The sequence below is a fragment of the Cyprinus carpio genome, chromosome B15 (genome assembly GCF_018340385.1).
Source record: "Cyprinus carpio isolate SPL01 chromosome B15, ASM1834038v1, whole genome shotgun sequence".
NCBI lineage: Eukaryota > Metazoa > Chordata > Actinopteri > Cypriniformes > Cyprinidae > Cyprinus > Cyprinus carpio.
The window spans coordinates 8,367,311-8,638,183 of record NC_056611.1 but is presented as its reverse complement, the minus strand read 5'-3'; the positions used below and the strand labels follow the sequence as shown (position 1 = coordinate 8,638,183).

The 270,873-nt window shown below is 38.7% G+C and overlaps 7 protein-coding genes and 1 pseudogene across 18 annotated transcripts; 3 read left to right on the top strand and 5 right to left on the bottom strand.

Annotated features, from left to right (window-relative positions):
• Positions 1 to 19,290: 19,290 nt before the first annotated feature.
• LOC122139784 (double-strand break repair protein MRE11-like) lies at positions 19,291 to 31,225 on the bottom strand. Of its 2 annotated transcripts, none has more exons than XR_006156534.1 (3): positions 31,116 to 31,225; positions 30,819 to 30,868; positions 19,291 to 19,527 (listed from the first exon to the last, which is right to left on the bottom strand). XR_006156534.1 is itself a non-coding variant. In XM_042739118.1 (3 exons), the coding sequence occupies exons 1-3, from the start codon at positions 30,974 to 30,976 to the stop codon at positions 19,380 to 19,382; spliced, it is 228 nt and encodes a 75-aa protein (XP_042595052.1). In that variant the 5' UTR covers positions 30,977 to 31,195; the 3' UTR covers positions 19,291 to 19,379. The 2 variants fall into 2 exon arrangements, 1 of the variants encoding a protein (XP_042595052.1); XM_042739118.1 differs by having other exon boundaries at positions 30,819 to 30,853; positions 30,932 to 31,195.
• A 16-nt stretch (positions 31,226 to 31,241) lies between these two features.
• Positions 31,242 to 36,839, top strand: ankrd49 (ankyrin repeat domain 49). Of its 5 annotated transcripts, none has more exons than XR_006156533.1 (3): positions 31,242 to 31,367; positions 31,843 to 32,086; positions 32,413 to 33,075. XR_006156533.1 is itself a non-coding variant. In XM_042739114.1 (3 exons), the coding sequence occupies exons 1-3, from the start codon at positions 31,264 to 31,266 to the stop codon at positions 36,625 to 36,627; spliced, it is 801 nt and encodes a 266-aa protein (XP_042595048.1). In that variant the 5' UTR covers positions 31,242 to 31,263; the 3' UTR covers positions 36,628 to 36,839. The 5 variants fall into 5 exon arrangements, 4 of the variants coding, with proteins under 4 accessions (XP_042595048.1, XP_042595049.1, XP_042595051.1 ...); XM_042739114.1 differs by lacking the exon at positions 32,413 to 33,075 and adding an exon at positions 36,175 to 36,839; XM_042739115.1 differs by lacking the exon at positions 32,413 to 33,075 and adding an exon at positions 36,175 to 36,839 and having other exon boundaries at positions 31,246 to 31,367; positions 31,868 to 32,086.
• A 31,382-nt stretch (positions 36,840 to 68,221) lies between these two features.
• On the top strand, positions 68,222 to 69,951 carry her8.2 (hairy-related 8.2). The gene is made up of 4 exons (XM_019086931.2): positions 68,222 to 68,323; positions 68,408 to 68,503; positions 68,665 to 68,743; positions 69,046 to 69,951. Exons 1-4 carry the CDS (start codon positions 68,258 to 68,260, stop codon positions 69,432 to 69,434), a joined length of 630 nt encoding a protein of 209 aa, XP_018942476.1. The 5' UTR covers positions 68,222 to 68,257; the 3' UTR covers positions 69,435 to 69,951.
• Positions 69,952 to 75,480: 5,529 nt separating this feature from the next.
• her13 (hairy-related 13) lies at positions 75,481 to 77,499 on the top strand. The gene is made up of 4 exons (XM_019086932.2): positions 75,481 to 75,715; positions 75,803 to 75,889; positions 76,030 to 76,111; positions 76,203 to 77,499. The coding sequence occupies exons 1-4, from the start codon at positions 75,638 to 75,640 to the stop codon at positions 76,634 to 76,636; spliced, it is 681 nt and encodes a 226-aa protein (XP_018942477.1). The 5' UTR covers positions 75,481 to 75,637; the 3' UTR covers positions 76,637 to 77,499.
• A 3,025-nt stretch (positions 77,500 to 80,524) lies between these two features.
• Positions 80,525 to 85,091, bottom strand: LOC109070352 (annotated as a pseudogene).
• On the bottom strand, positions 85,061 to 122,269 carry LOC109067915 (period circadian protein homolog 2-like). Of its 5 annotated transcripts, XM_042739109.1 has the most exons (20): positions 122,098 to 122,268; positions 121,343 to 121,374; positions 113,708 to 114,087; positions 111,615 to 111,707; positions 111,253 to 111,407; positions 111,038 to 111,159; positions 108,257 to 108,458; positions 101,817 to 101,865; positions 101,165 to 101,307; positions 100,909 to 100,987; positions 99,419 to 99,525; positions 98,957 to 99,110; positions 98,742 to 98,850; positions 98,324 to 98,494; positions 97,854 to 97,950; positions 97,625 to 97,745; positions 96,886 to 97,010; positions 96,572 to 96,772; positions 93,907 to 94,146; positions 85,061 to 85,883 (listed from the first exon to the last, which is right to left on the bottom strand). In XM_042739109.1, exons 3-20 carry the CDS (start codon positions 114,025 to 114,027, stop codon positions 85,207 to 85,209), a joined length of 3,165 nt encoding a protein of 1,054 aa, XP_042595043.1. In that variant the 5' UTR covers positions 114,028 to 114,087; positions 121,343 to 121,374; positions 122,098 to 122,268; the 3' UTR covers positions 85,061 to 85,206. The 5 variants fall into 5 exon arrangements, with proteins under 5 accessions (XP_042595043.1, XP_042595042.1, XP_042595044.1 ...); XM_042739108.1 differs by lacking the exon at positions 121,343 to 121,374 and having other exon boundaries at positions 122,098 to 122,267; XM_042739110.1 differs by lacking the exon at positions 121,343 to 121,374 and having other exon boundaries at positions 97,625 to 97,736; positions 122,098 to 122,267.
• A 3,044-nt stretch (positions 122,270 to 125,313) lies between these two features.
• Positions 125,314 to 183,082, bottom strand: pik3cb (phosphatidylinositol-4,5-bisphosphate 3-kinase, catalytic subunit beta). 3 transcript variants are annotated; one of them, XR_006156532.1, is made up of 25 exons: positions 182,566 to 183,082; positions 173,245 to 173,308; positions 161,082 to 161,265; positions 160,061 to 160,289; positions 158,763 to 158,983; positions 158,480 to 158,662; positions 156,535 to 156,702; positions 155,093 to 155,182; positions 152,205 to 152,456; positions 151,880 to 151,976; positions 151,512 to 151,642; positions 135,630 to 135,680; positions 134,666 to 134,854; positions 134,455 to 134,576; positions 134,160 to 134,303; positions 133,947 to 134,046; positions 132,421 to 132,605; positions 131,510 to 131,619; positions 131,341 to 131,419; positions 130,120 to 130,287; positions 129,542 to 129,665; positions 129,114 to 129,259; positions 128,848 to 128,980; positions 126,715 to 127,132; positions 125,314 to 126,633 (listed from the first exon to the last, which is right to left on the bottom strand). XR_006156532.1 is itself a non-coding variant. In XM_042739106.1 (24 exons), exons 3-24 carry the CDS (start codon positions 161,229 to 161,231, stop codon positions 127,001 to 127,003), a joined length of 3,204 nt encoding a protein of 1,067 aa, XP_042595040.1. In that variant the 5' UTR covers positions 161,232 to 161,265; positions 173,245 to 173,308; positions 182,566 to 183,082; the 3' UTR covers positions 125,314 to 127,000. The 3 variants fall into 3 exon arrangements, 2 of the variants coding, with proteins under 2 accessions (XP_042595040.1, XP_042595041.1); XM_042739106.1 differs by having other exon boundaries at positions 125,314 to 127,132; XM_042739107.1 differs by having other exon boundaries at positions 125,314 to 127,132; positions 155,093 to 155,179.
• Positions 183,083 to 191,786: 8,704 nt separating this feature from the next.
• On the bottom strand, positions 191,787 to 196,143 carry foxl2a (forkhead box L2a). The gene is made up of 2 exons (XM_042739105.1): positions 195,995 to 196,143; positions 191,787 to 193,448 (listed from the first exon to the last, which is right to left on the bottom strand). Exon 2 carries the CDS (start codon positions 193,433 to 193,435, stop codon positions 192,515 to 192,517), a length of 921 nt encoding a protein of 306 aa, XP_042595039.1. The 5' UTR covers positions 193,436 to 193,448; positions 195,995 to 196,143; the 3' UTR covers positions 191,787 to 192,514.
• Between the last annotated feature and the right edge of the window lie 74,730 nt (positions 196,144 to 270,873).

Here is a 270,873-nt window from a genome sequence, read left to right as displayed (position 1 = left end):
CGTTTTGGGTATTTTCTCCTATAACCCCGAAAAGACTTAAATTCACACTTTCAAAAGAGTTCGTGAATCGTCACAGATAAGTGCATACATCAAGCGAATTCTGTAAAGGGTCCTACTTTTTTGTGATACAGACATAATAACAACAAAACTTTGGTGCATTTATAAAATAAAGAATAACAACAAGGAGGCTGTCTGCGGCCTTTGTCCCCTGCGCTGATCTCAGACACAAATGCGTCATTAAAATGAACTGTAACTTCAGTGAATACTCAGAAGAAGAGAATGAGGAGAGAATAGCTATAGAAAGCCTGACATGTCACCTTTTAACTAACAAGTGCTGCTGAAAACAAATATTCTGAAACACGGCTTTAAGTGACAATCGCATGTTATATATCGCCCAGCCCTAGCATGCACATTCACTTTGTGCGCTCTTGCGCAGAACCTGCCTCCCATTGCTCATCTGTGGACAATTTTAAATAAGTTTGATATAAAGGTTGTCGTCTCATTTTATACAGGAATTGTTCATTTTAAAAAGTAATCAAATTATATTGTTAGTTTCATGGTAACATGCAATCAAGGTCTTCGGTTACTACAAGTTAATTTAAGCTATTTAACATGCACTGTGACATTTTCACCCGTTTCAACGTATAAACTCCTTGAGATTTTAAAGTCAGTTTAATAGTATTGAGATTTAAGTTAAATCTAGTATAAAAAAAAACTGAAGTGACTATTGCGAAGTGAGATGAATGAAGAGCATGTCTGGAGAAGGGAATTTTCATTTATCAAGTTGTCAGTGATTTTAGCAACACGTTCAAATCCCGGTTTGTGGTGTTTTTTTTATTTATTTATATATAATAAAATAATATATTAAATGATTAATACAAATGTGTTCTGCAGTTTGCTGGGTTTAGGGTTACACACCATTTTTTTTATTTGTTTAGATAGAGCTTGTCAATTTTACACTAAGCAACCAGCAGCGACTGAATTCAGTCCAGCTGGAAGGGTTTTTGGGTTAGTTTCTGCATAGCTTTGCGGGGGGTTGAAAAATAAAGGTGTGAATCTCATGCTCTTTCATATGGACAGTGTCCGATGAGGGTTTCAGTATGTATGTATATATATATATCATAACGGAGAGATGCCTTAACCCTCTGGAGTCGATTAACGCGTATACGCGTTTTGGGGTATTTTCTCCTGATAACCCCGAAAAGAACTTAAATTACACTTTCAGTTTCGATCGTACAGATAAGTGCAATACATCAATCGAATCTGTAAAGGGTCTACTTTTTTTTGTATACAGACATAATAACAACAAAAACTTTGTGCATTTATAAAATAAAGATAACAAACAAGGAGTGCTGTCTGCAGCCTTTGTCTGCGCTGATCTTCAGATACAAATGCGTCATTAAAATGAACTGTAACTCAGTGAATACTCAAACGAAGAGACATGAGAGATATATCTATAGAAAGCCTGACATGTCTACTTTTTAACTAAACAAGTGCTGCTGAAAACAAATATTCTGTGATAAAGTAATCCATATGAAAAACAACGCGATGGCCGTCCGTGTTTTCACGTCTCCCTTCATTATCTTCTAATGCGACCACGCCCCCCGCGCCGAGCGCGCTTTTGAGATTCAAATGTTTCACTGAAGCGCGCGGCTTTTGAATACGCCCACACCAACAGAAGACAACGCAGCGAGACTGTTCTTCAAGTTTTATTATTTTACTGTTTGCTTCGCGATGAGAGAATAAGACATAATTCACCCCAAAAAGATGTGATGTGGTTGAGGATTTGAGATTTGGATTTCCTCAGAGAAAAAAATAATGAAGCACTTTATTCAGCAGAGTTCATAAACATGAGTAAGTCTTTTTTATTTATTTATATACTTGTACTAGTTTTCACATAAGGTGGTAAACATTTTACTAGTTAGACTTTTTCCAAACAGGCTGTTTTTCCAAACTATAATTCCTGACTAAATGTATAATCAAGTGAAATATTATGAAGTTTCAATAACAGTATACACCTACTATACCATTCAAAAGCTTGATGTAAATAAGATAAATGTAAAAATAAATGTAATCTGTAAACAAATGTAACAATCATTTGCTGTTCTTTTCAATTTATCCCCCCTAAAAAACCTAAAAAAAAAATTCTCAGCTCTTTTCAACATTAATAATAATAATAATAATAATAATAATAATAATAATGATGATGATAATAATAACAATGAATGTTTTTTTTTGTAGAAAATAAGATTGTTAAAAGGATTTCTGAAGGATTGTGTGACTGGAGTAATGATGCAAAAAAATTCAGTTTGAAAGTCAGCTTTGATTTTTCCTAATAAACTGGTTTAACTGCACTCACAAGTGAATATTAAATTATGTTGTGGGATAATTAAATATATTCTAAATAAACTACAAACATAAAATTATATAGATTTATTTTGTCCTCACATTCTTTCTTGTAACTCATTCCTCTCAGTGACACAGCTGACTGAATGGCTCATTATGCTGCTCATTATGCAGGCCTTTGTCTTCTCAGGTGTGAATTCATGATAGTTGACGCCTACTCGCATATGACTTTTAACCAACAAAAAAGTGTCTTAGAAAATTTAAATCAATATATTTGTTTTTCTGGAAGTGAGTAAACAAGATGATTTTCCACATCATTTAGAAAAAAAAAATTCTAGGCTACAAGCTCCAGTTCTCAAAATTCCTGGGAACCAATTTTCTGTATGTGTTTTATTGCCTTATTCGAGTGATTTAACATTTTTAGTTTTTCACTAACCACGCATAACATTTTTTTTCTCAAAAACACAATCATATACATACATGCTGCTCACATATTATTATAGCCTAGTTTGTGCTGATTACAGTGAGATTAGACTTTAGCCATTTAGATATTTATAAGAAACTGAAAAAAGCACAAATGTCAGGGCATTACAAAACTTCTCCAGGCCCCAAAAATACCCTTAGACTCCAGAGGGTTAACCTCAAATGTCAGGGCATGACAAAACTTCTCCAGGCCCATATATAATATATATATATATATAATATCATATATATATATATATACACACACATACACAGGTCCTTCTCAAAAAATTAGCATATTGTGATAAAAGTTCATTATTTTCCATAATGTAATGATAAAAATTAAACTTTCATATATTTTAGATTCATTGCACACCAACTGAAATATTTCAGGTCTTTTATTGTTTTAATACTGATGATTTTGGCATACAGCTCATGAAAACCCCAAATTCCTATCTCAAAAAATTAGCATATTTCATCTGACCAATAAAAGAAAAAAGTGTGAAGTGATACAAAAAAAGTCAACCTTCAAATAATTATGTTCAGTTACTGCACTCAATACTTGGTCGGGAATCCTTTTGCAGAAATAACTGCTTCAATGCGGCGTGGCATGGAGGCAATCAGCCTGTGGCACTGCTGAGGTGTTATGGAGGCCCAGGATGCTTCGATAGCGGCCTTAAGCTCATCCAGAGTGTTGGGTCTTTGCGTCACTCAACTTCTTTCTTCACAATATTCCACAGATTCTCTATGGGGTTCAGGTCAGGAGAGTTGGCAGGCCAATTGAAGCACAGTAATACCATGGTCAGTAAACCATTTACCCAGTGGTTTTGGTACTGTGAGCAGGTGCCAGGTCGTGCTGAAAAACGAAATCTTCATCTCCATAAAGCTTTTCAGCAGATGGAAGCATGAAGTGCTGCCCAAAATCTCCTGATAGCTAGCTGCATTGACCCTGCCCTTGATAAAAACACAGTGGACCAACACCAGCAGCTGACATGGCACCCCAGACCATCACTGACTGTGGGTACTTGACACTGGACTTCAGGCATTTTGGCATTTCCTTCTCCCCAGTCTTCCTCCAGGACTCTGGCACCAATTGATTTTCCGAATGACATGCAAAATTTGCTTTCATCCACAAAAAAAAGTACTTTGGACCACTGAGCAACAGTCCAGTGCTGCTTCTCTGTAGCCCAGGTCAGGCGCTTCTGCCGCTGTTTCTGGTTCAAAAGCACACGCCTGTGCACGGTGGCTCTGGATGTTTCTACTCCAGACTCAGTCCACTGCTTCCGCAGGTCCCCCAAGGTCTGGAATCGGTCCTTCTCCACAATCTTCCTCAGGGTCCGGTCACCTCTTCTCGTTGTGCAGCGTTTTTTTTTTTGCCACACTTTTTCCTTCCCACAGACTTCCCACTGAGGTGCCTTGATACCGCACTCTGGGAACAGCCTATTCGTTCAGAAATTTCTTTCTGTGTCTTACCCTCTCGCTTGAGGGTGTCAGTGATGGCCTTCTGGACAGCAGTCAGGTCGGCAGTCTTACCCATGATTGCGGTTTTGAGTAATGAACCAGGCTTGGAGTTTTTTAAAAGCCTCAGGAATCTTTTGCAGGTGTTTAGAGTTAATTAGTTGATTCAGATGATTAGGTTAATAGCTCGTTTAGAGAACCTTTTCACAATATGCTAATATTTTGAGAAGGACCTGTATATATATATATATATATATATATATATATATATATATATATATATATATATATATATATATATATATATATATGTCTATGGCAGCCCACAGAATCGTTTGCGGGAAAGTTGTGAAATTTGGCACACTGATAGAGGACAGTGTCAACATTAACCATAGCAAATTTGGAGTCTCTAACTCCAACTCTCTAGCGCCACCACTTTACCAAAATTTCAATATCTTTATGCTAATAACTTTTGAACCGTGAGACACAGAAGGAGAATTATTTTGGTGGACCCCAAAATTAAAAAAAAAATCGCAAGGTTTAGTTTTTTCGCTATTTTCAATTGTTCGAAAAACCTACTTTTTCGAACTCGTCGTAGACGGTTAGTCCGATTTTCATGAAAATTGGCTCAGATCATCTTCAGATGATGCCGGGAAAAAGTTATGGAATTCAAGTTGATTCGTCCAATCGTTCTCAAATACCACGCAAACAAATTCTACGAAAAGCACGCAAAAATGCTTATGAGGCTATAACTCCACAACGGTTTGTCATATTGAGACCAAACTTGGTGTGTGTTATAACAAGCATGACCTGAGACTACCTGCAGTGTTTCGACGCAGCGCCACCTAGTGGTCAGGAGATATGAAAAATGCATATTTTTGCTTATAACTTCTGAATGGTTTGGCCAAAAATCACAAATCTGGTCTCTTTAGATTTGGTGGGTCATGACAAGTCGAATGATATCCAATTTTCCCGTGTCAGCCATTTTAGGTGTGGGCCATTTTGAATTATGTTCTAAAATGCTGTATTTTTTGAACGCATTATCGTATCGTTACAAAAATAATTACAAAAATCTTCGGCTCCATGCCCTGAAGGTACTCAAAAAGTTTGGTGGCAGCGCCACCTTGTGGCCAAAAGTTATGAAGAAATTTAGAAAAATGCTAATAACTTTTGTTTACATTAGCCTATTGTAATCGGACTGATGTTGATAGATTCCTTGGATCATGACGAGAACACCAATACCAATTTTACCAATATTTGCTGAACTTCCTGTCCACCATTTTGATTCATATTGACAACCTACTTTTTCGAACTCCTCCTAGACCATTTGTACGATTTTGACCAAATTTGGCTCGGATCATCTTCAGACAAAGCTGGCAAAAAGTTATGGATTTTGTGTTGCTACACGCAACAGGTTTCGTTTAGCGCATGAATGAATTTGCTGGAAAGATGCCAAACTGCATCTGAGAGCTGTATCTCTGTAAAGGTTTGACATATTTACACCAAACTTTGAATGTGCCATTGTCACCTCACACTGACCATGGCACATCAATTTGGTAACAGCGCCACCTATTGGCAAAGAGTAATAAACCATTCATTAACCTTTAATTATAAAATTTCCAAAAATGCTAATAACTTTTGATTGCATTAGGCTATTGTAATGAAACTGGTCTCAAAATTTTCCTTGGGTTGTGCCGACAACAGACATATCAATTTTTCAGCAGGAAATCTGAACTCCCTGTCCGCCATTTTGATTTATGTTAAAATCCTACTTCTTCTAACTCCTCTTCAACTGTTGTCCGATTTTCACCAAAATAGATTCAGATCGTCTTCAGACTGTGCTGACAAAAAGTTATGCATTTCGTGTTGATTGACAAAACTATTGTCATACAGCACCGTTACAAATTTTATGCATGGTGCCAAAATGGTTCTGTGGCTATATCTCTGCAAAGGTTTTACATCTTTGCACCAAACTTTGTATGTGTCATTGTCACCTCATAGTGACCATGCCACATCAATTTGGTAACAGCGCCACCTATTGGTCAAGAGTAATAAACCATTCATTAACCATTAAAAAACATTTATAAAAATGCTAATAACCTTTTATTGCATTAGCCTATTGCAATGAAACTGGTCTCAAAATATTCTGCGGTTTATGCCGGCAACATAGATACCAAATATGCCAGAGTAAGCTGAACTTCCTTTCCGCCATTTTGATTTACATTATGTTGCAAACCTACTTTTCCAAACTCCTCATCAACGTTTGGTTCAATTTTCACCAAAATCGAGCAAGATGATCTTCAGACTGTGCTGACAAAAAGTTATGGATATTGTGTTGATAGACAAAACCGTTTTCGCATACCACAGCGACGAATTTGAGGTATGATGCCAAAATGGCACTTGTACCTGTATCTCTGCAGTGCTTTGGCATATTGACACCAAACTTTCTGTGTGCCATTGTCACCTCACACAGAATACACCAAAATGATTTGATTACAGCGCCACCTGTTGGTCAAAAGTGGTAAGCCATTTAATCATATTACAATTGGCTGTTATTATGTTTTAACAGCCATTTCAATTACAATAATCCCAAAATTGCTGTAATTGCTCATTGTTGCATTTGGTGTGATCCTCCATTCCATGCTTAGCTCCTTAATTTGCCGGTGGAGTGCTTGGCCCCGTAATTGCTGCTTGCAGCTATATTTTTGTTTTTCTGAGCAAAAAATAAATATCATACAGGTCCTTCTCAAAAAATTAGCATATTGTGAAAAAGTTCATTATTTTCCATAATGTAATGATAAAAATTAAACTTTCATATATTTTAGATTCATTGCACACCAACTGAAATATTTCAGGTATTTTATTGTTTTAATACTGATGATTTTGGCATACAGCTCATGTAAACCCAAAATTCCTATCTCAAAAAATTAGCATATCATGAAAAGGTTCTCTAAACGAGCTATTAACCTAATCATCTGAATCAACTAATTAACTCTAAACACCTGCAAAAGATTCCTGAGGCTTTTAAAAACTCCCAGCCTGGTTCATTAATCAAAACCGCAATCATGGGTAAGACTGCCGACCTGACTGCTGTCCAGAAGGCCATCATTGACACCCTCAAGCGAGAGGGTAAGACACAGAAAGAAATTTCTGAATGAATAGGCTGTATCAAGACACCTCAGTGGGAAGTCTGTGGGAAGGAAAAAGTGTGGCAAAAAACGCTGCACAACGAGAAGAGGTGACCAGACCCTGATGAAGATTGTGGAGAAGGACCGATTCCAGACCTGGGGGGACCTGCAGAAGCAGTGGACTGAGTCTGGAGTAGAAACATCCAGAGCCACCGTGCACAGGCATGTGCTTTTTGAACCAGAAACAGCAGCAGAAGCGCCTGACCTGGGCTACAGAGAAGCAGCACTGGACTGTTGCTCAGTGGTCCAAAGTACTTTTTTCGGATGAAAGCAAATTTTGCATGTCATTCGGAAATCAAGGTGCCAGAATCTGGAGGAAGACTGGGGAGAAGGAAATGCCAAAATGCCTGAAGTCCAGTGTCAAGTACCCACAGTCAGTGATGGTCTGGGGTGCCATGTCAGCTGCTGGTGTTGGTCCACTGTGTTTTATCAAGGGCAGGGTCAATGCAGCTAGCTATCAGGAGATTTTGGAGCACTTCATGCTTCGATCTGCTGAAAAGCTTTATGGAGATGAATATTTCGTTTTTCAGCACAACCTGGCACCTGCTCACAGTGCCAAAACCACTGGTAAATGGTTTACTGACCATGGTATTACTGTGCTCAATTGGCCTGCCAACTCTCCTGACCTAAACCCCATGGATAATCTGTGGGATATTGTGAAAAGAAAGTTGAGAGACGCAAGACCCAACACTCTGGATGAGCTTAAGGCCGCTATCGAAGCATCCTGGGCCTCCATAACACCTCAGCAGTGCCACAGGCTGATTGCCTCCATGCCACGCCGCATTGAAGCAGTCATTATTGAGTGCAAGTATTGAGTGCATAACTGAACATAATTATTTGAAGGTTGACTTTTTTTGTATTAAAAACACTTTTCTTTTATTGGTCGGATGAAATATGCTGAGCTGTATGCCAAAATCATCAGTATTAAAACAATAAAAGACCTGAAATATTTCAGTTGGTGTGCAATGAATCTTAAATATATGAAAGTTTAATTTTTATCATTACATAATGGAAAATAATGAACTTTTTCACAATATGCTAATTTTTTGAGAAGGACCTGTACATTTTATAATGGATTTTAATGATATTTTTAGTAATATGTTATTTTTTTTAGATGTATTTTCAGGCATATTTACAACAAAAATCAATTTATGACATATTAAAAGACTGATTACTTTCACCCCAAATACTAATGAGTTGTAATTTTACATTTTTAACATTTGCCACTATCCTAGGTTTTGCCCATTTGTCAGTAAGACTTTTTTACTAATTTAAAACACTATAAAATTTAGTATGCTCCATTATTCTTTTAGATATTTTAATATGTACATGTCAGAATAAGCATGTTTTTTGAATTTTTTGCATAAATATTGTGTTACACTGAATGACAATGTAACATTATTTCAACCAAATTTTGACATTTTATTCTCCAAAAACTTATTTGAAACCTTAAAAGTAGACATTTTACTTACATTTAATGTGCTTTCTATGGACACAATATCACTTTTGTACATTTCTTTTGATGCGGACATCTTAACGTCTTAGACCCATCTATATATATAATATATATATATATATATATATATATATATATATATATATATATATATATATATAGAAGAAAATATATATATATATAGATAGATAGATAGATATACAGTATGTATGAAAAATCAAGGTTAAGGCACCTCTCCGTTACGGACCATTCTAAAAGCAGTATTTAAACACGTATAAAGTGCTTTAAAAACTTTAACACAGATGTCTAGAGGGTATTTAATTGGTCTGCCCCCCACGTAAGATTTTTCTAGTTACTAGTAGTCGTTCATCGGTCATTATTTAACTAATCGCACGTTTATATTAAATTAACGCAGTCTAATCCTCCATGTTACCCTTGGGAGATATCATCAGGAAACACTGTGTTAGCTTTCACTGTTATGCTGATGATACTCAGCTCTATATTTCTTCGCGGCCCGGCGAAACATACCAATTTGAAAAACGAACGGAATGCATAGTCGATATAAAAAACTGGATGACGAGTAATTCCTTACTGCTAAATTCTGAAAAAACCAGAGGTGTTAATTATAGGGCCAAAAACCTCTGCATGTAATGACCTAGAACGCTGTCTAAGCCTTGATGGCTGCTCTGTCAATTCTTCATCATCAGTTAGGAACCTAGGTGTGCTATTTGATAGCAACCTTTCCTTAGAAAGCCACGTTTCTAGCATTTGTAAAACTGCATTTTTCTATCTCAAAAATATATCTAAATTACGGCCTATGCTCTCAATTTCAAATGCAGAAATGTTAATCCATGTGTTTATGACATCAAGGTTAGACTATTGTAATGCTCTATTGGGTGGTTGTTCTGCACGCTTAGTAAACAAACTCCAGTTAGCCCAAAATGCAGCAGCTTGAGTTTTTACTAGAACCAGGAAGTATGATCATATTAGCCCTGTCCTGTCAACACTGCACTGGCTCCCTATCAAACATCGTATAGATTTTAAAATCTTGCTTATCACTTATAAAGCCCTGAATGGTTTAGCACCTCACGAAAAAGCTCTTGTTACATTATAGTTCTCCACGTCCGCTCCGTTCTCAAAACTCAACTGCGGGCGGGAGATCCTTCTCATATTTAGCACCCAAACTCTGGAATAACCTACCTAACATTGTTCGGGAGGCAGACACACTCTTGCAGTTTAAATCTAGATTAAAGACCCATCTCTTTAACCTGGCTTACACATAACATACTAATGCACTTCTAATATCCAAGTCCGTTAAAGGATTTTTAGGCTGCATTAATTAGGTAAACCGGAACTGGGAACACTTCCCATAACACCCGATGTACTTGCTACATAGTTAGAAGAATGGCATCTATGCTCATATTAGTCTGTTTCTCTCTTATTCCGAGGTCACCGTAGCCACCAGATTCAGTCTGTATCCAAGTCAGAGGGTTACTGCAGTCACCCAGATCCAGTATGTATCCAGCCCAGATGGTGGATCAGCACCTAGAAAGGACCTCTACAGCCCTGAAAGACATCGGAGACCAGGACTAGAGCCCCAGAGACAGATCCCCTGTAATGACCTTGTCTCATACGACCACCGGGACAAGACCACAGGAAACAGATGATTTCTTCTGCACAATCTGACTTTACTGCAGCCTGGAATTGAACTGCTGGTTTCGTCTGGTCAGAGGAGAACTGGCCCCCCAACTGAGCCTGGTTTCTCCCAAGGTTTTTTTTCTCCATTCTGTCACTGATGGAGTTTTGGTCCCTTGACGCTGTCGCGCCTCTGGCTTGCTTAGTTGGGGACACTTCATTTACAGCGATATCGTTGACTTGATTGCAAATTATTGCACAGATACTATTTAAACTGAACTGAGCTGCATGATGACATCACTGAATTCAATGATGAACTGCCTTTAACTGTCATTCTGAATTATTGACACACTGTTTTCCTAATTTATGTTGTTCAGTTGCTTTGACGCAATCTTTTTTGTTTAAAGCGCTATATAAATAAAGATGACTTGACTTGACTAATCCATAATGAGCCTTAGCTCAAGCACACTTATTAAGTTTGCCACAAAGCACTAATAAGTTTGCCAAAGTAGCTTAATAATTGTGAAAAGGGAGACTTTTTAATTATTTATTAATAAACTAATGTTTTCTTGTTGGCTGCAAGATGAAATTCATGGTGCTGACTCATCTCCACAGGATGCGCATAATCAGGGAGTATTTGCTTTCGTTTTGAATTGGTTCATTTAAAAGTAGACATTTCAAGCTTCAAGCTTGTAGATATATTTCTCATGTATGAAAAGCACACAGTTTTAAGTTATTTCCATTGTCAGGAAAAAATAATTAAATAATGCATGCGCATCAATAATTTTCTGCACAAACACTTGAATATGAATAGTAAAAGAGCACATTTATTTTAGTTTACAGTATAGGATCTGCATTAAAAATAAATCTTCCACAAGTCTACAACCGAGACAGATGCAGTTATGTAAATTAAAGGCTAGTCTATTTGACATTTTAAAATGATCTAATGGCTGATGCCGCTCCAATTCGTTGATTTTGATTGTTTTAATAAATCTCTTTTACATTAAATAATAAAGATACAAAGCAAGTTAAGTTAGATATTATTGTAAAAATAATTATAAAATGTTATATACTGCCAATACGATTGCAGTTTCACATTTTGCATATGCATTACAAAGTTAATTATTTTTACATGCAATAATACAAAATAAAACCAAAAAAGATTTGTAATGAAGAAAAAATATGTAGACATAAGAATAAATGTTGTGCGTCGCACTCAGCATCATCAAACCTTGCACTCTGATATTTTAAGGTATACTCCTGCATTTAAATGCGGCTGCATTTAAATGCGGCTGCATTTTTTTTATTTTTTTTTATTTTACTTAAATTGTATGAAAGCAAGTAAAGAAGGCTCCCTTTAAAATCCCTAAACTGTTCAGTTAATGAAGCTCTTTTTTACATCGTGTGCACTTTGTTGATCATGATGAGAGAACTTGAATTTAAACGTGAGGCCATTTTATTAATCCATCCAATCTTTTCAGTTTCAATGATTTAGCTAAATCAAGGCCAGGTTTAATTTATTCGTTTCTTGTTTTAGTTTGGCCTAAATAATGGGAGCGAAATTATTCAGCGCCTCACGTTTTACTAAAATAAAAATGGAAATAATTTATAAAACACGCAACAATTTTTAAATCAGTGTACAAACAGTTATCTTTTCCCCAAGTAATTATCTGTCAAAATAAAGGACAGGTAACGAATAACAAAGTATGTGCCTGTTTTATTAGTTCTAAGAAACTAACATAACTTAAAAAGGCTACTTAAGTTTCATCTGTGAATATTAAATATTTTAACTACAGTGTTTTTCTTTTATTTTCCTCTGACTGCAGGCGTCAAATGTAACACCAGCAAGGCAAAGCTGACTGCTATTTGCGAAAATGACAGAAACAGTTGACTCTCGTGCCTTTTGCATCTAAATCTTTATTGCAAGCAATCCCACAGGTCTTAAAGAACTTTGTTTATCTGCCTCCATAAAAGTGCATATATTGTTCCTTGTTGCATATACAGGTGCTGGTCATATAGTTAGAATATCATCAAAAAGTTGATTTATTTCACTAATTCCATTCAAAAAGTGAAACTTGTATATTATATTCATTCATTACAAGCAGACTGATATATTTCAAATGTTTATTTCTTTTAATTTTGATGATTATAACTGACAACTAAGGAAAATCCCAAATTCAGTATCTCAGAAAATTAGAATATTACTTAAGACCAATACAAAGAAAGGATTTTAAGAAAACTTGGCCAACTGAAAAGTATGAACATGAAAAGTATGAGCATGTACAGCACTCAATAATTAGTTGGGGCTCCTTTCGCCTGAATTACTGCAGCAACGCGGCGTGGCATGGAGTCGATCAGTATTTGGCACTGCTCAGGTGTTATGCATTCTTGGGTCTGGCATATCACATCTTCCTCTTCACAAAACCCCATAGATTTTCTATGGGGTTAAGGTCAGGCGAGTTTGCTGGCCAATTAAGAACAGGGATACTATGGTCCTTAAACCAGGTACTGGTAGCTTTGGCACTGTGTGCAGGTGCCAAGTCCTGTTGGAAAATGAAGTCTGCATCTCCATAAAGTTGGTAAGCAGCAGGAAGCATGAAGTGCTCTAAAACTTCCTGGTATACGGCTGCGTTGACCCTTGGACCTCAAAAAACACAGTGGACCAACACCAGCAGATGACATGGCACCCCAAACCATCACTGACTGTGGAAACTTTACACTGGACCTCAAGCAACGTGGATTGTGTGCCTCTCCTCTCTTCCTCTAGACTCTGGGACCCTGATTTCCAAAGGACAATGCAAAATTTACTTTCATCAGAGAACATAACTTTGGACCACTCAGCAGCAGTCCAGTCCTTTTTCAAGCGAGACGCTTCTGAATTTTGCATCTGTTGTTCAAGAGTGGCTTGACACAAGGAATGCGACAGCTGAAACCCATGTCTTGCATATGTCTGTGCGTAGTGGTTCTTGAAGCACTGACTCCAGCTTCAGTCCACTCTTTATGAATCTCCCCCACATTTTTGAATGGGTTTTGTTTCATAATCCTCTCCAGGGTGCGGTTATCCCTATTGCTTGTACACTTTTTTTCTACCACATCTTTTCCTTCCCTTTGCCTCTCTATTAATGTGCCTGGACACAGAGCTCTGTGAACAGCCACTCTCTTTTGCAATGATCTTTTGTGTCTTGCCCTCCTTGTGCAAGGTGTCAATTGTCTTTTGGACAACTGTCAAGTCAGCAGTCTTCCCCATGATTGTGTAGCCTACAGAACTAGACTGAGAGACCATTTAAACGCCTTTGCAGGTGTTTTGAGTTAATTAGCTGATTAGAGTGTGGCACCAGGTGTCTTCGATATTGAACCTTTTCACAATATTCTAATTTTCTGAGATACTGAATTTGGGATTTTCCTTAGTTGTCAGTTATAATCATCAAAATGTAAAGAAATAAACATTTGAAATTTATCAGTCTGTGTGTAATGAATGAATATAATTTACAAGTTTCACTTTTTGAATGGAATTAGTGAAATAAATCAACTGTTTGATGATATTCTAATTATATGACCAGCACCTGTATTGTTGTGCACTTTTTCTTGTTTTAAACCTATCCAAAAAGCCATGTGTTGACTGTGAAACACAGTAGACTTTGATTGTATCAATTTATTGTGAAATTACTGCTTTTCTGTGTAAATCCACGTAAATTTTTACGTGACAGTACAGCGAACAATGCACTGTCACTTTAATTTAGCGCGTGCAGCACAGATAAAATAGACTCGGTACGTAAACGATCGCTGCACTGCTGCAGACACACCGCTCCTGGAATGCACTGATGGACCGCAACACGTGCAGTGTGTACTCTCTACGCAACGCATACGCACTGCAAACGGAGTATGTGTGAAACAGGCATTATGGATGATGGACGCATCCCCAAAGACCTCCTGTACGGTGAGTTGGTCATGATACACCGCCCAACTGGTCGCCCAATGCTGCACTTCAAGGATGTCTGCAAACACGACATGAAGCTGACTGACATCGACCCAAACAGCTGGTAACTGGTAGCCAGCGACCCCGGAAACTGGCATCATGTTGTTTGTAAGGGAGTCAAAAGGGGCGAGGAAAAGAGGAACCTGCAGCTGGAGAACAAACGACAATGGAGGAAACAGAAGGCAGCAGAACCAGACCTCCTACCACCCGTCCGATTTCATGTGTAACACCTGTGGCAGAGACTGTCAGGCTAGAATCGGACTGCTGAGCCACATCAAAAGCTACTCTCAACAAGACTGAACAAACCGCACAGGGCGCTACCATTGTCTCCTGAGACAGACGGATGCAGACTGTAATTTTTTTTTAAATATTGGGTACAGAAACAAAATAATAATAATAATAATAATAATAATAATAATAATAATAACAACAACAATATGAATAATGTTAGTTGGCTTTATTTAGCAAACAGACATAACCTTCAGTTATTTCCACACTTGATTATACCCGTTTCAAATGTATTGTATAAGCTTTTGTTACTTTCACTGTTCATTTTAATGGTGCATTAGAGCTGCTCCATTGCAGCAGCTTAATACTGTAATCACAAAACGTTTTCCTAAATTAATGCAGTGAACCACTCGTTATACATTATACGAGTGCACGTGTACTATTTTGGTAATGCAATTTGCGTCACACGCTGTGTACACGGACCCTCGCATAAAAGTAAAAACCGAAGTATACTTTGGCCTTAAAGCAAGCTAAACATACGCAGCACACACACGTTTGTATTGGTGCAGAATGAGAGAGAAACTTACAGCCTAGCGCATTTCACACAGTCTGCTAGTTTCACTACTGCATTAAATAAAGTTGTGTATGCTTGACGTTTAAAATAAATGTTGTTTATAGTGAATGCCCCTATATTTTTTGTTTGTTTTATATTTACGATTTAGTTTTAATTCAAATGCATGCGCTAATGGAGTGAACAGCAATCATGATCATGCAACAGTGTGCGCTCTCGGACTCTCTCTCTCTCTTTACTGTCAAATAACTTAAGTAACTTGTGCATTGTTTTATTTGCTTTTGACATAGCCGACTGAACCACAAACTTTCCAGTGATGTCTGAGATATTCACTCGACAAGCTAGCACATCTGTGCCGCCGTGCGCTCAATCCACTCAGCGCGCTCTGCTTATCAGCTTGCGCATATCCGCTATACAGGCGTGAATATTGAATGTTTAACATTATATTAATTACATGTATTTCATAGACATCCTTAATCTCTAATAACTCCATTGTACACACTGTTGTTCTGTTTTCAGTGTTTCTTTTTCTGGACACAGCTCTATTAAGACGCTGTGTGGTATTGGCTTTTGGTATTGGTGCATTATTATGTGTACGAGTACAGGAGTGCAGTACCAGGCATCCCTAATACACTGCATTCCAAATTATTGCAAGTGAAATATCAATAGGATTTCGGTACAATAAAGAGTCAGATTTTTGTTTGTGTTGTTTTTCACATCTTTTTAGATGACTGGTATCAATCTCAGACAGGTTTGGTCAATAGTTTGCCAGGTCTTCTTAGGTAAATGGAAACCCTACTTAAATTTGTTCCACATTATTAACCCTCTGGGTTCTAAGGGGTTTTGGAGGCCTGGAGAAATTTTGACATCCTCTGACTTTTTTCAGTTGCTTATATACATATACATGGCTAAAGTCTGAAAACACTGTATTCAGTACAAACTGGAATACAATAATATGTAAATAGCATGTATGTACATGATTGTGTTTTTGAGAAAACAACATTTACACGTGGTTAGTAAAAAACTACAATTTTGAAGTCACTGAAATAAGGTCATAAAACACATACAGAACATTTGTTCACAAGACTGTCAAACATGGACCTTGTAGCCTTAAATTTTTGCTTCAAAATGATGTGAAAATCATCTTGTTTACTCGCTCACAGAAAACAATAGATTGATTTAAATTTTTTAAGATACTTTTTGTTTCGAAAGGGCATATGCAAGTAGGCGTGATTGACCATGAATATTAGTGTGATTTACACCTGAGGAGACAAAGACCCACATAATGAGCTGCATAATGAGCCTTTCAGTCAGGTATGTAACCAAGAGGGAAGAGTTACAATAAAGAATGTGAGGACAAAATAAATGTATATATTTTTATTTTTGTAGTTTATTTAGAATATATTTAATTATCCCACAAAATAACTTGAGATTCACTTGGGTGTGCAGTCAAACAGTTTATTAGGAACAATCAAAGCTGACTTTCAAAGCTGAATTTTTAGCATCATTACTCCAGTCACACGATCCTTCAGAAATCATTCTAATATTCTGATTTGCTACTCAAAAGAAAACAACATCTATTATTATAAATGTTGAAAAGAGATGAGACTTTTTTTCAGGGCTTTTTTTTTTGGTTAATAGCATCGTTTGTAACATGATTATTGTATTTATCATCACTTGTGTGCTAAATAAGTTTATATATATATATATATATATATATATATATATATATATATATATATATATATATATATATATATATATATATATATATATATTTCACTGACTCCCAGCTTTTGAATGGTATAGCGTATATTGTTACACTTGGAGTAAGACTGGAGTAATGATGCTGAAAATTTAGCTTTAATCGCAGGAATAAATGTAATTTTAAAATATATTCAAATAGAAAGCAGTTATTTTAAATAGTAAAAATATTTCACAATATTATTGCTTTAGCAAATGCAACTTTCTGTATTTTGAATCAAATAAATGCAGGCTCATGTGTCATGTTGAAATATATAAATGAACATCACATACCTGGCATTTCCAAAATGTATATTGTTTATGTGCTCTGAAGAAAATACTTTTTTGAAGAGACTTTGAAGATATGGGAGTGTGTGCCTCGCTTGGTCTTAGTTGTGTTCCAGGTTCCTGAGTGGGCTGCTTATTTGCATTGGCTCGCTTTGCAACAGGTTATTATTTATCTGAAATAAAAAAAGTAAGCAAGATAGCACATTTATTGTCACTGATATTTACAGCTTACTTGATACACTTTTTTTTTTTTTTTTTACCTCAGACGATTGCAAACACCAATGACGGGGTATAACACATTCAAAATATTTACACCAGAGCAGATATTCATGAACAGAATCTTAGTTACATTCTTAAAAACACAAGCATGCTTTGTATGTGGGCCTATACAATATATATATATATTTATAAACATATATGGCTATATTCGTGAACAGAGAATAGCCTACCACAGTAAAGGTTTGTCTAAGCATTCTTACTGACATTAAGCTAGCAACATTATAACTCATATTACTTTTATATTGTATTGCTGTCTATGTTTTAGAACATAAAAAAATATATATATAAAAACATCCTGGCATCGTGAAACATTGAGATGATGTAAAAGAAACTTCATAATGTTTCACTTGATTATACTTTTAGTCATGAATTATAGTTTGGAAAAAGTCTAACTAGTAAAATGTGTACAAGTTATATGAAAACTACTACAAGTAGATTAATAAAAAAAGACTTACTCATGTTTATGATCTCTGCTGGGTCAAGCCGCTTCATTCTTCTTTCTGAGGTAATCCAAATAATTTCTCTCAGCTGTCTTATTGGGGTGAATTATGTCTTATTCCTCTCAGTATGAAGCGAACAGTAACATTTAAAAAACGCAAAGTACAGTCTTGCTGCTTTGTTTGCTGGGAAGTGGGTGTTTACCCACCGCAAGCTTAAGTTAGACGACTGTAATATCAATAGTGCGGTCAGTGCGCGGGCGCATTAGATATAATGAAGGGAGATGTGAAAGACTGGACATCGCATTGTTTTCATGTGGATTACTTTATCACAGAATATTTGTTTTCGATAAGACTTGCTCAGTTTAAAAGTAGACATGTCAAGCTTTCTATATATCTCTCTCATGTCTCTGTGTTGAGTATTTGTGGAGTTACAGTTCATTTTAATGACACGTTTTTAAATGAAGATCACACAGAACCAATGCGGCAGACAGCGCACTCGGTTTGTTTTCGTTATTTTATAAATGCACAAAGTTTTGTTGTTATTATGCGTGTATACAAATAAAAGTAGACCCTTTACAGATTCCATTGATGTAAAAAAGTGGAAAAGTGAAAGTGACATGACATACAGCCAAGTATGGTGACCCATACTCACAATTTGTGCTCTGCATTTAACCCATCCAAAGTGCACACACACAGCAGTGAACACACACACACCATATACACACACCCGGAGCAGTGGGCAGCCATTTGTACTGCGTCGCTCGCCCGGGGAGCAGTTGGGGGTTCGGTGCCTTGCTCAAGGGCACCTTAGTCGTGGTATTGCCGGCCGAGACTCGAACCCACAACCTTAGGGTTAGGAGTCAAACTCTCTAACCACTAGGCCACGACTTCCCCATGTATTGCTCTTATCTGTACGATCAAAACTGAAAGTGTAATTTAAGTTCTTTTCAGTCTTATCAGGAGTATATGCCACAAAACGTGTATCCGCGCTAGTCGACTCCAGAGGGTTAAGCAAGTCACAGTTCTCGTGAAATATGGCAGCAGACAAGGTGTTTGAAGCTACTGGAGTCTCAAGATCCTCTCTATGCAGACTGGCAGTGCGTTTCAGTCACTGATAACCAAACCTCACAAAGAGAAACCTGCACAGTAGCTGTAGAAACTGAGAGTCCCCCACCCCCCAATTCAATTTAATTACAATTCACAAATTGAAAGGGAGACAATTCTTGGACGGATTTTTATAAATTTATGTAATCATTTCACAAATTGTTTACTACAAAATCACCACAAAGTCACAAAAAATATGTCCACATTATTCCATTCCCACCTCATTTTGCACGGCTTGTTTCATGATCTCATCAAAGGTTACGAACGTGTCATTTCCTCTTATGGCATCCTTCTCTAGATAACCGAGGTGAATGTCAGTAGCAATGAGGATCTTGAATGTGTCCTCGTCGTCCCTATAAAAAAATAAAAATGTTGGCAGATAACAGTTAAAAGATTATTGTAAATGAATGGTAGAGTAGCTGTAAATGACAGCTGCAAAAAAAAAAAAACAATCTGCAAACATCAAAGCTTACATTTCAGACTGTAGTTTTGAGGGGTCATGTTCACAAAGTTTGCTGAACATAAGTGTTACAATCACCTTCTGATCAAACAATTAATGGCATTTTGCTCTTTAAACAACAGTTGAGGTCAAAAGTTAAAATACACCTTGCAGAATCTGCAAAAAGTTAATTATTTGACCAAAATAAGAGGGACCATACAAAATTTTCACAAAAGATGTTTACATATACAGTGCCTTGCGAATGTATTCATACCCCTTAATTTTTTTTCACATTTTGTTTTGTTGCTGCCTTATGTTAAACTGCTTTAAATGAGTTTTTTTTACACCATAATTGTAAAGCAAAAACACAGGTTTTTAACATCTTTACAAATTTATTAAAAATAAAAAAACTAAAATTATTCCATTGCATAAGCATTCATACTTTATTATTCATAAGAATTATAATAATAATAATAATAATAATAATATGAATAATATGAATGTTAGTTGGCTTTATGTAGTAAAAGATATTACCTTCAGTTATTTCCACACTTAATTATACCTGTTCAAATGTATTGTATAAGCTTTTGTTACTTTCACTGTTCATTTTAATGGTGCATTAGAGCTGCTCCATTGCAGCAGCTTAATACTGTAATCACAAAACGTTTTCCTAAATTAATGCAGAGAACTACTCGTTATATATTATACGAGTGCACGTGTACTATTTTGGTAATGTAAATTGCGTCATGCGCCTTGTCCACGGACCCTCGTGCACGCGTAAAAACTGAAGTATACTTTGGTCTTAAAGCAAGCTAAACATACGCAGCACACACACGTTTGTATTGGTGCAGAATGAGAGAAAAACTTACAGCCTAGCGCATTTCACACAGTCTGCTAGTTTCACTACTGCGTTAAATAAAGTTGTGTATTCTTGACGTTTAAAATAAATGTTGTTTATAGTGAATGCCCCTATAATTTTTGTTTGTTTTATATTTACGATTTAGTTTTAATTCAAATGTATGCACTAATGGAGTGAACAGCAATCATGATCATGCAACAGTGCGCGCTCTCGGACTCTCTCTCGCTCTCTCTCTCTCTCTCCTTACTGTCACATAACTTTAGTAACTTGTGCATTGTTATACTTACTTTCTTTTGACATATCCGACTGAACTACAAACTTTCCAGTGATGTCTGAGATATTAACTTGACAAGCTTGCACATCTGTGCCGCCGTGCGCTCAATCCACTCAGCGTGTTCTGCTTATCAGCTTGCGCATATCCGCTATACAGGCGTGAATATTGAATGTTAAACATTATATTTATTACTTACATGTACTTCATAGACAGTTTAAATTTAGCTCAGGAGCATTCATTTTGCTTGTAGATGTTACTACATTTCATGTGAAGTTAACCTGTGGCAAATTCAATTAAATGGGTATGATTTGGGATGGCACACATGTCTTAAAGGGATAGTTCACCCAAAAATGAAAATTGTGTCATTAATGACTCACCCTCATGTCGTTCCAAACCCGTGAGACCTCCGTTCATCTTCTGAACACAGTATAAGATATTTTAGATTTAGTCCGAGAGCTTTCTGTCCCACTATTGAAAATGTATGTACGGTATACTGTCCATGTCCAGAAAGGTAATAAAAACATCTTCAAAGAAGTCCATGTGACATCAGACGGTCCGTTAGAATTTTTTGAAGCATCGAAAATACATTTTGGTCCAAAAATATCAAAAACTTTATTCAGCATTGTCTTCTCTCCCGGGTCTGTTGTGAGCGCGTTCACAACACCGCAGTTTAGTGATATCCGGTTCGCGAACGAATCACTCGATGTAACCGGATCTTCTTGAACCAGTTCACCAAATCGAACTGAATCGTTTGAAAGGGTTCGCGTCAACAATAAGCATTAATCCACAAATGACTTAAGCTGTTAACTTTTTTAACATGGCTGACACTCCCTCTGAGTTAAAACAAACCAATATCCCGGAGTAATTAATTTTCTCAAACAGTACACTGACTGAACTGCTGTGAAGAGAGAACTGAAGATGAACACCGAGCCGAGCCAGATAACGAAAGATTGACTCGTTCTCGAGTCAAGAACCGTTTCTGTCGGACACGTCCGGTTCGAGAACCGAGGAGCTGATGATACTGAGCATGCGTGATTCATCGTGAAGCAGATTGACACACAGCGCATCTGAACCGAACTGGTTCTTTTGATGATTGATTCTGACCTGATTCTGTGCTAATGTTATGAGCGCGGGTAAACCGAAGGCTTGAATCAAGGGCAATCATCGCCAATGAAGTCATTACGTCGAGCGCAAAAGAACTGGTGAACCGTTTTCGGCAACCGGTTTATTAAATCAAACTGTCCGAAAGAACCGGTTCGCGGAAAAGAACAGAACTTCCCATCACTACTGGTGATCCGAAAACCGATGCAACCGGTTCATCACTCGAGAACGAGCCAATGTTTCGTTCGTTATCTGGCTCGGCTACGTGTTCATCTTCAGTTCTCTCTTCACAGCAGTTCAGTCAGTGTACTGTTTGAGTAAATGAATTACTCCGGGATATTGGTTTATTTGAACTCAGAGGGAGTGTCAGCCATGTTAAAAAAGCTTACAGCTTAAGTCATTTGTGGATTAATGCTTATTGTAGACGCGAACCATTTCAAACGATTTAATTTGATTTGGTGATCTGGTTCAAGAAGATCCGGTTACATCGAGTGATTCGTTCGTGAACCGGATATCACTAAACTGCAGTGCTGTGAACGCGCTCACAACAGACCCGGGAGAGAACACAATGCAGAATAAAGTCATAGTTTTTGATATTTTTGGACCAAAATGTATTTTCGATGCTTCAAAAAATTCTAACGGACCCTCTGATGTCACATGGACTACTTTGAAGATGTTTTTATTACCTTTCTGGACGTGGACAGAATACCGTACATACATTTTCAATGGAGGGAGTGATGGATGTTTTATTAATTATAATATATCTTATACTGTGTTCCGAAGATGAACGGAGGTCTTACGGGTTTGGAACGACATGAGGGTGAGTCATTAATGACATAATTTTCATTTTTGGGTGAACTATCCCTTTAATAAAAGGTCTAACAGCTGATAATGCATATCAGAGCAAAAACCAAGCACTGAGGTCAAATGAACTGCCTGGAGAGCTCAGAAACAGGTTTGCGTCAAACCACACATCTGTGGAAGAGTTTAAAACAACCATGATTTCCTAGAGCTGGCCTCTTAGCCAAACTGAGCAACTGATGGAGAAGGGCTTTGGTTAGTGTGGTGACCAAGAACCTGATAGTCACTCTAGTCGAGCTCCATGATCACATGTGAAGATAGGAGAAATCTACAGAAGGACAAACATCAATCCAACACTCTGCCGATTGAATTTATAAAACAGCACCTAAAGGACCCTCAGACTCTGAGAAACAAGATTATCTGGTCTGATGAACCTCAATTCTAAGCATCATTTTTGAAGGAAACCAGCTCTGCTCATCACCTGCACAGTAGCATCCCAAATGTAAAGTAGCAGCCTCATGCTGTTTTTCATTGGCAGGGACTGAGGAACTCGTCAGAGTAGAAGGAACGCTCAGTGCAATAAAATATAGAGATCGCCTAGGGCTGGACAATAATTCAATATCAATATGTATCGCAATATAATTTTTTTCAATAACGGTGACATGATTTTTAAACACATTTCCGATATTTCAATATACATTAGCAGTATTTCCCATACATTGATTTATTTGTGGTGTTTGACTTTGTTGAATAAACATGAGCACTGCACATTTCAAAATCAAAACATGTAGTGGGTGTTTTATATGAATATATATCTGAAGGAAACTTACTCTCACAGAAGTTACTCTCTTAATATTTGCATTTGCTATTAAATGTTTCATTCACACGCTGGTCTGACCTGTGCTTTTTCTGAGCAACCATACACTTGAAGCACGCACGCGCGCTAAAGCCTGTCAAATAGCGCCTGTTTATTGAACGAAGTTATATTTTGTGCTAATCCTGTCAAAACACACAAGGTTTACATGTAGACTATCATGTTGGTTATGTCTAAAATGAAAGTAAACTGTATATTAGATGCGTCTTAAAGGGACAGTAGGCCTATTAAACATGCAGCAGACTGTCATTAACGGGGTAGATCACCCTAAAATTTAATTTGTCATTATTTACTCAAATTTATTCAATTTCTTGAATGCTCCTGCTAAATACACCTATTGTACCTGAAAATAAAGCACTGTTTGTTTTATTTGTATGTTATGTGTATCTTTGTCATTCTTTTATCTTTGTTACTAAAAATAAGAAAAAAAGATTTTTATCTTTGCCCTCTTGGCCTAAATATCTGCCTTTTTTTTGTTTTTACCTTGAAAGGCTTTGTCTTTATAATAAGGAAATTAGTTTGGCTGTAATGTAGGGGTGCACGATAAATATCGGCCGATAATTAATGCGCATCTCGTCAGTAAAGCCGGTTCTCTAATCTGCGGTAAATTCCATCAGGTCAGTGATTTCACATAAAGCAGCTGCTAGTACACAGAGTCTACGCGTAATGTAGCAGTAAATTTAAACCGGAGAAAGCTTTGAAGTGCTATCGAAGCACTTGATGTGTAAGGGACCAAATAACAATTCCACCAAATGGGTTAAAACTTCCAGTGAGGTTTAAATAAAATGACTTTTAACATTTAAATATAACACATTGGCAAACTGTAAAGCTTGTATTACTATTGTTTTTACTACAGCCCTGCAGTGCAAACATTAATTTGAATGAATTATTGAACTTCGTTTTGTACTGTGACGTAAATTTGCAGACGGTCCCTAAAGCAACCTGGACGATTACACAGCTAATATCAAACATAAACTGACTTTATTAACAAATTTCATGATAAATGCAGAAAATGACAGTCCAGTGGTTGAAATGTAGTTTTTAAAATAAAAAAAGTATGATATCAAATTATGTAATTGGCCAGCGAAGAAAGTCTGTGCTGCTGGAAGTGTCGCTGCCGTATTTCACTGCGGTCAGGCCAGCCTCCACTTTAAAAAACACGGTCATTTTAGCCGCCACGTTGTTTTGTGGTTCGCGCAGATACTAGGCATTACGGTAATGGTGTGTAAAAGTCAGATCAAAGGGGAAAGCGATCTCTGGCATTCCTTTATTGAGCCAGTTTCTCTGTCAATGAATGAATGAATGAATACATACATACATACATACATACATAAATTCAAAATAATACAAATATTTGGAAAATGGTCTGATAAAAATGAAAATGACTTAAAATGTTGAGTAAAAATAAATTTAGAATATTTTGTCCCTCAGCCAGTTTAAGGACGATCTGATGTTGCATTGCAAAATAAAAGCCCTCCAAAAACTCATATATGACCAGTATTGTCTTTGATTTTGAATGGCTCTAAAAAGGAAACTCACTGTTTCAACAGAATAATTTCAATTCTGATTAATAGTCCAGTACCCCAGGGTATCCCTCAGTCAGTTTCAGGATGATCCGATGTTTCATTACAAAATAAAAGCCCTCCAAAAAACTAATTTTCAACCTGTTCTGCCTGTGAATTTGAATAGCTCTTAAACGGAAACTCCCTGTTTCCACAGACTAATTTCAATTCAGATTAAGTGTCCAGTACCCCAGGGTGTCACTCAGCCAGTTTAAGGACGATTTGATGTTGCATTACATAATAAAAGCCCCCAAAAACTCGTCCTACCTCTCCTGGCTGTGAATTTGAATAGCTCCAAAATTCAAACTCCCTGTTTCCACAGACTAATTTCAATTCAGATTAAGTGTCCAGTACCCCAAGGTGTCCCTCAGCCAGTTTAAGGACGATCTGATGTTGCATTGCAAAATAAAAGCCCTCCAAAAACTCATATATGACCAGTTTTGTCTTTGATTTTGAATGGCTCTAAAAAGGAAACTCCCTATTTCAACAGACTAATTTCAATTCAGATTAATTGTCCAGTACCCCAGGGTGTCCCTCAGTCAGTTTCAGGATGATCTGATGTTACATTACAAAATAAAAGCCCTCCAAAAACTTATATTCTACCTGTTCTGCCTGTGAAATTGAATAGCTCCAAAATGAAAAATCCCTGTTTCCAGAGACTAATTTCAATTCATATTAAGTGTCCAGTACCCCAAGGTGTCACTTGTCTGATTTTGAATGGTTCTAAAAAGGAACCTCCCTGTTTCCACAGACTAAATTCAATTCAGATTAAGTGTCCAGTACCCCAAGGTGTCACTTAGCCAGTTTAAGGACGATCTGATGTTGCATTACAAAATAAAAGCCCCACAAAAACTCATATATGACCAGTTTTGTCTATGATTTTAAATGGCTCCAAAATGGAAACTCCTTGTTTTCACAGATTAATTTCAATTCAGATCAAGTGTCCAGTACCCCAATGTGTCACTCAGCCAGTTTAAGGACGATCTGATGTTGCATTACAAAATAAAAGCCCTCCAAAATCTCATATTTCACCTCTTCTGCCTGTGATTTTGAATAGCTCTTAAAAACAAAACTCCCTGTTTCCACAGCCTAATTTCAATTTAGATTAATAGTCCAGTACCCCTGGGTGTCCCTCAGTCAGGTTCAGGACGATCTGATGTCGCATTACATAATAAAAGCCCTCCAAAAACTCATATTCAACCTGTTCTAACTGAATTTGAATAGCTCTTAAACGGAAACTCCCTGTTTCCAAAGACTAATTTCAATTCAGATTAAGTGTCCAGTACCCCAAGGTGTCACTTAGCCAGTTTAAGGACAATCTGATGTTGCATTACAAAATAAAAGCCATCCAAAAACTCATATATGACCAGTTTTGTGTATGATTTTAAATGGCTCCAAAATGGAAACTCCTTGTTTTCACAGATTAATTTCAATTCAGATAAATTGTCCAGTATCCCAAGGTGTCACTCAGCCAGTTTAAGGACGATCTGATGTTGCATTACAAAATAAAGCTCTCCCAAAACTAATTTTCAACCTGTTCTGCCTGTGAATTTGAATAGCTCTAAAATGGAAACTCCCAGTTTCCACAGACTAATTTCAATTCAGATTAATTGTCCAGTACCCCAAGGTGTCACTCAGCCAGTTTAAAGACGATTTGATGTTGCATTACAAAATAAAAGCCCTCCAAAAACTTATATTCTACCTTTTCTGCCTGTGAAATTGAATAGCTCCAAATGGAAACTCCCTGTTTCCACAGACTAATTTGAATTCATATTAAGTGTCCAGTACCCCAAAGTGTCACTCAGCCAGTTTAAGGACAATCTGATGTTGCATTACCAAATAAAAGCCCTTCAAAAACTCATATATGACCAGTTTAGTCTTTGACTTTGAATGGCTCTAAAGAGGAACCTCCCTATTTCCACAGACTAATTTCAATTCAGATTAAGTGTCCAGTATTCCGAGGTGTCACTTAGCCAGTTTAAGGATGATCTGATGTTGCATTACAAAATAAAAGCCCTCCAAAAACTCATGTGACCAGTTTTTTCTTTGATTTTGAATGGCTCTAAAAAGGAACCTCCCTGTTTCCACAGACTAATTTCAATTCAGATTAATAGTCCAGTACCCCAGGGTGCTTCTTTCTTTTCAGAGAGCAACTTCGTCCCTCGTGACCTCCCTCTTTCTTCCTGCTCCTGTGAGAAAAAAGCAGCGTGGCAGAGGATCTCTGAGCCTCCTCATGCCTCGCTCTCTCCACTAAGAGAGGCTTCACCTGTCCACTTCTCCCTTCCAGACCAGCGTTTCTCTGCGGCTGCTGTCCTGTTTGGACCTGCAGTTGAGGGTTTCGCCGAAACCTTTACCGCTGCACAGAAGTCATCACAGGCAAATGACTGCCAAAGCGCTCCAGTTTGACGGCTGCTTCCAGTCGCTCCAAGAATGTGCTGACTCAGCATCCCAAGAAGCCCACACCGTCAGCTGCTCTCACGGCTCAGCACCTTTGGCCTCTCGATGGGAGCTTGCAAACCTACTCGAGAACGTGCTAAACGCAATCTCTCAAGCTAGAGCAGTCTACAAGACGCCTCTATGCCCTTAAAGGGTCCGCCTGGTGTATAGCCTGTGGCGCAGACCCAATCTCCTGCGACATATCTCTGGTATTGTCCGTCCTGCAAGAGCTGTTAGATTAGGGTTGTTCCCCTTCCATGCTCAAGGTCTATTTAGCAGCCATAGCAGCCTCTCACGCTTCTATAGCTGGCCAATCGGTGGGCAGGAACAATCTAGTTGTTCATTTTCTGAAGGGGTCTAGAAGGCTCAACCCGCCTCCCCCCATCACCCTCCCTACATGGTGCTGCCCATTTGAGGACGCTACAGTCCATTGACCTTTGTCCCCTGACACTTAAGACTGCTCTGCTACTAGCATTAGCATCAGTAAAGCATATGGGAGATCTGCAGGTGCTATCTGTGAGCCCCAACAATTCTAAAGTCGTCCTGAAACCAAGGCACGGTTACATACCTAAGGTGCTCTCTACTCCATTCAAAGCACAGGTAATAACTCTATTAGCGCTTCCTCCTTCGTAGCAAGACCAAGAGTTGAATTTACTCTGCCCCGTCAGGGTGTTGAAAGTCTATGTTGAGCACTCCGCCCCATTCAGGAAGTCGGATCAGCTATTTACATGCTTCGGTGGCCGCACCAAGGGTTCTCCGGTCACGAAGCAGAGACTTTCCAAATGGATAATTGATGCTATTATGCTAGCATACACTTATTTGGGCCTTCAATGCCCAATGGGAGTAAGAGCCCAGTCAACCAGAGGCATTGCCTCTTCCTGGGTCTGGTCTAGCGGTGTGCGGCTGGGCCTCGCCATCCACATTTGCCAAGTTTTATAATCTGTACATCCAGAGGTGATGCGCTATCAGTCTAAAGTGAAAATGGTTTGTGGGAACAGTGTTTCCATTTTACACCAATCTAAACTGTTATACAAAACATCTTATAAGGTTTTGAAGGACTTCAAGGAAGGAAATTTGTAATATTGCACCATATAACCCTGACATTGTGGGAGCAACAATGAGGTGGTGTACTGGTTATGTGAAGTCAAAGTGGTCTTTGGAAACAGGGAGATTCCTTTATAAACAAATCCAAATTGACAGACAAAGCAGCTTAAATATGAGGTTTTAGATTACTTTGATTTTGAAATTATACATCGGATAGTCCTGACATTGTGTGGGTGACTCTCTGAGCAGGTGTACTATCACTCTGAAGTGAAAATAGTCTGTGGAAACAGGGAGTTTAATTTGTATAACTATCAGCATTGACAGACAAAATTGTTTTGGGGGATGTTTATTCTGTAATTACACATCAGATCCAGACATCTGTGGGAGTGACACTCTGGGGTGCTGTATTATTAATCTGAATTGAAACTGGTCTGTGGAAACAGGGAGTTTCCTTTTAGAGCCATTTAAAATCACAGGCAAACCAGGCAGAATATGAGTTTTTAGAGTTTGTAGTTTTTTATTTTGTAATGCAACATCAGATCGTCCTTAAACTGGCTGAGTGACACCTTGGGGTACTGGACACTTAATCTGAATTGAAACTGGTCTGTGGAAACAGGGAGTTTCCTTTTTAGAGCTATTCAAAATCACAGGCATAACAGGTGAAATATGAGATTTTGGAGGGCTTGTATTATGTAATTCAACATCAGATCATTCTGAATCTGGCTGAGGGACACCCTGGAGTACTGGACTATTAATCTGAATTGAAATTAGTCAGTGGAAACAGGGAGTTTTGTTTTTAGAGCTATTCAAAATCATAGGCAGAACAGGTGAAATGTGAGATTTTGGAGGGCTTTTATTATGTAATGCAACATCAGATCGTTCTGAATCTGGCTGAGGGACACCCTGTGGTACTGGGCTATTAATCTGAATTGAAATTAATCTGTGGAAACAGGGAGTTTCGTTTTTAGTTTTTTTTTTTGTCACAGGCAGAACAGGTAGAATATAAGAGTTTGGAGGGCTTTTATTATTTAATGCAACATCAGATCGTTCTGAATCTGGCTGAGGGACACCCTGGTGTACTGGACTACTAATCTGAATTGAAATTAGTCTGTGGAAACAGGGAGTTTCCTTTTTAGAGCTTATTCAAAACCACAGGCAGAACAGGTGAAATATGAGATTTTGGAGGGCTTTTATTATGTAATGCAACATCAGATCGTTCTGAATCTGGCTGAGGGACACCCTGGTGTACTGGACTACTAATCTGAATTGAAATTAGTCTGTGGAAACAGGGAGTTCCCCTTTTAGAGCTATTCAAAATCACAGGCAGAACAAGTGAAATATGAGATTTTTTTATTATGTAATGCAACATCAGATCGTCCAGAAATTGGCTGAGGGACACCCTGGGGTAGTGGACTGTCAATCTGAATTGAAACTGGTTTGTAGAAACGGGATTTTCCTCTTTAGAGCTATCTGAAATCAAAGACAAACTGTTCCTATATGATTGACAGTCCTGACATTGGGGGAATGAAATCCTGGAGTGGTGTACTGTTTATCTAAAGTTAAACTTTTTGGGGGAAACAGGAGTTTTTAAAAGGCTTTTATTTTGTTATTTCTCACCAGACAGCTGTTTTCATATTACTTGGAAATTCTACATGTAATATTATTATTAAATGAAAAGAATTTTCATGTTATCAGACCGTTTTTAAACTTGTTTATTTATTTGTTTATTTATTTATCTATAATTCATATCAGGCCTTTTTTAAATGAATTAATTAATTAATTTATTAATGTATTGATTTAAAACAAGACCTTTTTTAAAATGATTTATTTATTTAGGTCATTCATATCAGAGCTTTTTTAATTCATTCCTTCATTATGTGCAGAGAAATTGGCTCAATAAATGAAAGCCAAAAATGACTTTTCGTTTGATCTGGGTTTTTACGCGCTATTACCGTAACGAGTAGTATATGCGCCCACCACAAAATAATGTGGCGGATAGAATGACCGTGTTTTTTTAAAGTGGAGGCTGGCCTGACCGCAGTCGCATTTCGTGCCAGCCCCTGATTACCGAGAGGAGAATTTCTTTCGCAGAAATCAGCTAAAACTAACAAATCATCCACAATCCCTCTCTAGTCTCGTGTAGCCAGACCTTCAGATCCCTCTTATTTTGATAAAATAATTACCATTTTTCAGATTCTGCAAGGTGTATTTAAACTTTTGACCTCAACTGTGGCTAAAGTTAAATTATACTCACATGGTGTTTCCAGCTGATGTCATACTGTGTAGACACTGCAAATGATGACGCTGATCAGAGAAATAGAGAGTTTAAAATCTGTTGATCTTGATCTAGAGATAAAGTAACTATACCTTCACGCAGAGAATGCTACAGACTGTATAAGATATGTTGTACATGCCATAATTTGCTCGTAAGAGTATATTTGAATAAAAAAAAAACTGTACTAAATAAAGCGGCTGCAACGTGTTTCAGACTGGACTTGAATATTTCGCCTGCCCTGATTGTTAATTCGAAGCAAAATAAATAGCACTTTACCTATGAAAAGAATCAAAGCGCTCACTATCGCACGTTTACAAAGAAGCAATTGTGTCCCTCCCACTATGGAAGTAGTCAAGCTTATGTTCGCGGGAAGTTTTTTTTAATCCTGGGAAATGTAGTTTGGAGATTCATTAGGTATAGGAGAATGGGCGACGCAAAAAACTACATTTCCCAGCGTCAAGCCCGTTTCCGTACTAGATCTGTGTATGTTGTGTCGTACGTACTCAATGTGAAAAAGGCTAGCTATCGGTGAGTTTATTTTGTGTGAAATACGTTATGCGATGAGAATACATGAAATACATGTTTTAATAGTTTAAACGATGGTTTTATCGATATGAAGTGATCTGTCAGCCTATTGAAAAAGAGACTAAGGTGGCTCCAAGATTCAGTTATGGAATCAGATGGTGCACAATAATACAATGAATTATATTTCTGGTAATATTAATTAATAATAATTAATTTCTGGTATATTTCTGTCATAAGTTAAGAAAAAATGTTTTGTGATTGCACCAGTGTTAAATGCTTAAATGCATGCACTACAGTTTCTGTAAAAACTGGAAGAAAATGCAATCAGGCTGTTCACTTCTCTTTTTGCTATGCTGTAAAACTGGTCCAAATAATGTACCCCATACCCCCCAAAATGTCTCTCTCTCTCTCTCTCTCTCTCTCTCTCTCTCTCTCTCTCTCTCTCACACACACACACACCCCCCAAACACACACATAGTCTCTCGCTCTCTCTTGCTCTAAAGGTGGACTCAGTGATGGATTTTCCAGAAGACTTTAACCAGCTTGACTTGCTGGAGTCTCATGGTCACATGATCCCAGTAGGGTCAAAGAGCGGCTGGGTGGATGAGGAGGAAGGAGATGATGATGAAACTTGTCACACTGAAGAATGGTATCAGCAACAGGAGTTTAAATTACAAAACACTCCAACTGAACTGATATTATGGGCCGCTGAGAGGAACAGAGTAAGCAAACATATTTCATATATATTATGAGGTAAATTGGAATTTATATGCTCTGTGTTTTCAGGCTTTGAAGGGTGCACAAGGGTCTCCCTCCTATATCAATTGACAAACTGTATATAAGTTGAGAGAGCTTGAATAAGTAAGAACAAGAAAAGTTTAAAATATATACAATGTATGAGGAAAGACCACTGTTTACAAACCAATGATATTTGTTTAATTTTTTCACAAATTCCATTTTATTTTATTTATTTATTTTTGTTTCCAATTCAGCTTTTTCCGTTTATTTTTTTCCTGAATATCTGTATAGGTTTTTTGTTTTCTTTTAGGTCCCGAGCACCGGTGGTGCAAGGACCCTATTGGAATTGCTCAGATTCTTCTTCTTCTCCAAAATGTATCATTTTTGAGGGCCTAAACATGCAAGTTTTGTGCTGTTGTATTAAAAAAAAAAAAAAAAAAAAAAACTCCTTCTAGAGATTTAAACAGATTTACATCAAATTTGGTCAGTGTACAGTTAACAATTTATTAAAAGTTTAACAAAAAAAAAATAAACTATTTCTTAGGGCCCCATTAAATGTTTTATTTTTCTCAAAGTTTATATTTTTCTCAAATTAAACAAACCGTTTACTGGTACTGGTTACATGGTACTGGTATTGATGATAATCGTGATATTTAAATAATGATATATTGTTATCTTGTCAATTAGGGGTATCTCAGGTATTTTCATATGGGTAATGTATATTTATATTGCAATTATAATCCACATAGCCTTTATCACTGTATAGAATACTATAAAATAAGAATCAGTTCACAGAACAAAGTTATTTCAAACACTTGATCGACGCTATAAGGCAAGTTTGGAGTAAAAATATATCTGTGCTAAACTAAAACTGTTAGCATATTAATCTCTTCTGTCTAGTGTAATTGTTCCTTTTGTATGCAATGGTGTGATTCATTGGTCAAAATAAATAAAGAAAGAAAGATTAATTTGACAGATAGCATTTATTTATTTATTTATTTTCAAGATAATAAGGCCACGATAATCATGTAGTGAAAAATCTGATATCTTGACAGCCCTAGAAGTAATAGTTTATAGTTATATATTTCCCTGCAAATTTCTTTAAGGTAAAGAAGATTTTTATTTCTATTCCTATATAGTGAATGGCATGTATGCACTTGTGGTTGATTATAGCAACAGTGGTGTTCCAGCATTTTCTGCACACTCTTATTTCGGTGTTGTTAAAGAGCAGGTCAAAATATCAATCTAATATGTGATGTACAGTAGGTGGCCAAACAAAATGAGCTTTTTACTGCCATGGGCACCGCCGCCACCGTGTCCAAGTACACCCGGCTGCAGCCTGCAGATCGAGGCGGGGCTGCACCTGGGGCATACCTACTCTGATTGGTTTGTTTTTGTTTGATTGTGTTATCATGTGACGCTAAAGAACACCATACTCCAAGTACACCCGGCGTTGATTAAAAAAGCTAAAAATGCTGTGCAGTTTTACTACAAAGCCTTTACTATAATGCAGTTGTTTATTGTTAACTTGACTCACTATAATTGAATCAAGAGATGTTTACTGCAAGTTTAATCTGGACTAGTCAAATTCACAAATTAATCATTGGGACATAGGGAAGTCGTGGCCTTATGGTTAGAGAGTCGGACTCCCAATCGAAGGGTTGTGAGTTCGAGTCTCGGGCCGGCAGGAATTGTGGGTGGGGGGAGTGCATGTACAGTTCTCTCTCCACCTTCAATACCATGACTTAGGTGCCCTTGAGCAAGGCATCGAACCCCTAACTGCTCCCCGGGCGCCGCAGCATAAAATGGCTGCCCACTGCTCCGGGTGTGTGTTCACAGTGTGTGTGTGTGTGTTCACTGCTCTGTGTGTGTGCACTTCGGATGGGTTAAATGCAGAGCACGAATTCTGAGTATGGGTCACCATACTTGGCTGAATGTCACGTCACTTTCATTCAAAAGCATTTAACATGAAAGTACGTGGACTTATGCATTAAAACTGTGTTTTAAAAAGACCAAACTCAGTAAACAAATTATTAATAAAGCATTATATTCACAGACAAGCAGATATGAGCCCAGAATACGAACGCAACGCGGTTAATTAGGCGTTAAGCATTTTCCTCCCATGACCTGCTTATCTGTTAATACAATGCTTTATTAAAAATGTTTACTGAGTTAGGTCAGCTTTTTAAAACACGTTTTAATGCATTACGCCACGTTAAGCTTTTTCCTTTTAGTCTAATGGATTTCTATGGGAGGAAATCGCTTAACGCGTGATTAAACGCATTGCATTCTTATTCTGGACTCATCTGCTTGTCTGTGAATATAATACTTTATTAATAATGTGTTTACTTAGTTTAGTCTTTTAAAAACACCATTTTAATGCATTAAGCCACGTTAAACTTACAAACCCGATTCCAAAAAAGTTGGGACACTGTACAAATTGTGAGTAAAAATGGAATGGAATAATTTACAAATCTCATAAACTTATATTTTATTCACAATAGAATATTGATAACATATCAAATGTTGAAAGTGAGACATTTTGAAATGTCATGCCAAATATTGGCTCATTTTGGATTTCATGAGAGTTACACATTTTAAAAAAGTTGGGACAGGTAGCAATAAGAGGCCGGAAAAGTTAAATGTACATATAAGGAACAGCTGGAGGACCAATTTGCAACTTATTAGGTCAATTGGCAACATTATTAGGTATAAAAAGAGCCTCTAAGAGTGGCAGTGTCTCTCAGAAGTCAAGATGGGCAAAGGATCACCAATTCCCCCAACGCTGAGGCGAAAAATAGTGGAGCAATATCAGAAAGGAGTTTCTCAGAGAAAAATTGCAAAGAGCTTGAAGTTATCATCATCTACAGTGCATAATATCATCCAAAGATTCAGAGAATCTGCAACAATCTCTGTGTGTAAGGGTCAAGGCCAGAAAACCATACTGGATGCCCGTGATCTTCAGGCCCTTAGATGGCACTGCATCACATACAGGAATGCTACTGTAATGGACATCACAACATGGGCTCAGGAATACTTCCAGAAAACATTGTCGGTGAACACAATCCACCGTGCCATTCGCAGTTGCCGGCTAAAACTCTATAGGCCAAAAAAGAAGCCATATCTAAACATGATCCAGAAGCGCAGGTGTTTTCTCTGGGCCAAGGCTAATTTAAAATGGACGTGCTGCACGTGCAACCCCGCCCCAGGTGCAGCCCCGCCTCGATCTGCAGGCTGCAGCAAGGTGCTTCTCAATAATTCAGTCAGCGAGCAAGTGAACAAAACAACGCGTTTCAGTGATGACTCTTCTACACGTCTCTGATTTGCCATTGCATTTATAAGCTCAACAGAATCGTTTCTGATTGGTTATCATGAAGCGTTGTACGAACGCGTCTGTCTTTGGCTCAGCGCCAGCCAGCGAACGCAGATTTTAATATAGCAGCTGATGCTGTGCACTGAACGATCTAATCACACTGGTGTGATTGTATCAAATATATAAAAAAATATTATTCGGCAATTTTTTGTCATTTGGAAGCTGCATTTAAAATCCACTTGGCTCAGAAATCTGAGGGGGCACGTGCCCTCACTTTGAATGGGCATGAACGCCTCTGGAACTAACCATTTAAAGTACAAAAAGTCAAGAGCCTAACTAAAGTGAACACTGATCACACTTTTTTGTTCAAATTTCAACATTTTTCAACATTAATTGCGGGTGCAAAGTGATTTTGATTTAATGCGATTTACATTGAAAAATCAACCATTTTTAACATTGATTTAATGGTCGCTCGCTATCAGGGACCTATTACCTCCAGTAATGTCAGTCTCACAATTGCTAACAAAGATATGCGACAATTTTTTTATGTTTTTTTTTAATGGAGTTAATGGTTACAGTTTGATGATTGAAAGTTTTATGTGTAGACCAGTGATGTTCAGTATGCCTTACATATGGAAATTGGTCTATAATATCAAGTTGCATCTGGCAGAGAAGAAATTATGTATATATGCATTTCTATGTATTTTTCTTGCTTTGTTTTTCTAAACTTTTTTTTGTTTCTCTCTCTCTCTCTTACAGTTAGACACAGTAGAACATCTCCTCGCATTGGACCCAACACTTGCTAATTGTCAAGATAGTGATGGGTACACCCCTCTACACCGTGCTGCTTACAGTGGCCATTATGCCGTGGTTTCTGCTCTTTTGAATGCTGGAGCGAATCTTCATGCAAGAACTACTGATGGTTGGATGCCGCTACATAGCGCCTGTCGCTGGGGTCATGCCACTGTAGCTTCGTGTCTTTTGAATTGGGGGGCAGAGGTCAATGCCTTGACAGCAGGGCGACTCACACCCCTACAACTGGCTGCTGGAAATACTGCAGCTGGGCAGACGATTGAGTTATTGCTGTCACAGCGCACCCTACAGGCAGGATTGAAAAACAGTGCAGGAGAGACTGCTTATGACATTGCACATCGCACAAGTGAACATCACAGGCTGTTTGAGATGGCAGAGCCTTGTAATAAAATATACTGACACACGTGTGCACAGGGTGAAATTCTGACATCAAGCTTAGAAATGTGTCTTATTATTAATAAATGTAGATGTGAAACTACTTTTTTTTTCTATGAATAGTAGAGAACATTGACATTTAAAGAAATAAAAAACAAAAACTGGTCATCAGAATGCAGGAAATAAGCAGATGTTCACAACAATGTGTAATTATAATCATTAAAAAATTATAAGCATGTCTTTGCATTTGTGTGTTCATGTGAGGGTGCATTTTCTGTGCATGATGTGCTTAAAATCACAGCTCCGCTCACAGCATTCTGAAGATATGAAAATGTCCCTGATGCTATTATTCATTATTATTAAATAGCTTCCCTTTTTAAACTTTAACTATTTTAATTACTTCTGCAGACCATTTTATTTCTTCTGCACTGTGACAAATGAATTTTAAAAGTACAAATATTTCATGTAGTCTCTAAAAGAATACAACATATCTGTGTCCTCTGAATCTTGAATAAATATAAAACCTAGAAATAATCAGAATCAGAATGAGCTTTATTGCCAGGTATGTTTACATATATGAGGAATTTGTTTTCGTGACAGAAGCTTCCACAGTGCAACAGAATGACAGTTATGGGACAAAAACAGATTAAAAAAAAAATTCAAACAAGTAAATAAAGAATAACAATATACAAATTGACAATTGTATGTACAGGTATATTACAATAGATAGTTTGTATGTACAGGTATATTATGTGCAAGTTTGAAATGTAAACTATGTGGTTTAGATAAGTGTATAAGTGAAATATCACTTCCACATATTCTTAAGTGGAACTGATATTAAAAATATATCCCAGCCACTACTACTCTATTACAAGAGTAATATGATTGTCCCCGGGGACAATCATTTAAAATAATAATAATTTAAAAAAATTATTTGAAAAGAATATTTTAATGTTGTGTAATCTATAATACTATAGACACAGCCAGTTTTACTCATTGAAAGATTTATTTGTTTAAAAAAAAAAAAAAAAAAAAAACTTTATAATTGTAAAGGGAAAGAGCATCTCAGGAACCGCACTTCAGTGGTTTGAGTCTTCCCTCTCAGATAGGTTGTTCGAGGAATCTTGGAGAGGTGAGGTAACTACTGGGGTGCCTCAGGGCTCAGTTCTTGGACCACTTCTCTTCTCTGTCTACATGGCCACACTAGGTTCTGTCTTTCAGAAACATAGCTTTTCATATCATTGCTATGCTGATGACACTCAACTCTACCTCTCATTCCATCCTGATGATCCAACGATAGCTGCTTGCATATCAGCTTGTCTAACAGACTTTTCTTGCTGGATGAAGGACCATCACATTCAGCTCAACCTTGCCAAGACAGAACTGCTTGTGGTTCCATCAAACCCATCTTTTCATCACAATTTCACCATCCAGTTAGGCACATCAACCATAACTCCTTCAAAAATAGCCAGAAACCTTGGAGTTATAATTGATGTTCAGCTGACTTTCTCAGACCACATTGCTAAAACTGCCCAGTGCTGCAGATTTGCTTTATTCAACATCAAGAAGATCAGACACTTTCTTTAGCAACAAGCTTCACAACTCCTTGTTCAAGCTCTTGTTCTGTCTAGGCTAGACTATTGCAATGCTCTCTTGGCAGGTCTTCCAGACAGTTCCATCAAACCTTTACAATTAATCCAGAATGTAGCAGCAAGATAAATTTTTAATGAGCCAAAAAGAATGCACGTCACACCTCTGTTTATCAATTTGCACTGGCTACCAGCAGCTGCTCGCATAAATTCAAGGCATTAATGTTTGCCTACAAAATCACCACTGGCTCCGCACCCCTTTAACTAAATTCATTAATTCAAGTCAAGTCACCTTTATTTATATAGCGCTTTTAATAATACAGATTGTGTCAAAGCAACTGAACAACATTAATTAGGAAAATAGTGTGTCAATAATGCAAAATGACAATAGTAAACACTAATTTTTCAGTTAACCCTCTGTGGTCTAAGGGGGTTTTGGGGGCCTGGAGAAATTTTGACATGCCCTGACTTTTGTGCTTTTTTCAGTTGCTTATAAACATATACATGGCTCAAGTCTGAAAACATTGTACTCAATACAAACATGGCTACAATAATATGTAAATAGCATGTATGTACATGATTGTGTTTTTGAGAAAACAAGGTTTATGTGTGGTTAGTAAAAAAATAAAATTTTGAAGTCACTGATATAAGGTCATAAAACATATACAGAACATTTGTTCACAAGACTGTCAAACGTGGACCTTGTAGCCTAGAATTTTTGCTTAAAAATGATGTGAAAATCATCTTGTTTACTCACTCACAGAAAACAATAGATTGATTAAAATTTTCTAAGACACTTTTTGTTTCGAAAGGACATATGCGAATATGCGTGATATTAGTGTGATTTACACCTGAGAAGACAAAAGCCCGCATAATGAGCTGCATAATGAGCAGTCAGGTGTGTGACTGAGAGGGAAGAGTTACAAGAAAGAATGTGAGGACAAAATAAATATATTCTAAATAATCTACAAACATAAAAATATATATATTTAATTATCCCACAAAATAACTTGAGATTCACTTACAAGTGCAGTTAAACAGTTTATTAGGAACAATCAAAGCTGACTTTCAAAGCTGAATATTTAGCATCATTACTCCAGTCACACGATCCTTCAGAAATCATTCTAATATTCTGATTTGCTACTCAAAAAAACTATTATTATTATCATTATTATTAATGTTGAAAAGAGCTGAGAAGAATTTTTTCAGGTTTTTTTTTTTGATGAATTGAAAAAACAGCATTGTTTGTAACATGATTATTGTATTTATCATCACGTGTGTGCTAAATAAAAATTTTAATTTCTATGTCACGGAGACGAACCCCGTGATTCCCTCTGCTGGCCAGCAGAGGGCACCCTCACCTGAATACTGAGACACGCATCCACTCATTCATCTACACTGACTACACTACATTTCCCACAAGCCCCGTCCTTGGACTCTGATCACCGTCACAGGTGCTCATCATCAGGACTTGTATATAAGCTGGACTATTGGTGCGTTCAAGTCATCTCGTATTGATCGTATTTACGAGTTGAATGCACATGAACGCCACCACAATATCGTAAATACCAGTGGGGAGCTCGGGATTTTCTTTAAGCCCCGATCTGTACAAGTCGGGGGCGTGTCAGTGATTAACATGGATGCAACGTCTGTAGTTGACGGTAAATTTTAATTGAATTTCAATGTTTACTAGTCTATAAACTGTCATTTATCATGTTCATCATTAATCTTGTTATAAGCAGCAAGTTAATGAATTACAACTAAAAATCCTAGCATTTGTGCACCTTTAGACGAGAAAATTGTTTGATTCGCAACATTGCACATGGCTTTAACATTTTTTTCATCTCTCCGTTTAGCATTTTTCTATAAGCAGAGTTATTAAACCGTGCTGTAATTTCTTGCTATTCATTAAAAGAAGGTACAGCACCATCTTGCTCCGACGAAACTGACTTGAACGCACCTCACGTCGTCAGCATGACTTCCCTCCTCGTACGTACGAAATTCCCAGGAGGACTTGAACGCACCATATCACTACAGCTCAACGCGAAGTCTTGATTTGCTGTGTCTGTCATTTCTGAGCGTTATTACCCGTGTTTGATTTCCTGTTGCCGATCCTGTTTGATATCCTTTCCATACCTTTGCTGCCTACCTACCGACCCTTGCTTGTTACTGGAGTTTTGATTCTCTGTTCTTCCTACGTTGTTGATATTGCTGGTATTGACCATTGCCTGTACGACTACGAGTCTCTGCAATAAAGCCTGCATATGGATCCCATGTTGAGTTCTGGTTCATTACAGAAGACTTCGCCAACACGAGATCCAGCGGCTTATGAAGGTCTTCATACCACCATGGCAGCCCAAGCCAGTCAGATTGCTGCTAACCAGTTTCAGCTGAATCGACTGACGTCTATCACCGAGGAACTCGTCAAAGCCGTTCAGAGTCTCCATACAGCTCCCGCGGCCACACCAACGCCGGAAGCATCCGCCATTGCTCACGTTGCAGGGACGCCGTCCCAGGTTAATCCCCGTCTCGCTTTCCCGGAGAGATAGAACGGTGACGCCAGCAAGTGTAAGGGATTTCTATTACAATGCTCCCTGTTTGTTGAACAGTAACCCACGCTGTATACAACTGATACTGGGAGGATCGCTTTTGTTTGTTCACTGCTGACTGAGAAAGCACTGGAATGGATTACTGCGGTATGGGGCTCCGATGGATCTGCTTTCACCTCCTTTCAGGATTTCCTACAACAGTTCAGGGCAGTATTCTTTCATCCTAAGGAGGGAAAGGGAGCTGGAGATCGCTTATTGGAGTTATCGCAAGGCAGAATGACGGCGGCTGATTATGCCCTGCGATTTCGCACTCTGGCGGCACAAACTAACTGGGTGAGCGGCACATTAAAAGTACTCTTCCGCAAGGGTCTGAATTATGATCTTCAAGCTGAGCTAGCATGCAGAGACGAGGGCAGAGATCTTAATAGCTTCATCGAACTGACCATCTCCATTGACAATCTGCAACGTGCCCGACGATCCAGTTCTCGTCGCACTGATCACCCAGTCTTCTTGCCGTCTCATGAACCTACTAAGCCCATGCAGATCAACACGTACCACCTGTCTATGGAGGAGAGAGATTGATGTATCTCTAACAGGCTATGCATGTATTGTGGATTACCTGGCCATCAACGTAACAACTGCCCCAATCGTGCATCTACCTCCTCACAATGCTCGGTGAGTACTCTTCTCACTTCCATGTGTGATACCCAGTGTGTAAGCATTCCCGTTGAATTATGGATAAACGACAGACAAGTTACTACCTCTGCTTTACTCGATTCTGGGGCTGCTGGCAATTTCATTTCTGAGGAGGTCGCTAAGAGGTATAACATTCAACTGATTCCATGCTCTACCTCTCTCTCAGTGGAGACAATAGATGGTCGGCCACTGGGTTCTGGATCCATTACTCACCTCACTCACAAGATCTTGATGGCGGCTGGTTTACTTCACAAGGAGAGGATTCAATTCTACATTCTCCCCACATCTCACACACCCGTGATTCTTGGATTACCCTGGCTACGTCTGCGTAACCCTCAGATTTCCTGGAGAGAGGGTCAAGTTGTGAAGTGGAGCAATTATTGTCAACAGAACTGTCTTTCTCTGGTCAAACCCATTCCTGTCTGTTCCGTGTCACTCGCTCCAGCACAAGAGTCCATTCCCGATCTGCCAGAGGAATATGCTGATCTTATGGAGGCCTTCAGTAAGGAACAAGCCAACATCTTACCTCCTCAACGTAAATATGACTGTGCCATCGATCTTCTGCCAGGGCATTCTCCCCCAAAGGGTCGCATCTTTCCATTGTCTCAACCTGAGTCCGAAGCCATGAAGGATTATATCAAGGAAGAACTCCAGAAGGGTTTCATCAGACCATCCACATCCCCTGCTTCGTCCGGGTTCTTCGTGAAAAAGAAGGATGGTGGTCTTCGTCCTTGCATCGATTATCATGGACTAAACGAGATGACGGTGAAATTCAGATACCCACTTCCGTTGGTTCCTTCAGCCCTCGAACAGCTTTGCACTGCCCAGTACTACACCAAACTGGATCTGAGGTGTGCATACAATCTCATTCGCATTAGGGAGGGAGATAAATGGAAGACCGCCTTCTCCACCACCACTGGACACTATGAATATCTTGTGATGCCGTTCGGACTGGTCAATAGTCCATCTGTGTTTCAGTCGTTTATTAACGAGGTCTTCAGAGACGTGCTGAACATATCTGTGATCGTGTACATTGATGATATACTGATCTACTCAAACACACTTCCCGAACATGTACACACATGTCTGAGCAGTTCTTCAACGCCTCATTAAGTACCAGTTATACGCCAAGGCGGAGAAATGCGAATTCCACACGACCTCCACCACATTCCCAGGGTACATAATCAGTCCCGGAGGGGACGAGAAGGTCAACGCCGTTCTTAACTGGCCGGAACCCACAACCCTCAAGGAATTACAGCGATTTCTAGGATTCTTCATTCCACTACCCACAGCTCTTCAGACTGCAGAACACCTCTGCAATTGGGTCTTTCGATTGTATGGCTTACCCGAAGACATTGTGTCAGACCGAGGACCTCAATTCACCTCTCAATTATGGTCAGCCTTCTTCAAAGCTCTGAATGTCAATGTCAGCTCTCACCTCTGGTTATCATCCCCAGGCAAACGGACAAGTAGAGAGGCTCAATCAAGAACTGAACCGCTTCCTCAGGACCTACTGCAACCAGAATCAGGACGATTGGGCTCGGTACTTACTATGGGCAGAATATGCGCAAAACTCCCTTCTCAAACCCTCAACTGGTCTGACTCCCTTTAAGTGTGTACTTCCAACCACCAATGTTCCCATGGTCAGGGGATCCAACGGACGTACCGGCTGTGAACGATTGGATGGCACGCAGTGAAGAGGTTTGGAATCGGGCTCATGTTCACCTTCAACACGCTGTTCGAAGGCAAAAGGAGCAAGCAGACCGCCGAAGGCGCCCCGGTCCCAACTACCAGCCGGGTCAATGGGTGTGGCTATCAACACGGGATCTCTGTCTCCGGCTTCCTTGCCGCTAACTGAGTCCAAGGTACGTGGATCCATTCCAAATCACTAGACAAATAACCCCAGTTTCTTTCCATTTGGCACTTCCTAACACATACCGTATTTCTCCCACCTTTCATGTATCCTTGCTCAAGCCCGCTGCTGGTCCCAGAGACGAGGGAGAGGGGAGGTCCCATGCACAGGCCCCTCAACCCATCACCATAGAGGGCGAGGAGGCTTGCCAAGTCCAAGAGTTACTCGATTCCAGACGTTGGGGAAGAATCCTACAGTATCTGGTCGACTGGGAGGGGTACGGTCCAGAGGAGCGCTCTTGGGTAAATTCTGAGGATATTCTAGACCCCAATCTCATCGATGAATTTCATCGCTTACATCCTGAAAGACCGGCCCCTCGACCCCGTGGTAGACCCCGACGTCGTTTGCCTCCTCGCGCCAGGAGTCGCTCGCGGGGGGGGGCTCTGTCACGGAGACGAACCCCGTGATTCCCTCTGCTGGCCAGCCTCACCTGAATACTGACACACGCATCCACTCATTCATCTACACTGACTACACTACATTTCCCACTAGCCCCGTCCTTGGACTCTGATCACTGTCACAGGTGCTCATCATCAGGACTTGTATATAAGCTGGACTATCACTACAGCTCAACGCGAAGTCTTGATTTGCTGTGTCTGTCATTTCTGAGCGTTATTAACCGTGTTTGATTTCCCGTTGCCGATCCTGTTTGATATCCTTTCCGTACCTTTGCTGCCTACCTACCGAACCTTGCTTGTTACTGGATTTTGATTCTCTGTTCTTCCTACGTTGTTTTTTATTGCTGGTATTGACCATTGCCTGTAAGACTACGAGTCTCTGCAATAAAGCCTGCATATGGATCCCATGTCGAGTTCTGGTTCATTACATTCTATTTTTTGTGATTAAGAGTTTTTATTTGTTATATTTTGTGTTGTTGTTCTTTGAGTAAGACTGGAGTAATGATGCTGAAAATGTAGCTTTGATCACAGTAATAAATTAAATTTTAAAATATATTCAAATAGAATCAGTTATTTTAAATATTAAAAATATTTCACTATTACTGCTTTAGCAAATGCAACTTTGTATGTAGGCCTATAAAATATATATTTATAAACATACACAAACCTAAAGGATTATTAGGAACACCTGTTCAATTTCTCATTAATGCAATTATCTAATCAACCAATCACATGGCAGTTGCTTCAATGCATTTAGGGGTGTGGTCCTGGTCAAGACAATCTCCTGAACTCCAAACTGAATGTCAGAATGGGAAAGAAAGGTGATTTAAGCAATTATGAGCGTGGCATGGTTGTTGGTGCCAGATGGGCCGGTCTGAGTATTTCACAATCTGCTAAATTACTGGGATTTTCACGCACAACCATTTCTAGGTTTTACAAAGAATGGTGTGAAAAGGGAAAAACATCCAGTATGCGGCAGTCCTGTGGGCGAAATTGCCTTGTTGATGCTAGAGGTCAGAGGAGAATGGGCCGACAGATTCAAGCTGATAGAAGAGCAACTTTGACTGAAATAACCACTCATTACAACCAAGGTATGCAGCAAAGCATTTGTGAAGCCACAACATGCACAACCTTGAGGCGGATGGGCTACAACAGCAGAAGACCCCACCGGGTACCACTCATCTCCACTACAAATAGGAAAAAGAGGCTACAATTTGCACAAGCTCACCAAAATTGGACAGTTTAAGACTGGAAAATGTTGCCTGGTCTGATGAGTCTCGATTTCTATTGAGACATTCAGATGGTAGAGTCAGAATTTGGCGTAAACAGAATGAGAACATGATCCATCATGCCTTGTTACCACTGTGCAGGCTGCTGGTGGTGGTGTAATGGTGTGGGGGATGTTTTCTTGGCACACTTTAGGCCCCTTAGTGCCAACTGGGCATCGTTTAAATGCCACGGCCTACCTGAGCATTGTTTCTGACCATGTCTATCCCTTTATGACCACCAGGTACCCATCCTCTGATGGCCACTTCCAGCAGGATAATGCACCATGTCACAAAGCTCGAATCATTTCAAATTAGTTTCTTGAACATGACAATGAGTTCACTGTACTAAAATGGCCCCCACAGTCACCAGATCTCAATAGAGCATCTTTGGGATATGGTGGAACGGGAGCTTCATGCCCTGAATGTGCATCCCACAAATCTCCATCAACTGCAAGATGCTATCCTATCAATATGGGCCAACATTTCTAAAGAATGCTTTCAGCACCTTGTTGAATCAATGCCACGTAGATTTAAGGCAGTTCTGAAGGCGAAAGGGGGTCAAACACAGTATTAGTATGGTGTTCCTAATAATCCTTTAGGTGAGTGTATATGGCTATATTCATGAACAGAGAATAGCCTATCACAGTAAAGTTTTATCTAATCATTCTTACTGACATTAAGGTAGCAACATTATAACTCATATTACTTTTATATCGTATTGCTGTCTACCTAATAGAACATTTAAAAAAAAAAATAAATTATATATATATATATATATATATATATATTGTGAAACATTTAGATGATGTGAATGAAACTTCATAATGTTTCACTTGATTATACATTTAGTCAGGAATTATAGTTTGGAAAAAGTTTAACTAGTAAAATGTGTACAAGTTTTGTTGATATGTGCACATACAAATAAAAGTAGACACTTTACAGATTTGATTGATGAATTGCTCTTATCTGTATGTTCAAAACTGAAAGTGTAATGCAAGTTCTTTTCAGTGTTATCAGGAGAAGATGCCACAAAACGCGTTTGTTGACCCCAGAGGATTAAATTAAATGTTCCCTCCTGGTGGAGTAACCTGCTCGCTCAACCCAGTCTTGGAGAATCGGCTAAAAACATATATCTTCCATCTTTATATGACCCTCTTACTCTACACAGTAAAATCCTGTGTTAAATTAACACTGCTCGGAGCATATATGGTCCCACTCTAAAAGAGTGTTAAAGTAACACTGAAGCAGTGTTACAGTTAATGAGATAATTAAGTGATTAATTAAGTGCTGATTGAGCATTAGTGATGAACACCTGCTTCTTAACAAGCAGAATCACTGAAGAAAAGAGAAACACAAGAACTACAAACGACTTTAGCCATAGCCTTAGATTAAAATCAACTGAAATAAAAGACATTAAATCTCTCAAGATCGCAGCAGAAGATGATTAATCATCTCCACAAGCAGCATCACCAGCTTCACTTATTACTAACCAAGGGTGCGTTTCCCAAAACCATAGTTGCTAAATAAGTTAGCAACTTTGATGGTTACAATGCAATTTCCCATTGCCAACCAACTAAGTTGCTAACAGGTTTGCAACTATGGTTTTGGGAAACGCACCCCAGTTTGACTTGTTTTTTGACATGGGACTAAAAATTTCTTATTAAGAATTAACCACGGTTTAGATGTTTGAAAATGAGTAAAGACTCAACTGTTCGAATTGAGATCGGGAGGTCATTCCATCAGCTGGGAGCAGTCCAGGAAAAAGTCCGTGAGAGTGATTTTGAACCTCTTTGGGATGGCACCACAAGGCGTCGTTCACTTGCAGAGCGCAAACTTCTGGAGGGTGCATAAGATTGAACTAGTGTGTTTAGGTAAGTTGGCACCATGCCAGTGGTCGTTTTGTAGGCAAGCATCAGTACCTTGAATCTGATGCGAGCGGCTACTGGTAGCCAGTGTAACCTGATGAGGAGAGGAGTAACATGAGCTGTTTTTGGCTCATTGAAGACAACCCTCGCTGCTGCATTCTGGATCAGTTGTAGAGGCTTGATAGTACATGCAGGAAGGCCCGCCAGGAGAGCATTGCAATAGTCCAGTCTGGAGAGAACAAGAGCCTGGACAAGAAGTTGGGTGGCTTGCTCTGACACGAAGGGTCTAATCTTCCTAATGTTGTATAAGGCAAATCTGCAGGACCGGGTCGTTGTAGCAATATGGTCTGTGAAGCTTAACTGATGATCCATCACAACTCCTAGGTTTCTGGCTGACCTGGAAGGAGTTATGGTTGACGAACCCAGCTGTATAGAGAAGTTGTGATGAAACGATGGGTTAGCTGGAACCACCAGCAGTTCAGTCTTAGTAAGGTTGAGCTGAAGGTGATGGTCATTCATCGAGCTAGAAATGTCACTCAGACAGGCTGAAATGAGAGTAGCTACCGTCGGGTCATCTGGTTGGAATGAGAAGTAGAGTTGAGTGTCATCAGCGTAGCAGTGATAGGAAAAGCCATGCTTCTGAATGACAGATCCTAATGACGTCATGTAGATGGAGAAGAGAAGCGCTCCAAGTACTGAGCCTTGAGAAACCCCAGTAGCAAGTTGTTGTGACTTAGAAACTTCACCCCTCCAAGACACCATGAAGGATCTATCAGAAAGGTAGGAGTTAAGCCACTGGTGTGCAGTTCCAGAGATGCCCATCTTTCTGAGGGTGGACAGGAGAATCTGGTGATTAACGGTGTCAAAAGCAGCAGACAGGTCCAGCAAAATGAGTACTGAGGATTTGAAGCTGCTCTTGCCAGTCGCAGGGCTTCAGTAACCGAGAGCAGGGCAGTCTCCAGTTGAGTGGCCACTTTTGAAGCCAGATTGGTTGCTGTCCAGGAGGTTGTTCTGTACAAGAAACATAGAGAGCTGGTTGAACACAGCTCGTTCGAGTGTCTTTGCAATGAATGGAAGAAGGGATACCGGTCTGTAGTTTTCTAGAAGTGCTGGATTTAGAGATGGTTTCTTCAGCAGTGGGCTTACCCGAGCCTGCTTAAATGCTGAGGGAAATGTTCCAGAGTGAAGAGAGGAGTTGATAATGTGAGTAAGTGAAGGTATGACTGAAGAAGAAATCGCTTGAAAATCGCTTGTAGTTGTCATGTACAGTCTGATTCAGTGATGTCATCAGTGGAAATGTGTAATTTAGTTTAAGTTAGTTTAAGCCAAATAATGTAGTAAAGTTAAGAATAGATTTTTGGTTAATTTCAGTTTCAGTTATTAATTTTGTTAGTGACTGTTGTATGTCAGCAGCTCCTCTTACCTCAGTAACCTAAATTCCTCAACCTTTTCTCTGGATGATACAACATCCTTTTTTGACCTTATTAAAGACTTTATTCCCCATATAGATGATGATTTTGTAGCACTGTGTGATGCAGATATTACATCTGATGAATTGGATAAAGCAGTAGGTAGCTTATCTTTAGACAAATCTCCAGGGTGTGACGGCCTTACTGCAAACTTTTATAAACACTTTTGGAGCATACAAAAAGAACCTTTTATGCTCATGTTAAAAGAAACAACAGAAAATATGACATTTCCGTCCACCATGAAACAAGGTATAATAACTTTAATCCCTAAACCTGATAAGACCCCAAAATTTTAGATAACTTAGACCAATTGCATTATTAAACACAGATTATAAAACTGTAACCCTTATATATGCTAATAGATTAAAAATGTTTTTACACAAAATTATAAGTGAATCTCAATCTGGCTTTATGAAGGGAAGATCTATACATAATAATATTTGGTTAGTTTTTGATCTTTTAGATTACGGACATCTAATAGAAGATGATGGTTTTATTCTCTTCATTGACTTTTATAAGGCTTTTGATTCAATTGAACATCCCTTTATTTTTGATTGTTTGGTTCTGGTGATAAATTTCGAAACATTATAAAATCTCTTTATGAAAATTCTAATAGTTCTGTTTCCTTGCCAGGAGGTACATCACCCAGATTTTCCATCAGTCGTGGTATAAAGCAGGGTTGTCCTATTTCCCCATTTCTTTTTATTATAACTACAGAACTGCTTTCCATCCTTATCAAAAATTCAACAATACCACTAGAGGTACTTGGCCAGACACTAATCATCAGTCAATTTGCAGATGATACTGCCTTTTTTATGAAGCAATTATCAGAAGTCCCCAAAATACTACAATCTATTCACATTTTTTCCAAAGCCTCTGGTTTAAAAATTAATTTAAACAAGTGTGAATTAATGCCAATCCATCAATGTCAATTAACCGAGGCTTACAACATCCCTATAAAATCTAAAGTTAAATATTTAGGTATGGTTATCTCAAAAAATTCCACTGAAAACGAACTTATGAATGTGTAGAATAGACAAATGTCAAATTAAACTCAACTCTTGGTTATTGCAAGATATAAGCATATTAGGTAGAATATTTTTGACTAAGATGGAAAGCAGTTCAAGATTAATCTATCCAGCATACACAATTGCTATTTCAAATAGAGCTATTTAAAAAATCAATCAAATTAACTTTGGTTACATCTGGAAAAAGAAGACCCATTTTATTAAAAAAGTAGAGATGATAAAACAATATAAAGAGGGAGGTTTACAAGTTATTGATTTTGATTCTATAAATGGGACCCTTAAAATTAATTGGCTGAAATCCCTTTTAAACAATAAAAATTTTTGGTTTCATATTCCCAGAGAAGTTAGGAGGAATAGAGTTTCTATTAAGATGTGATTTCACTGCTCAACGTCTCCCAGTTAAATTATCCCAGTTTCACCAACAGGTCTTGTTATACTGGAAGACTTTATATAACCATAATTTCACACCACACAATACAACATTGTGGAATAATAGATACATTACAGTTAGAAACAAATCATTGTATGACAAGGATTGGATGGGAAAAGGTATTTGGTCAGTGTCCCATTTAAGGGAGAATAGTGGTATTATATCATATGAGAATTTTTGTGTTAAATATTTTAGTTGCAATCGGGCTAAATTTGAATCCGTTATAAAAGCTATCCCTAACTCTATTATTTGTTTGATCAAAGAAAATCTTATTTATTCGAACCCCATAATTTTGTGTTTACCTCCATTGTTAACTGAAGGCTGTGAATTTAAAGGTCAACTTTCAAACAAAATTATTAGAAATATGTTTAACAACATTTCTTATCCTCTCATAGTGTACAGAAATTCGATTTCTTATAACTTTCAAAAAGATACCATTCATATTCTAAGAACTAAATAGTTAAAATTTCCTTTACCTCCCAAAATTAAAGAAATTCATTTAAAAATTTTAAATGGGATATTTCCATCCAGTGAGTACTTAAGACTTAGATTTGGATTTGATTCTAACCAATGTATATTTTGTAATGACATTGAAACTACGGATCATCTATTTGCAAGTATGTGGATGCTGTATGGTCTGATATACATGACTGGCTTTACCCAAAGGTGCGTTACCTTGATAGCTTCATCCTTAAAGGTGTCATGTGTAAAAATTGAGGTAAAAATATCCAAAAAATGACCTACACGCATCAAAAGAATGAGAAGAAATAAGGGCGATGATGTCATTAAAAAAATTTCAAGTTATAGTGCTGCAGAGATATCAACCTTAATTAGCATTAGCATTACTAGCCACGGCCCGACAGGTGTCGTAATACCAGTTTCGGCCATGGGAGGCGGTATGCGGGCAACATAACCACCAGCCAACCTGCAATACACGAATAACTCGCACGGCTTGTGGGCGTACTTGAACCTGATGTCAAGCAACCGCGCTCGGAATCACAAATCAAATCCGATAAGAAAAGGAGCCGAAACAGAGTAAACATCGGCACTGCTTTCCATCGCTGGAGACAACTGATGGACTTGAAAGAAATGAGCTTTGACTCCGAACTTGCAACATTTTTTTTGGATTGGTAAGTAAGATGCTGTTAGTATTTCGCTAGAAGTTTGTTTTTATATGTTTGCGTATTTTTTTCGGGAAGTTATAACATAGAAATGTATCGAAGGATGTTCGATAAACGTGCTAATGTTAGCGATGGCTAACAGTAGCTGCGTTTGATAGTTAGCTAGCTATAACTTACCCACAGATCCGATCCGGTTTTCACCTGTTATCTACCAAAGCCCGTCTCTACAAAGCTGATGCTAAAATGTAACATTACCTAAGAAGCTTGAAATGTCTTCGATGATAATGAACCCGAGAGGGAGAGAGAGAGAGAGAGCGCCCCGGCCGCGCGCGCACTCACTCACTATATTCAGAGCGGTCAAGTTTTTTGAAAGCGTGTGAAAAGAGTCAATTGCGTGTGTCTCACGGTGAATGCTTGAGAGTTGGCAGCTCTGGTTACGTTGGTTGGCGCTAGCTTGGTCAACATCAGCTGTCTGATGTTGACCAATGATGTTGACAGAATGCTGTCTGTCAAATTAATTTAATTCAAATAATGTGTATATACAATTCAAAATGTAATATGAACATATTCACTGGTAAAGGTGAAGGGGAGTAGCTTGAAGATGTAATGTTTTAAAATCACTTGACATCACCCAACGTTCCTCTGGAGGCAAAACGTCCTTTAGGCTTCGGCTATGGTTCTAGGGTTGTTGTGAAGGTAGGGGCGGAGCATAGAGACTATGCCGTTTCTCGTTTGTTACTCTAGAGTAGACCAATTCACTTTATTGAGGCATACTGCCCCCATCTGGTATGGAATGTGGAGTATGACTTGATTTTTTTGCCAGACATTACACATGGCTCCTTTAAAGGAGCCATGTGTAATGTCTGGCAAAAAAATCAAGTCATACTTCGATTAATTAAATTCATACTTCGATTAATTAAATTAATTTGACAGACAGCATTCTGTCAACATCATTGGTCAACATCAGACAGCTGATGTTGACCAAGCTAGCGCCAACCAACGTAACCAGAGCTGCCAACTCTCAAGCATTCACCGTGAGACACACGCAATTGACTCTTTTCACACCGCTTTCAAAAACTTGACCGCTCTGAATATAGTGAGTGAGTGCGCGCGCGGCCGGGGCGCTCTCTCTCTCCCTCTCTCTCGGGTTCATTATCAATGAAGACATTTCAAGCTTCTTAGGTAATGTTACATTTTAGCATCAGCTTTGTAGAGACGGGCTTTGGTAGATAACAGGTGAAAACCGGATCGGATCTGTGGGTAAGTTATAGCTAGCTAACTATCAAACGCAGCTACGGTTAGCCATCGCTAACATTAGCACGTTTATCGAACATCCTTCGATACATTTCTATGTTATAACTTCCCGAAAAAAAATACGCAAACATATAAAACAAACTTCTAGCGAAATACTAACAGCATTTTACTTACCAATCCAAAAGAAATGTTGCAAGTTCGGAGTCAAAGCTCATTTCTTTCAAGTCCATCAGTTGTCTCCAGGGATGGAAAGCAGTGCCGATGTTTACTCTGTTTCGGCTCCTTTTCTTATCGGATTTGATTTGTGATTCCGAGCGCGGTTGCTTGACATCAGGTTCAAGTACGCCCACAAGCCGTGCGAGTTATTCGTGTATTGCAGGTTGGCTGGTGGTTATGTTTGCCCGCATACCGCCTCCCATGGCCGAAACTGGTATTACGACACCTGTCGGGCCGGGGCTAGTAATGCTAATTAAGGTTGATATCTCTGCAGCACTTTAACTTGACATTTTTTTAATGACATCATCGTCCTTATTTCTTCTCATTCTTTTGATGCGTGTAGGTCATTTTTTGGATATTTTTACCTCAATTTTTACACATGACACCTTTAAAGACATTATCTATGGACTTGTATTGAACAATAACAAAGATGATTTTCTGGTCAATATTACATTTACATTTTACATTTTAGTCATTTAGCAGACACTTTTATCCAAAGCGACTTTCAACTGAGGACAATGGAAGCAATCAAAAACAACAAAAGAGCAATGATATGTAAGTGCTATAACAAGTCTCAGTTAGCTTAAACACAGTACACGTAGCAAGGGCTTTTAAATAATATAATAAATAAAAAGACAACAGATAGAATAGAAAAAGAATAGAGCAAGCTAGTGTTAGAGGTCTTTTATATAATTGTATAATAAATGAAAAGAAAATAGATAGAATACAAAAAGATTAGAAATGTAGTTAGATTTTTTTTTTTTTTAATAGAATTAGAATAGTGAGTGCAAAAGTTAGAGGGTCAAATAAAGATGGAAGAGATGTGTTTTAAGCCGATTCTTGAAGATGGCTAAGGACTCAGCTGCTCGGATTGAGTTGGGCAGGTCATTCCATCAGGAGGGAACATTTAATTTAAAAGTCCGTAAAAGTGACTTTGTGCTACTTTGGGATTTCACAATCAAGCGACGTTCACTTGCAGAACGTAAGCTTCTAGAGGGCACATAAGTCTGAAGTAATGAATTTAGGTAACGGGGTGCAGAGCCAGTGGTGGGTTTTTGTATGCAAACATCAATGCCTTGAATTTTATGCGAGCAGCTATTGGTAGCCAGTGCAAATTGATAAACAGAGGTGTGATGTGTATTCTTTTCGGCTCATTAAAAATTAATCTTGCTGCCACGTTCTGGATTAATTGTAAAGGTTTGATAGAACTGTCTGGAAGACCTGCCAAGAGAGCATTGCAATAGTCCAGCCTGGACAGAACAAGAGCTTGAACAAGGAGTTGTGAAGCATGTTCCGAAAGAAAGGGCCTGATCTTCCTAATGTTGAATAAAGCAAATCTGCAGAACCGGACAGTTTTAGCAATGTGGTCTGAGAAAGTTAGCTGATCATCAATCATAACTCCAAGGTTTCTGGCTGTTTTTGAAGGAGTTATGGTTGATGTGCCTAACTTGATGGTGAAATTGTGATGAAACGATGGGTTTGCTGGAATCACAAGCAGTTCTGTCTTGGCAAGGTTGAGTTGAAGGTGATGGTCCTTCATCCAGCAAGAAATGTCTGTTAGACAAGCTGAGATGCGAGCAGCTACTGATGGATCATCAGGATGGAATGAGAGCTGAGTGTCATCAGCATAGCAATGGTATGAAAAGCCATGTTTCTGAATGACAGAACCTAATGATGCCATGTAGACAGAGAAGAGAAGTGGTCCAAGAACTGAGCCCTGAGGGACCCCAGTAGTTAGATGTTGCGACTTGGACACCTCACCTCTCCAAGATACTTTGAAGGACCTATCTGATAGGTAAGTTTGAAACCACTGGAGTGCGGTTCCTGAGATGCCCTTTGTCAGTAGGGTTGACAGGAGGATCTGGTGGTTAACCGTGTCAAAAGCAGCAGATAGATCAAGCAAGATAAGTATTTGAAGATTTGGATTCTGCTCTTGCCAGTGTTGGGGCTTCAACAACTGAGAGCAAGGCAGTCTCAGTTGAATGTCCACTTCTGAAGCCAGATTGGTTGCTGTCAAGGAGGTTGTTCTGTGTGAAAAAGGTAGAGACTTGGTTGAATACAGCTCGTTCAAGTGTTTTTGCAATGAAAGGAAGAAGGGAAACTGGTCTGTAATCTCTAAAAGAGATGGGTTGAGGGTGGGTTTCTTAAGTAGTGGAGTTATACGAGCCTGTCTAAATGAAATGATATGTTAATGATGTGAGTGAGTGCAGGTACGACTGCAGGAGAAACGGCTTGAAGGAGATGAGATGGAATAGGATCAAGCGGACAAGTAGTAGGATGATTAGAAAGGATGAGTTTGGAGACTTCTGCCTCAGAGAGTGAAGAGAAGGATGTGAATGTGTATGTTTGCTGGTGAGATGTGCTTGATGGATTGTGGTGTGGAAAATTGTGCACTGATGTTTTTAATTTTATTAATGAAAAACGTGGCAAAGTCGTCAGCTATTAGAGATGAAGCAGGAGGGGGAGGAGGAGGACAAAGGAGCGAGGAAAATGTTTTAAAAAGCATGCTATAGTTAGACGAATTGTTAATTTTGTTATGGTAGTATGTCCTTTTAGCAGTGGAGACATTAGCAGAAAAGGAAGAGAGGAGTGACTGATACACATTAATGTTAGTAGTATTTTTGGATTTGCGCCACACCCTTTAAGCAGCTCTAAGTTTAGAACGATGTTCGCGTAGAACATCAGATAACCAAGGGGCTGAAGGGGTGGTACGGGCTGGCCTGGAAGACAAGGGGCAAACAGTGTCTAAACAAGATGTAAGAGTGGAGCAGAAAGTATCAGTAGCACTGTTAGCATCAAAAGATGCTAATAGTTTAGGGGGAGGAAGCAAAGATGAAACCATTGCAGATAGCCGGGAGGGTGAGAGTGAGCGTAGGTTACGTCGAAATATGACATGTGAATGGGGTAAGTGATGTGTCAGGAACCATGTTGAGGTTTAGAGTGAGTAAGTGATCCGAGGTGTGCAGTGGGGTAACCAGTACATGATCAGTGGAGCAGTGTTGTGTGTAAATAAGGTCCAGTTGGTTGCCTGATTTGTGAGTAGCAGTAGTTGACACTCGGTTGAGATCAAAAGAGGCAAACAGAGTGTGGAAGTCAGCAGATAGAGGTTTATCTTGGTGGATGTTGAAGTCTCCAAGCATAACTAGGGGAGTACCATCCTCAGGAAAGGTTGAGAGCAGCACATCTAATTCATCCAAAAAGTTACCTAGTGGTCCTGGGGGTCGATAGACAACAACAAAATGAATTTTAAGAGGGTAGGTAACAGTAACTGAATGAGATTCAAAGGAGCTGTTGATACCCAAAGATGGCAAAGGATTCAATTTCCAATCATTAGAGATGAGCAGACCAGTACCTCCACCTCTTCCAGTCAAACGGGGGGAGTGGGAAAATGAGAAATTGTTGGAGAGTGCTGCAGGTGTAGCAGTGTCCTCTGGTTTGATCCAGGTCTCTGTCAGGGCCATGAGATTTAGCTTTGAATGACTAATAAGAGGAGTAATGAAATCGGCTTTGTTTACAGCAGACTGGCAATTCCAGAGACCAATAGAAAAAGATAGTGTATTAGCAGACATAGGCAGAGTGTGCAGGTTGTTAGGATTGCGCTGCCTACAGTGTGTGATGCGTGGTTTCCGAGTGGTAGTGATAGTAGGGATCTGGAAACACATAGTAAGAATTGGTTATAAAAACTGAAATAGAAGTGAAACAAGCAGAAGTAAAAAAGGAGTAATCAAAACAATACTTATATCCATTGCCGGTGTCCCTGCCCGGTGGAGTCGCACGGTAGAGTCGATGGTCTTTACACTCTTCGGTCTTCACACGAGGAGGGCTTAACAGGAGGGCTGCCGCCGTATACTAACGATCTGCTTTTAACTTCCGCTGATTTAACTTCTTCTCTCAAAGGGTATTTCTTTACACTGTCTTTTGCTAGCGCTTGAACACACTTTACTGTTTATCACAACAAAGGTCTAAGCAAGCGCACGACACTGACAATGTATGCGATAGAGTACGAGACCAAACAATAATTATATGTATAAATATACCAAATATACCAATAAATATACCAAACTATAATTTTATTATAGTCAATAGCATCCTTATGCTGGGAAAATTTTATATTCACAAATCTAGGTTCTTGAAAGTTAAACCAGCCTTTTATGCATTTCATAATGAGTTTGTTTTGTATTCCAAAGCCCTTAAAATTATGAAAAAGAAAAATGCAATATTTATATATATATATATATATATATATATATATATTATATATATATATATAATCTATATAGATATATATATATATATATATATATATATTTAATAATTTACAAGAAAAACCTTAGCCCCGCTTCAAGGCTTATTTTTTATTTTTATTTTATTTTTTCCCTCTCTCTGTTCTCTCTCTTTTTGTGGTATTTATGCACCTAGTCTGTAAATTGTAATGTAAAGATGTTTTGATATAGCCAAGTTGTTTGTACATCAATGGTTGTTCAATTAAAATAAAATAAAAAATTGCATTGCGTGATGACGTTAGTTGTTTTCGCGTCGTGCGTGATGTGACACGTCATTAAAACGCATGTGCATATTTAACAGAATACTTTAATAAAATGTTAAAGTATTAAAGAAAATTAAGGTGGAAAAAAAAGAAGGCAAAAACAATTGTAAATTATAATACAACAAACAGCACATCCATTATTTTAACTATGTTTCATCTGAGGTAAAATTATACGGAATTACAGAGTTTATTCTGTTATAGTATTTCATTTACAATATATTAACATTCTGTTGCACTTTACTTCACTGTGTATATTGTAATATTATATTATAATGGCACCTTATATATTTCTTATTGAGCTATTCAAGATTACAACAGATCAAGAGCAGTCGTCAACTCTAGTGGTGCAGATTGTAAAACGTGTTGTGCACAATTTGATGCGATCGACCCGGGTTTAAATCTGCCTTTTCACAAAGTTTTTTTCTCCCTTTTCAAATTTCAAATCATATCAGAAAACCATTTATTTTGAATAAAAATTAAGGAAATAATCAAAGTTGTGAAGGAGGGCTTTATTGTCCCAATAAGGTGGCATCAATTTAATAATTTGAATTAAAATTATAATTTACACTCAATAAGTTATTGCATACTGTTTTATAATGTACTACAATACTGAGGTGCAGATAATTGCCACTATTTGCAATAAGTAGTATAAATAGCATTACTTAGTGCAAATAGCCACTGCCTTTATTTTAATCTTTCCTCTGCCATGGTTCTTGTTTATTTATTTATTAACTATAATTTTGGAAATTTTTCTTTTGCTTTGGCAATTCTGCATGTGTAATATTTAAGCCAATAAAGCAGTTTCAGGTTCAATTGACTACATACAGTATATTTTCAGTGTCTGCATCCCATTTTATGCATGGTGCCTCCAAAAAAACCAAACTGATAACAGTGATGTTTTTTTTATTATTTTATTTAAAAGAACAGAAAATATAATTTTATTTTATATTATAGTTTAGGTTTAGTATATATGAATGAAGAAAAAAAATAATCTACTCATTCTGAAATTCACCTCTATCACTGATAAAACAATCAACCGAGCAGTAAAGATTTTATTTTCGCTCACTTCAAATCATTTAAATTTAATGCTGTTCAAAACAGAACAAAAATAAAAAATATTTAGGCCTATGTATAAAATAAACAAATTCTAGAGCCATAATTTACAAGCAGTATTTCTTTTGTTAAATAAAGAAAACAAACAAAATGCACTTGCTATCTCAGTTTCTGTGAACGTCATCCTGAAAATGTAGAAAACACAGTGGTACAGACAATACCACTGTGTACAGACAGACTTGTCACACAGACATGAGAACTATGTTTATAGAAACCTGCAAGTCCCTGCTTTTAAGTGTTTACGGTTTGCTTAGGTTTTTTTGACATTACATGCATTATATAAAAGTTACTTTGGAATAATTCAGCACATCTCAGAAGATTAAAAAATATGACTTGTAGTCTGGAAAATATGGTATAAATTATTTTGTGGACCCCTTTGATTTGGTCCTGAACCCCAGATTGAAAACCCTTGCACTGTAGCATATTGTGTGTGTGTTTTTTATTATTATTGTGCATGCAGATAATATTCGGCCACATGAACACTTGACTATTGCATGAATAAAGAATACCATCTTTAAGAATTTTATGCTAATTGCAGTTGAAATAAAAATGAAAAAGCTTTAAAAGTTCAGCTCCAGCAGGTAAACATAACTAACCCAACTAAACTAAATTGTTTGTTGTTAATTGTTATCCACTGTGTAATGAGTGAAAATTATTTTATTTTCATGGTTTTTGTGTGAACACACTGTTTCTTTAAGTTTATTTACAAGTACAAAAATAAATTACATTGAAATAAACATGAAATTTAATTGAATGCAGCCTAAGAGTTTATTTTGTTCAGAAACAGTATAAATGACTTCTAAATGAGACCTTATAAGACGTTGAAAATACGTCCAGAAATGACCACATCTGAACTAAATGTTAACCTTCTAGAGACATCCTGTAGACGTCGATATTGGACGTCCAAAAGACGTCGAAAAAAGACGTCATAAAAACTTTCATTCTGGCTCTTCAGGGGACGTCATTTCAACGTCCGACAAAGACGTTGAAAAGACGTCGTTAGGACATACTTTTGCTCAGTGGGCAGAAAGCCCGTAAAATGAGGTGATTTCTGGAAAATCATGATGCTGCAGAACTGACTTCGTGAACAAGGTGAGCTATTGCAGAATAAAGATAGGAGTTTGTTTTGAGTTTTTTTTTTTTTTTTTTTTTTTGTATGTATGAAAACAGGAAACCAAAGCCAAAACCTGGATATTTTAGACAATATAGAAATCCTGGTAAATAAAATCAATAAATCAAAATCAATAAATCCTGCATAAATCCGAAAATTTCCACACAAAAAAAGAAGGCCTGATACTACAGCACAAATGCAATGTGGAAGGAGAATACTCACTCACCTACCTACACACACACATGCACACACCCACCATTCATATCTGCCTATTGCAGTTGTGGGAGGAGCAGTTGGCCACTTCCAGAAAAATATGAATGGATCTTTATGGAACTCTGCTGGATATATATGGTCATTACACTATTCTTTCAAAAACTCTAATTTCTACATGTTTTTTCTCTAACCAGCAGATGGCATAATTCTACACCTAACACCTAGATCAATATCCAGAAAAAAAAACTAAATCAAATTTAGATCATCATTTCAGTGACATTTTCATATAAATGTGATATTTCACATGCAAGCTAATGGTGTAGTTGAGGAATTTTGAGGTAAATCAATAATATGCAACTACAACCAGACTCTAAGTTCTGTCCTTTAGGTGTGTCTTATGTGGCATTTTTCTGTCAAATTTCTGTGGCATTTTTTGAAAACAGACATTTTGAAATGCATCAAAAACCACAAAAAATTATACTATTAGAAAGAATATTTATTTTTATGTCACTTCATGTCTCTTTTATGTATCTTAAAATTTATCACAAAAGTTATGATAGAAGTTGGCCACATCCATTAAAATGAATGGATCTCTATGGCCCTCTGCTGATCAAAACAACTTCTTTCTTAAACTGTAATCCTTTTAGGTTTATTTCTAACCAGCAGATGGCAGAATTCTACTTTTCATAAAAAAAATCAGTATTCCACATGCAAGCTAATGGTGTAGTTGCAACGCTATCTCACGACCAATTCGTACGTATTTTACGAGGTGGCTAATTCGTACGAATTTGTACGACCTTACTCGTACGATTTCATACGATTTGCCTAGACCCCAGTGACGGGTAGGTTTAGGGGCGGGGTTTGGTGTAGGTAATTCGTACAAATTCATACGAATGTGCAACTCGTAAAAATACGTACGATTTGGCAAAAATCGTATGAATTTGTACGAGTGTGGTCGTACAAATTCGTACAAATTAGCCACCTCGTAAAATATGTACGAATTGCCGTGAGATCGGGCTGGTAGTTGCGGAATTCCCTGGTAAATAGGTACAAAATACACTGAATGGCCTACCACGACTGAGGTGCCCTTGAGCAAGGCACCGAACCCTTAAGTACTTCCCAGGTGCCGCAACATAAATGGTTGCCCACTGCTCCCGGTGTGTTCACAGTGTGTGTGTTCACTGCTGTGTGTGTGCACTTTGGATGGGTTAAATGCAGAGAACAAATTCAGAGTATGGGTCACCACACTTGGCTGTATGTCATGTCACTTTCACCTTTTCGCTTTCACACTTTCACTTTTTTTTACTTTTCACTTTCACTTTTTCAAAAGAACTTCATATCTTCCAAAACACAGCATTAATGTATAAAGATATATTATTTGTATGATTAAAAATGTATATATTTTTCACAATTACTCTTTCAATGTTTGGGATCCTATCGACCTCAAGGACCTTAGGAGTAAACAGGAAACTTGGACCATTTAAGGGTTAAGCACTATGTCAAGTCAAGTCAAGTCACCTTTATTTTTATAGTGCTTTTAATAATACAGATTGTGTCAAAGTACTTTACAGTATTAAATAGAAAAATAGTGTGTCAATAATGCAAAATGACAACCCAGATAGCAACATATTGTCGGCCCAGATGCAGCCCACATCTGGCACATGTGGAATGATGATCTGGCCCACATGTAGTGTGGAATGATGATGGCACTTGAGAGGGCCGCTCCTGTTTGCCAGATCTGTGCCAAAAGCAAGCCATAGAAATGCCACATATCAGCCAAAAACAAAGAAATAAAACACATTGGACCTTTTCTGCCAAAAAATCTTCATATATTATTTATAGAATCCTCTCAGCTTGTCTAAGCTTGTTAACAAGCAAAATCACTGAAGAAAAGAAGAGAACTGAAAAAAAAGAGACTAACAGAAACTCAAGAACTACAACTGACTGCAGCCACAGCCTTAGATGAATTCATCTAAAGTTAAAAGATAAAATACATTAAATCTCTGAAGATCTCAGCAGAGGAGGGTTAAACAACACCCCAAACAGCATTACCAGCTTCACTTATTATTAACCAGACTGATTTTATTTCTGTTAGCGCTCTACAGAATTTCTTATTGTGAATTAACAGTTGTTTAAATCTAACGTTTGTTTCAATTGAAGTCACCATAATGGTGATTGGTGTTTCCATTATTTAGGCTCATAACTCTTATTGCTATTGTGTTATAATGGTGTTTGTCAAACACATTTGCAGTAAAAAAATAAAAACAAAATGAGATTAGTTGGTGACAATCAGCTATAGATGGTTCAATGTACTGAAATACTTGATTTGTTAATGTCATTTAATTCTAACATTTGAGTTGTGCAAATAATACATTTGCTGTGTAAAACTAGAGCACAAGATCAATAGTACTGCAGATCCAATTAAAGATTGAACTCTACTTACAAACAAAGTCATCATAAATCAACACATGAACCTCAACAATGGTGACAATAAAAAGTGTAATGTTACAGTACATGCTGGGTACCATAGTACAAAACTCTCAGTATGCATCAAAGCATGAATAAATTATGCAGTTGAATTGTCCTATTATTTTTCTTTAATTCTAACTATGGTTCATGTATTTATTTATTTATTTTTGTCTTTTAGTAGCTTTTTGTGATGTCCACAATTGATCCGATTAGCTGAATATTTTGTTACCATTGTTGAGATTCCTCTGCTGAGATCTTCAGAGATTTAATGTCTTTTATTTTCAGCTGAGTTCAAGGCTGTGACTGTAGTCAGTTGTTGTTGTTGTTGTTGTTGTTGTTGTTGTTGTTGTTGTTGTTGTTGTTGTTGTTGTTGTTGTTGTTCTTGTTCTTGTTCTTGTTCTTGTGTTTCTGTTTGTTTATTTATTTATTTTTTGTTATGTTTTCTTTCTTCAGTGATTTTGCTTGTTAATAAGTTTAGACAAGCTGAGAGGACTCTATGGGTGCTCTCACACCTGGTTCGCTTGCCTGGTCCGAACACGAGTTCAATTGCTTCTCTTCTCCCCTGCCCTTGCTGGACTGCATTCATATTATATTATATGGGTCCGAACTGTGGTTCGTTTGCATTCACATTAGCGGCAAACTGTACATGAACCGCGGGTGTGCACCCGAGTTCAGAATACAGCATTCACATCATCTAAATGAACCAAACTCTGACTTCAATCGAACCCGGGTGCGCACTAAAAGTGCTAGTGTGAAAGCACCCTATAAATAATATATGTGACCCTGGACCACAAAACCAGTTTTAAGTGTATTTTTTTTATTATTTATACATCATATCATACATCATTACTTGGCCGAAATGCAACTATTTGAAAATCTGGAATTTGAGGGTGAAAAAAAAATCAAAATACTGAGAAAATCACATTTAAAGTTGTCCAAATGTCAAGTTAAGTCAAGTCACCTTTATTTATATAGCGCTTTAAACAAAAAAGATTGCGTCAAAGCAACTGAACAACATTAATTAGGAAAACAGTGTGTCAATAATGCAAAATGACAGTTAAAGGCAGTTCAGTGATGTCATCATGCAGCTCATTTCAGTTTAAATAGTATCTGTGCAATAATTTGCAATCAAGTCAACGATATCGCTGTAAATGAAATGTCCCCAACTAAGCAAGCCAAAAGGGACAGTGCAAAGGAACCAAAACTCCATCGATGACAGAATGGAGAAAAAACCTTGGGAGAAACCAGGCTCAGTCGGGGGGCCAGTTCTCCTCTGACCAGACGAAACCAGCAGTTCAATTCCAGACTGCAGCAAAGTCAGTTTGTGCAGAAGAATCATCTGTTTCCTGTGGTCTTGTCCCGGTGGTCATCTGAGACAAGGTCTTTACAGGGGATCTGTCTCTGGGGCTCTAGTTGTCCTGGTCTCCACTGTCTTTCAGGGCTGTAGAGGTCCTTTCTAGGTGCTGATCCACCATCTGGGCTGGATACGTATTGGATCCAGGTGACTGCAGTGACCCTCTGACTTGGATACAGACTGGATCTGGTGGCTACAGTGACCTCAGAATAAGAGAGAAACAGACTAATATTAGCATAGATGCCATTCTTCTAATGATGTAGCAAGTACATCAGGTGTTATGGGAAGTGTTCCCGGTTCCAGTTTACCTAATTAATGCAGCCTAAAAATCCTTTAACGGATTTGGATATTAAAAGCATATTAGTGTGTTATGTGTAAGCTAGGTTAAAGAGATGGGTCTTTAATCTAGATTTAAACTGCAAGAGTGTGTCTGCCTCCCGAACAATGTTAGGTAGGTTATTCCAGAGTTTCATGTTAATCGTGAATGCATGGATTAACATTTCTGCATTTGACATTGAGAGCATAGGCCTTAATTTAGATATATTTTTGAGATGAAAAAATATGGCTTTACAAATGCTAGAAATGTGGCTTTCTAAGGAAAGGTTGCTATCAAATAGCACACCTAGGTTCCTAACTGATGACGAAGAATTCACAGAGCAGCCATCAAGTCTTAGACAGCGTTCTAGGTTATTACATGCAGAGCTTTTAGGTCCTATAATTAAACACTCTCTTTTTTTCAGAATTTAGCAGTAAGAAATTACTCGTCATCCAGTTTTTCATATCGACTATGCATTCCGTTAGTTTTTCAAATTGGTATGTTTCACCAGGCCGTGAAGAAATATAGAGCTGAGTGTCATCAGCATAACAGTGAAAGCTAACACCGTGTTTCCTGATGATATCTCCCAAGGGTAACATGTTATGTGTGAAAAGTAACGGCTCTAGTACTGAGCCTTGAGGTACTCCATATTGCACTAGTGATCGATATGATTCCTCTTCATTCACTGCTACGAATTGATAGCGGTCATATAAGTACGATTTAAACCATGCTAATGCACATCCATTAATGCCAACAAAGTGTTGGTCGAACGCAGCACTAAGATTCAATAGCACTAATAGAGAGATACAACCACGATCAGATGAAAAGAGCAGGTCATTTGTAACTCTAAGGAGAGCAGTCTCAGTACTATGATACGGTCTAAATCCTGACTGGAAATCCTCACAGATGGCATTTTTCTCTAAGAAGGAATATAATTGTGAGGATACTACCTGTACTAGTATCTTGGACAGAAAAGGGAGATTTGAAATGAATTCTTAGCAATGCATATTACTAATCAAAAATTAAGTTTTGATATATTTACGATAGGAAATTTACAAAATATCTTCATGGAACATGATCTTTATTTAATATCCTAATAATTTTTGGCATAAAAGAAAAATCGATAATTTTGATCCATTCAGTGTTTTTTTTAGCTGTTGCTAAAAATATACCACAGCGAATTAAGACTGGTGTTGTGGTCCAGGGTAACATATGAAGATTTTGTGGCTCTGATAAGGTCCAGTGTGGAATATTTATTTGCTCTTGGCTGATATGTGCCATTGCTATTTCTTGCTTTTGGCCCAGATCTGGCAAACAGTTGCGGTTCGCCCAAGTGTCATCATTCTACGCTACATGTGGGCCAGATCATCATTCCACATGTGCCAGATGTGGGCCGGATCTGGGCCAACAATATGTTGCTATGTGGGAATAGTAAACACTTGATTTTCAGTTAAAGGCAGTTCATCATTGAATTCAGTGATGTCATCATCCAGCTCAGTTCAGTTTAAATAGTATCTGTGCAATCAATTTGACGATATCGCTGGATATTAAGTTTCCCCAACTTAGCAAGCCAGAGGCGACAGCGGCAATTACCAAAACTCCATTGGTGACAGAATGGAGAAAAAACCTTGGGAGAAACCAGGCTCAGTCAGGGGGCCAGTTCTCCTCTGGCCAGACGAAACCAGCAGTTCAATTCCAGGCTGCAGCAATGTCACATTGTACAGAGGACTCATCTGGTTCCTGTGGTCTTGTCCTGGTGGCCTAATTGGGGGCTGCCCGTGCTGGGCCAGTGCTAAGAGGCCAACATTTTGCCAATGTTCAAATTCTCAGGGGCCCTGCGCTGGCAGCCCTAAGTGGGCCCGTAAATGGCCAGTGCAGGCTTGTTTGCAGGGACAATACAAAAATTCTCAGCAACCTCCACTTGATTATAACCACTAGTGAGATCCATGTTGCCATTTTTTTTAACAGTAACTAGAGGTGATGGATAAGGGCTTCAACTCTCATTAATCTTGATTATTGAAAATATCTCACACATTTTAAGAAATATATCACACATAACCAACAAAACATCAGTTTAACTTAATTAAAAAATTCTCTGCCTATCTATCAGTCTGGTGTTGTCTATTCGGCGAGCATGCCGCCTTTGCTTTCATAGACAAGCCCCCAACTCCGAAACTCGGGGCTTAAAGAAAAGTTTGAGTTTCCCACTTGTAATAGGCTAACGGCTTTGTGGTGGTGTTCATTAGGGATCTGCGATACCTCTAATTTTATTTTCCCTCCAGTACAGATATTTTCAAGCCCAGTATTATTGATATCGATATTGATACCGATATCACTAAACCAAACCAAACCAAACCAAACCAAACCAAACCAAACTAAACTAAACTAAACTAAACCAAACCAAACCAAACCAAACCAAACCAAACTGATCTTTTAAATTATTCAAAGAATAAAATTAGTAATTATACTCACTTAACATTATATTTGAAAGCCATGTTTTTTTTTTTTTTTTTTTTTTACATTTCATTTCATTTCTTTTTTTGTTTGTTTAAACTGTCAGAAATAAAATGAACAAACATTGTATTTTAGCTCTTTACTGAGGCAGTAACCTCAAATGTGTACCTTTTCTACCCCAAACAAGTACGCAAGGTTTAACAGTAGATAATGTACAAAGGTGTACCTTTGTGGGAACCTCATGAAAAATAACCATGGTCTTATAAGCAAGTTACTAAAATAATAATATATTATTATTATTATTACTATTACCATGGTTTTCGCCACAAATATTATGGTTAAAATAATGTTATCAATGTTGAAAACAGTTGTGCTGCTTCATATTTGTATGGAAACCATGATACACTTTTCAGAATTGTTTGAAAAAAGTAATTTATATGAAATAGAGAGAGAGAGAGAGAGAGAGAGAGAGATTAACAATGGAAAAGCCTTTTCTTTCATTTTTGATCAATTTAATCCTTCCTGAATAAAAGTATTAATTTCCTTTAAATATCTTACTGACTAGCAGCAATTTGTTTATTGTGAAATAACTCCCGAATGTTTCTCTGTCATCTGATCTGATCTGAAGCATTGATCTGGGCTTTGTTTCCCAAATGCATTGTGAGCCTATAGCTGATCGCAGAGACCAACCCAGCCCTATTTGAACAAGCACTGTGAGCGAAGCGTCAGCAGCGAACACTCTCTTTGATTGGTTCTGTCTTTCAGCATTTGCGTATGTTCCAATCATGGTTCCGATAAGCAGGAGAAATAGTTCTATACTACACAATTATTTGCCAATATAGTAAATTTCTCCACTTATAAGCTTATTTTATGCACCGAACACTTGCTAAATAAATAAATAAATAAAATTAATGCTTAAAAAAGCTCTTTTTATGAGGATCGATCCTTTCGTTATAACATCAAAAGTATCGATACTTCAGGATCGATACCCCCATCCATAGTGTTTATGTAAATATGATCTTTCCGAGTTTCCAAGTTGGGGGAATTTCAGTGAAAAAAAAAAGGCCAAGGAGCCTGTGCAGCCAAAGATTATGTTTACGGTAAATTTGTTGAAATAAATGAAAATTTTGTAATTTACAATAAAACTATACAAGCTGCATCTACAAAACAACAGAATTGTACAATTACGACAGAATGTCTCAAAATGTTGGTGCGAGTTCAAATGTAAGAGATTTGCTTTGCTTCATACAATGCAGATATGACGCTGGTAGCAAATAGTATTTAGCATTTTAAAATAGCAATGGCAAACGTTCTGCTGCGTTAACCAGCCTCTCTCAATGTAGGCTACACTTGCTGTGGAGAGAAAACAGAGTGCACCTGCCCACAACACTGCACTGGGCACTTTCCAATTCACTTCCCCCTTCACCCAGCACCGGGTCACTCTCATTAGCCGTGGATCAATGAGCAGTTTTGTCCGGTGGAGTTTCCCACGTCTGTATGCTCTGCTGGCAGTCGCGTGGCTCTTGTCAAACAGATCAGAGATTAATTCACCGACATCTGCCAGTGGCCAAGAGCACTCTGACACCTGCTCAGATTCTCTGCTGGAGGGCAAAGTGATGCAACTCATGGCCTAGTTAGCCTACTACTCTTTTCTAAAAGATTCTTAAGACTTCTTTAACCATATATTAATGCATGTATTAATGTTGTCTCATGTTTTATATTTTGTAATTTTATATATTTTGTTTAGTAGGGTTTTTTTGGGTTTTTTTTTTTGGCAAATCAAAATTTCTCTATCATTAGTTTCAGCGTTCTGGCTCTGTATACTTTTGGGACTGGATTTGGTTTTGCTTAGGTCTATTAAGGACAGGGCATGAATACACATTTGCTCTCAGGTGGTTGACTGTAACAGAACACTCTAATGAGATCCTGGGAATGCTGAGCCACCTTGGAAATCCATCCTGGGTTTTCATGTTACACAAAACGTGTAGTTTCTGTGTGCGAAACACCTCTAAGCTGGACATCTGTTGTTTGCTTTGAGCAGGCCTATGTGTGTGTGTGTGTGTGTTTGGGGGCTCATGCATTGAATAGAGGCGGTGACCTGTCATTTGTGAGTGATAGGAGCGAGCGTGTGGGAAAATATCTCAGGCAAAGAGCTTGTGCATTGAGATGCTAATGTCCCTCCTATAAATATAGGACGTGCACAGCGCGGAGGGCCTTAGAAACACCCAGCACTCAGACAGGAGTGTGTGAAACTCAGTCTGTACTGCTCAGAAGCCACTGGATATGACTGCTACCAACCTCCAGCAAAATGCAGGCCAAAGGCAGTTCAGCGCCAAAGAGGAGAGAAAGGTATTCTATAATATCACTATAAAATGTTTTTAGGCATGTTATGAAAAGCATAGACTTTTGTTTTCTGACTTTTGGACTTTTCAGCTGCGGAAACCCCTCATTGAGAGAAAGAGAAGGGAAAGAATAAATCACTGTCTAGATCAGCTGAGAGAGATGGTAGTTGGAGCTTTTAGGCTTGATGTAAGTTAAAATGCCATTTGAAAAATATAATTAAATTCTTGCATCTACAACACATTTTTAAAACACATTCTTGAAACCAGTTAATCTTATACTAGTACCACTAGACTCATCATGATCTTCTTTTTCTTTTTCTTTTTTTTCTTTTTTTAATCATAAAACAGCAGTCTAAGTTAGAGAAGGCTGATATTCTTGAGATGACGGTGAAACATTTGCAGAATATCCAGAGCAATAGAGTTTCTGGTAAGTAAATAGCATTTTTCAAAATGGGCTGTATACAAACTTTGAAATTGCCATTGTTTTTTAGCAGTGTTTTAGTATCCATGTTTTGGTTTGTTTTTTATTACATTAAGTGAAATTTCCCAATTCAAGTTACAACCTTGGCATTTTCTGGAAAGGATTCCATATGTAAACTCTCTATTGTTCAGCAATATCACGAAAACAGAGCAACAACAATTTCACTGATTTGCTCATTTCATTGTTGATGTTTAATTATTAACAATTAAAAAAAAAAATATTCCTGTGATCTTTTTGTCTCCACTCAGACCATATTCTGGATGCAGAGGCCCAACAGAGGTACAGTACTGGATATATCCAGTGCATGCAGGAAGTTCACAACCTTCTACTTTCATGTGACTGGATAGACAAAACCTTGGGGTCCCATCTGCTCAACCACTTACTCAAATCTCTACCTCGATCAGCTAAGGACTGCCCTCAGCTCCCCAAGAACTCCCAGACAAGAATTTCTTCTAACCATAGCGACTACATAGGTTTCCATGCTGATGAGTTTGAGAGTCCAAAAACCTGCCCTCCTTCTCCTGTCTTGTGTGATAGGGCTGCCCAATCTCAGAATCAGTGTTCTACTCCCATGAGAATGCCACATGATGTGAAGAGCCCACACCTCTCAGTTCTAAAGATGTGGAGGCCCTGGTGAAATATCTGTGATTTGGCAGTGTACAACTCAAGTCAAGTCACCTTTTTATATAGTGCTTTTAACAATACAGATTGTGTCAAAGCACTTTAAAGTATTAAAACTGTTAACTATGGTGTCTTCATATGTATGTTTATGTAGTACATATGACTTACCTGGACAATATGTACCGCTTTGTATGAATGTCAAATGAATAAGTATGCTGCCAGTCTGCACAAACGCAGAGCTGTATACACCCAGTTTGTGCTGACTGTGTTAGACCCTCCTGTAATATGTATCTTATAGATATGTTTGACTGACCAGAATAGTGCCCATTTCAGACCCTCTCTACTTCCTCTCTGAAGTAAAAGCTACTGTAGCCTGCATTGTAGAAGGCCCTAATAATAATTTTATTTTTTTAATTTTCACTAAATATTTAATATTTAACTAAATTAAACACATTCTTTAGCTACTAATACTGTCATGTTTGATTCCTTATCACTTCTATGTACAGTTTTAACAGTTATTAAAAAAGAAATGTTAAAACTGTACAATGACTATGCGTCCTGGTTTTATTTATATATATTACATATATATTATTGCAGATTCACACGTGAAACAGTCCTCAAGACACTAATGGTTATACACACTACCAGTCAAACGTTTTTGAACAGTAAGATTTTTAATGTTTTTAAAACATCAAACCTGCATTTATTTGATCCAAAATACAGCAAAGGCAGTAATATTGTGAATTATCTTTACTATTTAAAATAACTGCTTTCTATTTGAAAAAAAAAGTAATTTATTCCTGTGATTTCAAAGCTGAAATTTTAGCACTATAACTCATCACATGATCCTACAAAAATCATTCTAATATTCTGATTTGTTGCTCAAAAACATTAAGAATTAATTAATTAATTAAATAAATGCATCCTTGCTAAACAGTACTGGCCACTTTATTAGGTACACCTTGCTAGTACCAGGTTGGACCCCCTTTTGCCTTCAGAACTGCCTTAATTCTTGGTGGCAAAGATTCGACAAGGTGTTGGAAACATTCCTCAGAGATTTTGGGCCATATTGACATAATAGCATCACACAGTTGCTGCAGATTTGTCTGCTGCACATCCATAATGTGAATCTCCCGTTCCACCACATACCAAAGCTGCTCTATTGGATTGAGATATGGTGACTGTGGAAGCCTTTTGAGTAAAGTGAACCTATTGTCAAGAAACCAGTCTGAGATTATTTGATCTTTGTGACATGTTGCATTATCCTGCTGGAAGTAGCCATCAGAAGATGGGTACGCTGTAGTCATAAAGCGATGGACATGGTCAGCAACAACACAATACAATACAATACAATACAAAGGTAGGCTATTGCATTTAAACAATGCTCAATTGGTACTAAGGGACCCAAAGTGTGCCAAGAAAATATCCCCCACACCATTACACCATCAGCAGCAGCCTGAACCGTTGAGAAAAGGCAGGATGGATCCATGCTTTCATGTTCTTTACGCCAAATTCTGACCGTACCATCTGAATGTTGCAGCAGAAATCGAGACTCATCAGACCAGGCAACGTTTTTCCAATCTTCTATTGTCCAATTTTGGTGAGCCTGTGCAAATTGTAGCCTCCGTTTCCTGTTGTTAACTGACAGGAGCCGCACCCGGTGTGGTCTTCTGCTTCTGTAGCCCATCTGCTTCAGGGTTCGACGTGTGCGTTCAGAGAAAGTATTCTGCATACCTTGGTTGTAACGAATGGTTATTTGAGTTACTGTTGCCTTTGACTGTCCTCTGACATCAACAAGGCATTTCTGTCCACACAACTGCCACTCACTGGATATCTTCTCTTTTTCGGACCATTCTCTGTAAGCCCTAGAGATGATTGTGCGTGAAAATCCCAGTAGATCAGCAGTTTTTGAAATACTCAGACCAGCCCGTCTGGCACCAATTAACAACCATTCCATGTTCAAAGTCACTTAAATCCCCTTTCTTATGCTCGGTTTGAACTTCAGCAAGTCGTCTTTACATCTAGATGCCTAAATGCATTGAGTTGCTGCCATGTGATTGGCTTACTAGCAATTTGTGTTACCAAGCAATTGAACAGCTATACCTATTGGAGTGGCCAGTAAGTTAGTGTGTGTGTGTGTGTGTGTGTGTGTGTGTGTGTGTGTGTGTGTGTGTGTATATATATATGCTGATCTTTGGGTCTTTCTATCCATCAACGAATTTATTTTTTTTAAATGACAAACTTTTTTTAAATATTGAGGGAGGTAGGTAAGTTGGTCTGTATTTTGTGCTCTTTATTTCCATTTGAGGTTATTTAGTTTCAAAGAAAAGTTTTTGTTTATTGTTTTGGCCTTGCCTGCCCCTGAAATGATTCCTGTTTAAAGAAAATAAAAATTGTTTATTTGGCATCTCTCTGGTGTGATCTCAGTTCTCTTTTTCCTGTTATGGCTAACCCCTAGAGGTTGTAACATTATATATAAATATACAGTCAAGGCCAAAAATATTGGCCCCCTTGGTAAATATGATCAAAAAAGGCTGTGAAAATTCATCTGCATTGTTAATCCTTATGAGTAAAATATCTCTGAAGTATATTCCCATTCATATTCACAATTTTGAGCACTCCAGCATGATTATAAACATGAAATCATCCAGCTCTGGCTTCCTGTTTCACAGAAATATAAAGAGGAGGCAAAACAAAGCCCAAATTCCCTTAATCATCCATCACAATGAGAAAAACCAAAGAATATATTTCTGATGTACAGCAGAAGATAATTGAGCTTCACAAATTGGTGAAGTGGCTTTAAGAAAAGAGCTAAAGCAGATTTCCAATTTCCACCATCAGGGCAATAATTAAGAATTTCCAACCAACAGAAAATGTTACAAAACTGCCTGGAAGAGGACTTGTGTCTATTTCGTCCTAATGTGTGGTGAGAAGGAGAGTCCAAGGGTCACAGCTGGAGAATTGCAGAAAATAGTTGAGTCTCTGGTTCAGAAAACCTTTTAAAAAAATTGTCAAACAGAACCTACATCAACACGTGTTGTTTGGGAGGGTTACAAGAAAAATTCTCCTAGCTCATTCAAAAAAAAAACTAAAGCATATTCAGTTATCAGCCATGACTGGAACTTTAAATAGGAATAGCTTCTATGATCAAATGAAACTAAAAAATGAGCTTTTTAGCCGCAAACACTCAAGATGGGTTTGGTGAACACAGAGAAAAAAAGTACCCCATGTGTACAATGAAATATACTGCTATATTTTTTTATGTTGTGGGCCTATATTTCTGCTGGAGGTCCTGGACATCTTGTTTAGATACATGGCATCATGGATTCTATCAAATACCAACAGATAAAAAATCAGTAAGTGACTGACTCTGTTAGAAATCTTATAATGGGCCATGTTTGGATCTTCCAACAGTACAATAACACAAACCTCAAAAACAACACAGAAATGGGTCACTGAGCTCAAAACCAAGCTTCTGCTATAGCGATTCCAGTCCTCTGACCTGAACCCTACGGAAAATGAGAGGAGTGAACTGAAGAGGAGAAGCACCAACATGGAGCTGGGAGTCTAAAGGGTCTGGAGTGATTCTGGATGAAGGAATGGTCTCTGATCTCTTGTCAGGTATTCTCTAACCTCATCAGGCATTATAGGATAAAATATAGGCCTGTTAAACTGGCAAATGGAGGTTTCAAAAAATATTGAATATAAGGGGGCTATTAATTGTGGCCAATGTGTATTAGAGAAAAACATTTATTTCATAATGATATTTCCCCCTATTTTAAATTCTTATTATCCAATGAAAGGATACATTTATGTGAATTTTTTATATAAAAGACCAAAAGGATTAACAATGCAGATGAATTTTCACAGCCTTTTTTGATCATATTTACCAAGGGGGCCAATATTTTTGGCCTCGACTGTATATATACTGTAACGATTAGTCCACTGAAGGCGAGTGTAGATGAACCTAAGTGCAGTTTATTTACAAAGGTGTAATCCAAAATGCAAACAATAAACAAAGATTTGACTTGAACAAACGTGAAGAGACTTGACTAGACTAGACTTGACTCGACGAGGCTTGAACAGACTTGGCATGAAACAGACTTGACTTGGCATGAAACAGACTAGACTCACCGACAGCAAGTTACAATCTTTAATACACGACAAGAGACAAAGGCAAAAACATGACTACTTATAGTAAACAATGATGGACACATGACATGAACAAACCAATGGGGAACAAGGCACATGGCTAAAACAACCAATGAGTAAACAGAACTGATAAATGACAAGAAAATAAACCAATCAGAACATGACACATACACAAGGCAGAGATACATGAGGGCAAGGGAAGCATGACACAAACAGCAAATCAAACAATAACAAAATAAAAGACATGAAAACATGAACATGAAACAAAACCCAAAACAGACCTTACATATACATACATACACACACAAACACACACGCACACACAAACATATATATAATTGCAGGCTTGGTGAGCAGAAGATAATTAAGCAAAAACACATTAAAACAGCTCAGTTACATATTTACTCTCCTTATAGATAATTCTGTTGGTTAATTAAGTGATAATTGTGCTTTAGAGATAAACAGCTGCTGTTAACAAGCAGAATCACTGAATGAAAGAGAAACACAAGAACTACAACTGACTTCAGCCACAGCCTTAGATGAAATCAACTGAAATACGTCATTGAATCTCTCAAGATCTGATTAAACAACTCCACAAACAGCATTGCCATCTTCACACATTACTAACAACACTGATGTTATTTCTGTCAGACCTCTACAGAAGATGTTATTGAGAATGAACAGACGTTTAGAAGTCTTTTTTTTTTTTTTACACTAACCATGATGGAGAAGTGAAAAAAAAAAAAAAAAAAAAACCCACCAAGGCAGAATTTGTAGTAGTGTTCATTGTTTTGCTGGTGACATAATAACCATTAAACATCAGATTCACTGATTTTATGTGGTGTCTATTCTCTTAAGACAATGTTATAACAGTACATGAGAACAAGCAGGCTGCTATGAAAGATTGTAAAAAAAAAAAAAAAAAAAAAAAAACTGTGATGTGCTATGAAACACAATAATCAGCGTATGAATCTCATCAATGGTGACAATCAACAACAACAAAAAATTATAAACAAACAGATAAACTTTGAACATCACAAAACACACTACTAAAACTCAACTCGACACAAATATATTATTATTATTATTATTAACAAATGAAAATAAATACTTCATGCGCATGTGCTCACACACGCTCACACATCAGAATAAATAATGAATCATGTAACAATCCCAAAAATCTTACGGGTACAAAACAGGCTTAGTTTTCTTCATGCAAAATGCTATTTTGTTTATTATTATTATTAGTATTATTTTAGACTGAAAAGGACATATTTTCGTTACAGTAATGAATGTAATTGAATTTTGCCTATTCTGTAGTCAGTAGAGAGGCCCATCAGGCGCCAGTTGGGCACCTGTCGCTCACCCACCCCCTCCCTCTCATTACTCAGTTCTATTCAACCCTGACTGCAGCGTGCAGCTGCCAACTGACGGCATTACCTTACACCCACACGACCCTCGACCTCTCTGAGCACAACCCAATTTTGAACAGATTTCTCACGACCGTATACAAACGTTTTTATGTAAAGTAACAGTAGTGTTAATATTATTAGTAGTAGATGATAAGCTATAGTTGAAAGAACGCAGCTACCAACAAGTGCCAAAAGACAGTAAACCATCACACACACACACACACACACACACACACACACACACACACACACACACACACACACACACACACACACACACACACACACACACACATATACAAGACTCACAAGAAAAGTAAAAGTGGAATGTAGAAGTGGAATGTAAATATACCTACATACCTAGATATAAACAAAAAGAAATAAATTTAGCAGCTTCACTTGGGTGCGCTCTCTGAGACAGAGACAAAAGCGCGCACGGTGATTGGCTGGAGTGAGCGCAGACTACCGCACGCGAATGTTTCATTCATTTGCAAATGAGCTACTATAAAGCCCTCACTCTAGCCTCACTCATAGATGAGCTGCCAGTCCCGTTTGGTTTGTTCACATTTGTGTATTTACTGTATATCTACTCTGCTTTATTTACGGACCAAACGGTTCTGGACGGCGGATCACTGACCAAGCCATCTAGTCCGGAATGTCACCCGCGGCTAGACTCAGAAATGGTTTCGATGTGGAGGAGGAAGCATTTTATCCCGCTAAAGGTGACAGAAAGGTAAAACCATTTTGCGTTGTCTATGAATGCCAAAAAAGGAAAAACAAGTCTGTGATATGTTTATTATATAATTTTCTGTTTCAATAGACTCGAAAACCAATAGTGGAGAAAAAGAGGCGAGCGCGCATTAATGAAAGTCTGCAGGATCTCAGGACACTACTTACAGATAACGATGTAAGTTTATCTCCTCTTTAGTGCCTGTACCATCTACTCTTTTAGTCAGTTGATAGATAGCCTAAATAGACGGACCTTACTTTGTAAATATAAACACATATTAAAGATGTTTAGACATATTTATTTACTTTTACAATCAGTTGCAGACAAAAATGGAGAATGCAGAGGTGCTTGAACTAACAGTAAAACGAGTTGAGAACATCCTACAGAACCGTTCTAAGGGTAAGATGACCCCAACCTCAGCTGCACTGCATATTTAGGCAATTAGTAACCATGAAAATAATTTGACACTCTTGTGTGTCTGGACTTCCAGAAGCTGAAGCTGTAAATCAAGAGGCCAGTGAGAGATTCGCAGCAGGTTATATCCAGTGCATGCATGAGGTGCACACCTTTGTGTCCACATGCCCAGGTATCGACACCACAGTGGCTGCAGAGTTGCTCAACCATCTGCTAGAGTGCATGCCATTAAATGAGGATCATCTTCAGGAGATGATCATAGAGCTCATATCAGAGCCTTCCTCCTCTAGTCGATCATGGCCAGCTGGAGAGGTGCTAAGTCCAGGAGGCCACAGTGTGTCCGACCTATTCTCAGCACTGTCCCCGTCCCCATCCCCATCCAATCCTTCTAGTGAGGACCTCTGCTCTGACCCAGAGGAGACAGAGATCGAAGCAAGTCCTGCATCAGCTGAGGACAGCCTGAACTCCTCCATCACCACACACTCTAAGTTTATGTGGCGGCCATGGTAGAAGTTTCTTCAAAGACCATGCATCTTTATTCATATTTCGGTTAATCCTGTATTGGAGCATGATGGAATTATTTTCTCATCTGATTTTCTTGAGAAAATGGCTGGAGATTTAGGATTTTATAAGCACAGGGTGATATAGTGGGATAAGACATCATCTTAAAGAAAACTATGGAATTCACAGTGACTTTAACATACCCCTGGATATTTTTTTCTTCTGAAACATGATGCCTCGAAGCATAAAATCTTATTTAGAAATGAATTTCAGATTGAACCGTCTTAAAAAGTGAACTGTAGTGGTGTATACTAGAGAATGAGAAATTGTTTTTAGTGGGCCAAAAGATTTGTTTTGTGTCTTTTGTAGAGTTAAACATATAGAAAGTCTCACTGAGAGACTGTCACATAGATAAAGTCCATGGCCATGTGTAGTAGCCATTAAAAAGTATGTTTTTATCGTTTATTTACTTTAGGGACTATAAATTTATATACATATAAATAATGCAAGTGTAACATCATTTAGTGTCAGTTCATGGTTTATAATTCATAGTTGTGCAGTATTGCAGTGCCCAGTTCAATTTGTTTAATGCTTTGTTTGTTTGTTAATCTGTAAATTTATTTAATTTGGACATTAAAAGCTTTCATGTCTATTTGTCAATGGGATAGGTGTGGACACACAGTAATTAACAGATTTGAAAATCTAAAATTTGTAATGAAAAGTTTGTCTATCTGAAGATTGTCTGAAGAAACAGAATCATTTATGGTGATAAAGTCGAGGATGCTGAAGGAAGGAAAGCATATATATACATTGTATACATTGTGGTTTGTAGTTACATATTAAATAATTACAGCTATATGGTTCATAATATATTTGAATAGTGCGTGTATATTAACTTTCTGTTTTTCTTGATATATTTCATATGTATACCAGTGACTTAAAGTGTCATCAAATATTTGATGCGGTCAGTTAAGATAAAATGTTGTCCATAGATTCTAAATCAAAGAAACTAATGGAAGACCAGAACACTTTAATAATCCTTAAAGTTTAAAAGATGCATAATACTGAGGAGAGGTTTTAGTCTGGTGTTTAATATTTAGTTATTTACTGAATTTATTCTAATTTATTCCACATTTGTTTATTTAAAACACAAATAAAGCTTATTTAACATTTGCATTCATCAGATGCATTAATAGAGGTTTGAATAGACAGAAAAAATTGAGCAGGGTGAGGGGGCAGATAACTGTGTGCTCGTTGAGAGAACAGATGGTGATGAAAACAAATCCCTTGTGACCAAGATGTTTTACGCCTTAACCAACTTGTTCATTTTTGAAAAAAAAAAAAAAAAAAAAAAAAAAAAAAAAAACAACAACTTAAGAATAAATAAATAATAATACATTTAAAAAGAGTCTCTCTCTGCCCTTTTTATGCCCCAAAGTGTTACTAATAATCATTACTGTAATTCTGAAAATTGAAATGCATATACCTAAGACAAAGTGCCAGCATGTTTTAAATAGATTAATCCTACTTTTATGAAAATTATAAAGCAGTCTTGAATCATGCATCAACAATCTGCCATAATTATTCTCAAATAGCTGTATATGGGTCGATGACAAATACAGTTACTCAAAAGGTTTTTTTTGTTTTTTTTTTTTTGAAAATCTTTGAATTAAATGCATATTTCAGCTGGAAAACATTTTTTTTTTTTTTTTTTTTTTTTTAAAATAAGTTTCATTTGTTAAATAACATTACAAAGTGTATGACTGTTTTTAACTTCACAACCCAAAAAATGTCAAGTGATATAACCAAATATTGTATATTGTATATTTATATTCTTGATTTTATTTCCAAGCATTTGTGCCACCATGACATTTGAGAATACCAATTGCTGGACAAAAGTTTATCTCAACAGCTTCATTAAATCTATGGTATTTGTGAAATTTGTTTATAGAAAAAAGTTTTAAACAAAATCATGCAACAGTATTTTATTTAGCATTTATTACAACTAAAGCTCCATTTTGAATAGTTTTCTTAGTTTTTTACATAATATGTGCAGATGGTTGTGACACATGACGTTTTGGAGGTTTGAGATACCAAAACATAAAATAATATTTATCATTTCAGTGTACTCAAAATGTATCCAAACTAAAAAGGTTTTATCGAATAAAGGGACACTTGTCATTTCAAATCATTTTAAAAGGCAATAATGTACTTATTGCCAGCACTTAGACACCAAAATATGCACGTCTTGTCATTGCCCATAGTCAAATCATATAATTAAATAATCAAAAAATTGTCAGTTCTTAAATTTAACTAACTACTATGTATGACAACATTTCCCCTTAATCTTGCATGTTTAAACCAAGTTATTGATTTTTATTTTAGGTCATGGAATTTTAGTTGATGCTACAACTATATAACAAAAGATCAGTGGATGTTACTGGCTTACATCATGATGCTTATCAGACAATTAAAACTGCTGACAGACAAGTGTAAATATCATATTTTTATTATTAAAAGATAGGAGTGACGTTTATCTCACTACATTTATGAAAAAAGAAAGATGAAAAATAGTCGCAAACCAAATGACATGCTTATAAAGACTATCAAACAAATTTGAATAAAAAAAATGTTACGCAGTCACCATTTTTTTCAACATTTCATTCAGTCTTTTGCTTCAATACTTCACAAATCAGAAACAGATGTAAAGCCAGTTCCAATTTTTCTGCTTCAACACTACTGGCCATGAAGTACACTCGGTAGTACAATGAATTTCAAATGATAGAAAAAGAGTATTTCAGGTATAGGAACAGCTTCAGACCTTTTACAGAATGCTACACATAAAGCTTGTTTCCTTCACTCAGAGAACTAGTGCCTTGACATCTTTGTTGAATGACTGCATTGTGACTAGAACATATGTAACCATGGAGCAAAAAAAACAATCATAAGTAGCACGGGTATATTTGTAGCAATAGCAACAAGACAAGTCACCTTTATTTATATAGCACTTTATACAAAACAGATTGTGTCAAAGCAACTGAACAACATTAATTAGGAAAACAGTGTGTCAATAATGCAAAATGACAGTTAAAGGCAGTTCATCAATGAATTCAGTGATGTCATCATTCAGCTCAATTCAGTTTAAATAATATCTGTGCAATCATTTGCAATCAAGTCAACCTTATCGCTGTAAATAACAATACATTGTATGGGTCAAAATTAGCCATTTTTCTTTTATGCCAAAAATCATTAGGATATTAAGTAAAGATCATGTTCTATGACGATATTGTGTAAATTTCCTACTGTAAATATCAAAACTTAATTTTTGATTTGTAATATGCACTGCTAAGGACTTCATTAAGACAACTTTAAAGGCGATTTTCTCAATATTTTGATTTTTTTTGCACCCTCAGATTCCAGATATTCAAATAGTTGTATCTCGGCCAAATATTATCCTATTTTAACAAACCATACATCAATGGAAAGCTTATTTATTCAGCTTTCAGGTATTATACATTTCAGAAAATGGAGCCTTATGACTGGTATTGTTGTTTAGACAAAAGAAGACATGAAAGAAAGGGGAAGAGAAAGGAAGAAAGATAAGCCCATGTTCAACTTTTTATGACTTACAAAAGACTTCTACAAAAATATTAGATTCCATGATTGCACATCCCTGAAGACATGCAACAAATACTTGCGGTCCTCTGACAAAATGACACAAGGGTCCTTGTAACACTGGTCACAACAGCTTTGGCAGCAGCTTATTTGGCTGGAATGGTCCCCAAATATACAGTATGGCAGTGTTTCATTTCCTGGTTTTGATTTTTAGCAAAATGCATTTGTATTGGCCCATATACTGTTGTGTTCATAATAGGACTTGTGTTCATAATGAAAAACTTACTTTTTGCATTTATTTATGATGCATTTCACTGTTAGCTGGTACAAACAGTCTGGCAATTTCTGCACAGAGCATCAATCCATTGAAGAAAACATTGCTGTAGCAACATATTCAAACAGTACAGATGAACTGGAAAAACAGACAGCGGTTCCATCCAATCAGAGTTTGCACATTTGAACAGCATCTTTGGGTTAATCAGTCAGCTATCTGCCAAACTTTTGTCTTTACACACACAGACACACACACAGACACACACACAGACACACACACACACACACATACACATAAATAAACACATTCATAATCTTTTAAAATGACAAAGGATATCAGGGTAGATACCCCCAGACAATTTTACTTTGTGTGTACAGGCGGGAACCTGAAAGGTCCTATTGCCCTCTGCTGGCTGAGATTAGTGGAAAGTTTTCAGATTATACAATAGGTTGCTCCTTCTCTTCCTGTGAATGAGACTCCTCCATCTTGTACCACTTTTCCTCCCAAAATGCCAAACTCCATATCGGGTAGGTCTTCTTCTAGCGGGGCAGAGACATCATTCTCGCAGTACATACACTCCTATACAAACACATGTAAGAGTCTTTCAGCTGTACTCTTACCATTCAGAAAACACAAGATACTGTAAGCACTGAAATGAAAATTCAAAAGTGACTGATTCATGGTGCTCTTCATAAGCATGAACTCTGTTAATGGTCACTCATTTGGACTGATAGCACCCTGCACGAGAAAATCTACAGCTTTAGATTCCACGGAAGTAATGACCTTAGTATGTTGTTAAGGGGAGCATACCTATGTTCCCAGGGTCCTATGTTTCCCAGATTTATATAACATACAGAGGAACACATGAAAAAGAGTCATATGTTACCGGGTCCTACTGTATGTTCCATAGATAGATATATCATGAATGATTAAAATATATAGATTGTGAATTAAAAAAATAAAAATAAAAAAATAAAAAAAGTCTCCACAATCTGCCTTACCAGATAGATCCTTAAAGGGTTAGTTCAGCCAAAATTAAAATTATGTCATTAATGACTCACCCTCATGTCGTTCCAAACCCGTAAGACCTCCGTTCATCTTCGGAACACAGTTTAAGATATTTTAGATTTAGTCCGAGAGCTTTCAGTCCCTCCATTGAAAATGTACAGTATGTACTGTATACTGTCCACGTCCAGAAAGGTAATAAAAACATCATCAAAGTAGTCCATGTGACATCAGAGGGTCCGTTGGAATTTATAGAAGCATCGAAAATACATTTTGGTCCAAAAATAACAAAAATTATGACTTTATTCCACTTTTTCTTCTCTTCCGGGTCTGTTGTGAGCGCGTTCACAATACTGTAGTGACGCCGCTGACGTACGACGCTGCTGACGTGTTTTCTTTGTTATTGGGCGCACCAGAAAAACACGTCAGCAGCGTCGTACGTCAAAAGTCACAGCAGTCGCGTTCACAACAGACCCGGAGAGAAGAAAGAAAAAACGGAATAAAGTTGTATTTTTTGTTATTTTTGGAACAAAATGTATTTTCGATGCTTCAATAAATTCTAACGGACCCTCTGATGTCACATGGACTACTTTGATGATGTTTTTATTACCTTTCTGGACGTGGACAGTACACTGTACATACATTTTCAATGGAGGGCCAGAAAGCTCTCGGACTAAATCTAAGATATCTTAAACTGTGTTCCGAAGATGAACGGAGGTCTTACGGGTTTGGAACGACATGAGGGTGAGTCATTAATGACATAATTTTAATTTTTGGCTGAACTAACCCTTTAATATTGTGCAAGAGTGCATATTCTATTGCAGTTGTATGGCTGTTTTAATTAATATTGTGCTTCAACTGTCCAGAACACACAAGGTTCAAAAAATGTAATTTGCATCTTTGTTCTAATTTTTAATAACAAAAATAAAATAAAGTGAAATAATATTTTGATATATCGCCCACTAGGTGTGGGCAATCTGTTGATTTTGCATTGTGCTTGAAGACTTAAAGCAAATTGTTGACTCATCTTAAAGTCTTACAGAGGTGTTTATTTAATCTGTATCTTTGTCCTACTGTGTTTATTTCTTTTATTGCTTGTCATTTGTTTCTTTGTTCTGACTGTTAATTTTACTTTACTAAGCTTGGAAACATTATTTATATTAGTTAGGCTGGTAGGGTTTAGTAGTTTATACTGCTCTTTTTTTTTGTTAGTAACTTGTATTAAAAAAAACAAAGTGTCAAGACTATGGATCATGAATCTGCCCGAAAACCAACCCCCTCCCCTCCCCCATATCCTCCACCTCTACTTTGTCCTGAATTTTTTTACATCATTTTTTCTTTTGTTTTGGGTTTAAATAGGGAAATTATTTTGGCTCAGTAATCAGATCCTGTCTGAAAAGATTTGTGATTTTTTTTTTCTATATCGCCCATCCCTAGAGTCACATACCATGACATTTATGGCATTGGGTAACGATCCTCTCCTCATCCAGGGGTGCTGATCGATCAGTTCTCTACGCTGTTCTGAAGAGAAACGGGGCTGGTTCTTCTGCATGCGCCTTAAACACTCCCGATCTTCCCCCAGAACCTTTTCCATATCCCTGTCCCAAAACACCAACACTCTTACAACAGAGCTTGTTTTTTAAAAGTCCAAATGAAATCAAAATCCACATTTACTTTGCACACTGCTAGTCTTGGGGTGAAATTAATGCACTGAAAAAAAAAAAAAAAAGCTTGTCTTGATAATCTTCAATCAAAATCAAAAATTTTGCCATTTGTTCTCTGATGACATCAGTTTGATGACTTGGGTAAAGTATCCTTAATCATTCCCTTCAAACCATTAGTTTGCTGTGAGAAAGATGGCAGCGATGTGCACTAAAATAAAACCCTGCCCTCTGTTCAATATTCTGTTTCAGTTGGAAGTATGTCAATACCGAAGAAAAGTGAGAGCAACGTCTGGTTCAGATAGACTTCAAGCACTCACAATGCAGAGCTTTAAAAGCTCTTCTGCTGTATTAATTTACCTTGGAATTATCATTTACTCACTGATTGATCAGCTCAGTTACAATAAGCTCAGTCAAGTCCGTTCAATTAAAATGTGAATATGAGAATAAAAGCCTATATTAAATCTCTTCATATCATATAAATATAGTATCTCAATTCAAAAGACTTGGATTAAACCACTTGATTCATATAGATTTCTTTCACGATCCATTTATAAACTTTTCAAAGTTTGAATGTTTTTGAATGTCGAATGGATTATATTCATTTTTGTTTCATGGATGAACAAAAGTCTTATGGGTTTGGAATGACTTGAGGGTGAGTAAATAATGACAGAATTTTCATTTTTGGGTGAACTTTACCTTTAAACACAAAATTCCCTTTTCTCACAATACAGATAGAACTGACTCTCACCTTGATGGGACTTGATAGGTCATCATGACACAGTCATCATCATTGGCTGTAAATCTCCAAACAGGTTCTTGAAGAACATACTTAAAATCTTTCTCCTGTTCCTTATTATGTCTTTGCTCTTGTGACTGTTCTCTGAGGAGTCCACACTGCCAAAATACTTGCTTGTGTTGCTTCCTGCTCAGGAAGAGAAAATGCATACAAGTTTAGTTTTCTGAGCTGGTGCCATTATATATTATGATATATAATAACTCTGAACGGTATGACTAAGCTATAATAAAATACTGGATATCATGACACTGAAGCCACTAAGTCACCATATTGGAATTTCTACAGTAGTATCTTATTAAAAAAATTAAATAAAAAAATTAATCTGATTCAAAATCTAATGCCTGTCAGTCGCTGATACCCTCTGGTGATCAGTCATCTAGATTGACTTCACACAGGTGGTTAATTATTATAACTAACCAACTGCACATTATAAAACGAAAAGTGTTATGCGACTGCAACATGCTCAACAATTTTGGAACAAACTATACTTAATGGTGAATTAGCATAAAGGAAAGAGTTCTACACACAAGTACTTTATGGATTAAATTGTCTTGAGAGGTAACAACGGAAGAATAGTGGTCGAGACTGACAACTTTCAATCCAGTACTCTGTTGTTAGTAATTCCTTATGTAAGGCATGATGACAGACTGCATGTGTTAAGTATTTTTTTAGTATCAATGCGTTTGTTAATGTAAAGCATTAACTTGCGGTGACCTGTTCCACTATTAGTGTTGCAGTCATTGGAAGTGGAGCCAGTAAATGCTGACATGGCAGAGCCCATGCCAGAATGAGAGTCTTCCTGCAACAACAGGTCCAACACGCTGCTGGATGAGGACTGGTCATCACAGTGGCCACCGTTACCCAAACAAAATGCCTGGAAGAGTAGCCAGAGAAAATCAGGCAAAAGATGGAATTCATCAAGTTCATGATTTGCAAGGTGTGTGTGTGTTCAAAATTGTTAATATGTTTGTAGCCCTTTACCTGCTGTAAGTCATTTATCGCAGAAGCAGTGCTATTGATGGATGTGTTGTTTTTGTCCTGTACTAAACTGCAATTACCCTGGGTGCTGGACTGGGGTGCTGTGGTATGAGATTCCTGCTTTTCCTCCATCTGAAGCAAGTTTAGCTGCAATGGAGAACTACAGCGAGACTCAAAAACTTGGGGGGATTGAGAGGGTGGCAAAGGAGAAGGACGCTCTGTGGACTCAATGGCGGAGTGTTTTGGGTCAGATGCCATTCCATACTGAAAATGTGTCTGGGGTGTAAATGTTGGCTGCTGGGAAGTGAAGGAGGTATGGGTCTGAAAGCAATGGTGAGTACTGCAGCCTTGAGGGTTTTGAAGGTGCTGTGTGGTGCTGTAGGCTTGTTGCGGCTGAAATGCTTGTTGGCCGGTGTAGACTAGGCTGCAAGGGTTGCTGGGTATTGTAGGCTTGCTGGGTCTGAAAGAGTGCACTGTAGGCTTGCTGAGCATCAGCACAGAATGGAGAGCGAGGTGCTGTGCCTATCTGTGGCAACACAAAACCGGGCAAAAAAAATGCTACAACTGGTGTGGCTAATGGCGTAGGATATGTAGCCGTAGAGGGCGTGGCCTGAGTGTTCTTGGACTCTGCTACTCCTGTAGGGGCTTGGGGTGGGGCAACAGAGGGAACTACAGGGTAGAGAGGATATCCTGGAACCACATTTGTAAATGGAACTGAAAGCCCAGACTGCGATGTCTCGGAGGGGGACCAAGATGTCTGGTTTAAACCATGCAGAGGTGGAAGAGGTCTGTGCTGAGACGCAGCATTATCTGATGAATCAGGATGTTTTGTGCGTGCTTTCTTTGACTTTTTGGTGCGCCAGATTTTCTTGGTGGTGGCCTGTGTAACAGGGACACCTGCTCCTGCTTTGGATCTACAAGCTCCTATAGCCGCCAAAGGGGCAGAGAGAGAGTAAGGGACAGAGAGAGAGAGAGAGAGAGAGAGAGAGAGAGAGGAAAATTAGTGTAATGTAATGAGAATTCCATGGACTATTTAAAAAAAATATATATGAAAAAGGCATATTTGAGACTGTAAGGTGCCACCACTTGTCATTTTATGATACAGAAACATGCTCCCTTATGTCATTACATCAATGAAAGAGGGAGGGGATCATATGGGACTAGGATTGGGAATGGGGAACTGGATCTTATTTATTTATTTATTTTTACAATTCTAGGTTTTTTGAATGTCTGCAGCAAAATCTACAAATTTTATTTTGCTCTGGAATTGCATTTCTTCTCTAATGACATCAGTTTGATGGCTTGGGCAGAGAATCCTTAACCACTACCCTCCAACTGTCTGCAGCAAGGAAGAGATGGCACCCCACACTCTATTCAATATTCCAATTCAGTTGAAAGTACATCAATAAAAGTGAGAGCAACGTCTGGTTCACATATATTTTAAACATTCATAATGCTGAGCTTTTAAATCTTTATGTTGTGTTAATATACTTATTAATTATTTCCCGAAAAATTTAATCTGTTTATTACACATACAGTAACACATACAGACCTATGTGAAAACCAGGCTTTAGTATGACTATTTATATACAAATTAACGATGAGGTAATAATAATTGGTTCAAATAAAATATCAAAACCAATAAATTACATGATTGTATTGAATCATGTAATTCATGAACAACACTGTTAAAATACATAATGTAATATGCCTATACATAATATGAACATAACCAACTTAAGTCCATCATGTATTAAAACAAAGACATGCAGGGGGAGCCAACGGCCTGGTGATGTTTCACTTTACAGCATGATTTAAATCCATTCAATTTTTATATTTGGCCACATGCAGAAACTTTTATTTTGAAATCGCGATGTACAATACATGCCATAATTAGACATAGGTTGATGCATTCTCCTGTGCTGGCAAATTATTATAAATTATTTAAGTTACAAATATAGTGAGATAATGTTTTTCCAGATGACCGTTAATTCAAATTCACAGCATATACAGAGGAAGAGTTTAGCCCCTTTGACACATAGTCTTTACTGGTAAATTACCGGTAAGTTACCATTAGGAGATCATGTATGAACAGGATCTTTTAAAAAATCCCGGTAAATTTGTTCTGGCAATCATATCGTTCCTATGGAGATGAGATGATTACTTTGAACTGTTTACAAAGCTCCGCTGCTTTATTATTAGCTTTCCTGCGTAAATATGCACTAGGTGGATTTCTTTGACCATTGCCCCTCGCAGCTTTTTGTCGCACTTCTCCATTCATCAGGGCTACGACTCTGCAATTGGATACCATGATGCGCATCTGTTTATAAGAGCAAAACATTCTGATTGGCCAATAATGTTAGTTTGGTTGAGAGTTAAAGCTGCTCCTCTAATACCATTGGTAGGCGAACTCGTGGACTCAAAAGTGTTCTCAATCAACAAGATTTATTTTATTTTTTTTTAGTTTTGTGATTTTTTTGTAGTTAACGTGCTGCGTTAACATGAGACTCTTATCGGGCGATAAAAACAATATTGCCGTTAATCTATTCTCAAAGTTGGGTCGGGAGCTGGGTCTATACTACACAAGCTATGATGATTTCACCCTTGATGTTTTAGCGCGGATGTATTGGCTACCTAGCCGAATTGCACTGTAGGGAGCGAGAACGAGTCTTCGAACCTGTGTGTATGCCTACTGTAAAATTACCACATCAAACGTGACATGCTAACATGGATGCAGGCAGCTATGAAGCCGCCTAGGTTTGTATAATAAGCTGCTCAAACAAGCGGCAAAATATTTAAACACAACAATTAGCCTACTTTTCTTGTTAGGATATCGCAAATATTTAAAATTAAAACACCACTAGCAGAAACAGTCGACTCTCGTGCCTTTTGCATTTAAATCCTTATTACAAGCAATTGCACGGTTCATGAACTTTGTTTTTCTGCTTCCATAAAAGTGCATATATTATGTTGCCTCGTTTATCTGGTGCTCTTTTTCTTGTTTTAAACCAAGCCAAAAACCTATGTGTTGCATGTGAAACACAGTAGGCTTTAATTAGTATACATTATTGTGAAATTACTGCATTTCCGTGTCAATCCATGTTCATTTTCTACAGCGAACAATGCGCTATCACTTTAATTCAGCGCGTGCAGCACAGCAAAAATAGACTGGAACGCACTGACGGACCACAACCGCGTGAATGCTGGAATCCGTTAACATGGGTGCGTAAAAAAAAAAAAACGCAACTGCAGACGGAGTATGTGTGAAACAGGTGTAAGGTTGTATTCACCTTGTGCAATGCGGAATTAGTTTACTGTAGGAGTTCTTCCAGTCTCAAGTACCACCTAAACGCAAAGCATCCCTTAACTAATGCGGAAGATGCCGGGCAACACTTTGACAAATAATCAGTGCGCGAGGCAGCACAAAGCAAAACAATAGACTGCCGATTAATCTATTCCTCAAAGTTGGGTCCGGGAGCCTGGGTCTATACTACAACAAGCTATGATGATTTCACCTTGATGTTTTTAGCGCGGATGTATTGGCTACCCCTAGCCGAATTGCACTGTAGGGAGCGAGAACGAGTAGGAGTCGAACCTGTGTGTATGCCTACTGTAAAATTACCCCCACATCAAACGTGACATGCTAACATGGATGCAGGCAGCTATTGAAGCCGCCTAGGTTTTGTATATAAGCCGGTCAAACCGACAAGGTGGGCAACAAATATTTAAACAACAACAATTAGCCTACTTTTCTTGTTAGGATATCGCAAATATTTAAAATTAAAACACCACTAGCAGAAAAAGTCGACTCTCGTGCCTTTTGCATTTAAATCCTTATTACAAGCAATTGCACGGTTCATGAACTTTGTTTTTCTGCCTTCCATAAAAGTGCATATATTATGTTGCCCTAGTTTATCGGGGTGCTCTTTTTCTTGTTTTAAACCAAGCCAAAAACCTATGTGTTGCATGTGAAACACAGTAGGCTTTAATTAGTATACATTATTGTGAAATTACTGCATTTCCGTGTCACTCCATGTTCATTTTATACAGCGAACAATGCGCTATCACTTTAATTCACGCGTGCAGCACAGCAAAAATAGACTGGAAAACCCCGCACTGACGTACCACAACCGCGTAATGCTGGAATCGTTACATGGGTGCGTTAAAAAAAAAAAACGCAACTGCAGACGGAGTATGTGTGAAACAGGTGTAAGGTTGTATTCACCTTGTGCAATGCGGAATTAGTTTACTGTAGGATTCTTCCAGTCTCAAGTACCACCACCTAACGCAAAGCATCCCTTAACTAATGCGGAAGATGCCGGGCCTGCAAGCACTGATGTAGCGCAGGGCAAGAGTCGTTGTCAAACTACTATGTTTGAGTTTGAGTGCAACCGAGGCCAAGCCCGTCAGCACAGCTCTATCAGTACTAACAAGTACATCTTATTGAACATAATTTATTTTCATCTCCACTTATTATAGTAACAGCTTTCTCAAGCAGTTTGTGAGGCATTTTGGAAACAGGAGATGAGCCCCTGGTCTAATGCGCCCCCTAGCTTGAGAAACCCGTTCTCAAAGATTTACTTCAAATTAGCCATTTTAATCTAGATTAATCTAGATTAATTCCAAGATTACAGTGAGATTAATCTAGATTAAAAAAATTAATCTATGCCCAGCACTATTTTTTTTTAAATGCATGATTATTTTTTTTTTCTGCAGCCAACCGCTGCACGCCGGAAATCCGGCACGGTGCCAGAGAACTTTATACATAAATGTCCAAAAATTTACTCAAATCAATGAACAGCACTAATAAAGCCCCATTCTTACAGATCATTAACTAAAAAAAGTTGGTTTAGGGTTTAGTTACCCTTTAAGCCCTGTGATCAGCTCTGTTACAGTAAGGTCAGTAAGTCCATTCAATCAAAACTCTAATATGTTAATAAATGCCTATATCAGATATGTTCCTCATAAAGCAGTCATCTCATTTCAGAACCACTGGATTCATCTGGATTAATTTTACCTTTTTTTTTTAATGAACTTTTCAAAGTTTTGGTGGAATGGACTTTCAATTTAGGAACATAAATCTCTCAGGATTAGTAAAAACCCTTTACATTACACAAATTTTCCTCTCTGTCACTCTCTCTCTCTTTCTCAGTGAGCTTTTTGTATATATAAAGAGTCTGACAACAGCCATTGCTCCACAGAGATCTGATCTCATCCTCATCCAGTCTCTCTGGAATGACATGAAGAAACAGGAAAAAAACAAAGACGGACTAAATCCAGAAGAACCGTGGCAACGTCTACAACATTCTTTAAGAAACCTACCTTCAAAGCTACAATAGTTTTAAAAGTTTTAGGCACTTATAAATGCACTGTAAAAATGTTTTAAAGTGAGGATGCTTTCAAAAATAATATCATAAATAGATTGTATTTGTCAGTTAACTTCTATTAACCAAATCAAATTAACATTTGGTGTGATGATCCTTTGCGTATAAAACAGCTTTTGTCCTAGGTACTCTATACTAGCACAGTTTTTCAGGTAGCTTTGCAGGTAGGCTTCTTTCACTGTTCTTCTGTATTAGTCTTTGTCAGTTATGACTCTTCATGTCATTCCAGACAAAGTGGATGATGATGAGATATTTGTTTTTAGACTCCTTGTGCATACAAAAATCTCACTGGATTATTAAAGTTAATGGCAAAAGGAATGTTTGGAAATGTAAACATATTTCCTACTTACACACTACAGCAAAATATAGAAATAATCGAATAGAAATAGAACTACTTTTTTTATGGGTGAAAAAACTATTGGCCTAAGACGTAGATGTGTGTGTGTGTGTGTATATATATATATATATTCACTGCATTTATTTTATCAAAATTACAGTAATCCTGTTTTCTATTTTAATAAATACTGTTCAATTTAAAATGTTTTTTATTTCTTAATAATCCTTAAATTAATTGTTCATATTTGATTTGGTACTTAGAAAACCTTGAGTATTGATTATTATCAATGTTGAAAATAGTTGTGCTGCTTAATATTTTTGTGGAAACCATGATACATTTTTTTTCTGAATTCTTTGAATAGAATTTTCAAAAACATAGCATTTATTTGAATTAGAAATGGTATATTATATAGTATATTGTACAATACAGTCATAATCAACTGGAGCTGTTTGCTGTGTAACACTTAGCCTAATATGCTGTGGAGAGTACAAAAACAATATGGGAGAGATGGTTGCTTTACTCAATAAAGACATTTTTTTTTTTTTGTCATTTTTTTTTTTTGTAGATCAAAGTTGATATAAATTAATATGTGTTTTATAGTGTTTTATAAAATTTACAGCAAGCACAAAAATGTGAAGTGTTTGAGTATCTCTGTGGTTGTTTGGGTTGTCTTTTGGTAATGTGGATTGTATTTGAGTGATTTGAATTAGTCTCACCAGCAGAGGTGGAAAGAGTACAAAAATATTCTACTCAAGTAAAATTTCATTATTGTTGTGGTGGTTTTTTTTTTTGTGTAAGTAGTAGTAGTAGTAGTATAAATCTACTCAAGTAAAAGAAAATAGTAGCTCATTCAAAATTAAAAATTACTTTGTTACATTTTAACAGTGGGAGGGAGGCAAAAATGGGACAGGCCAAGGGTGTCAAACTCCATTCCTGGAGGGCCACAGTCCAGCACAGTTTAGATATAACCCTAATTAAACACATCTGATCCAGCTTCACTAATCATTTAGGCTTATTTGAAAACTACATGATATGTGCGCTGGACCCTAATTAGGTAGAAACTGAACTCTGCAGGGCTACGGCCCTCCAGGAACTGAATTTGACACCCCTGGGATAGGCCTATTAATCTCAAACTAGTTGTTTTTAATTAAAGGAAGTAGTTATGTAAAATAATAAGACATTTGGGCTGTTATCAACAATAAAATTCTTTTTAATGCAGAGGAAACACAGAAGCTTAATCGGAAGTGGCACTCAGATGTATTTACACACCGTTTAATGCAGGACATCAATAAATTTAACCTGCATTTACAAATGCATGAATAATGTTTTGATATACAAGACAAAATGTTGAATACTCATTTGAAATTGTAAGAAATTAATTATATATATATAAAAAAAATAAAAAAAAAATAAAAAGATACTTTAAATGTGAAATAAAAATGGCCAGTATGTGTCAGCAAGTCACTGTTAATAAGCGAGTCATTGCGATTGAACTGAATCATTTAAACGGTTGATTCATTCAGGAACAAAACACTGTCATGTTGCTCAGAGACGTAAAACTGTGCTTTCGTGGCTGTGTTTGGAATTTTTTTTTGTTGATAATATGAGACAAAACTACAGAATGACACATTTTATTATTGGGTGATTCAACACAAAGATGTTTTACCAGCTAAGAAGATCAGCTCTTTTAGGGTTTCATCTCTCTATCTGATGTTAGCATAAGTATTGGAACAGTTGCCTCACAGGTCTTTCTAAGTGTTCAGTTGTGTCCTATTGCATTACTTCTTCAGATATTAAAAGCAGGGAATGTGTCTTATCAGTTATATCCATTGCTTCGGAATTCTAAGTCTTGCATTCGATGACGACACAAAAACCAGGATGAAGACGAGGAAGCCGACTTCAAGCTTAAAGATGCTTGGATGCTTAAAGAAAAGAGGAAGTCAATTAGAACTATAGGAAAAACAAAGGGCATGAAGAAATCAAGAGTTTGGAAACTACCGGCGACATCAGCAACCAACGATGACCTGATCGGCTGAGAAAAACAACAGACAAATCATAAAAGCTGTGAAAATTAACCCTAAAATACATGTCTGTAAAATCACCAACAACCTCCAGAAAGCTGGGGTGATGCTCTGTCAATCTACAGTGCGCAGGAGAATTTGACACAGAATTACAGAAGCTACAAAGCAAGATGCAAACCTCTGATCAGCACCAAAAATAGAAAGGCAAGATTCTTCACAAATGTGAGCCAGTAGAGTTTTGGAAGTTGGAGTTGATGGACCAATGAGACAAAGATTAACCTTTATCTAAGTGATTGGAAAGCAAAAGTGTGGAGAAAAAGGGAACTGCAAATGATCCTAACCTCATCTGTAAAGCTTGGTGGAGGTGGTGTCATGGCATGGGCATGCATGACTATCTCTAGAACAGGATCTCTTAATTTTAATGATGACTTAATGTATGATAGCAGTAGCAGAATGAATTTGGAAGGGTAGAAAATCATCTTGGCTACCAATATTCAAGAAAATGCCACCAAACTCATCAGAAAGCACTTCATATTGGATCAGGACAATGACCCAAAACACCCTGCCAGTTCAGTCAAGGACTTTATCAGGGCAAAGAAATGTAAAGTCTTAGGTTGCCCAAATCAATCTCCAGATTTAAATCCAATTGAACACTAATTTCACCAGCTGAAGAAGAGACTAAAGACAGAAACTCCCCAAAACAAAACAACAGTTGGAATTGGCTGCATTAAAGGCTGGAGAAAAGCATTTCAAAGCATAAGACCAAGAGTCTGGTCTGATTGCATGCAAGGGATCTGCAACTAAATTTTAGCTTTTAATCTTTAACATCTGCCTTAAATTCAACTGTTCCAATACTTCTTCTCACATCAAATAGTGGGATGAACTCTAAAAGTGCTGTCCTTTTTATTTGGTAAAACATGTATGTGTCAAAAGACCTAATAATAAAATGTGACATTCTGAAGTTTTGTTGCATATTCATCTTTTAATCATATTTGCAAATGTCTTGACTCCACAGAAGAGAAAGCAATTTTGTCTTTACTGTTCCAATACTTATGGAGGGCACTGTATATAAATATATTGCCCCTTATATAATAAGCCTTGCAAAGTAAGCAGTAAGTATCTACAATGTGGATCCAGATTTGTTTTATCACTCACGTTGATGGCATGCATCAACTCTATGTGTTTCTAATGTTTAAGTTACATACCCTCGGCAGCCTTTCCTTGGTTTCTTTGTGTGCTAAGTGGGCAATCCTTCTGACGGGCTTGACCACTCCGAAGTTCCCTACACCGACTGAGAAATGCTTGCTCTTCTTTCTGTGTGTGCGCTGCCAGCACTTGTTTTGTGAGTCCCAACTTCTTATAGGCTTCCTGCTCCACTGTGGGTGGGGAAATCACACTAACAGGTACAGAAGGGACTGGGCTTTCTGCAGCATCCTCAATGATTTCTGCAAGTAACAGTTAAACGACATAGGAATCACAATTTTAATTTAACCTTCCTCTTGAATCAACACCTGATGGTTGTGATGCCCATCAGTACTGTGGAAAGAACAATAGAGGTTCCCTACATTGCAGATATCTACTGAAACTAGGGCTGTCGGTTTAAAATGTTAACTGAGTGCGATTAATAAAAATAATAATAATAAAATAAAATGCTAAATTAATAATGCATATATTGCACCCAGACCAGGGGTCTCAATTCATAAACGTTGCGTACGCACAAAATGGGCATAGTGCATACGCAACTTTCCATGCACATATCGGGATTTATAAAAAATAAACTTGGCGTAAATATGTAAGCAACGTACGGACATTCTAGACCATGCGTACAAACTCTTTTTCCTGGAGTAAGAAAAGTAATGAAGAAAACTACAATTTTAAAATCTGTTTTCATTTCGATATACACATTTACATTAAATATTTCACTCTCAAATACTAAAGTCATTACGCAGAAGTTAAAAATTATACGAATTTAGGCATGTTCAGTGGGTGCGCTTGATCACTTTTCCTGTGGTATGCTGTTTTAAGGACAGTGAGGAGTGCTATAGGTGCACAATAATTAATCTTCAAACTAAACTGCATATCTCATGTTATGAGAAAATATTTTAGTGAGAACAATGATCAATGATGCGCACTTCGATATTTTGGTGGACACTGCTGGATTCGTTTTAGTGGTCTATATTGTCTGGTTTGAATAGGTCCAGTGATAATATCTTACTGTACAACCACAGCTGCACGGAGATGTTGATGCCGTGTGAAGGCATCTCCACAACATTATGAAAAATACCACTTTATTTGGAGGTTACAACTTGAAGAAAATGGTAATTTGCATGTTTTCTTTTTTTTTTAAATAGGCTACTTTGTCAGTGAAGCACCGAGTCAAACAACTCTGTTACACTGCAATAAATATAGACTAAAAATAGCTAAAAGATGTTCACCTTATCAGCAAAACTGCATAAATTAAATTTGATTTCAACTGATTCAAACAATTGAAATACTATTTGGCCAGTGGAAAAGAATGAGATCAACTCTATTCTAAAATATTTATCTGAGAACTATTTTGAACAGTTTTGTTTATATGGATTTTGATATATTTATGCTAAAACATAAGAATAGTGGATGATTTGTAGCAATAAAAATGGCATTTATATCGTATCTCATATTTCCTTGACGTTTTGTACCTATAACAGTGTTAAATATGGTGTCACGTGGATGGGAATATGCATAGAAATTATATGCAGATGAGGTTATGCATAGTAAACTAGGCGTTGTAAGCTCCATATATGGTGATTTCGGGGAGGAGTCGGGGTGGAGATGCACGCACGCAAATCTTCCCCTGACTGAGATTTATAAAGGGATTTTTACGCAGGTTCTGGTGTACACATGGTTTTATAAATCCGAAAACTTTTGTGCGTACGCAAAATCTAGCTTTTGTGCAAAGTACACTTTTAGGATGAAATCTACGGAGAGTTTCATAAATGAGACCCCAGAACTGTACATCATCTTACACTGCATGCAGTTGTTGAACAACATGAGGCAGGACAACAACTGACTGCATGATTTAGTCAGTTATATGCCCCTCAAATTTAAGATATGAAGGAAAAAATGCCCCATATGGGTTTTTGTCTTATATTTATGTGATACAGTTTAGAAATATCAGACAAGCAAGAGTAGGCTTGTAGGGCTATGGAGCGATTAAAAGGTGTTATTTAATCACAAATTAAATGCACATGAATTTGAGCTCAGACATTACACGTCAAAGGATAATTTAAAGTTGTCACTGTGTTAAATGAGAAATAGACATTAAACATTGAATAGACATTACAAAAAAAGTAGCCTTAGAAAGAAATATTTTGAGTCATCATTTATAACACAAAAGGCTACAATTTGGTCATAACATTGTTTTATTGTTGTGTTTTTATACAGACTATTCAGTGGCAGCATAAATGCATTTACATTGCAATTAGAACTGCATAAATGATGCTATGAGACTGATGGGTTTTCAATAGGCATTAATGGGTTTTTATAACAATTAGTATTCTGAAATATGAAATGATCCTGATACTCATGAAATGATCCTGATACTCATGAAATGATCCTCTAATTATGAATCTTATATTTAAAGTGGGTGTATGTTTGTAATTGTATTAATGATGGTTTCATTCAGTCATTCATTCAACCAATTCATTCAAACAACTGATTCATTCAGAAATGAAGCAACTGACTGTGCTCATCAATGGGACACTGAATCATTGGCTAACTCAATTCATTAGAAAAATTGGATTCATGCATTTATTCTATAATTAACCGCATCAAATTAAAGCATTAAATCAACAGCCCTATTTTTTTGTGATAATGTGTGTGATCCGGTACCTGATTCTGGCTGTGTTTTTTTGTCTCCCACATGTACAATTGTGCTGCTGTAGGAACATTGAGAAACCACACTGTCTGCTTTGCTGGCTAGGTCCAAAGGAGATAAAGGTCCTCCAATAACACGACCTGGGGCAGGACCTGGCGGAGGCTTTTCATTGGTTTTTATAGACATTAAAGATGTTCCTTCCATACCTAGAGAATCTAAAAATACATAAAAAAAATTGCAAACAGGAACTGAAAGAAGCATCTTTTTTTGGTATCTATCAAAACATTGTCTTCTGGAACTGTTAAAAAACCCAAGAAAACAAAATTACCATTGGTCTGCTGTAGACTGGCATCCGAAGCGTTCTTGTCCTCGTCTGAATTTGAGGAGGTGGTGTTTGAGGAAAACTGATACTTCCGTTTTACTGTGTTTGAGACGTTACAGCTCTCCAAATATCTGAAATACACAATTCACTGATGAATACTTATTCAAACAATACCATTCTAATATCTGACATAGGGCTGGACACTGAGTGATTAAGCCATACACAATTTAAATAAAAGTTTTATTTTTCATGCTGCTAGCAATGTTCATGGACTGACAACTGTAATTAAATTGAACTGAACTGCATTGAATCTGAAAATGCAATGATTGACAGTGATAACCATGGCAATGGACAAGACAAAAAATCTGATAGTATATGTCAGAATAAATCTGTGCATTAAATGTAAATGGAAACAAATACCCCTGCTACTTTTTCTATGTAAATTTGATTTTCTTTGTTTTTGCAACAACTACAAATATTGAACTTTTTGTATAATTTTCATGTTTTTATATGTTTATTTATATGTAGTTAAGTAAATCTGATTATATTTTTTCTATTTGTTTTAATTTAGTAAAAAGCAGTAAGGTGTCGCTATGTTCTAACAAGTTTTTACACAATTGGTATGAACTTATTACAATAGCTGCTATCCAGATCATGTGTTTTTCATAGGGAGCAAAAAAAGTGCAAAGAGAAAAAGATCAAGATTTTTGTTTTTGTGAAGTTTTCCACACACACACACACACACCTGAAGACACTGTCTAGACAGCTGATTTGCTGGTATGAGCACATTGTATGGTTCTCGAGTTCCTCCATTGAGGCAGGTCCTTTCTGCTTTACAACAGGAGACCTGAACCCTGCTAAAGACACTTAGTAAATATGCAAACACAGAATCATTTTAACACATTGACACTATAATATGTAACACTGTCATACCCTGCTGTACTATACATACACAATAACATACATATACTCACTGTCCAAAGACTTTTTCTGTTCTGCTTTTGAAGAGGAGCCTTGCTGTTCCTGAGCTTTCATCATGTGAACTCCTTTACAAATCTCCTGAAATGTCCTCTGAAAAACAAGTTTTTAGATGATGTGGTGTGGTTTGAGTACTGTTGTACTAAACAAAAAAATATGTTAAACATCAGTGCACAGGAAAACAGCATTCAGGAGATAGATATAATAATAATACTAATAATGATAATAATAATAATTACAACAACTGTTATTTATTAATAATTTTGTCTTTGTTGAAGGATATTAGCACTTTCGTGTACCTAATAACACCCCACTGTAATAAACAGGCTAAATGAAAAATTAGCATAAAACAGATGGTTCTTACATAAAAAATTAATAAATAAATAAAAAATACGGATATTTTGGAAATACTGTTATTGAGTGTGAGTTCTGGAATGAGTATGTGCATGCTGAGAAGGATAATTACTGGTTTGCTTTTGCCCTCTTCCCTTCTGGTATTTCCGTTGATCTTGCTCCCACTGTTTGCTGTGTTTCCATTTCCATTACTGTCACTAGAGGATGCTATGCTCAGCGGGTGCTCATGAGAACCACTGCTGCCATGACTCCCATAACCGCTAGACCCCATACTGTGGACCGGCTACAAGACAGAAACTTACACAGTCTATTCCATTGTTGAAAAAGACTTTAAACTGAAACTAGCTATGGCAACAGTCAACTATATCAACATTAACTACAAATTCTACGTTATGCTAAAGCACGTTTGTGGAGAATGTGATGCCATCTGTGGAACTTTAAACCTGATCAAATTTAAACTGCTAAAAATGCACTACTTTTACATCCTCCAGTGCATGTGTTTTGATGTCTGCAAAATGTGGAGATTTCACCTGTAGAAGCAGTCTTTCAATCTGTTCAGTAATTTCCTGTATATCTGAATCCATGATCTTTTCCTCTGTAAAAGCCGGAGCTGAAAACACATCCTCATTTATTGGACCCCTGCACATAGACACAGAAACCAAAACAAAATAAAAATGTGTATTATATCTACCTTTATCTAAATTAAATAAAAGACTAAGAATATATACATAAAGTGAAAACTAACATGCAAACTTTGTGTCGTCCAATAACAAAGGACACCTTGCGGCTCCATGGGTTTACAAAGCTACACCAGCTTGTGTCTAGAGTAATATATTCTCCATTTCTCACACAGAATCGGATCGAGGAGTGATCAAAGGGCTGCCCAACATACTGCAGAACTGTAGCAGGGAGAGAGACATAGGAAAGCAAGGACAATACTGGATGTGATTGGCTGAGGGTAGCATAATGCCAGTTATAGGTTTCAGTTTTAGTTTGTGTTTATTAGTAGTAGATAATGATACTCAGCTTTACTTTATATTGAATTTACTTTATATTGAATTTGTGCTACAAGACATGACAAAAATGGTGTAAAAATGAGGATTGACCAGAGTTTCAGGCCCCCACTGATGGAACACCAGGATTAGAACATTTTAACAACATAAACACTTCTAAACAATTGTGTTTGTGTATGAATTTGTATACTTACTTTTCCGGTGCACTGCCAGCATTATAGGTCTGTCACTGGGATGCAGGTGTAACAGAAGAGATGTCCCAATCAAGTCCTGAGGCAGAAATCCTAACAAAGGCACCGCCCTGCAAAATATGCAAGTATTAATATGCTTTTAGATGATATTATTCAGTTTCAGTTCCCAAAGTAAATTTGGTTTCAGCGTTTAGACAAAGGATAAAAGATTGTCTAAGTAGATTTGTTCTAAAAACATATTCCAAACTGAATGCTAGAGGGAAAGGTTTGAAACTCCTAGTGCACTAGGTAGATATTATCTTATGATGCATAATACAGTATTTGCAGTATTCTTCAGTCATAGTTAAAGGGGTCATAAGATGCGATTTAAATTTTTCCTTTCTGTTTGGAGTGTTACAAACTCTTGGTCTATAAAGAAGATCTGTAAAGTTGCAAAGACTAAAGTCTCAAATCCAAAGAGAGTCAACCACGCCCTCCTAAAACGGCTCACTCTAACACGCGCCCATGTCTACATCACAATGTTGGAAGATTTGCATAATGCTGCCCAAACGTTCATGCAAAGAAAGGCGGCATAACTTATTCTCTCTGTTGCCGCCACCATGTTGTGGAGAAGCTGTGTGTTTCATTGTGAAAGCGAAATTACTTTGTTTGGCCTTCCAAAAGAGGACATGACTAGAAATCAGCGGTTAAGTTGTATTTGCAACACTGTTCCAGAACAGTTCAACCCAAATAAATTCAGATGTGTGCAGCGCATTTTACGGAGAACGAGGACGGTTTCCTGAACCAGTAGCCTACAATGCCGGTGTCTGTTTCTATAAAGTGGGGCAATTCCAACTTTGCAATTACAGTCTGGCGTTTCTGACTCTAAGCCTGTAAGTATGTTTTCCTATTTAAAGAATTTGCCACTGATGATTCAAACATGAGTTTTGAGCAGTGTAGAGTAGCGCTTGTTGTTTGTCTTATCTCTGATCACAGATGCAGACATGGTTTTATGTTCATTAGCGTTTAGTGTTTTTTTTTTGTAATTTGATGCAAAGGTGATATAATACAAAGAATAGTGTTGTAAATGTACACACATTTAAAAAAAAAAAAATACAAATATGAAAAACTTTCAAGGGTTTACAATACTGATGACTGTTAAACGCATCATCACAGTCTTGTAAAAAGGGTCCATTGTTTTTGTCCTGTTGCGCCGGGAGACAGCATAACAGTATGGTAACATTTCCATCACACACTTGAGTCATTCAGCCAATCACAACGCACTGGATAGCTGGCCAATCACTGTACACCTCTCTTTTGTTAGAACGATGAGCTTTGTAAAGATCGACGCGTTTCAGAAAGGCGGGGCAAAGAGGAGCAACAATAAATGTACATTATGTGAAAAATAATGTGTTTTTTGAACCTTAAACCGCATAAACACATTTCATTACACAAAATATTGTTCTTTTTAGCAATGTCATATGACCCCTTTAACACTGTTCACAGACACAAACCTTTCATCAACATCTTGAAACACACAGTTAGGCGTGTGTGTTGTGGTGAAGATTCTCTTATCAGGTGGAATTCTTGGTGCTGCAAATTAGAAAAAAAAAAAAAATAAAAAAAAATAATATATATATATATATATATATATATATATATATATTTATTTTTTTTTTTTAGATCGATAGATATCAAGACAACCTATTTAGTTATCATAACAGCTTGAAAGGTAAAAACTTGGGGGCAATAGCATCTGTGTGCGATTACCTTCATATCCAGAGTGAACTCTCTCAGCCAATATGAGGCAGCAGAAATGTTCCTCAGAGAGCTCTGACTCTTGAACCTTCATTAAATATGGGGTCAGCCTGAATGGATAGTACTGCAGATCTCCTTCCTTCTCTTTACCACCACTACTTATTCAATAATTTTAGAAATTAAGCTTACAAAAGCACATTTTAAAGAATTTAAAATCTAGTATTGCATCACCAGTTTGACTAACAGCATAACAACTTAAACTGCTCATGAACTTAACAGCCCAATTAAATATGAATCATTTGATTGACGTAAACAATAACAGTTTTTTTTCACATGACGTTTAGGGGCTCCAGATATCCAGTTTACTAGTTACTAAGTACTTCAAAGAAAACAAAACAAACAAAAAAAAAATCTTTAAAAGATTTGATAGTCCAGTCAATCAATCTGAAATGTTATTGTCCAACTAGAGTATACAATATGCATCAGACAGTCAACTACTTGACCAGTGACTACTTCAAACCTACCACACTATGCCTATACGTGTAAGATAGCAACAAAATAAATGGTAGTGTGAAATGATACTATTGCACTTACAGTTATGAACAGTTTATATAAATTTGTGTAATAGTAACATAAATGTGTGCTCGATTCAAGTCTGTCTGACCTGATACGACAGAAGAAGGATTTCTCCTGCATGAACTCAGTCGATGACTCTGAAAAACAGTGAAAGAGATGTGACCATGTGTGGCCTCAAACAAAGTGTTGTAATGTTGTGTTTCTTTCAAATCAGAGCTGAGGTGCATTTCCAAAAATCACTGTTAACCAACTATGGTTGGAAGTTCCATACCAACACAGTTAAATGATTCAGTGTTTTCTGAAACACCGGTTCTCAAATGTTCATTTAAACTGTGAAGTTGTGTAAGCTGGAACTAGCTCTCTGTGAATTGAGCAAAATAAGCAATCTAAAATGCAGTGTATTCTATATCATTCATTTTGTTTAAATACATTTTAATCTATATATTTTAGCACATCACATTTACATAGATTTACATTTAGTCATGTAGCAGGTGCTTTTATCCAAATAATGACAACAGAAGCAATCAAATGAACAAAAAAAGCAATATTATGTAAGTGGTGTGAGTCCCAGTCCCAGTTAGTCTAACACAGGGGTTCTCAAAACTTTCCATGAAGTACTCCCAGCACTGCACGATTTATATGTCTCCCTATATCTGACACACCCACTTCAGGTCTTGCAGTCTCCACTAATGAGCTGATGAGTTGAATCAGGTGTGATAGATGAGGGAGACATACAAAATGTGCAGGGCAGGGTGTACTCCAGGATAGGTTTTTTATTTATTTTTTAATCATTATTACTATTATTATTTTACATTGAATAAAAAGAAAACTAGAAGATAGAACAGAAAATTAATCAAGAATGTAACAATAATAATAATAATAATAATAATAATAAAATAAACAATAGAATAAACAGAATATAAAAGAATAGGGAACACTAGAGATAGAGGGTCTTTTTTAAATAAAAAAGTAGATAGAATATAAATAGAATAGGGAGTGCTAGTGTTAGAGGTTCAAGTGTAGAAGGAAGAGATGTGTCTGTAGCCGTTTCTTGAAGATGGCTTAAAGGGTTATTTCACCCAAAATGAAAATTAGGCTGCATTTTACTCACCCCCGAAGCATGCTAGGTGTATATGACTTTCTACTTTCAGACGAATCCAGTTGGAGTTATATTAATAATTGTCTTTGATCTTTCAATCTCTATCATTGCAATCAGCAGGTGTTGCATCATTGCTTCAGTCCAAAACAAGTGAAATAAAAAGCACCCTTCCATTAAAACAAACCAAAAAAAAAAAAGTCTCACATGGCTCCATTGGGTGAACAAAGGCCTCCTGTAACGATTCGTTGCATTTTTGTAAGAAAAATATCCATATTCAAAACGTAATAATCACTTTAATCTAGCTTGCGCCAACAGTTGTACACAGAAGCAGTTCCAGGAGCATGACGTATGAGGTCAGCGTTGCGCATGCATGCCGGAGAGTCTCGTGAAAACCAGCATTTGTTTACAGGATCAAAAGAAGCAAAGGAAAACCAGTCTCATCTTGGAAGTCCTCCAACATTCTTAACAAATCCTCATTTTCAAGTCAAGTTCAAGTTCAAGTTGAGCTTTATTGTCATTCCGCTACATGTGTGGACATACAGTGGAACGAAATGTGCCTCACAGGACCACGGTGCTACATAAATACAGACATAAAACAATGAAGTAAAACAGTATAAACCTATACACAACTAACCTACTGACAGATTTTGACTATAAATATACTATATATAAATGTTTACCTATATATGCTAAAAAATACAGACTATACGAATGCTTCACATAATAGTATACTGGTGAGATGGTTCATGTTTCAGGAGGTATGGGGTTTGTGTGGGGCTTCAGAGGAGGGTGGGGTGGTTTGAGTTCAGGGCTCTCACAGCCTGGGGGAAAAAGCTGTTGAGCAGTCTGGCGGAGCAGGCTCTGATGCTCCGGAACTGTCTTCCTGATGGTAGAAGCTAGAAGAGACTGTGGGAGGAATGGGTGGGGTCCTTCATGATACAGATGTTCTTTGCAGCGGTGTTCACTGTCTGCTGGAGGGTCTTGCGGTCTGCTGCACTACAGTTCCCATATCAGACAGTGATGCAGCTGGTCAGCACGCTCTCTATGGTTCCTCTGTAGAATGTGGTGAGGATGGGTGGAGGGAGACTTGCTCTTTTCAGCCAGCGGAGAAAGTGTAGTTGCCTTCTTGGAGAGTGACATGGTGTTGGTGGACCAGGTGAGATCCTCTGTGATGTGCACCCCCAAGAATTTAGTGCTGCTGACTCTCTCCACAGTTGCGCTGTCGATGGCCAGTGGGGGGTGGTCAACAGAGTTTCTCCTGAAGTCCATCACAACCTCCTTTGTCTTCTCCACATTGAGGGACAGGTTGTTAGTGCCACACCATTCAGCCAGCTGTGCCACTTCCTCTCTATAGTATGTTTCATCGCTGTTGCTGATGAGACCTACAGTACCACAGTTGTGTCATCCGCAAACTTGATGATGTGGTTGGAGCTGAACTTGGCAGTGCAATCGTGGGTCAGCAGCGTGAAGAGCAGTGGGCTGAGCACACAGCCTTGTGGGGCACCTGTGCTCAGTGTGGTAGTGCTCGAGGTGTTGTGACCGACACGGACTGACGGTCTTCCAGTTAGAAAGTCCAGATTCCAATTACAGAGGGAACTGTTAAGGCCCAGCAGGTTAAATTTATTAATGAGCTGTTGTGGGATTATTGTGTTGAATGTTGAGCTGAAGTCGATGAACAGCATTCTGACATAGAAGTCTTTATTTTCTAGGTGGGTAAGAGCCAGGTGGAGGGTGGAGGAAATTGCATCGTCTGTAGAACGGTTTGGACGGTATGCAAATTGGAGTGAATCAAGTGTGTTGGGGAGGCTGGTTTTGATGTTGTGCATGACTAACCTCTCAAAGCACTTCATCATGATTGGAGTCAGTGCTATGGAATGGTAGTCATTTAGACAGGACACAGGTGATTTTTTTGATACTGGTATGATGGCTGTAGATTTGAGACATGTGGGGACGACTGCCTGGCTCAGCGAGGTGTTGAAGATATCTGTTAGGACATCTGTCAGCTGTGCAGCACAGTCTTTCAGTACACAGCCAGGTATGTCGTTAGGACCCGCAGCCTTGTGTGGATTAATAGTAGATAGGGTCTTCCTTACGTTGGCTAGAGACAGACAGAGCACCTGGTCATTGGGAGGTATGTGCAGTTTTTGTGCAGGTGTGTCATTCTGCATTTCAAACCATGAATAAAAGTGGTTGAGTGCATCCGGAAGGGATGTGTCGTCATCACAGGCCTGTGGCGGGGGCTTGTAGTCTGTGATGGTCTGAATGGCTTGCCATAGGCTCGTGTGTCTCTGCTGTCTGTGGAGTGATTGTGGATTTTTTTGAGCATATGACCATTTTGCATTTTTGATGCCACAAGGACAGACTGGCTCTTGCTGTTTTGAAGGCTGCTTTATCTCCTGATCTGAATACTTCATTTCTGGTTTTTAGCAGCCCACGAACCTCTGTTGTCATCCACGGCTTTTGGTTTGCACATGTGGTGACGGTCTTGGTGACTGTAACATCATCAATGCACTTTTTGATATAAGCACTCACAGTTTCAGTGTACTCCTCCAGGTCTGTGTGGCTGTTGTAGGTGGCTGCCTTTTTAAACATGTTCCAGTCAGTGCACTGAAAGCAGTCCTGTAGTGTTGAGGTAGCATCATCTGGCCAATCTGTGATGAGTTTTTGAACCAGTTTGGCGAGTTTCAGAAGTGGTCTGTATGCTGGAATTAACAGAGATGTGATCAGAGTACCCGAGGTGGGGGCGGGGTACAGACTTGTATGCGTTCTTTTCTGTTGTGTAAACAAAGTCCAGTGTGTTTTTCCCCTTGTTGCAAAGTTCACATGTTGGCAGAACTTTGGCAAAACTGTCTTTAAGTTTGCGTGGTTGAAGTCACTGGCTAGTATGAAAAAGCCATCGAGGTTATTTGTTTGTTGTTTGCTGATGGTGCTGTACAGCTTGCGAAGCGCGTCCTTCGCCTTAGCACACGGGGGAATGTAAACTGCGACAATAACAATGGCCGTGAACTTCCGCGGCAGATAGAACGGTCGACACTTCACAAATATAAACTCCACCAGTGACGAACAGTGTTTTGTCACTACCACAGCATTATTACTCCACTCTTTGTTGACGTACACACATAAACCACCCCCGCGAGCCTTACCAGACAGTTCTGTCTCTGTCCGCTTAATCACAGGCAAGTCCATGCAGCTGAATAGCGGAGTCTGAGAAGTTGTCGTTTAGCCATGTTTCAGTGAAAACAAACACACAACAATCCCTTGTCTCATGCTGTGTACACAGACCGAGTTGAATTACGTCCAGTTTATTTTCCAGACAGGAAACTTTTTTTGTACTTCTAATTAGTGACAGATGTTTTGTTTTGATCTCTCCACTGCATTTCCTTGCATCACTTCAGAGCAGCGCATGCGCAAAGCTGACCTCATATGTAATTCTCCCAGAATTAATTAAGATTCAAGTGATTATTACATTTTGAATATGGATAGTTTTCCTCACAAAAACAAATTGTTTTGCTACAGGAAGCCTTTGTTCACCCCCGGAACAGTGTGAGACACTTTATTTATGGAAGGGCTCATTTTATTTCACGTCTTTTGGACTGAAGCAATGCAACACCCACTGACTGCAACGATAGAGCTTGAAAGATCAAAGACAATTTTTAATATAACTCCGACTGGATTCATCTGAAAGAAGAAAGTCAAAGACATCTAGGATGCCTCGGGGATGAGTAAAACACAGCCTAATTTTCATTTTTGGGTGAACTAACCCTTTAAGACTCAGCTGCTTGGATCAAGTTGGGCAGGTCATTCCACCAGAAGGGAACAGTTCAAAGTCTGTGAAAGTGATTTTGTGCCTTTTTGGCAAATGGGGCTATAATGGGCCATTCACTTGCAGAAGGCAAGTTTCTGGATGCCACATAAGTCTTTAGATAAAGGGGTACAGAGCCAGTGGATGTTCTGTAGGCAAACATCAGGACCTTGAATTTTATACGAGCAGCTATTGGTAGACAGTTCAAATTGATTACATTTTGAGGGCCTGCTCTCGCAGGAGGAGGGGGATCACGGGGACATCCTCGATTTGGACATAAACAACGAAGAGGAGGAAGACAACTCTGTCTTCCCCGTTCAACAGTCTAGGCCTCCAAGCATGAACGATTCATCCTTGCAAGGAGACAGTAACTTGCACAAGGTGCAAAATTGGGCCAAGGAGCTGAGAGGGACCTTTATGATGGAAAAAGGTTGCCTCCTGCTCAGCCTGCAGCGAGACAACTCCTGTCTGTCGTGTCTGCTTGCATGAAGGAAATGTCCCGCTATTGGTGAATGATCTGATTCTGCGCTCTTCCCGTGGTGCGGTTCAAGGCTGTGGATGTGTGATGGGCCTGGCTGTGGGTCAGGTGAGAGAGGGTTATGGCTAAACCTGTCAGGCTTGGGCGATGTGCATACAGTAAGTTGGCGGTAATGGATGCTACATACAATCCTAATAAGGTATTTAAACTTCTGAGTACCCCAGGACACCATCCTTTGTCTCATTAGGAGCGTGCCCTGACGTTGTCAGGCATGCATACAAGCACCTGGGGGCCATACAAACTACTGAGTACCATTTTGAGTTGCTGCAATGAAATTTCAGCTTAATGGACCAGCCTACTGCATCCTTTTTTCACTTTAATTTTGAGTGTCTTTGAATTCAGCCCTCTGTAGGTTGATATTTTTCATTTCCATTAAACAATGTTGCATCTTTTCATTTCTAACAAATGACCCAGTCCATATCAGTACAGATATCCTGCATGATATTTTTCCCCATTGAGATCTGATGTGTTTTCAAAGTGTTCCTTTAATTTTTTTGAGCAGTGTATATTATACACACACACACACACACACACACACACACACACACACACACACACACACACACACACACACACACACACAGGTGCTTCTCAATAAATTAGAATGTCGAGGAAAAGTTCATTTATTTCAGTAATTCAACTCAAATTGTGAAACTCATGTATTAAATAAATTCAAAAATTCAATTCAATTCAATTCATTCTATTGAGAAGCACCTGTATGTATGTGTATATGTATATATATATATATATATATATATATATATATATATATATATATATATATACACACACACATATAAAATGTGCTTGTTTTTATTTTTTGTATTTACTTATAACAAAGTATTGTCTAGTTAGCAAGTTAGTAAGTAATATATATTCAAATCTGACCAAGTAACAATACTGGTATAGGATCAGTATTGGCCATTATACAGAAGGTAGAGAATTAGGTATCAGAATTGGATCTGTAAAGGAAAAAAGTAGTATTGGTGCAAACCCTAAAAATAGGCATATTTTTGAATGGAAGTATGTGAGTAGTTGACAATATGTTTGAAAAAATACATTCAGTGAACTGTGCATTGGTAGACTGACCTGTTCCAGTGCACATGCTCCAAGATGGAAGTCTGTATGGTGTTGTAAAACTGTAGAACACACTGACATCACGAGGTGTCAGAAACTCTACAAACTTTCTGTCTTTGAACTCATCTTTTCTGCAGTTCAAGATCCCTGCAGCCTGTTCCGAAATGTACATGATCTTTCCTGTGATCAGGGACACCGCAGCTGCAAAAATATCCTGCAGACACAAAAACACCAAAAAATTTTAGACATTACCTTAATATTCCTAGGTCATGTTAATGAGGCCAGCAACTAAGCTGTGTCCAGGTCCAGTTCCAGTCCAGCATGTCCATTTTATATAACTGATACACACACATATGTACAGTCGTGGCCAAAAGTTTTGAGAATTACATAAATATTGGAAATTGGAAAAGTTGCTGCTTAAGTTTTTATAATAGCAATTTGCATATACTCCAGAATGTTATGAAGAGTGATCAGATGAATTGCATAGTCCTTCTTTGCCATGAAAATTAACTTAATCCCAAAAAAAAAAACCTTTCCACTGCATTTCATTGCTGTCATTAAAGGACCTGCTGAGATCATTTCAGTAATCATCTTGTTAACTCAGGTGAGAATGTTGACGAGCACAAGGCTGGAGATCATTATGTCAGGCTGATTGGGTTAGAATGGCAGACTTGACATGTTAAAAGGAGGGTGATGCTTGAAATCATTGTTCTTCCAATGTTAACCATGGTGACCTGCAAAGAAACGCGTGCAGCCATCATTGCGGTGCATAAAAATGGCTTCACAGGCAAGGATATTGTGGCTACTAAGATTGCACCTAAATCAACAATTTATAGGTTCATCAAGAACTTCAAGGAAAGCGGTTCAATTCTTGTAAAGAAGGCTTCAGGGCGTCCAAGAAAGTCCAGCAAGCGCCAGGATCGTCTCCTAAAGAGGATCCAGCTGCGGGATCGGAGTGCCACCAGTGCAGAGCTTGCTCAGGAATGGCAGCAGGCAGGTGTGAGCGCATCTGCACGCACAGTGAGGCGAAGACTTTTGGAAGATGGCCTGGTGTCAAGAAGGGCAGCAAAGAAGCCACTTCTCTCAAAAAAAAAACATCAGGTACAGATTGATCTTCTGCAGAAAGTATAGTGAATGGACTGCTGAGGACTGGGGCAAAGTCATATTCTCCGATGAAGCCCCTTTCCGATTGTTTGGGGCATCTGGAAAGAGGCTTGTCCGGAGAAGAAAAAAGGTGAGCGCTACCAACAGTCCTGTGTCATGCCAACAGTAAAGCATCCTGACACCATTCATGTGTGGGGTTGCTTCTCATCCAAGGGAGTGGGCTCACTCACAATTCTGCCCAAAAACACAGTCATGAATAAAGAATGGTACCAAAACACCCTTCAACAGCAACTTCTTCCAACAATCCAACAACAGTTTGGTGAAGAACAATGCATTTTCCAGCACGATGGAGCACCGTGCCATAAGGCAAAAGTAATAACTAAGTGGCTCGGGGACCAGAATGTTTCAATTTTGGGTCCATGACCTGGAAACTCCCCAGATCTTAATCCCATTGAGAACTTGTGGTCAATCCTCAAGAGGCGGGTGGACAAACAAAAACCTACTAATTCTGACAAACTCCAAGAAGTTATTATGAAAGAATGGGTTGCTATCAGACAGGATTTGGCCCAGAAGTTGATTGAGAGCATGTCCAGTCGAATTGCAGAGGTCCTGAAAAAGAAGGGCCAACACTGCAAATACTGACTCTTTGCATAAATGTCATGTAATTGTCGATAAAAGCCTTTGAAACGTATGAAGTGCTTGTAATTATATTTCAGTACATCACAGAAACAACTGAAACAAAGATCTAAAAGCAGTTTAGCAGCAAACTTTTTGAAAACGAATATTTATGTAATTCTCAAAACTTTTGGCCATGACTGTATATGTATGTGTGTGTATATACACAATTGCAATCAAAATGATTCTCAACCCACTTTACATACAAGACACTCTTTTACCATGAACAACATTTTTTGAATTTTTATTAATACACATTTACGTGATTCTAATGACTTAAATTTGATGAAAAATAAAAAATAAAAAAATTAGAAAAAGAGTTCAAATTATTAGCGCATTCAACACACCCGCCCCACCAAAAATCTACATAGGTCGTCTTACATTTTATACAGTTGATTGGTGATGAACATGATGCAAGACAACAACTCACTGCATGATGTAGTCTTCAGAATCAATTATATGCCCCTTGAGGCAAAAAACTGCTTCTGTATGTTTTTGAGTATGTCTTATATTTATATCATATGATATAGATATAGTTAAGCAATATCACACAAGCAATGAGTGGAATATCACACGAGTGCTGTTTTTGTCCTGAATAGCATGAGTGCAAATATGATACTGACTTTATGCAAGTTCAATAAATAAAGAGTTCAATGGCCTGTCATCAATTATTCCTTACATATAAATATACACATACACAGTTGTAATCTACAGTTACCACACTTCAAGAAATTGTTCAGAAGTTGCATTTCAAAACACTTTTCAGGCCTTTTTTATTTTTATCTTTCTTTAAAACGTCCTAAAAAAATTACACTGATGTATGTCATAGATTAATCTTGGATCTGGGTTTGGCATATGCTGTGCATCCCATGTGGTCTACGTCTACTGTATATAAAATATGTTTGTGTTTTAACTGATTTTAAAAATGACATACTTGACTTTTTCAAATATATGTTTGCAGAGAGTTTCTGGGCACACTGTAAGTTTAAGGTAGTGTTTGTATGTTCTACTTACAGCATTTTTGAGGGTATATTCTGAGGTAATACTGTTGATTTCTTCAATAGTATATGAGGACACGTCCAGACCTGAGGGCTGACTGTCATTGATCATAAGCATCTGATAGTACTCTTCATTGGCTGCAAAAACAAAGAAAAACATGCAAGACTTACACAATATTAATATACAAAAATGCAAAAAAACAGCATAAATTGTGCTTGTGGTTGTCTGACCTTTGACTTCTTTGACGCATCGTAGGGCATATCTGAGAGTGTGAAGTGTGCTTGCCCGGCCTTTGCTGCGCTTGTCAGGAGGGAGGTGATATTTCAGCTCTTTTAAGGTCTTAAAAAGCTCCTTCTGAGTCTTAGCCTTTGCTGACTGTTCACTACTGCAGAGACAACACACATACAAAATGACACTAGTATTAATCCTATTGTACCTACTGTATTTCTTAAAAGGGGTCACTGCATTTTTTACAATGTAAAACATTCTCTAACTTACCGAATCAACACTAGTTCAAAAAGAGGAGCTGATTGACTTCTTCATTAAGCAATACAACTGTATTATAGCTTTTTAATGCCTGTGGTTTTGTTACCTGCAGCCGCTGGTTGATGGGTTGTCTAGCTCTGAACTGACCAAGCTGAATGCATTGTTGCTACTGGGAGGGGAAAAACTTTGAGAGTTTGAGCTACAGAGGAAAAATAAAAGATGAAGAGAACAACAAATATAAGTAAAAAAAAAAAAACATAAAATGACTGAATAATTTCAGACAAGAGACCTTACATAACGCTTTAATTTTATATTAGGCTTCCCGTGTTGGCAGGGTCTAATATTGTGCTTATTAATGCTTTTTCAAGAAATGTGAAAGTTTAATTTCAGTAGAACTAAAACTTTTTTTTTTATTCTTGTAAATGTTAGTATTAAAAGTCTTAAACTGTTTGCAAAGTCAGCCTTTTAAGGCAAAGTGTCTTAAATAGGTTTTGATCACAAATGTTATATATTTTGTTGTTTTGATAACAAACATGAACTGAATTTTGCCTACAGAGGCCGGCATACCAGCCAGAAGGAACACAGGATGCTACTCTGTACTGAAACAGATTATTCCCTTGATGCCTAGTGTGATAATTAAGCTTCAAAAGACTTTATTAAATATATCGCAGAATCACATATCAGCATCTAATTTGTTATGGAGACTTTATTGATGACTCTTGTCGAATTCAAACTTGAAACTCAGGGCTTCACTCACTTTGGTTTAAGTGGTGATACTGATAATAACATTTTATTTTGTTTTATATTAAATTATTATTATTAGGGGCCAAGCACTGAAAGTGTATAGACACCTATTGTATCTGTTAGTGTTCTTTTTCTTCTTCTTCTGGTTGGTATAGACACCTATTGTATCTGTTAGTGTTCTTTTTCTTCTTCTTTAGAGGACAGCCTCAACATTAACCACATAAAATTTGGAGACTATCTCAAAGCTGATAGTGCTACCAACTGTCCAAAGTTGCACTCACGTTTATGCTAATAATTTGAACCATTTTTTTCAAACTCCTCCTAGACCGTTACTCTGATTTTCATTAAAAACCAATCATATCATCTTTAGACCATGTCAGTATAAAGTTATGGAATTAAAGTTAATTAGTCAAACCACTCATAAATAACATGTGAACGAATGACTAAAGAGAAAAATGGATATGATGTTATATTGTTGCAATGCTTTTGGCGTATTCAAACCAGACTTGGTGTGTGTTATAATAACCATAACCTGAGGGAACCTGCACAGTCCCAGCAGAGTACCACCTAGTGGTGAGGACATATGAAAAATAGCTTTTTTGCTTATAACTTCTGAATGGTTTGGTCAACAAACAATCAATTTATTTTGATTGATTGATGAATAGTGAGTTGGTTGCCAATTTCTAAATGATGCCTTGTTGGACATAAAAAGTGATATATTTTACAGACACATTAGTGTATCATTACATATCTGTATATGTCACTAAGGTACTAAAAAGTTTTGGGCAAACATTATGACGAAATTTTTAAAAACGCCACTATTTCTCAATATTTTTGCCTACTGGTCTTGACAGATTCCTTGAGTCTAATCTACAACAATGATATCAAATATGCCATAGTCAGCATAGCAGCATCATACCGTAGATACTAATTAGGGCTATTGATTTAACACATTAATTTGATGCAATTAATTATGGAAAATATAACGCATTAAAATTACTAATGCATTTAACACAACACATCAACCATTGCATGTAGTTGCAGATGAACATGATGCTGGACAATGACTGACTAGAATGCAGTCATATGCCCCTAAAATTCAAGACACCAGGACAAAAAGGGTAAGATATATGGTCCCTTGTATTGGTTTTTGTCTTATATACATATGATATAGTTTAGCAATATCACTCGAGAAAGAGTGCTGTTTTTTTCTTCAAATATCTGTTACGCAATGTATATATATTGCAGTGCGATATTGACTGTTGTTTATAGCAATGCTGCATATCCGACTGCTCATCCAGGTAACTTAAACTGGAGTTACTTTCATGTCCCTCATATCACACCACAGACTCGCACTCTCAATTAATACAAATGCAACTGGTACCATCTTGCATCTCAACAATCAATTGTATTATGTTACACATTGACATAGATACACGTCTTGTATCCCCTTACCTCTTGTTACTCCCTGATGATGCCATGATTGCAGAATCTTTTCCGTTTCCACTGGAACTCCCCACAGATTCATTACCATGTGATTCATTACTGTGGGACTCGTTACTGTGAGATTCTGTGCCACTTCCACTAGAGCCACTTCCGCCCATCTCCACTTCCTCATGCATCTGTGCTTGAGGCCTCGGAGAACTGAGTGGGTCGCGACTGCTGTCACTCCCCTCAGATGCAACGCCCATGCGGTGCAGGTGAGACATGGAGCCACACGGGGACTCAGACTCGCCCTTGTACAGGTAGGGCTTTGGCTCTGTCTCACGTGACATGGACAAGGTCAAACTTTACATTTCAGGTCAAAGATCCCCTGACCCAATTACATGTTGTAGCTGTGAAAACAAATGATAAGATAAGGTAAATACATTAATGTTTTTTTTCACCCAGAATAAATTTTATTGAGTCAAAGTGAGTCAATAACAGGGTGTTAATTTTTTGTCCAGATCTATGAATTTATTAAAAAAAATACATTAAAAATGCAATTCATGCATACAATGACTTAAATATGCATACTTTATGATAAGTACGTTTTTAATTTCTCAGTTAAAACTAATGTCATTGTGATACAGACCCTCATAACTGTAGTAATTAATGTAGTGCTGCTAGATAGTCATTCCAAAATTATTTAGTCCTTTAGTCACAATTAGGAGTCGAACGATATGTGTTTTTCAAGGCCAATGGCGATTATTACAGATCAAGTAAACTGATAACCGATATTTTGAACCAATATATGTCTGTTGTAAAAAATGAAAATTAATGTCAAAATTAAAAATAACAAGGGCTCTGACAAAAACTGCCTTCATTGGTGTTGGTTGAGTGTAGTACTCCCACAGTAAACTTATTATTTTAAAGAGTTAAACTCTTTATTTTTTGGCATACAAAGGGTTTACTATTAAAATTAAAACATGTAAGAAATAGCATATTGTGCGATTATTTAAACAAAAGTCGTAATAATTGTTGTAGTAGTCAGGGGTTAAAGCAAAAAAAAAAAAAAAAAAAATCTTTTGACAATTTTTTTCCTTGGCCAAATCCCATTCCACAGCCATACCAGTCACACACCCAGTTTAAGAGCAATGTTTTTCTTCTTGTAATCAGAAGTGCTCATCCTCCTAATTAAAAAAATAAAATAAAAATGAAGGAGCACCTTCTGATCAATAATCAAACATTCTGATCAAAAATTAGCCTTCCTAATACGAGGTGACATGTGACTCCTTAAAGTGACTTACAGGAGTATTTTCCTTTTACCTTTTCAATTGCATCATTTTCATTGGTCAAATTAAAAAAAAATACGTTTATAAGCTTTCTAAAATTTCTATTTAAAACAATATAATAAGAAGTAGAATAAGACAAATAAGTTACCAATCATAAGACATTAGTAATATATTTGTAATACAGAGGGTGCACAGAAGAACACAAAAGTGGCTTGTATGTACATTTTCAGAAGTATGAGGCTCAGAGGTGGCATGAGTGCAGTCAGTACAAGAGGCAGTACTTGTTTATTGACCTGTTGAATTAAACAATATCACATTTGCAAACTCCTTTAATAATTATTCAAATCTGTCACTCCCCTTATAAGGGCCGCTGCTTGCCAAATGGGTGCCCTAAGCAGAATAGTATTGTTGTGCCCCCTCCCTAAAAAAAAATAAAAATAAAATAAAATAAATAATAATAATAATAATAAATTCCCCTGCTATAAGGGGTCAAAATAGAACTTTAATAAAATATTAAAATAAATAAAATTTAATTAAATTGTATTTATAAATTACAATTGTTGCTCTAACTGATTTTATTCATACAGTTGTCTGATTGATTTTATAGTCTCAAGCATTCAGAAATCACACAAAATAAAATTAAGCCGTTTTACTATGATAACCATGGTTAATTTTGGTAAGGGTTGCGATGTCCACATGTTTTTATTGAAGAAATCATTTCTATAGCTAAAAGGTGGACAAAAAATTAAAAATTAAGTGATATTTGAATTAAATGTTTGGTTAATATTAAACAAGGATTTGATCGTCATGTAAGTGTAACAACAGCAGTTATCAGGCCTTTGGTGTCCTTTGCAGGCATTTGTAATAATGTAAATTGTTTATTTTGTATTACATTATGATTATTAATAATTAACCGATCTCCTCGTTGTTTTATATTATATATTTTAAGTCATGGAAACTACAGTATTAAGTCAGTTGCGTTGGTGAAATTATTACTGACACTAAAACTAGGGGTGCACTATAAATATCGGCCGATAATTAATGCGCATCTCGCCAGTAAAGCCGGTTATCTAATCAGCAGTAAATTCCATCAGGTGCATGATTTCACATGGAGCAGCTGTTAGTACACAGAGCTGTTGTTAAATGACAAGCTGCGCAAATCCATGTTAATTTTATATATATAATATATATATATATATATATATATATATATATATAATATATATTTTTTTTTTTTCCTTTTTTGAGCAAACGGAATGGTGCCCCCCTGGGAGCTGGTGCCCTATGCAAATTGCGTACTCTGCATATAGGGAGCAGCGGTACTTTTCCTTACAGCGATCTGTGGGTGCACAGAAAATGAGAGCGCGCAAAACTTTAATCCCTGAGTAGTATTATGTATTTCATACTGCACCACAGTAATATATTTCTGATCATTTCTTTAAGATAACCCGATTTTATATTTTGACGGGTTGCCATGAAGAACTTTAAGTTTCTGTAGCCTATGTAAATGATATGATGATAGTTTTACTCAAATTAAACTGTCAAATGCTTATGAGCAGTTCTGGAGATGTTCATGTATTCATGTCCTTATGTAACTTAGTTGGACGACAGAAGCTGAAATCACCGCGGGCGTCGCACTTTTTGTACGTGTAGAAATCAAAAGCTTGCGTCTGTGCCATTTATTACATACACGGAGACATGCGACATGCTGGATTCATATTTACATTTAGTCATTTAGCAGACGCTTTCTTCCAAAGCGACTTACAAATGAGGACAATGGGAGCAATCAAAATCAACAAAAGAGCAATGATATACTATAGTACTATGTATACTAAGTGCTATAACAAGTCTCAGTTAGCTTAAACGCAGTACATGTAGCAAGGGCTTTTAAATAATATAATAAATAAAAAGAAAACAGATAGAAAAAGAATAGAGCAAGCTAGTGTTAGAGGTCTTTTTTTTGCTTTTGATAATTGTATAATGAATGAAAAGAAAACAGATAGAAAACAAAAAGATTAGAAAGCTAGTTAGATTTTTTTTTTTTTTAAGAATAGAATTAGAATAATGAGTGCAAAAGTTAGAGGGTCAAAAAGATGGAATAGATGTGTTTTAAGCTGATTCTTGAAGATGGCTAAGGACTCAGCTGCTCGGATTGAGTTGGGCAGGTCATTCCACCAGGAGGGAACATTTAGTTTAAAAGTCTGTAAAAGTGACTTTGTGCTTCTTTGAGATGGCACAATCAAGCGACGTTCACTTGCAGAATGCAAGCTTCTAGAGGGCACATAAGTCTGAAGTAATGAATATAGGTAAAGGGGTGCAGAGCCAGTGGTGGTTTTGTAGGCAAACATCAATGCCTTGAATTTTATGTAAGCAGCTATTGGTAGCCAGTGCAAACTGATAAACAGAGGTGTGACGTGTATTCTTTTCGGCTCATTAAAAATTAATCTTGCTGCCACGTTCTGGATTAATTGTAAAGGTTTGATAGAACTGGCTGGAAGACCTGCCAAGAGAGCATTGCAATAGTCTAGCCTAGACAGAACAAGTGCTTGAACAAGGAGTTGTGCAGCATGTTCTGAAAGAAAGGGCCTGATCTTCTTGATGTTGAATAAAGCAAATCTGCAGGACAGGACAGTTTTAGCAATGTGGTCTGAGAAAGTTAGCTGATCATCAATCACAACTCCAAGGTTTCTGGCTGTTTTTGAAGGAGTTATGGTTGATGTGATGGTGAAATTGTGATAAAACGATGGGTTTGCTGGAACCACAAGCAGTTCTGTCTTGGCAAGGCTGAGTTGTGGTGCAAGGTGATGGTCCTTCGTCCAGTAAAAAATGTCTGTTAGACAAGCTGACAAGCTGAGATGGTGAGCAGCTACCGTCGGATCATCAGGATGGAATGAGAGGTAGAGTAGAGTGTCATCAGCGTAGCAGTGATATGAAAAGCCATGTTTCTGAAAGACAGAACCTAATGATGTCATGTAGACAGAGAAGTGGTCCAAGAACTGAGCCCTGAGGCACCCCAGTAGTAAGATGATGCGACTTGGACACCTCACCTCTCCAAGGACCTATGTGATTGGTAAGACTCAAACCAATGGAGTGCGGTTCCTTTTTATATTTAAATACTATTTTTTGCATCTTAATCTTTACAGATAGGCCTACTAGTCCATATTGCGACTCTGTTTAAGTTTACTGACCTACTTTTGATTAATTCATCCAAACTTTGACAAATTCTGTGACATTCTGCATCTTACAGTAAATTCAATTTATTTAACTGGATTCTGCGATTCCATCCAAGTTTTCCACATTGCGGAAATCATAGATAATATTGAGATGTTTTGCAACTTCAGTGTAACGTTAGTGGATTGTGATTTATTGCTGCTTTACCTTTGAGAGACAACTGATGCGTGATCACTAGGGATGGGGAGTAGACTCCAAAAAAATTGATTCCTTGACTCTGAATAGACCTAGAGTCGGAGTTGACTCCAGCACTGGAATCGACTCTCGGTGTCGACTTTGAAATCGGTGATGTCTTCACTGATTCTCAAATCCTGATATAGTGCATGGCAGTTGAGTGCTATATATCAGCAAAGAGTGAACGAAATTAAGCGAGGATCCATTTGCAGTGCAGTCCGTGTGTGGTGCGTAGCCTATGCGGTGCAGTATGCTTTATTTAGTGTGCTCAGTGCGCTATGATCCGCGGCTGTTTACCACCGTTATTTTAAATTTTCAAATTCGAACGTTACCATTTTTTTTCTCTCTCTTTCTCAACTTAGACATTATATTTTCACACATACATATTCACGTGTAAATCGCAATATTATTAAATGAATTTTACTTCTGTATGGATTTATATATTAAGTTAAGATGCTCAAACAAGTGGCAAAACATGTAAACACAGCCTAGTCTACTCTAGGCTATCACAATTTTAAAATTAAAACTTGCCATTGACAGAAACAGCAGTCTCTCTGCTTTTTTTTTTTTTTTTTTTGCATTTACATTAAGTAACCCTGCTGGTCATAAAAATAACTTTGTTTTCTAACTCCAATAACCACCATAACCATGTTTATCTAAAATTTTAGGGTACTTTTTATTGCTTTATCCATATAGCTAAAACTACGTTATTTAGCCTATATGCATTTATGGTGCAGTTAATACATTTCGTATCAGTCAATGCAAATTTTGTAACGTGAGCAATGCCCTTTAAGCATGTGCAGCACAGCAAAAAATAAAATAAGACTATTTTGGGAATGATCGCTGCTATGCTACAAATACACAGGCTACCACTCGGAACGCATCGAGTGAATGCTCAACAAAAGCAAATGCTTAAAAAAATTTCTATATATATATATGTGAAAGAAGATATTTGTTGTACCTAGGAGCAAAGCTAAACGTCATGAACTCTACTTTATTCACCGTGCTTTACAATTGTTGTATGGATAACTTACAGATCTTTGATTAGGATGCCTTTTCTGTGAATCTGTGTTAGTTAGTTATATATACATTAGTCTTTTTTTTTTTTAATTATGCCTGTATATTAGCTATCTTTTATTTGTTTTATACCAAGTATTGATTATCTATTGAGTATCTGTATGTTTGACACATTTCAGGGTTTTGTGCTGCAATATCCTGTCATGTCAAACTTTAAATAAAACTAAACTAAATAGCCTATGATTGGTGCATACAATAGCCTATAGGCTACATCTGGTTTTCCATAGGCTATTCAGTCATTAAACTAAAGCCCAATTTATACTTCTGCGTCGAACCTACGCCTTAGGCTATGTGTAGTATGGCATAGCCTGACGTGCACCTCTCCAAAAATCTAACAGCGCGTCAATTCTACGCGGCCTGCCAAGCGCTGTGATTGGTCTGCTAGAACCCCTCCCCCCATGAGTTTTATGTGTGTTTATGTTCACTTTAATATATTTTAATGTTACACCTTATATAAAATAAAACAAAGCAAAGAACAAGTGTCTTAAGGCTGATTTATACTTCTGCGTCGGACCTACGCCGTAGCCTCTACGCTTTAGACTATGCATCAGTTTTCATTTATACTTCACGGGCATGTTGCTGGTGTAACCAGCAGTACCGCGACAAAAGCTGAAGAAGCAGCTCGTCGGAGAAGCGTTATAGCTGTGACGGCTGCAAATAAATATCAAATCATTAAATTATTATTTAAAACTACAAAAAGGAGACAACAATGGAACAAGAGAAGATGGCATTCTTTCAATCTCCACAAGGACTTGTCAGATCAACATTTGTTGGTCGCGGACAACAAGTGATGTATAATGCTATGTAGTATAATAAATGATAAGACACTTGTTCTTTGCTTTGTTTTATTTTATATAAGGTGGTGTAACATTAAAATATATTTAAGTGCACATAAACACACACAAAACTCAAGTACATACGGAGGGAGGGGTTCTAGCAGACCAATCACAGCACTTGTGGTCCACGTAGAATTGACGCGGTGTTAGATTTTTGAAGAGGTGCGCGTCAGGCTACGCCGTACTACACATAGCCAACGTAGCTGGTGAGTTCTGACCATAGACTGTTCTGACAGGCTGCATCAGAGCCAAATAGCACATTTCAAAATGTTAATTTTATCGGCGAATCAGTTTTGAAAATGACGATACCGATAATCATAAAAATGCTTGATATCGGCGCCGATAATTGGTTGACCCCTGGTCACAATGACTTTATTTTTCATGCTTTAGTTTGAGTGATTTGTTCAGAGTCTGTAGTTTTCATACAAGTGATAGAGATTGTGAAAGATACAATGGAATTTATAATATCTTTTGAACATTTTCCCCTAGTTTTTTATAATTACATAATGAGACTGGTTTTAAAATTAATTTTCATATTGTCTCAAATCTTAAAAAGCTATATATATATATATATATGTGTGTGTGTGTGTGTGTGTGTGTGTGTGTGTGAATGTAGTTTTTAGGAGTTATTCAGAATGTATTTGGACCATTTCTGAGTCTTCAATTAAATAAATAAATCTTTAAATTTCAAAAGCATCAGTTTCTCAGCCTCCACTAGTTACATAATACTGTGGGTTTTTTTTTTTAATTATTATTATTCATTTTTCATTGATATATAGAAACCATAGATTGCCGTTCAAGCATCAGTGATATTATACAACAATCGAAAGTCACATTGGAAATGCAGTTGGATGCACACACCTGACTCACACAGACTAATGTTTCTGATAGTTGCTTGAAATAGTCCAGTTTCACCAACTAAATTACAAAATATCTTTTTTCAGGGCAGTCACTACAAATTTATTTCAACGAATACATATTTAACCCTAAAGAAACATGCAACTTAATTTAATATTTTTAGGTGTGCTGCTGAAGAAATAAAACATAAAAAAACAAACCTCCATTGGATATAGTTCCAGTCAATCAAAACCTAGGTTTTGATTGACTGGAACTATATCCAATGGAGGTTTGTTTTTGGAGGTTTGTTTTTTGTTTTGGCTATAGGGCCAAAAAAAAAAAAAAAAACCTGCAGTTACATTTTGTCAGTGACTATTGTTGACGTTATTTTGATGTGCATATTTGTACTTTTTGCTGTGGGAATGTAACGTTCAATCTGAAAACATTCGATTCTTGCATGAGTTGGTCTTTGTCTTTCAGAGAGCTTGTAGGCTACATGTACTGAAGAATTACATTAAAACTATTAATATCAGTGCACATATAATGGCGTTGAAGACTAGCCAATAAATCATTAGCACTCTTTAAATATGGTTTTATGTATTTAAAAACATTCGTTTTATTTTCAGCCCAAACACCCACCCAGTCCGCCTCTCTACACTCACACACGTTGACCTGCAATGAACTGCACGGTACACTGACACAGTTATGTAAAAAGTCGTGCTACCACCGACAAAATTCGTTTTATGATCTTCTTAATTGACATACAGGTTGTAACAAGAAAATCCCGCATATACTATTGTATAATGTAATATAATCATTACAACGCTAATAAAAAATATAGGAATACTATACAAAACAGAACGACAAGGAAATTTCCGCGCATGCGCGATAAGCGACAGGTTACGCAACATTTTTTTTATTATTATTTTTTTATTAAACCAACAGTGAAAAAATTAGGAGTTCTAATGTCACAAACCAGCAATAGCGCGCTTGATTCCCGATCCTTTGGTGATATCAGTGTTGTCCCGGCTTACTTTTGTCACAGCGAGGCACGTATGAATACTGTACAATACTTCACCGGCCCTCCGATCACTGAAAGCAGTGGTTCACGCTCTGAACTCAAATTTGTCTCCTCCCCTTCTACTTCCCATTGGCTGGAGCACTAGGGTTCCCATGGAAAACACTACCTAGTGACGTCAATCCGCGCTCATTGGTGTATGACCCTGCCAATTTATTTTTATATAAATCGTGAAGGCGCCGCACGTGGAATCCCATGCTGATGCTATGATTTCGGAAAGTAGAGAGTAACCGTATAAAGTTCAAAATGACGGTAACTATGTTATATAAAGACAAAATAGAATTGCTTGTTATCCAAGTACTTATACACCCCGCTGCATGCTTCATTTTTATACAGTGGTAATAAAACAAAACTACGTCCGTTTTATGCTGCGCTCTTTATTAGACATAACTTTTTGATTAACCTGATTGGGATTTTTATGGTACCGTGTCCTGGTGCACATATCTACTGTTACGCGATTTCGTAGTTTAAACTTAAGCCTGTGACGTTCACTATTGTAACAGCACAGAGGGCACACCCACCACACATACAGTACACAAGGATTGCTATGTACCATCTTTGACTGAATTAAATGCAAACATCCGATTATGGATTATTATGGACGATTGCCTAACCATTTCAAGGAACTATCTGTGAGACGATTTGGTTGCAGACAGTGAGGTTCATAGACCTCAACAGGGACAGAAAAATATAGTGACAGTGAAAGTTAAAGTTAAAGTTAAAACATCAAATGAATTAGTATAAAAAGTTTTTTCACATACATAATTAGCATTGTATATTTAAATAGCGTTTCAACTTTAAGTTTCTCCTTCCACACTCATAAGACAATTAATCTCTCACCTCATCACTTTCTAATTTATTGGAACTGTCACTTCCTATCCTATTAACCCCATTTGGTCTATTGTAATACTAAGAAAAACTTATCAATGCTAGTTATTTTCAGTTATTAATATTTAGGACTGTAATAGCCAAATGACAGTGGATTATTAGGATGAACATCCATTTTTTAGCATTTTGTGAAAATATAAATATATTAATAATATATAATGATGTGTGATAATTAAATTAGATAACGCATCTAAAGATGACTCAAGCTGCTCCAGACGGACCATTCCTAACAACAACTTTCTAGTTTGCAATATTATGCTTTAAAAACCATCATACTTATAAACGTATGATGTGATAAAGCTGTTTCAATGAATCACTAGATTAAGGCCTTGTTTCACTTTAGAGATAAATGGCCTATCCTTGCTAATTTTTCCTCCATCTCTCGTCACATTTACGTTATTTCTATCAGCAAGTCAAATAGCCTCAGAGGGCCCTTCTCATAATGCCCAGTAAGATTCAGTGAATTCATTGTTTACTCTCCTCATGCTAATTACTGTTTTGTTGAATACTATGAAAGGTCTGCAACTTATTTCAAATTTATAGCCCAGGGATTTCAAACCCCTCCTCCTGGTCCTAGAGTTTAGCTCTAACCTGCTTCAAGACACCTACCTTTAGTTTTCAAGTAATCCTGAAGACCTTGATTAGCTGGTTTAGGTGCTTGTTCTCCAAGATGAGGATTGTATACTGTATACCAATGGTTCTTATCTCCAGTCCAGGGTAGCCAATGGTCTTCACAATTTCTTTTTTTTTTTTTTTTTTGCTTGAAATTGCCCCATATACCCTCATTCACTATTAACTCAAATTCCTGGAGGGCCACAGCTCTGCACAGTTTTGCTGTGCACCTGATCCAGCTAATCAAGGTCTTCAGGATTACTAGAAACTTCCAAGCAGGTGTGAGTTGGAGCTGCTTGGAACTATACTCTGCAGAGCTGGGGCCCTCTAGGAATTGAGTTTGAGACCACTGCCCTACACCAGTAGTTCTCAAACCTGTCCTGGAGGACCCCTAGCCCTGCACATTTTGTATGTTTCCCTTATCTAACACACCTGATTCAACTGTGCGTTAGTAGAGACTGCGAGACATGAATTAGTGTCTGATAAGGAAGACACAAAATGTGCAGGGCTAGGTGTTTTCCAGGACAGGTTTGAGAACCCCATGCCCTACACTAATGTACTAGGGAGTGAATGAAAATGAGTGAGCAAATTCAGACACAGAGTGCAGCAGAACGGCTGCTGCTTTTGCACAGTTTGTACTGTTTATTAATCATTTGAAAACGTAGCAAACTGGCCGCTCCAGTAGTTAAGAAAAGACTTATATTGAACCCTGTCGTGGAAACTAGAATGTATAAACCTTAATTAAATAATTTAATTATCAATTAAAAATAAATGTATACCTGAATGATACTGTATTACGCCAAACCCACATTGGACCAGTGGTTTGGAAAATAGATAAATGGATGATTCAGTTGCAGGCGCCATCTTCTGGAGAGACTTGGGAATTTATTCAGCATGAACCTCACAGTGCATTATGGGTATTCTCTAGGCGTTAAGTGTACACTCGTTATTGCAGTGCATTACGTGATTGGTTGAGTGCACTTGATAATGTCCACTATGGAGGGCTACATATGTCCGTCCTCTCAAAATGTGCCCTATTTAAGGGTATAGGGGACAATTTTGGAATCAGCCTCTGTCTTTCATATCTGACACAGTCAGTTGAGCCGAGAACCACTGCTGTTTTGTTGTTTTACACCAATAATCAGGGTTTAAATCAGGTAAAGCTTCAGAGGATGTAAGGGTATTTATCATGAGGATCATGAACTGTATGGACAAAAAATGGAGGCTAATTAAATTGTTCTTTATATATTAATATAAATATTTTTAATTAAACTCACAAAAATTACATTTCCAATCTCACATGTCGAACAATATATATATATATTTTTCACTCTTTTGTGCAGCTCTGTGTAAATAAATGTATTAACGGGTAGTTGCATATGTAGTAGAGATATTGGTTAGTCTATACCTAGAACAGCTCAGTTTACTCAAAAGTCATATACTTACCCTCATAAGTTGATGGGGTCCAAAAGTTTCAAAAAGGACTGGTTGCATAAAAATAATTATTAACTGCAGTGGTTTAATCCAAGTGTCTTTTATTTTGGACCAAAATGGTTTTGAACTTTTTTCAATAATTTATTTTTTTCTAAATCAAATTGAAATTATAAAGGAGAGTTCAACGAAAACAACTTTAATAGTATTTCTATAACATGGGCAAGACAGAGCAAAGCCTGTATTAAAAGTTTCAGTGAAATCAAAGGTCATCAGTGTAACATACAGCAGCATGAGCACACACACTCTCAAAATAGGTTTACAGTTGCACTTTTACATTTGCATATTGCACCAAGGCATCGAGACATCTAATATAGCATAAGGAGTATAGGGCCAATAGACATTCGAGTATAACCTGTTCTAGTGTAAAATGAAATTTATTTTATAGGCACAAATCTTACTCTCTCATATACCATAACAGCACAGGAAATGAACGCATAATTCTCTGGAATGTTGGTCCTAGAATCTTTTCATTGCTCTTAATAATCTCATTTTATCACAGTACAGACTTTCTTCCCATTCACACATATAGATATTCAGTGTAAAAATAACATGCTCAGTGCATCAATACATCCCTAGTCACACAGCCAAAAAGAAAAGCAGCACTAGAGACAGCATGTTATGTGTAATAAAAAAAAAAAATTGATAATTACTCTCTGTGCTTTACAATATAGGCATTAATCAGTAATTACTACTGCCTGAGCTGTCAGTAGACAGTAGCTGTCATGACAGTTAGACCTCCCCTTTTTGGTCCTCTTAAGTCTTTTGTGCAGATATTCTGAGTAAACAGGCGGTTGAAATTGTGAGTTTTGATATGCGGGCATATAGTAAGCCCATATAAATTTGTGAATTACTCTTTAAATAACAGGCATCAAAAATGAGCAATTTTCATGGTCTAAACCACTAAAAAATGGGTTTGGCTACAATGCTGTGCTTAAGTATATATGCAGGATTTTTTATTTTTATGGCTAGCACCAAAGAACAAACTACATGAGCTTTTCTCAACACAGAGAGGAAAGGAAGGTCCTTTCCAGAGAGTTTGTTCAAAGTGATCCTCATTGAATATCTGTGTGAAGCCATCCCATTTTTTTTAAATACAGCCATTTCTGCTATATATAAAGTAGTACTGTGGTATATAGGAACAGTGCTTTACTATTACAACATTCAAATATTTATACCTATAACATGATTCCAGTGTTTTTAAGACTATTCCTCATAATAAAGTAGTCTGGCACATACAGTTAAAAAACATTTCTTGTGCAGTGAGGCACATGTTTACCTTTTGGTATGATAAGATGCACTTTCTCTAAGCTTGTGCTTTGATTTGTCCATTTTCAAAAGTCTGAGTCCCAACATGTTAACATGGTTATACAATAAACATCTTCTTTCTGGATGGCCAAAACTTGCGTTGTTGCGCCGTGTTTTAGGGATTCCCGTTTCTCTCTAGAAGGATGTTCTTGGAGTTACTTATTGTTTGACATTTTAGTGGAGGAAGAAAAAAGCTGAAATTTTCTCTTTTGTTACCTTGTATAAAGGCAATTATATCCGATGTCAAGTCAGGGTTTTCTGTGGTTCTCCTGTGGTCAGAGGCAGTTGATATTCAACAGAATAAAGAAAGCGTAGAAGCTTACAAGTTTTTCGTTTATTCCTGCAGACTCTAGATCTTTGAAGATCACTTAGATCCATGCAATTTGGCCATTGATTTCATAAGATCATAAATAAGTTGTATATCACTGTTTTGCTGCACTTAATAGTGCTTTATGGTGAACCCTGACTTCAGTTTGGAGCCTGATGTTGTGTTTCCCTTGGTTTATGAAGGGTGAGCCACAATGTGGGCCATCCAGTTGACTTTGGTGGTCCAACTCTCTCGCAGAGCTTCATCAAACTTCTGCCGGAACTGTTTGAGGGCCTCCTCATCAGTTTTACCTAATGCCAGAGAGTCCTGGAAGACATAAAAATACAGCTGATGTCATTATGTATATGCAATTATTTTATTTTATTTTCTAAACCATCACCTTTAACACAGCTATGCATTAACCTAAATTGATGTTATAATGGTTTCATTATGTTCTCTGCCCCATTTTTGCAGGACACCAACTCAAAACAAACAAATACAGACATATGACAGGTATATAAACAAAGGTTCAGATCAACATAGTATCATATTATATATAACTGACAGGGCAATTTTAAGTATTTCCTGGAATAGGGCATACATTTTTTTTTTTTGTTATTCTAGTAATATGAACAATAATGTATTTATGATTAACGGTATTTGCTGAGGCACATTAAGCACTGCAAGGTTTTTTCACATACACATGCATACAGTATATGAGGCATGAATGAACTTGCAATAAGCTTGCAATAAATGCATTTGTCTTGAGTGCAAGTTTCTAGTCCCATTTTAAATATCTTGTGTTGTTTAAAATGTGTTCAATGTAAGATTTTATACTGGATCAGTTGTATGTTTGTATTAGTAATGCTGAATGTATTTCTGTAGAGTAGTTTTCAGAATTTCTGATTAAAGTGTATTGATTACTAATGTTTTTGATGGGTTCTAAAAGGGGTGGTTGTTCTATGGTCCAATATTTAATTGTTTCTTTGATTTGATTTAACTGAATTTTGATTTGGAAGTAATAGTAATCATAAACTATAGTAAATAGTATTGTTCATTAATAACTGAGACAGCTAAGATTAGTAAGTAGTGATTTGTTGATAATTAAGTCAGCGTCTTTTGAAGTGTTTTCAGGCATGTTGAAGGATTAATATTTTTCCCAATAAAATCTGCACTAACTGCACTATTTAATGAGGTAAACCATTTCTTAGGTGGCTGCACTGGAGTCATGTAAATAAATAATTAATAATATAGACAAAGTACACATTTTAACTTACAATACAGCATATGATGGAGAGATATTTGTGCATTCAACAAATTAAATCATCTTGTGTCATATTTCTTATAGCAGAATGAAGCTGAGTTGAAATAGGTAGAAAAGGTTAGATCTAATCAATGTATACAATACAAGTATCATTTCCCACATAGTATGCAGAATATACTAATAAATAAAATCTGAAAATATAAGAGTTCTTCAGATGCAGCATCTAATACAAGTGTAATTGCAACATAAAATCCTCAAGACATATATATTTTTATTTTCCGATGAAAATACAAATATAATTTTTAAATGCTTGAGATAGATGTTTACTTTACTATATTTGTAAGCAACATGGTAAAGTTTAAAGATGACCAGAAAGTACCATAATTTCTGTAAAGTTGACCATCAATATACATTTTGTGTACAGTATGGGCTACTCTTATTTTTTTTTTGCATATTAAAAATTTGCTATTAATTTACTCAACCTCGGGCCAGTTACAGCTGTTGTGGTTTCCGCCAAGAAAAGATTTTCAGTGAACTGGTTAAATTTCTGTTTCTCATACAAATCCATGATATGACCTGGACATATATGTTTAGATTATTTTAATGGTGCTTTTTCAGTCATTTTGGAGCTTTACATCCCCATTACTTTTTATTTACCATTTCATGGAACAGAATAGACTTTGCATTATGGAAGAAGAAACGTCATATGAGTTAATTTAATCTCAAGATGAACAAAATTACAATTCTCATTTTCATGTTGCACTGGACATGTCTTTACCTTTAAATACTGGATATCTTTGACAGAAGTAAGCTCTGGCAGGCCTGCTGTGAGCATCAGCGCAAAGAGTGTGATGAACAGATTTCCATTCTTTCTCAGAATCAGATACGCCTCCTCACAGTATTGCCTAAAACTACACACATATACAAAGCACTGTTAAATTAGCATCCTATATCATTAGAAATGATGAAAAAGTGAAATGTACAAATTATGCATTAAAAGTGAGAAAGATAATCTGAAACACACAAAGTCATTTTTTCACTAACTTTCCAAATTTCTCGGTGTTGCCTGTTTTTCCCTGTTGAATCACGTGGATGAAGTCATGTGTGAGGATGAAAGGAACACGTTCACGCTTGATCCCAAACTTGGACTTAAAGTTTCCTAGGATATGGCCGAAGTCTATGTGGAAGAGCTGAATTACACACACACACGCACACGCGCACACACACACGCACACGCACACGCACACGCGCACACACACACACACACACACACACACACACACATTAAATAAATATAAATACGATAAATATCCTTTTAATCTAAAAATAATCAAATTTCATTTAAACTATTTTAACCAACAGAAGACCATGAAATATTAAGTAAGAGTAAGAGTGCCATTTTCATTGAGCATATATCTTCTTGAAAAAGTACATTCACGTGGCTTCAAGTATAGAACGGTTTTTCAACTTACCTGCCCTGTACTGCGAACCATGATGTTGTCACTATGCCGATCACCAATCCCCAAGACGTAGGTGGCAACACAATAACCAGCACACGACAGAGTGAACTCCTCAATGGCTTTGTCCAAAGCATCTCTGTCAACACATCACATCACAAATTAGTTTTGACTTAAACAGCAACTATATTTAATAAGAACATGACTACTGTCACTTCTAATATAAAAATTCATATTGCCAAGAACCGCTAGGATGCTAGAGCTAGCTACAATTATTTTGCAACATCAAGCTTTACCATTCAAAATAAATTATCTTTAGTAATACTGAAATTTACATTAAGAGATGGCAACCACATGAAGGCTGCTAATCAAAAGATTCAGAGGTCATTATTTTTAAAAAAGAATTGCTTTCTATTACATTTAGCATGTATATTTACAATGTTATGACGGCAAATTAAACACAAAATAGTAAAAAAGTTTTACACAATATTTACTTAATTCACAAAAATATTGAAAAACAGATAACTAATGTAATTCAAATAATCAAAAACTGTTCATGTGAGACATCATAGTCTACTACATGTCCAACTCACCCAGAGTTCTTGTCTTTAAGCCAGTTCAGTAGAGCATCTTTATTGAAGGCTGCAGCGGCGGCCATGTTGCTGCTTGTTTTTTGGATGTTCGCAATGGTATCAGCTGATGACACAACCTCAATCAGACCAGAGTGATCTCCTGTCGCCAAGCAACCATAAGGAACAATTCTACAAGACATTTATGAAAAAAGAAAAAAAAAAATATATAATTTGAAAACAAATTGCGTAAAAAGATCTGATGCAGTGTGCACAGATCTAAACAAATGGACGCTTTTTATTAATTTTCACAATTTATTTTAATATTGAGAGCAGTAATAGATTTTGTTCAATTATGCAGTGGCATTTTTGGCTCCTTTATTTTGAATTTGTCTTGCTTTTTTTTTCTTTCAGTTTGGTGGCATTTTTGCTAATTATTTTCCAACCCTGCACATCATATATGTGGCATTGTTTCTAATGTCAAAAGGCATTCAAGTACAAGAATGTAATTGTTAGGTTTATAAATGTAATGCAAAGACATCTGTAGTGTGCTTCCAAATCTAGATTCAATGATTGAGGACAAAATATTCTGAATATTAAGTGTGAAGTAATAGAAAAGGGGCATCACAACTCAAAAATATTTTGATTGGCTTGTGCCCAAAAGCATATTCAATTAAACAATGTTCAGTGGAGAAGAAAATGTTGAACATGAGTGTCTCTTCTCAAATTACTGAACATTCCCCTTCTTAACCACATGTAAAACTAATTCACTCAACACTCACACACTTACAAATAGAAACATAAGAATCAACAGAATATACACAGATTCTTACACACACACACACACGTTTGTTTTTGTGAATTGTGGGGACATTCCATAGGCATAATGGTTTTTATACTTTACAAACTGTATGTGCTATTGCACTACACTAACCCCACACCTAACCCTACCCCTTACAGGAAACTTTGTGCATTTTTACTTTCTCAAAAAAAAAAAAAAACTAATTCTGTATGGTTTATAAGCGTTTTGAAAAATGGGGACATGGGTTATGGCCTCATAAGTCACCCTCTCCTTGTAATACCTGTGTCATACCCATGTCATTATACAAAGTTGTGTCCTGGTATTTCACAAAAACACGTGCACACACACACACACACACACACACACACACACACACACTCACACACACACGCACACACACACACACACACACACACACACACACACACACACACACACTTTACCTGAGGTCCAGGTTAGCTTCCTTCCATAGCAGATCCATCAACCTTAAGATCTGTAAAGTCAACATGTCCTGCCGCAGGTCTGAGAAAGGCAGATATTAAAAAGTTTATTTAATCTAATCTTGTGACAGTGTTTTGTATTTGCTTATTATCTGAGCCATCTGTCTCTCACCATCTCCATTTTTGAAGATGATGCCCACTGTGTCTCCTCCCAGCAGCTTGTTGTGGTAAACAATCCACAGAGGTTTCATTTTAGAGTCCATGTACTTACACCTCTCCACACTGGCAGAGAAATAGAAAAGTTAGAGGTAGAGTTCTTCTTACTGTTTTATGCAGTATTTTGGCTGAAATTACTGCAACAACAATTTAATAACATCAACATAAAAATGTTTGTCTATAAAATTTTCCATATTAATATAAGAACTCGCTCAGTCTTTGAAACACCATTCATTTTCAGTAACAAAAGTGATTCATCATACAATAGTTCCATAAAGAGAAGAGAAATAAAAAGTTTAATCTCTTCCACGTGAAATCAACTGTGCTATTGGAGGGCCGTCTTGCAAAGTTTAGCTCCAAACTTAACAGAATACAATAGAACAAGCTTAGTGGTCTCATGTCTGAATATGCCTACTATACTATGTGAAGAGCTGTATGTGAAATCAGTAGTATGTCCACATATTAGCATTAATATTCAACATACAAATGTTTGTCTCTATAATCATCCATCAAATTATAACTGACTGGGTCTTTAAGACCACTTTCATTTTCAGCTGACGTCACTAACCACAATTATTTCTAAACTCTTCCCCCCAACCACCTGCCATACAGAAACAACTTTTTCTAAATTGGTTATTATGGAAGTATAAAGGCCTTTGAATATTTAGTTTTTTATTGTTATTTGATTAATATTTACTTTTTATTAATTATGAAAATAAACAATTCCTCCACCAACTAATATAGTTCATTTATCTTATTGAATTCAACTGATGTGCAGTGTACTAGTTTGAAAACACTGTATGCATAAAACAACACACACACACACACACACACACACACACACACACACACACACAGAGATCTTACTGTACTCCAGCGAGCAATATGTTGGGGTTGAGAGGTGAATGCAGGTTGGAAAGAGTCTCGATGAATCCCGTCTGTCTAAGGCAGGTCATCATGGCCTCTTTAAGATGAGCTTGTTTTGTCTTAGTTTTTATGGTGCCCAATTTAATCAGCTCATTTACAGCTTTCAGCTTACTGAGAGCTTCAACTTCAAAATAATTACAAAAATACCATAATGTTAAGTTTCACATAAAAACAATCACATAATTTTTTTTTTTTTTTTTTTTAGAATGAAGAAATGTGCAAAAAACGATGCAAACACATTTAATAAATAAATTCATTTATATCAAAACCTAAACAAATCACACTGGATGGAAGCACTGATTCTACTATTTTTGGTTTGCATTAATGATATACACTTGCATGGAATCCCAGCTAGTGTGTCACTGTTCATGAAGAAAAGTCTGTAGTTCTTTGAAAGAATGTACACTTTACAATCTAGAACTTAATACCATAAATGTTTAGTGATTTTTAGATGCTGGAAGAGTAAGGAGGCCTATAGATGTTTTATCCAAAGTGAATTACAGATGGAAATTACAACAAAAAAAAGTGATTGATATTACAAAGTCCCATAAAGTGGTAAGCAATAAAAAGTTTAGTTTCTTCCATGTAAAATCAGGTGTGTCCAATCCTGCTCCTGGAGGGCCAACTTGCAGATTTTAGAACCAACCTTAATTAAACTCACCAGAAGAAGCTAATCAGGTCTTGTGTCTGAATATGCTTACTATACTATGTGAAAAGCAGTATGTGTTTTGAGTAGTATGTCCAAATTTACAGTAAATACTTCAAGCGATTCTAAAGTACAACTCCAATACTTCACTATTCCATGAGTGACAAGCAAGCTGCAAAACTCTTCATCAAATCAAGCTCTAACAGTACACAATTTTTTATGCCATGAAGGTCTGCAAGATTATCATAAGGCAGCTGTGTTAGAGCAGGCTGCAGCTAAACTCTACAGGAAGGTGGAAATCTTATTTCTGACAATGAAGCAAAGAAGAGGTGACTCATTCTGTGATCATTTGAACTGTACTTTTGACTTTATTGTGAAATGTCCAGCTGTCATTGTTGGCAAGCTTTGTTTCTTAAGTACTGTTCCTCTTTGCTAATATGTTTGTCCATGTCTGGCATTTGCTCTTGTTATTTTTGACACTGTTCCCTTTAACATATAACACTTTGCTGACCAGTAGTTGGCCTCTTTGAACCTCTTTTAGTTGTGTTGCTTTAACTCACTTATCAGAATGCAAACCAATGTCCATTACAGCTTTCTCAACTGTGTAGCTGTATCTTTGATTGGGATGTAAATACTTTGTATTTTTTTTTATAATTATATATTATTATTATAGTATTCTGTAGTATAGTATATAGTATATAGTATAGTATTCTATAAACCCAATAGTATTCTGATTCTAAAATACAATAAATGCTATCTCTGAATGAACTTTAAAAAAGAAAATGAGAAAATGAGATGAGACAAAATGAAAATAATGGACCTGTTTTTTGAGAACTTCTATGTGTGGGATGCAGCCTCTGCAGTATGCTTCCAAAATCAGAGCAAAATGAACCGACACGGCTGGCATGTACATTTCAGACCTGTAATGTACAACACATGCAACCATAAATTCTAGTTTCTGCATAAGCATATTAAAATACCAGGTGAACTAATGCATTTACATATTCCAGCTTCTTCACATGTATACACTTGCCTGAGATGCCAGAAGAGGAAGTGGCCAATCTTGCGGCTGGACTGAGCGCGCTCCAGGAGGAAACGGCTGAGGGCGCAGTCATAGTATGGCTCATAGCGCAACACCTGCACAAGCTGCAGTAAATACTGCAACAGCTCATCATCACTAACACACACACACACACACACACACACACACAGACACACACACACACACACACACACACACACACACACAGAGAAACAAACATTTGGCATTTCAGCATTTCTTATGAGGTTCTTTGACAATGTGCTCTCGGACAGCTTGGACTTCTCACCTCATATCTCTAAGGCAGTTGACCGCAAATTCTCTGACATATTGGTCAGGGTAGTTGAAATCCAGAAGTTCTAGGGCATCTCGAGGGCTTAGTTTAGGCCAAATCTGCAGCAAAGCCTGTAGCTGCAGCACAACAGAGAGAATTTTGAAATCCTTGAGTTTCAACATCTGTTGGTTAATGTCAATATGTATGTGTATGTTTGTGGGTATACCTGAGCCATGTCTTCATGTTTGCTCCATTTGACAGACAGCAGTAATTTGGGGAGAGACTGAGGGAAGTTTTCTCTGCAGTCGTAGCGAAGTGTCCATATCAGGTCTTTCTCATTCTCACAAAGCTGAGAGAGAGGATCCCTCTCCATGATCTCCTTTAGCTCTATGTAAAACTTCTTACCCCCACGACCCTACAGACATTTATTTCAATATTTTAATCCACACAACTCATAGACACAACAGTATTTATATGGAGGTAATGATATTAAAAATGATATTAAAAGGGTTATATATATATATGTGTTTATATATATATATATATATATATATATATATATATATACACAAACACATTTTCAAATTTCTTTAGTATGTAATATTGCTGTTTGTGCATGAAAAAGATCTGCAAAGTTACTAGACAAAGTCCACTGCAAAGGGAGTTATTCTCTAAATCAGTCAGCACTGTTTTTAAACTCCCTCAAACCCTCAATTGCAGTCCTGATTTTTGTTCCTGGAATGTACGTGACACAATATCCCACATTCAAATAATAATGAATGTGATTATTAATGTGTGTGGGCGGGGTTTTAGTTAGCGCTGTTTTTCATATGAAAGAGCATGCGCTTCGAAAATCCATATTTCAGAAGTTCAAATGCATGCAAAGAATAAACTTCATGATGACAAAGAATTGAGTTGTTTACACATTAAATCACAGCAGCGTCCATCTATGAGGAATGTACACTGTCAAATACACACAACTATTTGCCAGTCATAGCAGTGGGCAATTACTTCCCAGTCTACAATCTGCCATGCCTATTCAAACAGAGCGTTCTGATCTGAGGGGGGTTAAAACAGGACAGAAAATAGCTTATTACTTCTAAATGATGATGTTTTTTGATGTAAAAAATCTTGATAACATTATAAGTGGACCTCAGAGAACAGTAGAAATAAAAAAAAACAAATTTTACTATTGTCATGGAATCACTGGCTCCAGCTATTTCTGCAGCTTTTTCCAGGATCTATGGGAGAAAAAAACAACAACAACATCAAAAAAACAATTATACATATCAGAACATCTGGTAACATGACAAGTATTGCCTCATGTTTGATTATGAATGTCTGTAGTGTCGGACCCAGATGGCACACCAACGGATAGTTCACTATCCATCTAATGCACTTGCTAAAATCAGTTGTTTGCCTGACTGCTAAGTAACATCCAGGTGTGAAAGTGCACATTTTTATTTTGTTCAAGCACAGTTTTGTTTGAAACTCACAGTAGAAAGTCAGTCTCACATAACAGGACTTTTGCAAGGATACACGAAAATTTGGTGACCAATAAAATGGAACAGAATAAACGAAATGAAATTCCAGTACAAAAAATAAAAAAATACTTTCATAAATATATTTTCATACTGAATTTCCAAATTAATGTAGAAACAACATAAAGACTTTATATATATATTTTTTTGTTTAGTGGCATACTTTAACTGAGAGCTATGAATGCTATGAGCTATGAATACCAATACTGGTGCCTCTATTAAATAGATTTTTACCCCCAATTGTCATTTAGCATTACAGTAAAATGTCTCAGGTTACTTATGTAACCATGGTTCCCTGAGAAGGGAACGAGACACTGCGTCCTCTAGAGGTTGCTGTGGGGAACGCCTTCAGTGTGGTGTCTGAAGTACATATCTAAACACGACAATAACATTGGCTGGTGACAGCCTGTGACGTCATCACCCGCCGCGACCACAGTATAAAAGGCCGCAGAGAGAAAATGTCATCTGCTTATTTGTCTGAAGTTTACGTCCACCTGGATGATGCGACGGCAGCCATAGTGCGCAAGAACGCCCACCACACACCAGCTTATTGGTGGAGAGGACACAGAGCGATGAAGCCAATCAGTAGATATGGGGATTGCTAGGAGGCCATGATGGTCAGAGGCCAATGGACGATTTTGGTCAGGATGCTGAGGTCACACCTCTACACTTTTCGAAAGACATCCTGGGATTTTTAATGACCACAGAGAGTCAGGACCTCTGATTAATGTCTTATCTGAAGGACGGTGCTTTTTGACAGTATTGTGTCCCCGTCATTATACTGGGGCATTAGGACCCACACAAACCACAGGGTGAGCACCCCCTGCTGGCCTCACTAACACCTCTTTCAGCAGCAACCTAGTTTTCCCAGTAGATCTCCCTTCCAGGTACTGACCAGGCTCAACCCTGCGTAGCTTCAGTGGGCAACCATAACCTGAGATGTTCCCTTCCAAGGGAACTTCGAACTGCATCCTCTAAAGTACGCTATGGGGAACGCTATACCCACGCCAACATGGTGAGGGGAGTGCATGCCAGAAACCATGGCGAGCATTAAGTACCAACTCTACCATAGCCATGGAAGTTGCCACAAGATGCCTTGATGGCTGTTAGTGACATTATCCCCTTTCGGCCAAGGGCCTGAGTTGCATACCCTAAAAGAACTTAACTGTTAAACTCTGGGCTGGGAAGGCCAGGCCTAGGGCAGAGCTCAAGGCTTGGAATCAGAAAAAAGAGATTCCTTTAAGGGTATACGGCCCGGTGTCTAAAAAACCAAACTATACTCTGGCCTGCCACCCAAGGGGCTACCGCCGGTTCTGAATGACCCTGTTCAAAGAACTGACTCGACAGATCTTTGGTAGCCACCCCATGGTCTGAAATGTATCAACAGAGATATATAAGTTGAGTGGAGCCCAAGGTGAGAACCGGGGTCTAAACCAACTCAGAGAAAGGGAACGAGGCTGACAGTGCGTAACCCTTACCATACAGGATTTTCGAAAATGTGCAGAATGCCTAGCGTGCACACTTACCACAATGTTGATTTTAGAAAGTCCACAGAAGCTAAGCATGTGCACTTACCATAGCATGGATTTAGAGACACCATTGCTTAAGGGGTAACTGAAGCTGTCATAAGTCCAGCCTAGCAACCCTACGGGACTGTGGCATGCTTACAGAACAGACCACGAGCATCTGCTCATAGATGCCCAGAAGGGAACGGTGTGCTTGCAAGAAGCCCTTCATGGTGAGGGGAGCACATCTAGCTCACTTAACAAGCAACCCGCCAGGGAGGCAGAAGACGGCCCAGCAGTCTGTCAATGAATGCTATCCGGAGCTCAAAAGAGCGGAGGCACAACTTCAAAAATAGAAGGGGGACTCAGACAGACTGAGAGAGGCATGCACTGCTAAGCTCGACCAACAAGGAGAGTGGCTTAACAGGGAGATGGAGAGAGGACTAACAACCTGAGGCTGGTACTCAATGGAGCTCAAACAAGCGGCGGACTCGAAGAGAGAAGTTTAACCCCTAGCGAGGAGAGAGAGGAACCCAGCTCGACCGACGCGATCAATAGCCCAGGGTCAGAGGACCTCTCTCTCAAGTCGAGAGGAGGAATCAGATAGTCTGTCCAGAACCGGCGAGATCAAAAGGACCCTCCTGCAGTGAGGGGAGCACAGCCATGTCCAGGGAGCAGATAGATCGCAAATGGGACACCAGAAATGGGATCCTGCTAGAAAGGGATCACACATTTCTACAGGGAACTACAGGGTTCTACAAGATAGAGGCAACTGACCAAGGAGGTGACAGAGACTAGCCTAATAAACCAAGTCAAGTCAAGTTGAGCTATATTGTCATTCCACTACATGTGTGGACATACAGTGGAACGAAATGTCGTGCCACACAGGACCATGGTAATAAATAAATACAGACATATAACAATGAAGTAGAACAGAATAAACCTATACACAACTACTGACAGATTTTGGCTATAAATATACTATATATAAATGTTTACCTATACATAAACTAAAAAATACAAACTATACAAATGCTTCACATAAACACTGTACCTATACACAACTAACCTACTGACAGATTTTGAATAAGAATATACTATATATAAATGTTTACCTATACATAGACTGAAAAAGAGAAATATATAGACTATACGAATGCTTCACATAATACTGTACATGTGAAAGAGAAACATGGTAAGTCAAGCAGCTGGCTGGGGAACAGTGCAAGATGATTTGTAGTGCATAATCATGTAAACACATATTACTGAGTCTTTTGTGTGATTACGTACATACAGCAGTGTGTGTGAAAGGGGTCTAGTGCGCATAGAGGAGAACTGCACGAAATAGATTTGAATCACACACAAAAAAAGAATGTTTCAGACAGTTTTTCTGTGATGTGGTAAGGTTGGGAGGTGTTTGGGGAGGTAGGGGGTTTGTGTGGGGTTTCAGAGTTGGGTGGGGTGATTTGAGTTCAGGGCTCTCACAGCCTGGGGGAAAATGCTGTTGAGCAGTCTGGCGGAGCGGGCTCTGATGCTCCGGTACCGTCTTCCTGATGGGGCACCTGTGGTAGTGCTCGAGGTGTTGTGTTGTGCCGACACAGACTGACTGAGGTCTTCCAGTTAGAAAGTCCAGGATCCAATTACAGAGGGAATTGTTAAGGCCCAGCAGGTTTTGTTTATTAATGAGCTGTTGTGGTATTATAGTGTTGAGTGCTGAGCTGAAGTCGATGAACAGCATTCTTACATAGGAGTCTTTATTTTCTAGGTGGTTAAGAGCCAGGTGGAGGTTGGAGGAAATTGCATCGTCTGTAAAGCAGTTTGGACGGTATGCAAACTGGAGCGGATCGAGAGTGTTGGGGAGGCTGGTTTTGATGTTCTGCATAACTAACCTCTCAAAGCACTACATCATGATTGGAGTCAGTGCTATGGGACGGTAATCGTTTAGACAAGACACAGGTGATTTCTTTGGTACCAGTATGATTGTTGTGGATTTGAGACATGTGGGGATAACTGCCTGGCTCAGCGAGGTGTTGAAGATATCTGTTAGGACATCTGTCAGCTGTCCAGCACAGTCACTCAGTACATGGCCAGGTATGTCGTCAGGCCCCGCAGCCTTGCATGGGTTAATCCTAGATGGGGTCTTCCTTACATCAGCTGGAGACAGACAGAGCGCCTGGTCATTGGGAGGTATGGGCAGTTTTTGTGCACGTGTGTCATTTTGCATTTCAAACCGTGAATAATAGTGGTTGAGTGCATCCTTGTAGTCAGTGAAGGTCTGGAATGGCTTGCCACAGGCTCCGTGTGTTTCTGCTTTCAGTGAAGTGATTGTTGATTTTTTGAACATATGACCGTTTTGCATTTTTGATGCCACAGGACAGATTGGCTCATGCTGTTTTGAGGGCTGCTTTATCTCCTGATCTGAATGCTTCATCTCTGGTCTTTAGCAGCCCACGAACCTCTGCTGTCATCCACGGCTTCTGGTTTGCACGTGTGGTTTTGGTCTTGGTGACTGTCACATCATCAGTGCACTTTTTGACAGTAGGCTGTGAGGTTGTTGTAGGTGGCTGCCTCTTTAAACATGTTCCAGTCCGTGCACTGAAAGCAGTCCTGTAGTGTAGCATTATCTGGCCAAACTGTGATGAGTTTTTGAACCGGTTTGGTGAGTTTCAGAAGTGGTCTGTATGCTGGAATTAGCTTAACAGAGATGTGATCCGAGTACCCTAGGTGGGGTCGGGGTACAGCCTTGTACACGTTCTTTTCTGTTGTGTAAACAAAGTCCAGTGTGTTTTTTTCCCCTTGTTGCAAAGTTCACGTTGGTAGAACTTTGGCAAAACTGTCTTTAAGTTTGCGTGGTTGAAGTCACTGACTATTATGAAAAATCCATCTGGGTTATTCGTTTGTTGTTTGCTGATGGTGCTGTACAGCTTGCGAAGCACATCCTTCACGTTAGCACACAGGGGAATGTAAACTGCAACAATAACAATGACCATGAACTCCCGCAGCAGATAGAACGGTCGACACTTTACAAACATAAACTCTACCAGCGATGAACAGTGTTTTGTCACTACCACAGCATTGTTACACCACTCTTTGTTGACGTACACACAAGCCACCCCCACGAGACACCAGACAGTGCTGTATCTCTGTCCGCTCGGTAGCAGGCAAGTCCGTGAAGCTGAATAGCGGCGTCCGAGATGTTGTCATTTAGCCACGTTTCAGTGAAAAGAAACACACAACAATCCCTTGTCTCATGCTGTGGAACGACTGAGTTGAAATAAGTCTAGTTTATTTTCCAGAGAGCGAACGTTTGAGAGCATGAGTGATGGAATTGCTGGTCTAGTAGGGTTAGCCCTTAGCCTAGCTCGTGTGCCTCCACGCTTGCCGTGCTTCTGTCCCCTTCAACTCAGTTTCGTTGCAAATGAAGTTTTAGGGAGCAGTGCTCTCGGCTCTCAAGCTGTGGTGGGCCTTTAAAGCACATACTGGGAGAGACTCATAGCTATCCCTCACAGTGAGGGGTGCACTTCTCAGCTCGACCAGAAGGCGGCACTAGATTAGAAGGGGTAACCCAGCAGGGCCCAATAAGAAACAGTCAACTGGGGTAGCTGGACACAGTCTCATGCTCTCTATCTCGATGGTGAGTGTTGGTCCCATGTAACCATACCCTAGGGGTGCGCGATATGACGATTTTTGATCGTGGAAGATAGAAAATGTCTCCACAATCTCCTTTTGAAGAAATATCTTAGTATCGTGCTACAGTGCACATTCTATTAGTTGCAGTTCTGGTGCCTCCATCACATACTGTACAATGCCACATGCATTCACATCAGTGCTATCTCAGAGGTAGAGTTAATCTCACGGGCCACTGCACTTATTCCCAATTGCAAAAGTATATTATTTGCATGTGCTTTAAATCCTTGCCAGTTAAACATTTCAATCCCAGTATTAAACATGCAGCCAACTGTCATTAAAAGGATAGTTCACCCTAAAATGTATTTTCTGTCATTATTTACTCACTCTCATGTTGTCCCAAACCTGTATTCATTTCTTTCTTATGCTGAACAAAAAATAAGATATTTTGAAGAATGTGGGTAACCAAACATTTGCTGGTCCACATTGAATTTGATAGTAGGAAAAAATACTATGGAAGTCCCTGTGGACCAGCAACTGTTTGGTTTTCCACATTCTTCAAAATAGCATTTATTTTCAGTAGAGGAAAGAAACTCATCAGGTTTAAAACAACTTTTGAGTATATAATGGTATAAAAGTCAAGTCAAGTCAAGTCATCTTTATTTATATAGCGCTTTAAACAAAAAAGATTGCGTCAAAGCAACTGAACAACATTAATTAGGAAAACAGTGTGTCAATAATGCAAAATGACAGTTAAAGGCAGTTCATCATTGAATTCAGTGATGTCATCATGCAGCTCAGTTCAGTTTAAATTGTATCTGTGCAATAATTTGCAATCAAGTCAACGATATCGCTGTAAATAAAAATAAAACACTATGACAGAACTGACAGACAGATGACAGAATTTGTATTTTTGGGTGATCTATTCCTTTAATATTAATAAAACAACAAAACGCAAAGAGAAAAATCACTCTCATGACTGAAGAACTTTAATACTGCGTTTGGTCTTGTACTCTTATCGCATACCTTGTCAGGGTCGTGCGCTTACTTAGACCTTTGTTGTGACAAACAGTAAAGTGTGTTCAAGTGCTAGTAAAAGACAGTGTAAAGAAATACTCTTTGAGAGAAGCAGTTAAATCAGCGGGAGTTAAAAGCAGATTATAAGTCTATTTATTTCTTGTATCATTAGGGTTTAGCGTAGTTGTTGTTGCTAGGAAATGCTTATTTGTTTACTGTGTTGAGACGTGCTGCGTTTGGTCTCGTACTCTATCGCATACCTTGTCAGTGTCGTGTGCTTGCTTAGACCTTTGTTGTGAAAAACAGTAAAGTGTGTTCAAGCGCTAGCAAAAGACAGTGTAAAGAAATAATCTTTGAGAGAAGCAGTTAAATCAGCGGGAGTTAAAAGCAGCCTTTGTTGTGATAAACAGTAAAGTGTGTTCAGCTGAATTCAATTTCCGTTTTGTCTGACAGGTATAAAAAAAAGTTTAGTATACCGCGGCAGCGGTCGCAGCAGCCTTCCTGTTAAGCCCTCCTTGTGTGAAGACCAAAAAAAGTATAAAGACCATCGACTCTACCGTGCGACTCCACCAGGCAGGGACACCGGCAAGGGATATAAGTATTGTTTTGATTAGTCCTTTTTCCTACTACTTGTTTCTATTCTTACTATGTGTTTCCAGATTCCTACTATCACTACCACTCGCAAACCACGCATCACACACTGTAGGCAGCGCAATCCTAACAACCTGCACACTTTGCCTATGTCTGCTAATACACTACTTTCTTTTTCTATTGGTCTCCGGAATTGCCAGTCTGCTGTAAATAAAGCCAATTTCATTACTTCTATTATTAGTCATTCAAAGCTAAATCTCATGGCCCTGACAGAGACCTGGATCAAACCAGAGGACACTGCTACACCTGCAGCACTCTCCAATAATTTCTCATTTTCCCACTCCCCCCGTTTGACTGGAAGAGGTGGAGGTACTGGTTTGCTTATCTCTAATAACTGGAAATTTAATCCTTTACCATCTTTGGGTATCAACAGCTCCTTTGAATCTCATTCAGTTACTGTAACCTACCCTCTTAAAATCCATTTTGTAGTTGTCTATCGACCCCCAGGACCACTAGATAACTTATTGGAAGAATTAGATGTGCTGCTCTCAAACTTTCCTGAGGAGGGTACACCCCTAGTTATACTTGGAATCTTCAACATCCACCTAGATAAACCTCAGGCTGCAGACTTCCACACTCTGCTTGCATCTTTTGATCTCAACCGAGTGTCAACTACTGCTACTCACAAATCAGGCAACCAACTGGACCTTATTTACACACGACACTGCTCCACTGATCATGTGCTGGTTACTCCACTGCACACCTCGGATAATTTCCTCCTCACTCTTAACCTCAACATGGTTCCTGACACATCACTTACCCCTCCACATGTCATCTTTCAACATAACCTACACTCACTCTCACCCTCCCGGCTATCTGCTATGGTTTCATCTTCGCTTCCTTCCCCTAAACTGTTAATATGCATCTTTTGATACTAACAGTGCTACTCATACTTTCTGCTCCACTCTTACATCTTTAGACACTGTTTGCCCTTTGTCTTCCAGGCCAGCCCGTACCACCCCTTCTGCCCCTCGGTTATCTGATGTTCTACGCAAACAGCGTTCTAAGCTTAGAGCTGCTGAAAGAGTCACTCCTCCATTCCTTCTCTGCTAATGTCTCCACTGCTAAAAGGACATACTATCATAACAAAATTAACAATTCGTCTAACTCTCACATGCTTTTTTCTCGCAAACATTTTCATTGTTTGTCCTTTGTCATTATAACTCTCCTTTTTTCTTGATAAAATTTTAATTGTTTGTGCACAATTTTCCACACCACAATCCATCAAGCACATCTCACCAGCAAACAAACACTCATTCACATCCTTCTCTTCACTCTCTGAGGCAGAAGTTGCCAAACTCATCCTTTCTAATCATCCTACTACTTGTCCGCTTGATCCTATTCCATCTCATCTTCTTCAAGCCATTTCTCCTGCAGTTGCACCTGCACTCACTCACATCATTAACATCCAAGTCTCTGCCTTTCTCACACAGAACAACCTCCTTGACAGCAACCAATCTGGCTTCAGAAGTGGACATTCAACTGAGACTGCCTTGCTCTCAGTTGTTGAAGCCCTAAGACTGGCAAGTGCAGAATCAAAATCTTCAATCCTTATCTTGGTTGATCTGTCCGCTGCTTTTGACACTGTTAACCACCAGATCCTCCTGTCAACCCTACTGGCAAAGGGCATCCCAGGAACCACACTCCAGTGGTTTGAGTCTTACCTATCAGATAGGTCCTTCAAAGTATCTTGGAGAGGTGAGTTGTCCAAGTCGCAACATCTAACTACTGGGGTGCCTCAGGGCACAGTTCTTGGACCATTTCTCTTCTCTGTCTACATGGCATCATTAGGTTCTGTCATTCAGAAACATGGCTTTTAATACCACTGCTATGCTGATGACACTCAGCTCTACCTCTCATTCAATCCTGATGATCCACAGGAGCTGCTCACATCTCAGCTTGTCTAACAGACATTTCTTGCTGGATGAAGCATCATCACCTTCAACTCAACCTTGCCAAGAGAGAACTGCTTGTGGTTCCAGCAAACCCATTGTTTCATCACAATTTCACCATCCAGTTAGGCACATCAACCATAACTCCTTCAAAAACAGCCGGAAACCTTGGAGTTATGATTGATGATCAGCTAACTTTCTCAGACTACATTGCTAAAACTGTCCGGTCCTGCAGATTTGCTTTATTCAACAACAAGAAGATCAGGCCCTTTCTTTCGGAACATGCTTCAAAACTCCATGTTCAAGCTCATGTTCTGTCCAGGCTGGACTATTGCTATGCTCTCTTGGCAGGTCTTCCAGCCAGTTCTATCAAACCTTTACAATTAATCCAGAACGCGGCAGCAAGATTAATTTTTAATGAGCCGAAAAGAATACACCTCACACCTCTGTTTATCAATTTGCATTGGCTACCAATAGCTGCTTGCATAAAATTCAAGGCATTGATGTTTGCCTACAAAACCACCACTGGCTCTGCACCCCTTTACCTAAATTCATTACTTCAGACTTATGTGCCCTTTAGCAGCTTGCGTTCTGCAAGTGAATGTCGCTTGATTGTGTCATCCCAAAGAAGCACAAAGTCACTTTTATGAACTTTGAAATTAAATGTTTCCTCCTGGTGGAATGACCTGCCCAACTCAATCCAAGCAGTCCTTAGCCATCTTCAAGAATCGGCTTAACCCTCTGGGGCCGACTAATGCAAATATGCGTTTTGAGGCATCTTCTCCTGATAACATCTAAAAGAGCTTAAATTACACTTTCAGTTTTGATCGTAGAGATAAGAGGAATACATCAATCGAATCTGTAAAGGGTCTACTTTTATTTTTATACACACATAATAACAATAAAACTTTGTGCATTTATAAAATAAAGAAAACAAACAGGGTGCACTGTCTGCAGCCTTGGTCTGCGGTGATCTTCATTTAGAAACACGTCATTAAAATGAACTGTAACTCAGTGAATACTCAATGAAGAGACATGAAAGATAGATCTATAGAAAGCTTGACATGTCTACTTTTAAACTGAGCAAGTGCTACCAAAAACAAATATTCTGTGATAAAGTAATCCATATGAAACCAACGCGATGTCCAGTCTTTCACGTCTCCCTTCATTATATCTAATGCGACTACGCCCACACGCCGAGTGCGCTATTGGCATTATAATTATCCACGTGAAGCTCGCGCCGCTAAACTCCCCATAACAACAAATAAAGCAGCGAGTTTTTTACATTTTACTTTGCACTTCGCGCTGAGAGGAATAAGACTGAATTCACTGCAGAAAAGACTTGCTGTGACAAATAAGAAAGAATTCACCTCAAGAAGCTTTGGATTATTGATGCAGCGGCTTGATCAAGCAGAGATACTAAACATGAGTAAGTCTTTTTTTAATTATCCTACTTGTATTAGTTTTCACATAACCTGTACACATTTTACTTTGGACTTTTTTCAAACTATAATTCCTGACTAAATGTATAATCAAGTGAAACATCATAAAGTTTCATTCACAGCATCTAAATGTCTCACCATGCCAGGATGTTTTTTTTATATTATATAACATAAACAGCAATATGATATTATATATATATATAAAACTTTACTGTGATAGGCTATTCTCTGTTCACGAATATAGCCAAATATGTTTATAACTATATATATTGTATAAGCCTACATACAAACCATGCTTGTGTTTATGAATGTAACTAAACTTCTGTTCTTAAATATCTACTATGGTGTAAGTATTTTGAATGTGTTATACCCGGGATCCTCTGAGGTGTAAATGTATCAAGTAAGCAGTAAATATCACTGATAATATGTCTGCTACTGTATGTGGTAACTGTTTTCTTTTTTCTATAAATTAGTACTAGTATCAGTGACCATCACAATAATGTTAATAATGTAGTTTTAAAAAACGTATTTTGTCCTCAAAGTCTTTCTTGTAACTCTTCTCACTCAGTCACACACCTGACTGAAAGGCTTATTATGCAGCTCATTATGCGGGCCTTTGTCTTCTCAGGTGTGAATCACAGCATTATGCATGATAGTTGACGCCTTCTCGGATATACCTTTCCTACACAAAAAGTGTCTTAAAAAAATGTAAATCAATATATTTGTTTTCTGTGAGCGAGTAATCAAGATGATTTTCACATCATTTTGAAGCAAAAACTCTAGGCTTCAAAATCTGTTCTCTGTCTTGTGAACAAATGTTCTCTAGGCGTTTTATTGCCTTATTTCAGTGACTTCAAAATTTTAGTTTTTCACTAACCACGCATAAATGTCGCTTTCTCAAAAACACAATCATGTACATGCTGCTCACATATTATTGTAGCCCAGTTTGTGCTGATTACAATGTTATTAGACTTTAGCCATGTATATGTATATAAGCAACTGAAAAAAACACAAATATCAGGGCATGTCAAAACTTCTCTAGACCCCCAAAACACCCTCAGGCCCCAGAGAGTTAAAACACATCTCTTCCATCTTTATTTGACCCTCTAACTTTAGCACTCACTATTCTAATTCTATTCTTTAAAAAAAAAAAAAAATCTAACTAGCTTTCTAATATTTTTGTATTCTGTTTTCTTTTCATTTATTATACAATTAACAAAAGCAAAGAAAAGACCTCTACACACTAGCTTGCTCTATTTTTTTTCTATTCTGTTTTCTTTTTATTTATTATAGTATTTAAAAGCCCTTGCTACGTGTACTGCGTTTAAGCTAACTGAGACTTGTTATAGCGTTTGCATATCATTGCTCTTTTGTTGATTTTGATTGCTTCCATTGTCCTCATTTGTAAGTCGCTTTGGATAAAAGAGTCTGCTAAATGACTAAATGTAAATGTAAATGTAAATGTAATACAGTTGCTTTATGAATCAGTTTATATAGGCCTAGTGTTTTATTTTTATGTTTGTTCATTCAGTTTCTTGAATGCTCCTGCTAAATACACCTATTGTACCTGAAAATAAATCGCTGTTTGTTATATTTGTATATTATGTGTAGTTGTAATGTGTATCTTTGTTCTTATTTTTTAATGACAAAGATGAAATATTGACAAAGATTTTTATCTTTGCCCACTTTGTCCTAAATATCTGCCATTCATTTTTTCGTCTTTATTTATGTTTGTTGTTACCTTGAAAGGCTTTGTTTTTGTAATAGGGAAATTAGTTTGGCTGTAATGATCAGACAACTTGCAAAATAGTAAAACCAACATGACAAAGAATAGTGATAAAATCGTAAATTCTTGATATTTCCCCCCAAAAATTGTGATATACTTTTTCCATATCGACAACCCCTACCAGACCGGATAGAATCTTAAGAAATAGTGGGACCCAATAACCATTCATGCATACAGAGCTTACTGCTCCTCAGAGCAAAAGCATACAAGAGGGGTTTCCGCAGAAACACAACTCCCTCGTACCTCAGGGAAAGCAGTATACTCAAGCCCATGCCACAGAGGGGCGATAACTGGTTCAACCATAAGGGCAGTGTGACAGGGAGGACACACAGGCCTGTCCGTCTATTGAACTGCAAAGTGGAATTAAGGACTGTTAAGCCACTCAACGCCTCAGTGAGAGGAGCTCTAGCTCAGAGGATGTGCATGATGGTTAAGGAAAGACTCAAATCTCAGGAGACCCCTCAGGGGGAGAGATGAGTAGCGCACCCTGGCCAGAGGATAGGGAGCATGTCACGAAGCATGTACTCTGAAGAGTACTAGCCCATGAGAAGGACCCGCAGGTTGCAGCGTTATACTGGGGACTTGACGACGGTGGGACTTCTGCAGAAGCCCAGGCTGTGTGTCCAAGCTGAAGATGAGGGCTATCACCAGCCTGGATCCAGTACCAATGAGTGAAACCATCACTAAAATTGGTCAACAGCAGGAGGCTCTGACTTAGCGGGGAGTTCAAACCTAAAAAGTCAGAAAACAGCACTGCCGAGAAAGGCTAGTATTGAATACACAATATTCTTGGCCTCCTTAAACTTTTCCACCACCGTCTCGACAGAAGTGGCGGAAAGCTCAGAAGGGGAAACTGGCACATTAACAAGAAAGCCCTTCTCTTTCGGCCCGATATCCACCAGATTCACCCACAGATGTCTCTCCGCAATCACCATGGCCACCATGGATTTGCCAATGGCATTGGCGGTCTGCTTAGTAGCATGGAGAGCAAGGTCTGTAGTGTGACGCAACTCAGCCACCTCATCAGGGGATAGACCCTGACCCTTATCCAGGTCTTTCAGCAGATCAGCCTGATAAGCCTTAAGCACTGCCATGGTATGCAACGAGGCTGCAGCCTGACCTGCTGCCACGTATGCCCTGCCATTTAAACAAGATGTATCCTGAAGAAATTTGGATGGCAGGGACGGAGCCTTAAGAGAAGATGTCTGGCCCATAGAGAGATAGCAGGCCAGTGTCTCTTCAACAGGGGGCATCTTCTCATAACCATTCTCACGCATCCCCTCAATGTTGGCATAACTAGTATGCTGGAATCTATGGATGCGAGACGAGAATGGATTTTTCCAAGCCTCCGTGTGGAGATCGGGAATAAATGGAAGGCTCACCTGAGCTGGAGAGCTATGGTTAGAAAGAAAACGCTCATCGAGGTGGCCTTGAGGGGTCACCTTCATAGCCTGCTTCCAAGGCAAGTCAAGCCTCGCCGTGGCGCGATCCATAAATTCAGGCAGCTCATCATACGCAGGGCAGGAGGATTGGGAGCACTCTGTCTCAACTTCTTCATCCTCATCTGACATCTCCTGCTCATCCTGGCTTGGAGCCAGCAGAGCACTAGCCACTGGATCAGATGATGTAAAAGAGATAGCATCATCATCCAGCAGCTCACTCTCATCCATGACTGATGAGCATGGAAGGTAAAGATCCTTTTTCAACTCATCTGCCAGATCCACCTGCGATCCCCACAAGCTCATTTTCCTCCGTGCCTCAGCAGCGGAGGGTCGTGAACCACAGGGAGCTGATGGCTGTCCCTCTTTCCTCAAAAAGAGAGACAAACGAGAGCGGAGCTTTTTCATAGGAAAACGCTCACAGTGCAGTGATGACATCACAGGCTGTTGCTGGCCAATGTTATTGTTGTGTTTAGATGTATGTTCAGACAATGGTCAAGCTGATGGCGTTCCCCATAGCAACCTCTTTCAGACACCGGTCACGCTTCCCTCAGAAGGGAATTGAAAGCCATCATTGACAGTTTTTTTTTTATTAACGTGTATGTGTGTCTTTATTTTATTTATTTTTTTTATATATATATTTTTTTTAAATACATATATATATATGTATTTTGGAATAGACAATATGAATTTTGGTCTAGGGTGTATGTCGTTTCCTGACTCTGCAAGACAAAGTGCATCTTAAATCCAAAGCCAATTATTTTGCAGATGCCAATTTTCTAATAAATATTCCATACAATTCCATTAAACAGTCAGTAAATATAATGTGGCTAATCTGAAGACGTTACCTTTATTTATATAGAACTTTCAACAAAACAAATTGTGTCAAAGCAGCTTTACAGTATTAAATAAGAAAATAGTGTGTCATACTATTTTCTGAGGGCCTATATACAGTACTAGCCTATATACCAGGGGTCGGCAACCTACGCATGCCAACTAGTGATGCGTGGGTCGGGTTTTTTTCCAACCTGCGGGTCCCGCTTTTATGAAATTATTTGGCCCGCCCCAGCCCGCCCCGCAAATAAAGTAACATTTCTTTACCCGCCCCAACCCGCGGGGGCTGCGGGTCATGAGACGACCCGCGCATCGGGGACATCGCACAAGTTAAGTTGCTACGTAGGACTTCGTATTGTAACCTTATCAAAGAACCTAATAAAATATGAAAAATAGATGTTCCAAATATTTAATATAGCCTATAAGGAATTGCACGCAACATACATGGATTTTTAAATTTTTTTATTTTGTTTTTAATGACCTGCCCCAACCTGACCCGTGGGTCATGAGACAACCCGCGCATCACTAGTGCCAACAGTGGTACGCAGAGGGATAATCGCTGGCACACGAGCAACTTATAATAGTCACACAGCCTGTTAGGAGCTATAAATATTATTAAAGTGTGAGAATTAACTTGCACTAGTCTGGGGATGCGTGCGCGACCGCTGCACATACTAGGTGCTTCAGATCAAAGCCTCTGCAGTCTAACAGCGCTCGTCAAGGTCAAAATGACTGAGATGGCCAATCAAATCAAAGTAGGCGGGGTTTACTGTTGACAGATTCAGAGCGCAAAGCATCAGTTTCACGTTAAAGAGAGCGAGGTAAGATGAAGCTGCAAATCATTTAATATTAGTCAACTTTTAACGATACCTTTACGATAGAAATGTTAAATGACCGAAAGTTATATCCAGTGATGCAAACTACTCAATTTTTTTCTCAAATATGGCCATTTTGAGAGAGAGAGAGGTAAATTTTATGCATCTGTCTCTCTCTACAAACAATGAAGCTGAGTTTAGTTACTTTAAAACAGCCATTTTACCCCCTCCTTGCTGAGCGATTCAGTATTGATTAATAAAAGTCACGTGGCATCGCTGACAACAAGTTTATGAGCTTTTGAATGTTACTTTTTGCACAGCGCACTTGGCACTTGGCAAAAATTAAAAATTGCACATTATGGCGAAAAGGTTGCCGACCCCTGCTATATACTAATACTGAGGGCCTATATACTAGTAATATCTAGTAAACTGGTTAGTGGATATCCACACTAAAAACATGTGTACATTTTTGAGTGTACGTGTACATTTGTGAGTCATGCTTATATTGTGAGTATATGCATACCTTGTCAAAAGCAGGAAATACAACTGGTTGCGTTGAGTATTCTGGAAAGCTTATATGTAGTTCTGTGGCATTCTCTGTGTAAGGATTGGTCTGAATTGTCCCAATAGGGTTTAACATCTCTTCCAGCTCATCTGCAACACACAGAAAAAAAAATGGCATTTCCTGAGCACACTTCCTTCCTTTACAAGACATCAGTGCACAACCTTGCACAAAATGAAGTATTGCTCACAGATGAATTGATAACTCACACAGTCTTTTTCTAATTTCACAGACACACACCCTATGACACAACTGCCCAGCAGTTTACACAACCCTGTAGTCACAATCAAACCCTATTAAGCTGAGAATGTAAGTGTGTGTGTTCTCACCAGGAAAAGAGGACCAGCAGTGGAGTATAATGTCACCAGTCTTCAACTGCCCTCTGTAGTCAAACACCATTGTGTTAACCCATGCTATTGGGTAGTGCTAGAGAGGAAACATAACATGCAAAACATATGATAAGTGAATGTGTAAGCATCACTGCCTGAATTGGGTTGTTAAACCCCCTATTAGAAAGGATAAAAAATAAGACTTGGGGGGCATGAGATCCCCAAATATTGTTTTGGTAATCGCCCATAACACATAAGTCAATTTGAGCACTGGTATACAAGTGCTTAAGAATATGTGCAATGAATGAAGTTGTGTTGATCTCACCACTTTCCCTGCCTTGCGGATAGTCTGGTATTTGTTCAGGTGTGTGTTCTTGGTTGACCTCTGTTTCTTCACTTTGTCCATAACAGCGTAAATTGCAAAACAGAGGCGGGCCATTCGGGGCAGGTCACAAACAGCGATGTCAAATTCCAGTGTTTTGTTCCACACATGCTCAGATCGACTGCTGCTCTCACTGCTGACCGCTGTCTTACACAACAGCTCTGTACCATGAAAGAGCCCTGCTCGAACCTGGATCTACAAATATCCAAGTTAAAAAAAAAAATGAAAAAAATGAAAAATTAACATGACATACAATCATTTATGGACTACATTATTCAAAGTTATTTGCAAATGCTATTTCCTATCGAGGTATAACAAAAATAGACATCTGACTGACATTATTGTTAGCACTTTATTTACTAATACTATATATATATATATATATATATATATATATATATATATATATATATATATATATATATATATATATATATATATACATACACATTTTTTTTTTAATCAAAAGTAAAGGTTAAAAATGCATAATGCGTAAAGTGTTAAAGATTGTTACACACTAAAAGTGTAAAAGTTGCTTGGAAATCTTTTTACTAAGAGCATGTGTCCAGTTGGCATATGCTGTACACAGAACTGAGGGCTACTCTAAAAATACTGTCTGTGGTATGTGTCATGTTTCCACACATACAAAAGCACATTGAACTTATGCATTATTTTTATTATATTTCAGTTTTTGTTTCTCCTATTTCATGTCCTCCATAGACTTATATAAATAGACATTAACAACCCAATCTCAACTATTTTACGAGGTGGTGATTTCATATGATCTTTGAGAATGTATGATTGAGATCATACAAATCCATACAAATTAGCCACCAATTTGTCAAACTAAATAACAGTTACAAATTACCATAAAAGTATGTCTTTATTACTTTTGGATGGAACACAAAAGACACGCTGCACCTTTATGTAAATACCGTTGCATCCTAATAAATTAGAATGTCATGAAAAATTTCATTTATTTCAGTAATTCAACTTAAATTGTGAAACTCGTGTATTAAACAAATTCAGTGCACACAGACTGAAATAGTTTAAGTCTTTGGTTCATTTAATTGTAATGATTTTGGCTCACATTTAACGAAATGTGGCATGGAGGTGATCAGTTTGTGGCACTGCTGAGGTGGTATAGAAGCCCAGGTTTCTTTGACAGTGGCCTTCAGCTCATCTGCATTTTTTGGTCTCTTGTTTCTCATTTTCCTCTTGACAATACCCCATGGGGTTCAGGTCTGGTGAGTTTGCTGGCCAGTCAAACACACCAACACCAAAGTGCTTTTGGCAACTTTTGGTGCTTTTGGCAGTGTGGGCAGGTGCCAAATGCTGCTGGAAAATGAAATCAGCATCTTCAAAAAGCTGGTCAGCAGAAGGAAGCATGAATTGCTCCAAAACTTCTTGGTACTTTGGTTTTCAAAAAACACAATGGACCAACACCAGCAGATGACACTGCACCCCAAATCATCAAAGACTGTGGAAACTTAACACTGGATCTCAAGCAACTTTGGGCTATGAGGTTCTCCACCCTTCCTCCAGACTCTAGGACCTTGGTTTTCAAATGAAATACAAAACTTGCTCTCATCTGAAAAGAGGACTTTGGACCACTGGGCAACAGTCCAGTTCTTCTTTTCCTCAGCCCAGGTAAGAGCTCCACGTGTGTCTTTGGTTCAGGAGTGGCTTAACAAGAGGAATATGACAACTGTAGCAAAATGTCCTTGACACGTCTGTATTGCCTTGACCCCAGCCTCAGTCCATGCAGTGTGAAGTTCACTCAAATTCTTGAATGCGCTTGAAAATCTCGGAAGGTGTCTGTTGCTTGACAAATCTCAAAGCGGTTCCCAGGGTACGGGGTTGGGGTGCGTGTTATGTCAAAAACACAATGGGCGTTCCACAGCAGAGGTGCTCGGCCCCCACGTCCAGTCAAAGAAGGAAACTTGACCTTGGAGCCAACTTTCCGCTTTAGTGAATTCTGCTCTAGGGACACTGGGTTTTTAAATGAAATACCTAACCTTGCGTCCCATCCTGAAAAGAGGTTTGCCCCTTTCCTTTTAAGATTGCCTCCTTGGCTTTTGGTTGTTGGTTGTTTCCAAGGTTCGTTAACAAGAGGAATTGACAACTGTAGCAAAATTCCTTGACACGTCTTTTGCCCCTTGGTCCATTCCTTGTTAATGTTCACTCAAATTCTTGAATCGATTTTGCTTGACAATCCTCAATCAAATTCTTGAATCGATTTTGCTTGACAATTTTTTTTTTTCCACACTTTTTCCTTCCACTCAACTTTCTGTTAACATGCTTGGATACAGCATTCTGTGAACAGCCAGCTTCTTTGGCAATGAATGGTTTGTGGCTTATCCTCCTTGTGAAGGGTGTCATGATTGTCTTGTTGGACAACTGTCAGATCAGCAGTCTTCCCCATGATTTGCATGATTGTGTAGCCTAGTGAACCAAACTAAGAGACCATTTTGAAGGCTCAGGAAACCTTAGCAGGTGTTTTGAGTTGATTAGCTGATTGGCATGTCACCACATTCTAATTTGTTGAGATTTGGTGGGTTTTTATTAAATGTGAGGCAAAATCATCACAATTAAAAGAAGCAAAGACTTAAACTACTTCAGTCTTTGTGCACTGAATTTATTTAATACACAAGTTTTACAATTTAAGTTGAATTACTAAAATAAATGAACTTTTCCACGTCATTCTAATTTATTGAGATGCACCTGTATGTATTCATTTTAATGTAATACTGGTTATGGGCCACTAGGAGGCAGATAAAGGTTAGTGTAAGGTTAGTGATTATTCTCAATTCAGAAGTGTTGATGTTTACCTTAGCAGCATCTTCCGCGTTCACCTTATTACCTTTCACAAGATTAATTCTAAACAGAGAATGAACCTTCCAAACACACGTATGTAACTGCTGAGGAGAGAGAGATAAAAGCAAGGTGTAAATTCTGACAATTTAATTATTACTTTACAAATGCATACTCTCTATTGTCTTTGAAGTGCCATTAATTGCAAATAAAAGATTTTTGGGTCACTTGACGAACATGAGGACATGGCATCCTGTAAAATCACACTGACAACCTTGAAAAGTCACTGCAAAAATGCCTGAGAAAAGTCCATTTTTAAACGTCTTAAACGTAAAAGTTCTGTGAAAAGGTATAACACAATTTCATTGTATATGGATATTTTTTATTTATTTTATCTAATGCAATGATATTCAGACATTAAGTGTGGCTTAAGTGTTCAAATCAACATACAAGTTGATATACCTCTGAAACGGCAACCTCATACACCCTAATTCAAACACATAGACGCTTACATAAATGCACATGTACACATCCCCTTAAGGGTTTGGTTTAACACAAGCAGTTTTGCAGAGGTCAGCTATCTGACATCGGCAAAATAACTCACATGATCAGTGCAAAAACATACACTTGCCTGACTCACTTCCTGGAACACATTTTTTAAACTCATTGGCCCAAAACCATGTGTGAGGAAACAAGCTCTACTGTGCAATGGATGCTACACATGACCACGACTTGATATATCTGTCAGACACACATACTTACAACATAACTCATCTACATGACAGCAAACATCAGCCAAAAGGTACCAGCCATTAAACAAGTATTACAAGACTGTAAAAAAGCTGCGCAGCAAGAAGAGCTAATTGTCTCTACTTTCTCCTATTCCAGTTTAATGTGCAAAAAAAAAATACAAGTATTTTATTAGTAGTTAGCCTTACCTCTTACAAAAATTAACCATTATTATAGTAAAACTGAAGTAACCAAGTTTTTTTTAGTTTTTTTTTTATTGATTACTATTTGAATAAACATGGTCTTACTACAAATACCATGGTTAAACTATGGTTAATGTTGCAAACCCATGGTTAATTTGTGGTTACCATGGTTTAACTATAGTATCCATGGCTTTTTTGGTTGTATTTGTAGCAAAACCATGGTTATTTTTCGTAAGGTACTAAAGAGTGCAATCACTGTGACCCTATGGCACTTTAAAAACAATGCTCTGTTTATTTGAGCTGTTAAAATGTCAATTTCTGCCTCAACCAATGGCTTGAGTTTGGGATGGGACTGCCTGTTTATCTGAACGACGGATGACAAGATGCAAGATAAAAGGAGTGTTGTGTTTGATAAACCTGTTTAGAAAAATAATTACTTTTGCATTACTGTTTGGTGCTGCTAGTGGCACAAAACTGAGAGCACCTTTGATTAGCTGAAGTGCTGGAAACACAGAAAGTGTCCTTACCGTTGGGGTCCTCTTCTTTGGGGGCAGTGGTAGAGGAGGGTTTGAAGCTTTCCGCGCAAGCACTGATCCAATTGTGCAGATTTCCTTCTCAAATATTGCCTTCACAACGTCACAGTGAACCAGTGTCAGATGAGGGCTCTCATTGGCCAACAAACAATCCCTAATGTACTACACACAAACACACAGAGATATTAATCTTAGAGTTCTCAAACAGATAAAAAAAATAATAATAATTTTGCCCCTAAAAACGACCATGATGTACCAAGTACCATGATGGTATCATGCATAAAAAAAACCCAGTAACTGTTATATTTTGGTTTACTTTTAGTAAGTTGTAAAATGCAAATTAATGATTTTTAACATCTGTGTGTGTGGGCAACTGTGTGTTTTTATGTGTCTGCATGGTCTGAGTTTATATATGTATTTCCTGGAACAACATCGCACTAATGATCCAAACACACCACAAACGTCCTTAAAGGGGTCATATGATGCGATTTCTATTTTTTCTTTTCTTTAGTGTGTTATGTAGCTACTTGTTCATATATAAGATCTGCAGAGTTACAAAGCTCAAAGTCTCCTACAAAAGGATTTACTCTATCTAAAAGAGAAGGCTGATCCAGACCGGGCTAAAATACCTCATTCAAACACGCCCCCACCAAATATCTACGTCACGATGTGGAAATATTTGTGTAATATTATATTGCGTAATAAATAAGGCGTGGTTTCAGGAACCGCAGTAGTAATGATACAGCCATGTCAGTGAGACGCTGTGTTTCTGTGCAAAAGCAAAAGCACTTTATTTGGCCTTCCGAAAGTAAATGCAATGAAGAATCATTGGTTAAGATTTATTTACAGAACAGAACAGCACAACTCAGATGTTCGAATTTGTGCAACGCATTTTATGGATGACAGTTTTGTGAACATAGGAGATAGCCTACAAGGCTGGCTGTGCAAAGACTATTTCTATAAAAAAAAAAAAAAAAAAAAGGGGGGTCATTTCCCACTTTGCTACGACAATCTGCCGCTTATTCTGAATCAGCTACTGTAAGTATGTTTTCTTAATAGTTTAAGTATTTGCTATTGACTGTTCAAATGCAGAGTTTTGTGCCGTCTAGAGTATAGAGTCTTTTGTGTGTGTGTGTGTGTGTGTGTGTGTGTGTGTGTGTGTGTGCGCGTGAGAGAGAGAGACAGGGTCACATCACAGTGGAGTCAGCTTTCTTAATTGCTGCTTGTGTACGGCAAATACATATGAGCATCATCACTGTGTTTGTCACATGACTCTGTTCCCCTTTCAGGCTTGAACTGATGGTAAAACTAAGGACATTATTTACTGTCTTTACATTTATGTTGAAAGCTGAAGCTAGCAATTATGGAAAGGGGCGTTACATTTCAGACGACTGCTTGCAGTGTTCGGCCAATCACAATGCACTGGGTCAGCTGGCCAATCAGAGCAGCTAGTGCTTGTCGGAAGGAGGGGCTGTGTTTGAGAGAGGCGGGGCATAGACAAACTACAATAATGTACAGTATTTGAAAAATAATGTGTTTTTTGAACATTGAAGCATGTCAACATATTCTGTTACACCAAATACAAAAAATAATGATCTTTAAAATAGCATCATATGACCTCTTTAATGAACTGCTGCCGATCACTCACCTGACTGGTTTTAGGCTCATGATGAAACTAAACTATTGTGTACACAACATTTAGTAAAGCACACTCTCTTTTGTTTGATGTCTGTACATGACTTACCAGTTCGACACATTTCACTAGCGGAATTTTTTTCATTATTTTCTAAAAACAACACTGGTGTTACTGTATATCTCATTCTCAAGAATAATACACTAATGCTGACTGTGGTAATGTGATGCATGAACTATATTTTTGCCATATTAACAACAGTGAACCTTGGAAAATATAGTTTGACATTTCAAGGCTATTTCTTACTTTGCACTGATTAAGAGGATGATCTTCAAGCAGGAACTCAAGTCTGCAACTGACACGCAGCACATAATCACTACGGGTACCAATGTCTTCCTCTGGACCGTGAGTGGTCTGCCATTTCTTGAGAGCCTGGTCCATTAGTTCAGTTACTGTACAATGCAATGACACTTTCAGGCTGGCTGTGTCCTACAGAAAGAAAAATAAATAAGAGGATAAGACTGATAATTAATATCATTGTAAGGACATCTGCAACATACTATAATCATACCAAAATAACACTACACACCTGTGACTGGTCGTAGTGCATGGTAATTTTGATTACGCCCTCATGTTTGTCAATCAAATTCTCCACAGACTCTGTCTCCAGCTGCGTAGAGTAACAGCTCCGGAGCCACTCTCCCCACGACATCAGCTGCATGCGCTGCATCTTCTCTTCGCTGATGCGCTTCATTTTGGAACGAAAGTCTTTTACTTGCTGGTCTTGCAGGGCATCCAACTCATGAAGACCTGTGCAACGTGACAAAGTTATACAAAAATATCAACAACATCCACTGCTGAGAATGTATCTGAATTTTAAAATTATGTGAACTCGTTGTCACAGATAAAATGGTTTTAACACTTATGCATTTGTAATGTTTTACGTAATGGCATTTTCAAAAATGGCATTTTTTTTTGAGTTTTCACTGAAGTGTGTGTGTGTATGTGAAGAACAAGGAGAAATTCACGCAACCATTTTTCTGCAACAAACTAGTTGTGTGAATTAATCAATATAACATGAAAAGTTTGTGGATTTTAAATTTCGTGGAAGAAAAAAAGTTTTTTCCTTTTGCGTTTCACAGAGAAAAGAAAATACAATGGATCTGCGAAACTAAAAGTGAGTAACTGATGCCAATTTTCAATTTTGACAGAACTATTCTTTTAATGAGCATCTGTTTCTGGTGAATGACATCAGTGTGTTTTGTTTACGAAACAGAGCTCTGGGGAAAGGTTCCAAATAGGTTCCTGATAACACACATGATGACATTTAAAGAGCATTAAAAATTCATTTGATCCTCTCTACTAAGAGGCTGCCCATATTATGTGTGTTTGCCTTAAAGTCAGCCAGTGGAGTGTGTGAGCGCATTAGCCTTGCTGGCTGAGCCTGACAATTCATCATAGCCCCATGATCCTTACATTCAAACAAACAATCAGCATCACTCTCAAATTAGCCTATGCTAAATCACACACACTTACTGTTAATTGCTTGGTACCAAAAGTGTATCAAAGATTACATAAACAGACAAACATTAAAAGGTTCATAGATGTGTAAAACACTAAAATAGTCAGAAAAGAAAAGTTAATACAGAGTAATGTGCATTTTAGATATAATATTTCTTGTTGCTTTTCTAAGCTTTTAAACTAAGAATGATTCAATGAGATTCTCATAATACACAAAAAGACAGTCACTTGTCGTCACCCACTGAGGTAACAACTTTAACCTGCAGAAAGGGTCACTGAAAAATCCCAGATAGCCTCATCCAGTCTACAGGATATTAGCTAATATATAGCTCTCATTGTACATGTGATTATGTACATATGTGTCACCTTTCCCAATGAGCACTCCGATCTTAGAGTCTAGAATGCGCTCTGCGCGTCCACAGTTGCGTGTGATCAGTTTGAGGACAGGCAGGAATGGTCGCACATCGCATAGCCGCCTGGTTTCATCCTCCAGCTCCTCATGCACTGCTGCCTGGTTCACACACTCGAACATGTGACCCTCCATCTCCCCCAGCAATGAGAAGAGAGGGTATGTCTGTGCCTCCTTCCATAACAGCTAGATAAACACAAAAGCAAGATGATGAGAGTGAATAATTCAAGTGCCCTTGCATTTTTGTTAGTAATGGTTAAACTAAAACCCTCTGTGAGAAAATATGAGTGGTGCTTGCCTTTGGAAAACTCCACCAGATTGCTAAAGGTGGTTGTCTGCACATTGTTTTGTGGTTGTTAAAATGTTTTAAGCAGTTACTAGAGTGTTGCTATGTGGCTGCTAGGTCACTTCAAGCAAAGCAGGACTTTGCAATTAACTGCATTCATAATAAAACCAATGTATGAAATTACAGTTTAAAACAAATATTTTAGATATGGCTATAAAAGCCCATGTTTCTATTTCATCATTCATTGTGTGAAAATCTTATATCTAATTGCTTACAAAAAAAGCACACTTCTCATCAACATGCCACAAGATTTCATTTATGTTTACAGCACATATGCTGCAGGAATTTACACTGAATATTCCAATGTAAACATGCTTTACTTCACACTGCGGATTGATAAGTTCTCTAGAGTAAACAAATAATAATAATAATAAAAAAAACTACAAACAAACATTTAGGAAATACTTTATTTTGATAGACATTCTGGTTACTGTAAGTAATGCTGCTACTACCTGTCAACTACCAGTCATTAGATTAATACACTAAACAGAGTTAGTCAACATGTAGTTGCAAAGTTATAGTCAACTGAATGTGTAAAGGGGGACCATCAAAATAAAGTGTAACCAGCATTTATTTTATTTGAAGCACAAATGAACAGAGAGCAGATAATCTGCTTGCACTAACACACATACCAATTTGATGTGTTGGATGGTGCTCTCTCGAGGAACCTCCATCTGGATGTATATTCCCGTGGGCAACAGGAAGTCGACCATCACCTGGTCGTCTCCATCCAGCCCTGACTCCGCCCACAAGTCCAGCTGATCTGTCTTGGCGGGAGGCATGGCAGACAGCACGCTGGATCCAAACCATGGGAACCTGAACACAAATATACATTTAATATGTATACATATATATATGTTTAATATGCATACAGCTCAAAAAAGTTAAGGGGACAGCAAGTCAATTAAACTTCAGGGAAATCAATCTGTCCTATTAAAAAGTGATTTGTTTTGGTACAAATGACAGTTACAACAGGTGCACTAGAGAAGTAACAGAAAGACAAAAAAGGGTTTTGCAGGTTGTTTTGCTGTTCTCATCATCAAGCACACATGTTTGAACTTCCATATTTGAAGTGTTCTATGTATGTGCATTGGTCAATGTTCATATGTGAATAAAAGCCTAAATTAATTCTCTTAATCATATAAAGCAACTTTGTCCTTTTGGAAGACAAAGAACACATGCTTAAATCATAAGGATTACCTTTAATGAGAGATGAGAATAAATACATATTTATGTTCCGAAGATGAACATAATTCTTCTGGGTTATAACAGCATATAGGTGAATAAATGACAGAATTTTCTTTTTCTTTTTTGCATGAGCTACACCTTTCATAAAGAAAAAAGAAAAGAAAAAGAAAAACACCTTTAAAAAAGAAAATAAAAGAAAAAGAAAAACACTACACTATGCAATAGCTTCAATTCAAAAATATCACTTTTGTGTGTCCATTAGGTAGTGCACACATTCCTTTTCTAAATAACTTGGGCTTAACCTGCTATTTTCAGAGTCAGTATTTTCCCTGAAGTGTGCAACGAGTCACTGAAACACAGGATGCTTATTATCTCTCTGCTCTCACCTTACTAACAAACTCAATACATCATATGTATGACATCATCAAACAGAGACCAGACATGTGCAGAGACTCGCTGTCACACAATGTCAAACTTTGAGGACAGAGGTGGGGGATGTGGTTTGACAGCACACTTCCACACAGCAAGAAATGACAAGTTAGACAAAGACATACCCACATTAGAGGACAGAGGATGTGGTTTTTCATTTTGTGAACACAGATTGCCACACACACAAGCAAACTATTGTTTATTTAGATATGCACAAACAGGAAAGAGTTAATTGCTGTGTCAATGCAGCTGTAAGTGCACTTTGTCTGCTTTTAGACAGGCCACAGTGCACCACATCCATTATAGCTCATATCAAGAGTTTCAGATAACTATGCTGTGAAGTGCTTCAGGAAGCCCAACCTCCAAGTCCACCACAGCTCAAAAGCACTGACGTTCTCAGACCTCTGACCTCTCCCTGCTAACGGCACCATTTGTTTAGAGCTACTGTGTACTGAGGTTTTACAATATGTTGGTCCTTAAGAGAGCACTTTGTGAACTAGTGCTCTGATCGACTGTGATCTAGTTATCAGAAAGCTTTTCACCGTTTTTAAAAAGACAGTGATCAAGCAGGAGAATGTCAACTACAGAAGGACTAAACATTTCATGTGTTTTGCAGCTTTGCATGAAAATGCCTTTTCCTAAAGTGTGTTTTTTCCTCTCTCCATACTTTCTATATTTTGGTGGGTCTTGAAGTACACTATATCTGTTTAAGTGGGTCCTGGAATGAAAGTTTGGAAACCCATGATATATGGTACCAATAAGGTATGTACCAAAGTTCAGTAGTTAAGATTATAGGGTTTGTTCAAATTATGTTCAAAGTATGAGCGGTATTAATAGCAAATTTACATTCTTTAAAAAAGGTTCTTTTATTGGAATCTTTGGTTCCACAAAGAACCTTTAACATCAATGGAAACTTTCCACTGCAATACAGGTTCTTCATAGAGAAAAAAAAAGAAAAATAATTAAAGGGGTCATATGATGCTGCTGCTAAAAAGAACATTATTTTGTGTATTTGGTGTAATGAAAAGCCTAGAGAGAGCGGAGTCCGGCTTGAGTGAGCAGAGGCAGGCGGCTTGAGAACGGCACGGCCAGCGGAATCTAGGAAGGAGCATCCGTTGGGCTTGCGGCAACCACATGTGACAACCCTGGGCTGGACTCCGCTTCGTCCACGGTGAAACCCGATCCGGCGATACACAGTGGAAAGTTGATGCATTTCCTCAGTGACCAGCACGGATCAGCTCCAGGCATGACGAAGCAGATATTGTCATCTTTTGGAAGGCCAAACAAAGTAGTTTTGCTTTTTTACAGTAAAACACACAGCGTCTATACAACAAGGCGGTGGCAACAACAATACTACAATGAGATTAAAAGGTACGCCTTATTTCTTTGTGTGAACATCTGGGCGACGATATGCAAATCTTCCCACATAGTGACGTAGAGACGTGTGGGCGTCATAGAACGAGCAGTTTTTGGGGGGTGTGGACCAGTCTGAACTTTTATGCAGAATATCTCTTTGGATTTGAGACTTTAGTCTTTGCAACTTTACAGATCTTCTTTATGCACCAAGAGCTTGTAACACTCCAAAGAGAAAGGAAAAATTTTAATCGCATCATATGACCCCTTTAAGAACTGTTTACTGAAGGTTCTTTGAGAGAGAGAGAATAAAGCATTTGGTGAAAGGTGTGTGACCTTTATGTAGGTTACATACAAAAAATATGCACTAACTGGGCAGGTAAGAACAGAATACTTTTCATAAGACATGGCTGCAGTCTCAGCCCAAACTTACTTAATATTTATATTATTGAATTAGCAGAGCTGCTAGACAATCTGAAAATCCAGGACTGTAATTGTATGACACAAGTATAATATTTACTTTATTCAGAGATTATCTGCTGTTTTCAATAGTCCTAAAACAATATCCTAAAGCAATACTGTCAAGAATGGGCTCTATAAATCAAATCTGATCAGGATAAAAGACATAAACCTACTTTAATTTGCCAATAAGGATTCTACTTGTAAAACCTCACAGAGCACTGTATGCCATTCAAATAAAAGTCTTTTCCAAATCAGAATTTTATCCACGAAAGCACTAATTGGAAGGGAGGTGTCGGGTCTATTTAGTAATTATTACAGCCATAATGAATTCTATTGAAGGTCTCCACACAGAGTTCTGGATAAGAATTCCTCATGTGTGTAGGCGGACATAGTCTGTCTGCCTTTAAATTTAATTTAAACAATTAAAAAAAGGCTTTAAAATTCTGGATATAATTAAATTGTAGGTGTGAAGATGCCCTACAATATAAAGACCTTAAATCATAACTGTACTAAATCTACAGAAATATCCTCTTTGCAGCACCACAGCCCACAAACAACACTCCCAATATTAATGCATCACATTACATTGCAGGAAATTATGAATTTACAGAGAAATATTTATCCTGCTGCACATAGAACAATGGAGAAAACAAATGAAAACCCAAAGGCAAATTAAATCGGAATCTAAACAATAACCACAGCCTATATATCTCTTATCAGAACAAGACAGAACATTTAGAGGGCACAAAGTTCAGAATCAGTGACCACCAACTGGCCACAGGAAGACTTAAAAGGACATGACTACTGAAAATAGGATTTGCAATCACTGCACACCAGGGCAGGTCCAGATAGAGGTGCACTTCCTCATTCACTGCTAAAAATATTCCTTTTTAAGAAACTAAACTCTACAGAAGAATATAACTATTTATCTCGGGAGTTCCTTTCATTGAATGAAAAAAATAATTTTTTTAACATTTTAAGGGGTCACTTCCTCCCTAGTGTCACTGCATTTACACAGCTGCCACAATCTAAGAGACACTGAATGAATACATCAAGTATAAACCTCCCAAGCATAAGATTATACTTCTTTGCATATGCACAGAACATATGAGCTCTTATTCTTTTTGGTTATTTGTTTATTAATCAATTTTGCCCCAATTTTAAGGTTTTGCCACTGATTAATCTCGCCACTGATTAATCAAACAAGACAGGAAGATCTCTCCCTATTATACTCAGACACACCATTATGCTTGTGCCCTCTCTCTTTCTCTCTCAAAAGTACCATGACTAATGGAAGACCTTATGACCCAGCCACACGCAAATGCTAAAAAAATACTGCAGCAGTGACTGAGTTAACCCTCCACTCCCACCCCCAGTCCCCACACATATTCAAACAACCCACAAATCTTAAAAACACTGATGATTGGCACATAAAGCAGATTAAAGCTACAGTATAAGCACAACAAAGACTGAGGGACCAAATGTGCAGCAAACACATTCAAAATGCCTTGACTCATCAGAGACAAGTGCAGCACTAAATCCAGAGAGTTTCCGGAGAGTGATGCCATAACTATGGTCACTGTTCCGCTGATTAAACCTATTTGGATGGAATGAAAAGCCCATAATCCTCTGATTCTTTACTAAAGAAATGTCAAATTAATTGTTTATCTGTAGAGTCAACATTTGTAGATGTGAGGTAATTTTGGGAAAACTTGGTGAGTGGCTTTTATGAATCTTGTTTTTTTTTTTTTTTATGATCATATCTGTTCTAATCTCATGCTTTTAAGGAATCAAAGCAACATGAAAAACATAACATTTTATTATAGTACTTTTTAATCTTGAACGTATTTTCCAAGACTTGTAGTCTTCTTATTTAAAAGTAGACCTAGATACATTGTTTTATCATTTAGAATTCCTGCTTTTTGTTAAATGTTTTGCTTAATACATGTAGTGACATTTTGTCCTATCCAGCCCTCAACAATACAGTTATGCTACAAACTGCAGAGGTAACAGTCACTGTATCAACTGATTTAATACCACTTTGTAACTTTTGTGTTCATTTTAGTGAAAATGAAGTATGGTGAAGGCACCGCATACACAATGCTGGAATCTTGTGTCAGATACAATTTGGTAGAAAAGGATAGTTAAAGAGGGAGAAAGCCTGAAAAAGAAAGGCAGATGTGGATGGGGGGTGGGGAGGTCATTAAGCTGTAAAAATTCTCAGCAAGAGATTGGATTTAAAGCCCCCCTCCCTGGCACTAATCTGATAGTTGTTTGACTCCCATTATGGCATTAGTTCAATAAATTGTGATGTCATTTAGTGATCTTTATTATTATCTGAATCAAGGACACCAGGCAGGCATTTAAAAAAGGAAACATCTATTTAGATCATAATTTAAATAAATTTGAAAAAGTTTATAAACCAATTAATACTGTACACCTTTTTACCAGTATATTTGGTTCCTCTCATGCACATTAAGCAAGTAAACTCAGTGCAGTCACAAGCAGCATTCAAATCAATAATGTCTAAAATAATGTAGGGTTAAATATCAGACTAAGAAACTAGGATTAGTTCACAATTTTTTGGTTTGTTTTAATGATATGCTGGGGGAAAAAAGGGAATGTTGAATATCTAGGGAATGAACCAAGGAATTTAGGGTATATAAAAATATGTCAAATACCAACATTCTGTGCTTTGGCCACTAATAAAAGGGGAAAAAAAATCTCACAGAAAACAAAAAAATTTCCAGCACTCTGTGCATGAATCTATTATCATCCTGACAAAAATAGGGTTTTCAGCCTGTCTAAAACACATGCTTTCAGACACCACCGCCAAACCATGAATGAATTAGTAACACTGTTCAGCTAGAACTTTCACATAAGTTTCACTCTTATAAATGACTGTTTTTCAAAATGTCAAGAGAAGGAAATCAAGCAAAAATATCAGTTATGTGACACTTCCTCTATTTCAGACACAGTCTGATGGTAAAGCAATATAAAACCTCCCCATGTTGTCATGTTGTGAAAATGAATCGCTTCTTTGAGAGAGAGAATACACTTGTATTAGTTTCTTTACCCAGAGAGGAACAAAAGACCTCTGTACTAAAAAAAGCTTGGCGGGTACACCCCCCCCACACAGTGGTGGGTTCAGCAGAGGTCACAGAAAGACTTGTTGTCACACATTCACAATAAATAAATAAATAAATAATCATATACATATATATATATACACACACACACACACACACACACACACACACACACACACACACACACACACACACACACACACACACACACACATGAACCATAGGCTCTTTCTCGCACTCTCATAGGCAAATGGGAAAACCACATGCAAATTTTAATATCTGATTCTACGAAGCAGACACTGCTAAAAATACCACTTTGACAAAACATTATCTCTTTATTAATTTATTCCACAGTCAAAAAAATAAATAAACCACAAACACATGCATACAAATATATCTACACACACTGTTGCCAAGGAGTCAAGACTCAAGGACAAGGGGACTGTCATCACTATGGTATAGCATAATTATATGAGCTATACATTATAAAACTAGTCACTACAAATTAAACAAACAAACAAACAAAAAAAAGTTTTAAAAGCTTGAAGTTGTTAATGTTTTATACAGCATATCACAAGCTAGACAGATGTTACACTGTGGTTACTATATATTGCCAGGGTGTTTAGTTTGCTGTTAGGTATTGCTGGCATATTTTGATTTGTTTCAATTTGTTAAACCACATCCTATGTAAGTGCTAATACCTACATAAGACTAAATAGCATTTTTCCTCAAGCAAACGGGAGCTACAACATATTTAACACAATACAATTTAACTGCAAATTAAACTGCTGTAAATAATCTATAAACATAATAATTTGACAGCTTTGGACAATAAACACTGGACAAACATTTATTTTGCTTAAGCAGTTTAGTACAGACAAAAGATTACAGTGAATAATCTACTTATAACCAAACCTGTTGCTTATAATAAATCCACACAACCTTTGTTAAAACTGCAGCTTTTTGAGATGTAAAATATGAATTCAAGTAAAATCATGTCAGATTTTTTTCCACCTTTAATGTAATATTAAACCAACAAAATTCATGTAACAAACAAAGACATTTTTAGGGCTGCCCCTAATAGTCGACTGACCTTTAGTAGTCAACCAGAAAAGACTATGGCTACGTGCCAGTAGTTGGTGCTGTCACCTTGTTAGTAAACAGTACTGTACCTGTAGGGAAGTGACGATTATATGAAGAGTTTGGTTCCAAAATGCAATAAATCCATTTGGATTAATTTGAGTAAAAATGTGTGAAAAAGAAAAAAAAGAAGGTGGCAAGATAAAAACCACTATTTTCTGTTTCAAACTTTCACATAGTATCTTTAGGTTATAATAACATTAAAAATTCAAATCCAGGTTTTGATTTTCAAAGATTTATTATAAAATGTTATTATTTTTTTTTTTAGGTTATAAATTAATCCATGATACTTTTTTTTTCTCAAAATGCAATAAATCCATTGAATCAATATGAAAGTTATTTTTCATATTGAAACTGATGAAAATACACAACATAGCAAGTTGATCCACACATGACAGCCTCTGAACTTGATCTTATATACAGGTACTGGACTAAAAATACATTCATCAGTCATCGCTTCCAACATGAATTCAACTGGTCATCTTGTTAATGCTATAAATTAATTACAGCAATAAAATAAAATTTCATCATGAACAAGAACATGAACAATATCACATTAGACCACAGAAATTCCAAAATGACATTTCCCTTATATTCAGCTTCCAAAATGCATTCATCTTTCCCATGTTAAATTCATTTTGTTGACCAGTGCTATGTACTGTATTAACAAAAACATAAGTGGCATTAATAAAAAAACTAACACTGACAAGCTAGGCAATATCGCGTTCATAATCGAATGCGATTCATCTAATGAATGCGATATAGCGTAGCTTGTCAGTGATCTACGGCTCTGTGTATTAAATGCATCTGAATAATTTCCATCCGAAAGTATGTGATGGAGATTTACTGGTTCTATTAATCACAGAACCGGCTTTACTGATGAGATGCGCATGACAATCACATGCGATTTATCGTGCAGCCCTTGTTTGTTGATCACAAAGTATAAAGTAGGTGAGGAAAACTAGGATGCTGGGTGTATTCAAAGCGCCACCATTACTGTCTAGAGTGCGTGGAATGGTGCGCTGTGATTGATTGAGAGGATAACGCATTCTGCAAAAAAGAGAGACTGGCGTTTGTCGCGGTTTGAAAAAAAAGGGAGAAAACATGACCTAATATCTCTGTGAATATCGCATTTTGCTTAAAATTAAAAAAAGACTTTTCAATACCGACCAGATACAATACTGATTTTGGCGGAAACTTTTTTTTTTTAATGGCGATTCCCGTATTGGGTAATTACAAGAAAATGATAACGGTGGAGTTTTTAAAAACTTGCACTTTAAAACCTGTTTTCAAAAATATGTTTTAAGTCCCCAAAACACCGCTGTCGTGAAAACGAAGTAAAAACGCATAAAAAGTTATCTGTTTTTGTCTGAAAACGCTGTTGTGTAAATGGGCCACTAAGTCGATCAAAATTTCATTAGTCACTTAACAAAAATTCACAGGAAGTGGCGAAGTCACCCAGTCCGTGATGAACAGATCATTAACAACTGGTCTATGTGGTACATCGGTCAGGACAATGTTTATTTCGATCATTGACCTCAAATGTGGCTTATAGCAGCAACATTACATAGGCGCTCGTTTTAATGTTAACATAGAAAAATGTGTGCTATTGGCAGTGGGATCATTTGTATTTAACTTAAAATATTCTGTCATTTTTGGTCACACAGCTAAGAGTAATACATCTTTCGAATCTGTGAAAGGTCTGCTTTTATTTGTGTGCACTCAAAATAACAACAAAAATTTTGTGAAAAATTAACTCAAAAAGCTTTCTGCCTCTTGGGTCTCTTGACCTTTAAAAATACTGAAATTTTGTTAGCCTCACAAACTAACAAATATATATATATAGAAAATGTCTACTTTTAAATGAACCAATTCAAATGGAAAATAAATATGTTAAGGCAGTCTTCTGTTTTTTTTTTTTCCTGACACATTCATAATCATTACTTCTGCTGACACACTGTGGCAAGCTTTATGCATCCGCTTGAGTGCTGATAGGCTAAAGGCAATTAAAGGCTCATTATTATGAATTATATGGATAATTAATATATAAATGCGATTAGTCGACTAATTGCTAAAAATGAAAATCTTTAGTCCGGTGCAGTCATAGAAATTTTGATGGATGAATTATGTTTCCATACATGTTCTTTTATAATAGGCAGTCCCTCCAGAAAAACGAGATTATGCGATCGCCTGATTTCATGCATAATCAGCCAAAGGCCGCATATTTATGCAGGGGTCGCATTTTTCCAAATACGCCGCACTTTCGCCGCATAAATTGCCAATTTCAGCAAGCAAAATATGCGGGGCTAGCATGATTTCATAATCCCTGTATTTTCGTTGCAAAAAAGTCACATATATCTTAGCAGAAAGTTGAAAAATGTTGCGTTTACTTCACACAAGTAAAGCGCCATTATTTTCCCCCATTGCCATGGGAACCTTATGAAGTGACGTAATTCCACAACGTGAACATCATCTGCAAACCCCGCGGTGAAACCATGATGTAAATAATTTACGTTTAATTAATAATTAATAATTGAATTAATAATTTTAATTTAAAATAATTTACGTTGCAGTAAGAGATTGCACTTTGTGCATTGGAAGCACTTCTTTTAACAAAAGATGTCTGTTTTGTACAGCAACCTCTGTAAAACAGGAAGCACACATTTTATTTTTTTTTATATTTTTTTTTTTATTTTTTTTTTGAGGTTTTTGTGTATTTTTTTTTTGTAGATATAGAGATTTTTTTTGTCTATGTTTTTTGTGTTTTTGAGCCATGTGTTAATTAAGGTCTGAAATAAAACAATGAGAACTTAAATATTCTGTGATTTAGTATGCTTGCTTATCATAGGAAGTAATAAGAAATGACTCTTTACATTAAGGTAGTAGCCTAGGGAATCACATTTTTTTTTCTCTTGTTCATCAAACCGCAATTTTTGCAAGTTCTCGCAATTTCATCGCATAAAATTGCAAAAATATCCCGCATATTCCATCGCATTTTTTAAGAAAACATGCCGCAAAATCAAGGATTTTTGCCCCAACAATCACAAAAAAAATCCGCATTTTTCTGGAGGGACTGAATAGGGTATGGTTTGGAACCAATTAAGATCTCCGGTCTAGACATGTGCCAGTATTCGGTAATGCGATATATCACGATAATGAATATGCATGATATTGTTATGGTGGGCACTTCAAAATACCGGGAATAATTATTTATTACAAATTATTCCGAATTTTTAATATATTTTAAGAATACTTTCCACTGGTCACAATCCACAACCGTTGTATGCTGCGTCAAAGACGCATGTGCGCTTTCATGTAAACAAGCATGGATGAGAAGCACATGGTGGAGTGCTGGATGAAACTGCACTTCCACTCTCTAACAGCAGATGGCGCTGGACAGCATAAATGCAGCCATTACACTGGAAAAATAAACAGCTGCTACTTTCTGTTTCTGAAATGTGTTTAAATTATTTAAATTAGTCATTCTGATTTGTGTATTCACTATGGTGTTCGTCACAGCGCCAAATACATAAATATTTAGACTTTATAGAAAAAAACAGCATATGCTGGTTTGGTAGGTTTTGAATCTGGTTTGCTGGTTTAAGCTGGTCATGTGCTGGTCCAACCATCTTTAGGACTAGCACACGACCAGCTAAGGACCAACTTAAACCAGCTAAGGACCAGCTTAAACCAGCTCAAACCAGCATCCCAGCTTCAAAACCTACCTAACCAGCATATGCTGTTTTTTTCAACAGGGAGGCTATTTACACCCCCCCCCCCCCCCCTTTTTATTTTATAAATCTGGACTACAACATGTCCTAGATAAGTGTTTTGATTCTTTCTTACTCAGTCACACTTTACATTAGGGCTTCATTAGTTAACATGACCTTCCAATTAAAAATTCTTCTAAACATTCATTTATCTTAGGTAATTCCAATAGTTAACAACACATTGTTAAAATCAAAAGTTGCAACTGTGTTATTTAATGAGCTAACATGAACTAAGACTTGTATTTAACAAAGATTAATAACTTCTATAGCAAAGGCAGCTATTGTTCATTGTGAATGTTAATGCATTTACTAAGGTTTACTAATGAGTCTTATTGTAAAGTGATACCTATTGGTCTTTATAATTATTTTGTACTTTAATCTGTGTAAAATGTTTAACTTTATAATTTTTTTTGTTGTTGTTTATTGCTTAATTGTATTTAAATGTTCAGTTATTTTTGTTATAAGAAAAAAGTTATTAAACTTGTTATGCTGTATTATGACAACACTTTTTTGCAACTAAATTTCAATATTGTGATAATACCGTAACAATAAAGTTTTGATACCGGCATATCCCTACACCGGTCATCATTTAAGTGGTGCCAATTATAACTAAAATTAGATGCTTCTATAGGATTTTCTATCAACTTCTTGGTTGCATATTATTTCTGAAGAAAGGGCCTGCAAAGAGCTTACAAAAGATGTGTGGGATTGTGGAGAGGAATCAATCAGGAGAAGGGTACAAAAGTATTTCCAAAACATTTGACATGCTATGGAATACCATTAAGCCCATCAACAACAAGTGGAATGGGATAACAGGACATTTCAATAACCTTCCAAAGAACAGGGCACCTGTCAAAAACATCTAAGCCCACCTACATTTTGCTAAAACCATGTGGAAATTTTTTTATGGCCTGATGAAACTAAATTGTATTTTTGGGCCACAATTTTCAAAGCTATGGCACAAAAACAAGTTGGTCATTAGCCAAACCAAATCATATCCAAATTGAAGCAAGGTGGTGCAAGCATTATGCTATAGAGAAGCAAGATAAAAGGAATCATGGATAGTGGCAAAAACAGACTATTTTGGATCAAAACCTGCAGACATGAAAAATCTGAGGATGAATCTCCTCCAAGGGAATAGCTAATGTGGAACTGGGAGAACTTGCACCTCATAATCTGTCCTACTCCCACTAAGAACCACACAAGTCAGTAATGCCCAGCGTGCACAAGCACCAAAGTGCCCTTAACGTTTTTTCCACCTGTTCCAACTGCTTACAGTGGACTCTTTGTATTCTAGTCTGTCAGTGCACACACACACACACACACACACACACACACACACACACACACACACACACACTCACCTGCTGTCTCTACAGTCTCTTATTTCTCAGCCAGCTCCATGATGGGATGAAGAGGATGCTGCATCTAACAGAAAGACACAGAGAGGATTCAGATGAGAATATCTGAGATGAATGGAGTCAGAACTGAAAGACAGTGAGTGTCAGAGCTAATAGTTTATAGTATATTATTACACGGCTCTGTGGAATACTTGATTCTGGTCAGTCGCGACATTCTGAGGTATGTTATCCCTCGATAACAACCAGTAAAAGCTAATAACACAGGCTCATCCGGGTAACAGCAGTCGCCGCTGTACTCTTGCTTGAACTATTTTTTTCTTGGTTGAAGCTTTGCGTTTGTTTAGCTAATAAAATATTAAAACTTGATTCAAAATGGTGTACAATTGTTTAATTACGTCATCCTGGTATCGTGGACTTGCTCTCGTTTCATACAAATGCAGCTGCTGCCATTTTGCTACGACTGTTTTATATGCTGTAATGGATTATAAGAGAACTAACAAACTGGTAAGGTTTAAAAACATTTTCGTCTTAATTCTTTTATTGCCTTAATTATTTTGTGGTGAAATGTTGTGTAATACGTGGTTTGCCTGCACCCTTTCCCTTAAATGTCTGTTTAGTTTGAATTTGCCGCTTGCTCACAACTGCTGTCTTCACGGAAGCTTTGCGTTCAAATATTTCAACTCAAATCAATATTTTGCATCTAATTATTTACTTATGTGGCAAGTAGCTGTGTAATAAGCGGGATAATGTACATCCAGCCGGTTGTTCTCGCAGAATAAACCCCTTCAGGTTGATGCAAGACCCCTCCGCTTTGCGTCGGTGTCCTGATCACCCTGTTGGGGTTTATTCTGCGAGAACAACCGGCTGGAGGAACATTAACCCTTACGTATCACCCCTGGTTATTCTGGATAGTTTGACTGTATTAATCTTTGCCAACAAAAAAAAAAAAAAACAGGTTTACTAACACACTCAGCACTTTATTTGTTCAACTGCTCATCAACGCAAATATCTAATCCGCCATTTACTATACATTTAGGCAAAGACATGATCAAAACAATTTGCTGAAGTACAAACCAAGCATGAGAAGAAAGGTGATTTAAGAGACTCTAAATGTGGTATGGTTGTTGGTGTCAGATGGGTTGGTTTAAGCATTTCATAAACTGCTGATCTACTGGGATTTTCATCTATAACCATCTCTGGGGTTTATAGAGAATGGTAAAAAGAAAAAAGAAAGAAAAAATCCAGTGAGTGGCAGTTCTGTTGGCGAAAACGCTTTGTTGTTAAATTTCATTTTCAAAGGAAATGTCCCGGAAAAAAAAAACAGAAAAGTCCTATATGTTTGTGCTAACATTTTACACTGGACTGCCTCACAAACGAGGGTCAGTTCAGCACTGGAGATGAGCAAAGATTGCTTCTGAAAGAGGGATCGATTCAAAGCTTTGTGCGCAAACGTCCAGACAAAGTAACAATCATGCCATATTTTGTTTTCCAAAAGAGCTTCTTGGCTCTCTGTAAGGCTAATGTAGCTAAAGCTACCATTGTCTTTGCCTGTTTTCACTGATGCTGCCTACAGTGCTACCAGAATGATCGTGAATAGGAATGTGGTAGTTAAAAATTGCAATTGGAAGCAATGTGTGGTCAGTCACACAGTCACCACCAGTTAAACCATAACACCTGTATGACACCTGTGAGCATGAGCTCTTGAAGCTCCGCACTCTTCTGAGAAGGGAGGCGGGAGCACCAGCTCATTTTCATTTAAAGGGGACAAACACAAAAAAACTAAAAGTGGCAATTTCAACAAGCTATAAAAAATTATCTGTGGGGTATTTTGAGATAAAACTTCACATACACACTCTGGGGACATCAGAGAACAATTTAAAATATTGTATCAGTGCATTCTATGGCACCTTTAAATCAAGATGCATTTGCTTGAGAAGAAAATTTGTCTTGTTTTCTGAAAAATGTATCAATTCTGTTCGTTTTTGCTTAAAACAAGAAAAAATATCTGCCAATGGGTTAAGAAAAATATTCTTAATACGAAGGATTATTTTTATTACCCCATTGGCAATTACTTTTTTTTTTGAAAATCACTTTTTGCTGTGCTTTTCTGCTAGTACATCAAATTATAATGTTAGAAATTGGCCTAAGCAATACGAGCATTTTAGCAGTGGTAAAGATGTGCAGTATTGTTTATATAGGTTGTATTTAGTCTTAAAGACTCCATTTGAAATGCTCAGTTATTGACATTTCACATGAATTATAACCCTTCATCATGAAAACATGCCTTTAAGTACATTCACTAAGGTAACTGGAAACCAGTGCTCTGCATTCAACCCATCCAAGTGCACACACACAGCACTGAACACACACTCAGCGTGAACACACACCCGGAGCAGTGGGCAGCCATATTGCTGCAGGGCCTGGGGAGCAGTTAGGGGTTCGGTGCCTTGCTCAAGGGTCTCACCTCAGTCATGGTATTGAGGGTGGAAGAGAGCGCAGGTTATTCACTCCACTTAACCTACGACCTTTGGGTTACAAGTCAGAATCTCTATCCATTAGGCCAAGACTGCCTTTAAAGTCAATGTTTTACATAGTTTGCCTGAAAACACATGGTTATTCTCTGAATTTTGTGTTGCATTCACAAACAGTGTTTAACTAAGGATATCATAAGTAGGTTTTTTAAGCATGTTCTCAAGTTTGCAATTCCATTTTTTATTATAAAACTAGTATTCTTTGATGTATTTTAAGTGCTTCAAAGTACTATGGTTCCTTGTTATTGTCATTGTTTGAAATACCATGAAAATACAGTGATATTTTAATACAGCAATCTCTTACAATCTCTTCATAGTATATAAAACAACACACAGTATAACTATATCTAACCCCCACTGCACAATAGCACCAGCATAGTACTTTTTGTAGCTAGAGAAGTGGATCTCAAATGCTGGTCCAGAAAGGCTTGGTCTGTTTTTAGTGGGGGGAAATGGTTAGTCTCTCTTGCTTTCTCTATGAAAAGCGAGCACACAGAGAGGTTTTTTTTTTTATCTTTGTAAAATGAGGACTATTGTTTTTACACAGCTAGCTACAACCTAACCCTTACCCACATCCTATCCCAATTAGAAAACTTTTAAAGAATACGTTATTTTTACAATTTTATCTAACATTGTATATCTTATTTTTATACATTTTTACAAACGAGGACTTCCTCTAAAGAAGTTTTTGGGAGGTTTTGTCAGGTTTAGCTCTCTTTATGGAACAAATTTGTCCCCAAAATATGCTTAAGTAGGCACACACAACAAAGGGAACAATGCTAGCAGAACCAAACACACAAAGCACAAAGCAATGACGTATACACACGCACTGCAAGATGCTTCGATCACCACTGCTTACGTACACACTCAGACAAACAGACACACTCAGACAGGAGAGCATAACCATTCTTCATTTGTATAAACATGAACACACACCAACCACTGTGTCCTTATCACAGAGCAAACAGAGAGAGGCACAGTAAGAGGTACAAGCCTTACGGCCCTCCAACATGGAGCATTCCTCTCTTTTCCTCATCTGTCCTGATCTACCTCCCATTCTCACACTGGAATGTTAGGAATCCAGATTCCGCATAGAACTACATCCCCCTTCCCACAACACTTCAGACACAAGACACAGACACACACACACAACCCTAAACCTCATCAACTAGAAAAATAACTGTCTGGTAAGAAAAAGTTACATGAAAAACTTCAGGAAGCATTTATGATTTGGTGCATGACTGAACAGGAAGTAATGTATAAATATTAATGCTTCAACACTGATCACTCACACGGTGTGTCTGCACCGGATGCAAACCATGTGACGCAATGCAAGTAAAGACGAGAATCCATTTTTATTACAAAAGGAGACATACCTCACACATATAACTTAAAAATAACTTAAGAAGTAGCCTATAGGTTGGATTTGTAACAATAGCTTAATTCAGTTCAATTGACTTTGTTCATAATAATGATCAACATGTTTTCCATTTACATCATTATAAATTACAGAAACTAATGATGATCTCAGAGTTGGCTGCTTACGTAATAATAATTGTAAAGTCTCTCTAAACACTAAGAAAAAAAAACACAAACAGTTGTAAAGTTTTCATGCCGTAAATTTGTGACTATGACGTCAAATGTGTTTTAACAAAACAGTTAACACTGGCAAGGCTAAAAAAGATGTGTACAATATCATGCGTGGCCGCAACTTTATAAAACACAAAGACAGTACTGTTGCTGTCACATTGCCCCATACACTTCCTACTTCAATTATAGCTCAGTACAAATAGCCACACCATTTTAAATGTCATATCTTTTTTTCCATCTGTGTGCCAGCTGCAATGGGAATAGACCACTGGATGAAAAAATCTGTGTCAATTTCACTTTGATTTCTTACACAAAGCTATTGCATGGCTTCAAAAGGCTTGGCATATAGCGTATCCTATCTGATTCTTTTATGGTAAGCTTCCCCATTCTGAAGCTTGATAGCCCATAGTTTTAATTCAGTTTTATTATATTCAAAACAGTGGTGAGGATTATTCAATATTTTACTTGTGTGTTCTTTTTTTCTTTGAAACAACTTGATGTTAAATTTAAGTTGAATATATATATATATATATATATATATATATATATATATATATATATATATATATATATATATATATATATATATATATATATATATATATATAAATATGGGGGGGGGGGTTAAACTATTCCTTTAACCTTTAAATTTAGAGTCCATTGTGCAGCTGCCCTTTCAGTGCTGTGCCACAAAATTTCAATAAACACACACGCACACTAAAAAAGACGTTAATCAGTTACCTACCAAGGCCTGACTGAACAAAGGTCCCGTTTAAGCCGTGGGTGGAGCACACGTCTCTCACTCGCTTCCTCTCCAACTAACTGTACATGCTTGTCTGAATAAAGCTGTGATATGCGTCTACATGAGAAAGACATGCAATAACTGACAGACGGAAAGCAGAGACATTACAAATTTTTCATTCACCGCTCTCTCACACACGAGAAAAACAAAGATGAAGGCAAAAGCATCTGTCACACCGCTTCAGATGACTGCAGTGCGATTTCTCACTTTTCATCTAGGGCTCTGTGATTATAAAAATCTCTGTGATTATGTGTCATGTCTTCTTCATCAGAGGTTTTTATTGGATTTTGCATGATGACTTAGATTTTACAATGGATCAAGTAGTGATCCAACACAGAACCAAATGTATTCAGCTCTTAATGCATGTGCAGTAATATGACAAGCAGGAACAAACAGAGAAATTGCAGGGCAAAGCAGTTTGAGAAGAGGGCTTTAAATAGCCAGGTAAGTATGTATGTGAGCTTATGTGAAATATTGGCACACTCTCATTTTTTTTTTTTTTTTTTTTACTTGATCAAGTTACAAAGATTACCCTCTCAAAGGCACATTCAAAACAGGCACAAATAAAATCATTATATCACACATGCTTGTTATCGCTTCCCAAAGGATTTCAGACTAAACATGAACATCTGTTCACATATATTTAAAAGGATTCTCATTTATGAATCAATCATTTATTTGCTTTAACACTTTTCCTTCATTACTTTCTCTACCCTTTTCCCATCTATTCCTCTTGGTATGTTTCATTCCCTCTGTTCCCATTTCTCGATACTGAATTCTTTAGCATGTCCTGACTCGTATGCGGAGAACTGTAGAATTCCAAGTGTGGGCACGCTAAGAGTTCTGTTCACCATAGAACCTCTCAAGTACGCAGGTGTGCATACAGGTGTGTGAGTATGTATATGCATGACAATCAGGTTTATGTAAGTGCATAAAACAGAAGAGACAACCGTGCAAATGTGAGGCCACATATGTAAGAAAGTGGGATTCAATTAAAACTGTCAATCATGCGTCCCAGCTGGAGTTCCACAGGAAATGAGTACAGATGGCTGGTAATCACTGACTGTCCTGACACTAATTGTTCAAATTATGGGCACAAACATATAAAATGAAAGCGGAACTATGATTCTTTTCTATTAACCACTTGTATCATTTGAGTAAAAACCTATTTAGACACATTTTGCAATTGTGGAGAACTCCCTCCTGAAACACCAGTGGCACTCACTTTTTGACTGTTGAGAACACTGTTGCAACCCAACAGAAACGCTTCATTTTCAAATCTATTGCATGTTGTCAAAGATGTAACCTTTAAGGGAAGTGAACCTTGCTCATTTACCGTATAAGCCCACTTCTTGTGTCATTTGAAAACATAATTAGACAGTATGTAGACAAAAGAGAACTGGTTTTTCACAACAAAACTTTTGTTACATTTATTCTTTAGCATTAATGTGCTAAACAATGTGCTATGAAAACATAAAATATAATTTGAACAAATGAATTTTCTGTGATCCAAGGTTTTAGATTAGCCATTTACACTTTTATGACCTTTTATGACCTTGCATCTGATGTTTGAAAAAGAAAAAGAAAAACAAATCCTGATTGAGGATGGAATCTAAATATTTAAAGAGTCATGTCATTAGACATTACATTTCCTTTATATTTTGACAAGATGTCATACTATAAAAAAAAACTTTTTGCCATACAATTTATTCAATGTAAAAAAACAAAAAAAAAACAAAAACAAATCGTAAGCACGTACGCTGCTCGCAAGGTACACGACTTGCCATCCGACTTTTCAATGATTGCCAGCTCATTTCTCTTGATTGGATGATAAAAAATTCTTAAGCTCCTATGGCATATTTAATACTAATTTTATTGAAAAAGTTAACAGACATTTAGCGAAACATGAAAACATAGAGGCATAGTTGGGTCACTTCCAATAATGTATTAAAATGAATTATATATTAAACTTACATGACTAAATACTGGTAAGATTTTACAAAGGCTGCATTACCTAAAATAACTAGCAGTATTACAAAAACCTATTAACGAAAGGCTGTGCAGCCTAACTTGATTCAAAGACAGATAAAGTTACAACATTTTGATGAATGATTACAAAGAAAAACATTTTTCTTTAAAATAGCATGTGCAATATGACCTCAAACTTGCATTAAGACATTAAGTAGGGCCAATTTTGTTGACATTATTTATTATAAACATATTTGTTATTTGTAAAAGATTATGAAGTTAAAGATGTGGTTCTTAACTCTAACTGGCTCTCCCATACATAATCTTCTCTTTATACCATACAGTCAGCCCTGGGGGTGTGCATGTGTGTGTTTGTCCCCATTTCTAAGGAAAAATGTTTTCCTGCACCACTAAAACAAACACACACACTGTGCTCTCACATGACTGAGAGAATCAGCCCATTCATGGTCCCTGTCACCACAGTGACTTCTCTTCTGACTGTGAGCAAGTGTGTGTGGGCATCCCAAAGTGTTTGTGTCCCCTGACTGATGACATCACAGTCTGCCACTGAAGTCTCTCTGAAGCTCTTATCACATGTAGTTGGGTGAGGGCCAGGGAGCTCAACTCACAAAAACACACATCTACACACACTAATATACTATCTGACTGAAGATGACCTTTCATGTTTCATGACTTATGGCTCATGAGGGTGCAGAGTAACACACACACACAAATAAGTCTCAGTCTTGGATTGTTTATGCTCATTTTAACTCTAAATTATGGTCCAAATCTCTCTGAAAGCCTCAAACATAAAAATGTTTTTAAAAATTAATAAAAAAAAGATATATATAAAATAAATCTCATTCAAACATAGTAAACAGCTTTCAGAATCAGAATGCCATGTAGTTCTGAAGTAACAATAAGTGTGTTACTTGGGCACAAATTACAGTTACCATAGCCATTGTATATCCATAAAGGGATGGTCTTAATGGAATAATTCACTCAAAATGACAGACATTTTATTTCAGAGGTTCACATTGTTTTTATCAGACTAAATATTTGTTTAGGTTTTCAGTTTCTCATCAACTAACATAGACTAAACAGCAAGGTGTTTAGCATGTATGCGACTGAAAAAGAAAAATGTTTTTTTTTTTCTACCTCTAAATCTTTCCTCTACACCTATACAATTCCAGACTGTATGAGTACCCTGCTGATGATGAAATACATGTCATGCACAATGGAGGCATTTGATAGTGTGTGCATAGAACCTAATTTAAAGAATAAGTATTACTAAGTATACATTGTTTTTATGTTTAAAAATAAGTATTTTTTTTTTATTATAAATAATTTGGTTAAAAAACAAACTAGAAGTGAGAATATTTGGGTTTACATTCCCCACTCCCAACCTCATGTTTCATTCCAGATAATAGGCTACTGAAATCTGAATTTTCTCATATCCAATTAAGAATAACTAATGGAACATTGATTTAGCCGCAACCACCTTGGGAATGATGTCAAACTGAAGAAAGTGTTGATCTGTTTTGATCTGACAAGATACTGGGGAACATCTCCAGTGGTTACTTTCAAGAAGAAGGTTTGCGAATTCCAAATTCTGAATTATCTGAAACGGATTATTAGATCCAGAAATTGCTTTTCCCTTTAAGCCCAATATGCATCAGCAGGTTGGTGAGCGGCCTGTGGGCGTGCCCTGAGGCTGAGAGTGCTCAGCCTTTATTACTCATGTCAGTATGGCGTTTGAGTCATAGTTTAGTCCAATATTATGGCATCGCATCCGTCTAAAAGACACACAGCTGATGTCGTGTCTCTCTGTCCTATAAACCCACGTTTTATGGACTGTCCGGTAAACTTGTGATCGAGTGTCATCCAACGTGCCCTACTTTTTAACAAATGGCCGTAATGGATCGATACATTACGATCTATTGTTTGATAATAAAATTGTGATTCTTAACTTTATTACTTAAAAATAAACCGATATAAATCAAATGGATGCCAACATCGCATAACAACTCCATAAAACTCTTCCATGTCTACAACTGGCACTGGAAGTCAAGCACCTCGGTTTGATACTCTTAATGTCAAGAATGAATTTAGAGCATTTCACAACTCCCAAAGTCAACAACTTTTAGATAGAATGCGGAGTAAATAATAATAAGTCAATAATTAATCGAATCGAAGCACAACAATACTTCTCAACGAATGTGTCATTTTTGCTGTCTGGGCGTACCATTCCATGTAACGTTAATCGACTTCAAATGATTAATAAACAAAAAACAAATAACATTGTGGCTGGCAGCGCCTGATATCTAAGAAGCCATCGGCCAAGATCGTAACAAAATGTAGCAAACATCTACGCAGTTCAAATCAATACACACATTGGCGAAAATATAACATTAAACGGTGCAAAACGCTCACCTTTAGAACAGATTATTCCAACTGGAATGGAATGTCCGACGCCAGTTCTGTAGAATTCACGGAAACTAAATGTTAAAAGTTAACTGTCTGCGTCTTGGGTTGAACTCCAAACACCGGTCAGTTTTCAATCACTGTAAGAAGGCAAAAGATGAGCCTTCTTTCCCTTCAAATATCCAAATGCAGTCTTTAATTCGACACGGTGCAGGTGAACAGCTCTAGTCCGCTTCCTGCTTCTTTCAGCAGGCTGAGAGAAACAAGCGAGCGATCGCTCGATTTTTTTCCCTGTTTGCTATGTACACCCTCCCTTTCCACACGTAACCGCTATTTTGTCAACAGTCCACAAACACCCGAACTTCTTGAGCCGTGATTTCACCTGGAAATAGACAAAATGTGATGCGATGACAGCTTACGCAGTCGAGAATGTTTTAAATGTCGTGTAAATATCTCCACGCAGACTAGGCCCGGTGAACTGCGTGACTCTCTCACTCCACTAACGCATTCCACTGGGATGAGGGTGCACTGGATAACTGCTCCACTTCTTCCCTTAACAACACTCTTTGATTTGTTACGATTTCAGCTGTTTTGGATGTTTGTTTTCCAGTAATATTTAGTTATTATTTAATTTAACTCATATAGTGTATTATTTAACTAAATAATAATAATGATGATGATGACGACGATGTGGGGATTTACGGGGAAATTAGAAAATTGAACCGAAGTTTCACTCGAATGATTTAACCAGCGAATTTTCTTAATCCTTTCTGTATTCTTCCATAATTAAGTTCCTTAAAAATGACCTGTTACGCTTGACATCTAGTGTGTATTTCTTTGGGATTTGCTGACCTCTAGTGGTGATAGCGGATATATTGCAAATTTGCATCTAAGCGTATAATTTTGGGCTGGAAAATGTATTTTAATATTCACCCTTCCGTTGTTCTAAACCTGCATGTGTGTGTGTGTGTGTGTGTGTGTGTGTGTGTGTGTGTGTGTGTGTGTGTGTGTGTGTGGAATATAAAAGATGATAGGAAAAATGGCAGCGCCAATGACCATTCATTTATTTCTTAGCGTATCTAATTTGGCAAAAATCCGCAGAAAATGTATTGGTAACTTTTTACAAGGACATTATCCGTAAAGTTTACAGACATTTCATTTAACCCTAAAACACAATACAATGCAATACTTAATTAAAAGCACAGAGAAAACACCTGTGAAAAATAAGTGCTGATTTCCTTTTTATAAACAGTGCATTGGACCCTATATTTTTGACCCCATACTTAGCCTTACTGCATGGGTAACCTTGTCGTCATTACTAAGTCTTTCCCTCATAAGAGCAGGATGACACTGAAAGGATTAGGGCAAAGGAAGTACTGTAGTTCTCAAAGTTTATTGTGAAAAAAAAAATGTATGGATTTACATAAGGAAATGATGTTATTAAATAGTTGCCTGTATTCAAAAACAACTTTTTCAAATGTACTGGATCAGCACTTTACTGTGTTTTCTTTTATGTTTTCCCATTACAAACCTTCTATATTGCTATCCAGGTGTTTAGGCCAGCTGAGGTCTTTATAGTTTGCAGTAATAGATCCTTGCTGGTTACAATGGTGGTTCTGGTGCTGCAGTCATTTAAAAGCAACAGACTTCCTTACTGATGCACTTACTATTGGTCATGTTTCAGTTAGAAATGATCAGATCTAAATTTCCTGATAAGCATTTCCAAGCCTTACCTAAACATTCTCCAGTCATTCCTGTGGTGAGCAGAGGCAGAAATAAGACTGGTGGAGGAGATCAAGTTTCAAAGCACAAACTCTCTTTCAGTCATCCCACAGATGACTCCATGTGGAACTGTGTGTGTGTGTGTGTGTTTGTGTGTGTGTGTGTGTGTGTGTGTGTGTGTGTGTGTAAACATGAAGGAATGTGTTTGGTATTTATTCGGGGAATGATGAGATGTATTATTATTATTTGCACCTGAGTTGCTAATGTCTGAAAGGTGCATTCCATGTGAATGTTTTAGGTTAAAATGTGACACATATTGGTTGATATTAAATAGCTGGACCCACAAGCAGCATGCTTCCATTATTCACCCATTCCATTCTTATTTCATTAAACATTCTGTTAACGGGATCCAAACCAGCCCTATCTCCTAATCTTATCAGCTGTAACTAGACACACATGACACTTGAAAGGAGCCCCTATGCCTATCCGTATAATTATAGGTATCGTAATATAATCTTTTTTTCTTTTTTTTTATTGTGAACCTTGGCCAAGAGGTATGTAATTGTTTGAAAGGGCTTTTTTTTTTTTTTTTTTTTTTGCTTCTAAATTAGATTACAAACCTTTAAGATCTCAATTGCAGAAAGGGCTGTGCTAAGGTGGTAAACTAGGTGGAGGCTATTAAAAGACTTTCATGGCTTTATTTAAAGAGTTATTTGCCCCCAAAAAACCATTTACTCACCCTCAATTTATCAAAACCCTGTAGAAATTTCTTTCTTCTGCTGAACACAAAACAAGTAGCCAAAGAGTTTTTGATCCCCATTAACTTATGTTTTATTATTGTTTTTTTTTTCTATTATTTATTTATTTATTTTGTTTTATGGAGGTCAATGGGGACCAGCAACTGTTTGGTTACCTACATTCTTCAAAATATGTGACCCTAGAGCACAGAACCAGTCATAAGTAGCACAGGTATATTTGTAGAAATAGACAAAAATACACTGTATGGATCAAAATGATAAATTTTTCTTTTATGCCAAATTAAAGATCATGTTCCAAGTAAAGATAATGTTCAAAGGAATATATTTTGTGCATTTCTCAATATTTAGATTTTTTTTTTACACCCTCAGATTCGAGATTTTTAAATAGTTGTATCTCAGCCAAATGTTGTCCTATCCTAACAAACCAGCTTATTTATACAGCTTTCATATTTTTAATCTCAATTCCAAAAAAATGACCCTTATGACTGGTTTTGAGGTCCAGGGTCACATATGTTCTATGTTCAAGAGAAGAAAGGAACTAATTCAGGTTTGGAGCAACTTCAGGGTCAATGACAGAATTTTCAGTAACACTTACAGTATCCTTGATACATGTTACATGTAGTCTATTATAATAAAGTAAAATGATTAATTACATGCAAGTAACCCCAAGCCAAACCCTAACCACATAGTTAGTACATGTAGTTAATTTTTACTCAGTTAATGAATATTACTCAATACTTAAATGCTACAGGGTTGAACCACTCTATGATGAGAGCTGTACAAGTCAGTGTTAGAAAAGAATGTTAGTAGAATATTGATGTCAGCACATAGTTTGCTGATTCAAATTTATGAAATGTGTGTAACAAAATCCACTGAGGCAATCCGAATGCGAACCCAGTTTGATCTATAAATTATTTATTTATCCTCCCATTGAGATTAAAGGAATTCTCTTTCGGGGAGTCCTGGCCAAGATGACCGGACAAAACTTTCACATTAAAAAACAAAAACAAACAAACACGTTTATTTCTGTGAATTGTGGGGACTTTCTATAGACTTCTATTATTTTTTATACTGACCAAACTTATTTTCTATCCCCTAACCCTACCCCTTACAGAAAACCTGTTTGCATTCTTACACTTTCAGATAAACATCATTTACTATTTTTAATAATTTTTTCCCTTGTGTCAAAAATGTCAGTTTTTTTGGTCCCCGCAATGTAACAAACCAGTACACACTCACACACCACACACACAACTACTTTTGTTTTGCTGTCTTAGTGAGGACATTGCAAAGACTTCCATTTATTTTCTATCAGGTTAATGATATTTTCGATCCCCTAACCCGACCTCTACCCCTAAACTTACCCATCACAGAAACATGTGCGGTAGAACACTAGATCTACATCAAAACATATTTTGGCTGATTTATAAGCCTTTTTAACTAGTGAGGACCAGTCAAATGTCCTCACTGGTGGGTTTTCATGATCTTTCACTATATAAGTGAGGACATTTCATCCTGGTTTTTTTGTTTGTTGTAGTAGTATTTCATGAATCAACAAATTAATTAAAACAGCAACAAGGTTCATTCATTAGACACTGCAATACATTTTCAAAAATATTCAAAGGAGAAATTGCTTTTAATGGAGTAATAATTTGAAAATCATCCACAACCAAAGAGAAAGCTGATTTTCTGTGTTTTGAATGCACCCTGGGTACTTCTAATCTAAATCCCAATTGATTATCTGGAGGAATAGTTCAAGCATAAAAGACTAGTGATATAATTTGGAGGCATCAATACCTTTACTGTAGACAACAATATATTACCTTCTTTGATTATAAGCATGATACAAAAATAAACAGAACTAAAGCATAACATGAGCACCTGAATGTGAGAACTACACTTGAACAGAACCTGACTATACACCATAAACAGACTTGACAAACTCACCAGCAGCAGGTTACAAAAACATAGACAAGACATTAAAGAGACTGAAACATGAAGGCTATATAAACACACAAAGAATAATGACATAAGATGCACCTGGAAGTCAGCACCTTGGGCGGAGTTGTAGGAGCTTCAAGAACACGAATGTAAGTACTAGACTTGAAGAGAACTTGACTATAACCATAAATAGACTTGACACCAACAGCGGGTTACACAAACAAAACTAGACAGGAATCTAAAGGAAACATGAGGATTAATGACATAAGACACACCTGAAAGTAATCAAGACAGTGAACCAATCAGGGCTGTGTATCCCAAAAGCATTGTAAGATTGAGTACATGGTAGACCCATTGAAACCATTGGAGCTACGATCAACTTAAGCTTACGTTGCTTTTGGGAAACGCAGCCCAGAACAAGACACATTAAGCAAAGGTATAGCATGTGACATGATAAGACAGGGAATTACATGACAAAAGGCAACATGATTATGACAAACTTCAAAAGAAAAGACATCAAAACACATACAAAGCCTAAAACAGATGTGACAATTGGTAAGAAATGTTGAAAGGTTAATGGGATCATTCCTATAAGGCTAATTCTGAATTTGTGTCAAGTCAATTAACATATTTAAAATATTAAACTAAATGTAACTGAAAGATAAAAGAAACCAACGCTGTGATCAGCCTGAAGGTAACCTTTGATTATCAGCATCTTTTCTATATCAACTTCTAATAGAGAAATATTTGAATGTCATTGTTCTTATAAAACCAAAATTGATTGATTCACTGACTGAAAATTTGCGTTGACATTCATACTGTTAAATAGTATACAGCTGCATGATAAAATTTGAGTGACCTTGGCTACCCGAGGTCATTTCAAGAGGTTCCTGCATGATTTAGCAAGAATCTCTTGCTTTTATTATCTTCTAAAGGAAAATGACACATTACTTATTTTTAACTGACCATTTTTGAACCTCATTATGGACATCTGCTTGTTGTTTCTAGGGTGAAGAGGTCACCCATACAACCTTTTGTGTGCATTTCCCATTTGTAAACAACTGTGGCATATCATAATACACCCCAATAATAATTCTGGCATAGAGATGCTTATTTAGTGTCATCTATTGTTCATCCAAACCAATAACAGAAAACATCACATAGGGTGAATCTTTACTCCATACCCAAATGTAAAAGGAGGAAAATGATAGAATGACACCACTCATCTCCACTGACCAAATTATTTTGGATTCGGACAAAAGTCATGTGCTTCATAACAATCGCCGGATTTTGTGCAAATCAAATCTCTGGCTATTTTCCTGTGTATAGCAAATACAGCTGACCCCACTCTCCTTTTCAATAGGCGTGGGGCGATGTGCGCGAGGGCGCTTGTGAAAACCACTGCTGTCCAGTTTAAACCTTTCCCAAGAATCCTGGGAATTCAATTGTGTACCCAAGCACTGGGAAACCGACAACCTGTGCTGTGACACCAGATCAGTCAGGTCAGCCAGCGGAAACCTCAGGACCATCATAAACCTATTTGTCAAACTGTGGCAGCAAGATGTCATGGATTAACAGACGCTCAGACTCTTCTGATGCGCCTATGTGCACAACTGTCAAATGCTGTGTGTTCAAATGAATAATTTGACCCCATTCATCTTGTTAGTTTTTAATCTGTCCGTGCCAAACCCACGACCTAATAAAAATTTTAGGCCCAGCCAATTTATTACACTTATTACACTGGATTTCATTTAAAATATGAATAGTCTACAAGTCCACCAGAAACGTCAGACATCACTGTCTGCACACAACGATATGATTTTCAGCACCTTATTAAAATTTATTGTTATTTTTTTATTTTCCTCTTAACTTTTGACGCCGTTACCGCTCACTCCACTCCATCATTTCAACCCAGCTCCACCAGCAAGAGTGTGTCGCTCAGCTCTTTATTAATTAGATTAATTCTCATTTAGCAACGCCGGCCTACCTTCACTCACCCAGCGATAGTGGACATGTGAACAGCAGCCTCATTCAAAAATTCCAAACAGGGTGACATACATTTATTAATGTCTTATTTACTTTCACTTAATATTAATTTAACATTCGAATGGATAAATTAATTTCATGATGGATAATGTGGATAGTTGTTACAATGAATGTAGGCCTAGTATCATGTAGGCTACGCAACTGAAATTCATAGAAAATGGAAATGTTCTGGGTAAAAGTGTAATGACGCCATTTTTTTTTATAAATTTTTATTAGATATAACAGGCTTTTAATCAGTTTGTTCTTAACGATATATTAGCCTACACAATAAGGCCTATGTACTACTTTGTGAGGGTTTTAATCGGACTGCAGAGTGCAGAATACCACCCCAAAAGAATTTTATATACACTCCCACTTAATTTCATGCATAAAGTTGTTTTGTAAATTTGTTTGTATCAGACTACGTCTGTGTAATTCATTTTTTTAAATTAATTAATTCATTATTGGTTTAAACAAACACAGAAGCAATATTAATGAATGTTTTCTACGTGATAGGCCTACAGTCATAACTGTAAGAAGTTTACATGTAATTTTGCAGTTCTCCAGCAGGTGGCTGCACGTGTTCGTGTCCTTACGATGCGCTTTCGCTCTTTACTCCAGAACCATCGCGGATGTAGACTACGATACTTTTTGAGAAACTGCCCTTAACTCCAAGATACGTAAGATTGTTTCTATGATCCTTTTAGGCTTACGATGCTTTTAGGAAACGTAGATATGAACCAAGCAGTCTAATTGTGTAAAAGTTGGCTATAATCTGAACAAAATCACAAGAATATATTTAGGCTATGTTAAACAGTTTGTTGAATAGCCTATACAGAATATTAAAAATAAACATTTTATAATAGTTATAACGTTAAGCAAAATCCCCAATAAAGTTGACCGACAAATCGATTCACAATTCAGCACTTCGTTAACAAACAGCGACGCTCAAGTTGTTGTTGTCATGTAATTAGGCCTATAGTCTAATAGACCTACTGATATAAAATGGATGATAATTGGTTTCTAAATTATTGCGAATATAAGACAGGCTACAGTTGATTACTATTATTCTCAATTAATTCGGATAATTGAAAGGGATTTTTATTTAATGTTGTTTGTTCTGTACATGAAATGTTTTGTGGATACACCTGATCGACCCCGTCAAAAAAGAAAAAAAAAAAGAAAAAAGAAAACCTTAAGGCGCAAAGTTCTTTTTGACATCATTCCCCGATGCGTTTTTTGGGGGGGACACACAAAATAGCTTACATATAACCCTTTACTTTTAAACGGGGCCCACCTTTAATCCCACTGGCCCTGAGCATCCTGCATGCGGGCGTATTATGTGATACACACCTGGCACCTGAAAATGACTGTAGTGGCAGACGGATAAGGGTGAGGAGACAGGAAAACAATAAACAGTCATTGTAGGATACATTCAATCAACGAACAACATACCACCTTCTCGATATAACAGTTAATGTTCTTCGTCTTCTGCCGTTGTTGTTGTTGTTCTTCTTCTTCTTCTTCTGCTTGTTATTATAAGTGAAGTGAATGTGTATAGGAGTTTATTAATGTCCACATATTCGTGCAGTCCTAAAAATTCTTATTCAATCTAAAACTGAGTTTGGCCTTTATCGTAACTCAACGAATAGCCTACACTAAGAAAAATATAGGCCTGATGCATTTTTAAAACCGGGGGCTTTAAAATACTGTTTACTTAACTTTAGTAGCCTACGTGAAAAAATATGTTTTCCTGAAACACTGAATGAGTCAGACACACTCCATAGCCAACGTTTCAGCCTCATGCTTCGCGAACAGAGGAAGTCGGTGAACACGTTGTAATAACTTTAATCAAATAATTATTAAGAAACATAATCGTAAATTTTATTACATGTCTAATTATTTCAATGTAGATTAACTATAATTTAATAAACATTTGATATTATGTGAAAACGTTTTTAATGTTATTACATGACAGTTATTAAAAAGGGGTTATTTTCTTTAGGCTACGTAGATTTTCTTCATGTTATGTAAAAGTAAATAGTGCAAAAGCATGCTCTTTGTTTAACTGTATTATGGGGTTTTGATAATAACTGTAATCAATTTCGATTAACCTAGTTTGACAAGGTTTTTTTTCAGATGAGCATATTCACAGTCTAATTAATAAATGCAAAGACAAACGTGCATTGTATTACAACAATCGTGTACTTATAATATACAGGTATTTTTATAAGCACGAAATTAAAAGCGACAAAATGCTAAACTATTCATATGAAATAGGGCCTAGTTGTTAAAAATATGGTAAAATTGTCACTTGTTGACACCGCATGGGTGCAACAGTTTTAAAAAATATTTTGTTTTGTTTTCTTTTTGTGTAGTGTATGACATTGATTCGACAGGGCTAAATATTTACACCTTCAGCAAAATAATTTGTCCCAACAGATTACGCAATTTTTCCTCAACTGCAGGCTCCATTTTTCTTTACGTACTCGCATAAAAACGACTGTTTTTTATAGGCTTTGGAATTGCTGACAGAAAGAAATGTTTTTGTAGTTCTATTTGGAAATTATTTTCTTACGATAACTTATCTCGCATAACTATTAAACTCTAAATTACACGCCTGTATAAACGTAAAACAGGTTACTACAAAGATTAAATAATTAGTCGAAGGCCAGAGTTGTAGTTGGCCGAACCGCTAAACAAATCACCTTGTTATAAAATAATAATAATAATAATAATAATCGCTGAATTATACCGTATAAATTATGAAATCCAAAACAAGTGTTCAGTTCACAAAGTGTTTATTAAAGAATAAAAACTATAGACCTATAAAAAAAGAGAAAAAAAGATTGAAAAGTGCTAGTTAAACATGGCCCCAATGTGTCATATACATTTCTTTCTTTCTTTTTTCTTGTGTTTTCTTTTTTTCCGGTTTTTTTTTTTTTTTTTTTTACAAAGTCCAAAAGTCCAAACTAGCAGTCACGTGCTCTGACCCCTATATGAGACCCTTAAACACTGAAACAAGAGGCCAAAACACAGGTGTGTACACTTCGGTTTGTATACCTGCCCAGAGCTCCACTGTATCCTTACACATTCAAAAGCGAATAGAAGAAAGAAAGAAAAAAGGGTTCAGAACCCAATACTTCACTTTAGAGGCATTGACAGAATGGATTCAGGTAAACATGAATTGTAATTCCATGATGATTATACCTTCTATCTGCTGGCCATCCTCTCATCTGTTTGAACTGTTTATACACATTCAGAACATAAATGTCCACGAGTCTCCTGTGAAGGAAAATGTGATCTTTATTCCCCGCATCAGGCAGGCTATACTCGCCCAGAAAGCCCGTGCTAGCACAGTTTGCGGCTCCAGTAAAAGTTTTTCCTTCTTACTCTTAAATCAGCAAAATTTTATGAAATGCCTTTGTGTTTTTTGAAATCGATGGACCTCATTTTTATTGTCTTTTAGCGAGAATGTTAATCTGTTTTTGGTGTCAAAACTCACACCCGAGCTATATATCAATCCGCGCGTGTAGCGCGGAGTGCTTGCTCTCGTGGTCCCAGTACGAGCAGTGCATCATGGAGAGTTCTGCGGGTTGACGCGAGCAAGCAAACTGCAGCCCTGTTCCGTTACCGGTGGACACCGGAGGGGCTGCAGCCGTGGCGGGACTCAGCTGCTGCGCGTGCGGGAGCGCATGAGGGTGCGTGTGATGGTGGAGATGATGGTGGCTCATGCCGTTGTAAGTGTTCATCATGCCCGGGAGACCCGTGCTCTGCGCCCGCGAGTACGGATTGTACGAGGACGGCGCAGACAAGCTTTTCACGTTAACGGGACTCAAGTTCCCGCTGCTCATCTGACAGGAGGTATAGGACATAGGCGCAGGAGACCACGAGTTATTGATAAACCCTGACTGCAGGTATTTGGGCGGGGAGAGGTAACCGTAGCCGTCGCCGCCGAAGAGAGATTTGCCAGGCTGGAAATGGGTCGGTGGAGGCCTGAACGGTCTCTTCATGCGTCGCCGTCGCCGGTAGTTGCCCTTTTCGAACATATCCTCGCATGCCGGGTCCAGGGTCCAGTAGTTGCCCTTTCGCTCGCCGCCGCCCTCCCGAGGCACCTTGATGAAGCACTCGTTGAGTGACAGGTTGTGTCGGATGCTGTTCTGCCATCCTTTTTTGTTCTTCTCGTAGAAAGGAAACTTACTGACGATGTACTGGTAGATACCGGACAGCGTGAGACGCTTCTCTGAGCTCTCGCGGATTGCCATCGCGATTAACGCCACGTAGGAGTACGGTGGTTTCTGGGTCGGGTCGGATTTGTCCGGTCCCTTCTCAGGAGGAGTTTCCTCTTTTGTTCGGTCTTTCTCCGCTGAGCTCGAGGTAGTGTCCACGAGTATCATGCCGTTATCCTCGGGGCCTGGGTAGGTGGCCATCATTGCGCGCACAAACCTACACCAAAACAAAACCGTGGACTAATAAAAACAGTTCAGCAATTCAAAATTGTCTTGATGACAGTCTCAGATGTCAGACTACAATCATGTAAAGAGTTTCTTCCTTCTTTTTTTCTACTTGTGCAGCTTAATGTCAGCGTTAAAGGTTTTAAAAAGTTCTTGCGCTTCAGAGATTCCCCTCAACTAGATACCCACGGAGAAGGAGGGCAAATTGTGGTTTGGTTTCTCCTTAAGCCCGCCTTTTCTTTCCTTCACACACTCCCTCACATTCACACATATTTGATGCGGTAGGACATAAGCTTCCTGATTCGTATGCATCGAAAGCGATTTATCTGTTTTGCTTCATACCCTCGAAATTCTGAACTGTGTCTCTCACCACAACAATTGAACCAACAACTGGAAACCGACACAGTTTTAGAAGACATAATTAGTTCATGTAACAGGTGCAGGAGCTGAACTGTTATACAAGGTTCTGCGCAGTCAAACCACTTTTAAAATTAACCAGCCTTCGACCTCAAATAGAAAACGTGATTTAATGAAAAGGAATTACAAACTAATATTTAAAAATAATATTACAAACTGTTATTTTTACGACTATTTATAGTAGCTAGTTGTATTAGTATAACCTTATTTGACATAGGCTATATTCCTGTTTTACTACAATGTTGTTACAATGGACTGTTTTAAATGATCGTGTTTTAAACATAATTATGTGACTGTATGTAGCACTGTCTATTATGTTGCGCTGTGTATTTGGCTCCTAATTGTTTTACATTCTTGTACATTTCGTTAGTTATTCCCAATATATTTTTGGACTAATCTAAGCTTTGATTTGCTCCCGGTTCTGCTTATATCCAATTATAAGCATGTCGTTTTAACTAAGAAAGTGTTAGTCAAGAACATGGGCCCAAATGTAAAGGATAATGTGACAAATCACTCATATGGGATCTGTTTTAGTGGATCACATTGCTCCAAAATATTTATCTCCATTACGCAGGCTATCCCATATAGGGGTCTGAATCTGAATAAAATTTTGATTGTAGACAATATCATTGCATATAGCGAGACATTAAAGAACCTGCCTCTTTCAGCACCAACCATCTGTGCATGACTGATTTCTGGAGACATTATAGCCTAATGTTAAGTCGCAAATTATTCCCCAAACAAGTCGCATACCCGTGAATAAATTATGTATTTACATAAGTCATTACACGCAGCTGACATGCATCTTTCTCTTTTGTTCTTATTTACTGAATATGGCCAAACAAATAGCCCCCACGAAAAATAGTTCTGGTGAAAAAACGCCTTTAATAATTTGCAGTCTGTGAAGTCCTACGTAAATGTAGCCCACTTAGGATACAGGTTAACTGCATTTACTACGAATTGTAATAACTAGGCTACATATTTTTTAATAATGAAATTAATTTCTCAAGTTCTTTTCTTATTAAACGTTTTTACACTTAGCCTACTTATCAACCAACCAAACACAACATAATTCAGTTCTACAGTGCTGATGCGACCATCTAGAATCTAGATAAATGTATCAGCGTAATTCTCCTCGTGCATCCGTGTTTTAAAAAAATGGGGTAAGGCCTATTGTTTTTTACAGGTCTGTTGCTGCCAGGTTTTTAACGTGTCTTGTCCGCTTGCCTACAATTGGCTATTCCACACAAGACAAGTTATGACCATTCTTCATCACCGTTGGACCTGACAGCTTCTCACGGATGCTCTATTACTTAGCAAACAATTCACGTGCTAGTTGATAAAAGCTACAACAAGTTAAGAACTTGAGAGTGTAGCATGCAGAATAACATGTTATCCGACATCACAGTGATGGGATAAAATACAGCATGATTCAATTCCATGAGGCGTGAACAATTGGCACAAGCAGAAAATACGCATAATAACCCAACATTATGAATTAGCCTAAACTAATCTATTAAAAGCAAATGTTAAAAGTAGTATTATTGAGTCTTATAACATCCACGTTTTAAGATTCGTAAGTATTAGACAAAGAGCCGTCGATACAAATTCACTATAGCCTACCCAAAATACAACTCAGTTCACCTTTAATCGGTGACGTAATTCTGATAAAATTTGCACGTTTATTCCATAACAATATTGTTAAAGCAAATATTCGTTATTTATAGGGTTAAGTAGCACATTTTCCGTCTGGGGAAATTAATGAGAAAATCTTGAAAGAGGTTATTTAGAATTGTTGGAATTAGTCAGTTGAACGCCTGTATTTATTCATTAGAAATCGCTGTCAGCGTCACAGGTAGCCTACTATTTTAAATTTGTTTTAAATGATCAAAATAACCTTAACGCCTTTAGCAATATCCTGTAGGAATGTTGTATTGTAATTAGTTAATTAGCTAAACATAGATTTTTTACAATTATTTATTTATTTAATTTTTTTTTTTTACAAGATATTCCCCGAAACAATTAACAAATCAAATATTTTCCTTCAAGAAAAAGAAAAACATGTTTTTCTCTTAAAAATGTTTACACACTATTCATCAGGTTTTATTTGTAAGAACTCACCGGGGTTGTTAGCTCTCACCACGAGCCAAAGATTCTGAAAGATAGCAGTAAAAATGCTCTTTCAGGTGTGAACAAGATCCATCGTTTGTTACAGGCTCAGTGAGGAAAGGAATAGCGTGTATGTGTGGAGAGGGAAGGAAGGAAGAGGGAGGAGAAGGAGAAAAAGGAGAGAAATGTAGAATACATTAGTTTGTGGTGCTTGCTTAAGTATTTACTCAAATTCCCGTTCCCCGCACTTTCTGAAATAGGTTTAAGACATGAGGTCAACGTTTGGGCGTGCGGGAGGCTTCCATTGTTTTTATAGTTTATTAGGTTTATGATCTGTTCTTCTGCTTAACCCAACCTAGTTAGAATGTATTGTAAATATGGACAATACTTGTAATGCAAATGGAAAGGGAGTGTAAGGAAGGACTCATTTGACTCATGATGTTCTTTCTAATAAAAAAGTATCATATGGCTAAAGTAATGTTATGATTAACAGGCTATATATGGCCTTACACTACACTTTTAAATAATATATTTTTTTGTGCATGCAAACACAAACATTGTTTTAAATGTATAAAAGTATAGACATACTTTTAATATTAATTCCCATCAATGAACCACTGTCTTATCAAAAACCTGTTAATTGAGATCAGCTGAAGTTTTTAAAAAATAAATCTAACATTTGCAATTTTTTTCTTGAAATATAAGAGGAATTATCACAAAAACTGTTGACGTCCTCAGATAATTTTCTTCTTTGTAGGGAAATGACACACAGGGAGCAAAAAGTGCATGCAGAGATGTGAAAATGGAGGAACGGAAAGAGGGATTAAGAGGGAGGGATGTTCTCCCGCTCCTACTGAGGCAGGTGGACATCTTCAAAGGAACACACACACACACACACATAGATACACAAGTCTGTGTTTGTGTGTATGTGTGATCAGTCTACAAAAATTTAAAATCAAAATAATGTTACACATTAAAATAAAATAAACAATTGGAAACAAAATAAACATACTTTATGATATTAACATTATTTTATAACACACAAATGCATTTACACACATGAAAAGAAAATGACAGTTTCACAGTTGACATGTTTAAATCCTCAAAGTTAATGGACCAAAAACGTGTAGGTTTAACTCAGGTGAACAAGGTGTTTGTATGATGGGGCGGTCTTTATCTGACACCCCCATGCCCTGCAGTTGCCAAGCTACCAGAGAACGTTCTTGGCAGTACAAAAGCCTACATGTGGGTGGCTATGAATTGCGGGAGATCTTATCGCATCATGACTCCATGACAACAAGAGACCTTAATGCAGCCATGACACTGCAACTGTGTCACACAGCTGTTTGACTTTTCACTGTTCTCTTCATCTCCTAATGTCTCTTACACTCATCATGCATTCATTATTCATCTTAATAATTAATGTAGCTTTCTCTCTGCTAAAAGTGTCTTGTTTTTGGTCTTGGCACACAAAAGGGTGCCTATAATGGTTGTGGTGCAGAATAGGTGTGAAAATATTGACATTGACATAATACAGAATTACTGTTCAGTGCATTGAAGCACTGGAGTTGTAGTAAAACATTGTGACAAAAAGCAATGATTCATTCGAGTATGTGGAAGCGAGTAAGTAAAATGTATTTGTGAAGTGTGTTATAGTTGTGCATCTGGTTATAAATGTTCATATTTATTTGCATATGTGATTAAAGTGTGTGTGTGTGTGTGTGTGTGTGTGTGTGTGTGTGTGTGTGGTCTTTGCACACAGTGTGGAGTTGCTTCCTGCAGGAAAGGAAAAGTAAAACAGGACGTCTTTAAATCCATAGGGAAAAGGATTCAGAACCTATCTCAGACCTCCACACACACCATCTCGTTCCTTTCATTCACTACATACCTCAGTCATTCTGTCTAGATCTTTCCAAAAACTCAATATGCTATTCTTCATCATACATGTATCTTTTCAATTATGTCCCGTTTTCATGTCCTGATTTCATTTCATGATAAAGCTGTCAATATGTGTTCCAAAGGGTGATGTTCATGTGTGCCAGTTTAAATAGAGAGTTTGGAGGTTTTAAGTATAAAGGTTAAAGTGTGGTTGCTGCATCAATAAACAGTAAATTAGAAGTTATTGAAGCAAAAGTCAGTTAATAGTTAGTTAATAGTAGTTAAGAACTGGACCTTAAAATATGATGACCTTGGTGTCTTTAATTATGTCTAAATATCAGCACTCTTGTAACACTACTTTGTTATTTTAAGACCTGAAACTTTTTGTTATATAAAAGGTATATAAGAATTCTGTGGTGATATTTATTCATAAAAAAAAAAAAAAAAAAAAAAAATGATGCAAATATCGGTAATATATAGCAAGTTGAAAAAAACTTTCATCAGTTTTCATCAAAAGATTATAAACCTTTTTCATCAGTGCAAAAAAGGATTAACATAAATATGGGAAGAGTCCCTGTCCCAAATTCTATGCATGACATTTGAGATATTTTTCTAATCCTCTGTATTAACATTTAAAGTTATTACCCCTAGGAAAGCATTTTTGACAACAGTGGCCCACGAAGAGAGAGCAGTTTCTAAGTGTGTTTAATAGCTGTAATACTTCACAGTGCCATTATTAACACATATGAGTATGTATATCACTGTCCTCAAAAATGTAAAATAAAGTGATAAAAATGCAGTATAAAAGATTACATGAAAGAAAGTGTAGGCTGTTTACTTTGTAGAGTAATACTTTGAGAATGTTTAGTGTGGGTGTTTATATGCATAATGAGCCCCAGATGAGGATTGTTTACTGTGGACTCCTGACAGATGAGAACATTAACAGGTAATTGTCTAATCCCTGTCAGTCTCTTTGAAATGAGGCTAACGTTTCATTTGGTTTGGATAATCCTGCCTGGCTCTTATACTCTAGAGCACAGAGTTTGGAGGATCAGGCTTTGTGTCTCTGCCGCAGAAGATAATAGTTCACATAGGATGTCTAGATACAGATGATATCCAAGGCTTAGTCCATAATGCCATATCTTGCACTGTTTCAATATGTTAATGTTACTTGAAAAAATCGTATTGCCTTAAAAAATCTAATTACGGTTGCTCAATATATTCAAGTTAACTCAGAAGCCAATCTATAAAACTAACCTTAACTAGATTTTTCTGATGCAATAAGTTTTGCAAGATTTCTTCATGTAAAGTTAATTGAAATTTAAAGTGTAATGCAAAGCTGTTTACAAGTAAATAGTTTGAAGAGGAGTTCCATCTGAATTTTTATTTTATTTTATTAATTTTTTTTTATTGAACTATTATTGCTTCTATTACGTTTTGCTAGAAAAGATAATAAAATAAATAATCAATTCACAGGCTATATGGGCCATTCAACAGAACTGGCACAAAGTGAGAGTTGGAAACGTCTTAAAAAAAATTTGTATGCAAATTGTATAATATCCAAGATATTATTTTCTAGTAATTGTGCAGTTAATTCTCATATTGTATTTTAAGAAAGTTTTGGAATATTTGTCCTCTCCCCAAATTTGTCACTACCGAAATACAGTAATAATAATTTAATTAGAAGCAATATATTGACCTATTAAAATTTTGCTTATATTTAGATTGTAAATATATGCTTTGCTATTTTATTAAAATGTTTTTAGAGTTAAATCCATAACAATTACATTTTTAACAATATTTTAAGTGAAATGTATTAGATTTGTTGTATTTTGAATCCAATGTATCTTTGTAAAAGGCAAAAAGTTGATCATACTGATTTCAAAGTTAAGGATTCATTAGTCTGAATAAACATTGAACAAAAAACATAACATCTTAGTTGATAATTCAATATACTTAAACCCATGTTTTGGTAGTGACAGCACATTTTCACTAGTGACAGTGATGCTTTTGTAGCAACCACATTACAGAATTTTAACTTGCATACTAAAACACTACTAAAACACAAAACAATTGCATAACTGTACTAAAATTTGGTTATATTTCCCCCAAATATGAAGATTATGTGACAATGATGACATGTTTTGGTAGTGACAATTTTATGGGATTACATCCAAAAACAAATATGTCACTGTTTCAGTAGTGACAATTTTAGATACTTAGCTCAAAGATGCTAATCAGCACATGGCTAGCTAGCACATGGTTATCTAGCACATTTAGTTATTCCATAACTAACTGTTATGGAATAACTCCTAATAAAATGTGCTTCATTGCAGAAAAAAAGTTGTTCGTTAGTGATGCTCCTTAAAGTTACACATCGATTTAAAAATAAAAATAAAATAAATAATAATAATAAAATAAAATAAGTGACATGTAGGACAAGTTTCATAATTTACAAAGAAAATATTAAATATATTTTTTATAATTTATATTTTTTAAAAAGATACTTTTAAACACAACAATGGAAAAAAATACAAAATTATTTCCTTATCATTTTCATAAGTTGAAATTTAGGGGTTAGGGTTCAGGACAGATACCTCCCAATTAAGAGTACCCAATAAATTATGATTTTATGTATATTAAGCTTACTAATATTTTAAATATTATTGTGGGTTTCAATAGATAATAGAAGGCTCTTAATAAACATCTAAGATTTGAATACTTATATGCTTTTTAAATGTGTTTTTTTTTTGGTTGTGGTACAGCAGTTTGCACCAGTTCTGCAGAATGGCCCATATACATATCAGAAGCCACAGCTGTAGACTCCTGCAGGAAATAGGCTACTAATGTTACTTAGGCCAAGTTTAAGGAGGAACAGAAGTTCTCAAAATGTTCCTCCACTTGTTACATTTATTGAAGCCACCAGGCTGTATTATTTACATTTTATTATTATTATTATTATTATTATTATTATTATTATTATTATTATTATTATTATTATTATTATTATTATTCTTTATAATCATGTTCAGCAGTGAAATTCCTGGTGAAAAACTACATTATCCATGATTCTACAGAAAAATGTTCATCAATCAGAGAATCAGTACAAGCAAACTGCACTAAAAGAAAACTTTAGTGCCCTCCCACTCCCATAATGAAGCACTGCAAATCACCTACAGTCAATTTCCTTAGGCTTCAGACTAATTAAATATTTTTATGAATAATATGTATTTTTAAAATAAATGTAAAACACATTGTTTCTATATATAATTAATATCTTTAAATTAACCAGTTTAGATTTTTTCCATCATTTTTAATTTACTTTATGCCATTGACACTGGTTGTGAAATTGTAGTTCTTTCCCCTCATTAAGGCTGTGAAACATACAATCTTGTAGCTTTATCTTTTTCTCTGGTTTTCACAATCAAAATCAAAGTTGGCAGTGATTTACCCCATAGCTGCCAGGCTTGGTTAATTAATGGCTTTTAACTCCTAAACAAAGACTTTTTAAACAATCCCTAAGGGAATAACAATAAGAAACTGCAGTAAACGTAAAGCTATTGTGCTACAAACCAGTGTGTTTATGATAATGAATTAAAATAATATAGGTGACAAACCTATACTTGTTTGCGATATCAAGTAGCATAATGGACTGTCATTGTCCAGGTGAAATAATTGGAAGTCAACGATACTGAAACTGTTACACATTCAAGTTACCAATGGCCACACCCACTCTGAAACAAATCTGGGAATCATGGGAACAAATGAAACTAGGAATAAACACAGGTGATGAAACAAGACCTGACATTACCTCTTTTAGTACTAGTAGGCACCACCAGTGAGCATCTAGGGAGCAGCGAACATGACAATGGAGACCATGGTAGAACTGGCAGAGTGGATGACCATGGCAATGAGCACTGACCATGGTGGAGCCAGTGGATCAAAGACAGAGGAGGTGAAGACCAGGGTGATTTTGTAGGCTCGGAGGATGAAGGCAGAACCAGTTAAACAGTGGACCAGGGAAGAGCTGGGGGAAAGAGAGGCAAAGAGAGTTGAGCTGAGGATCTAATTGCAAAGCAGTCTTTACTAAATGAAAACAAAAAACACTCTGGAACATGCATGCACAGGAGGAACAAAACCATATATTGATGAGAACAGACAAAGAACTGAACCAAACATGGTAATATATCAACACAGAGAGAGAGTGTGTTTATATACACCCCTTAGTTCTCAGTTGTGTTTGTTGGTTCTTTGTTAGTGGCTTTGCGATTTCCAGTTTCTAAGTTCGTGCTCTTGAGTGTTTTGTGTATTAAAGCTTTGATTGTTGGAATTGGAATTTCTCCTTCGCCTTTTTGGACCACGCGTGATATCACTATAGTGTATATTCTATATGCTGTATAATATGTATTGAAAGGAACAGTTCACACAAACATGATAATTTATCTTTCACTCACGTGTCATTAAATTTGATTTATTATACAAAAAATTTTTTTGTGTAGAAAATATACAAAATAACATACCAGCCTAGGAATGCAAACACAGTGCCAAAAAAAAAAAAAAAAACATCCTTTTTATTAGTTTTGGAGAGTCATTCTTCTTGACAAATCAATAAAACAATGGGGCAACATGTTTCAAAGATATACTCAATAATGAAACATCAACTAAGATACATCATTTTTTAAACATTAACCTGTAGTTGACTTCTAGAGAACTTGGACTGTACATAAATCTGGGTTATTCAAGTGACACTTTAAACAAATATTAGAACTAATCCTATTTTAAAAAGATGTTGTTGAGTTAAATGGGATTGGTGGATTACTTTGGATTGTTTTATATTGAATCTAATTTGAGAACTTTTTTTTGTATGTTTTTTTTAAAATGAATACCTTAAATGAATGATTATTTTCGATTCGTGGGTCAATTTATTTTTTGAATTTTGTGATGGAATGTATTTTGTGATTATTTGTATTTTGTTTCATAATATTTAATGTTTATACTTTGCAAAAAGGTGTCTTTTTGCAATTTTTAACAAATTTTTTTTTTTATTTAAATTAATATTGGTTAATGCTAATAGAAATACAATTATTTATTGTTTGGTGTTGTTAGCGTTTGTTAGTCACAGGAAACAGATGATTCTTCTGCACAATCTGACTTTGCCTCAGCCTGGAATTGAACTGCTGGTTTCGTCTGGTCAGAGGAGAACTGGTCCCCCGACTGAGCCTTGTTTCTCCCAAGGTTTTTTCTCCATTCTGTCACCAATAGAGTTTTGGATCCTTGCCGCTGTCGCCTCTGGCTTGCTTAGTTGGGGACACTTCATTTACAGCGATATCGTTGACTTGATTGCAAATTATTGCAAAGATACTATTTAAACTGGACTGAGCTGCATGATGACATCACTGAATTCAATGATGAACTGCCTTTAACTGTCATTTTGCATTATTGACACACTGTTTTCCTAATTAATGTTGTTCAGTTGCTTTGAAGCAATCTTTTTTGTTTAAAGTGCTATATAAATAAAAGTGACTTGACTTGACTTACTGATTCCAAATTACATGACAAAAATTGTAGTTAGTAACAAAATCCATTACATTTAAGATTTTAGGTAATATAATCCAATTACTTTTTGATTACTTTTGACCTAACTCATTTATCACATTGGTTTAAATAGGATAATCATATACCATATTGATGAAAAATACAAAAAGAAAGAAAATATGTTCCATTTGTTATTAACATCATGAATTCCCTCAAACATTACATTATGGCAAGTTTTTCATAAAATCATAACATTAAAATAAATCAATTGAAAATAAATAAATAAAAAAATAAAACTTACTAAGAAGAGATTAAATATTTTATTTGTTTGCATGTCATATGACCATTAACTAACATCAGAGAACCATGAATATGTTAATGTATTACTTAACTATTAACATATTACCTTAAAATTTCAGGGGGGGTACTTCAAGTAAATATATGTTTGGGGGAAAAAGTTTGGGGATATCTGCATTACAACCAAATAAGATGAATTTGTGCAAAAGACAAAAGCCTTTAAAAAAATAGTAATGGTTAAATAACCCACTGACTGATATTAAAATTAGAGATCAATGTGTTCATGCAATGTTAACATGTTGAGAAAACAATTTTTAAAACTGAAATGATTTTTGTTAATCCAATGTTCAAATCCTGTGTTGCGTCTCTGTGACTGTCTACAAAACTGGAAGGCTATCTGTAGAGCTTGTGTTGGTTGAATAATAACATTGTAAAACGTCCTTCAAGTTATATTTCCTTTTTTTTTTTTTTTTTTACAATAAATCTATCAAAGTATCAAGATGGTAAATATGAGTTATTCTTTCAATTGTCCACAAATTAAACAAGATAATTATTTTATTAGTTAAAAATAGTTAAAAATTACAAGAATGTAACTTTTTTTTTTTTTAATGTATTCTCCACCATGCTTGCAATGTAATAGAGATCAAATAGCACTAGTGTTTTTAAGGAATAAATCAGCACTTTGCAGAACATTCTTTCAATGTCTGAGGTTCCAAATGAAGCCAATCATTAATTATGAGCGGTTTAGAAAAATAATTGTATTTTGGGGGCAAAAATTGGGGGCATTACCTTCTCCAATATGAACTGAGAAGTCTTTTCAAACATTTATATTTTCTTTTCCTCTGGGATATTTATTAGGTGTTTATTTTGGATCTGAATGAAACTTTTTTTATGTTATTTATTTATTTCCTCATGCTGCAGGCACACACAGCACTGTGCGACAGGTTGTGTCTTTCTCTCTCAAGTCCCTTCTTTGTCTTTCTTTTTCTCACTTTAGAAACACACAGGCATGCATACACCCAGCACACAGCCTTTGTTTTGTTTCTGCTTTATTAGTGTTCAGCCCCCCTAGAAAGTGCCTATAAAGACGTGTGTGTTTGGGTGTTCACTTCAAAGCTACACACACACACACACACACACACACACACACACACACACACACACACACACACACACACACACACACACACACACACACACACACACACACACACAAGCTATGAGCCTTTTCCTGAGGGAAGTGTTGTTCTGTGTTTGTTTTTGGGACAATCCACAGAGGCTTTTTTAAAAACCTTTTAGATTTCGGAACCAAAGCTGATTAAAGCAGGCGGGGGTCTGTCAAGCGACGGCCGTCAATCAGCACTTCTGCCCAGCAGGAAATGCCTATCAGAAAGTCGGGGAGGATCTGAAACTATGGCACGAAAGGTGATCTCACTACAAATAGCATAACAATTACAGTAAAACAGCATTGTCATTCGTATATTTTGTGAGAAGTCTGATGCCATTATGATTCTCTGATACATGATACAGCCCAGTTTCATCATCATCAAACAACATTGAATCACACACACAATCATCATAAACTGCTTATTCTGCATTCATTTTGATTCACATCAAAAAAGAAAAAGGTTTTATTTAATTTTTTATGTTTGCAGCACATTACCTTACTACACTTACTGTTTCTCAAGTGGTCCAATTTGTACACCATAAGCATGTTTCCTTTATTCAAACAACAACCTTCTCTATTCAAAGTATACACTTCTAAAAATGGTCAGTATACAGTAGAGCACATTATGGGGAATACATTATGCCATGACTTAATGTGACTTATCTTGAAATTGCCATAAGTTAATACATAAAAAAAAAAAAATCATAAATAAAATGCCAAAATAACTGTATTTATTTTCACAATGATAACTAGATTGCACTTGCTGTCACTACCATTTATAAACATTTTATTGTTGCATACTATTTCACATACTTTCTTTGGTTACGCATTATTTTAAGGTGCCCTTGATACAGTGTAAATATACATTTAAGTACTGAGTAATATTAATTAAATACATGTACCTACTTTATGGTTAGGGTTAGGATTAGGGTTTGGCTAACTGTTACTTGCATGTAATTATACATAATTTATTATTATTACAATAATAAGTACATGTAACGTTTAACAAGACACCTTAAAATAAAGTGTTACCCTTTCATTTAGTAGTTGAGAGTATGCAGTAGCTACACTATATTCCATACGGAACAGTCTGTTCTGTTTTGTTAAAAGAGACAGGAGATTTTTGGGGAGAGGGAGGTTACATAATGCAGGTTGTACTTGAAACAAAATCACAGGTTCAGAAATATATGTGCATATGTGGCCTAGTGGTTAGAGAGTTTGCCTCCTAACCCTAAGGTTATGGGTTCGCATCTCGGGCCGGCAATACCACGACTGAGGTGCCCTTGAGCAAGGCACCGAACCCCCAACTGCTCTCCAGGCGCCGCAGCATAAATGGCTGCCCACTGCTCCGGGTGTGTGTTCATGGTGTGTGTGTGCACTTTGGATGGGTTAAATGCAGAGCACGGATTCTGAGTATGGGTAACCATACTTGGCTGTATGTCACGTCACAAAGATATATACAGTCAGTTTTACCCCAATATAGTAGGGGTATACTGATAAAGGATCTCATTATGATGGTTGTCAATGTTTTTTTTTTTCACATAGCAAACTGATCCACAAACAGCTATCTCATCCTCAGATGTTTTGGTAACTGCAGGTTAACATTGCATGATCAGCTGCCCGTCATGTTTTCCCACACACACTGCTGAAACAAAAATACAGTTGCGCTTCATTAAAGAATAGACATGGATCTGGAGAGATGGAGTTAGAAACTGACAGCCTCAAATCAAATACAGGTGCTTACACTTCCTGTTCTGCCAAGTTCTTTCCTGTTCACCTTCCTTTGCCTCTGTGCAGGAAGACCCCTTTCTTCTAAAATAACCTATGCCCGTGGCATTCATCTCTTAAGTCCTTCCAACACTGAACAAAAGGTTAGAGTTTTCTGTGTTCTTTCTTCTTTAAGCAAGATGTGTGTGGTTAGCTTCTCCAAACGTTTTTATCTAGAGATGTTTTGAAAAGTTTTTTTTTCCATTAATCACCTGTATCTTTGAACTCAACTACAGTCCAAGAAAAGTTTGCAAAAATACAGCCCAATGTATTGTGTTAATATGAAGGAATTTTCAGTTTTACCCATAGGTGGAATTCCAGAGGGGTGGGGGGTTGTCGGGGAGGACAAGACCCCCCCCCCCACCATCTTAGGGTTGTGCACCCTAAAAATAAATGATTAAAAACTAGTCTGTGTATTGTAAATACTTTAAATAGTTGTGTAAGTAGTAAAAAAAAAGCAAACGGGGCAATGCGTTTTAAGTTTTGAAACATTTTGCTTTGGTCCAAATGCCTGCTTTTTTCTCTTAAATCACATACACACACAGACAAGGTGAGAGACAACAAAGCCAATAGTTGTGGAACTCCAGTATGTAAGGCTGTCAAGGCTATTTTATTTCACTTGAAGTGAATTATGAAGTGATTATTTTCTTTTTAATACAGATGATGCCAACATATTTTCCGATGAATCGCTATGTTAGCAATGATAATGTTACCCGCTTGACGAAAAGGGTTGCTAGGTTTTTTACAATAAAACCCTCCCAATTGCTACCCAAAACTAGCCCAAACTAACTGCATTTTGAAGGCAGAAATACACATTATTGGGGTCACTTCAACCCGCGGACATGAAAAACAACTCGCGGCAACAGTGATAAAGTAGCCCAATTCCACGGGAAAACCGTGGACTTGGCAACCCTGTGACAGAGCTCATAATGTCTACAATGGGCACGAGCGCTGTCGCGGCTTGACCACAACAGCTTGAAGTTATCTAATTTGGCACGGTCTCCCTGCTGCACTAATAGTAGTAAGGCTTTCCTCTGTGTATACATATCCTTACAAGTACAATGTATTATTAGCTATATTATTTGTGTCCCCTTCAAAAATTGCTTTTGAGAAATTTTATGTTTATTGTGCCCCACAACTGTTATATGAAATTTATGCCCCTGGTTTTACCTAAATTTTAAATTATGCATTGCATTTAGTTGTGCTCTACAGAAACACAAATCATAATTTTTATCAGTGCAAAATCATGGTTAATACTTTTAGAGCAAATGTGTATCAGTTACAGTAGTATGTAGTCATTTTAGATCATTTCACAAACCAATTCTTTTGACTATCAAAATAAAGTTGACTATGCAACACCACCCACAGGTTTAGTCATGCTGGCTAAGAATTCTACTGAATTTAAAAAAAAATAAAAATATGATGATGACAAAGAATTTCAAGTCTGTGTGAAAGCAGGCTCTCCCTTCCACTCTATCAGATTGTTGACATGTTCAGACACACACTGACTGTAAATATTTGTGTCTTTGAGACACTGAGCATCCAGCTATTATTTGCTTATCCTTCACCATATTCTCAGGTCAGACTGCTAAGTCTATATAAAAGCTGGAAAAAGTTGCTGCTTTGGGCAAAAAGATGAATAAATATGGAAGGCTGGTCCAGGGTTCTTGTTTTGAATTAATTATAGATAATAATATTTAATAATATCTATATAAGACCTCCCCTGTGGCCATCAAGCAAATTAAGAGCATTTCCAGAGCATATTTCCAGAGCAAATTTCCAGTGGTGTTGTTGCAAATGTCACTCCATGAGTGCAGCACCTGCAAGGACCCCTTGCAAGACGTTGATGGGCACAGTGAGTGTGTCGCCTGTCTGGGTAGTGTCCCATGCAGAGGCTGCACTCACTGAGACTTCATGTTCTCACTGTGAGAACATGAGTCTCTTCCTCCTCTGCTCATGCATCACCTTCTTTCACAAAGGCAATCCTCCCCTCCTGCTCTCACGTTTCCTTACTTCCCCAAAAGGAAGAAACAGCTGAGCAGCGGGCTTCTTTAGATACGAGTATCGATACAGCTGGCTCTGTATTGATATTGTGGCACATGTGCAGCAGTGGACCGCACTTAATTATAATACAATTATAATACTCGCACCCTAAAGAGAGCAGCCCGGAAAATGGAGCGCAGCTGGAGGAAAACAAAACTAGAAGTATTTCGTATTGCTTGGAGGGAAAGTAATCTATCTTACAGAAAAGCATTAAAAACTGCTAAATCTGATTACTTTTCGTTTCTTTTAGAAGAAAACAAACATAACCCCAGGTATTTATTCAATACAGTGGCTAAATTAACGAAAAATAAAGCATCAACAAGTATTGACATTTCTCAACATCACAGCAGTAATGACTTTATGAACTACTTTACTTCTAAAGTCGATACTATTAGAGATAAAATTGTAACCATGCAGCCATCAGCTACAGTATCACATCAGACAGTGCACTATAGATCCCCTGAGGAACAGTTCCACTCATTCTCTACTATAGGAGAGGAAGAACTGAATAAACTTGTTAAATCATCTAAACCAACAACATGTATGTTAGACCCTATTCCATCTAAGCTCCTAAAAGAGGTGCTTCCAGAAGTCATAGATCCTCTTCTGACTATTATTAATTCCTCAATTGTTATTAGGGTATGTCCCCAAAACCTTCAAACTGGCTGTTATTAAGCCTCTCATCCGAAAAACCACAACTTGACCCCAAAGAACTAGTTAATTATAGACCGATCTCGAATCTCCCTTTTCTTTCCAAGATACTAGAAAAGGTAGTATCCTCACAATTATATTCCGTCTTAGATGAAAAATGGCATCTGTGAGGGTTTCCAGTCAGGATTTAGACAGTATCATAGTACTGAGACTGCTCTCCTTAGAGTTACAAATGACCTGCTCTTATCATCTGATCGTGGTTGTATCTCTCTATTAGTGCTATTGGATCTTAGTGCTGCGTACGACACTATTGACCACACTATTCTTTTGCATAGACTAGAACATTTTGTTGGCATTAATGGAAGTGCATTAGCATGGTTTAAATCGTACTTATATGACCGCCACCAATTCGTAGCAGTGAATGAAGAGGTATCATATCGATCACAAGTGCAGTATGGAGTACCGCAAGGTTCAGTACTAGGGCCGTTACTCTTCACGCTTTACATGTTACCCTTGGGAGATATCATCAGGAAACACGGTGTTAGCTTTCACTGTTATGCTGATGATACTCAGCTCTATATTTCTTCGCGGCCCGGCGAAACATACCAGTTTGAAAAACTAACGGAATGCATAGTCGATATAAAAAACTGGATGACAAGTAATTTCTTACTGCTAAATTCTGAAAAAAACAGAGGTGTTATTTATAGGGCCTAAAAGCTCTGCATGTAATGACCTAGAACGTTGTCTAAGCCTTGATGGCTGCTCTGTCAATTCTTCGTCATCAGTTTAGGAACCTAGGTGTGCTATTTGATAGCAACCTTTCCTTAGAAAGCCACATTTCTAGCATTTGTAAAACTGCATTTTTCCATCTCAAAAATATATCTAAATTACGGCCTATGCTCTCAATGTCAAATGCAGAAATGATAATCCATGCGTTTATGACCTCAAGGTTAGACTTTTGTAATGCTCTATTGGGTGGTTGTTCTGCACACTTAGTAAACAAACTCCAGTTAGTCCAAAATGCAGCAGCTAGAATTCTTACTGGAACCAGGAAGTATGATCATATTAGCCCTGTCCTGTCAACACTGCACTGGCTCCCTATCAAACATCGTATAGATTTTAAAATCTTGCTTATTACTTATAAAGCCCTGAATGGTTTAGCACCTCAGTATTTGAACGAGCTCTTGTTACATTATAGTCCTCCACGTCCGCTTCGTTCTCAAAACTCTGGCAATTTGATAATACCTAGAATATAAAAGTCAACTGCGGGCGGCAGATCCTTCTCCTACTTAGCACCCAAACTCTGGAATAACCTACCTAACATTGTTCGGGAGGCAGACACACTCTTGCAGTTTAAATCTAGATTAAAGACCCATCTCTTTAACCTGGCTTACACATAACATACTAATACACTTCTAATATCCAAATCCGTTAAAGGATTTTTAGGCTGCACTAATTAGGTAAACCGGAACCGGGAACACTTCCCATAACACCCGATGTACTTGCTACATCGTTAGAAGAATGGCATCTACGCTCATATTAGTCTGTTTCTCTCTTATTCCGAGGTCACCGTAGCCACCAAATCCAGTCTGTATCCAAGTCAGAGGGTCACTGCAGTCACTCGGATCCAGTACGTATCCAGCCCAGATGGTGGATCAGCACCTAGAAAGGACCTCTACAGCCCTGAAAGACAGCGGAGACCAGGACTAGAGCCCCAGATACAGATCCCCCTGTAAAGACCTTGTCTCAGACGACCACCGGACAAGACCACAGGAAACAGATGATTCTTCTGCACAATCTGACTTTTTCAAGTCCTGGAATTGAACTGCTGGTTTCGTCTGGTCAGAGGAGAACTGGCCCCCCAACTGAGCCTGGTTTCTCCCAAGGTTTTTTCTCCACTCTGTCACTGATGGAGTTTTGGTTCCTTGCTGCTGTCGCCTCTGGCTTGCTTAGTTGGGGACACTATATTTACAGCGATATCGTTGACTTGATTGCAAATGATTGCAAAGATACTATTTAAACTGAACTGAGCTGCATGATGACATCACTGAATTCAATGTTGAACTGCCTTTAACTGTCATTTTGCATTATTGACACTGTTTTCCTAATTATTGTTGTTCAGTTGCTTTGACGCAATCTTTTTTGTTTAAAGCGCTATATAAATAAAGATGACTTGACTTGACTTAATACAAGAACACCATTTAAAATTGTGTAGAAAAGTGTGAGGTTTCTAAAAAATAATGAATAGAGCATAATATATAGGCTAAAATAAAGTTTAATCTGGCTGCAGAGGAACACAACTGGGTTGCCTAATATAAAGAGATGTAACCCCTGAAACAGAGCTTCCCACTTGCAGTACGAAAATACCTGTTAAGTGTGTTACTTATCTTTGTCAACCTGGCAACCATGTGCACGTGCTCTCTCTCCACTATAAACACGCTTGCTTTCTGAAAACACCAGTTAGCTTGCAGTTTAGCATTCTCTACTTCAATATTCTATTCTCAGAAAATTGTAATTCATCAGGTGTTTATTTACATGAGAAAGAAAGAGAGAGAGAGAGAGAGAGAGAGAGAGAGAGAGGTTGTGCATGTATGAATTACCACCGTTTTGCTGCGTTTCTCTATTAACAGTGAACTTTTGGCTTCAATTCCTTTATAAACAATGATGTTACCAGTTCCTTGTTGAAAAAGATAATGTAGCTCTTGAGCAATTAAGCTATTTAACTGATAAAATTGCGGGGCAGCGCTAAAAATTTTGTTCCTGGATGTCTGAGTGCGGGTGCAACGTGATCGTGACTGAATGTGTGTGTGTGTGTGTGTGTGTGTGTGTGTGCGTTAGATACAGTGAAGACAGCGCATTGGTTTAGAATTCTTCTCATTTTTATTTTATTTTTAAAATGTAGAGAGTGTGTTAATTTGTGCAATATTAACCTACCATCAATATTAAGATGATTTTTGAATATATTAATATGAGTACATTACAATATAAATTTATTAGAATGAGAACATTATTATTTATGGGCTTAAAAACAATCAGAATGTTGTACCTGGTGGAGAGTGCCCAATGTAAACATGAAACATATGTCATTACCTATATTGTACTGTAGTACAGTTCTGGAGACCTTTCATAATGCAGAGGTCAACTGTTTATAGTTAGCACTGGCCCTAAAGTATGCAGTGTTTCAATTTTACTAAATTCTTCTGAAGTAAAAATTCAGTGCAGTCCTGTATCGTATCGTGGCTTCTGTATTGTGATACGTATCGTATCTTGACTTTGCTGGTGATACATAGCCCTAGGGCTCTTTCCTCAGGCTCGATGAGATTTCATTGGCCCAGCACCCGCGTACCTCACTCCGCCTGCAGCGCCTCAGTTCGCCAGTGTGTTTCATATCTGAGGATCAATGCCCCTCGGCTGCAAGCAGCTTTGCATCTTTTGGCGCTTCTGTTGTCATCCTGTGGGCTCAAGTCTGCAGTGCACCCCTCTAAGCTCTGCAGGATGACATCAGCTCTGGCCAACAGGGCTTATGCAGTGGCTGGCCAGGCCAGCTCAGACCTGCATACAATGTCTGTCCTCCAAGTATTTCAAGCCAAACTTCTCCGTGACATGGACGAGTCTGGCACAGATATTGGCACCTTCAGAGAGCTGCACACAGCAACCAATCTGTCTGTGTGCACCACAAAGGCGATGGCACAGGCAGTGGGCAAGGCCATGGCCAACCTAGTGGTGCTGGAGCGCTACCTGTGGCTACACTTAAGGGACATTAGGGACCCTGAAAAAATGGCCTTCCTGGATTCCCCCGTCTCTCCCAAGGGACTCTTTAACTCGGGCGTGGATGGTTTCACAGAGCACTTCACTGAGGCACAAAAGACTTCGCAGGCACTGTGTCATTTCCTGCCTAAGCAACCCAGTTCAGCCATTGTTACAAGTCGCCCCAAGCATTTAGGAAGTATCAGTTCCCAAAGTGTCAACATCCCCGGACTCGCATAGTGCTGGACCGAGAGCCTCAAAAGCCGTCCTGATCCAGCAGACAGGAAGTGGAGAGGGCTTGTTCTCACAGAAGCCGGAACCCCCTCATAGAAAGCTTGCATTTACTCCCGTCTTTTTGAACATCTCTGAGTGGCGGTGGTTTTCTAACAGGGCACATCCAGCAAAACCAGTGTGTGCCCCATCAAATTACCACTGTGATAGCGGGCCCACATACTTTAAAGAGCAAAATTCCTCTCCCTGGACTCACACATGCCAGTTCCCCACCTTTACAAGGCAAGGTGTCATGCAAAAAAATAGAACCTCTCACCACCCAGCTGATGGAAAACCATTCCCAGCATGTCAACATGGATCCTGGTGTTGGCCAGAAAAGAATGGGAAATTATCGCTCACAGATCATTGCTGCTCAACCATCTGGAGTGCCTCGAGTTTTCTGACTCCCGGACAGCAGATCTCCTTTCTGGGATCAGTTATAGATCAGTGCAAATGAGAACTTAAATTAAGCCAGAAAGCTCCCTGAATATTCAGCGAGTGCTGGCGTCATTCAAGTCGGGAATTATACATCCACTCAGGATATTTCAGAGGATGCTCGGCCTCATGGCAGCTGCCTCCTCGGTCATTCCCCTTGGCCTACTTCAGTATTGGCTAAAGACTTATGTACCGTCCCACACCTGGCGCCTGGGCCAACTTCGCATCAGGGTAACCCATCGCTGTCAAAGTTATCAAAGCTATCAAAGTTATGGGCCCCTGGACAACTCCTCACCTGTTTTCATCAGGCGTACAGTTGGGAACGTCCTCCAGAAGCAAGGTAGTCACAACATACACCTTTAGTTTGGGCTGGGTGCATTGTGCGAGGGCAATCCGGGATTCGTCTCCTGGTCAATTCGTGAGCAACACCTACACATAACTGCCTCGAAATGATGGCTGTTTGTCTGGCCCTAAAGACCTTCCTGTCAGCCTTAAAGGGGAACCACATCTTGGTCCGGTTGGACACCATGACTGTGGTAGCTTATATCAATCGCCAAGGCGGCCTCAGGTCATGTCCCCTGTACAGGATGACTCGACATCTCCTACTATGGGCACAGTGCAAACTCCTCTCACTATGATTAGTTCACGTGCCGGGCAGACTGAACCAGGGAGCAGACATGCTGTCCAGGGACAATATAGCTCCAGAAGAGAGGAGACTACCTATCTATCCTCAGTCGGTTCAGGTGATCTGGTCAGTTTTTGGCTAGGCAGAGGTGGACCTCTTCACCTCCACAAACAACTGTCACTGCCCAATCTATTTCTCACACAACAGGATGCTCTGGCCCACGATTGGCCCAACACCCATCTGTATGCTTTACCTCCGATCGCTCTGCTCCCTCGAGTCATCAGGCAAGTCAAGGAAATGAGACGTGCTCTCCTCTAGGAGGAACCAACTTTGGTTTCCGGAAATAGTCCAGATGTCATCAGCAGCCCCATGGCCAATACCACTGAGGAAGGACCTTCTCACACAAACACAGGACAGCATTTGGCATTCCCAGCCAAAGCTGTGGAACCTCCATGTCTGATCCCTTGATGGGAGTCTAGCCAGATCCCCTCGAGAGTGTCAAACACCATCTTAGAAGTGAGAGCTCTGTCTACAAGACGTCTCTACGCTCTCAAGTGGTCAGTCTTTTGTGACTGTTGTTCAGCGCGAGATCAGGACCCAAACTCATGTGATGTGTCTCACGTGCTAACCTTTTTGCAAGAGCTGTTGGACAAGGGTCTGCACCCCATCCACACTTAAAGTGTATGTGGCAGCCATTGCAGCGAATCATTCTCTGGTGGCTGGCCAGACTATCGGCAGGAACGACTTGGCCGTTAAATTCCTGAAGGGTGCTCGCAGGTTAAATCCTCCTCGTCCCAGGACTGTGCCGACGTGGGACTTGTCTCTAGTCCTAAGGGCTCTCAAGGGCTCCCTTTGAGTCGCTCCAATCAACGGACTTACAGGTCATGATGCTCAAAACTGCCTTTCTTTTGGCCTTAGCATTGGTCATATCAGTGGGTGACTTGCAAGCCCTGTTGGTCAGTACTTCCTGTCTTGAGTTTGGGCCTAACGATTGTAAAGTTGTTCTCCAGCCGTGTGGCGGCTATGTGCCTAAAGTGCTCTCAACTCCGTTCAGAGCCCAGGTGATCTTCCTGCTGTCCCTTCCTGTAGTGGAGGGTGAACAGGTCAGAACTTATTGTCCATGCACTCAGAGTTTACATTGAGTGCTCTAAGTCGTTCAGACAGTCTGAGAGCAGCTATTTGTGTGCTTTGGAGGCCACTCTAAATGGCTGCCGGTCACAAAGCAGAGACTATCTCGCTGGATTGTAGATGCGATCGCCCTGGCTTACACCTCAGTGGGCTCGCAGTGCCTGTCTGTCATGTATTTTCTTGATAACCGTGAAAAGAACTAAAAATACTCAAATTTGACTGTACAGATAAGAATAAAGTATCATTTGAAACTGCAAAGTGTCTACTTTTATACTTTTATAGTATTTGTATAGTCATTATAACAACAAAACAATGTGCTTTTGTAAAATAAAGAAAATAAACAGGCTGCGCTCTCAGTCCTCACTGTCTCCACGAACTGCTTTTAGAAACGCATCATTAAAATGAACTGAAACTCAACGAATACTTTACACACAGACAGGCAAAATATATCTATAGAAAGCTTGACATGTCTACTATTAAATGCAGTAACTCTTACCAAAAACAAATATTCTGTGATAAAGTAATCCGTATAAAACCAATGACAGGTCCATTTTTTCCCCTCTGTTCTCATTATCACTAATTTGATCATGCCCACGTGCTGTTCGTGCTATTGATATTACAAATTTCCACATTTCCACGTGAGACGCACGACATGTAAACACCCACATCACCATAAACAAAGCAGCAACATGTTCATCTCGGATATTTTTCATTTTTGAAAGAAGACGGTGAGAGGAATAAGCCTGTATTTACCTCAGAAGACTCGCTGAGAGGAAAAAGCCTTGTATTTACCTAAGAAGATGCGCTGAGAGAAAAAAGCCTTGTATTTACCTCAGAAGATGATCTTTTATGCCGAGTAAGTAATGTTTCCTATTTGCATTAGATAATGTTTAGTTGTGACATAAACTTGAACGCATTTACTAGTTGGACTTTTCCCAAACTATAATTCCAGACTAAAATGTGTGAAATTGAGTGCAACATTTTGAAACATGATAGGCAACCTTTCATTGCATCGAAGTTAAATGCTGTATGGCATAAGGACGGTTTTATGTTCTAATTTATAACAAGAGGGGCGGAGTAAACATAGCGATGATAGTGGAGCACATGGCGAGCCGTCAAAACAAAAGGCCATGTGCTCCAGGACAACAAAGCCTCAGACCCCAATTAGATTGTGACGGTACCCCCTTCCCCAAGGAGCACCACCAGGCGACTTAAGGGGGGGCTTACCTTGTCTCCGGCGGAAGTCCCCGATCAGCGACCGATCCAGAATATCCCGAGCTGAAACCCAACTCCTCTCCTCTGGTCCGTAACCCTCCCAGTCCACCAGGTATTGGAAACTCCTGCCATGACGACGAACATCTAGTAATAACTGAATTGACAGGAGAACCATCCACTAGACGAGGGGGAGGGGGGGCAGAGGATGAAATGTTGGCATTAAGGGGAGATCTGAAAACAGGTTTAACCCTGGATACATGAAAAACAGGGTGCACCCGACCAAGAGCGGGAGGCAACTTGAGCCGTACCACAACCGGATTAAGGACCTTGGTGATCTGGTATGGACCAATGAACCTAGGCACCAACTTGCGAGAGACAGCCTTGAGAGGCAGGTCCTTGGTAGACAGCCATACCTTCTGACCACAGACATAGCGGGGTGCTGGAATCTGGTGGCGATCAGCCGCTGCTTTGGTCTGTCTGGTAGCCTGGACCAGTGCCTTCCTAGTCTTCCTTCAGACATTACGACGTCTTTGGACAAAGGCTAGGGCAGACGGTACCACAGCATCAGGGTCCTGAGAGGGAAATAAAGGAGGTAAATAAACCAATGGAACATTCAAATGGTGACATACCTGTGGATGCTACTGGAAGAGTATTGTGGGAATACTCAATCCAAGTGAGCTGTTGGCTCCAAGAGGCAGGATGCCAGGCAGCAGAGAACTCGCTCGAGATCCTGATTGGCTCGCTCACATTGTCCATTGGTCTGGGGATGAAAACCTGACGACAGACTCGTAGAGGCCCCAGTCTGTTGACAAAATTCCTGCCAAAAATGGGAGACAAGCTGGGGACACCTATCAGAGACCACGCAACCGGAAGACCATGGATACGGAAGACGTGATCAATTACCAGTTGTGCTGTCTCCTTGGCAGAGGGGAGTTTGGGTATAGGCACAAAATGAACCGCCTTAGAGAAGCGATCCACCACCGTGATAATAACAGTGTAACCTCTTGAAAGGGGTAAGTCAGAGACAAAATCTAAGGCAATGTGTGAGCAGGGATGAGAGGGGATGGGCAGGGGTCGGAGTAGACCAATGGAAGGACAGTTAGAGACCTTGTTTTGGGCACAAACGGAGCAAGCCAATACAAACTGCCTGACGTCCTGGCCAATAGAAGGCCACCAAAATCGCTGGCAGATGGTAGCCATCGACCTCGTGACTCCTGGATGGCAGGCAACCCTAGACTTATGACCCCACTGAAGGACTTCATGGTGCAAGGAAAAGATCAGAGCTTCTAACCACGCTTATGGACTGACACAAGACAGCCAACACGAGGACATGATAAAGGGGATATAATGAGAGCAAAACAGGGTGCAGGTGAGGGAGAAAAAAAAACCGGGGGATGACAAGAGGGGTGGAGTAAACATAGTGATGAGCACATGGCGAGTCATCAAAACAAAAGGCCATGTGCTCCAGGACAACAAAGCCTCAGACCCCACAGAGATCGTGACACCATTATTTTGAATAGTAAAAAATATTTCAAAATGTTACTGTTTTTGCTGCTCTTTGGATCAAATAAATGCAGGCTTGGTGAGCTGAAGACACTTCTTTAAAAAACATTACAAAACTTACTGTTTAAAAACCTTTGACCGGTAGTGTATATATATATATATATACTGTCACAATGTTTGCTCTGTCTTTGTCCGATCATTGTGTTGCTCATGTCCATTTCTTTTCTCTTGCAGTTTCTGCTGTCTGTCCACTGTTTTGGATATTTTGGACATTGCACCCACAACGTCTTGTCTCTTGTTTTGTTTATTTTTTTGTTTGTTCCTAATAAACCGTTTAACTGCACTCACAAGTGAATCTCAAGTTATTTTGTGTGATAGTTAAATATATTCTAAAATAAACTACAAACAAAAAATATATAAATTTCTTTTGTCCTCACATTCTTTCTTGTAGCAATTCCCTGAAAGGTTCATTATGCAGGTCATTATGCAGGCCTGTGTCTTTTCAGGTGTGAATCACACATTATTCATAATAATTCACGCCTCCTCGCATACAGGTTTTCTAGACAAAAATGACTCAGAAAATTTAAATCATTTTATATTGTTTTCTGTGAATGAGTGAACAGGATATTTTTCACATCATTTTGGAGCAAAAACTCTAAGCTACAAGATTCAGTTCTCAAAAGTCTTGCTCTCAGTTCTGCTCTCAGTTCTCAAAAGTTAATGTTTGCAGTTAAATGTTAAATGGTAATGACTAAACACCTTAAATTTTTTTTTCCCCCTCAAAAACTATATTTTTTACCATACAAAATATATTTTTGTAAATATATATACAAGTACTATACAAAATATATATTTTTTATTTTTAAATGCTTTAAAATGGCATGTCATGCCAAAAAGGTTGCCAGCCCCTATAATAAAGTATAACACATCCACCTTGTTATGCTTATTTATAGAGGTTACTGATAATTTTTTGTAATTTTGAAAGTATGGTTAATAAACATGTTAAAAATCTTTCTCAATGATCACTATGCACTAGCTTGTTGCTCATCACATGAATAGCAATGGCTGACTTTAGCATAAAGTGTCCCTCCTGTTACTGTCCAGCCTGTTACTGTTCTGTACAGAAACAGGGTGGACATATTGTAACAGTCGATGTAAAAATAGATAAATAAGTGTTTACAGCATGTATTGGTACTTATAATTAAGTTGTTTAAATGTTATTCGTGTATTTGTGAGGAAATGGTACTGTTGCCTTGCATACAATGTCTGTGTTGCAGGCATACCAGGCTGATTTGCTGAAAGATCTAGACCAGGGTCAGGGGCTCTGCACCACAGATCTGGCTCTCAGGGCCACCAAGCAGACAGCTGCCGTCTGCACTCAAGCACAAGGGGGAACCTGGCCCATCCTGGTCTGCTGGTCAGAGACAGGGCCAGGTGGCTAGTGTGGCTACTCGTGGTCTTCCTCCTATGAGGAGTCGGTTGCAGAGGAGATGTGAATTCAGGAATAGGAGAAAGGAGCTAAGGGGAAAGTTCCAGCGTGGACACGGTCAGAATCAATGTGCACTTAGAAGTGGACCCTGAGGCCTGACCAATGATGAGGGTTCAGTCTGAGGGTCGGGAACCGGGTTTCATTATAAGTGTATTTTGTTGGGTGAGTGTTGTTTTGTGGCCTCTTCTTGTTAAGATAGGCCTCCACTCTTAAGACTTTCTCTAATAGGGCTGAGTGTTGTTAGGCTTCCTCTCGTTTAAGAGAGTCATCCTGCTGAAGCCCTCGCTCCCCAGAGCTCCACATAGGCAGTAATATGAGTGGTAGGCACTTTCTTTGAGCCTTACTAACTGCCTCTGGCGTTGAGTGTAGCTAGCTCTCCTCTCGATTTAGAGAGTCGTTATGCTGAGACCTCCACTTTTAAGAGCTCCTAAACTAGGATTGAGTGTGTTTAGGTTTCCTCTTGTTTAAAAGAGTCATTCTGCTGAAGCCTCTGCTCCCCAGAGCTCCGCTTAGGCAGTAATATGAGTTGTAGGTGCTTTCTATTTGAGCCTCACTAACTGCCTTTGGCGCTGAGTGTAGCTACGTCTCCTCTCAGTTTAGAGGGTCATTATACTGAGGCCTCCACTCTTAGGAGCTCCTAAACTAGGATTGAGTGTTGTTAGGTTTCCTCTTGTCTAAGAGAGTCATTCTGCTGAAGGCTCCCCTCTCCAGAGCTTCACTTAAACAGTACTATTGGTATGTAGGCTCCTTTTTTTGTGAGCCTCGCTAACTGTCTCTAGCATTGAGTGTAGTCAGGTCTCCTCTCGTTCTAGAGAGTCATCATGCTGAGACCTCCACTCTTAAGAGTTTCTCTACAGGGTTGAGTGTTGTTAAGCTTCCTCTCGCTTAAGAGAGTCATCCTGCTGAAGCCTCCGCTTTCCAGAGGTCCGTCTTTGGCAGTATTATGAGTTTGTAGGCTCTTTCTTTCGAGCCTAACTAACTGCCCATGGTGTTGAGTGTAGCTAGGTCTCCTCTCGCTTAGGGAGTCGTTATACTGAGGCCTCCACTCTTAAGAGCTCCTAAACTATGATTGAGTGTTCTTAGGTTTCCTTTTGTTTAAGAGAGTCATTATGCTGAGACCTCCACTCTTAGAGTTCCATACTCTGGTGGGTGAGTTATGCCGCGTTTCCACCATAATCACCCAGAACAATTGTACCAGGAACTTTTTTTCACAGGAACTTTTTCCCCCCAGACCTGTTGCTTTCTGAGTTTCCACCATGGTCAAAAGTAGCAAATAGTCTGGTGACATAGGTCTGTGCGCATTTCTCAATACAAAGTACACAAATTTCAGACTTGAATCCTCGGTAGTTCGGACTTTGCGAGTTCGACTCAAGAGTGTGATCTCCCGCGGATGGGACGACGCAAGTCTGGTAATTCTGCAAACAGCAGCGTACTTGATAACATCAGTTAGCTCGCCTTGGCTACTGCAATTTTCCTCACTGTATATTTACAATAAGACGAAATATGATGTAAAGTAAAGTTCTAGCAGTGGAAACGCCGCGTTAGTCTGTAAAGCCTAGCGTTTCGCTTGCAGGGATGCTGTTCCTTGAGTCTTGACTTGGGGAAACAGTTACCTGGGCACTCATCCCTCAGCATGGCAGCATTGGTATTTCATTCCCCTAGCACCCTCTAGAGGACGCAGCGTGGCTTTCCCTTTTGAAAGGGAACATCTCAGGTTACGCATTTTAACCATGGTTACCTGAGAATAGGGAACAAGACATTCTGTTCCTGTGTCATGCTTTGGCATTATGCCTGTGTTTCCTCAGACAAAAGAAGAGGATGACATATTCTACAGGTAGTCCTTTTATACCCGCAGTCGCTCATTTGCTTACGTCATAGGCTTCCACCTGCCAATGTCAAGTTCATTGTTGTTTTTTCATTCATGCTCCAGACAGCGGACATGCTGACAGCATTTCCCTAGCGCCCTCTAGAGGATGCAGCGTCTTGTTCCCTATTCTCAGGGAACCATGATTACATGCGTAACCTGAGACGTTATTTATAAAGGTTATTTTGTGATGGAAGTAATATTGAGAGATTTTTTTTTTATTGAAATAAAAAAAAAAATGAATGGCACCCGGTGGCTAGTTTTGGTATACCGCCTAAACAAAATTGCATAGGAACCTTAATTTTTTTCATATCAACTTCAAATTTGGAACACAGCTTATTAAGACATGTTCATGGCCCTAAATGGGAAAATGTTACAAAATTTTGGGAAGAAAAAGATAAGTTAAATAGTATTTCATATACATTGAAAATAGAAATGATATCTCACTTTTACCATCTGAGTCTGAGAAAGTCTTTTTCAGTACTAAAAATAATGAGAAAAGGCATTTTTTTTCTCTTTCCAGGATAGCAAAACACCAACATAACAACAGATACCCAAGAAATATATTTAATTTGGGTCTGTACAGTTGCCTTACCAGTGAACATCAGAATCGTGCTGACAGGACACCACATTTGATAAGTGGTAACATTTTTTTAATGATATTATCTGTCAGAAACATTATCAGCGTTATAAAAAAAAAAAAAAAAAAAACGTAGCATTTAGTGACCTGTAGAAGTAGTTAGATTGAAATGAATTAGGCAAATAACCATGAAGAAGTCTATGCAATTTTTTTATTCAGTTAAATTTTCACAAAGGCATGCAAAAAACATTCGTAAGAGCACTAGACAAAGTTATTATCTAGGCTATGCAGCAATGGTTATTAATGAAAACTATAACAGTAATAGGCTATGTATTGTTGCATAAATAATAACTGGTAGAATTATCCCTAACCTATAGTATGGTAGGCTATTAACAAATTTTGATGCAATAAATAGGCTATGGTATAATTTAACAGTGTTCATCCTTCCAAAACAGAGAAAACATCTTTCACAAATGTCTGCCTATTGTAAAGTGTTTAGTGTAGGCCTATATTTAGTGTAATGAGTTACCTAATTGTAGAGGTTATTATAGCACAATTCTTAAACCCACCCCAGACCTCACTCATTTTTTAAACCTATACGGCCATTAATCTCTCTCTCTCTCTCTCTCTCTCTCTCTCTCTCTCTTCCTTCAGCTTGATCCATTTTTATCAGGGGTCGCTACAGTGGAGTGATCCGCACGTGGCTATGGCCATGAATACGATCTTCAGTTCCTGCGCTAATAGGTATCATCAGTGTCATCAATGATTAGAGAATTTAGTCTCAATAGTTTTAATTGAGATGAATGTGCCCCTGCATGCAAGGCCGAACTTTCAGTTTCATTTGTGAAAGTTAGCGCGTCCGCTTGCTGTGTGAGACGTTCATCTACGGTGGGTCATATCTTTGAAGATGTATGTTGCAGTAATGCAGTGGTAAGATTAATATGTTATTCCACAACCTGATGCATTTACACTTATCCGGTTGCTTCTGGAATGTGTCTCAGACAACCTTCTGAAGTGTTTTGCGAGATGGAATTGCAATCCGTCTTTGTTTATTTACTTTCTTTCTTTCTTCTTCTTCTTCTTCTTCTTATTATTATTATTATTATTGAGCCAGGTGATGCAAATTATTCAGGCTCACCCACTCTTTCAGAGACCCACCCCCCAAACATTGGTCACCATGTAGGCTATACAAAGTGGTAACTTTCTGTGTTGATGATTTCATTATCATGCGGTACATGCTTTACAAATAGTTGACGATTAACAATTTAGCATCTAGCACTAAGTAACAGCAGCCATATTTGCAGTCACTGCACAGCTGACAGGTGCACAAAATGGCTGTTGACATGTTTTACCCTTTTCACTCTCTCTCGTAGTGGCTGAGGTGAAAAAAGATAGTTTAAGTATGTGTCAGTGTGTGTCTGGAGGTCGGCGGTAATGAAGGACAAAGTGAATGGAGGGCCATGTCTGGTTCACAGGTTTTTTATTTCTTACTTATTTGGAGGGGAGGGACTGGAGTGAGTAGGTGTTAATTGACAGACAGCACACTGACCCGATGGGTGTTTGAACAGGGCGATCAGGTGGCTGAAGAGAAATGGGGGTATCACATGTGACTAAACACGTTCATTCTGACCCCTGAATTCACCCCTGACAATGAAGCGACAGATAGGCTTCAGTGAGACTTTATCTGACCGGGCCCTGGTCCTAAACACACACGCACACAATACATGCCCCAGAGGACTCCCTATTACATGTGTCCGCAGAGCTCTTTGATTATTTTTATCTGCAACAGGAAGCACCCCTCTAATAATAAACCCTCAAATCAGAGTGATGACAGATCCCAATTAGAGCAGAATGAACAACAAAGGGGAAGGAGAGGGATGTCCTTCAGTCTAATGATTCTTTGGTTTGCTTGAAACAAGAAATGGAGGATGATTAGAGCTTTATGAGGCAGGAAATACACCAGTAGAGTTAGGAAATGAATTAGGCACAGAAGGAGTCGGATGAGCACCAGAAGAGAGATAAAAAGGAAAAAAAGAAGTATGTTGTTTCCAGTGCACTGATGAAGTTTGTCATCTATGTTTGTATGATGGGAAAGGAAGTGAGTGAGTGACGCAGCTCCCTGATTGGACATCCCGCTTGCATGCACGCATGTGACACGCCTCTTCCTCCAAACATCCTCCTTCCCTTTTATTTGGTGTGTTATATCAAATACTGTAGATCTAAGGACTAAAAACTATAGATGAAGGCTTATTATGCATGTACAGTATTTCTATCTGTGAGAGCAAAATATTCTGGAATGTGTTTCTCTATGTGAGCAATATGACCAAAATCTTATTCCACAAGTTTTTATCATAGTAATAATAGAAATTGTAACGCATCACAAAATAGCAATTCAGTCTTAAAGCTGCTTTGAAACTATAATGTGAAAAGTGCTATAGAAAATAAACCTGACTTGTCTTGACTTTTTAAATGAACTTAACAGCAATCGCAGACGCTGGTTTTACACACTGGTTAATTGAAGGTAAAGTTCTGTGAAAAGTTCTAAATTAAAATTATTGTTATAATTTACACCTCCTCTGGTCATCCAAACCCTTTATGACTTTTATTCCCCCTTGTGGAACACAAAGGAGATGTCTAACAGAATGACCTGGCTGTTCTTTTTCCTATACAATGAAATTAAATCAATGGGAAAAGAAGCTTAAAAACTCCAAAAGAGTCCAAAAATGTATCATAAAAGTGGTCTGACTTGTATTTATCTTAAAAGTGGATTGACTTGTATTTATCTTAAAAGTGGTCTGACTTGTGCATGATATTCCAAAGCTTTTGAAGTCCTCTGACAGCTTTGTGTGTAAAACAGACTGAAGCTTAATTTAAGTTTCCAAAAATCTTTCCCTGTAAGATTTCTCAGTCTCATTAATAGTGATTTGTGATAAACTCAAAACAAATCAAGTTAAATGTAATCACCAACATGTCACCACATCAAATGTCACATTTAAACTGATACTACTGATACTAACGAACTAATAATATTTGGGAGATATGGAGGGGAATATTTTCAACAAATTTTGGTTTAGAAGAAAGCAGCAAACTATTTTGAGCAAACTATTAAAATAATAATAATTATTATTATTACTACTATTATTTTATAATGTTCCAGAGGTGTGACTTTTCTTTTCATCAAAGATAATTTAGAAATAAAAGCTCATTTCTACCCTTATTTTAGCCCTCTGATTTAAACACTCTGATAAAAAGGCATGTGTCCTCTTTAAGACTTGTAAGACAATGTAAACACACAGTGTTAGGATTGGGTAATATCTTTGCAAATGAAAGAAGAATTACATGTGGAATTCATTGCACTGAACTGAAGTGACTGAAAGCTCCAGCAAAACATTCTTTGTGCACTTTCTTTATATATTTAATCACATTTGTAACAATGTGTTTTTTTATGCTACTAGGAGGAACAATGTGAAATTGACCATTTACTCACTGGCTTGTGTTACTAATGCTTAAATAGCAATAGAGCATTTTGCGGAAAATATTCCCTGGCATATTAAAAATCACTAATCACAGATTAGACATTAGAATTAATTTGGTTACTTACTAGTTGCGGCATTTCTGTCAGGTTGATATCTTTCAAAAAAAAAAAAACTCATAAATTGAGACTGGTTGACCAAAGAATCCTAGAACAATGAAATCTACCAAACATACAAATAATGCTCTACTGAGACACTGCATGAAAATAAACAGCCACTTTCCTAATATTGCGATCTTTTGGAAGGCTATGTTATTTTAAGTCCATTGACCCTGGTTTAATATCTCTCCCTCTTTGGAAGGTAAGGTGTGAACAGCTGAAAAAAAAAAAAAAAATATATATATATATATACAGTATATATATATATATATATATATATATATATATATATATATACACACATATCCAATATGGCGCATATATACATCCAAGATGGCGCAGCCGAGTCTGGTCGCCGTCCAGGTCGCTCTGCTTAGATTGTGTTTTTATTTACTTTTTTACCTACTTTTGCTTTCTCTTTTTACACACATAACATCTGCACTGAGCATTTACGACAAAGAAACACTTTTGGACATTGGACACCGCTTCACTGACCTGTTTCAGGACACTTTATCCTCCAATCCATTGTGGCCATCTGAGATTCTCCGGAACGCCGAGATAAACAATGGCCACCTGAATAACCACCCAAGGCTACGGATCAAGAAACACCGCGGGAAAAGTGCTGGGATTCGCAACAGACTGAGGAAAAGTGCTCACAGTCCTCCTCTGCCGAGCATTCTGCTTGCCAGTCTCTGGAGAATAAGATGGACAATCTTAGAGCCAGGACAAGTTTTCAACGGGACATTAGGGACTGTAACATCCTTTGTTTGTCTGAGACATGGCTCATGACCTCGGTCCCGGACCCTGCTGTAATGCCGTCTGAAAACTTCTCTGTTTTACGGATGGACAGGACAGCCGAGGCCAGTAAATCCAAAGGTGTAGGAGTGTGTTTCATGATCAACAAGAAATGGTGTGACCCCAGGAATATCTCCACTCTGTTGCGCTCCTGCTCGCCTCATCTGGAACATTTATCCATTATTTGGCTCGTCACTGGCTGACGAGCTAAACTCTTTCTACGGCCACTTTGAAAGCAATCTAAGCAGCGCGAGTCTGCCGATCAGCACGTCAGGAAGCAGCAGTCAGAGCAGCGATAATCATGTGATCGCCAGTCGGAGGACGAGGTTCGGAGGGTTCTAAAGCAAGTGAACGTCAGGAAAGCAGCCGGACCTAATGGGATTTCTTGCCGTGTTCTGAGGTCCTGCGCTGATCAGCTCGCTGGTTTGTTTACATCCATTTTTAATGAGTCTCTTACTACCTCGGTGGTTCCCACCTCCTTCAAAAAATCTGTTATCATCCCTGTGCCTAAGAACGATAAACCCTCTTGTCTGAATGACTATCGTCCAGTTGCCCTCATATCAATAGACATGAAGGTCTTTGAGGGACTGGTTAAAAACTACATCTGCTCCTCCATCCAGGATACTTTAGACCCTCTTCAGTTTAACTATTGCCCCAACAGATCCACTGATGATGCCATCTATCACATCCTGCACTCTTCTCTCACGCACATTGACAGCAATAACAGGAACTATGTAAGGCTGCTATTTATCGACTATAGCTCAGCTTTCAATACTATAGTCCCCATAAAGCTAGCTTCTAAACTCATGGACTTCTTGATTCTTGATTTCCTCAGCAGCAGAGCTCAAGTGGTGAAAGTAGGCCTGTACACATCCAACTCCATCACCCTGAACGTAGGAGCCCCACAGGGCTGTGTTCTGAGTCCCCTGCTCTACTCTCTCTACACACATGACTGTGTGTCTTCCCACAGCTCCACAGCTATTATCAAATTTGCTGATGATACTGTAGTTTTGGGCCTCATTCACAACAATAATGAGACCGCATACTTGGATGAGGTAGAGAAACTTACATCATGGTGACAGGACAATTGTCTTTCTCTGAATGTGAGAAAAACTAAAGAGCTGATTGTGGACTTCAGGAAGAGACAGCAGCAGCCCTATACTCCTCTTATGATCAGCGGGACCCCTGTGGAGAGGGTGAGCAGCTTCAAGTACCTTGGTGTAAACATCTCTGAGGACCTGACTTGGACTACCCACATTCAAACACAGGTTAATAAAGCCAGGCAAAGACTGTACCATCTGCCACAGCTGAGGAAATTCAGGGTCTCAGCAGCAATCCTGAATACTTTCTATTCAGGAGCCATAGAAAGTGTATTGACTCAGTGTATCTCAGTGTGGTATGGGAACGGCTCCAGTCAAGACTGAAAAGTCCTGCAAAGAGTTGTGCGCTTAGCTGAGCGCATCTCAGGTTCTGCTCTCCACTCTCTGCAGGACATCTACATCAAACGCTGCAAAAGCAGAACTGTTAAAATCATCAAGGACTCCATCCACCCCAGTAACCATCTTTTCACATTGGTGCCATCTGGTAAGCGCTTCCGTAGCCTGATGGCAAAAACTGAGAGACTTAGGAGGAGTTACTTCCCCCAGGCCATCAGGCTCCTAAACTCAAAACCAGCCTCTTAAGATCTTCATGTCTCCACTTAATATTCACTTTATCAGTAAGATATTCATTATTCTCTACCTTACATTGACATACTGACAGTGTCAACGTGTTTGCACATTTGCCTCTTGTACATTCAGGTGTATCTTAATATTTAAGACTACAGTATAATGCACATATGCACATTGCCTCTTGTACATCCCTGGGTATCTTAATATTTAAGACTACAGTGTACTTTCATGCACATTATTTTCCATTCTATATTTAATTCTACAGTATACATCTTTTTTATATTTTATTCCTATATTTTTATTGTTTACTTTTATTTCATTCTTTCATAGCTATATTTATGTATATTTTCATCTGTGTTATATTCTTTAATAATTGCACTGTCCATGGAGCGGACCTGACTCACATTTCACTGCTGGTTATATATGCTCTATATAATTGTGTATGTGACGAATAAAAATCTTGAATCTTGAATATATATATTATAAAATATGTGTATCTGATACAGGTGTCTTTTTGACATTGGTATGGGAGGAATTTTCTACCCTGCCCAGTTCAGCCATGTATACATGCTCTGAACACACAAAGACACACTCAGACACACTGTCCACACCCCATTCACACCAACACTGACAGACATCCCCCAAATAGCAAACACCTGGACTTGACACACACACACGCACACACACACACACACACACACACACACACACACACACACACACACACACACACACACACACACACACACACACACACACACACACACACACCCACACTAAAATCTTATGATGGAAGCTTGGGGCTCAGTAGAAACATCAAACATCAGAAACTAGAGAAAAGAACCCAGCTGGAATACACAACTCAACAGTGCAGAGAGACAGAGTCAGAGGTAGAGATAGAGAAAGAGAGAGAGAGAGAGAGAGAGAGAGAGAGAGAGAGAGAGAGAGAGAGTGTGTGTTTTGGACAGGATTAACCATTTATCGACAGATGTCAATTACATATATATGATGCTTTTGTGAATCTTCTAGCACTAATGTTATAACAAATAAACATTTATTGCAAAATATGCAGATACTTACAAATATTTAAGTAGTTTGAAAGAATTGGAAGACTGACTTAATTGCATAATTTGTGGTGCTTTATGGGATATTTTTATTTGGCCTGATTTGCTTGCTCCAACTGCTTCACTCTATGAACTCTTTGCAGAATCATGGGTAACAGTTTTTCACCAAGAATTCCACTGTTCTTTGAAAATAGTTTGAAATAATGTAAACTGATTGTTTCAACAGAAGCATATACAGTACCATTGATTAACAACCTCAGAGGTTGTATATCTGACTTTAAATGTTTATAAATTATCTTTCCCAATGGGGAAATTAATGGAATTTTTTGTTCTCTATAGATACTGAGTGTTTATTTAACATGTTGCGATTGCTAGGGTGTTATGGGTAGAAAATTACTGAGCCACTTTAAGAAAGCGCACTTCCATTCTCTTTGATATTCTGGTCCCCAGATATGGCTCGAGTGCTTCCTTTAGTGTTAGTATATGTTTTTTTTTTAATTGTTTAATTGTCTGCCAGGTAAGAATTGTCAGTCTGATTGCTTAGAAAATTATGCCAACATGCCGCCCAGTTTGAAGTATCATTTATATCCACAGCACCATAGTGTAATAGTTAGGGTTAAAGATTTGCTTGCCCCACAAGCTTCACTAATAATAATAACACAGAGCAGAGAGACAGATGACACCCCCTATGTTCTTTATCTGCAGTGCTTATTCAGATGTGTGTGTGACTGCATGCTCTCGTTTGGCCATGTGTGTATATAGGACAGTGTGGCAGTGGGATATCACAGCTGGCAGAGATCTGAGAAAAGCTTTCAGAGTTACTTACTCTAATCCAGAAGTACAGAGAGACAGAAAGAATGTGTTTGAAAGATATAAAACTTACACTGTTATCACTTAGCAGCATTAATCAACAAACCATTATTAACCCAACACAAACCTTTGGGGCACACCACTAATTAGACTGTGTATGTAGTTGTAACTAATGAGTATTTTTTAGTTGTCTGTTACAGCTATATAGGGGCAAAAGAAGAAAAAAAAAGACACAGAACAATTTGAGGATAAAAGTTCCTGGTTCAGTTAGAGGACAGAATCTTGTATGCTGGTATTCGTGAGAGAATCATATTCCTGTAAAAAAAAGTGCAGTGAAACTAAAGGGGCAAGGAAAAAGCAGGTTTATTCCTGAATCATCAATCATACAAGGAACAATTACTTTAATAATGCAACTGCTAAAAATATTGAGCACCGTGTGAAAAAAAGGTGTGTATATATGTATGTACATGTGTAGGAGAGAGAACAATGTCTTAATATTCCTGTTGCAGCAGGTGTGATCCTGATGAAGCTCGATGTCTGCCAGACTTGGTGAAGAGTGAGAATTGCCATTTGGTATGTGTGTGTGCGGTGATTGTTTGTGAATATGATCTCGCTGAGCTGTGTAGTTCTAAGAGGCTGTGTTGAGGTGTCACAGTACAAATAGCTTTCACAGCAACAACCGTGGCCACTGATTGTAATCCCTCTTTCATGCTGACCATCTGATACAAGTTCCGATGTGAGCTGGTAACTAATTAGTGTAAAAGATGATCTTTTAATGATCACAGTGTTAAATTAAAGGATTACAGCAACAGTTATTATAGGCCTGTTTATGTTAACGGAAGGCAAGTAAACCTGCCTATCTGATAACAAAATAAAAACACCAGAACACCCTCATTCGTCTTGAAAGAATGGAGAGAAACTTTTATGGACCATAAACTGTAATGTTTAAAGTTCCAAAAGGCTGAACATAAATACAAAATATACAAAAGGACTTTTATACAATGCAGACTTAAATAACACTCCTAAAAAGACATAAAAGAAAAATGTTAAGGCATTCAAGTGATCCATGCTTAGAAATAAATGTACAAATGCAAATTCATAGGTGGATAAAAACAAGAGAGGAAAACTTGCAAAGCAAATTAAACAATAATATAGATAGATAAAAAAAAGTGTAACTAATAGTTATGAACAATATATTATTAATGTTATTATTCTGGAGTTCTGTGTAATTAACCATTGATATATAATGATTCATTTTATTAGCATAATATGTATAATACCATCACTTTACAGTAAAGAGTCAATGTTTGACCACAATTTACATGATTTAAAGTTCTAATCTGAAATAAAGCAATAAGAAGCTGTGGTTTACAGTAATTTTAGAACAACTAAGGGACATTGTTAGGCTGGTCACAGGTTTATTGCTTTTATAAAACTATGAATTGAATAATAATCCTTCTGTCAAGCAATATAAGTCTTTATCAATGTTTAGCAGAATAGTTGCAAAGCAATACACAGACACAGTGTTGCAGTAATATTGAAGTCATAAGTATGTTTATATGGTATTTTACAGCAGCCTCAAATCCGGATCAGCCAGTCATAATCAAGGACCAGAATCTTTCTTTATATAACAAATATTTTACCCTGAATATTTTTACATGGATAATATTTCTGTGCTCAGTTAGTGATTGATTTGATGAGTTTTTTGTGTGTTTGTCTGTTTTGTTTTGTTTTGTTTTGTTTTCTGTTATACACTGAAGCTGTCTATTTACTTTCACACTGTATAACTATGATGTCTAGACACATAGAGTGTGTATATGCATTTATAAATGCATGTGTCCTGCAGTTAGGAATTTTTGAGCTCATGTGGGAGTGGGTTTGAGAATGTTTGTGTGTATTTGTGTGCGTGTGTGTTTGTAGGACAGTACGCTGTTTCAGCTGTAGGTTATTGTCGCACTGTGATTCTCCCTTACTGAGAAAATATTGTGGTACATCTGTTCACACTTAGCCTTACCACACACACATATACACACACACAGGGAAAGATTAGAGATCAGATGAGAATCTGGAATACTTTAGGGTGTTTTTAGTGAACTGAGATGAGAAATTATGATCCTAGCATTTAAACACCATTAAAAGTCAAATGGCCATATAACACACATGTTTTATTATTGTTTTTAGTTAATTAATTGTGATCCTAGCATTTAAACACCATTAAAAAAGGTGTGAAATCACTGTGCCAGATAATTTAAGTTAAGGTTGAAAAGTTCAGGTCCTTGCAACCTAAAACAGCAAAAGAACAAAAATTAACAGACACTGACCAAGCAAATAAATTTGACCAACATAAGGTCAGTGCTGTCCTCCAACTGAATTTTAGAGTTTGCAAGTGAAAAGCTAAATAACATTGCTCAAATGGAGGTGGTAACATTGCTGTTCTTGAAGAAGATAAATTTACAGTTTCTCTATTAATAGGGGTGTTGCTGCTGAACACTGCTGAGAGATCCAAAGACTCTTCGGGTGTGCATTATTTTTCAATAATGACCCGTCATCATTAATTCCTTACACACACACACAAAACACACACACACATTGACCCCCATGTGCTGTGTGTGAAGGGTGTCACAGCAGAATGACCTTCCTCATTTCAGATGTGGTAACTGTATCTGTGCTGACCCCTTCCACCTTTCCAAAGCTCACCCCCTGTCATTTCTGCCTCTCTCACACACATACGGCTGGGGCAGCCCAGTCCCTTATTTGTTCAGTATGCAGGACTAATTTTTTGCATGTAGCTAGTGCACAAGTTGTGCGGCTGACCGATCTCAACCCTCGGCTTACCTTATGGAGTTAGTTACTGTCACACACAGTTCAACCCTGACACTACCAATCCAATCATGCGGTCCAACAAAGAAAGAGAGAAAGAGATCGCTTGAAGGGTTCCAATGTCTTTCCAGCCAGTGTCTCACCCCCCCTGTTTAAAGCTCTGATCCTTATCGTAATTAATTCAATAAACCTGCAATGTGCCGCCAACCTCTTAGCCCCTCTGTCAGGCGTGGACATGGATAGACTTTCACTATTCATGTCTGTATGCTTGTGTGTGTGTGTGTGTGTGTGTGTGTGTGTGTGTGTGTGTGTGTGTGTGTGTGTGTGTGTGTGTGTGTGTGTGCGTACTAAGCAAACTGCTCTTTGTGAGGAGTTTTCAGTTCGGTGTATGAACTAGCATCTTAGCAATTGTATCTGAGTGTGTTACTGGAATCTGGAATTATATTGGGTGTGTGTGTCTATGTGCACGTTAATATCAGGGATAATCAGGAACAGACTAGGCACAAACCTTTTTCTTGCAGTAGGGCAAAGTATAAAGGTTTATTTACGTTTGTTTTAGGCTTTAAAAAGACTTACAGAGGTTTCTCCTTAGAACTTAAAATAAAAAAAAAAATGTTAAATCCTAAGCCAAGGTCAGTGTCACAGCAACAGTTTTCAGTGTGTGTGTTTATGTGGGCCATGTTTGGACCTCTTCTTTATTTGAAATAATTGTATCTACATAACATAACTGCAGTTTTGTTGATAAACTAATTAGCTGGAGTCTAAATGATTTGAATGAGCTTTATAATGCTTTTAACATTTTTACATGGGTGTTTTCCTGTGAATGTGAGTAGATACTTTCGCACAAATATGAGAGCCGTGTCTCAAAATCCAGTGAGCTGACTTGCTGTCTTGCTACGTTTACTTCAAGATAAAGTTACTTTAATTGCCATACAAGATGGTAATCTATAGATTATGCTCTAGACGTCCTTAGAGATTATTTGTTTCTACCACAGTTCTCACAATGACAGTGGGTTTATGTATCTTCAAATTTCCATAATGCATCATTACAATGATCAATATACTATAGTTTTTACAAAAGTTAATTCAAATGGTTTTAGCAACCTGTCTTTTTACATAGACTTCCCATTCAAAGGCTTCACAAAAAGCTATTAAGATAGTTATCAAGCACCCTAGGTTTTGAGACACAATAAACATTTTGGTTTAATCACACACAGCACTTACCGTTTCAGTCTTCTTCCAGGATTTTAGTGCACTACCCATGAAGTGCCGATTGATGCTCTGGTAACCAGACTCACCAGCACCTGGCTTAATCTGCATGTTTCGCACAGGTAACTAAACACTCCAACGGCATTAACTATCTCAAGGAAATCAGGCAGCACAGATGCATGCAGATCCCTTTATGGCTACACCAAAAGCCATTAGCTACAATAATATCCAAAGTATCAGTATAAACAGACTAAATGTCATCATAAAGATTTAAAATAATTGGGAAGGTGATATGGATGGACACAGAACAGAAGCAAGTGGTATGTTATGTTTTGTTAGGACTTTTTTAATCCTGCAGGTTGTGTGGGTAAAGATTGGAGAGTGCTACCCGTAGAGGAGAGGTGGATTTGCTCAGAGCTCAAAAGAGCTTACAGATATTTTGTTAAGTTTCAGGGTTAGCTGGGCTAGGTTTTTTTTTTTTTTTTTTCAAAGCATACATTTATGTATTTTGATAAATATTTATTTATCTAAGCAGCTGAAGTCATTTATATTTAGAGGTCTTACAAAAAAATAAAAAAGTGAGCATTACTGCATTATCATTTATCTGTGCATTAGCAGCATTTTATACACACTGTTTACATATAATCTACAAAGCAATAACTATGGATTTACCATATGAAAGGTGTAGCAAATTCATTATTAAAAGAACAGTGAGAATGATGGGAATCAAATCTTGTCACAAAACAGGGTATCAATCAAATACAAGTTCGGTGTGATGTAGCTATCCTGCGGTCACGATTTATTACATTTCAGAGCATATCATGCTATTTACCATTGACCTTCGGCCCCACTGGTGAGTCGGAGTGACCGCCATTGAATAGGGCAGGGAATGGGTTTTCGGCAGGGGCAATGCACGGGGGGGATATTTGACCAGAATTTGCCCTCTGCCGCACCCCCGCCCGCCCTGTCCTCTCCGTTCCCCCTCAGATCAGTCAAATTGGATCAAGATGACACCAATAATTGATTCAAGCTGCAGTCGCGCTCAGACCCAATGATCCATATCTGAGTGCGTTTGTAACTGGTGTCTGTGTTCACAGTGCTCCATCGTGGCTCCATGCAGCCCAGTTTACCTTGGCTCAGCCCGGCTATCCTTTCAGCCTGATCTCCCACAGAGAGTCTTTGCGCCATGACATCATGAGAGGAACGGTGAGGTTACAGTTTTCACAGATATTTGGGAAATTATAACTCCATCTTTTCATCAGCTTTTCACTTTGTACAAAAAAGCAAGTGTTTTCTTGAAAATTTACAGTTATGGTCACCGGATGTAATGGTTTGCTGAAGATAAACAAAGGACTGAGAGGGGAATTTTGGAACTTCGAGAGCACAGTGATACAGTGACTGTAACAGATAGAAATACTAAACTGTACTTTGATATATTGTATATATTCATACCATGGCACTGAATTATGACCATAACCAGTTACCTTTACTCCAAGGCACTTCAAAGAAAACCATGTTACATGTCCTTAAACATGTAGCATGGAAGGTATTAGTACTATTTTGAATATCGGTGCAGTTTGCGCTGTGTATGTAATCTAAGGCTATACTCACGCTGCAAGCATTAGTGCTCAATTCTGATTATTTGTTCAGACCTGATTGTTTTCGTTTGGCTGTTCACATTATTTATTTATTTATTTATTTATTTATATAATTTTTGGAAAAAAAAAAAAAATTGCTCAATATGAGATTTCATTGTGAACTTATCATGGTCCTGAACTGACCTGTATATGCAAAAGAAGAATAACAAGAGGGCACACGGCACGCTGTCATACTGACATAAACACAAAAGCCAAAATATAGTGATGTGCCACGGAAGCCAGGAAATTCGTGAGCATGTGATAAGGATGTGATCATTTTTAGAGTGACTCCCATCAGAGCGGAATTATGATAAATGTGGATCCAGAGTGACATAAAAGTCACATGAATTCTGATATAACCGTTCAGACTGAGGTCGCATTGCAAAATGTCTGACCTGTATTGGATTTAGAACCATACATGGAAGCAGTCCAAATCAGAATTAAAGAGGTCAAATTCCATGGTTTGTGCTGTTCACACTGTCATGAAAAAAAAGAAAAGAAAAGAAAAGAAAAGAAAAGAAAAGAAGAAAAAAATCTGAGTCACATATGAGCAAAACAATTGGGTTTGGGCCATGTTTTCCTGCAGTCTGAACACAGCCATAGTCACCATAAGAACTGGTACAACATGAAACTTAAGTGCTCTGACAAGAATTGTAACTCTAGTTGCTCCAGTGACAGAATAAATAATCGAGACAAAGTTCACATGGTCTGTATAGATTAGCTTGACAATATTTGTTCTGAGTTTTAAATATTTTCCCACCTCTAATTAGCAATTTTCAGCCTGTTTGGGTCCAAGTAAAATGTTTAAAGTTGTAATGAACTTAAATCAAATAATAACAGAGCGAAGAGAGATATGAGCATGCTCACACACTGTTATACAGACAGACAGTACACACAATAAGATAGAGTAAATGTGCAGTCTTAACTGGCAATGACATATTTATTTTCATTCCACATGTAGACTACTGAAACCTTCATCACCCTGCACTGCTTCCATAACCTCATGCTAACACATGCAGATACACACAGAGCACTGATACACAAACAGAGACAAAGCACTAATTAACTGTGAATAGATACATGGGGAGACCAGGGCTTGCTGTCATACTTTTTACTCTTCCAGGGCTGTTTTTTTAAGGCAATTAAATTTTGCACAAGAAATATATTGATAATATTAATATATTGAATTCTACAAATGTTCATGCTTTGTTCACAACTGCCTTAATAGAGGGGCATTATAAAAGTACGAAGCACAAAACAATCCATGAAACATCAAAAAGCAACATTAAAAATATCAAACTGCTATTGTGGACAATGGAAAATAATGATTAATAAATTGTATGAAATTAAAACACTTGCCCCTATAAAAATGTGTCAATCAGTCCAACCTTCATGAAAAGAACATTTCTGGTTAAAATGTATCGTAACTATATAGTTGTTCAAAGAGTTTTTTTATTTATTTATTTATTTATTTTTTATATTGTGCTCATCTTATGACAATGACCAAAATATGATATTAGAATTTTCAGAATTAATCAGAATTCACAAAATTATTTAAATTTAAGAACTGCCGTTGAAATCAATAAACCACTTCTGAGAAAGCAAGATTTTATGCAATTGGAAGTTTGACTCGAAATTTAAACTAGCCTTGCTCTGTAATATGTTTGTGTGTATGTGTTCAGAGTGACCATCCTTTGCTTCAATACATAGTCTATGTGTTCTGTTATCAGATAATGTGATCAGGGACTACTACTAACATAGCACTAAGTGATGCATTTAATTATAGTTCACATTATCTAACCCTGAAGCTTACAGAGAAATACACACACAGGACCACAATGGCTGATTTCACTCTCTAAGTTACCATGGAAAATAATCAAATTTCCATCCTCTTCCTAATATGTAGGATTTTTTGATTAAATGGTTTGCGATAGCTAAAGTGACTAACATGTTAGATAATATGTTGTAAGCATGCAAATGCAGATTAAAGTGTATTCTTTCACTCTCTTTTATAACAGACAAATTCTACAAATAAACTGAAGCCAATAGACTGAATCCAAAAACCAAAATAAAGCCATAATTAAATGAGTATTTTAATATTTGACATATTTACATTACGTTCAAGTTTGGTGTAAAAATGTATACCAAGCTTGAGCTGATAAACTCATGGGCGGCACTCTGACATGCAGCATGGTTGCGCTTTGGATGGCCTGAGTTCAAATCCCAGCTCGTGGTACTTTATGATCCCGTCCCCCCATTTAGCTTTCTGTCCATACTCTTCAAAGTTCTGTCTGAATAAAGACAAAAAAAGCAGATAGAAACTTTTAATCAAAGCAATATGCAGTGAAATCAAGGTATAGCTACATCTTACCAGAATGTTTGTTCCCTGGGAACTGAACCCATGACCCTGGTGTTGCTAGCACACGCACAGTTTATTTACATAAGTCTGACCTCTCACCTCAGTATCAACCAGAAAAAGCATCATAATTTTGGGATTTTTTTTTGTTTCTAAACTGTTGTGTTTATACCCTGCCTTAAGTCTTTATTGGTGGGTTACGTCATTGTGCAGTGCATTCTGATGCCGATACCACAACACAAAGACCATATCCTTCTATTGTGCCCCCTCTCTCATTCACACACACACACACACACACACACACACACACACACACACACACACATATTATCACCCAGCTCTAATCTACTAAATGCAACTATACTGTGAAGCATGAACATTTTAAGATATTTTATAAACATTAACATCATGATTTTCTATAAAGCTGTTTTGAAACAATGTGTATTGTGAATAGCGCTATCCAAATAAGTTTGACTTGATCTTGACTAGTGGCACCAAATGAAAACTAACAGCTAGCCTAAGCATTCCCACCGTCCCTTCCGCTCTAGCCTCATCTTCCATTTTTTGGAACACAGGTTTTCGGTTCTCACCCAACTCACACCCTATGTTGAGTTACTTTATTCCAATACATAATTTATTCAACACACTGATGCTCTATTTCACTTCCTATATCACAGTCTTTGATAAGTCTCTATTACACAACTCTTTGGAATATTTGATTCAGTTTGACCAATTCAGCAGTGAAATATTTCTGAATAATGATTGTTGTAAATACTCTATATGGTTGTAAATAACTGACTGGTCATCTAGGATACTTGTTTTCTTGGTTTGTGTCTCTCTGCAAACTCAAGTAAGATAATACAGTTTTTTTTCAACTGCTTACACAGAAAATCTTTACTTGTCACACGATTTCTGAAACCTGACACTCAAACACCAGAACCACACCAAATCTGCAAAACCATACACTAATTCTTGGCCTTTGACTCAGTTTTCAATTTCATAAAACACTTTTTGCAAAACACAGCACACAATTCTCTATGTAACCTTTAATTACTACTGTAACAAACAAAAATCTAACAGGAATTAATATTTTGGCAAAGGTGTTTGTAAATGTTTGCTTTTGAGATGTGTTTGGATATTTTGAATGCTTCATTTTGCAAGGCATTTTGCATTTTGTGTGTGCAATTATAGGATTTGTGTGTTAAGTTTTGAAAAAAAAAAAGAGGAACAGTTTTGAAAATGTGTGTAAGCAGTTGAAAAAACAAAACTGTTAATAAACATCCAATCAGTATTGATTTAGAAAGGAGTCAATAAGGAGGTTCTTTCTGAATACTTTTATTGTGCCTTCCGTTGAGAGTTGGATTTTTTATTTAAATTTTTTTCTTAATTTGTGTTATGATTACCAAACTTAAAGTAACAGAAGTTATACAAGTAAAAGTACCAGTCTAAAAATCTACTCAAGTAAAAGTAAAAAAAGTACTCGTTTAAAATTTACTCTCAGAGTAAAAATTACTTAGTTACATTTTATCAGTGGAGGGAAAAAAAAGGGGCAAGCAGTGGTACGGCACTCCGGAACTGTTCCTGGGGACCAAGGGTGTCAAACTCAGTTCCTGGAGGGCCTGATACCAGTGTTGCACAGTTTATTTCAATATAACTACCTGGTAATTAACACACCTGATCCAGGGCTAATCTAATCATTTAGGCCTTTTATTTTGAAAACTACATACAAAAATTTTCCTAATCTCAAAAAAATTAGGGCATTTCATCCGAACAAATAAAAAATTCTTTTTAATGCAAAAAAAAGGAGCAGGGTTAGAACTAAACTCTGCACGGCTGGGCTACATCCTGATAGCGGCCCGGAAGCTTTCCAGAAACTGTTTGACAGAACCTCATTAAGGTCAGGAGAGGTGGCAGGCCAATGGAGCACATAATAGCTTCTCAAAAATTAAATCATTATTTTCCAGGTAATGTAATGAATAAAAATTAAACTTTCATATAGTTAGATTTCAGCCACCAACTGAAATTATTCAGGTCTTTTTGTTTTATACTGATGATTTTGGCATACAGCTCATGAAAACCCCAAAATTCACTTCTCAAAAAATTAGCTATTTGGCCGACCATACAAAAAAAAAGTGGGTTTTAATACAAAAAAAGTCAACCTTCAAATAAATCAGTTCCTGCTCTCAATACTTGGTCGGGAATCCTTTGGCAGAAATGACTGCTTCAATGCGGCGTGGCATGGAGGCAATCAGCCTGTGGCACTGCTGAGGTGTTATTGAGGCCCAATGCTTTAGCGACCCTCATCCAGAAGTGGTCTCTCAACTTCTCTTCACAAGATCCCACAGAATTCTCTATGGTTAGGTCAGGAGAGTTGGCACACGCCATTTGAGCACAGTAATAACCGGATGTTTCTAAACCATTTACCAGTGGTTTTGGCACTGTGAGCAGGTGCCAGCTCGTGCTGAAAAACGAAATCTTCATCTCCATAAAGCTTTTCAGCAGATGGAAGCATGAAGTTCTCACAAAAATCTCCTAAATAGCTTAGTGCATTGACCCTGCCACCCTTTGAGTAAAAACACGTGGACCAACACCAGCACTGACATGGCACCCCAGACCATCACTGGACTGTGGGGTACTTGACACTGGACTTCAGGCATTTTTGGCATTACCCTTCTCCCCGGTGTCTTCTCCGACTCTTCCCTTGATTTCCGAATGACATGCAAAATTTGCTTTCATCCGAAAAAAGTACCTTGGACCACTGAGCAACAGTCCAGTGCTGCTTCTCTGTAGCCCAGGTCAGGCACTTCTGCCGCTGTTTCTGTGTTCAAAAGCACACGTCCTGTGCACGTGGCCCTGATGTTTCTAACTCCAGACACTCAGTCCACTGCTTCCGCAGGTCCCCCAAGGTCCCTGTTATAAATAATCGGTCCTTCTCCACAATCTTCCGCAGGGTTCACGGTCACCTCTTCTCGTTGTGCAGCGTTTTTTGCCACACTTTTTTTCTTTCCCACAGACTTTGCTTGCCGGCTGACTGATGGTGCCTTGATACAGCACTCTGGGAACACCTATTCGTTCAGAAATTTCTTGCTGTTTCTTACCCTCCTCCGCTTGAGTGTCACGGTGTCTGTTTGTGTATCCCGGGTGTCCGCTAGAGGTCTCACTTCCCCCCATACTCATCACCTGCACCAACCACCCTCGTCCTCCTCAGAGGTGGGTACATTTCCCACTAGTCCTTGTTGATAACGCTGAGGCACTTAAAGGATTTTTTTTAATGACTGCCTGGATCACTGTTTGCACTCGCTGTCCCTGGTGCATCAATCTTGCACTCAGCCAAATTCCCCATTAGTATTTTTTTGTCCATTTCCCTGTGTATAAATACCCCGGAGGTCTAATCTTTGTTACTCGAGTCCTTGTTTTAATTTCACCCTGCTTTGTTCGTGTTTTACTTGCTGTAGTTTATGTTTTCTTCTTGTTTGGATGCTTACCTGGGACCTATTTGGGCCTGCTGATTGATGATTTCTGGATTACCCATTAAACACTGCATTTGGATCTACCTCTTTGTGTGCGTTTTCGTGACAGAAGGACTCCGTCATGCTCAGATCCAGCGGTGTTGGATTTCGTATCCGTTCCCCAGTCACCATGGAGGAGCGGAGGGGTAGACTCCTCCACTTAACCACCCTTCTCAAAGTGGGCGTGAGGTGGGTGATCTGGCTCAAGCGTTTTGGACTATGGCGGTAGGGCTGGGGTATAACGATGAGCACTAAATGGATTTTTTTAATGACTGCCTGATGACCCTTTGCCTCGGTGGGAGATGAAGGGGCTGGAGATCCTAAACTTTTGGGGGGTTCACACCAATTACCTGCGCCATCGGGCTCAGTGGGGAATGCAGTAACCACACCTGAGTCTCCAGACAAGACTGCCTCCAGCCCAGCGCCACAGCACAAGATGGCCGCCAGCCCAGCGCCACAGCACAAGATGGCCGCCAGCCCAACACCACAGCACAAGATGGCCGCCAGCCCAGAACCATTGCACAAGATGGCCGAATCTACACCTGTGTTGCCAGACAAGATGGCTGACTCAACGCCTGAGTCTCCCGTCAAGGTGCCACCGACTCGCCATCATAGAGGGCGGAGGAGGAGGAGACAGGCGTCTACCGTTCCTCAAAGCATGGAGGACGTTCCCGAGCAGGCCGCTGCCGTCCAGGAGGACGTTCCCGAGCAGGCCGCTGCCGTCCAGGAGGACGTTCCCGAGCAGGCTGCTGCCGTCCAGGAGGACGTTCCCGAGCAGGCCGCTGGCGTCCAGGAGGACGTTCCTGAGCAGTCTGCTGCCGTCCCTGAGGCGGTGCCCGAGGCGGTGCCCGATACTGTTCCCGATGCCGAGGCGGTGCCCGATGTTGTTCCCGATGCCGAGGCGGTGCCCGATGCTGTGCCCGATGCCGAAGGCGGTGCCCGAGGCCGTTCCAGAGGTCGAGGCGGTGCCCCGATGCCGTTCCGAGGTCGAGGCGGTGCCCGATGCCGAGGCAGTGACCGATGCTGTTCCGCAGGCCGAGGCGGTGCCCGAGGCGGTGCCCGAGCCTGTGCCCGATGCCGAGGCGGTGCCCGAGGCTGTTCCGGAGGCGAGCGGTGCCCGATGCTGTTCCGGAGGTCGAGGCGGTGCCCAATGCCGTTTCCGGAGGTCGAGGGTGCCCGGTGCCGAGGCAGTGACCGATGCTGTTCCGGAGGGTCGAGGGCGTGCCCAATGCCGAGGCGGTGCCGAGGCTGTTTCCGGAGGTCGAGGCGGTGCCCGATGTTGTTCCCGATGCGGAGGCGGTGCCCGAGGCTGTGCCTGATGCCGAGGCTGTGCACGGTGCCGAGGCGGTGCCAGAGGCGTTGCCGGAGGTCGAGGCTGTTCCGGAGGTCGAGGCGGCCGAGGCGGTTAGGAGGGTGCCCGAGATGGTTCCGGAGGCCGAGGGCGGTTTCCGAGGCCGTGCCCGATGATGTTCCGATGCCGAGCGGTGCCCGGCCGTTTCCGGAGGTCGAGAGGCTGAGGGCGGGTGGCCGATGTTGTTCCAGAGACCGGGGCGGTGCCCGATGCCGAAACGGGGCCTGATCTGTTCCGGACGGCCGAGGCAGGGGCCCGATGCTGTTCCGGAGGCGAGAGATGGTTTCCGATGCCGAGGCGTGCGAGATGGTTCCGAGGCCGAGGGGCGGTTCGGCCCGAGGCCGAACCGGTGCGGATGTTGGTTCCGATCGAGGCGGTGCCCGATGCCGTTCCGAGGCGAGAATGGTTCCTGATGGCCGAGGCGGTGGCCGATGGTCCGAGGCGTGCCGGTGCCTTGAGGCTGTTCCGGAGGCCGAGGCGGGCCCGATGCTGTTCCCGAGGCCGAGGCGTGTCCGGCCGAGGCGGTGCCCGAGGCTGTGTTTCCGGAGGTCGAGGCGGTGGCCCGAGGCTGTAAGCCCGATTGCGAGGCGGTGCCCGAGGCTGTTCCGGAGGTCCGAGGGCGGTGCCCGATGCCGAGGCGGTGCCCGATGTTGTTCCCGATGCCGAGGCAGGACCGATGCGTTTTCGGAGGCCGAGGCGGGTGTCCGAGGCGGTGCCCGAGATGGTTTCCGGAGGCCGAGGCGGTTCCGGAGGCCGTGCCCGAGATGGTTTCCGGAGGCCGAGGCGGTTTCCGGAGGCTGAGGCGGTGCCACGAGGCGGTTCCGGAGGCCGAGGCGATGCCCGATGCTGTTCCGGAGGCCGAGGCAGTGCCCGATGCGCAGGACGAGGCGATGCCCGTGTCCAGGGCCGTTCCCGAGGCGGTGTCCTTGTTCCATGCCGTTCCTGAGGCCGCTCCCAGGGCGGTGCCCGAGCCCGAGGTCGTGCCCGAGGTCGTTCCCGAGGCGGTGCCCGAACCCGAGGTCGTTCCCGAGGCGATACCCGTGTCCAATGCCGTGACCTGGCCATCACCACAGTCTGCTCCTCACTGGCTCCCCGAATGGCAGGTTCCGTTCTGGCCACTCAAATGGCGAGTTCCTCCCTGGCCGTCTGGCACAACTAGAATGGACTGATCCTCCGTGGCCACCTGAACTGCCTGGTCCCTCGTGGTTCCCTGAACTTTCGGGTCCACCCTGGCCCCCTGAACTGATTGATCCACCTTGGCTGCCAGTGGAGCCATCGCTCCCTCCCCCTGTTCCCCTACACCAGTCCACCTCCCTCCTGGTCTCTTTGTTTTGTGTTTGTTTTGTGTTCTGAGGAGCATCTGGAAGCTGCTCCTTAGAGGGGGGGTTTGTGTGTCTTTGTCTTTCTTTTTGTGTCTTACTGTCTCTTTTTGTGTTTCCCTGTGTGTGTTTTTGTATCACCTCAGGAACTACATTTCCCACAGTCTTGTTGATACTCATCACTGTTCATTGCACTCAGCTGTCCCTGGTCATCAATCATTGCACTCAGCCAATTCCCCGTTAGTATTGTCATTTCACTGTGTATAAATACCCCGGTTGTTCTGTCATTGTTACGGAGTCCTTGTTTAATGTCACCCTGCTTTGTCGTGTTTACTTGCTGTAGTTTATGTTTCTTGTTTTGGATGCTTACCTGGATTTTGACCTTTGCCTGGCTGATTGATGATTTCTGGATTACCCATTAAACACTGCATTTGGATCTACCTCTTTGTGTGCGTTTCGTGACATTGAGGGTGTCAATGATGGCCTTCTGGACAGCAGTCAGGTCGGCAGTCTTACCCAGCTCGTTTAGAGAACCTTTTCATGATATGCTAATTTTTTGAGATAGGAAATTTTGGGTTTTCATGAGCTGTATGCAAAAATCATCAGTATTAAAACAATAAAAGACCTGAAATATTTCAGTTGGTGTGCAATGAATCTAAAATATATGAAAGTTTAATTTTTATCATTACATTATGGAAAATAATGAACTTTTTCACAATATGCTAATTTTTTGAGAAGGACCTGTATAAGACATAAAATGTTGAGTACTCATTTGAAATGATAAAAATAATAAAATAATACATTAAATGTGAAATTAAAATGTAGGTGTCAGGCTGTTAATAGTGAGGGCATTGCGATTCTCATTTAAACGCAAGTCTCTCAGAGACGCAAAATTAACTTATTTGTTCAAAAAACCTATGGCGTCTAAACCGCAAGTCTCTCAACTCAACATTACGTCAGCTAAGACGTATATGGGAACTCCTCCCTTCTCCACTTTCGCTGAAATCTTATGGGCTAACGCCAGCTGGGGACAGCTGGCCAATTGACGTCGAAGCATGCAAATACTGACACGTCACCGGGCAGTATGAAACGCATGGGCACGAAAATTACGTCAGAATCACGACTGAACGCTAGCACAGCTGATCAAACAGCAACCACGGCTGCAAACGTAATGTCCTGTTCCCGCCTCTCAGGGAACCGAGGTTATGATAGTAACCGGAGGCGTTCCCTATCAAGGCGGTAACTCAACATTACGTCAGCTAAGACGTATATGGGAACCGTATTAAATCCCGCCGTGAGAGCAGTGAAGATAAACCCTGAACGGGGTCAATCACACCCACACATAAGCGAGACAGTTCAGCCAATAGCCGCGTCGCTAAGAGTACTCGCATCTGATAGGTGGAACTAGACCAATGAAACATCTGCTCCGACCCTAACAAAATTTGCATATCTTCATGCAATGAACACGAAGGCTGCACTGACTAGGGCAGACACAACACAATGAGCACTCAAGCATGAGAGTTAAACATAGAGTCGACAGCGTTTGCAGTGACAACTGCATAATCTTATAAACCATAACACAGAGTTAGCAGCTATGGTAACTACTGGATAGCTGGTTATAACAGTTCACAACATATGAATGAAACTTAACTCACCGAAAGTAAATGTGACGCTACAGAGGGTACATCCAGCTTGTAAAACCTGGCGAATGTGTTCTGGGAAGACCAGCCAGCAGCAAGACATAAATCCTGGATAGACATACCTCTAGCCCAGGCCCATGAGGAAGCAATTGCCCTCACGGAATGAGCTTTGATGCTGAGGGGATAATCTTTCCCCTGGCATTCGTAAGCCAACGTAATAGCGTCCACAATCCAGTGAGAAAGTCTCTGTTTTGAAACAGCACGTCCCTTATTACATCCACCAAAGCACACGAACAGCTGGTCCGACTGACGAAAGGCGGCCGAGCGATCCACATATGTCCGCAAAGCCCTAACAGGGCAGACAGTGCTCTGAGCATCAGCGTCACGCGAGGCTGGCGGCTCAGCAGGTAAGGCGGGCAGGGAAACAACCTGTGCTCTAAACGGTGTATTGAGTGACTTCGGCACGTAACCTGGTCTCAGCCGGAGAGTGACATTACAGTCGCCAGGTCTGAAACAGGTGCAATCATCGTTCCCCGAAAACGCATGTAAGTCTCCAATGCGCTTCGCTGAGGCGAGAGCAAGAAGCAAGGCCGTCTTCAGGGAAAGCTCCTTAACCGCAATCGAAGCTAAGGGCTCGAACGGTGGTAGAGATAGTGCCCTCAAAACTAGAGCTAGATCCCACGCCGGTACGGAGGGCGGCTGTGAAGGACACAATCTCCTCGCTCCCCTGAGAAAACTGATAACTAGAGCGTGCTTACCGATCGATTGCCCGTCAACCGGGGAATGAAAAGCAGCAATAGTGGCCACATACACCTTCAGCGTGGATGGCAAACTCCCGCAATCCAATCTGTGCTGTAGAAAGCGCAAAACATCCGACACGGAACAGGTCCCCTGGTCAATACCAATGTCCTGGCACCATTTTGTGAAAACTCCCCACTTCATAGCGTATAGGCGCCTGGTAGATGGCGCGCGCCTCCGTAAGTGTGCTCAGCACTCGTGAATGCAGTGCGTCCCGCTCATTTAGGGTCCCCGCAGCGGCCACACATGAAGGTTCCACAGCTTGGGGCTGGGGTGCCATATCGTGCTGTTCGCCTGAGACAGCAGGTCCTTTCTGAGGGGAATTTGCCAATGGGGAGCCACCACTAACTCTCTCAGGTCCGCGAACCAGGGCTGATTCGGCCAGTTCGGGGCCACGAGTATAACTGATGCTCTCTCCTTCCTGATTTTGCACAACACCATAAGCAGAATCTTCACCGGAGGGAACGCCTAAAGTCTGGCTTCCAGCCAACGCGATGTCAGAGAATCCCCCGGCAGCGGGTAGTGAGATAGCGAGAAGAACGCCTGACAGTGCTTGTTCTCGCTTGTGGCAAACAAATCCACTTCCGCCCTCCCGAATCGATCCCAAATCATTTGAACTGATCCTGGGTGAAGCCTCCACTCTCCTTGAGGAATCCCGTTCCTCGAAAGCATGTCTGCTCCACGGTTCAGGATACCGGGGATGTGCGCCGCTCTTATGGAGAGAAAGTGTCGGTCCGCCCACAACAGGAGACTCGCTGCCTGTTTGAATAGAGCTCTGGAACGCACGCCGCCCTGGCGATTTATGTACGAGACCACAGACGTGTTGTCGGTTCGAATCAGTACATGTTGCCGCTCCAATTTCGATCGAAAGGCTTGTAGGGCTAAGGACACAGCTTCCAATTCCAAACGGTTTATGTGCCACCTTCTCTGTTACTCCGACCACAGGCCTGAGGCAGGTACGCCCAGGCATACTGCTCCCCAGCCTGCAGTTGACGCGTCCGTCGAGACCACGGTGCGCTGCGTCACAATACCCAAAGGAACTCCTGGGCTGAACATATCCGGGCTCCTCCATGGTCTCAGAGTGCTGACCCAACTGTAAGTGACCGTAATGCGCTTGTGGCCTGAATACCACGCCCTCGGCGGAACTCGGGTCTTCAGCCAAAACTGTAGCGGCCGCATATGCAGCAGACCCAGATGGCACACTGAAGAAGCCGCCGCCATCAGTCCCAAAAGCCTCTGAAATTCCCTCAGTGAAACCGACCTGCCCGGTCTGAAATTGAAATTGCCTCTATGCGCTCTTGAGAGAGATGAGCTCGCATCGCCATCGAGTCAAAACATACTCCCAGATATGTTATAGTCCGGCTCAGTAAAAACACGCTCTTCTGCATATTCACACGCAGTCCCAGCGTATCCAAATGGCGAAGCAGTGTTTTCCACGTGACTGATTAGCACATCCCTTGAGTGGGCTAAAATCAGCCAATCGTCCAGATAATTCAAGATGCGCATTCCGCTCAATCTGAGGGGAGAAAGCGCTGCGTCCACACACTTTGAAAATGTGCGGGGGGCGAGGGCGAGGCCGAACGGGAGCACTGAATACTGATAAGCCGTGCCTTCTAAAGCAAACCTCAGGAAGCGCCTGTGGCGCGTCGCTATTTGAATATAGAAGTACGCGTCTTTTAGATCCACTGAGGCGAACCAGTCCCCGGGCTGTATCTGTGCCAAGATCTGTTTCAGCGTTGTCATTCTGAACGCGCACTTGTGAAGTGCTCGGTTGATGGGTCTCAGGTCCAGAATCTGACGGAGTCCACCATCTTTCTTTGGCACCACAAAGTAGCGGCTGTAGAAGCCGCTTTCCTGCTCGCTTGGAGGGACGCGCTCTATCGCTCCTTTCTCGAGCAGACTGAGAACTTCCTGTCTCAGAACGGGAAGGTTTTTGGGCAAAGTCAGTGACGGGATCACGCCATTGAAGCGGGGAGGTCTGCGTTTGAACTGAAGAGAATATCCATGCTGAATTATTCCCAGTATCCACGGTGAAACGCCCGGGATAGCTCTCCACGCGTCCAGGAAGTGACACAGCGGACGCGTTAGCTCTACGGCCACCGTAACCACTGATGGTGTGTTTTGACTGGAGCCCCGTCCCTGCGAGGCTAGAATCACTGGCGGGAGGACGGCTCGTGGTGGGCATTGTGTGGTGTTGGCACTCTCGCGCCCTCGAGAGGCCATTATAATCATGGGTTGTGGCTCTGCGCTGCTCTAAAACAGGGCGAGTGACACAGTGTTGGGTGCAAGAGGAAGAAAAAGCTCTTTTTGTGGACGGATACATGTTTTTATTGTGTAATTCACACAAACAGCATTTAAACCCACATAGCAATCGTCGCCCGTAGGAACATGGGGATCATGATGCTCTTGAACATGGCGCTTGGGGGCGGGGCTTCCTCTCTCTTCCTCCTTAACGGCCCGTCAGGAAGACGGCTTGGTAGCCAGGGATGGCGCGCTGGCTCTCTCGCGGCGCGGGCTCCTCCTCTGACCCTGATGTTTCCTTCCAGGCCCTGACCACTGCTTGCTTCAGCCGAAACGAGTGTCCGGTTCAGGGCGGGGTGCCACGGCGGGCTGTCTAGCCGGTCCCTGAGCCTGGCGAGGCGCAGAAGAAGAGCGGGACCTCGCAGACGGTGACTGGAGTGAGCGACGGGGCATTACGTGGCTCATCGCCTTGGCGCGCTTCTGCGTCTCGGAGAAACGCTCCGTGATCGACTCCACGGCGTCACCAAAGAGGTCACCGAGATCAGTTGCCGCGCGCAGATCCCTGATGACGTCAGCGCAGACTGCGCCGCTGTCGAGGGATTGAAGCAGTTTCGCCTGGAACACCTGGAGTATAGCCATAGCGTGAAGAGCAGAAACTGCCTCCCCTGCAGCAGCATAGGCTTTGTCCGCCTGGTGGGCCGTGAATCTGCACGGCTTGGAAGGCAGGCTGCGGTCCGAACCCAACGCAGAGGAAGACAGGTGCGCGGCAACAGTCTCCTCGACGGGGGGCATGCGCACATACCCGTGGGCTTCCGCCCCGTCCACGTGCGCAAACATAGCCTGCGTGGCAGAGTGGGTGCGCGCCGATTGGGGTGCAGCCCACGACTTCACCACGTGCTCGTGCACGTCTGGGAAGAACGGGGTTCTTCTCCTCGATGCGGCCTGGCGGCGGCTCGACTGGTGGAATCACGAGTCCAGCTTACTTTTCACAGGCTCGTCAGGTGCGTTCCAAGCGAGGTCCCGCTCTTCAGTGTCAGTATTTGCATGCTTCGCGTCAATTGGTCAGCTGTCCCCAGCTGGCGTTAGCCCATAAGATTTCAGCGAAAGTGGAGAAGGGAGGAGTTCCCATATACGTCTTAGCTGACGTAATGTCTCGTTCCCGCCTCTCAGGGAACCGAGGTTATGATAGTAACCGGAGGCGTTTACTGAACTGTTGTAAAAAAAAAAAAAAAACACTATATAATCATGCTGATTTTTGGAAGAAAAAAACCACTCTTCGTGTGATATTGATTTACTATATGAAATTATATAAATATATACCTTTTCTGCCCCTATATCTTCAATTTTGTGATCATTTTAAATGCATTTTAACAGACTGAATCAGGCAGTGAGAGGACGCACTCTAAATGCGCGCGCACTAGTCTAATCTACGTTACTAGACTTCACGACACTCTGTAGGAGTGTTTTGTTTGGTGTTTGGCAAAATACTAATAAAGTCAAATCACACATCGTTAAAACAACAATTACGATATTATCGCAGATCGCACACCCTGCACCTGTCTTTTTGGCTAATTTGTGCAAAACCTTTTGCTAAACTGTCAAAGCTTCATTTCAACCACCAATGCAACAATGCAATTATTAACCTTACCTCTACATTCTTGCGAAGGGTTGATGTCGAGATTTTATAAGCTGTTAGTTTGGTCTCCCTAGGCAAACACAGCTTAGGCTACACTGCATAATAGAGCATACTTATGGCCATGGGGTTCAGTTAATTTACTTCGAGTTTAACTTCAGCAGAATACTACAGGGTTTCGTTTTCAGCGGTGTCTGCACCACTAACGCCTTTCTTGTACGTCTGCATCTTTCTTGTGATTTTAGCGCCAGTTTGCCCTCCTGTCCATTATTTACTGCAGTAGTTTCCAGGGAGCCTTTTTTTTTACTCAGTAATTAATGCGTTTTAAAATGTAGCAAAGTACAATACTTCAAACAAAATATACTTAAGTAGAAGTAAAATTAAATTTTTTTTAATTACTTGAAAAAGTAGAAGTACACAAAAAAGCTACTCAATTACAGTAACGTGAGTAAATGTAATTCGTTACTTTCCACCTCTGCTTCCGGCACACAAGAAGAGAAGAATGACCTGCAAATATGCCCAATAATATAAACTGAACAAAATTATAAATGCAACACTTTTGTTTTTGCCTCCATTTTTCATGAGCTGAACTCAAAGGTCTAAGGCTTTTTCTATGTACACAAAAGCCCTATTTCTCTCAAATATTGTTAACAAATCTGTCTAAATCTGTGTTAGTGAGCACTTTTCCTTTGCCGAAATAATCCATCCACCTCACAGGTGTGGCATAACAAGATGCTGATTAGACAGCATGATTATTGCACAGGTGTGTCTTAGGCTGGCCACAATAAAAGGCCACTCTAAAATGTGCAGTTTTATCACACAGCACAATGCCACAGATGTTGCAAGTTTTGAGGTAGCGTGGAATTGGCATGCTGACTGCAGGAATGTCCACGAGAACTGTTACCCATGAATTGAATGTTCATTTCTCTACCATAAGCTGTCTCCAAAGGCATTTCAGAGAATTTGGCAGTACATCCAACTGTCCTCACAACCACAGACCACGTGTGACCACACCAGCCCAGGACCTCCACATCTTCACCTCCAAGATCATCTGAGACCAGCCACCCGGACAGCTGCTGCAACAATCCGTTTGCATAACCAAAAAATTTCTGCACAGACTGTCAGAAACCGTCTCAGGGAAGCTCATCTGCATGCTCGTCGTCCTCATCGGGGTCTCGACCTGACTGCAGTTCGTTGTCGTAACTGACTTGAGTGGGCAAATGCTCACATTTGATGGCGTCTGGCACTTTGGAGAAGTGTTCTCTTCACTGTACAGGGCAGATGGCAGACAGCATGTATGGCGTCGTGTGGGTGAGCGGTTTGCTGAAGTCAAAGTTGTGGATCGAGTGGCCCATGGTGGCGGTGGGGTCATGGTATGGGCAGGCATATGTTATGGACAACGAACACAGGTGCATTTTATTGATGGCATTTTGAATGCACAGAGATACTGTGACGAGATCCTGAGGCCCATTGTTGTGCCATTCATCCACGACCATCACCTAATGTTGCAGCATGATAATGCTTGGCCCCATGTTGCAAGGATCAGTACATAATTCCTGGAAGCTGAAAAACATCCCAGTTCTTGCATGGCCAGCATACTCACCGGAGATGTCACCCATTGAGTATGCTAGGTTAAATTTCATTTTTGAATTTTTTATTGCTTTATGCATTGTATTCTGATGTTATTTGCAAGATATAAAGCCAGGTTTAAGTTTCCATAAGAATATCTCAGTTTTCCGAGTCAAGCTGTATTAACCGGTCTTTTCCTCTGGCCACAGTGCTGCTGGCAGTGGCAGACCAGTGGGGAGACTCGTCCTGAAGAGAGTCATAGGAGTACATTAAAATACATTTACACTTTTCTTCATCCTCTTCTATGAATTATTTTAATGTTACTTGCTCGCTTTAACAGTAAAGCTGTGCTAACTAGTATTTTCCTCCCACAGTGTGCTGGCAGAGCATCAGGGAGACTTGTGAAGACGAAAAATAGTCTGTTAAATTGTAAGGTCAACTTTAAAAGCACATGTAATCAACTTATTTGTTTTATACCAATGTTTTCTGTAAGGTATAAATAAGTTTGAGTTAATAAATGTCTGTAAGAACATTGGGTGAACTATATTTGTGTCATTTTGTTAGGTTAAGGCTTCATCTAGAGATGTGCGTTGTGCAGCTGTGGCAACTTGTTGAATTGTGTTAATTGGGTTTCTTGCTTTAGTAATAGCATTCATTCATGCTACATGAGATACCTGTCTGTGATGCAATGCCCTCTTATACTGCATTTCTGTGTAATATTTATGGTTTCTATAATCGTGGCATCATTATGATGGTATTAAGAGGTGGATTAATTCATGTACAGTAGGATGCCACTGAAGGCCTAGGTGTGAAATGCATGGCCTGCCACTGATTATGGGACACCTGTTTTTGACACCTGAAACAATGCGATATATAAGGGGATAGAGGACACAACTTTGACTTGTGCACAACTTTATATAATGGAATTCAAGTTTCAAGACACAAGTTATTGGTTAACACAGATTGTTTACTGCAAGAATGCAGCAATGAGCACAGAACTGGAAAGTAGAACTATATTGTCAGAGATGATATTGTGACTGAGGAATAACAGAGTCCCTCTGTGTTAACAAAGATGGTTGGAGATTATGAGAGGGAGTCTTTAATGGTTCATGGAGCACACTCCTCTTGACTGACTGTGGTCTGTACACAATGGTGACAGACAGGGAAACAGGGAATCCAAGGAGATGAAGGAGCAGGGAGACTTCAGGGAGGATCACATGGAGAATACAAGAGAATATCACTTGAAGGTAAGTAGATTAGATAGGTAGTCCAAAGTTGTAAGTGAGACCAGACAATGAATGAGTTTTATCTCGCTGGATCTGTCAGCTGCTTTTGCTACAGTTAAATACCAGATCCTCCTCATGACCGTATTGGAAAAGGGCATCTCAGGAACCAAATTCCAGTGTTTTGAGTTGCAACATCCAGCTACTGGGGTGCCTCAATGGCTCAGTTCTTGGACCATTTCTAATTTCTGTCTACATGGCAACACTAGGTTCTGTCATATAGAAACATGGCTTTTCATATCACTGCTATGCTTATGACACTCATCTCTACCTCTCATTCAATCCTGATGATCCAACGATAGCTGCTCGCATCTCAGCTTGTCTAACAGACATTTCTTGCTGGATGAAGGACCATCACTTTCAACTCAACCTTGCCAAGACAGATGTGGTTTCAGCATACCCATCACAATCACGTTGTGATTGATGATCAGCTGAATTACTCCACATTTCTAAAACTTACCAGTCCTGCAGATTTGGTTTATACAACATTAGATCAGGCCCTTTCTTTTGGAACATGCTACACAACTCCTTGTTCAAGCTCTTGTCCTGTCCAGACTCCAGACTGGGCTATTGCAATGTTCTCCTGGCAGGTCTTCCACCCAGTTCTCTCAAACCTATACAATTAATCCAGAATGCGGCTGCAAGATTAATCTTTAATGAGCCTAAAAGAACGCACATCACACCTCTGTTCAACAATTTGCACTGTTTACCAATAGCTGCTCGCATAAATTTCAAGGCATTAATATTAACAAAACCACCACTTGCTCTGCACCCCTTTACCTAAATTCACTACTTCAGACTTATGTGCCCTCTAGATGCTTGCATTCTGCAAGTAAATTGTGCTTTATCGTGCCTTCCCAAAGAGGCACAAAATCACTTTTCCTCCTAGTGGAATGACCTGCCCAACTCAATTCGAGCAGTTAAGTCCTTAGCCATCTTCAAGAAACAGCTAAAATACATATCTTCCTTCTTTATTTGATTATCTAACTCTAGCACTCTCTGTTCTAATTCTATTTTATCTATTTGTTTTCTTTTTTTATTTAAAAAAACACTTGACCCTCTAACCCTTACACTCTCTAATTGTTTTCTAACTGCTTGTTTTCTTTATATATATTTGCCTTGCCGCTGTCGCCTCTGGCTTGCTTAATGTTGTTCAGTTGCTTTGACGCAATCTTTTTTGTTTAAAGCGCTATATAAATAAAGGTGACTTGACTTGACTATATAAAGAAAACAAGCAGTTAGAAAACAAATGTGGTTAAAGCAAACCCATCATTGATTGATGATCAGCTGAATTACTCCACATTGCTAAAACTTCCCAGTCCTGCAGATTTGGTTTATACAACATTAGGAAGATCAGGCCCTTTCTTTTGGAACATGCTACACAACTCCTTGTTCTCCTTGTTTTATATATAAAATATATAAAGACTCTTTGGAGGCCCTGTTAAGTTTGGAGGAGCTCCATGAAGCACTAAAAAGTCTTCAGAAGGGTAAGTCACCAGGCTTAGATGGCCTTCCTCCTGAGTTATATTTAGAAATATGGGATGTGGTAGGGACTCTTATGCTTGATTCATTTAATTTTGCTATCGAGCATGGTAAATTTCATAGAGACCAAAAAAACATCTTTGATAACATTGCTTCTTAAAAAGGGTAATTTTGAAATGTTTCATGTACTTGATTTTGCAGACTCTCTTCCGAGTCCTTGTGCGTTTTTTTCACTTGATGCAGAAAAAGCCTTTAACAGGCTAGAGTGGAACTATATGTGGGCAGTTCTGCAATGTTTTGGTTTCGTTGAGCATTACATTTCTATGATTGAGACACTCTACCACTCACCTGTGGCATCAGTCTTGACTGGTAATATTATCTCCCCCTGTTCCCTTTACAGCGTGGAATGAGGCAGGGATGTCCACTTTCCCCTTTTACTGTTTTGTTTATCCCTGGAACCACTAGCACAAGCGATTAGGAAATCCACCATTCCACCAATTAAGATTCATGACCATAATCATTTTATTTCGTTGTACGCTGATGATATTATCTTATATTTAGACCATTTTGATTTGTCAATAACCAGTATAATTAAGGAATTTGACCACTTTAGTAGTTTATCGGGGTACAAGATAAACTGGACCAAATCTGCTTTCTCCTCCTCCAGGTTACTTTAAGGATTCAATTCCATACTTTCCCAGTTTATCTGGAATGGTAAACGACCCAGAATAAAACTTGCCACGTTGCAGCGTCCTATACTTTCAGGAGGATTGGCTGTACCAAATTTTGAATTATATTATTTGTCCTTTCAACTTAAGGCTCTTCATATTTAGGTTGATCCTCAATCTAAAGCTTCATGGACAGTAATCGAAGCTGACCAGGTTAAACCACATAGGCTCGAAGATATTTTATTTGCTGGCATAGCAAATAAAAATGATAAATATAAATTTGGCCCGGTTGTGGCCAATTCTATTAGTATCTGGAAAAGGAGGGAACGTCTGATGGGAGGACCTTTCAAATTTTGTAACAACACACCCTTATGGCACAACTTTAATTCTTAATGTGGAAATCGGCCATTTGTCCAGGCCTCTTTGTCTAAATTGTGCATAAACACATGCGGTGACTTATATGATAACCAAGTACTCTGCTTATTTCAAGAACTAAGAACTAAGTTTTGTTTACCAGCATCATCATATTTTGTCTTTTTTCAGTTACACTCTGCTCTCAAGGCGTATGGAGTTTCCTGGGCATCCCCTATTTACTCTCATCCTATGTGGGATTGGATCGCACCATCCTCTGGTCAACCATCTGTTTCTTTAATATATAGTAAACTTAATGATCACACTGCAAAGCCTCTTTCTATTAGACATATATGGAATCATGAATTAACAGATTTTGAATTATTGGTCGACTGGGAGAGGGTGTGGTCTAACCTAATCTTAACTTCTAAAAATTTGGCTCATCTTATCCATTTCAAAGTCATCCATAGAACATACATAACTCCTTACAAAAGCTTTAAAATCAAATATAATGTTATATTTCGTAATCAAGATTTGGTAGCAAAAAAAAATTTTTTTCCGCTTGGGCGAGTGATTTGCGGACAGTTTTCTTTGTGCATGAAATTCACCCACATGCCAACAAACCATTGAGAAAGCTGACAATAATTACAACAATGTCATATCAATAGAGCAGAGGTACCAAAGCTGTTGTGGATTCACTTACCCGGATCCCTCCGTAACTGGCACTGATTTGCAGAAAATATCTGTCGTTTGACAAATAAATGAAATACATAGTTACCTATGTATTCCCAACATTTTATTGTGTAATTTTTACAAGTAAAATGAAAAAGGAAAGATAAAGTAATGTTAATAATTAGCCAGTCCACAATCTCATTTTTTACTTGGGTATGCAGGGCATTTGCAGCTTAAATAGACTGCACACTCCTTCTATAATGACTGGTAGTTGACATAGTTTCACAGTTACTTATAGTTAGTAGAATGTCCAAAGTGGACTATCATTTCAGGTTTTGTTCTCAACCAATGGTGTCAACAGGGCCGTTACCAAGGGGCATACCCCCAAAACGAGTTACTGTACCCACCCTTTATATCCTCATTCATTCCTTGCTGAACATGAATGATTTTGAAAGAGAAAGTTAAACCAAATGGTGCATATATGAAAGCGATTGCATGCTTTCTTGAGTGTCAGCAACTGCACACAATTGCAGATTGCATGCTTCCCACCCAAAACAACCTCCTGCACTCAATGAAATCTGTGGCCACCCCTAGAAATTAAAATGTCTACCGATGGAGGTGCTCTGGTGTTGGGTATGGGTGTCAATGTGGTCATATCGATACATTTCTGAATGTTAAGTGTCTATTAGACCCCAAATAATCAAGCCAAAAGTGACAGTAGCAAGAACCCCAAACAAGTTGAAGAAATGGGCATAAACCAGACTGAAACGGAGGACTAGTACTCCTTTAAGCCCAAAAACACACTGCACAATTTTAACAATCCTATAAGATCATTGCAAGTCACACTGTGTGATATGGATCTAATAAACTTGGCTACGACGTGTGTGTAGACTGTACGATGATGACACCTTTTGACTCATATGCTACGATATTATAGTAGAATAAAACGTCATCAGCATGTGCTAGTGGTAAACAAAAAGAGCATGATAAATCACACTTTAGCAGTTGTATTTTTTGTTTGCTGAAAAAAAGTGGAAGCAGCAAAAGAGCAAAGGATAAGAGCTTGAGGTAAGCAGTTTTATGTTTTAGCGGCATGTTGCATTGATTTCATGTCGCATTTTTATTGGTTGGTCAATAACGTGGATCATACCAGCAAACACACTATGCGATGATCATGCTGTATCATAGGCTATCTTTGGTTGCAAGACCGTGCCAATGGCCATCTTTGAACCTCTCTCACTGTGTGACACAGCACCACTGTTTAGGAGCCACAATCACAGAAATCGCCACGATTGTTTCACGATGCCGATGTTTTGTCTGGGACAGCCGAAAATCATGCAGTGTGATAGGGATTTAGCCCAAGCCAGGGATAAGCAACTTCAGTTCCAGTGGCGGCTTGTGGGTTTTAATATAGAGGATGCACACTGATTGTATTGGTCTGGGGATCCCTGCCGATTATTATTATTGAAATTATTATTTGCTTAAGCACTTTAAAATGACTTTTTTGGTTGCGTTTAGTCAGAAAACGTGAAGAAAAAGACACACATACAGCAAGATAATATAATTTCACTTACCTGGCCTATCACTTAAAGCAAACATCCATCCCTTCTTAAAAGCAGGAGACGTTTAAACTTATATCACATAATTTACTTCTCTATGATGATTGGTTGATATACCAGAAGGGAGGATAGCCTCCCTTGCGAGATTTCTTTTCTCAATACTCCTCAGTGCTGAAAGTGAACACTCGATGGTGATTGGCATATATATATATATTTATTTTTTTTTTATCAACAGAGGCACAAGAGCTCAGCTCTCCCCCGGCCTCCCCCTTCCCATCACCTAGCAGTTAAAATTACATCAGCAGATTCAGCACATTCACGATAGAAAAGCGGTGCTTTCCAGCTTCAGTAATATGTTATGGTATTAACATTTCACAGCTGTGAAATTACAAACAAAAAATACACATTTATGAGACATGAACTGAAATGAATTGTGAATTTTAGTATCATTTAATCTACCTCCTCCCAATTTCACCTCAAAATTTTGGGGAAGATGTGCCTCCCCTGAGCCACCACTGGTCAGTCCTGGAGTCCAGATGTCCTGCAGATCCAACCTTAATCAAACACACATAAACAAGCTTATCAAGATTACTAAGGCTACAGGGAGGAGAGGATTTTTTTTAGGGTTGGAGCTGAACTCTGCAGGAGATCAGCACTCCAGGACTGCCATTGCCTATGCCTGATTATATACTGATTATAATGACTTATACTGTCTTTTTACGCGTTGCGTTGCATATTGCGCTGAGTCAACATAAAACCATGTCTGCATTTGGGATCAGAGAAACGACAAACAACAAGTAATACTCTACACTTACCAAAATTTGCGTTTGAATCATCAGTGGCAAATCCTCTACATATGTAAACCTACTTAAATGCGCCTGATTGTCCTTGCAAAAAGTGAGGAATGGCCAGTGGCTTGAGTGAGCAGCAGCCAGCAGGTATAAGGAGAATAAAAGGTATGCCTTTTTTCTTTATCTGAACATTTGGGCGGCATTTTTGCAAATCTTCCCACACAGTGACGTAGATTTGTGGGGGCGTGTTTAAACAAGCTGTTTTAGGGGGGTGTGGACAAGTCTTTACTTTTATAAAGAATATCTCTTTGGATTTGAGACTTAAGTTTTTGTAACTTTGCAGATCTTCTTTATGCACCAAGAGCTTACACCACTCCAAAGAAAAGGGAAAAATTTTAATCGCATCATATGACCCCTTTAATAAAAAGCTAATTTTCCTGCACTACTGAGTCCTTGCCTCATCCCTCATCCACCTCACCCTGACACAATGAACTTCTTGTTAAAACTGCATTTTGGTCCCAGCTGGGCCTGGCATGGTGTGTCCATAAGGATCTTTGGCAATGGTTCATCTAGTCACCAAGGTCTTTGCTGAGTATCTGTGCCAAGGGTTTGGGCCATTTTCTTAATCACTGGTGACTGGGTAGTAAGGTGATTTACTATGTTGTACACCAGAAGCTAAGAAAGCTGCAAACTCTTTTGATAAGGACCATGGTCCAATGTTACCGATGAGCAATAAAACAGGGATGACCTCTGCCTCTTGATGCTGGATGATCTGGGTGGTTTGTATGTAATTCCAGTAGCAGAGATGGGTCCAGAATATCATTACAGGTAACCCAAGATCTTTTCTTCTGGGCCGAACCCCTCCCAGTCCACAAGGTATTTTAGTCAGCCACCTCGTCATTGGGAGTCCAGGATGGTCTTAAATCTGTAGATGTTCACCTCTGAAGGATCCACTGGAGGTAGAGGAGGCACATTATCAGCACCAGACCCTGTAGACAAAGGATTTAGAGACTCAGTATAAGGATTTGGTAATGACATGAGAAATGAAGGTGAAATCCTGTAGTGGAGAGGAAGTTTTAGCCTGTACGTGACTTTGTTGATTTGCCTCCGAATGATGAATGGGCCGATAGCGGGGACTCGGCTTATGGCAGGGCAGTCAAAGATGGATGTCCCTGGTTGAGAGCCAGACCTTTTGCCCTGGATGGTACTGGGGAGTCAATGATCTTCTAGTTTCAACATGGCTCTTGTGTCTCCTAACTGCCATCTGCAGGTGAATGTGATCTGAGTCTCAGACCCTCTCGCTCTCTTGAAACCAGTGGTGGACAGCTGGAAAGTCTGAAGGTTCACCTGACCAGGGAAACAGAGGTGGTTGGTAACTAAGAATGGACTCAAAAGGGATTAATCCCATGGTGGTTTGACGCAAAGAGTCTGTGCATACACGGCCCATGGGAGAAAACGACTCCAGCTGTTCTGATGTTCATGACAATATGAACACAGGTATCTTCCAATATCCACAGCCTGTTAGGTACAAGTAGAGGTACCAGCTTGCCTTCTGATAGATGATGAGGAACTCTGGATATGGCACTGAGCATCTTTGGTTGAACTGGGAGATTTCCTGGGCCATATTGGGCCACCAGTAGTGGTTTCTGAATGAGTGAGAGGGTTTGCTGACTGCCTGGGTGTCCAAAGCCTGGAGATGTATGGACTGAGTCCATGAGGGACAGACGGAGCATGGAACATGGAACCATCCCTCAGGACCTCTCGGCAGAGCAGATTCAGACTGCATAGCTTCAGCGATTTTGATCGTCAGTGGACCACTGAATAGGGCTAACTATGATGGTCTATAATGACTTCAAAGGGATGTTTAGCTCCCTCCAGCCAATATCACCACTCTCTAAAGTCAGTTTAATAGCCAGCAGTTCATGGATACCAATGTCATAATTGCGCTCCACCAGGGACAGCTTGCTAGAGTAAAAGTCATGTGGATGGAGTTTGGGAGGCTCACACTGCCACTGAGATAGTACGGCTCTTACCCTGGTGGTGGATGCATCAACCTCAATGATGAAGGGAGGAGTTCCGGGTTGGGATGCCCTACAGTAGGAGCAGTACAGAATGCTTTCTTGAGTTGGTTGAAAGTGCTGGTAGCTTCGGAGTTCCAGGACACAGACTTGGCCGGATGTTTAAACAAGGAGGTTAGAGGTGAGCAGGTTTTACTGAAGTTGTTTATGCACCTCCTGTAGAAGTTTGCAAACCCCAAGAAGCATTGCAGTTCCTTGATGTATGTGGGTTGTGGCCAATTCTCAACTGCCTGTACCTTCCTCTGGTCGATTTGGATGCTGTGTTGGTTGATGACATAGCCAAGGAAGTGAACAGAATCACAGTGGAGTTTGAGGTACAGATGGTATTCCTGAAGTTTCTTGAGGATCTGCATCATGTGCTGCCGATGTTCAGCCTGGTTCTGGGAATAGATGAGGGTATTATCAATATAGACGATGATGAAATGATGGAGGAATTCTTGGGAAACATCTTGATGTTGTGGAACCAAAACTCCATCGATGACAGAATAGAGAAAAAACCTTGGGAGAAACCAGCAGTTCAATTCTAGGCTGCAGCAAAGTCCGTTTGGTTCCTGGTTCCTGTGGTCTTGTCTTGATGGTCGTCTGAGACAAGGTCTTTACAGGGGATCTGTATCTGGGGCTCATCTAGTTGTCCTGGTCTCCTGACATTCAGGACTGTAGAGGTCCTTTTATGGTTGCTGATCCACCATCTGGGCTGGATCCGGGTGACTGCAGTGACCATCTGACCTGGATACAGACTGGTGGCTACATTGACCTCAGAATAAGAGAGAAACAGACTAATATTACCATAGATGCCATTGTTCTAAAGATGTAGCAAGTACATCTGGTGTTATGGGAAGTGTTCCTGGTTAACCTAATTAATGCAGCCTAAAAATCCTTTAACAGATTTGGATATTAGAAGTGTATTAGTATGTTATGTGTAAGCCAGGTTAAAGAGCTGGGTCTTTAATCTAGATTTAAACTGCAAGAGCGTCTCTGCCTCCCGAACAATGTTAGGTAGGTTTTTCCAGAGTTTGGGCGCTAAATAGGAGAAAGATCTGGCGCCTGCAGTTGACTTTGATATTCTAGGTTTTATCAAATTGCCAGAGTTTTGAGAACGCAGCAGACGTGGAGGACTATAATGTAACAAGAGCTCATTCAAATACTGAGGTGCTAAACCATTCAGGGCTTTATAAGTAATAAGCAAGATTTTAAAATCTATATGATGTTTGATGGGGAGCCAGTGCAGTGTTGACAGGACCAGGCTAATATGATCATACTTCCTGGTTCTAGTAAGAACTCTAGCTGCTGCATTTTGGACTAACTGGAGTTTGTTTACTAAGCATGCAGAACAACCACCCAATAGAGCATTACAATAGTCTAACCTTGAGATCATAAATGCATGGATTAACATTTCTGCATTTGACATTGAGAGCATAGGCCGTAATTTAGATATATTTTTGAGATGGAAAAATGCAGTTTTACAAATGCTAGAAACGTGGCTTTCTAATAAAATAGCACACCTAGGTTCCTAACTGATGACGTAGAATTGACAGCAGCCATCAAATCTTAGACAGCATTCTAGGTCATTACATGCAGAGCTTTTAGGTCCTATAATTAACACCTCTGTTTTTTTCAGAATTTAGCAGTAAGAAATTACTCATCATCCAGTTTATATCGACTATGCATTCCGTTAGTTTTTCAAATTGGCATGTTTCGCCAGGGGCGCGAAGAAATATAGAGCTGAGTATCATCAGCATAACAGTGAAAGCTAACACTGTGTTTCCTGATGATATTTCCCAAGGGTAACATGTAAAGCGTGAAGAGTAACGGCCCTAGTACTGATCCTTGAGGTACTCCATACTGCACTTTTGAACGATATGATACCTCTTCATTCATTGCTACGAATTGATTGCGGTCATATAAGTACAATTTAAACCATGCTTATGCACTTCCATTAATGCCAACAAAGTGTTCGTCTATGCAAAAGAATGGTGTGGTCAATAGTGTCGAACGCAGCACTAAGATCCAATAGCACTAATAGAGAGATACAACCACAATCAGATGATAAGAGCAGGTCATTTGTAACTCTGAGAAGAGCAGTCTCAGTACTATGATATGGTCTAAATCCTGACTGGAAATCCTCACAGATGCCATTTTTCTCTAAGAAAGGAATATAATTGTGAGGATACTACCTTTTCTAGTATCTTTGACAGAAAAGGGAGATTCGAGATCAGTCTATAATTAACTAGTTCTTTGGGGTCAAGTTGTGTTTTTTTGATGAGAGGCTTAATAACAGCTAGTTTGAAGGTTTTGGGGACATATCCTAATAACAATGAGGAATTAATAATAGTCAGAAGAGGATCTATGACTTCTGGAAGCACCTCTTTTAGGAGCTTAGATGGAATAGATGATTTAACGAGTTTATACAATTCTTCCTCTCCTATAGTAGAGAATGAGTGGAACTGTTCCTCAGGGGATCTATAGTGCACGGTCTGATGTGATACCGTAGCTGATGGCTGCATGGTTACAATTTTATCTCTAATAGTATCGACTTTAGAAGTAAAGTAGTTCATAAAGTCATTACTGCTGTGATGTTGGGAAATGTCAACACTTGTTGATGCTTTATTTTTTCATTAATTTAGCCACTGTATTGAATAAATACCTGGGGTTATGTTTGTTTTCTTCTAAAAGAGACGAAAAGTAATCAGATCTAGCAGTTTTTAAATGCTTTTCTGTAGGATAGGTTACTTTCCCGCCAAGCAATACGAAATACCTCTAGTTTTGTTTTCCTTCAGCTGCACTCCATTTTCCGGGCTGCTCTCTTTAGGGTGTGAATGTGCTCATTATACCATGGTGTCAGACAGTTTTCCTTAATCTTCCTTAAGCATAAAGGAGCAACTGTATTTAAAATGCTAGAAAAGAGAGTCCATAGTTTGTTACATCAAGTTGTTCTGAGGTTTTGGATATGCTAAGGAATTGGGATACATCAGGAAGATTACTTACAAAGCAGACTTTTGTGGTAGAAGTGATGGTTCTACCATACTTGTAACAAGAAGTAGAAGTTACAGTTTTAGCTATATGAAGTTTGCACAAAACTAAATAATGATCTGAGATATCATCGCTTGGCTGCATAATTTCAATACCATCAACATCAATTCCATGTGACAGTATTAAATCTAGAGTATGATTTTGACAATGATTAGGTCCTGAGACCCGTTGTCTAACCCCAATAGAGTTCAGAATGTCTATAAATGCTGATCCCAATGCATATTTTTCATTATCAACATGGATATTAAAATCACCAACAATTAAAACTTTATCTGCAGCCAGCACTAACTTGGATATAAAATTCTTTAATAAAGTCTGTATGGTGCCCTGGTGGCCTGTATACAGTAGCCAGTACAAACATCACAGCGGATTTATCATTAACACTTGTTTCCCTGGATAATGTTATATGAAGCACCATAACTGTAACGAGGAGTCAGAGACATTCGGATCCATGTGCAATGTTTATTATGAACTCGTCGTGATAACAGGCAGGGTTCAGACAACAGCGTCAGCGATATCAGAGACAATCAAAAACAGGGTCGATTACCAGGCTTGAATCGGGGCAGGCGGCAGACAGTAGACAGGTTGTGGACAGAGCAAAGGGTCAGTAAGGCAGATGCCAGAGAATTGTCAGGATCAGAACAGTTCAAGGTAATACACGGAAAGGCAGACAGGGATAAACGCTCAGAAATGTCTGACAGGCTAAACAAGACTTCGCACTGTGTGTGTGTTTGGCTGCAGCTTAAATAGGGCGTGGAATGAGGAACACCTGGTGGTGATTAGTCCGAGGTACGGGGCCGCTGGGTAATGTAGTCCATAAGACTGTCAGTATTCCGGTGAAGGTGGTATTCTGTGGTGAGGTTGGGGTCTAAGATGTCCTGAGAGTTAACCCACGAACGTTCCTCCGGGCCATATCCCTCCCAGTCGATGAGGTATTGTAGGACCCTGCCTCGGCTCCGTGAGTCGAGTATAGCTCGCACCTGATAGGCCTCCTCGCTATCGATGGTTATGGGAGGGGTACTCTCCTCAGCAGCCTCCTCATGGTCCCTCTCTCCTCCAGGACCACTGGCGGGCTTAAGCAGGGAGACATGAAAAGTGGGGGAGACACGGTAACTGGCAGGTAATGCTAAATGAAATGAAACTGGGGTTATTTCCCGGATGATTTTGAAAGGACCCACGTACCTCGGATTGAGCTTCTTGCAGGACTGCCAGAATCGAAGATCTCTGGTGGACAGCCAGACCCACTGACCAGGAATGAACCGAGGGCCCGCTCTGCGGTGACGATCCCCCTGTTCCTTGGCCCTGCGGACCGCACGTTGAAGGTGGACATTGGCTCCGTTCCAAGTCTCCTCGCTCCTTCTCATCCAGTCGTCAACTGCGGGAAGCTCCGAGGGCTCACCCGACCAGGGAAACAAGGGTGGTTGGGAACCCAGCACACATTGGAAGAGGGTGAGGCCGGTAGCTGGCTTTCAAAGGGAGTTTTGGGCATACTCCGCCCACAGAAGGTAACGACTCCAGTCTGCCTGATTATTGTGACAGTAGGTGTGGAGGAAGTGGGCAAGTTCCTGATTTAGGTGCTCCACCTGGCCGTTGGACTCCGGGTGATATCCAGAGGTCAGGCTGACGTTGATGTTGAGTTGCTGGCAGATGGTTTTCCATTCCCCGGGAAGTAAACTGTGGACCTCGGTCTGACACTATGTCCTCTGGAAGACCGTAGAACCTGAAGACGTTCTGGAGAAGGACCTCCGCTGCCTCCGGTGGGCAGCTTGGGAAGAGGAACCAGACGGCAGGATTTGGAGAAACGGTCAATTATGGTGAGTATGGTGGTGAAACTGTTGGAGCTGGGCAAGTCAGTCACAAAGTCGACAGCAATATGAGACCAGGGTCATTGAGGTAAGGGCAGAGGTTGGAGAAGACCCGCCGGCTGTTGATGGGAGGTCTTTGTGATGTTGCAAGTGTTACAGTCTTGAATGAACTGAGTGACGTCCGTCTGGAGAGAGGGCCACCAGAAGCGATTGGCCACCAGCTCTATAGAAGCGTTTATGCCCGGATGGCCAGCGCTGGGAGATTGGTGTATCCACTGTATCACTCGTGGTCGGAGGTCGGCAGGAACATATGTACATTCTGGTGGACACTCGGCTGGTACAGGATTGTGAACCTGAGCCTCGGAGATCTCCGTCATGATGTCCCATTGGATAGGTGCTAGAATCACAGTAGAGGGAAGAATGGTCTCAACAGCATTAGTTTTGGGCAGGTGATCAAACTGTCAAGAGAGAGCGTCTGCCTTGCCATTCTTGGCTCCAGGTCTGTAGGTTACCTTGAAGTCGAAACGGGAGAAGAATAATGACCATCTGGCCTGTCTGGGGTTGAAGCGTTTGGCAGAACAAATTCTCCAGCCAATGACGCCACTCCTCAAAGGCAGCCTTCATGGCTAATAGTTCCCTGTCTCCAATGTCGTAATTCCTCTCCGCTGGGTTTAACTTGCGGGAGAAGAAAGCACATGGAAACAGTTTAGGTGGGTTACTGTGGTGTTGTGAGAGGATTGCACCAATGCCCGTGTTGGATGCGTCCACCTCTACCGTGAACTCCAACTCCGGATTAGGATGATGCAAGATGGGAGCGGTCGTGAATCGTCGCTTGAGTTGCTGGAAGGCCTGCTCGCTTGAAGGTGTCCACGTGAGACGTTGGCTCTTTCCCTGTAACAGAGAGGTGAGAGGTGCAGCTACCACACTGAAATTTCTGATAGAGCGTCGATAGAAGTTTGCAAACCCTAGGAAACGTTGGAGCTCCTTGATTGTGGATGGTCTAGGCCAGTCTAACACCGCCTCTACCTTCTTCTCATCCTCTGCACTGATAATGTACCCCAGGAAGGAAATTTGTGTCTGGTGAAACTCACATTTCTGTAGCTTGGCATAGAGTTGATGCTGAATGGGTCTCTGCAAGACCGCTCTGACCTGTTTGACATGGGCTTCCATGGATTCGGAGTATATCAAGATGTCGATGTAGATGATCACACACTGGTTAAGCATATCCCAGAAGACATCGTTGATGAGGGCCTGGAACACAGAAGGACTGTTGGCAAGCCCGAACGGCATAACCCGATACTCATAGTGCCCGGATGTTGTAGAGAAGGCCGTCTTCCACTCGTCCCCCTTGTGAATGCGAATCAGGTTGTAGGCACTGCGTAGATCTAGTTTAGTGAAGTACCGGGCATTGCAAAGCTGCTCCAGGGCCGAAGGAACCAGAGGTAGCAGATAACGGAACTTCACACTGATCTCGTTGAGTGCCCGATAATCGATACAAGGCCGAAGGCCTCCATCCTTCTTTTTGAAGAAGAACCCCGCTGAAGCTGGTGACTTGGATGGCGTAATAAAGCCCTTAGCCAACTCCTCCTCTATATACTCCCTCATGGCTGCTGACTCGGGTTGCGAGAGAGGAAAGATTCTGCCTTTGGGAGGAGTGGAACCTGGGATGAGGTCGATGGCACAGTCAACGGGTCGATGAAGTGGAAGCCTGGAAGCTTTGGTTTTGCTGAAGGCTTCAACTAAGTCCTGATATTCGATCGGCGGGCCTGACATGTCAGAAGGGTTGCGCTCCTCCTCCTGGGGATGAGTGGATTGCAGACGTGTGAGGAGGCAGTGGTCTTGACAGGATTGAGACCATTGAACGATTTCTTGGGTTGACCATGATATGCGTGGGTTATGTCTTTCCAGCCAGGGTAGTCCTAGAAAGATGGGATTCCGAGGTGAGTCAATGGCAAACAGTCGAATGGTTTCGGTGTGGAAAGCTCCAATTTGAAGGTTGATATCTTGCGTGATGTATTCAATTTTTCCTGAGCCCAGCGGATGACCATCTAACGCTGCCACTGCCACCCGGGATTCACATGAAAGGAGAGGGATGTCATGAGTTTCAGCGAAAGAGATGTCATTGAAATTTCCCGCAGCCCCAGAGTCTATCATAGCATCGGTATCAACTCTCTTCCCCTCAATGTTAATGACCACTGGTACCCCAAAAGAATGAAGATGGGTACTCACCGCAGTGGAATTCTGGTGAGAGGGTCTGATGGGACAGGAGACTCTTAGATGACCGGCCTGCCCACAGTACAGACACAGATGTTGGCGAATGCATCTCTCTCGCTCCATAGAGGGTAGTTGGGTGGCACCGATCTGTAAGGGCTCTGGCGCAGGGAGTTCTTGAGCGACCGGCCGGTCTGGTGAATGTCGACCAGTGCGTCGGGAGCGTATCAGATTATCCAGACGAATAGCAAGATCCATGAATTGATCCAGAGTCCTTCCCTCCTCTCTGCAGGCTAGCTCTGACTGTAGATCATGGTTGAGCCCTTTGCGGTAGAAGAGCCGTAGCGGTTCGTCCTTCCAGGTGCAAAAGGCCAAGATATATTCGGCGGTGGTGCTGCGACCCTGACGTAGCACAATTAACTCCTCTCCTGCGTCCTTTCCACTGGCTGAATGTTCAAACACATCCCGGAACTGGCGAATGAAACGGTCATAAGTGGGGAAAGACATGTGGTTACCTTGCCACATCACTGTTGCCCATTCCAGCGCTTTCCCGGTCAGCAGTGAGCAGACGAACGCCACCCGACTCTCATCCATAGAGTAAGTGAGGGGTTGCTGGTTGATGCAGATGTAGCATTGCATTAGGAAGCCCTTACACTTGCTTGGGGAGCAGTCATATTTTTCTGGAAGTGAGAGACGGATGCCATGAGATGCGTGAGTCGAGACGGTAGTGTTGGGCGTGGCAGCTGGATTCGAACTCACTGCTGGGGGCAGGCGGCAGACAGTAGACAGGTCATGGACAGAGCAAACGGTCAGTAAGGCAGGCAGCAGAGAATCATCAGGATCAGAACAGTTCAAGGTAATACACGGAAAGGCAGACAGGGATAAACGCTCAGAAATGTCAGACAGGCTAAACAAGACTTCGCACTGTGTGTGTGTTTGGCTGCAGCTTAAATAGGGCATGGAATGAGGAACACCTGGTGGTGATTAGTCCGAGGTACGGGGCCGCTGGGTAATGTAGTCAATGAGAATGTCAGTATTCCGGTGAAGGTGCCCTCCGGTGGCTGTCGGAGAGAGCCACAGAGGCCTGAGTCGTAACAATAACGAGTTATACACCTGTGGCAATGAGTCTGACTGAAATACCTGAATTCATGGGCATAGTGGGGAATGTGGGTGAGGTGTCTTGGCATGTCATATCCTAATTCGGTTGTGCAGTAATGAACAATTTGGTGTCTGGTACTTGAAACCTGGAAATGGAGATAGGGGATCCTCGCGCCTAGGCAGAGATCATGCACCTTGTCAGGCATGTTGAGGGTCAGGATTGGGGGGGCGATGATTTGCTCAGTCGCGGGTTATAGCACTTATGTCTGTGGTGGGTTCTGGAGATCGCAACATGCATTGGCTGGCTGGGCTTAGGGTTGGGAGTGGGACTTGAGATGTCCTCCTCAGCAGGGCAGATGGAGAAATGCAGACCATTATTCTCCAGCAACAACTCCACAATTGCGGTGAAATCTAACTTTAGACCATCTGCTGGAAGGCATGGCTTGAACCACTTGTTCAGGCTGGTGTGGTCCGGTTAGTGCATTTGGTATGCTAGGTTGACAAAGTCCCTTGTGGGGTCTTCCAGCAGACAGTCTTCCTGCTCCTGGCATAATAGTTGAACCAAGGGGCAGGTCCATAGGAAGATGGGAGGGGAAAAAAAGAAAGAAAAATGCAGCAAAGCTGTTTTGGTCCATTCTTCTGTCATGCGTTGATGACACAAAATGCACTAGGATGATGGAAATCAGAAAATATAATAACTCCAACAGGCAAGGCAAGAAAACCAACTAAACACAGATGAGATCAGACATAGAATGGATTAGAAATTAGGGCTTAAATAATAAGGAGAACTAACAAGATAATTAACAGAACAGGTGAACAAGATCATTAATCAAACACACTGGGAAACTGGGTCAAAAGACAAAAAGGTATGGGGAGAACACAAAGAAAGAGAAAACAAAACATAACCCTGACAGAGTCTATTACATCACTTTTGATCTTGGTCTGTCTGAAAATTCTATTTTCACAGGTATGTTATTAAATCCTTTAATTATTCATATATTCATATTCTGTATTTGTTCATAAAAAAATTCTGAACTTAAAAACAAAGAAAAAAAATCATATTTCAAATTAGTGTTACGCACACTGAATGTATTTTAGTACCATGTCCATGACAAGACCAAGGTGACAGAATTTTTTTATCTTAACTTGAGATGAACTTAAAACGGTTTTTATTTCTGTATCAATCCAGTGCCAGTATAAGGAATGTGATGTTGATACTCAGCATATGAAATGAGCATGTCAGCAGGGGTTGGGCTGGGGTCACTGTGTTATGGATGTTTATGCTGTTCTCCACATTAAAGTGAGTGTTAACCAGCCTCTCATGACTGCGATTCATTCATTGGGTCTGATCTACACACATGCGCAGGGTGTTTCCCTGCTCACGCCCCAAGACACTGGTAGCATCCACATAACCATCCATAGGATAAGCGCTTTGGAAAATGGATGGATAGATTTTTGAATACGTCATCATTTCACCACATTCCACTTTTGTACCATGTAAAAGAGTGGAATATTTAATAAAAAATTTTAAAAAAGACAGAGCATGTTATTTAGCCACTGAAAACAATCCTCTACTTTTCATAAAATCCTTTAGACAGCATGATTAGCAAGAAGGA

Excerpts from the sequence above, each read along its gene's own strand:
- LOC122139784 (XM_042739118.1), bottom strand. The coding sequence starts at position 30,976 with ATGTACAACATATCTTATACAGTCTGTAGCATTCTCTGCGTGAAG. Across the intron at positions 30,854-30,931 it reads GTAGCATTCTCTGCGTGAAG|TGTCTACACAGTATGACATC; the intron begins GTATAGTTACTT and ends CATCATTTGCAG. Across the intron at positions 19,528-30,818 it reads ACATCAGCTGGAAACACCAT|GGACGACGAGGACACATTCA; the intron begins GTGAGTATAATT and ends ATTTTTTTATAG.
- ankrd49 (XM_042739114.1), top strand. The coding sequence starts at position 31,264 with ATGGGCGACGCAAAAAACTACATTTCCCAGCGTCAAGCCCGTTTCCGT. Across the intron at positions 31,368-31,842 it reads GTGAAAAAGGCTAGCTATCG|TCTCTCGCTCTCTCTTGCTC; the intron begins GTGAGTTTATTT and ends ACACACACATAG. Across the intron at positions 32,087-36,174 it reads GGGCCGCTGAGAGGAACAGA|TTAGACACAGTAGAACATCT; the intron begins GTAAGCAAACAT and ends TCTCTCTTACAG.
- her8.2 (XM_019086931.2), top strand. The coding sequence starts at position 68,258 with ATGACTGCTACCAACCTCCAGCAAAATGCAGGCCAAAGGCAGTTCAGC. Across the intron at positions 68,324-68,407 it reads GCGCCAAAGAGGAGAGAAAG|CTGCGGAAACCCCTCATTGA; the intron begins GTATTCTATAAT and ends TGGACTTTTCAG. Across the intron at positions 68,744-69,045 it reads CCAGAGCAATAGAGTTTCTG|ACCATATTCTGGATGCAGAG; the intron begins GTAAGTAAATAG and ends GTCTCCACTCAG.
- her13 (XM_019086932.2), top strand. The coding sequence starts at position 75,638 with ATGTCACCCGCGGCTAGACTCAGAAATGGTTTCGATGTGGAGGAGGAA. Across the intron at positions 75,716-75,802 it reads CCGCTAAAGGTGACAGAAAG|ACTCGAAAACCAATAGTGGA; the intron begins GTAAAACCATTT and ends CTGTTTCAATAG. Across the intron at positions 75,890-76,029 it reads CACTACTTACAGATAACGAT|TTGCAGACAAAAATGGAGAA; the intron begins GTAAGTTTATCT and ends TTTTACAATCAG.
- LOC109067915 (XM_042739109.1), bottom strand. The coding sequence starts at position 114,027 with ATGTCACGTGAGACAGAGCCAAAGCCCTACCTGTACAAGGGCGAGTCT. Across the intron at positions 101,866-108,256 it reads GAGCATGTGCACTGGAACAG|AGTCATCGACTGAGTTCATG; the intron begins GTCAGTCTACCA and ends ACTGTTTTTCAG. Across the intron at positions 97,746-97,853 it reads ACAGAAAAAGTCTTTGGACA|TGTCTTTAGCAGGGTTCAGG; the intron begins GTGAGTATATGT and ends ATATTTACTAAG.
- pik3cb (XM_042739106.1), bottom strand. The coding sequence starts at position 161,231 with ATGCCTCCCGCCAAGACAGATCAGCTGGACTTGTGGGCGGAGTCAGGG. Across the intron at positions 156,703-158,479 it reads ATCCTCTTAATCAGTGCAAA|TACATTAGGGATTGTTTGTT; the intron begins GTAAGAAATAGC and ends GTTTGTGTGTAG. Across the intron at positions 132,606-133,946 it reads TAGAAGTTCTCAAAAAACAG|GTTGAAGCTCTCAGTAAGCT; the intron begins GTCCATTATTTT and ends AATTATTTTGAA.
- foxl2a (XM_042739105.1), bottom strand. The coding sequence starts at position 193,435 with ATGATGGCCACCTACCCAGGCCCCGAGGATAACGGCATGATACTCGTG.